The sequence below is a fragment of the Hylobates moloch genome, unplaced genomic scaffold (assembly GCF_009828535.3).
Source record: "Hylobates moloch isolate HMO894 unplaced genomic scaffold, HMol_V3 SCAFFOLD_19, whole genome shotgun sequence".
Taxonomy (NCBI): Eukaryota; Metazoa; Chordata; class Mammalia; order Primates; family Hylobatidae; genus Hylobates; species Hylobates moloch.
In genome coordinates, this window is record NW_026652294.1 from 7,250,539 (window position 1) to 7,483,601 (window position 233,063).

The following is a 233,063-nucleotide window of genomic DNA, read 5'->3' on the forward strand; positions in this document are numbered from 1 at the left end:
AAAAAAAAAAAAAAAGTGGGTAGAAGATGAAAGTTTGATATTTGGCTCATGCATAGCTTTGTCTCATTAATATATTTTGTGCTTGCCTGTCATTTCAGCTTTCTGCTCCCAGACCAAGCTCCTTCGACTGCCATTTCTACTTCGGACACTCCTCTTGTCCTTTTCAGGACAACTTTATGCCTATTGTGCCTTGCGTCTTGAGAAGCATATGGTAAAACTGGCCAGTGGTGATGGCAGGCATAGCAGGGAATCGGATTGAGGGGGGCTGTGGGGTGGGAGAGAAAACAAAAGAGGGAAACAGGCTACTTGATGACGGAATCAGGCTGCTTCTGCAATGACATTACATGAAATATCTGAAATTTGACCTTAACTCTATCTGGTGGGTCCCGTTAACCCTCTAAGTTATGGACAGAACATTCACTCAAATTCTAGCAACGTCTAGGCTCATGGAAATACGTGACTAATTCAGGTGAATGAAAGGGATTTTAAAACATTAATTTCCAGCTTAGGTCTTCCTAAGACTGCCTGCGTGTCCCTTACCACCACTCCAGCCTGAGTGTCATATAGATCCTGAATGTGGACTTGTGTGCACACTGTAGAAAAATAAGAAGCAACTGAAAACCCAAGCAGCGGGGTGGAGTGATGAGGAAAGACACCGTGACCCAAGATCAGGAAGCTGGAAATTCCCCCCAGCTTCGGTGTTTGGGCTCTATCTCGCTTTTCCACTTCCCTAAATCACCCTCGTGGTGTGAGTGTGCTCGCAGTAAATGCTCCCTAATTGTCTCTAACCCTAAGGGCAGGAATACACTCTCCCTTTATTTCTCAACACATTTCAACACCCAAACTAAAACCTCTCACCTGAGTGTAAGGGAGTGGTGACCTTCTTAAGCCCAGAGCTCTTCCATCAGGGGGCTCCCTAAGGGCATCTCTGTTCCTAGCGGGGGAGCCATCACCCCACTTTGCTCTGCTTAGCCTGAGACACGCAACTTTCTCCAGCCTTTACTCTTCGCTGAATTCTCACGGTGGGCTTGGGGGTGTGTTCAGGAGCGAGGTTGGTGGCCCGGCCCGCTGGGCGCTGTTCACCGGTAGCTCAGACCAGAGCAGGGGCTTCATCATCACCTGCGGGGACAGGTGGGACACATGCATTTCCGGGGCCATCCCAGACCTCCTGGAGGATGCTGATTGACACTGTCCGGTTTGAGAACTACTGTGTCCAGGGAGCAGAGGCCTCCCCGATGCCCCTTGAGAGGTGGGGAAGGCTCCATGGTGTTGGTGGGTACAGATTTAGTATAAATGAATTAGTCTTACTCATCTTTCTATATTCTTGTGGCCAGAATACTTCCAGACCCATAACAGATCCTTAGCAAATATTAACTGACGTGAATATGCTTATATCATTGTGTAGTTTATTTAGAAAGATGATGCTCTTTCACTCCTTTGTGGACATTTCGCAGTGACATGTTGAGTCCTTTGGTATGCAACAGTGTTGAAGGTGGGGGATTGAGTACTAGAACGATTGCTGATGTCTCTTTAAGGGCAGTGGGAGACACAGGGACTTCTATCATTAACAGTTAGAAAGAGTGAATAAGGGGCCGGGCGCGGTGGCTCACGCTTGTAATCCCAGCACTTTGGGAGGCCGAGGCGGGCGGATCACGAGGTCAGGAGATCGAGACCATGGTGAGACCCCGTCTCTACTAAAAATACAAAAAATTAGCCGGGCGTGGTGGCGGGCGCCTGTAGTCCCAGCTACTCGGAGAGGCTGAGGCAGGAGAATGGCGTGAACCTGGGAGGCGGAGCTTGCAGTGAGCCGAGATCGCGCCACTGCACTCCAGCCTGGGTGACAGAGCGAGACTCTGTCTCAAAAAAAAAAAAAAAAAAAAAAGAAAGAGTGAATAAGACCTGCTGTGCAATAACCCAACAGAGTGACTATAGTCCATAATAACTTAATTGTACGTTTTAAAATAACTTAAAGAGTATAACTGGATAGTTTGTAACTCAGAGGAGAAATGCTGGAGGGGTTGGATACTCCATTCTTCATGATGTGCTTATTTCACATTGCATGTCTATATCAAAACATTTCATGTCCCCATAAATATATCTACCTACTGTGTACCCACAAATGTCAAAAGATAAATTAAAAAGAAAATCATGACTGTCCATCGTGGGAAATGATACAGCAGTGATGTACAGCAAGCAGTAGGAACAGAGGTGGGAGGGCTCACCTCTGCAGAGTTGGAGAGGGCTGTATAGTGTTGGTGACCCCTGAACTGGGTCATGGAGGATGAGTAGGAGATTTTCATGTGAAAAGGAAAGGGCATTAGAGCGAATGGTATTTACAGAGTGATGGAACTGTGGAAGAGCCTGTGTCTTTCATGAAAAATGAAAAAATCAAGTGTGGCTGCAGTGTGAGAAAGACAACAGCAAGACCTGGTTGAGGCAGCCTCCTTGAAAATGCTCCCTGCAGTACCCTAAGGGGTTTTGACGCTGGGCAAAGAGAGAGGCCCTTGCAATCTTTTTTTTTTTTTTTTGAGATGGAGTCTCGCTTTGTCGCCCAGGCTAGAGTGCAGTGGTGCGATCTCGGCTCACTGCAACCTCCACCTCCCATGTTCAAGCGATTCTCCTGCCTCAGCCTCCTGAGTAGCTGGGATTACAGGTGCCCGCCACCACATCCGGCTAATTTCTGTATTTTTAGTAGAGACGGGGTTTCACCATGGGTCTTGAATTCCTGACCTCAGGTGATCCCCCTGCCTCGGCCTCCCAAAGTGCTAGGATTACAGGCGTGAGCCACCGTGCCCAGCGGCCCTTGCAGTCTTTTAAATGAGATGATTACATGGTCCGATTTATATTTTAGAAAAATTACTCTTGGAAACAAGGAGGCTGCAACCCTCCCTGCATGAGGCTCCCTGACCCCAGTCTCAGTCCTCTAATAACGCCACAGCCCTAGAACATAGTCTCCTCTGTATTATTCCTGATTTAAAGGATTTTGATGAAAAGGCAAATGGATTCTGAAATGATTCTTTTAACTAATTTATTTTATTTTTATTTTTTATTTTCTGAGGCAGAGTCTTGCTCTGTCACCCAGGCTGGAATGCAGTGGCGCGATCTTGGCTCACTGCAGCCTCTGCCTCCCAGGCTTAAGCAATCCTCCCACCTCAGCCTCCCAAGTAGCTGGGACCACAGACACGTACCACCATGCCTGGGTAATTTTTTTATAGTTTTGGTAGAGATGGGTGATATGATTGGGCTGTGTCCCCACCCAGATCTCATCTTGAATTGCACTCCCATAATTCCCACTTGTGGTGGGAGGGACCTGGTGGGAAATAATTGAATCACGGGGCAGTTTCTCCCACACTGTTCTCGTGGCAATGAGTAAGTCTCACGAGATCTGATGGTTTGATAAGGGGAAACCCGTTTCGCTTGGTTCTCATTTTCTCTTTTGTCTGCTGCTATGTAAGACGTACCTTTTGCCTTCCACCATGATTGTGAGGCCTCCCCAGCCACATGGAACTGTAAGTCCAGTTAAACCCTGTTTCCTGGATACATTACCCAGTCTCGGGTATGTCTTTACCAGCAGTGTGAAAACGGACTAATACAGTGGAGTTTCACCATGTTGCCCAGGCTGGTCTCAAACTCCTGAGCTCAAGTGATCCACCTGCCTCGGCCTCTCAAAGTGCTGGGATTACAGGTGTGAGCCACCACGCCCTGCCTGTTGTAACTAATTTAAAGGGATTGTTTCGAGTATAAAGGTTCAGTCTCTTTAATTAGGTAAACCGAGGACCCCATAAATTTATTTGTCATTCAGCTGGTGTCTGTTTGGGGATGATTTTTGTATCTCATGACTGTGGGCCAGTGAAATTCAAGTATATTTAATGTCACCTTAATATCTAGTTATATTGCAAAGAAAAAAGCATTAAAACAGAATGTGGATTATCAAAATATTGTAGGAAAAGCACAAAATAAATTTGTAGTTAGCCTGATTGGATTGTTATCTGAGCATAGATTGTCCTGTGCTGAATTGTTTAATGCTATGCAAATTATATGAGACTTTCCTGTAAAAGACATAAGATACTGAGGAAACTCGAAGAGTTGACATTAAACTATTTAAGATTCTTTTACAGACTACATCAGAATCCTGGTGGAGTTTGGTGGTTTTAAATCTAGTGGTCAAGTTTTTATTGTGACTTTGGATAACAGAGCTCTATTCTGTGTGCTTGATGAGTGGTTTGTGGAAAATACTTAGTAACTACATATAAAGAAAGTAGTTTGTTTATATATATAGGGGAACAGAATCTTGATATGATTGTATGGTCATTAAAAAGAATCTTTTGGTTTTCTTGGTGGTCAGTAATGGTAACAATTCTCATTTGTGTGCTGCTTATAGTTTATTAATTTTTTTTTTTGAGACAAGGTCTGTCGCCCAGGCTGGAGTGCAGTGGTGAGATCATAGCTCACTGCAGCCTCAAACCCCTGGGCTCAAGTAATTCTCCTACCTCAGCCTCCTGAGTAACTGAGACTACAGGTTCATGCCACCATCTTGGCTAGCTGTTTAATTTTTTTTGTAGAGAGGGGTTCTTGCTATGTTGCCCAGGCAGTTCTTGGACTCCTGGCCTGAAGTGATGCTTCTGCCTTAACCTCCCGAAGAGCTGAGATTATAGAGCCAGCAAGCCCACTCACTGATTATAGTTTAGAAAGCACTCTCTTACAAACTTGTTCAACCTTTGCGACTACCTTATTATGTGCTACTAGTTTTTCTGGGCAATATGTTACCTGTTAATTAAAATATTTGCTTAAATGCATTTTATTTTGGACATTAGAATAAAACATAATTAAACCTCAGAATATGTAGGATTTTAATAACGTGAGGTTATCTAGCAGTGTCCTAAACATTGTAGTTTCTCTACTAGTAAGGTGTTGACGTACAACCTAGCCCACCTGTTCTTGGCCCATAGGGAGCAGATGTCTGGTGGCTGGTCTTTCAACCACTTTCGTAGTAGAAAAAAATTAAAATTATAATACAATATTTATTATGCTTACCATGGATTTATGTATCAGGACCCCAGTAGGCCATGACAGGTAGGGCTGGTATATTTCCAGCCAGTTGGTATTAAATTAACACAAGTCATTATGCCTCCAAGCAGTATACAGTGTATGATATACGTAACTCTTATTTTGGTGAGGAGTATAAAAGTAATAATCCTGGACTCGAGGCCAGAATTTGATGCTTTAAAACTTTGTATAATGAAAATTTTAAACATGCACAGAAGGAGAGAATAGGAGTATGAAATTGATACAGCCATCACTCGGCTTTCTCAGTTATTAATACTGTATTAGTCTGTTCTCACACTGCTAATAAAGACATACCTGAGACTGGATAATTTATAAAGGAAAGAGGTTTGATGGACTCACAGTTTCACATGGCTGGGGAGGCCTCACAACCATGGTGGAAGGTGAAGGAGGAGCAAACGCATGTCTTACATGGCAGCAGGCAAAAGAGTGTGTGCAGGGGAACTCCCCTTTGTAAAACCATCAGATCTCGTGAGACTAATTCACTATCATGAAAACAGCATGGGAAAGATCCGACTCCATGATTCAACGACCTCCCACTGGGTCCCTCCCTCAACATGTGGGAATTATGGGAGCTACAATTCAAGATGAGATTTGGATGGGAACACAGCCAAAGCAGATCAAATACATAGCTAATTTTGTTTTATCTATACCTCCTATTTCCCTTAGATTATTTTGAAGCATGTCTAAATTATATATATATGATTTCATCTTTAAATATTTCTATATGCATTCCTGAAAGATAAAAACTCTTTCAGAATACAAAAGTGAAAGTGGAATACAATGCCACTACGAAAAAAATGCTCCCTTAATATTATCAAATAGTCAATGCATAGTCTCATTTCTCTATTTTTTTTTAAAGAATACTGTTTTACTTGAATTGAGTTTTTAATAAGGTCTATACATTATGCCTGATTGTTATTTCTTTTGATTCTTTTTTGACCTATACATTCCTCTGCTATCATTATTTTCTCTTGAGACTTTTTGTTAAAGATACCAGGTCATTTTGTTGTGTAGTTTCCCCACACTCAGGGTTTTACTTACTGCATCCTAATGGTGCAATTAAAACAAACAAACAGGCCGGGCGCGGTGGCTCATGCCTGTAATCCCAGCACTTTGGAAGGCCGAGGCAGATGGATCATAAGGTCAAGAGATTGAGACTATCCTGGTCAACATGTTGAAACCTTCTCTTTACTAAAAATACAAAAAAATCAGCCGGGCGTGATGGTAGGCACCTGTAGTCCCAGCTACTCGAGAGGCTGAGGGAGGAGAATCACTTGAAGTTGGGAGGTGGAGGTTGCCGTGAGCTGAGATTGCGCCACTGCACTCCAGCCTGGCGACAGAGCGATACTGTCTGAAAACAAAAAAACAAAAAACAAAAAACAAAAACAAACAGCTTATTGAGGTGTAATTAACCTAAGATAAACAACATATTACAAGTGCACAGTTTGGTGAGTTTGTCTACATTGGCAAAACCATTACCAAAATTCAGATAATGAACGTCTCAATTGTCTTACCAGCTGGGCGTTCTACAATTCAATTTGATTTTGACACCACCTTAAGTTAGCAGAGATCCCTCTCCACTGCTAGGTTAAGGGCTCATTCCCACAAGACTGCCCCAATTCAGGTGCCAGCTAGGAATGGGGTTCCCAGTCTCCCATACTTCTGCCTGGCTGACCACAAATTCACGGGCTCCCATGACCATCCTCTCCGGTGTGCTGTGTCACTAGAACGACTCACAGAACTCAGGAAAATGCTATCCTTATGATTAATTTTATTATGAAAGATGCAACTCAGAAATAGCAAAATGGAAGAGGTACATGGTGCAGGGTCTTGCAGGGAGGGGTAGAGAGCAGGGCTTCTGTGCCCTCTCTGAGTGCACCACCTTCCCATCTCATGATGTGTTCACCTGAAAGCTCTCCAAACTCTTCAAGAGTTTTTAAGCAAAGTAGGCTTGATTGCAGAAAGCGTTGGGTGTTGGTGACAGAACTCAATCCCCAGCCTCCCTGAGGTCAGGGGATAAGGGTGAAAGTCTTAACCCTCTAGTCATACTTTTGCTTCCTCTGGCAACAAGCCCCCATATTGAGCTATCTAGAAGCCCACCAAGAGTCAGCTCATTAGCATAAACTCAGGTATGGTTGAAAAGGGCTCCTTAGGAATAAAAGACACTCCTCTCAGGAAATTTCAAGCGTTTTTGGAGCTCTGTGTCAGGAACCAGAGACAAAAACTAAATATATTTTTTATTATGCCACATGCACCATCCTTAAAAGTTCGCTCCTGCCTCTTTGTAATCAAACGTTGTGTACTTTTTTGGGGGGTCTGGCTTCTTTAAATCAGCACGGTTATTCTGAGATCCATCTGGGTTTTTAAATGTATTCATAGTTCATTCCTTTTATTGCTGAGTACTGTTTCATTATAGTGATACGCATGTTTACTTACCCATGTTGGCTATTGTTTTGCTTCCAGCTTTTGACCATCACAGATAAAGCTGCTGAGAATATCCATGTATAAATCTTTGTATGGATATATGCGTTCATTTCTCTCAGGTAAAATACCTAAAAATGGAATGGATTTATCATATAGTAGGTGTAGTTTAACTTTACTTTCTAAGAAGCTGCCAAAATGTTTTCCAAAGTGTGTGCTTCATTTGACATTTCCACTAGCAGTGTGTGAGAATTCCAGTTACTCCACATCCCTCCCAACATTTAGTATGGTCTTTTGTAATTGTAGCCACTCTAATAGGTATGTAGTGGAATCTTCTTGTGATTTTAGTTTACCATTTCCTAATGACTAATGATGTTAAACAACTTTTCATATGCTTATTTGCCACCCACATATCTTCTTTGAAGTGTCTGTTCAGATCATTTGCCCATTTTTTATTAGGTTATTTTCTTATTCTTGAGCTTTAAAGGGTCTTTATTTATGTTGGGTACAGATCTTCAATTGCATAGATGGTTTGCCAGTGTTTTCTCTCGGCATGTGGCTTGTCTTTTCATCCTCCTATGTGTCTTTTCAGGAGCAGCGGTTTTTAATTTTGACAAAATTAATTTATCAGTTTTTCTCTTATTATTCATGTTTTTGCTCTCATGTCTAAAGTCTTTGCTTGAACTAGTCACAAAGTTTTTTTTATATTTTCTTTGAGAACTTTTATAGTTTAAGGCTTTATATTTAGATCTATGGTCAATCTTGAATTACTTTTTAGAAACAATAATTGCAGCTTTAATTTTAGATTTAAGGGGTACATGTGCAGGTTTGTTATGTGGGTGTATTGCGTGATGATGAAGTTTGGGGTATGACTGATCCTGTTGCCTAGTTAGTGAGCACAGTATCCAGTAGTGTTTCAACCCTTGCTCCCTTCCCTCCCTACCCCCCATTCATCCCTCGTGTCCAAATCCAGCAGCACATCAAAAAGGTTATGTCCGTGAGTACCCAGTGTTTAGCTCCCACTTATAAGTAAGAATATGTGGTATTTGGTTTTCTGTTCCTGTGTTAATTTGCTTAGGATAATCACCTACTGCTGCATTCATGTTGCTGCAAAGGACATGATTTCATTCTTTTTTACGGCAATATAGTATTCCATGGTGTATATGTACCACATTTTCTTTATCCAGTCCACCACTGATAGGCACGTAGGTTGATTCCTTGTCTTTGTTATTAATGAACAGTGCTGTGGTGAACGTATGAGTGCATGTGGGTTTTTTTTTCTTTTGGTAGAACAGTTTATTTTCTTTTGGAAAGAAAATAAATATATTCAGTAATAGGATTGCTGGGTTGAATGGTAGTTCTTTGTTAAGTTCTTTGGGAAATCTCCAAACAGCTTTTCACAGTGGCTGAATTAATTTACATTCCCACCAGCAGTGTATAGGCGTTTCCATTTCTCCGAAGCCTTGCCAGCATCTGTTTCTTTCTTTTCTTTTCTTTCTTTCTTTCTTTCTTTTGTTTTTTTTAAATAATAGCCATTTGCCTGGAGTGAGATGGTATCTCATGGTGGTTTTGATTTATGTTTCTCTGATGATTACTGATGTTGAGCATTTTTTCATATGTTTGTTAGGTGCTTGTATGTCTTCTTTTGAGAAGTGTCTGTTCATGTCTTTTGCCCATTTTTAATGGAATTATTTGTTTTTTGTTGTTAAGTTCCTTATAGAATGTGGATATTAGACCTTTGCCAGATGCATAGTTTGTGAATATTTTCTCCCATTCTGTAGGGTGTCTGTTTACTCTGTTGATAGTTTCTTTTGCTGTGCAAAAGCACTTTAGTTTAATTGGGTCCCACTTGTCAATTTTTGTTTTCTTTGCAGTTGCTTTTGAGGACTTTTTTGCATTTTTTGAGGACTTTTTTGTATGTGGTAAAAGGTAGGGATCCAGTTTCAATCTTCTGCATATGGCTAGCCAGCTATCCCAGCACCATTTATTGAATAGGGAGTCCTTTCTCTCTTATTTTTGTTGACTTTGTCAAAGATCAGATAGCTGAAGCTGCATGTGGCTTTATTTTTGGGTTCTCTCCTCTATTCCACTGGTCTGTGTGTCTGTTTCTGTATCAGCACTATGCTGTTTTGGTTACTGTAGCCTTATGGTATAGTTTGAAGTTGGGTAATATGATCCTCTAGCTTTGTTCTTTTTGCTTAAGATTACTTTGGCTATTTGGGCTCTTTTTTTGTTCCATATTAATTTTAGAATAGTTTTTACCCATCCTGTGAAAAATGACATTGGTAGTTTGATAGGAATAGCATTGAATCTGTAGATTGTTTTGGGCAGCATGGCCATTTTTACAATATTGATTCTTCCAATCTATGAGCATGGAACGTTCTTCCATTTGTGTGTATGTATCATCTATGATTTCTTTCATTGGTGTTTTGTAATTCTACTGGTACAAAAAAGTCAAGGAGGAGGGACTCCTCCCTAACTCATTCTGCAAAGCCAGTATTACCCTGATGCCAAAACCTGGCAAAGACACAGTGAAAAAAGAAAACTACAGGCCAACATCCCTGATGAACACAGAGGAAAAATCCTCAACAAAATACTAGCAAACCAAATCCAGCAGCACATCAAAAAGGTTAATTCATCATGATCAGGTAGGCTTCATTCCTGGGAGGCGAGATTGGTTCAACATATGCAAACCAATAAATGTGTTATACACATAAAAAATTAAAAACTGGCCCGGTGTGGTGGCTCATGCTTGTAATCCCAGCACTTTGGGAGGCTGAGATGGGCGGATCACGAGATCAGGAGATTGAGACCATCCTGGCTAACACGGTGAAACCCCATCTCTACTGAAAATACAAAAAATTAACCGGGAGTGGTGGTGGGCGCCTGTAGTCCCAGCTACTCGGGAGGCTGAGGCAGGAGAATGGCGTGAACCCAGGAGGCAGAGCTTGCAAGTGAGCCGAGGTCACGCCACTGCACTCCAGCCTGGGTGACAGAGCGAAACTCCATCTCAAAAATAAATAAATAAATAAATAAAATAAATAAAAACAAAACCATATGATCATCTCAATAGATGTGGAAAAAGCTTTCAATAAAATCCACTACCCTTCACGTTAAAAATCCTGAACAAACAAACTAGGTATTGAAGGGACATACCTCAAAATAATAACAGCTATCTATGACAAACCTAAATACAATATCATATTGAATGAGCAAAAGCTGGAAGCATTCCCCTCGAGAACTGGAACAGACAAGGATTCTCATTCTTGCCACTCTTACTCAACATAGTACTGGAGCAATCAGGCAAGAGAAAAAATAGAAGGCATCCAAATAGGAAAAGAAGGAGTCAAACTGTCTTTCTTTGCCGATGATATGATTCTATACCGAGAAAACCCTAAAGACTCTGCCAGAGACTCCTGGAATTGATAAACAACTTCAGTAAAGTTTCAGGATACAAAATCAATGTACAGAAATCAGTAGCATTTCTATACACCAATAACGTTCAAGCTGAGAGCCAAATTAAAATGCAGTCCCATTTACAGTAGCTGCACACACACAAAATGCTTAGGAATACATCAAATTACTTTTTGTATGTAGTATTAGACAACCAGCCACATTCTTTGAGCTAAAAATAAAAACATGCAAGATATTAAAAATACAAATAGGGACTGAATAGTACAGTGAAGAAAATTACAGGTAGAACATAAGGGAATAGTGAAGAATTGTAGGAAAAAATAAAAATATAAGCACATACTAGATTTCTCATGGTTAGGAAATTAGACTTTTTAAATAAACAAATGGCTGGGCATGGTGGCTTGCACCAATAATTCCAGCCACTTGGGAGGCTGAGGTGGGAGGATCTCTTGAGGCCAAGAATTTAAGACCAGTCTGGGCAACACAGTGAGACTGTCTCCAAAAAAAAAAAAAATTACTGGGTGTGGTGGTATGCGCTTACAGTTTCTGCTACTCAGGAGGCTGAGGTGGGAGGATGGCTTGAGCTCAGGAGTTTGAGGCCGCAGTGAGCTATGATCACACCACTGCACTCCAGCCTGGATGACAGAGCAAGACCTGCTTTGTATGTACATATGTATATGTAATACACCTGTATATGTATATATATATGTATAAAATATTCTACTTCAAGGAAGATGATTACATGAAGGTATATAAGAACCACTACCACCAACCACCCTCTACAAGAAGGGAAGAGTAAAAATCATATCATGGTAGGAATTGTATGGAAAAATTGGAAAGTCAGAATGGAATAGGTAGTACATTGCTAAATTTGTTGGTTGTTTTAGAATGCTTTTGGAACACTTCTTCAAGAGTATTCATGGGGAAAAATGAGAGTCATGGGTAGGTGAAAAACCAGTTGTCATACATGAAATGTTGGATGAATCAAATGAGGTCTTCTAATTTACCAAAGAAAAAGATTGCTGTTCTTCAAAAAGAAGTAATGTGATCTATGAATAGAGTTTAGACTCAATTGAACTATTCTGCTTCAATCAAGGAAATATTTGACAATATGAAAAGTGAGAGATGAAGAACATTTTAATATCTAGTTTTTACTTTTATATTACTTGCATTTTAAACATCTATTTGAAAATGTTAATAAATTAGCAATTTCAAAAAAATTTAAAACTATTATTTAATTTATTCCCTCAGAATTTTGAGACAGGAGAGTACTATGAGTGACTTCTCATAGCTAGGTATAATTAAATGCAGGGGCAAGCAACTGGCTATTCTGTGTACTGTTACAATTAGTGATAGGCCATCCCTGGCAGAGTCTTAGCATGTCTTGTAACTTGTTTGAAAAATAAACCCTCCCTCTTCATTCATATCTTTATTGAGACTCATAATTTACTTGATACTTACCATGGCTCAAGTGCTAGACTTAAATTCACAGAATTTAACTAATCATGGCACTTGATTCATGATACTCTCTCATTATTAATTTATGCATGGCCTTCTTTATTTTATAGTCATTGTTTCATTCATTAATTCATTTTAAATAATATTATAAGCACTTATAGTACCAGCATGAGAACAAGGATATTGAGAATAATTTCCTACTACTGTGAGTTCCTTCCCCATTCCGTCTCCTGGCCTTGTGTTTCCTTTCCTCCTTCTCCCTGTCGGCAGCCACTCATTATGAATTACACATTACACACTTCCCTGCCTTTAAGAAATGTATGGTTTTATTACATACATGTATTTTATAGATTATATTTTTAGTTTTGGATTTATAATTAGGGTCTCATGCTCCATGTCTGAAAGTTGTGGGACAATATCAAATGTTCTAACATACGAGTAAGTGAAATATCAGAAAGAGAAGAGAAAGAGCCGACTAAAAAAATATGCAAAGAGAAAATGGCTGAGAATTTTCCAAAATCAGTGAAAGATAGAAAGTTGGGAAGGGTAGGAGAAAGGGTGGGGAAGGAAGAAATTTGTTAAAGGATATAAAATTACAGCTAGATAAGAGAAATACATTCTAGTGTTCTATAGCACTGTAGGATGACTATAGTTAACAATAAAACATAATTTCAAATAGCTGGAAGGAGGACATTGAATGTTCCCATCACAAAGAAATGATAAATGTTTGAGATAATGGATATGCTAATTACCCTGATCCGATCACTGCATCGTATGTATCAAGATATCACAGTGCACCCCATGAATATGTACAATTATTATGTGTCAGTTAACAAAGTTAAAAGAATGTTCAGAGAACCCCAAGCAGGGTAAAGGTAGGGAGAGAAAGCATACCTGTAGATGCATTATAGTTAAACTACTGACCAACAATAAAGAGAAATTCTTAAAGAAGCTAGATAAAGAAAGGCAGCCAGATTAAAACAAAACGTATGTACAGAGGAATAAAGATAAAAATTATAGCACAATTCTTATATAACCTATGCACGCAGAAGACAGTGGAGTGACATCAAGTGCTGAGAGAAAACAAAACAAACCTGCCAACCTAGGATCCTATACCCGATAAAAATATCTTTCAAAACTAAAGGCAAAATGATGACTTTTTAGACAATCAAGAGCTGGGAAAATTCATTGCTAGTTAACCTGCACTACAAGAGATGGAGGAAGTGTGTTGGGCAGAAGGTGTATGGTACCAGGTGACATTTGGATCTCCACAAAGAAATATAGAGCACCTGCAATAATATAAAAGCCCTTGAATGTAAAGACATTGCATGTCTAAAGCCAAAACAATACAAATATATTATGAGGTTTAGAACATGTAGGAATAAAGCATATGACAATAATAGCACAAATCATAGACAGGACATGGAAATGTAAAATGTTATTTAGAGGTAGACTATGGTAAGTAAAAATGTGTATGGTAAACCCTAGAGCAACCCCTAAGGAAAAGAAGAAAGAAAAGCGTTAAAATAATCTAGTAGGGGAGATAAAAATTGAATCACAAGAAGAAGGCAAGAAAAGAGGAAAACAAGAACAAAATACAGATGAAAGCAGGTTCAGTGTTATTAAGATGGTAGTTCTGGTCCTGGCTTGGTGGCTCACGCCTGTATCCCAGCACTTTGGGAGTCTGAGCAGGGAGGATCACTTGAGCCCAGGAGTTCAAGACCAGCCTGGGCAACATGGTGAGACCCTGTCTCTACAAAAAAAATTTAAAAATTAACTGGGCACAGTGGCATGCACCTGTGTTCCCAGCTACTTGGGAGTCTGAGGTGAGAGAATTGCTTGAACCCAGTAGGCCAAGGCTGCAGTGAGCCATGATCTCATCACTATACTCCAGCCTGGGCAACAGAGAGACCCTGTGCGAAAAACAAAAAGGTGGCAATTTTTCCCATATTGATCCGTATTGGTCTATAGATTTACTGCAGTCCCTTTTGAAATCCAAGCAGAATAGGCAACACAATTTTGAAAACAGAACAAAGAGAACTTAGACTGGTTTGACCACTTTCTGTAGAGCTGTCGTCATCAACATGGTGCTACACTGGCATAAAGAACATAGATAATGGAGCAGAATATGGAGGGGAGAGATCCTCACATTTATAGTAATTGATTTTTGAAAAAATGCCAAGACAATTTAGTGGGGGAAATGATAGGAATTTCAACAAAATGGTGCTAGAAAAATTGAATGTTGATATGCAAAAACAAAGACAAAAACAAACCAAAATCCCTTAGATATTTACCTCCCACCATACTCCTAGAATAACTCAAAATTGATCATAAATCTGCATTTATGAGCTAAAACTATAACACTTCTAGAAGAAAGCATAGAAAAAAATCTTTGTGACCTTGGGTTAGGCAAAGAATTCTTAGCTATGACACCATTAAAGAAAAATATTGATAAATTGGGTTTAATCAAAAATTTAAAACTTGTCCTTTAAAGACACCACTAAGCAAGTGCAAAGACTAATTACAGACTCTGATAAAATATTTGAAAATCACATATATGCTGGGCGTGGTGGCTCATGCCTGTAATCCCAGCACTTTGGAAGGCTGAGGCGGGCGGATCATGAGGTCAGGAGATCAAGACCATCCTGGCTAACATGGTGAAACCCCGTCTCTACTAAAAATACAAAAAATTAGCCGGGCGTGGTGGCGGGTGCCTATAGTCTCAGCTACTCGGGAGGCTGAGGCAGGAGAATGATGTGAACCCAGGAGGCGGAGCTTGCAGTGAGCCGAGATCGTGCCACTGCACTCCAGCCTGGGCGACAGAGCGAGACTCTGTCTCAAAAAAAAAAAAAAAAAGAAAAAGAAAATCACATATACGATAAATAACTTGTATCCAGAATATATAAAGAATTCTATGAATATTAAGATACCAGTCCTCCCCAAATCGGGCAAAATAGTTGAATAGCCAGTTCACTACAGAAGATACATGAATAGCTAATAAGCACATGAAAAAATGCTTATTATTACTCATTAGGGAAATGCAAATTAAAACCACAGTGCGATGCTACTTCACACCCACTAAAATGGCTAAAATAAAAAACTCAGAAAATAAGTATGTTCAAGGAGAAACAGGAATTCTATGTTGCTGATGGGAATCTGAAAGGTATAGCCACAATAGAAGGTGGTTTGGCAGTTTTTTAAAAAGTCGTACTAAAACATGTTTACCATATGATCTAGCTAATTCACTTAACTGTATCTACCTAACAGAAGTATGCAGATTGTTTAAATACTTCAATTAAAAGAGATCATCAGGTAGGGTGAAAGAACAAGATCCAGCTGTACAGTCAGCTGCCCATATATGTGGGTTACAGTCAGCTGTCCATATCTGCAGGGTTTTGTTTTGTTTTGTTTTGAGATGGAGTCTTGCTGTTGTCACCCAGGCTGCAGTGCAGTGGCACGATCTCGGGCACTGCAACATCCGCCTCCCAGGTTCAAATGATTCTCCTGCCTCAGCCTCCTGAGTAGCTGGGATTACAGGCAACCACCACCGCTAATTTTTGTATTTGTAGTAGAGACAGGGTTTCACCATGTTGTCCACGCTGGTCTCGAACGTCTGACCTCAGGTGATCCACCTGCCTCGGCCTCCCAAAGTGCTGGGATTACAGGTGTGAGCCGCTGTGCCTGGCCATATCTGCGGGTTGCATCTGGGTTTTCAACCAACTACGGATCAAAATATTTGGAAAGAAAGAAACAATGAGAAATAACAATACAACAATAAAAATACAAATAAAAACCAATACAGTATAACAACTATTTACATGGTATTTACATTGCATTAGGTCTTATAAGTAACCTAGAGATGATTTAAACTACTCAAGAGGTTGTGCGTAAGTGCTCTGTAGATACTACAGCATTTTATGTAAGAGACTTGAGCATCCTAGGATTTTGGGATCTGAGGCGGGTCCTAGATAGAACTCATGGCTTGTATACCAAGGGATGACTATCTGTTGTAAACTGGAAACTTATTTTAAATGTGAAGATATAAATCCTTAAAGGCAAAAAGATAGACAAATATAATACTGTATAAGCACTAACCAAAAGAAAGCTGGAATGACTTGATTAGCATCTGATGAAATAGACTTAACAAAGATTATAAACAGGCATTAAAAAGGTATATTTCATAATGATCATGGGATTATTTCATCACGGAAGCACAACATTGTTCTTAAATGTTCATGTACTTAACAACAGAGCAGTAAAATATATAACAAAAACAGAATTGAAAAGAGAAATAGATTCACAATTTTAGTTGACAGTTTCAACACTCCTCTCTCAGTAATTTATAGAAAAAGTAGACAGAAAATCCGTAAGGATATAGAAAAATCTAAGCAACACTATCACCCAACTTGACTCGGTTGATGTTTATGAATCAGTCTATCCAACAGCAGCATACACATTCCCTTTAAGTGTACATGAACTACTCAAAACAGTAGATCATATTCTAGGCAACAAAACACATATCAATAAATCGTATAAGAACTGAGTTATTCAAAGTGTGTTTTCTGACCATGAAAGAATTAAAGTAAAATTTAATAACAGAAAGATAACTGGAAATCTCCAAGTATTTGGAAATGAAGCAACACATTTCTAAATTACTCATAGGTCAAGGAAGAAATCTCAAGGGAAATTAGAAGATAATTAGAATAGAATGAAAATGAAAGTAGAATATATCAATATCTGTGAGATGCAGTTAAATTGATGCCTAGAGGGAATTTTATAATTTTAAATGGTTATATTAGAAATAATTTAAATTCATTGATCCAACTTCTTAAGTTAGAAAAGAAGCAGTGAAGACAATACAATGTGTATATAAGGATAGATGTACAGATCAATGCAACAGGATGGCCCAGAGATAGACCTGCACATACTTAGTGTTGAACCAACAAAGGTGCCAAGATAATTTAATGGAGAAAAAGAAAGAAGGAAGTCTTTTCAACAAGTAATACCAGAACAATGAAATAGTATACAGAAAAAAAAGAACTTTGATTTCTACCTTGTACTCTGTACTCTACACAAAAATTAACCTGAAATGGATATTAGACCATATTTGTGTTTACACAAAACCAAAAACTTTAAAACTTTTAAAGGAAAATATAGCTTACAGTCTTCATGACCTTGAGGCATGAACGACTTCTTAGCACAGACTGTCCATCAAAGAAATGTCAATAAATTGGAACTCATCAACTAAGCACCTGTGCTCTGAGAAGGATTCTTTGAAGAAAATGAAGGGCTGAGGTGCTAACTGGGAGAAAATCTTAGCATCACATAAATCTGACATAGGACTTATTTCTGGACTAAGTAAAGAAGTTGTACAACTGAATAGTAAGACAACTCAGTTAAAAGGTAGACAAAAGATTTGTCTACACACCTCTAGAAGGAAGAGAGGAGAATTCCAATAATCATGTACAAACATGCTCAACATCATTATTCATTAGAGAAATGCAAATTAAAATACAAAGTACAATAAAATACTATTACACACCCAACGGAGTGGCCAAAATTTAAAAAGACTTACAACCTAAGTGTTGACAAGGATGTGGAACAACTGGAACTATCATACATTGTTGGTGGGATTGTAAAATGGCACAACCAGTTTGTAATGTAGTTCATCAGTTTTTCATAATGTTAAATATGATTTTCCATATGACCAACATTTCACTTCCTGGTGTTTACCTGTGAAAAATGAAAACGCATGCCCATAAAAAGACTTATACATAGATATTTAAAGCACTTTTATTTATAGAAACAACCCAAATGTCTGTCAACAGATGGCTGGGTAAACAAATTGTGGAATATTCATACAATGGCATGCTGTTTGCATTAGAAAGGAACGAAATACTTATGCACATAGCAATATGGATGAAGCTGTCTCATGTCAAACAAAAGCCAGACACAATAGACAACATAGTGTGTAATTTTATTTTATATAAAATTCTAGAACTGGGGCGGGTAATCTGTGTTAATAGAAAGCAGGTCAATAGTTGCCTGGATTCTAGAATATGGGGAGATTGATTGTAAAGGGTGCTTTTTGGGGCAATGGAAATATCCTGTATCTTAAGATAGTAGTTACATAAGTGTATATGTTTGTCAAAAGCACATTTAACAATATACTTTGTTTTTGGAGACAGTCTTGTTCTGTCCCCTAAGCTGGAGTGCAGTGGCACGATCTCGGCTCACTGCAACATCTGCCTCCTGGGTTCAAGTGGTTCTCCTGCCTCTGCCTCTCTAGTAGCTGGGACTAGAGACACGCGCAACCACACCCAGCTAATTTTTGTATTTTTAGTAGAGGCAGGGTTTTACCATGTTGGCCAGAATGGTCTCGAACTCCTGACCTCAGATGATTTGCTCGCCTCGGCCTCCCAAAGTGCTGGGATTATAGGCATGAAGCACCTCGCCTGCCTAACAATATACTTTAAGTGTGCATTTAATTATGTATAAATTATGCCTCAATTTGTTTTAAAAAGTAAAAAAACAAGTAATGCTAAATTATTGTTCGCTCCCACCATCAGTGGATAATAGAGATTCTATTTTCTACTTTTTCCATTTGGATAATCACTTTTGGGGTTCAGTTACTGAATAATGCATCCTTTCCCCATTTTTCTGACTTGCTACTTCTATTATATGTCAACGCTGAATGCATGTGTGGCTCAGTTTCTGCACTCTCTTCCATTTCCTTGATTAGTTTGTTTATCCTGTCTTTATTATTTTAACTTTATAATAAGCCCCAGTATCTTTATTCTTTCTTCAGAAGTGTTTTGGCTATTATTGATCCTGTATTTTTTGTATAAATTTTAGAAAGAGCTTATTTATTTCTATGTTCTATGAAAAACCCTACTGGAATGTTAATCGGGATTATATTGATATCATAGATAAATTTGGGTAGACTTTGAACTTTTACAGTATTAAATTTCTCTGTTTATCACTGTGGTATATCTTCTTATTTATTTAGATCCTCCTTAATGTCTCCCAATACAATTTGTAACTTTTCCCATAAAGTTCTTGCACATATTTTGAAAGAATAATTTCAAAGTATTTGATATTTTTTATTTTATTGCAAGCTAAATCTTTTAATTACGTTTTGTGCTTTATTGTTGGAGTATAGAAATATGATTTTAAAAATATTTATATCTAGGAAACTTTTGCTTTTGTTTTAGAAAGAAGCTCATTTATTGATTAGCAGAATTTGTGGTCGGGGGGCACAGGCATGTGTGTGTGTGCATGTAGGGTGTGTGCTGTGTGCATGTGTTTGTGTGTGCACACACATTTGTGAATATTTTGGAGAGCAGATATATTGAGGGTGGGTTTTTGAAGCCCTGAAGTTATTTTCTGCAGTTGAGTTTCTACATGTAAGGTTGGCCCTGTGTTGCAGGAGGGGATGGTGGCTAAGGCCGTGAAGTTTCCAGCTTTTAGGCTGGTCTGCATTTCATGCAGTCATGGTAAGAAGGGTCTCTTGTAAAGCTGGTATCTTTGAGTCAAGACATCCATATCTTTCTCATCCTGGGAATGGTTACTCACAATGTAGGCTGTATTGTTAAAAATGTGTCACTCTTCCCTTCCAGTATCCGGAGTGTGATGCAGAAGTATCTTGCAGAGAGAAATGAAATAACCTTTGACAAGATTTTCAATCAGAAAATTGGTAAGTCCTGCTTGTTCATTTGGCATATGGTAATTTTAGTGATGAAATTGGGCGATACTATAGTAATATATGAATGCACCCCCCCAGTGCTTTATAGCCTCTATAGCTGCAGCTGGGAATAAAGGAAATTTCATGTAATAAGGTATTTAAAGATGACTTATATTCCTAGTAACATATTCTATGATTAAGCTCTTGGGAAAGGGGTAATTCTAGGATTTTTACATGAAATCAGCATTGCTGAATGTAAGAAAATAGGATATTCCTTTCTTTTCTTTGCGTCTTGCCTGCCTCATGTGGTTACTGAGGTGGTTTGCTAGGGAGCTGTGTGTAATAGTTTTAAAATTATTTTATGGCTGGAGGAAATTACTTTATGAAAATTCCAAGAAATTAAAGTTCCCTAGAACTCAATTTGTGCTCTGTTTCCATGATTAATAGACATAGACTGATAGATCCCTTTAAGACTGCGTATTCTTCGAGATAATTCTGGGCTTGCCCTTTTGTTTGCTGATGAGGAGATGTAGACACAGGGAGGTGGAGTGACTTGTTCTGATTCCCAGTTCTCCTTCTTCTTTACTCTGATAATAAAATATTAACCAGTAAATAATAAAATAATTACCAGTAGAAGCTGGTGCAGAAAGCTTTGGATTTTTGTAAACCACTTTATCTGATTTACAAAAATTAGCCTGTCTGTGAAGAGGGTCTTTGGTAGATACAGCTTCTTTGATCACGCATGAACTACAGTGAGGAAAAGGTGGACGGAGTGGTTTGGAGAAGCAGATGACGTGTGGTCTGTCTGTGCCTGAGCACTGTGTGTGGAAAGCGATTGGCCTTTGCCATATAGAGATATTTCATCCTGCTCCTCAGGAGTTGGTTGGGGAACAGATAAGTTAAAAGAGTTTGGCTTTCGTTTTGTTAGTTCTCACAGCTTCTCATTATTTTCATGGTGTGTGGTTACTGTAAGCTACAGAGATGTTCTCCTTTGCTTCTGATTTTGTACTAAAAAACAAAATAATATATGATAACGAGAGAGAACCTGTATCTGGGAGTGGAGGGAAAAAGGAATTATCTTTTTATTTGCTAGTTAAAAATTTGTTTATTTTTTGTGGATTTATTGAGGTATGTTTCACATAGCATACAATCCACACATTGAAAGTAAACAGTTGAGTGACTTCTTGTGTATTCACCGTCATGCAGCCATCTGCACTGCCTAATTTTAGAATGTTTTTATCACCCCCAAAAGAACTTGTACCCATTAGCAGTCCTTCTGCCTTCTACCCTCCCTCAGCTCCTGGCAACCACGAATCGAGTTTCTGCCTCTATGGATTTGCTTGTGTTGGACACGCCACATGAAGGGAATCACACACTGTGTGGCCTTTTGCACTGGGCTTCTTCAGCATAAGGCCTTCAGGGTTCGTTCTGGTGGTAGCATGGATCAGAACTTCAGTCTGCTTTCCCTTCAGCTCTCATTTCGGTGTCTGAAATGCATCCAGGATTCTTCTTTTGTGTTTTCTGTTCTTCTCTCTCCCTTCTGTAGCTCCTTTCCTGTCTGCAGTCCCCCCAAACATACATACAGCCCCCCACACATGTATTTCCCATTGCTTGGATTAAAACCTTACCTGACCCTGGCACCAGGAGACTCTGACCTGAGCTTGCAGTGGTTAGTGTAGCCGAGTATTTCAGCTGCACGGATTGTTCCCTGAGAGCAGCCTCACTGGGCGCTGATGGGCTGTGCATTTTCTCTGAAGCTGTTAAACACTGTTTAAATAAATAATTTCTTCTTCTCTTCTCTTCAGTTTGTGACCTTGGATCTGGTCAGGAGAAGCTGAGTTTGAGCTTGGGAAGGTCATGGTCACAGGAAAGAACAGCGGCTGATTGGAGGCTTAGGGAGAGCGCACACCACCATCTGTAATTACGTTTTGACAGAGCTGTCCAGTGTTGTTGGCCTGCTCCCCGTTTTTCTCTGTAGTAGTCCCACTTTCTGCCTGGTCTCAGGGATTGGGGGAGAGTGGAAGGTGGGCCATGGTGGGAGTAAATGTGTCTGACACTCCAGATCTTCCTTTTCCAGGTTCTGTTTGCGCCTTCCGTCACTGACTCCATGCGTTCCTGCCTTACTCTTTCCCTTCTCCATCTTTCCTTCCCTCTCCCCTCATTGTTTTGCTGGTCCTCTTGTTCTGTTTCACCCTCTATCTGCCTACCCATCTGCTCCTTTTCCCTCTTTCCTTACCTCCCAAGGTCCCCGACACACAGGATCACCATAGGGCTTGGGAACTGCCCTCCAATGTATGCTGTGGGCAATTGGTAAAAATGGTTTTCAAAATGGAAACCATAGAAGTCTTTAATTTACTTGGCCTCTGAGGCATTGCCGAACTGGCAGATTGTTTGGCTACACCCTAAAGTGGTTGTTATTTCGTTACTTTTTATCTATAAAAGTAGGGATAATAATAGTTCTGGTCCATGAGGCTGTCGAGAGGGTTTAGCTGGTGGTGTACCTGAATCCCTTAACACGACAATTGGCTCTCAGCAGATGCTCAGTGAATAGAAGCAAATTGTTTATGTTAAAAATTTTCAACATACAGAAAAGTAGACTAGAGTAATTAACCCCATATGTATGTATATGTATGTGTGTGTGTGTATATATATATAGTTACATCACCTAGATTTGATATATTTCACCATTTTGCTATACTTTGTTTTCCCATCCTGCCTTTTCTTGTGGTTGCTGAAGTAATTAACAAAGCAGTCACAGCATTTTGTCCTATATGCATCTCTAAAGTGTATGCATGCTTTCTTATACAAACGCAGTACCTTTATCCCAAACATGAAATTTACCATGATTCTTAGTGTACTCTAATACCGAATTTATTGTCAAATTTCTCTGATTAACTTAAAAATGTTTTTTGTCTTTTTTTTTTAACTCTTGGTTTGAATCAGGATTCAAATACTGTTCTTGTATTGTAATTGGTGATAATATTTCTTGTAATCTAGACCAGTTCCCCCGCATTGCCCTCGCCAGCACATGCACAGGTAATTAACTTACCGAAGAAACTGGGTCCCATGTGTTGTAGAATGTTCCATGTTCTGGGCTTTTCTGTCTGCTTCTTAATGGTATCATTTAAACATTTTTAAAAATTTTTAGTTATTTTTTTGGGACAGAGTCTTGCTCTGTCACTCAGGCTGGAGTGCAGTGGCACAATCTCTGCTCACTGCAACTTCCGTCTCCCAGGTTCAAGCAGTTCTTGTGCCTCAGCCTCCTGAGTGGTTGGGATTACAGGTGTGCACCACCATACCCAGCTAATTTTTTTTTCTTCAGTAGAGACAGGGTTTCACTATGTTGGCCAGGCTGGTCCTGAACTCCTGGCCTCAAGTGATCTGCCCACCTCGGCCTCCCAAAGTGCTAGGATTACAAGCGTGAGCCACCATGCCCGGCCTTTAATGGTATCATTTAAATTGTACTTCTGTTTCCTACATTTCCTGTAAACCGAGAGTTTGCTCTAACAGCTTAATGAGGTTTAGCTTCAGCTGTTTTTTGGTAGGAGCACTTTACAGGTGGTGCTGTGTACGTCGTAGCAGGAGGCACATGCCATTTAGGGTCTCTGTAGTCAAGTCTCTAAAGTGGGCTCAGATGTGGTCGGCGTCAGTTTCTCATTGACAATCATTGTCTAAATCAGTTATTTTATTAGGGATCAACTTAACTAATGTTCATTAAGACATATAATTTCTATATAAGGATGAGGATAAAAGTAGCCGCACTTAACCCCTTTCTTCTGAATAGTGGCAATTAAAAACAAAGAATGGAGTTTATTAGGGAGTTACAAAATGGTGAGTTTTCTAAATACACGATTCCTTCTGCATTGATTACTTTTATTCCTCAGTGGGAGGATATTTAGTTGCCTTTAACTATAGTTTAATTAGAAAGGCAGGTGGTCATGGTGCAGCCCCATGACCCTCGCCTCGTGGTGTTGCCCCCATGTGTAACATGGCTAAAAGAGATTCTGCAGGTGGAATGAAGATGAGTGTCCGAGTGGGCTTAATCTACTCACATGTGCTCTTTAAAAGCAGAGAGTTTCCTCAGACTGGCAGCAAGGAGGAAGTCAGAAAGATATGAAGCTCAATAAATATTCCACACACTGTTGCTGGCTCTGCAGATGGAGGGCGTGTGGGTGCTCACTAGGAGCTGAGAGTGGCCCTGGCTGGCAGCAGCGAGGAAACAGCCACCTCCATCCTACAACCACAGAGCACAGAATTCCATCCATAACTGGAATGGGTTTGGAGGCAGATTGCTACTTGGAGCCTGTAAATAAGAACCCGGGCTGACCGACACCTTGAATTTGTCCTGGTGAGACCCTAAGCAGAGAGCCCAGTGGAACCCACCCACACTTCTGACGTACAGAACTGTGAGATGATACGTGGGTGTTGTTTTCAAGTCACTAAGTTTCTGGTGACTTGTGACACATGAGAAAACTAATACAGCAGGCGAAATTGCCATTCGTTGTTTTTAATTGCCACTATTCAGAATAAAGGGGTTACGTGCCAGTTACTTTTATCCTTATCCTTATATAGAAATTTTATCTTAAGAAATATTAAGTTGATCCCTAACTTGCTGTCAGTAAAACTTACACATTTAGATATTGACACAGTATGTTTGGTTTTAAGGGGCTACTGGTTATTGAATAGACAGGAAAATCATTGTATCAGCTATAGTTAAGATTATTTTGTGACTATTTTTCTTCTTTAAGATACATTGAAATTGTAATTTCATCATATGAAGTGAGGCACATGGCATTTGATAAAGTCCATCTGTCTGTGGACAAGCTACTTAGCTTCTCTGTCTGCATATTCATTCCTGTTAGAGGAGCATGTTTGAAATTATAAGGAGACTCCAAAATAGATCCTTTTTTTTTTTTTTTTTAAAGACAGTCTTGCTCTGTTGCCCAGGCTGGAGTGCAGTGGTACAATCTTGGCTCACTGCAACCTCCGCCTCCCAGGTTCAAGTGGTGCTCTTGCCTCAGCTTCCCAAGTAGCTGGGATTACAGTCATGTGCCACCATGCCCAGCTAATTTTTGGATTTTTAGTAGAGATGGGGTTTTGCCATGTTGGCCAGGCTGGTCTTGAGCTCCTGACCTTGTGATCTGCCCACCTGGACCTCCCACAGTGCTGTGATTACAGGCTTGAGCCAATGCGCCCAGCCCCCAAATCAATACTTAATACATGAAGTATGTAAATGTCATTCTCATGTATAAAGAACATGGTGATTAATGTAATATTATATCACATACTGCCATTAAAGGCATTTCATTTTATAATACTGACTTCAGAGCTCCATCCCCAGTTTGAATAGTAATCTTTTTCAATTTCCGTGAAATAATTTGGTGTCTGAGATATAGACACAAAAACTTTGCAATTTTTACATTTTTTTTTTTTTTTTTTTGAGACAGAGTCTTGCTCTGTCGCCCAGGCTGGAGTGCAGTGGTGCGATTTTGGCTCACTGCAATCTCCGCCTTCCAAGTTCAATCAGCTCTCCTGCCTCAGCCTCCTGAGTAGCTGGGATTACAGGCACACGCCACCATGCCTGGCTAATTTTTGTATTTTTTTTAAGGAGACACAGGGTTTCACCATGTTGGCCAGGCTAGTCTCAAATTCTTGACCTTGTGAATCCACCCACCTTGGCCTCCCAAAGTGCTGGGATTACAGGCGTGAGCCACCTCGCCCAGCCCTGCAATTTTTACTTTTTAAAAAATGACTTGTCTGGGTGTGGTGGCTCACACCTGTAATCCCAACACTTTGGAAGTCTGAGGCAGGAGGATCACTTGAGGCCAGACATTTGAGACCAGCCTGGGCAACACAGTGAGACCCTATCTCTATAGAAATTTAAAAATAAAATTAGCTGGATGTGGTGCTGCATACCTGTAGTCCCAGCCACTCAGGAGCCTGAGGTCGAGGGTTTCTTAAGCCTTGGATTTCGAGGCCTTAGTGAGTCGTGATCGCACCACTGCTCTCCATCTTGGGCAGCATCTCAAAAAACAACTCTCAAAATGCAAAACTACTATATGCCATTCACCCATTGTAAATGTATTATGTGATGATTTTGGTAAATTTCTACAGCTGTGCACCTGTCACCACAGTACAATTTAAAAACATTTCCATGCCTCCAAAAGATCCCTCCTGCCCATTTGTCATTACTCTGTTCCCATCCTCAGCCCCAGACAAACACTCATCTGTCTGTCTCTATCTGCCTTTTCAAGACATTTCATAAAAATGGAATTATACGGTATGAAGTCTGTAGTCTCTTGCATCTGGCTTCTTTAACTTAGCATAAGGTTTCTGAAGTTAATCCATGTCGTTGTGTGTATCTGTACTTCATTCCTTTTTGTTGCTAAATAGCATTTCATATTATGGACAGAGCACACTTTTTTTTTTTTTTTTTTTTTTTTGAGATAGAGCCTTGCTCTGCTACCCAAGCTGGAGTGCAGTAGCTCCATCTCTGCTCACTGCAAACTCCGCCTCCTGGGTTCAAATGATTCTCATACCTCAGCCTCCTGAGTAGCTGGGATTACAGGTGCATGCCACCACACCCAGCTAATTTTTGTATTTTTAGTAGAGACAAGGTCTCACTATGTTGCCCAGGCTGGTCTTGAACTCCTGACCTCTAGCGATCTACTCACCTCGGCCTCCCAAAGTGCTGGGATTACAGGTGTGAACCACAGTGCCCAGCCTACAGAGTGCCCTCTCTTTATTCAGCAGTTGATGGGCATTTGGATTATTTCCACTTTTTGCCTGTTATGGAGCAATGCTACCATAAACATTTGTGTACAAGTATTTTATGGACATATGTTTTCATTTCTGTTGAGTCTTTACCTAGGAGTGGAATTGCTGGGTTGTATGGCAAATTTGTGTTTAACTTCTTAAGAAATTACCAAATTGCTTTTCAAAGTGGCTGTACTGTTTTACATTCCCACCATCAATTTATGAGCATTCCAGGTTTACTATATCCTCATCAATACTTGTTGTTATCTGTCTTTTTTGTATCCATCTGAATGGATAGGAAGTGGTATCTTATTGTGGTCTTGATTTGTGTTTCTCCAATAGTTAATGATATTAAACATGGTTTTGCTAATTAGTTATTTATATATCTTCTTTAGTAAAATGTCTACTTAAATCTTTTGCCCATCCTGAAATTTGGATTGTCTTTATGTTATTTGTTGTTTATGTATGATTTACAAATGTTTTCTTCTGGTTGGTGGCTGGAATCCAGTCTCTTTCATTTTCCTAATGGTGACTTTTGAAGCACAGGTTTTATTTTTGAAGTCCAATTTATACATTTTTTTCTTTTATGACTCAACTTTAGTGTCGTTTTTTTTTTTCTTTTTGAGATGGAGTCTCACTCTGTCACTCAGGCTGGAGTGCAGTGGCGCAATCTGGGCTCACTGAAACCTCCGCCCCCCAGGTTCAAGTGATTCTCCTGTTTCAGCCTCCAGAGTAGCTGGGATTACAGGCACACGCCACCACACCCAGCTAATTTTTTATATTTTAGTGGAGACGAGGTTTCACCACATGGCCCAGGCTGGTCACGAACTCTTGAGCTCAGGCAATCCAACCGCCTCGGCCTCCCAAAGTGCTAGGATTACAGGCGTGAGCCACCGAGCCCGCCCTTTAGTGTCATATTTAAGAGGTTTTTGCCTAACAGGTTTGCAAAGGTTTTCTTCTCTTTTTCTTCTAGTAGTTTTATTGTTTTAGCTGTTGTATTTTGGTCTGTGGTCGATTTTGAGTAAATTTTTGTCTATGGTGTAAGGCAAGGTCTAAATGTATCTTTTTTGCATGTGGATATCCGATTTTGTGTTTCTCATTAAATTTATTCCCAAGTATTTTAATCTTTTTGATGCTATTGTGAATGGAATTGTTTTATGTATTTTAATTTTGGTTATTCATTGCCAGTACATGGAAATAGAATGAGTTTGTTTGTAGTGATCTTGTATCCAGTGATCTTCCTGAATTAGTTTATCAGTTCTAGTAAGGTGTGTCTGCGTGTGTGTGTGTGTGTGTCTGTGTGTGTGTGTGTGTGTGTGTGTATTCCTTAGGATTTTTTATGTATGGAATCCTAACTAAATGAAAAGAGTTTTATTTCTTTGTTTCCAGTCTGGTGTCTTTTATTTCCTTTCAGTTTTTACTTTTCACTTTAATTTCTTAAATGTTTTTTAAGTTGGTCTCAAACATATTTAGCATGATTTCAAAGAACATTTACCTAGAAAGAATACATAAATTATATTTGACATTTAGGGCCAAGGCATAAGAAATGTACTTGCTGTGGGCTTTGAAAGCAAAGGTGTATGTTTCATTATAAAAAGAATACATTGATAAAAACAGAAACTACTACCTCTAAAATTCCTTTTTTTAAAAAAGAAAATTCTGAGCAGTCTGTATCATAATAAAGATGAATGTAGATATACCATAGATGCTTATTTTAAAAATTTGGTAATTATAAAAAAACCCCAAAATACTAAAAAACATAAACTAAAACATTTTAGGATCACTTTTTTGTCAGTTTCAAAGAATAAACTTGCCAATTGATTTCATCGTTTGTAAAATTATTGCTTGACATGTTTAATATCTACAATATAACACATAGATGGTTAAAAGCTGAAAACATGTATAAGTCAGCAGCTTTGGATTCAAAAGTTGAGGTTAAATTATAGCACATAGAGCCGTCTTGTATAAGGTTGTAGAGATGGAACTGTTATCCTGGGAACCAACTTCAACTTTGTTTTCCTCTGTGTTCCTACCTTTGTTTGGAAGTGTTTGTTTCTGTCACAGTGAAGGGGCTCCCCTGACAGAGCCCCTGATTGACAGTGACACAATCAATTCCCACCCTGCCTTATCTGTAAGAGTTCTCTAACCAGAGCAACCACAGACTCTGAGAAGAAAAACCTGGAGCCCTATTCGATTCTGCATCCATTATCCATGCCTTTGAGGAGACTTTTCGTGAGGGAAAGAGTTAAAGAGGCATGTAAACTTTCAAACAGCAGAGACCAACAGTGGACTAAGCACAGCGAATTGGATTTTCTGTTGAAGAGCCAGTGCAGTGACAGGGTGCAGGCAGTAAGGGGAGCCTGGGTGACTTAGGGTCACAACCTCTGCACAGTTTCAACTTGGGTTTCCTAATAAAAATGCTGCCCAGAGAGGAAAGACACTAGGGTAGAGGAAAAGCTGTTACTTACAAACCTACTGGCAAGTCAGGCTTTTCAGCTGACTTCATTATCTGTGTTGGACTAAACAAGTCTGGGCATCAGCTACTGGTGCTGCAGTCTGCCCGGGCTGGGAGCCGCCACCTGCCCCCGCAGTGCAGCCTCTGCAGCTCTGAACATTTGGGACATCTGAGCGTTTTGGGTTAAAAAGGATAAAAAGAGGAGAAAAAGGCTAAACCAGTTCTATGGGAAAATTTGGTTGTCTTTTTTTTTTTTAAACCCAGCGTAGTAGGGCTGGTTTTCCTTCTTAAAATTATCATTCAGGTTCAAAGACCAGCCATAATTATCATTGCCCCACCCAAAAAAAAATTCAGAAAAGCTACATTTTACTGGAAAAGCACAATCCTTTAACATCTACTAATAACTAGAAACTATAGGAATGCTGATTTGCTGGCTAGCAAATGTATGATCTTTTTTTTAGTGTTCTTTATTTATTTTTTGAGATGGGTCTCGTTCTGTGGCCCAGGGTGGAATGCAGTGGTACACTCTCAGCTCACTGCAGCCTCAACCTCCTGGGCTCAAGCAGTCCTCCTGCCTCAGCCTCCCGAGTAGCTAGGACTACAGGCACAGGCGTGTGCCAACATGCCTGGCTAATTTTTGTATTTTTGTAGAGATAAGGATTTGCCATGTTGCCCAGGCTGATCTTGGACTCCTGGGCTCAAGAGATCCACCCACCTCAGCCTCCCAAAGTACTGGGATTATAGGTATGAGCCACTGTGCTTGGCCATCTATTATCTGTTAAATTTTTACTGCTTAATTTTCCCAGAGTTCTTCTGATTGTGTGATTGGAATACTATTAGTCCATAATTGGATTTACTATTAGTTTAAAACAGTGATGCTACCTGTGTACTAGACACTTCAGTGAGTATTTTATGTGCTGGTAAAATAATATGATCACGTTTGCATAACTCCCAAGTGGCAGAGCCAGAGTTGGAAGTCATGTGCTTTTTCTGCCTATAACCAGCAAAATTTAGCATGGAAATTAGCATGCATATGAAGTTCTTTAAAAAAATGACATATCAACTGTATAATTTTTATTTCCTATATAGTGATACTAAAATCCAGGATCTGGCAGCTGTGCACAAAGATCTCTCTGTAGCTGGTCTACTTTATGTGCTTTGCTGAAGGGGACATTCAATCAAATATGTTTGAGTCCTTGACTGGGAATGTCTCATTAAACAAAAAGGCACATGGAGAAGACTAAGACAGAAGGCTCCCATCCCTAACCAGCTCACCCTGAAAAAGATGGGTAGCAAAGTATGTGTGGAAGCGCACAGACCTCTGACATTCCAGTACTGAACAGTTGTTAAGTGTGTTTACTATCGCCAGGGAGCCCCTGAGATTCCCAGAAGAGCCTACTAGTCATTTTCCTGAGGCACACATTTAAATCCTAGGGCAAATGTGGAGAAGCTACTCTCTTAGCCAAGAGGTAAGCATTGCTGATCAGCCAGCCTCTGCAGCTAAACTCCTCTTTGTAGCTCTCTCTCTGCCAGGGTCCAAGTATTTTAGGAAAAAAAAGTTGTGTGTGCTAGCAATATTAGCAAATGTGGGATCTTAATCTATGTTGCTAGAGAATGCCAAGGACCTATGAAACAGCACCTCTACTGGAAAAGTTCTCTGTAAACTTTCTGAATTGACAGTGGGGGATGATGGGGCTGTTTTAGGATTTTAAGAGCCCTCAATTGGTTTTGAAATTCAAGGTGGTGCTGCATTGTCATAATATCTTCTGGTTTTAGCATTTTTTGGAGATAGCTTTTCTGATGGTTTTACACCTTGTCTTTGATTTATTTTAGTATTTCTACTTCTAGTCAAAGTTAAAACCAGGAAATATAGAGATGTGCTATGGAGGTGATGGTTAAGCTTTGTTTGAAACTTGTTGCTAAACATTCGGTTGTTCGTTTAATAAATTTAACTATGTGCCATACATTTCTCCTAAGCACTGGGGAATCCCTTAGTGAACAAAAGCAGAAATCCACACCCTTATGGAGCTAACTCCTCCTTCTTGGGGGAGAAAGATCCACAAATACATACTGTCCACAAGGGGGTAAATCTCAAGGAAGGTAGAAGAGCTGCAAAGAGAGGCAGGGAGTGCTGGTGCACACGGTGGCTTTAAATGGGGTGTTTTAAGAAGGTGCCCTTCATAAAGGACAATTGAGCAAAGTCCTCTGGGAGAGGAGGTACTGAGCCCCTGTGGATTTATCTGGGGCAAGAGTACCCAGGTGAAGTGTTCAGCAGGGCAAAGACCCTAAGGCTGGAGCCTCACGGTTGAGACACCGCAAGGAGGCCAGGGGGCTGCAGGGCAGGGAGTACAGTGGGGGTGGGGGTGGAGAGTGGCCAGGCCCTTGAGGCCCTTGTGAGGGTTTCTGCTCTTACCCAGAGTGAGATGGGACATAGGGAAGTTTGAGAGTTGGGATGGCATAATCTGACTCAAGTGCTCCTGGATCAGTCTGGCTGTTGGGCATGGGCCAGGGAGGCTGTGTTAGTCCTGTCTCACACTGCTGTAAAGAACTGCTTGAGACTGAGTAACTTATGAAGAAAAGAGGTTTAATTGGCTCACACTTCCACAGGCCTAACAGGAAGCATGACTGGGAGGCCTCAGGAAACTTACAGTATGGCAGAAGGCAAAGGGGACGCAAGCACCTTCTTCACGTGGCGGCAGGAGAGAGAGAGCACGCGAAAGGCAGGTCCTACACTTTTAAACCATCAGATCTTGTGGGAACTCACTCTTACTGGAACAGCAAGGAGGAAATCCGCCCCCATGACCCAGTCACCTTCCACCAGGCCCCTCCTTCAACACTGGGGATTATAATTCAACATGAGATTTGGGCATGGACACACATCCAAAACATTTCAGAGACCTCTTAGAAAGCTAGAGGCTGTGAGAGACGATGCTGGCCTTTGGACCATTGGGGTTGCCATGGAAGTAGACAGAAGCCATGGAATTCCCAATTTTGAAGATAGAGCCAATAGAATTTGTAAGAAATTATGTTGCAGCACAGAAAAGGGTTGTGGGGAGAAGTGGTTTGCTGGGGACACTGTGTCCTCAGGTCTAAAGATAAAGGAGAGGTTCTGATAAGAGGTTGAGACTGTAGGGCAATGATGTTGTTTATGCCTCTTGGAATTAAAGTAACTTGATTTGCACAGTGGGCCATTTGCTGGAGTATTGGCACACCTCCTTCGCGTTCTAGCTGCTGCTCTGAGGTGAGCATTAAGCTAAGAGCTTTGTCCTGATGCTGATAGCTTTTTGCTAGACGAACAGAGAAGATTCTTACGTCTGTGAGTCAGGAGTGAAATCCCAGCTGGGACAGAGAGAGTCCTTCTAGGCCCCCAGATAGTCTGTTTATAACATTGGAACACAAAAAGAGAAACTAGGACAACTTTTTAAAGAAGCACATATTCTTACCTTATACGATGCACTTACTCTCCGAAGAAATATATATTTTTTTAGTTTAAATCATTGTCAGCCTTTGGAATTTGCTCTTTAGGAATTCATTTCCTTATCTTAAAATTTATGGCTATTTAAGAAGATTGAAATTAGTTGTTTTTGGCTTCTGCTTTTCAGCCGGCAGTTGAGTTCCGAATTGGTGACAGGAAAGAACTTGAAATGGAATAGCTCGCTGGGAATAGTGATTTTGGCCCTTTCTTTCATTGTTGCCTTTTAGTTCATTTTCAGAATATACCCGATTTCCTATTCATGAGGTACCAAATACAAGAATCTAATGTTATTTTCTTCTTGTTTACTAATAAATGTGCTCTGTACTTGTATTCTTACTTTTTAAAACAATTGAATTGATGTAAATATGCATTTCCATAATATGCATTTCCATAACTTCAGAAAGTATAGTCTTGCCCTTTGGGTTCAACTCACCCCAGCCCTGGGCAGCCACTGATCTGCTTTTAGTCACAATATATTACATTCACCTTTTCTAGAACTTCATATAAATGGATTCAAACAGTACATGCTCTTTTGTGTTTGGTTTATGTGGCTCAGCGTAATATTCTTGAGATTCTTCCATATTGTGGCTCCTGTTTATCAGGATTGTTTTTCTTTTTTTTTTTTTGAGATGGAGTCTCGCTTTGTTGCCCAGGCTGGAGTGCAATGGCTTGATCTCGGCTCCATGCAACCTCCACCTCCCGGGTTCAAGCGATTCTTGTACCTCAGCCTCCCGAGTAGCTGGGACTACGGGCACTTGCCACCACGCCTAGCTAATTTTTGTATTTTTAGTAGAGACGAGGTTTCGCCATGTTGGCCAGGCTGGTCTTCAACTCCCGACCTCAGGTGATGCACCTGCCTCGGCCTCCCAAAGTGCTGGGATTACAGGCATGAGCCAATATTTCCAGTCGGGATTTCGTTTCTTTTTTTTGCTGAATATTATTATTTTATGTGCATTTAACACAGTTCACTTGTCTATGGACACTGGAATTGTTTCCAGTGTGGGGCAAGTATGAATAAAGCTGCCACAGGCATTTCTGCACAAGCCTTGTGAACATACACTATCATTTCTCTTTGGTAAATACCTGGAAGAGGAATTGCTGGATCCTGTCTGATAGGTGCACACACATTATATTTGCAATGTCTTTTTGAGGAATTGACTTATTTATATCACAGTGAAATGTCTTTTATCCTGGCAATATATTGCTCTGGTGTCTACTTTGTCTAATATTGATTTAGTCACTCCAGCTTTCTGATGTTAGTGTTTGCATGGTACATCTCTTCTCCATTCTTCGATTTCAAAGTGTTTCTATTTAAAGTGTGTTTGTTACAGGCAGAATCTGCTTGAGACTGCTTTTTAAACCCAGATCAAATCCCTGTTATTTCATTAGAATGTTTAGATCATTTACAATTAGTTATCAAAACAGTTGGACTGAAGTCTCCCATCCTTCTGTTTTCTGTTTGTTCTTTTTTCTCCTTTTCCTGTTGTCTTTCGAATTGAATATACTTTGGTATGTTAGGTTATTGCCACACTGGCTTATTAGCTGTACCTCTTCATTTCAGTATTTGTTTTTGGTGTTCCAGGAACCTCAGCATCCCTGAACTCTTGATGTCCTCACCTCAGCAAGACCACCAAGGTCTGCTTGGGTCCCCCTCCTAGTGCTGCAGTTCAGTGCTGTTGACTACCATACTAAGGTACCTCCAGGCGAAGAGCCAGTCCATCCTGGGATCCTCCTGGTTTATTTTCCTTCTCTGAAAGACTGCAGCCCTTTCCATGTCTGCAAACAGTTATTTCATAGAACTTTTCTGTCCAGCTTCCTGGTTGTTCATGGTGAGAGGTTAAGTCTGGTCATTATTGTGTTATGCCCTTGAAGTATAATTTCATTTTTGAAATAAAATGTTTGGCTCTTGGTGGGAAAATTTGATAAATATTTGAAACTGAGACTCCCTGTAAAATCTTAGACATACAGTGTCTTTGTTATAACTTAATGGTGCCACACAAACATGATGGTTGGCTTCCAAGTTACCCATAACAGACAGGTAAGTCTAAGAAGCTTTAGAAAAGGCTGTGTCCGTACAGTTTGGGGTGACGATAACAGTTATTGAGTCCCTTGGTGCTCAGTGCTCTACATATGTCATCTCATTTAGTCTTCAGAATGACCCTGTGTGGGTCATTCTTGGCCCCCTTTTACAGGCAAGGAGCCGAGCCTCAGAGGTGAAGGGATTTGCCTGGTGTCTTGCACATAGTGATGGGCTGAGCTGGAGTCTGCCACATTCCAAGCTAAAGCTTTTGACCACTATACTAAGCTGAGTAAGGAGGTTTTTTTTGTTTGTTTGTTTTTGAGAAAGGGTCTTGCTCTGTTGCCCAAGTTGGAGCTTAGTGGTGTGATCATAGCTCACTGCTGCCTCGAACTCCGGGACTCATGCAATCTTCCCATCTCAGCCTCCAGGGTAGCTAGGACTATAGGTGCACACGATCATACCTGGCAATTTTTTTTTTTTTTTTTTTTTTTTTTTTGTGGAGATAGGATCTGGCTGTTGCCCAGGCTGGTTTCGAACTCCTGGCTTCAAGTGATCCTCCTACCCTAGCCTCTCAAAATACTGGGATTATGAGCCACTGAGCCAGACCAAACTAAGTTTTTGAAATGTCTTAAGGGGCAGCAGCAGGTTAAATCGTGCTGGAACATCCAGGAAGTGGTTGATTTCTTACTGAGGTAGCTACTTGTTGCCAGGAGAAAGCATTATGATTCATTTCCCACAAAAAGTGGTTCCCTCTCCCCCTTCTCTCTTCCTTTACTCTCTCCTGCTCCCCATATTCCTTCCTTTACTCTTCCTTTCTTTTGTCTTTGTGTGTGTGTGTGTGTGTGTGTGTGTGTGTGTGTATGGTTTTAAGGAGTGGAGAGTATAATAGGCAAGAAGGAAGAGAGAAGGAAGAAGCTCCCTTGTACGGAGACAGAGGGAGGGGGGCTCCAAAGCCAAGAGAGGGAACCGCAAATGGGGCAGAAACCAGCCAGGTGTATCTATAGAGAGGCTGGAGGAGGCGGTGTCTGTTTTGCATATGGCTCAGGGGATTGGTTTGACCAGGCCTGTCTTTCACGTAGCCCGTGGAAAAAGTTGGCCCTCCCACCCTAGTCTTTTAATATGCAAATGCAGGACACCATGATGTTCTACACACATGGGGATATGTGGGGGCCATCAGGTTGCCAGGAACATGTGGGGCAAGGGCAAGAAGGCTGCGGGGATTGTCATGTTGGGTGGACCTAGTTTCTAATTGCCTGCATTTGCATATCAAAAGTTGCCAGCCTGGCTCTAAGAGCAGGGGCTTTACAAGAAACTTTTCCCGAGACGCTTTAAAAAATGAAAACTTCCCAAAACTTTTCCTCCCTGTCTGCCTAAAATAATTTCTTAATAACTCCTACAACATTCCCCCCAGTGGAGACGCCCCCCTAACTGCTGTTAGGGGGTTTTGGGCGACGACTCTTTCTGGCTACTTCCTGCAGAAAAGGGGTGTTGAATGGGGAACAGCAACTAGGGCTCCTCCTGGAGTCCATCTAAGGGTCCTCAGAAGAATGGCGTGTCCTTGTGTGGTTCAGTTGACAGCACCGTTTGGAGTTTGATTGCTTCTAGGCAAGAAGAAACAATTTGAGTTGTAGTATTGAGTAAACAGAGTCCAAATATCAATACAAGACATATAAGTAAGAGGGGGCTTAATAAAGGGGTTAACAAATTCCATCAAGAAGACTGGAATTTATTAAAGAGGGATTGTAGCCACTCGGGACTGAAGCCAGCATTTTCCCTGAGCCTGTCAATAATTTTGATTTGATCTTTACCTGTAGATTTTCCTTTATATACTAGAGGTGTTCATCCAAAAGCAGCATGTTTCATTTAAAAGTGTGTCACTAGACCCAGTAAAAAGTCCTAGCAGACTTAGTGATAGTAAAACTTTCATGCTTCATTTTTGTTAGTAACTGTTATCCCTGCTATAGGGATAATAATTAAGCAAAATATGACAGCGATGGAAACATTCTGTCCAGTATTTCAGCTAGAAGGTGCTACTGTGTATAACCCTATTGCAAATAGTAGAGTGAGGACAGCAATTTCCACAAGTGTGGTGTGGTAGGTAATTTCCATCTAAAATTTTACTCGCCAACACATAGAATTCCCCTTTGGGGGTCTGTGAAGTTCCTTGGTTTTATTTTCCCAAACAAAGACCTCTGGGTTATGGGCACCTTACTCACTTTCATTACCTGGCAGAATTTGCAAGATAATTGCCCAGAACTAGTATATTGATTCATATTTTTACGTTACCCCTCCCTATTTTTTCTTTTTTTCAAGCTGCAGAAGATCACCACTTGATTCACAGGAATAGGCAGAGTTAGTCTAAAATGTAGGCAAAAAGCTTAAAAACAATTAATGAGACTAGGATTTAATGACAAATGTATGATAACCTTTGGAGCAAAATTTTTCTCTGCAGTCCTCATTTTTGGTAAAAACTAATTATGAATAAACTTTAGTCTTATACGTGGCCTGATTATTTGCATAAAGGGCAGCAAGAATGGTTTTTACATGGGCCTTTTGGATTAGCTTTGATGAAACTCTATTCCATAAGGAATCTTAGATAAGACCCTTAAAGTCGAGCCCAGCCATGGGTTTGTATCCTCAGATACCTGTGAGTTGGGTGATCCTCTCCCCTTGAGGTCCCAAGATAAACTGGGAGCTCCCAGACCTGTTAGAAAGTGTCATCCTTTACTGACCACAGGTTAGGAACCCTGTGCAGAGACTGTAGACAAGGTATGAGGCCAGTTCTCCCCAAGGGGCTTTTATTGGCTCTACATGTTAAGCTTGATTCCTTAAAGGGAAACACACTGTTTCAGTTAAAGCCTTGGTAAAATAACCAGTTTTTCCAACTGTGTCCTGTTGACATCCTTTGCCTTTTTTTTTAAACCCCTCCTCTTTGTCAAAATAGCAGTAAGATCACCAGCAGAAGAGAATGAAATCAAAACTGACCCCACGTGAATTCATGAAACCACAGAATGTTAGGCCTAAGTGAAACCTCAGAGTCTATGCATTCCAGCCCCTTCATTTGATTGATGAGGAAACTAGGGAACACTGGCAGGAAGTGACTTGGTAGAACCATGCAGCTTGTCGGTGTGCAGCAGGCGCTGGAATGCAGGGAACACTAACCTTGGGCGGGATGTGGGGATCAGCTCCCTCAGCGTCTGAGGGTATCAGCCAGATCCTAGCGTTTGCTGTGCAGTGGGATCATGAAGAGCCAGGACCTGAAGGAGACCGAGTAGTGCTTACTTAGGTTAGTTGTTTAGGGGACATTTCTTTGGGGACGTGATCAGGGGATCATGGGGATCAGCGTCGTCATCAGCCAGGGCAGAGAGAGTGCAGTGTGTTTCAGAAACCGCCAGAAGGCCCATGCAGGCAGCACCTGATGAGAGAGAAGAGGGGAGGCAGGGAACTGCGCAGGAGCCAGGGTTTTGAGTGTGATGGGAAGCTCCGGTGGGTCTTCACCAGGTCCGATGTATGTTTTAAGATCATTCTAGCCTCTTTATGAAGAATGAATTGCTGGAATCAGAGTAGGAGCATGGAAACAGGAAGAAGAATCTGGAGACCCCTGTCCCATTTAGGAGGTCACCAAAGGTGGCTTTTGTCAGAGTAAGAGCAGCAGAGATGTAAGAATGGGTGGCCTGGGATATATTCTGGAGCCAGAACTGAATAGGGAAGAGAAGACTCAAGGAGAAGTTCAATGCCATAGTTTGGGGGTAAGCGTATACATAGTTTCTATAATTTAGGGGAATAAATACATTCTATAAAGCATATTTTCTTTTCTTTTTGTTTTTTGAGATAGGATCTCACTCTGTCAACCCAGGCTGGAGGGCGGTGGCGTGATCTTGGCTCACTGCAACCTTTGCCTCCTGGGGTCAAGTGATTCTCCAGCCTCAGCCTCCCGAGTAGCTGGAAACACAGGTGTGCGCCACCACATGTGGCTAATTTTTGTATTTTTTTGTAGAGACGGGGTTTCTCCATGTTGTCCAGGCTGGTCTCATACTCCCGAGCTCAAAGCAATCTGCCTGCCTCAGCCTCCCAAAGGGCTGGATTATGGGTGTGAGCCACCATGCCCGGCCATACTTTCTTAAGTTATTCAAAACTATAGAAGGAGAGGAGCTAGCTATTGCTCAGAAAGATGAAATGACGAGACAGAGTGATGCGGCTATGACGGCATCAGGCTTTCCTGACTCCCGCCTTGTAAGGCCCTGCCTTTGGCTTGTGCTCCTCTCTGTCTCCTGTGTCCTTGTTTGCACCTGTCCCTTCCCACAAGTAACCTCTGCACTTACTTGATGGCACAGCCTTAGTGAGCCAGCTCATTTCAGTTCTGTGGTTCATTTCATAATGAATGAGCATTTCTAGTGTAATGCGTTGCCCTTGCCTCTACCACAACAGATCCAATACCTCACCAATCCCCTCCCTGACCAGAAAAACACAGACCAAGAAACCTACACGCCTATATTCGTGCACACACATATGCGCATGCACACCTAGTTTCCTTTCTTCTGTTTCTGTTGACATTAATGACACCACTATTCTCCAAGCTGTCCAGGATCCAAAGGTCTGAAGCCTCGCTGATGCCTTCTCGTCCTTGTCTCTCCTGCCCCATCATCCTCCATTTTCACCACAGCCACCTTAGTTATGCCATTATTACGCTGACCCAGACAGTTCAGGACCTTCCTAACTGGCGATCCTATTTTGATTTTTTTCTTTCTCCAGCCCTTTTGTTAAACTTTTAATTTTTGCTGGGAAACATAGCCTCTGGCCAGGAGTCAGGATCAGGCACTTCCAATCTCCAGCTCTTTTTCTGTTATCCGGCAGTCTGAAAACATAGTCTCATCACAGTGTTATTGCATTCTGAAACTTTCCTAAGCCCCCACTGCAGGGTGCGGTCAGCTTGTTCCTGTCACTCAGGTACCCTGAACTTGCCTCCATCTTTTAATTTCAGCATCCATTGTGAACATGCATCATGCTCCTGGCACCCCGCATCTGCTTTCACAGTCTGTCTCCCTCTGTGGAAGGCCACCTCCTTTCCTATGCTCTTCACAAAGATTCACCATCCAAGGATTAGCTTAAAACCCTGATTTCTGGCCAGGCGTGGTGGCTCACGCCTGTAATCCCAGCACTTTGGGAGGCCGAGGCAGGCGGACCATGAGGTCAGGAGATCGAGACCATCCTGGCTAACACGGTGAAACCCCGTCTCTACTAAAAATACAAAAAATTAGCCGGATGTGGTGGCGGGCGCCTGTAGTCCCAGCTACCTGGGAGACTGAGTCAGGAGAATGACGTGAACCCGGGAGGCGGAGCTTGCAGTGAGCCTAGATCACACCACTGCATTCCAGCCTGGGTGACTGAGTGAGACTCCATCATAAACAAAACAAAACAAAGCAAAACCCTGATTTCTGTCTATGAGTAATCTCTTTTGGTGTTCCTGCTCTACTCATTGTCTGTAGCATTCATTTGGCGCTTACTGTGGAAAGTATAGTACTGTGAGGTGCCTCTTTAATGTTTCCCAACTGATCCTTGAGATCAAAGCTCATCTCTGATGCTATTTTCTCTTTGTAATTCTAAAGCTTCTAGTTCAGTATTTGACACATCTGAGGAATTGACTCTTCTTTTTTGGTTGACTTTCTGTTTCCGCACACAATGATTTTAACTGCCATTAGTATCAAACTGTTTTTTGCAGCATTTAATATAAAGAGTGTATACTAGATGATGAATCTCTTTTGTTTTTTTTTTTTTTTTTTTTTTTGAGATGGAGTCTCGCTCTGTCGCCCAGGCTGGAGTGCAGTGGTGGGATCTCGGCTCACTGCAGGCTCCGCCCCCTGGGGTTCACACCATTCTCCTGCCTCAGCCTCCCAAGTAGCTGGGACTACAGGCCCCCGCCACCACGCCCGGCTAATTTTTTGTATTTTTAGTAGAGACGGGATTTCACCGTGTTAGCCAGGATGGTCTTGATCTCCTGACTTTGTGATCCGCCCGCCTCAGCCTCCCAAAGTGCTGGGATTATAGGCATAAGCCACTGCACCTGGCCAATGATGATTCTCTTAGTGTGAAGTCCTAGCCCACGCACCCATCTCCAAGTCGTCTTGCCATAGGACTTGCAGATGTTTGTGCACTGTTGGGATGGGTGATAGGATGAATATCTGTGGAAATAGAGGGATCCTTTGGGCAGCTGTTTTGAGTAGGGATCAGGGAATAGCAGCTGTGTCCACTGCCCTTCCCTTGTACAGGGAGCGGGAGGGAGTGTTCACTGATCAAGCCAACTTCATTTCCACAGGAGATATCCCCACTTCCGGGATGCTATTAAGGCACTAGGTGTTACTCCCTTTAAAACATTCAGAGTGAACTCTCACTAGAGGTATTCACAACTTACCAGATGACTTTAAAAAAAAATACCTCTGTTATTTAATTGACAAATTACTATATTCAGTGGGTTATAAGTTAAAATGAATTGGGGCAAAATAATCACAGAAACCATGTGATTGCTCTAGCAAGTAGTCATTTTATATGCATTAGATTTCACAGTAAATATGAAAAGCAGCTCTAACCACAAGCTAGTCGGGGCGGCATAGCACCAGGCTGCAGGTGTGAAGATCGGTGCACAGTCAGGGCTAACGTCTGCCCCCAGTGGGTTGGCAGTGGCACCCATACCACCTGGTGTTCCACTGTTATGGGTTTAGTCTTTTGAGTCTTGAAGGCTTTTGATAACATCTTCACATTCTAATAGAAATATTCAGCAGGGTGGAGGTAGGCAGGCACGATTAGTGTATAGGTGTTGACACCAAGTACCTATTTTAGGTAAGGTTAGGGACAGGGAAGAGGATGCAAGGGCCATCTAGGGACAGGTGTCATGGCAGATAAGTGTCATATTGCAGAGTATGTTGGGGAAGGAGAAGGAGTACAGATTCATAATACCGACCTTCAGCCTTGCTCAGGGACTCCCGTGTTGGGCAGAGTTTCTGCTCTAAAATCCTCAGAACTGGGCTGAAGAGCCGAGTTTTTATTTTTTATGAAACAATTGGCCACGTATACTAAAAACTATTCCCCAGCAGGCTTTTTGGCATTTGAAGCTTTCAGCAAGCAGAGTATTATATAACTGATAAATATTAAGTATTGGAATTTCTGAGGCTGGATCCCTTAGCCTGGTGGCTGAAGGCCAACCCTCCCTGAGCCTCCTTGGCGTAATAAAGCATACCTTCCACCTTTTCCCTGTAGGAACTTGCTCTGCCTAAATTGAAGTCACACTCTTTCCTTATCTCAAGCTAAATTTCCTGCCTTTGAGCGCTGGTTCATTCTTTCTCCTGACTCTGTAGCCCATTAATCTTTCCAAGTCTAGCTTGCACTTAATGTCTTCCTGAAACCATCTGTGACTGTACCACAACCATGCTGATCTTCCCTTAAGTAAACTTATCCAACGTTCATTGAGCCGATTAAGTACTAGCCATTGTGCTAGAGATTAGAGAGAAAAATAAACAAAAACAGACCACTTCCCTCTTGTAGCCCACAGCCTAGTCAGGGAGACAAATGAGGAACCAGCTGCCACTTATTGAACTAGGAAGAGATGTGTCCGTCCTTAACATGATGCAGGCTGTCTATTTCAAAGGCCAGTGTCATGTTTAAGAGGAGAATGCTAGAGGTATTTCTGTCAACGCCAGGAATGACAAGGAGCCAGGAACAGACACACAGATCACTCACATGGATCTGACCAAGTACCTGAGAGGCGGACATCCAGAGGATTCCTTAAGCAACAGTATTGACTTGCAAATCCCAATACAGAAAAGCCCTAGAAACTTCTAAGCAAAAGCGCCATCATCCAGGGTAAAACTGGGCAAAGGTCCTATTGAGAGACAGACAGGTCGTTAAAACGGGGAAACAGATGGAACTTAAACCTAAGAAAAGATTTTCAATGTTATTCAAAAATAAGAGAAACAAAAGTGCTCTGAAATGTTATTTTGTTATCTTTAAAAGCCCAAAGTTAAAGAACACACTTTTGGTATGGCAGTGGGTTTCAAAATGGTCACTCCTATCCATTGCTGGTGGGAGTAAAAATAGATCCTACTCCAGCAGAGGCTAATGTGGCCATGTCTATTGAAATAACAAAATGTCTGTATGACCTTTAACTTACAAGTTTTTCTCTGAGGAAGGTATCCTGCAAGTGTACTTGAATACATGATAAACAGTGGATGTAGAGGGTTATTTATTGCAGCAGTTTTGTAAAAGCAAAATATTTGGCACAACCCAAATATTCATTGGAGAGCAAGTTATGTAAATTATGAGATGGAATGCCATGCAGTTATAAAGAGAATCAAGTAGCTCCTCCTGACTGGTATAGAAAGATCTCCAAGGCATAGTGTTTTGGAAAAAAGGCTGATGTTGACAGTGTGTATAGAGTACAGTGGAAAATTAGAGTTCATATTTGCACTTGCTTTTATATGGTATTCGAAGGTAATACAAGCACTTGTAACAAGGAAACCCCAGAATGTCAGGGACTGTACACAAGGCATGTTCTTTCTCATTTGGTAACAGTGCTTGTCACAGGTTGTCACAAGCCTGTAACATTTGTAACAGGTTGTTACAGATCAGCATGAGGCTTTTCTCCGTGCACTTCCATCTTGTGGCACTGGTGTCCCTTAGGACTTGGGAGTCCCTTGCAGAGAGCTGTCACATCGATTTCTTAACAGCCGTGGCCCAAGGGTGACATACCCCACTTTCCTGAAAAGATGGAAGAAACTAATAACAGCAGGTGCCTTGGGGGTGATGGTGATGGTACGTGACTGGGCAGGAAGATGAAGGGCAGGAAAGAGAGGAAAACTTTTAAAATATATTTTAGCAATTTTGAACTATATTATTCATTTATAAAATAAAAACAAATCATTGTAATAAAGCCAGATCATGCTCTGAAAATGGTAAGAACCCAGTGCTGTGGGAGCATAGAAGGGGCAGCTCTGCCTTACCTCGGGGAGTGGACTTCCAAGTGTACTGCTTTCTGTGGTGCTCGCTTGAAGCCCTAAAGGTGTAGCGGGTGTTAACCAGGTCAAGCCTGCAGGAAAAGAGGCTTGTGAGAAAGGGGCTAGACAAGTGGATGGCAGAGAATTTCCAGGGGATTGGTGAAGAGAGGGTGGCTGCCAAGATGGAAGGAGTCCATGTGAAGATACAGAGGCAGGATTTACGGTAAATAGGTTAATACAGCATATGGAGCTGTGGGTGCTGGAACCTGCTGGAACCACTATCACCCCAAAGGCAACTACTGTTACTAGTTTCTCCCATCTTTTCAGAAAAGTGGGGTGTGTCACCTCTGGGCCAAGGCCATTAAGAAATCACTGTGATGACTTTGATGTCTTTTCTCCCAACTCTATGCAAGGGACTGTAAGTCGTAAGGGACACCTGGCTGGCGGGTGGGCAGGTCAGGTCTGGGCAAGTCAGGTCTATGCCAGTGCATTTGCATGGTAGAGGTATGGGACAGAGCGTGGTGTGCGTTGCAGTAACATGAATGTCTTGTCCAACATCCTCTGCAACACCCATGGAAAGTTTCAAAGCAAGGAAGTGTCATGATCAGCTCCAGATCTGATGTGAGTAGCATGAAGGATGAATTGGAAAGGAGGATGACAGGTGGCTGGGAGCTTAGTGAGGGTGCTGTTGCTGTCATCTAAGGAAGTAACACTGACGTTTTAGCATTTCTCCTCTACCAAGTGAATTTGGCGCTTAATACAAGACAAGTAAGTGTTATCATTTTGTGTGTAGCTATCAGGATCTCCAATCAGAGTACAATTGCATTGAGGACCCCTTCATTTTACATTATAATATCATGCCATAAATACTTCCTGGCTGATTCTTTTATTTTCAATAAACTTTTATTGATTTAATAAAACATACATATAGAAAAGTACTGAAATCATGAGTTCATAGCCACATGAATTATCACAAAGCAAACTCATGTGTATCGATTGGTTGGCTCTTATTCTGTTTCTTCCTTGTTAAAATTATGGTTAGACTCAGCATGCTCACAACCTCCCCACTCCCACTTTGTCCAGAGAGGTGGATAGATGATTTGTGTTGTACACTCAGACCCTGATTTCCATAATGCCAGCTTTAATATTTGTTCTTAGAGAAGTCTCTGGGAAATGTAAGTCATATGGCTTATTTGAATAATATTTCTATTTCATTTTAAATTATTTTAAATCTCTCTTATTTTAACTGTCAGTTTGTTTACTGTCTGATGTGCAGAGAACTGTGATAAATGAAAAAATTGAGTGCAATCTGGAGAGGAGTATTAGCATGGTGGCATAGTCAGAAATTTTTACTTTTCTGTCATTACATAATGGTTTTGAAAGGCCGAAAGCAATCCAACCATTGGAAGGGTTTGATAGAATTTTCTCACCCCTGCATTCTTACATTTCCCTCCCAGTCCCAGTTCGCGTTGTTCCTTTTTGAGTCAAGAGCCAATTGCTTGGAACATTCCATGAATTTTTCTTTGGCCACATTCATTTCCATTTGTGCTTTTGTCTATTGGACTCTTAATATTCATGGCTCAAAATCTCTCCATTATCTAAATGAATGATCCCATTAATTAATCTAGGAATAATTTATTGGTATGCTGGAAGAATACATATGTGTTGAATTTAAATTGTGGGCAGGATGGAGAACTTGGGTTTTAGAAGAAGATCCAACTATTTACAATATTCCCAAATTATATTTCATTTATAATTTTCTCCTCCTGTAAAGTTTTAAGTCAAGAAGTAAAAGTTCCAATTTGAAAAGTAGAGTTAAATAAAAATAAATGTATTTAAGGCTTATATGAAATAGATGATTATAGTTAACTATGAAATAGATAATTATAGTTAACTGAATACTCACTTTGATTTATGTTTATTTGCTCCTATTGGAACTTGGAAGAAAAAAAGCAGACAATTGTTAATTGGGAATGTAGGTTAGTAATCCCTAGCCAGTAGGGACATGACATCTTATGGGAGTTTTCAGGTTTTATATCTATATGCTTTTTTCTTTATTTATGAATTTGCTTTTTTATTTGTCATCTACAATTTCCCTTATTTTCATTTGTGAAGAATGTACCCTGGACGTGTCAAGAGTACTTGTTTATGACCTCTGTATTACCAAGAACCTTTCTAACAACTTATTTTAGTCCACACTTACATGTGTGAATAACTTTATCCTCCATACAAACTTGTGTTTATGAAAACATGCTGTAGACATTGAGAACTATGCAAGTGATCAGGCTGGCTTCTAGAAATTTTAGATTCCAATTTGTGGCCTACTTACAGCCACTGTGAGGGAACATCTCTGAGCTTTATTCCTGGCTCAACTGTATGTACCCAATTTTATTTTTCTTTCTTCTTCCATGGTGTTATTTTTATTTAGGTGGAGAGTGGAGGTGCAGGTTTATTGAGGTATAATTTAAATAAAGTAAAATTTAGCAATTAGATATACAATTCTGTGAGTTTTGACCAATGCATAAAGTGTGCAGCTACTACCAAAATCAAGATACAGAGCAGTTAGTTACCTCTCCAAATTCCTGGTGACCCTTCGTAGTCAACCCACAGCTTATGCTCCAGCTCCTGGCAACTATGGATCTGTTTTCTGTTCCTATGATTTCTCCTTTTCCAGAATGTCTTATAAGTGGCATCATTTAGCATGTAGCCTTTTGTTTCTTTTATTTAGCATGATGTGTTTGAGAGTGGCATGTTGCACGTATCAGTAGTTCATTCCCGTGTATTGGGAAGCTTCCATTGTATGGATGCATCACAGTTGGTTTATCCATCCACCAACTGAACATTTGGGTTGTTTCGAGTAAAGCTAGCTACTTTAAGTAACTGTTTGCAGATTTCTGTGTGACTATAAGAGCATACATTTTTATTTCTCTTGGTAAATACTTAGGAGTGGGATTATTGGGTCAAACGACAAATGTTTGTTTAAAGAAACTGCTTTCAAAGAGGCTATACAAATTGCATTCCTACTAGCAGTCTAAGAGTTCCAACTGCCCCACATCCTTACCAGCATTGCTGTTGTCTTTTCTTTTCTTTTTTGCTTTTGTTATTCTAGTAAGTATATAGGATTATCTTATTGTGATTTTAATTGGTATTTTCCTAATGACTAATGATGTTAATTTTTCATGTGCTCAGTTGACATTTATATATCTTCTTTGGTGAAAGTGTGTTCAAGTCTTTTGCTCAAAAATATTGGTTTGTGTTCTCATTATTGCATTTTGAGAGTCTTTCATATGTTTTGGATACAAGTCCTTTAGCAGATATATATTTTGCAAATATTTTCTCCAAATATGTGGCATGTCTTTGCATTTTCTTAAGCATGTAGAACAGAAGTTTTAAAGTATAATGAAATTGAATTTGCCAGTTTTCGCTCTTATAGATCATGTTGGATCTTGGTGACCTTTGCTTTAACCCAAGGTTGCAAAGATTTTCTTGAATTTTTTCCTACAATTTTATAGTTTGAAGATTTATATTTAATTCTGTTATCCATTTTGAGTTAATTTATGTAGGAATCACGTATTTTTGCACAGAGATGTTCAATTGTTCCAGCACCATTTGTTGAAAAGGCTTTCTTCTCCTCATTGAACCATCCTTGCACCTTGGTGAAAAATCAATTGATTATGTATATGTAGATCTATTTCTGGACTGTATTCTTTTTCATTGATCTATGTGTTTATCCTTTTCTCCAACAGCATACTGCCTGGATTACTGTATCTTTATAATATATCTTTTTTTTGTTGTTTTTTTTTTGTTTTTTGAGACAGAGTCTTGCTCTGTCTCCCAGGCTGGAGTGCAGTGGCATGATCTTGGCTCACTGCAACCTCTGCCTTCCAGGTTCAAGTGATTCTCCTGCCTCAGCCCCCCAAGTAGTTGGGATTACAGGCACCTGCCACCAAGCCTGGCTAATTTTTTTTTTTTTTTTTTTTGTATTTTTAGTACAGACAGGGTTTCACCATGTTGGCTAGGCTGGCTTCGAACTCGTGACCTGAAGTGATCCACCCGCCTCGGCCTCCCAAAGTGCTAGGATTACAGGCGTGAGCCACTGTGCCCGGCCTATAATATATCTTGAAACCAGATAGTGTAAATCCTTTTTGTTATTTTCAAAAAGTTTATTATTCTAGTTGTTTTGATTTTTAATATAAATTTTAGAATCAGTTTATTGATTTTTTAACAAAAGTTTCTGCTGGATTTTTGACTAGGATCATGTTAAGTCTATAAATTGATTTGGGAAGAATGGCCATCTTACCAATATCAAGTCTTCCGATCCATTCCGTGAACATGGTTTTATTCTTACTTATTTGGATCACTTCTGTTTTTGTTCATTAGTATTTTGTAGTTTTTAGCATACAATCATGCACATATCTGGTTAGATTTATTCGTAAGTGTTGGGTTTTTTGGTGTGTTATTATTAATTGTTCTGTTGCTTAAGTTTAAATTTCCCATTGTTCAGTACTAATAAATAAAGATATCAATAGAGAATGTGCACCAAATATATGAATACCTCTATTTAATTAATTTATTTCTCAAGCAAATTATAATTTAGGGCAATTTTGATTCCATTATCTCTTGGCAAAATGGTTGATTGTGCATTTCATGATAATATTTTAAATAGTGGGTTTTTCATGTTTTATTTTAATGCTTTGGTTGGTCAAACTTTTGAAACTTTAAAAGAATGCATTAAAATAATTTGATAATTTGATTATTAGGGCTTTTTATTATTCCATACAACATAGTTATGGTGAGTGTTCACTATCTGCTCTTTGGATAATTTAATTTTTATTTCTAGACCTTCATGTTACTGTCTAGGTGTTTGTCCCTAGCTTTTAAGGTCTTTCAATAACCAGCTTGCTTTTGTCCATTCCATTTTCTTCTTCTCTTTGATTTCATGATTATTAGTTACATTTGTATTTTTCACCATTCAATTAATGACTAATTTGATTAATTTTATTTTATTTAGAGATATAGAATCTTAGAGTTGACAAAATTCTGGAGATTAATCCAAGGGGTTTTTCTTTTAAACGTGAAAAAATGTACTAATATTAGGAAAACCTAACACCTGTTTTGTTAATTTGTTCACATGGAAAAGTTAAGACGCAAGGTCTAACATGTAATGCTGGTTTAGAGATCCTGGTTTAGAGATAATTCTAGTATGGTCAATGGGGCTGTCTCATGATATGTGTTGTGATGCTGGATGATAAGATGTAAGGTAATTGTTTCGTGGTGCTTGCAGGGGTTGGAGGGAATTTCCAATTATACGGGAGCTAGTGTGCTTGCTTAGGGTGTTTTACTCAAAAGGCTATAGAGAAATATAATATGTGAAAATGATAATCTTCAAATTGTTATGATAAAATATTTTAGAAAACTCTTGGAACATGTAACTGATTTGCTGCATTAAAGCACCTTTATGTTTCCTCCCAGAATTATGTTTAATTATAAGGGAGCTTATTAACATTGTTGTAGTTAAATTATATTAGCATTTCCATTATATTGTGTTTGTTCAAGGATTTAAAGTGCTGTAAGTTTTCTTCCAGTGCAAATGTCTATACATAGTTTTTAAATGGGTTGGAAATTACTAATTATAAAAGGAATAAATATTTGAAAAGCTAATTTGACAGCAATCATTTCTATTATTAGTCACATAAAATTTCTAATAGTTAAAAGCCAAATTTCAGTTATTTTTCTCTAGCCTTTTTGCCAATAATTATATATAATCTTAGTCATAAATGAGTTTTGTGATTTTGCCGCTTTTCTTATAACTGTATTTTGATATGCATTTTAAAATTATATTTTGAAATAACTTCAAACTCAGAAAAGTCATAAGAATGGTATGAGGAATTCTGTATACCCTTTAAACCAAGCTTGTCCAACTTGCGGCCTGCGGGCTGCATGCAGCCCACGATGGCTTTGAATGTGGCCCCACACAAATTCATAAACTTCCTTAAAACATTGAGATGTATTTGTGATTTGTTTTTTTGTTAACGTGTGGCCCAAGACAATTCTTCTTCCGATGTGTCTCAGAGAAGCTGAAAGACTGGACACCCCTGCTTTAAACAGTTTCATTGTTTGTATATACTTTGCCTCATTTGTTTCATTATTCGTTCTTTTTATGATTTTTGGAGGGTGTAATTTAGAGACATCACACCTCTTGACCGTTATATGTTTCAGCCTGTATTTCTTAAGAACAAGGTTATTCTTTTAGAGAACCACAGTACGATGTTCAAAATCAGGACATTGAGCACAGATATAATACTACTGTCTAATCCAAAGTCCATATTCACATTTCAGTAATTGTTCCCCAAAATGTTCTTTTTTGCTATAATTTTTCCTGGTCCAGGATTGAGTGTGGGATCATGCCTGCATTTCCTTGTCATACCTTTAGTCTCCTTTAATCTGGACAAATCCCTCAGCTTTCTTTTACTTTCTTGACCTTAACATTTGTAAAGAGTACAGAACAACTATTTTGTAAAATATCCCTTTCTTTTGTTTTGTTTAGTGGTTCATAATAATTAAGATTCATATTAGGCACTTTTGTTGGGAGACCATAGGTCAGATGTCGTGTTGTTCTCAAGGCATCACAATGTTGCATTGTCCCAAGTCTGGTGATTGTTAATTTTGACCATTTGCTTAAAGGGGGTGTTTGCTAGCATCCTCCACTGTTAGTTATGAGTTTTCCCTTTGTAAGTAAGTAACTCGTGGGAGTTACTTTTGCACTACGTAAATATTCTGCTCCGACTCAAACTTATCCACTAGTTTTGGCACCCATCAGTTTTCTGACTTCATCATTCATTCCATAGTTTTTGATTGGCATTTGACTATAAGAAAGCGCTTTTCCTTCTCCCTATTTATTTGCTTATTTATATCAGTATGCATTCATAGATCCTTAATTTATCTAATGGGTTATGATCTATTACTCTTCTTATTTATTTTGATGTTCAAATTTTCCCAGTTTTGGCTACCAGGAGCGCTTTCAAGCTGGTTCCTGTTCATATAGCTCCATCATCCTACAAGTGCTTGCTTACTTTCTAGCAGATGTTTAAAGCTCATGTTGTTATTTATTCACTGTCCTTGCCCTAGAATCAATCAGCCTTTTCTCTAAGGAGCTCTAGTTGCTTTTAATGGAGAACAGTGTTTAGCAGCCTAAATTTGGACACTAGAAGTGCTCATTGCTGCCGGTGTGTCATTGCTTCTAGACCTTTATAAACAGAGCAAGGAAATGTTTGTGTATATGTGTATGTGTTCACATATCTACCTACCAGAAACAATGAGTTCAAATGGATACTCCCATTCCAATTCAGTGCTACAATGTACATTCTGTTCTCTTTCCATATTTCAACTCTCTTATCCAAAAAGGCTCTTATTATCCTCAATATATTTACTCATTTGTGTAAGCCTAGAATACACCGTAAATAGTTTCCGAACTGCTAACTCTTACTGCTGTGAAAGCAAACCTACTAGCTAGAGTTAATATTTGTTTCCAGTTCTTTTTTTAAGGTAAATTTACTTACAGTACTGTACACACTTTAATTCTGATAAATGTATTGACCCACATAACCCCTACCTCTATCAAAAGACAGAATATTTCCATTCTTAGAAAGTTTCTTCATGCCTCTTCCCAGTTTCATGTTCATAGAGGCAAGCATTTTTCTGATTTTTTTAAAAAAACCATAGATCAGTTTTGCCTGTTCTAGAATTTATATATATAGAATTATGCAGCATATACTTCTTTGTATCTGGCAACTTTTGACCAACGTAATGTCTGACATTTACTGATGGTGATGGTAAAGTTTAGTAGTCAATTTGACTACGTTAAATGTGATACCCAGATAGCTGGTAAAACATTATTGCTGGGTGTGTCTGTGAGGATGTTTCTGGAAGAGACTAGCATTTGAATCAGTGTAAAAAGATCTGCCATCAGGGATATGGGTGGCTATTGCCCAATCCATTGAGGGCCTGCAGGAATAGAACAAAAAGGTGGAGAAAGAGCTCATCCTTTCTCTCTTTTTGAGCTTGGGCATCTATCTTCTCCTGCCCTTGGACATTGGAGCTCCAGTTTCTCAGACCTTGGGACTCCAGGATTGATACTAGCAGCCTTTTCCTGGTTCTCAGACCTTTGGCCTTGGCTTGGGAGTTACACCATTGGTTCTCCTGGTTGTCAGGTCTTTAAGCTTGTACTGAGTTACACCATCTGTTTCTCCAGCTTGCAGACAGCATAACGTGGGACTTCTCAGCCTCGGTAATCATGTGAGCCAATTCCTATAAGTCTCCTCTTACTTGCTTATATGTTTCTCTGGAGAACCCTGACTAATACAGGTACAATGCTGGATGTATCAGTAGTTTGTTTTGTTTTATTGCTGAATAGTATTCCATTGTGTGAAAATATCACAATCTGCTTATCTTCCTGTTGATAGTCTTTGAATCATTTCAGATAAGTTATGAATAAAGCTGCTATGAAGATTCCCTATACAAGTCTTTTTGGAGATACAAGTTTTCATTGGATAAGTATCTAATAGAGGAATCACTGCATTGTATAAGTGTGGGTGTAACTTTATAAGAAACTTTCAAGCTATTTTCCTAAGGGACTGTATATTCTTTACCATGCTCCAAATCTATATAACGCAGCATTCTCCAGTGATACAGAAGTAATAGGATGTGTGTATAGAGACAGAAAGAGACTTATTGTAAGGAACGGGCTTATGTGATTATGGAGACTGGCAAGTCCAAATCTGCAGTGTGAGCTGGCAGGCTCGAGATCCAGGATAGCTGATGGTGCAGATGAAGTCTGGAGGCAGTCTGCTGGGAAATTCTCCCTTCCCTGGGGCATCTGATCTTTTTGTTCTATTCAGGCTTTCAACCGATTGGATGCAGCCCACCCACGTTGTGGGGAGCAATCTGCTTACTCGCAGTTTACTGATCTAAATTTTAATATCATTCCAGGACACTCTCCAAGATGAAATTAACCATCACACATCCACCCCTGGTCATCCTGGTGCTCATACACATCTCCTTACACCATGATTAATCTCCAGTAAAGACGATAACAAGGTCATGCTTCCACCTAACATGATACAACTAGTCTGCGTACAATGGAAGATGCATTGACTCTTTTCCCAGAAAAGGATGCAAAGTCCTTGGATGATGTTTGCTCTTTTCTTCGATGTCCTGCAACTTAAATACTATCATGTAAAGTTAACAATATTTAAATGCTACACTAGGAAGTCAGTATGTCTTCTGTTACATGATAAAGGAACAAGAAGTGGAGAAGAAAGCAAAGATATTTGCTTTACATACACACAATAAGGGGGAAACACTCATGACAGTTGCAGTCCTCATTCCTGTAACTGGTCACATGGTTGTAGCTGGTATTCCTTACTCCCATGGATTACGTGTTCCCTTTACTATCAGCAAGCACCTCAGTCGGTCATCGTTCTGTACCTGGTGGGATGACCCAAATCATTACTCCTGAAAGGTCTGGGCCATTCATAGCCCTGCCTGAATTGGGTTATAGGTTTCCCTTGACTTTAATCACAGGCCATAGTAATAGTGGGGGGATACCCTAGGAAATCTCCTGTATTCCAGACATGCTTTTCCTTATCTCTCTAGTGTGGATCCCCTTGGCAGTCAGGATCAGTTACTCCAGTCAACACAAGATCTCCCTTCTCTGCCTGTTGATTCAGAGGCATGGGGGACCCAAGGCATTATCTGTCCTCCTCAGCAACTCTTGGAGTTCTGGCTGCCTTGTATCCCTGCTGGCAGTTGGGGTTGTCAATGTTTAACTTAGCCATTCTAGTAGTTGAGAAGGGATATCTTAGAGTGGCTTAATTTACATTTACATGATGACCAATGATGCTGAGTCCCTTTCATGGGCTTACTGGCTGTTTATATCCCTTTCTTGTGAACTGTTCATGTGTTGTGATGTGTTCAAATCTTCCTTGAGTTCTTTTATTGAGTTGGTCTTCTTTTAACATGGATTTGTAAGAATTGTGTTTGTTTGTTTCTTTGAATCCAAATTTACAAGGCATTTTTTCTAACTTAGGTTTTATAATATTTTACCCCAGTCCATGGCTGGTCTATTTTTTTAACAGTGTCTTTTGAAGAACAGAAGTTCTACATTTTGATAAAGTATAATTTATCATTTCTTTCTTTACCCTGCCTAAGAAATCTTTTGCATAAAGATTTTCTGTGAAGATATTCTATATATATTCTAGAAGCATTATAATTTTAGCCTTCACATTTAGTTCTATGATAATCCTTAATTTAATTCTTTATAAGGTGTGAGGTAACAATTCCTTTCATCTTTTTCCCCATATGGATATCAGCTTTCCCAGCATCATTTGTTGAAAAGACTTAAATTGACTATATAAATATGGGCATATTCTGGGACCTTATATTTCTGTTCCAGTGATTTACTCTAATGCCACTACATTATATAGCCATATTAATCAATCTAATGTATTGATTAAGATTAGTATGGCTATGTAATGAGTCTTGAAATTGGATAGCATTAAGGCTTTGAACTTTGTTCTTCTTTCTTAAGATGTTTTGGGTATTCTAGGTTTTTTGCATTTCCATATATATTTTAGAATCAGCTTGTCGGTTTCTTTAAAAAGGCCTGTTGGAGTTATGATTGTAATTGCACTGAATCTACAAATTAATCTGGGGAGAATTAACATCTAAGCAATACTAAATCTTCCAGTCCATGAACTGAGTATGTATTTCCATTTATTTAGATCTTCTTTAATTTCTCTCAGCAACATTTTATAGTTTTTAGCATACTGGTCTTGCATGTCATTTATTTGTTTATTCCTATGTATTGATAGTTCTTTGTTATTACAAATTGACTTGTTTTTAAAATTCCATTTTAAAATTGTGTGCTATGAGTTTATAGAAATTTCATTGGTTTTTATCTAATGACCTTATGTCCTGTGGCCTTGCTAAATTTACTTACATATTCTAGTAGTTACTTATAGATAGGATTTGCCAGGTAGGTAACCAGATTGAATAGAATCAGTTTTAATTCTTCCTTTTCAATTTGAATAACCTTTATTTCATTTTCTTACTTTATTGCATTGGCTAGGACCTCCAATACAGTGTTGAAGAGGAGTGAGATTACCTATTGCAGCATTTTCTTATCTGACATGCATTGTATTTTGTTTGTCTCACAGCTCAGAAAGGCCTTACTGACCGTTCTATCTGAAATACATCTTCCTCTTTTTATCGTTATCTCAGCATCATATTTAATTACTTTATATTCCTTGTCATAAATTATATGTGTTTATTTCTTTGTTGTCTGTCTCTTACACTAATCCGTAAGCCCTTTATTGGAAAAACACTGTTTTCACAATCACATCCTCAGTCAATAACACACTGGCTCTTAGTAGATACTCAGTCAATGTTTTGTAGAATTAGTCAATATTGGGAGGAAGTTTTAGCAGTTATGCAGTCTATTCTCCTTACTGTCTTAATCTCCTTGGCAAAACTGAGGACAAGTATTTTTTCTTGCAAGAAAATTTTCATATTTCTCTTTTCACCTTTTTAATTTTTAGGAGATTTAATTTCAGATTTTCTCATAGAAACCACTTATATTTAATACTTTCAAAAACTCTTAAATTACATTTTATAAAAAGCAATACAATTATTTCTACTAATTTTTGAAAAATTATCGTGATGGTGGGTGTTACGTACACTAAAAAGTTAATCAATATTCAGCATTTTGCAGTGGTTCAAATATAGAAACAAAGTAAACACATTTCACAAATATCTACAAAGCAGGTGTTAGGTCACTATTTTTTACTCTTTAAGATCTGGAGAAATTGCAACGATGAAGTGAACTTGTTAGTCAAAATATTTCCTTATTTTTGCCTCTCATATTTTGCCCTAATCTAGGCCATTCTTCATTTGCTTTTTATATAATTTAAGGCTGATGAAGGTAAGTTGCGTTCAGCCTAGGACACAGTGATCTAGAATTTAGCCAAAAGGCAAATATCTTTCTTCCTGCTGTTCCATTTTAGCAGCTCCATTTAAACAGCTGGTAGCAAGTAAAGCTTCAGTTTATGTGCACACAGGAGGAAAATAATATTTTGTGTTTTCTATTGTGTGTTAAACTAAGTCCTTGGCTTATTCTACCAACCAACAATGGAAATTTCCTTAAATAAATAGATAAACACATTCTAAGTTGGGTGTTCATTCATTCAACTCCCTCTTTCCCTCATCCCTCCTCTTTCTGTCCTCTTCCTTCCTCCTTTCCCCCAACTTCCCTCCCTCTCCTTGTACCTATGCTCTCTCTTCTACCTTTTTTCCTTTGTTCTCTCTCCTGAGCTCTGTCTTTGTTACAGTCAATGCTCTTGTGCAAATGTAGCAGAGAATAAAACACCTGTACCCTATGCATTGCAGCTTACATTGTAGTGAGAGAGGTAGACAGTAAAGAAGCAAAGATAAACATGTGACCATTTTTGCTCATCATAAGTGCTACAAAGTGTTTTGTGATGTGTGTGTGTGAATGGATGCGAGATAGAGACAGCAGGACAGTGGGAATGAATGAGAATCATGAAAGGCCTCCTCAAGGAAAGGGGTATTTGAAGTGAGCTAGTGAGCTGTTCGTCTAGAAGATCCAGGAAAAGTGTGTGAGGCAGTGGGAATAGCTGGTAAGAAACCCTGAGAAGGGAACGAGCTTGGTGTTAGAGAGACTACAGTACAGAAGCTTGGCCTAAGTGAAGTGAGCTTGGGGGAAGCACTGTGAGATGAGGCCAGAGAAGGAAATGGTGACTCCAGAGGGCATGGGTAGGCTATGGTGAAGAGTTTCAGTTTGATTCCAAGTGTAGTCAAAAGACAGTGGTCCATGTGTGGTATTATTTCATTTTGTCATTTAGACATTTTGGAAACATCTCTAATTTGATCAAAATACTTAAGTTCAAATTCTCATGTTAGTTTTGTCTTCCAGAAATAGAAAAAGAAATACATGTGGCAAAAACTGACAACATTGAAAAAAGATGAACAAATCTGCAATTACAAATGGAGAGTTCAACACTTCACTGTTGATGATGGATAGAATAAATAGACAGATGGCCGCGCCGTGGCTCACGCCTGTAATCCCAGCACTCTGGGAGGGCAAGGCGGGTGGATCACCTGAGGTCAGGAGTTCGAGACCAGTCTGGCCAACATGGTGAAACCCCGTATCTACCAAAAATGCAAAAATTAGCTGGCCATGATGGCGGGTGCCTGTAATCCCAGCTACTCGGGAGGCTGAGTCAGGAGAATCACTTGAACCTGGGAGGCGGAGGTTGCAGTGAGCCGATCGTGCCATTGCACTCCAGCCTGGGCGACAGAGCAAGACTCCGTCTCAAAAATAAATAAATAAATAAATAGACACTCCATAAAGATTCAGAGGATGATCTTTTTATTTTTATGGATTTAGGGGGTACAAGTGCAATTTTGTTACCTAGACACATTGCATAGTGGTGAACTCTGGGCTTTTAGTGTACATTGTACCCAATGTGTGATTTTTCATGGCTTACTCCTCTCCCATCCTCCTGCCTTTTGGAGTTTCCAGTGTCTATTATTTTACTCCCTATGTCCATGTGTACCCATTGTTTAGCTCCCACTTGTAAATGAGAACGTGCAGTATTTGACTCTCTGTTTCTGACTTACTTCACTTAGGATAATGGCCTTCAGTTCCATCTGTGTTGCTGCAGAGGACCATCTTGAACAACTCTATCAAGCCCACTTGGTTTAATTGCCTTTGTATTCTTTTTTGTTTTGTTTTGTTTTGTTTTGTTTTTATTATACTTTAGGGTTTTAGGGTACATGTGCACAATGTGCAGGTTTGTTACATATGTATCCATGTGCCATGTTGGTTTGCTGCACCCATTAACTCGTCATTTAGCATTAGGTATATCTCCTAATGCTGTCCCTCCCCACTCCCCCCACCCCACAACAGTCCCCGGAGTGTGATGTTCCCCTTCCTGTGTCCATGAGTTCTCATTGTTCAATTCCCACCTATGAGTGAGAACATGCGGTGTTTGGTTTTTTGTCCTTGCGATAGTTTACTGAGAATGATGTTTTCCAGTTTCATCCATGTCCCTACAAAGGACACGAACTCATCATTTTTTATGGCTGCATAGTATTCCATGGTGTATATGTGCCACATTTTCTTAATCCAGTCTATCGTTGTTGGACATTTGGGTTGGTTCCAACTCTTTGCTATTGTGAATAGTGCCGCAATAAACATACGTGTGCATGTGTCTTTATAGCAGCATGATTTATAGTCCTTTGGGTATATACCCAGTAATGGGATGGCTGGGTCAAATGGTATTTCTAGTTCGAGATCCCTGAGGAATCGCCACACTGACTTCCACAATGGTTGAACTAGTTTACAGTCCCACCAACAGTGTAAAAGTGTTCCTATTTCTCCACATCCTCTCCAGCACCTATTGTTTCCTGATTTTTTAATGATGGCCATTCTAACTGGTGTGAGATGGTATCTCACTGTGGTTTTGATTTGCATTTCTCTGATGGCCAGTGATGATGAACATTTCTTCATGTGTTTTTTGGCTGCATAAATGTCTTCTTTTGAGAAGTGTCTGTTCATGTCCTCTGCCCACTTTTTGATGGGGTTGTTTGTTTTTTTCTTGTAAATTTGTTTGAGTTCATTGTAGATTCTGGATATTAGCCCTTTGTCAGATGAGTAGGTTGCAAAAATTTTCTCCCATTCTGTAGGTTGCCTGTTCACTCTGATGATAGTTTGTTTTGCTGTGCAGAAGCTCTTTAGTTTAATGAGATCCCATTTGTCGATTTTTGCTTTTGTTGCCATTGCTTTTGGTGTTTTAGACATGAAGTCCTTGCCCACGCCTATGTCCTGAATGGTATTGCCTAGGTTTTCTTGTAGGATTTTAATGGTTTTAGGTCTAACATATAAGTCTTTAATCCATCTTGAATTAATTTTTGTATAAGGTGTAAGGAAGGGATCCAGTTGCAGCTTTCTACATATGGCTAGCCAGTTTTCCCAGCACCATTTATTAAATAGGGAATCCCTTCCCCATTTCTTGTTTTTGTCAGGTTTGTCAAAGATCAGATAGTTGTAGCTATGCGGCGTCATTTCTGAGGGCTCTGTTCTGTTCCATTGATCTATGTCTCTGTTGTGGTACCAGTACCATGCTGTTTTGGTTACTGTAGCCTTGTAGTATAGTTTAAAGTCAGGTAGCGTGATGCCTCCAGCTTTGTTCTTTTGGCTTAGGATTGACTTGGCGATGCGGGCTCTTTTTTGGTTCCATATGAACTTCAAAGTAGTTTTTTCCAATTCTGTGAAGAAAGTCATTGGTAGCTTTATGGGGATGGCATTGAATCTATAAATTACCTTGGGCAGTATGGCCATTTTCACGATATTGATTCTTCCAACCCATGAGCATGGAATGTTCTTCCATTTGTTTGTATCCTCTTTTATTTCATTGAGCAGTGGTTTGTAGTTCTCCTTGAAGAGGTCCTTCACATCCCTTGTAAGTTGGATTCCTAGGTATTTTATTCTCTTTGAAGCAATTGTGAATGGGAGTTCACTCATGATTTGGCTCTCTGTTTGTCTGTTATTGGTGTACAAGAATGCTTGTGATTTTTGTACATTAATTTTGTATCCTGAGACTTTGCTGAAGTTGCCTATCAGCTTAAGGAGATTTTGGGCTGAGACAATGGGGTTTTCTAGATATACAATCATGTCATCTGCAAACAGGGACAATTTGACTTCCTCTTTTCCTAGTTGAATACCCTTTATTTCCTTCTCCTGCCTGATTGCTCTGGCCAGAACTTCCAGCACTATGTTGAATAGGAGCGGTGAGAGAGGGCATCCCTGTCTTGTGCCAGTTTTCAGAGGGAATGCTTCCAGTTTTTGCCCATTCAGTATGATATTGGCTGTGGGTTTGTCATAGATAGCTCTTATTATTTTGAGATACGTCCCATCAATACCTAATTTATTGAGAGTTTTTAGCATGAAGGGTTGTTGAATTTTGTCAAAGGCCTTTTCTGCATCTATTGAGATAATCATGTGGTTTTTGTCTTTGGTTCTGTTTATATGCTGGATTACATTTATTGATTTGCGTGTGTTGAACCAGCCTTGCATCCCAGGGATGAAGCCCACTTGATCATGGTGGATAAGCTTTTTGATGTGCTGCTGGATTCGGTTTGCCAGTATTTTATTGAGGATTTTTGCATCAATGTTCATCAAGGATATTGGTCTGAAATTCTCTTTTTTGGTTATGTCTCTGCCAGGTTTTGGTATCAGGACGATGCTGGCTTCATAAAATGTGTTAGGGAGGATTCCCTCTTTTTCTATCGATTGGAATAGTTTCAGAAGGAATGGTACCAGTTCCTCCTTGTACCTCTGGTAGAATTCAGCTGTGAATCCGTCAGGTCCTGGACTCTTTTTGGTTGGTAAGCTATTGATTATTGCCACAATTTCAGAACCTGTTATTGGTCTATTCAGAGATTCAACTTCTTCCTGGTTTAGTCTTGGGAGGGTGTATTTGTCGAGGAATTTATCCATTTCTTCTAGATTTTCTAGTTTATTTGCATAGAGGTGTTTGTAGTATTCTCTGATGGTAGATTGTATTTCTGTGGGATCGGTGGTGATATCCCCTTTTTCGTTTTTTATTGCATCTATTTGATTCTTCTCTCTTTTCTTCTTTATTAGTCTTGCTAGCGGTCCATCAATTTTGTTGATCTTTTCAAAAAACCAGCTCCTGGATTCATTAATTTTTTGAAGGGTTTTTTCTGTCTCTATTTCCTTCAGTTCTGCTCTGATTTTAGTTATTTCTAGCCTTCTGCTAGCTTTTGAATGTGTTTGCTCTTGCTTTTCTAGTTCTTTTAATTGTGATGTTAGGGTGTCAATTTTGGATCTTTCCTGCTTTCTCTTGTGGGCATTTAGTGCTATAAATTTCCCTCTACACACTGCTTTGAATGTGTCCCAGAGATTCTGGTATGTTGTGTCTTTGTTCTCGTTGGTTTCAAAGAACATCTTTATTTCTGCCTTCATTTCATTATGTACCCAATAGTCATTCAGGAGCAGGTTGTTCAGTTTCCATGTAGTTGAGCGGTTTTGAGTGAGTTTCTTAATCCTGAGTTCTAGTTTGATTGCACTGTGGTCTGAGAGACAGTTTGTTATAATTTCTGTTCTTTTACATTTGCTGAGGAGAGCTTTACTTCCAACTATGTGGTCAATTTTGGAATAGGTGTGGTGTGGTGCTGAAAAAAATGTATATTCTGTTGACTTGGGGTGGAGAGTTCTGTAGATGTCTATTAGGTCCACTTTATGTAGAGCTGATTTCAATTCCTGGATATCCTTGTTAACTTTCTGTCTCGTTGATCTGTCTAATGCTGACAGTGGGGTGTTAAAATCTCCCATTATTATTGTGTGGGAGTTTAAGTCCCTTTGTAGGTCACTGAGGACTTGCTTTATGAATCTGGGTGCTCCTGTGTTGGGTGCATATATATTTAGGATAGTTAGCTCTTCTTGTTGAATTGATCCCTTTACCATTATGTAATGGCCTTCTTTGTCTCTTTTGATCTTTGTTGGTTTAAAGTCTATTTTATCAGAGACTAGGATTGCAACCCCTGCCTTTTTTTGTTTTCCAGTTGCTTGATAGATCTTCCTCCATCCCTTTATTTTGAGTCTATGTGTGTCTCTGCACGTGAGATGGGTTTCCTGAATACAGCACACTGATGGGTCTTGACTCCTTATCCAGTTTGCCAGTCTGTGTCTTTTGATTGGAGCATTTAGCCCATTTACATTTAACGTTAATATTGTTATGTGTGAATCTGATCCTGTCATTATGATGTTAGTTGGTTATTTTGCTCGTTAGTTGCTATTGTTTCTTCCTAGCCTCGATGGTCTTTACAATTTGGCATGTTTTTGCAGTGGCTGGTACCGGTTGTTCCTTTCCATGTTTAGTGCTTCCTTCAGGAGCTCTTTTAGGGCAGGCCTGGTGGTGACAAAATCACTCAGCGTTTGCTTGTCTGTAAAGTATTTTATTTCTCCTTCACTTATGAAGCTTAGTTTGGCGGGATAGCAAATTCTGGGTTGAAAATTCTTTTCTTTAAGAATGTTGAATATCGGCCCCCACTCTCTTCTGGCTTGTAGAGTTTCTGCTGAGAGATCAGCTGTTAGTCTGATGGGCTTCCCTTTGTGGGTAACCCGACCTTTCTCTCTGGCTGCCCTTAACATTTTTTCCTTCATTTCAACTTTGGTGAATCTGACAATTATGTGTCTTGGAGTTGCCCTTCTCGAGGAGTATCTTTGTGGCGTTCTCTGTATTTCCTGAATCTGAATGCTGGCCTGCCTTGCTAGATTGGGGAAGTTCTCCTGGATAATATCTTGCAGAGTGTTTTCCAACTTGGTTCCATTCTCCCCATCATTTTCAGGTACACCAATCAGACGTAGGTTTGGTCTTTTCGCATAGTCCCAAATTTCTCGGAGGCTTTGTTCATTTCTTTTTATTCTTTTTTCTCTAAACTTCCCTTCTCTCTTCATTTCATTCATTTCATCTTCCATCAGCGATACCCTTTCTTCCAGTTGATCGCATCTGCTACTGAGGCTTCTGCAATCTTCGCGTAGTTCTCGAAACTTGGCTTTCAGCTCCATCAGCTCCTTTAAGCCCTTCTCTCCATTGGTTATTCTAGTTATCCATTCTTCTAATATTTTTTCAAAGTTTTTAACTTCTTTGCTATTGTTTTGAATTTCCTCTCGTAGCTCAGAGTAGTTTGATCGTCTGAAGCCTTCTTCTCTCAACTCATCAAAGTCATCCTCCATCCAGCTTTGTTCCGTTGCTGGTGAGGAACTGCGTTCCTTTGGAGGAGGAGAGGTGCTCTGTTTTTTAGAGTTTCCAGTTTTTCTGCTCTGTTTTTTCCCCATCTTTGTGGTTTTATCTACTTTTTCTCTTTGATGATGGTGATGTACAGATGGGTTTTTGGTGTGGATGTCCTTTCTGTCTGTTAGTTTTCCTTCTACCAGACAGGACCCTCAGCTGCAGGTCTGTTGGAGTTTACTAGAGGTCCACTCCAGACCCTGTTTGGCTGGGTGTCAGCAGCGGTGGCTGCAGAACAGCGGATTTTCATGAGACCACAAATTCAGCTGTCTGATAGGTCGTCTGAAAGTTTTGTCTCAGAGGAGTACCCGGTTGAATGAGGTGTCAGTCTGTCCCTACTGGGGGGGTGCCTCCCAGTTAGGCTGCTCAGGGGTGAGGGACCCACTTTAGGAGGCAGTCTGTCCGTTCTCAGATCTCCAGCTGTGTGCTGGGAGAACCACTACTCTCTTCAAAGTTGTCAGTCAGACAGGGACCTTTAAGTCTGTGGAGGTTCTTGCTGAGTTTTTGTTTGTCCGTGCCCTGCCCCCAGAGATGGAGCCTACAGAGGCAGGCAGGCCTCCTTGAGCTGTGGTGGGCTCCACCCAGTTCGAGCTTCCTGGCTGCTTTGTTTACCTAAGCAAGCCTGGGCAATGGCGGGCGCCCCTCCCGCAGCCTCGCTGCCGCCTTGCAGCTTGATCTCAGACTGCTGTGCTAGCAATCAGCGAGACTCCATGGGCACAGGACCCTCCGAGCCAGGTGCGGGACACAATCTCCTAGTGTGCCGTTTTCCAGGCCCGTTGGAAAAGCGCAGTATTAGGATGGGACTGACCCGATATTCCAGGTGCCGTCTGTTTCCCCTTTCTTTGACTAGGAAAGGGAACTCCCTGACCCCTTGCGCTTCCCGAGTGAGGCAATGCCTCGCCCTGCTTCGGCTCGCGCACAGTGCGCTTCACCGACTGTCCTGCACCCACTGTTAGGCACTCCCTAGTGAGATGAAACGGGTACCTCAAGCAGAAATGCAGAAATCACCCGTCTTCTGTGTCGCTGGGGCTGGGAGCTGGAGACCGGAGCTGTTCCTATTCGGCCATCTTATCTCCACCCCCCTTGCCTTTGTATTCTTTTAAATGAAACACTCCACCCTATAAGAACAGAATGCACACTTTTTTCAAGTGCCATACAGCATTCCGCTAGATAGACCAAAAGTTTTAATGCATTTAAAAGCATTGAAATTGTACCAAGCATGTTCTGTGACCACAACAGAGCTAAACAGAAAATCAGTGTCCAAAAAATCCCCAAATATTTTGAAATTAAACTACACCCTTCTGAAGGACTCACGGATCAAAGAAGAAATGACAAGGGAAATTAGAAAATCCTTTGAAATGAATGAAAATGAAGAGACAACCATTACTCTTAAAATCAGAATACTGACATACGAACAGATAGAGATGTGTATCCTCCCCATATTCCTGCTTCTTGAATTTCCCACTTCCTGCCTATGCTGGGGTCATTGCAGTTTCTCCATGGGAGGAGTGTGGCTGTGCTCCCGCTGCAGGTGTGCGCCTGACCCTGGTAAAGTCTGGCTATGCCTGTTTAACTAGTACTCTTAGTCATTCTACTCTAGTTTGAGTGAACGAGCACTTACCATTTTCAAAGGCCACGTTCCAGGAACTATGAGGGGAATTTATGGATCAGTCACAGACCAGTGCAAGTTACAAGATCCTTATGCTAATGTTAATTAAAATCTCATCACAGCCACTTCCTTTTTCAGTCCCACCTGGGGAATTCTGGTCCACTTCATCTCTACATGGTAGACCTTGTGAGTCTTTCTTCAGTTCCTTTCTGCAGCTTCTGTTTCTGCAAACTCTCCGTTTAGTTGTTTTGACTTTTTGGAATTTTATAATCTTCAAGTATGTCTACCTTCAGTCTGGTATCAGCTTGTTCTATTTAATTTTGTTTATCTACACGTCACCATTAGGCATTAAGCTAGCCACTAGGTTTTCAAATGGAATGGGAGCCTTATAAATCAGGTAATTAGTGTGTGGTAAATATTTTGACAGAATGTGGGAAAGGCTAAGTAAACATTCATTCAGTGAACATTTATTGGTCACCTACTGTGTACCAGGGATTGTGCAATAGGGTCTGTCTCATCAGAGAAGACTTCAGAGCACAGGTTGCTTTTGAGTCCAATTCTGGTTATTTCAGGAGTTTTCAAGGTACAGAGAGGGGCGTGGTATTCTAGGTAAAGTTGTTTGAAGGTGAGGCTTGTAGTTGTGAAGGAGTAAAGCATGACCTGGGAATGGGTAATCTGCTCTGACACTAGGTATTTGGTAGGGACTTGGAAATAGTGAGTGAGTGGCAAGAGAAAGGACTAGAAAGATTTGGGAAGAAAGGACTAGAAAGGTTCTGGTTTTGTTTGTTTGTTTTTTAGGGAGTTTAGTCCTATTTTAGTGGGCATAGTGTTTATTAGTGTCTTGGTGATTCTCACCAACACTTTCATACCGTCTGTATCTCTTATTCCTTTGGTTGTTATTTTGGTCACTACAATGGTCAGCGGCTCCAAGTGGTGGTGGTGAATGCCAGCCCTGTTGTATCATACTTTTGTAGAAAGTGGGGGGCGGGGGTGAACATGAATAGAGAAGGAATCCTGAAGCAAGGAGCCAAGTATGTGGTATTTTTCTGCCTACAGTATTTCCTTCTAGGATTTAATTAATTCACTAGCTTCTTGAAATCTTTTTTTTTAAAAAAAGTAGAGGAGGAAGAAGTTGAGGTATAAACACATTGCTTTGAAAACACCCTTGTGGGATAAAATTTCAATTAATTGCCCACCCTGAAATTTTTTATTTTTTTCCTTTAGGTTTCTTGCTATTTAAAGATTTTTGTTTGAATGAAATTAATGAAGCTGTACCTCAGGTGAAGTTTTATGAAGAGGTAAGAAGTAACTGTTTTACTGATGCTTTTCTTTCAAAAGCATATTTAAACTGTACTTTGGAACATATTAAGACTACTTAATATCTTATAAATATTTAGAAATTCATTGAAAGTAATTAGTAGTGCAAAATACAGTATCAAGTTTGAGATGCTAACAGGTATAAAAAGCTGAGTATGCCATAAAATCACATTCTTAAAGGCTTCAGAGTGCTATGGAAGCAATGAGGGACAGTTGGACTAAAGTTCCAGAGATGGGAGGCTCATGCAGAGCTGCACCGAGGAGCGCCAGTTATTTTATTTTCTGTGGAAGCGTGCTAGTTCTGGAGATGTGAGCAGAGGCAGAGGACCGCTACTAGCTCTGAAACAGATACTAGCCAAGGTTTTCTGGTCATAATGGACTGACAAATTGGAGATTTGGTGGGAGGTGTGGTGGGGTGCTCAAATGCATGACTGATTTTCCCCATAAGACGTTTGGTGAAATCTGAGGTTGGAGGGGAGCTGAAGAGAGAGGCCAGAAACTTCCGGAAGGCACATTGAAATCTCCTACAGCCTTACAGCGCCTAGGAAACAAAGACCTGCTGGAGTCTGGAGTCTGAAAACAGATTGGGCAAGAGGTGAAAACTCTAGAAGATGTGGTCTGGTGACATTGAGTATCTACAGCTACTTTTCACCTAGGGTTTCTGTTGATTTCAGGTGTAGCAGGCAGATGAGCATCCAGGTTTGGCTGCTTCTGGGAGACAAAAAATGCAGAAAAGGTTTCTGGAGCTAGAGTTTAAAAATAACACTAGAGGAGCCCCACGTATATGATTAGTCATCGTCTCAAAACACACGCCAAGTTTTCAAACTGAGTGGGGTGGGAGGCCAAAGAGCTAAGCTGAAAACTTGTAATGGGCAGAACTGAATCCAGTGCTAAGGAAATAAAAGTCTCTCCTTGAACTCCATGGAGGGCGTGCCTTAGAAACAGGGTCAAGGCAGGCCAGGCACGGTGGCTGACGCCTGTAATCCCAGCACTTTGGGAGGCCGAGGTGAGTGGATCACGAGGTCAGGAGATTGAGACCATCCTGGCTAACACGGTAAAACCCCGTCTCTACTAAAATACAAAAAGTTAGCCAGGTGTGGTGGCGGGCATCTGTAGTCCCAGCTACTCAGGAGGCTGAGGCAGGAGAATGGCGTGAACCTGGGAGGTGGAGCTTATAGTGAGCCGAGATGGCGCCACTGCACTCCAGCCTGGGTGACAGAGCGAGACTCCGTCTCAAAAAAAAAAAAAAAGAGGGTTAAGGCAGAAGCAGACGGGGTCCTACAAAAATGACAACCCAACCTAGCACCATCCCTCATTGGATGATGAGCTCCCTCCTTACCTACTTACCAGAGTACAAAGGGAGTCCTTTTCTGTCTTTTTTATAGCTAGGCAATAACATTATATAAGGACTCTATAGTGTTTAGCATACAGTAAAGAATTATGAGACATGCTAAGAAGCAAGATCATGTGAATCATAAACAAGGCAATAAAAGCAGGCCTGCAGGTGAGTCAGATATTGGAGTTAGCAGACAATAACTTTAAAATAACTATGAATCATATGTTCAAGAAAAAAGAGAAAATGATGGACAAAATAGATGAAGGGATACATAATTTCAGGAATATTTGAATTTATTGTGAAGACTTAACCACTTTAGAACAGAAAGTACTATATTTGAAATTAGAACTAATGGTTCAGTTCAATAGCAGATTGGTTAGAGTTCAAGACAAAATTAATAAATAGGAAGGCAAGTCAGTGGATAATCTCAAACTGAAGCACAGAGAAAAGGAACCAAAAAAAGAAACAGGAACATTAAAGACACATGAGACATTCTTAAAAGGTCTAACACATGTAGGTTTGGAGTTTCAGAAAGAGAAGGGAGAGAATAGGGCAAAAGCAATATTTGAAAAGATAATACTAAGAATTTTACAAAATGATGAAAGACAGCAGCTAACAGAGTTGAAAGCTTAGGAAACCCTAAGCAGAATGAATACATATGAAACACACCTTTGGATGTCAATATAAGACTATGGAAACTATGACAAAGTTTTTAAACTATGAAAAAAAATTTAAAATAGCCATGGTGAGCAGTGGGGAAGACACAATACTTTTAAAGAGCAACAATTTGACTGACTGACATCTTAAGAAAAATGATTTTTAAAAAAGACAGTGAGGCTGGGCACAGTGGCTCACGCCTGTAACCCCAGCACTTTGAGAGGCCAAGGCGGGTGGATCACGAGGTCAGGAGTTCAAGACCAGCCTGACCAACATGGTGAAACCCCGTCTCTACTAAAAATACAAAAGTTAGCCAGGTGTGGTGCTGCATGCCTGTAATTCCAGCTACTCAAGAGGCTGAGGCAGGAGAATCACTTGAACCTGGGAGTCAGAAGTTGCAGTGAGCTGAGATCTTGCCATTGCACTCCAGCCTGGGTGACCGAGGGAGACTGTCTCAAAAAAAAAAAAAAAAAAAAAAAAAATTAAATGGCCAGCATTAAAGGAGAGAAAGATAATTGCCAGCCTAGAAAATTATTCCCAGCAAAAATTTCCTTCAAAAATGGAGGACGAGGAGGTGGAGGAAGGAGAGGGCCCCGGGCCTCATCTCCACCCACCGCCCCCTCCCACCACCCGGAGCTGCAGTAGCAGCGACTCCTGAGAGCGCAGCCGGGGGACAGATTTGATAATGGGCTGCGTTAGAAGCAAAGAAAACAAAAGTTCAGCCATTAAATACCTGAAAATACTCCAGAGCCTGTCAGTACAAGGGTGAGCCATAGGAGCAGAACCCACCGCAGTGTCACCATGTCCATCATCTTCAGCAAAGGGAACAGCAGTTAATTTCAGCCATCTTTCCATGACACCATTTGGACGATCCTCAGGGGTTACACCTTTTGGAGGTGGGCATCTTCCTCATTCTCAGTGGTGCCAAGTTCATATCCTGCTAGCTTAACACGTGGTGTTACTATATTTGTGGCCTTACATGATTATGAAGCTAGAACTACAGAAGACCTTTCATTTAAGAAGAGTGAAAGATTTCAAATAATTAACAATACAGAAGGAGACTAGGGGGAAGCAAGATCAGTCGCTACAGGAAGGAATGGTTATATCCTGAGCAGTTATGTAGCGCCTGCAGATTCCATTCAGGCAGAAGAATGGTATTTTGGCAAAATGGGGAGAAAAGATGCTGAAAGATTACTTCTGAATCCTGGAAATCAATGAGGTATTTTCTTAGGAAGAGAGAGTGAAATGGCGGGGCGCGGTAGCTCATGCCTGTAATCCCAGCACTTTGGGAGGCCGAGATGGGCAGATCACCTGAGGTCAGGAGTTCGAGACTAGCCTGGCCAACATGGTGAAACCCCATCTCTACAAAAAAAAAAAAGTACAAAATTAGCTGGACGTGGTGGTGAGTGCCTGTAATCCCAGCTACTCGGGAGGCTGAGGCAGCAGAATCACTTGAACCTGGGAGGCAGAGGTTGCAGTGAGCTGAGATTGCGCCACTGCACTCCAGCCTCGGTGACAAGAGCAAAAACTCCGTCTAAAAAACAAACAAAACAAAACAAAAACGAGAGAGTGAAACTACTAAAGGTGCTTATTCCCTCTCTATTCGTGATTGGGATGAGGTAAGGGGTGACAACGTGAAACACTACAAAATTAGGAAACTTGACAATGGTGGATACTATATCACAACCAGAGAACAATTTGATACTCTGCAGAAATTGGCAAAACACTACACAGAACATGCTGATGGTTTATGCCACAAGTTAACAACTGTGAAACCTCAGACTCAAGGTCTAGCAAAAGATGCTTGGGAAATCCCTTGGTAATCTGCGACTAGAGGTTAAACTAGGACAAGGATGTTTTGGCAAAGTGTGGATGGGAATATGGAATGGAACCACAAAAGTAGCAATCAAAATACTAAAACCAGGTACAATGATGCCAGAAGTTTTCTTCAAGAAGCTCAGATAATGAAAAAAATAAGACATGGTAAACTTGTTCCACTATATGCTGTTGTTTCTGAAGAGCCAATTTACATTGTCACTGAATTGATGTCAAAAGGAAGCTTATTCGATTTCCTTAAGGAAGGAGATGGAAAGTATTTGAAGCTTCCACAAATGGCTGATATGGCTGCTCAGATTGCTGATGGTATGGCATATATTGAAAGAATGAACTATATTCACTGAGATCTCTGGGCTGCTAATATTCTTGTAGGAGAAAATCTTGTGTGCAAAATAGCAGATTTTGGTTTAGCAAGGTTAATTGAAGACAATGAATACACATCAAGACAAGGTGCAGAATTTCCAGTCAAATGGACAGCTCCTGAAGCTGCACTGTAGGGTGAGTTTACAATAAAGTCTGATGTCTGCTCATTGGAATTTTACAAACAGAACTGGTAACAAAGGGCAGAGTGCCATATCCAGGTATGGTGAACCGTGAAGTACTGGAACAGGTGGAGCGAGGATACAGGATGCCCTGCCCTCAGGGCTGTCCAGAATCCCTCCATGAATTGATGAATCTGTGTTGGAAGAAGGACCCTGATGAAAGACCAACATTTGAATATATTCAGTCCTTCTTGGGAGACTACTTCACTGCTACAGAGCCATAGTACCAGCCAGGAGAAAACTTCTAATTCAAGTAGCCTATTTTATATCCACAAATCTGCCAAAATGTGAAGAACCTGTGTAGAGTTTCTACAGGGATCAAAAGAAGAAAATCTTCTTTACTCTCCACATTTTTGATGGTAAACTGGAATCCCAGATATGGTTCCACAAAACCACTTTTTTTCCCCAAGTATTAAACTCTAAAGTACGATGATGAATTTTCCAACCGATTTCAGGGTCCAAAGAAAATAGAGCTAAGATACTGATGACAGTGTGAGTGATAGCATGATAATGAAGGACAGTGAGGCTACTGCTTATAAATAATTTTCCTTCTTTTCTTCCCCAAAGTCAGAATTGCTCAAAGAAAATTATTTATTGTTATAGATAAAACTTGAGTGATAAAAAGCTATACCATAATAAAATCTAAAATTAAAGAATATCATGGGACCAAGTAATTCCATTCCAGTTTTTTAAACTTTCTTATATTTATTATTCTCAAAAGTTTTTTCTAAGTTAAATAGTCAATAGGCAATCTTAATATATGCCTCCTTTTGCATGGACATGGGCCAGGTTTTTCAAAAGGAATATAAACAGGATCTCAAACTTGATTAAATGTTAGACCACAGACGTGGAATTTGAAAGTATAATGCAGTATGTTAACATTCATATTAATAGAACTGAAAAGTAGAATAAGAAATTTTTCACTTCAGTCCTTTTCTGAAGAGTTTGGCTTAGAATAATGAAGGTAACTGGAAAGTGACTTAATCTTGTATGAGGTTGCATTGATTTTTTTGTTTGTTTGTTTGTTTGTTTCTTTGAGACAGAGTCTCGCCCTGTTGCCCAGGCTGGAGTGCATTGGCACCATCCTGGTTCACTGCAACCTCCGCCTCCCTGGTTCAAGTGATTCTCTTGCCTCAGCCTCCTGAGTAGCTGGGATTACAGGTAGCACTCCTGAGTAGCTGGGATTACAGGTAGCACCCTGTAATCCCAGCGCCACCCTGTAATCCCAGTGCCCTGAGTAGCACCCGCCACTACACCTGGCTAATTTTTTATGTCTTTAGTAGAGACAGGGTTTCACCATGTTGTCCAGGCTGGTATTGAACTCCTGACCTCGTGATCCGCCCGCCTTGGCCTCCCAAAGGCATGAGCCATCATGCCCGGCGATTTTTTAAGGCAATATATAATTGAAACTGTCCAATCCAAGGGGAAATCTTTTAATCTTTAGATAGCATGCAGAGTAAGACCCAGCATTTAAAGAGCCCTTTAAAAAAAATAGACTTGGTACTATGAGATATTGCTAATATGTCCTTATGGCAATGGGTGCCACAAATAGAAAAGAGGACCAGATCAGGGACCTGAATGCACTTTTGCTCATGTTGAAATAGATGAACAAAGAGAGGAAAATGTATTTAAAAGAAATACGAGAAAAGAAAATGTGAAAAGTTTTACAAGAAGAGGGATGGAATGTAATATTTAATGTTGATGTCATGGAGTGACAAAATGGCATTGCTGGCATTTAAAGCTCCTCACTTAGCTATCTTCTGAGACTTTTAAGAGTTATAAGGTATAACTAACTATAAAACTAATTTTTCTTACACACTGGGCATTATTTGTTCAAAATAGTGAAGTTACGGCTTCACATTCATTCCAGTGGGATACGGCTTTTATGCAAAACATTTTTAGAACTCTAGTTTTCAAATCATGTTTGAATCTACATTCACTTTTAAAGTCTACTTAATGGTGGTCATTTTTTCCCCTTTAGGATATATTAAATAGTTGATTTGGGGAGGAAAACTTATTCTGAATATTAACAGTGGTGAAAAGGAATGTGGAAGTTAACCTTTACCAAAAGAGGAAGTTGGCAAAAACAGCCTTCTAGCACACTTTTTAAAATGAATAATGGCAGCCTAAACTTAACAGTTTTTACCCTGAAGTGCAAAAGTGAAACATACAAAATAAAACTATTTTTAAGAGCAACTAAAAAATTTCAAAATACAAATTCGAATAGCAGCATTAGTGGTATAAGTGTCTCTAGCAAAGGAAAAATTAAATCTAATAAATAAAATGAAGGTCTGGTGTGTATGTTATAAAATACTCTCATACAGTCACACCTTAAATTAAGCCTTATACTAGGTTCCTCTATTTTCAGGATATAATTCTTAACTATCATTATTTACCTGATTTAATCATTAGATTTGAAATTCTGTGCCATGGCATATACGTTCAAATTCAAACCATTTTAAAATGTGACAGATGGACTTCATGAAAGTTGGCAATGGTTCTGGTACTAAAAATTGAGGTTGTTTTTTCTGTTTATGTAACCTACTTAGTATTGACTCTCTACCAAGAGGGTCTTCCTAAGAAGAGTGACATCATTATTTCCTCCTGTCAACAACTTGTGACGTGAGATTTTTAAAGGGCTTTATGTGAACTATGATATTCTAAGTATATTCAAAAGGGTAACAAAATTATGTTATGTACTAAATCTGATTAGGAAAGTAAGCCAGGAAAAGTTGATGGTATTCATTAGGTTTTAACTGAATGGAGCAGTTCCTTATATAATAACAATTGTATGGTAGGGATAAAACACTAACTTAATGTGTATTCATTTTAAATTGTTCTGTATTTTTAAATTGCCAAGAAAAATAAACAACTTTGTACATTTGAAGAGTTTTTCCAACAGCTTTTCGTCTTCAATGTCTTAATGTGGAAGTTAACCTTTACCAAAAAAGGAAGTTAGCAAAAACAGCCTTCTAGCACACTTTTTAAAATGAATAATGGCAGCCTAAACTTAATATTTTTATAAAGTATTATAATATTGTTTTGTGGATAATTGAAATAAAAAATTCTCATTAGAAAATGAAGGGATATAAAGATATAGTTAGACGAACAAAAACTGAGGGATTTGTCAATAGTGGACCTGCATGACAAGAAATACTAAAGGGAGGTACTTTAGTCAGAAGGAAAATGATCTGGCCGGGCACGGTGGCTCATGCCTGTAATCTCAGCACTTTGGGAGGCCGAGGCAGGCGGATCACGAGGTCAGGAGACCAAGACCATCCTGGCTAACACAGTGAAACCCCGTCTCTACTAAAAATACAAAACAGCTGGGTGTGGTGGCGGGCGCCTGTAGTCCCAGCTACTCGGGAGGCTGAGGCAGGAGAATGGCGTGAACCTGGGAGGCGGAGCTTGCAGTGAGCCAAGATCACGCCACTGCACTCCAGCCTGGGCAACAGGGCAAGACTCCATCTCAAAAAAAAAAAAGAAGGAAAATGATCCAGATGGAGATGCAGGAAGAAATGGAGAGCATGAAGGGTGAATATGTATGTAAAATATAAATGAGTGTTGACTGTATAAAACAATAATGTCGTGTTTCTCAAGCTTAAAATAATCTAGAACTAAATTGCATGACAGTAGCACAAAACGCAGGGGAGTTTAATGAAGTTAAAATATTTTAAGTTTCTAGGATTATTGGGGGTTAGTGTAAGTAATAATTTTAGTATAAGTAATAATTTCCATTGGATTGTAATCAGTCAGGGATGTTTATTTTAATTTCTAAGGTAATTTATAAAAGAATAGTATATATAGTCACACACTGCATAATGATATTAGGCCAACAAAAGACTGTGTATATGACAGTGATCCCAGAAGATTATAATACTGTATTTTCACTGTACCTTTTCTATGTTTGGATATACCTACCATTGTGTTACAGTTGCCTGCAGTATTCAGTATGGTCACATGCTGCCCAGGTTTGAATCCTAGGAGCCATAGCCTACATCATACGGCGTAGGGGTGTAGTAGGTATACCATGTAGGCTCTTGTAAGCATGCTCTATGATGTTCACACCGTTATGAAATTGCCTGTTGCCACATTTCTTAGCACGTATCCCTGTCATTAAGCTCCACATGACTGTATATCTAAGTTAAAAGAGGGAAAAATTAAATAAAACAACATTTGCTAATCAACAGAAAGGCAAAAAAAGGAATATAAGTAGGACATAAAATAGGTGGGTCAAATTGCAAACGTAGAGTAAGTAGCTACAAATCTATTTAAGTAATTGCATTTCACGTAAAGGATTAAATACTCCAAGTAAAAGATTAGGTTTTTCAGACTGGATAAAGAACCAACCCTCCCCCAATATACTGCTTACAAGAGATATAGTTTAAACACATGGATGGAAGAGGTGATATAATACGAACACTAACCAAAGCAAAGCCAGCATAACTACACTAGTATCAGGCAAACTATGCAATAATGCTGCTTTGAAATAAAGATATATTTCTTAATGATAACAGGGCCAATCCAACAAAAAGATATCACAAACTGAAATCTGTATGTTACAAATAACTTCAAAGAATATAAAGCAAAAATTGGCAGATATAAAATGACAAATCTGTAATCCTATTGGGAGATATTAACACATAACCTAGAGCTTATAGAACAGACAGACAAAAAATTAGTAAGGATATAGAAGATCCTAATAAAATGATGAGTAAATTTGACCTCATTGACATATGTAAAATGCTGCACCTAGCAAAAATAGAATTCACGTTCTTTTGGTTTTTTTTTTCTTTTTTGAGACAGAATCTTGCTCTCTTGCCCAGGCTGGAATGCAGTGACATGATCTCGGCTCACTGCAACCTGTCTCCCGGGTTCAAGCAATTCTCCTGCCTCAGCCTCCCAAGTAGCTGGGATTACAGGCACCCGCCACCATGCTCAGCTAATTTTTGTATTTTTAGTAGAGACGGGGTTTCACCATGTTGGCCAGGCTGGTCTCGAACTCCTGACCTCGTAATCCGCTTGCCTCAGCCTCCCAAAGTGCTGGGATTACAGGCGTGAGCCACGGCGCCCGGCCCACATTCTTTAAAGTACACATGGACCATCAAAATAGATCATGTGCTGAGTCCTAAAGAAAGCTTCTACAAATTTCATGATTGAAATTGCTTACAGCGTGTTCTCTGACAACAATAGAATTAAGCTCAAATTTAATAACAGAGTTAAACTAAAGAATCCTTAACTGCCTGAAAATGAATATACTTCTAAACAATTTATAAGTCGAAGAGGAAAGTAAAATAGAAATTAGAAACTATTTTTAATGAAAATATATTTAAGAAATGATATATACCATTATTATTAGTGTGATGTATCTTTATCCTAAAACATTTTAAATGGTCAAAAGAAAGCATAGCATGACTGGGCCTGCCTGATATTAGTCATCCTTGTAAAAATTTGAAAATTGGAGGAATATTCTTTTCTTTCTCATTTATATATGAAGATATACATAAAAATATACATACACATGAAAACTTAGAAAATTATGTTAATGTATTTTTAGGAAGAAGGGTCAAATTATGATGTACATTTACCATAATGTAAAAAAGTAAGCTAAATCCAAAAGGATTTTACTCAGTGACCTTATTATTTCAGTCTGAATCATAATCAGGCATTTTATCTGGATACGTATCACAGCTTGATCTGTCATAAAAAATTTCTTTCTTGTGTTTCTAAAAACTTCAACTCTCCAGTTTCAGCATTTACTAAGTCACCTTGTCAAACACAGAGAAATCTCCTTTAGCAGATAATTTTTGCTGGGTTGGAACAGATGGGCAATCTACTTGTGGTTATTTCCTAAGTACTTATTGCAGATACGGTGGTGATTGCTGCTCATGCATTTCCATTTGAACTTGAAGCATTGGTGTTTCTCTTAGCTGGCGTCCTCCCCAGCTCTTCTCACCTCTCTTCTGGCTTGGCACATGGTGGGTCTGGCTCATCAGATGATCCCCTTGGAGGATGCTGCAAAACTCCTCAGCAACCTGCTCTGTATTCCTTCGCTGAAGATACCCTCCACTCTTGGGGCTCAAGTGCATTTCTCTAAATCAATGCAGCCTTTACACATTGAAGTTATCAGTAATTCTTCTCTGACCCCTCATTTTTGTCAGTCTAGTAATTTTTCTTTAATTTCTGCTTGTTGATTTGCGACCCCAATCTCTAGAAAACTCTTGTCAGGTATCTTGAAATGTACATTTTGTACATTGTATTTCCACTTTCCTGTGTCCCCAAACACTTACCCATTTCCCATGTTAAAGTTCTAACTGCGTATCCTGGCATTCAAAGTATCTTTACATTACGTATTACCTACCTCTCCCTGTTAGTTTTCACTACCTTCTTACATAGAATGTCTACATTGGCCAAACCTGACTAACCAGCATTCCCCAAATCCAAGCCCATTCCTTTTGTTACTTTACTGTGTCCTTTCCCCAGCCTAGAATGCTGCTGCTTCGCTTGTTGAAAGCCTAGCTTTCTGTAAGGTCTAGCTCAATATGGAAAATTTCTACATTTTCTAGCAAGTCTGTTTGTGCAGCTAATTCCGTCTTCTGTGATGGCTGACTCCTCTGATTCTTACACTGTTTGTTGTCTAATGCTCATGTCATGCCTACCATGTGCCTGCTGCTTGTGTGTGTGTGGTCAGCATTTTCATCTGGACCATTATTTGACTCATCAGCAGAAGACCTAGCTAGGATCCAGGTACAACGGTGCCTCTTACTTGCTGTGGGATATGGGGCAAGTCATTCAGCAAACCCTGAAGTATCTACCTTACGTCAGACACTGAGCTTACAAATGCAGACGCTGTCCCTGTACTTGAGGCTGTCATAGTATGAGGGCTTCATATCTGAGCTTCAGTTACCTCATCTGTAAAGTGAGGCTAGTGATCGTCTCCTGCTTACTTCACAGGCTAACTGTGAGTTTCAAATAGGACACCAGATGAACAATTGCTTTCTAAATCATAGTATCTATAATATGCTGTTCTATTACGTGCAGCATAGTGGTTGAAAGTTCTAGTGCTGAATTCTGACTGCCTGGATTTGAACTCTGCTACTTACTAGTTGTGTAAACTTGGGAAAGCTTTTCTCTACCTGAGTTTCCTTAGCTAAGAACTGGAATGATTATAGTACCTGTCTTGTAGGGTGGTTGTGTGTATACGCAACACACAGAACAGTGATGCCCCACAGCTACTGCCCTGTATGTTGATTTATATACTTCTTATTTCAGTTAGATTTTGAGGCAGCCTATAGAAATATGTACATTGTACCTAGATTTAAAAATAAATAATGGAAAAGAGAAAATAAATATTATTCCAAGATAAAGTTACTATATAGATTTTTTCACTGGTTCAACCAATATTTATTTATTATTTTTTAAAGTTTGAGACAGGGTCTCACTCTGTCACCCAGGCTGGAGTGCAGTGGTGCAATCATGGCTCCCTCTAGTCTTGAACTCCTGGGCTCAAGTGATCCTCCTGCCTCAGCCTCCTGAGTAGCTTAGATAACAGGTGTCTACCACCACACCCAGATACTTTTTTTTTAATTTTAAAAATTTTTGTAGAGATGAGGTCTCACTGTGTTGGCCCAGGCTGGTCTTGAATTTCTGGCCTGAAGTGATCCTCCCACCATAGCCTCCCAAAGTGCTGGGATTATAGGCATGAGCTACTACACCTGGCATAACCAATATTTATTAAACACCAACATTATGCCAGACATTGTTCAGATGAACAGATACAAAGAACTTATCTCTTCGAGCTTGTATTCTGGTTGAGAGAAACAGACAATAAACAAATAACAAACAGGAAATGTACCCGGAAGTAAAGACTGCTATGTAATGACTCAAAACCTACTCAAAACTCAGCATGTTGTATTGTGACTTGGTGACCACTTTAGATTGATGGATCAAAGACTGTCTGAGGAGATGACATCTAAACCCAGGTTTGAATGTTAAAGAGGCTGGTCTTTTGAAGGTGGAAGCTTGGTGAGGGGGAGAGCATTTTAGGCTAAAGTTGTGGCCAAGACAGAGCCTCTAACATGGTAGGAAAGAACTGGGCATGTCTGGGGAACTGAAACAGGACTAGTGTGGTCTGGTTGTACTGCATGAAGAGAGGGGCAGGCAGTGTGAAATAAGATCAGGTTGAAGAGAGAGGCAGAGTGTTTGGGGCCAGAGTAACACATTTACATTTTATTCTAATGCCCGTGGAAAAATTAAAACAGAGGAGTATTAGGTATCATGTTTTATAAGTATCTGTTAGGTCAAGGTAGTTGATATGATAGCTTCTACATCTCTTTTGATTTTATATCTAGTTGTTCTATCAATTGCTGAGAAAAGGGTGTTAAAATCTTCAACTCTGATTGTAGAATGTCTGTTTCTTCTTTTATTTTGTCCATTTTCTCCATATTTTTTGAAGCTCTGCTATTGAGTACAGAAACATTTGATTGTTGTGTCTTTCCATATGAAATGTGTCTATCTCTGGTAATATTCTTTGTCTTGAAATTGACTTCACTGGATATTAATACAGATGTAGACACTTCAGTCTTCTTATGCTTACTATTTTCATGATATATCTTTTCCCATCGTTCTACTATCAATTTGTTTTTATATATAAAGTGTGTTTCTTTTAGACAGATATAAAAGTGTCTTGATTATTTTTTTCCCTCATTCTGACAGCTTCTGCTTTTTAGTGAAGTAATTTTAGATATCGTATTTATCCTTTGTGGAGTTTGCTGAGTTTCTTGAATCTGTAAATTTATATATATATTTTTTACCAAATCTGGGAAAATTAGGGGCCATTACTTCTTAAAGGATTATTTTTCTACCTCAATCTTTCCTCTCCTTTTAAGACTGATTATATATATATATTTGATATTTGGATATTATCTATCCTATATATCCTGGATGCCCTGACTGAGTTTTCGCCCAATATTTTTTCTTTCTTTTCTTTAGATTGGATACTTCCTGTGGATTTGTCTTCAAATTTATTGGCATTTTCTTTTGGCATCTCTAATCTGCCATTCCATTGAATGTTTTTTTCAGATACTCTATTTTTTACTTCTGACATTTTTATCTGGTTCTTTTCATAGTTATTTTCTGCTGCTATTTCCTATCTTTTTATTCGTTACATGAATATTTTCTGTTAACATCCTTTCTGTTACGTCCAGTTATAATAGCTGCTTTAAAATCCTTGTCTGATAATTCTAACATCTGGGCTATCTTGGATTGGTTTTCATTGATGGTTTGTCCTCTTGCATATGGGTCACGTTTTCTGTTTCTTCATCTGTAGAATAATTTTAGCTTGTATCTTGAACATGTGATTGATATATTGTGGATACTCTAAACTCTGTTATGCTCCTCCAAGGCATGTGGATTTTTTCATCTGTTCGTTGAAGAATACAGTTAACTTGGCTTACTCAAACTCTGAGCCCTGTCCTCTCTGCAGTGGTGGAAGATGAATCTTGCTCAGTTCTTTAAGGCTTAGCTAGGCTGCTTAGGGTCTGCCATGCTCATGTGTCATTATGGGGCCCACCAGGGATTTTGACTGGATTTATACATAGAATTTTGGAGCATTCCTTCTGTGGCTCTTTATATTCTTACAGTTTCTGTTGGATGCCCTTTTCCATTCTCTGTGTTCCTTTGGTCACTCTTCAGTGCTTATTGTCTATATGTGTCCAGAATTTTAGTTGTTATCTCAGGAGGATTGTTCTGTTAGGAATTAATTGGTTCTTACCAGAAGCAGAGCCTGAATTTGTGTTATATTTTGAATATAAAGCAAACGTGATTTGCTGATGAATTGAATGTAGGGGGTGGTGGTGGCAGGGGCGTGGCAAAAGAGTGGAATCATTATGATTATTCATTTTTTGGCTTAAGCAACTGGGAGGATGATTTTACTCATTTTTTTGATAAAGAAGACTGGGAGAGGAGCCCATTTGGCTGGAGTACAGAGGATGTGGAAGTTAAGGGTTTCATTTAGACGTGTTAAATTTGAGATGCTTTCTAGATATTCAACTGGAAATGTCAAATAGATAGTTAGATATTTAGAATCTGGAGCTCAGGAGTCCTAGAGATCCAGACTTAGTCATCAGAATGTAATCGATATTTGAAACTGTGGGACTACATAGCTTTACCTAGGGAGAACTTAGCTGGTGAAGAAGGGGTGCCCCCAGCACCATGCTCTGAGGCAGTTCAGGATTTGGAAGTCAAGCAGAGGAGAGGGACTGCCAAAGGAGACCAAGAAAGAGAAGCCTGGAGAGGATAGGTCACAGAAGTCAGAGAAGAAAGTTTCAAAGAAGGCATCAGTGGACAACTGAGTTGAATGCTGCTGAGAAGTCAATAAGGTGAAGGACAAAAGAGAGAGCCTTGGATTGGGCCAGGCAGAGATGACTTCACTAGACCATCTCACTGCAATGGTGGTGGAACAAAGGGTGGGCGCAGAGGCAGAGACTATGACACCTGTGGACCAAAAGTGCTTGCTCTTAGGGCTCAGGTTATTTAGGCTTCCAGTTCACCTGGGAGCTGTGTAACCACCAAAGCAGAAAGGGACTACAGGTCTGTGAATATTTATTATTGATGATAGTGTTTCTATCCTGCAGTAGGGAAGACTTTTCACCTTGAACTTAGACCTCTTCCTGCCCAGGTTACCTGGACAACCAAACTTCCGGGATCAGAGATGGCATTTGCTATGTATATGTTGCAATAGGACGTCTGTTTAGAGCTATTGGTAGTCGACTGCATGGTCTTTAATCAGTGTTCTTACTGATTATAGAAAGCGAATACCAAATTATAGCCACAGATGCTTTAGGCTCTTATTTTGCATACCAAGAGTTACCTTTCCTGTTGTCAAGTTGGAGCTTAGAAGTCACAAGGCTCTTAGTCAAGACAGTGTTGTGGTTCAGAGCATCATTTACCCAGAAATGATGGGATTTGGCTGTTCATGGGAAGGAACTTCCATAGAATGAGCATTTGTTTAACCAGGTGTCAATTTGCTTTGTAGGCTTCTTGGAACATAGACTTAAATTTCATTACACTTGTTTTCAAGGATCATCATTCCATGAAGTCTTATTATCCCTTGAGGCTGTTCTTATGTAGAGGCAGAAACTTTTGCCTTTGGTTTAGTGATAGTCTACCATTTTATCCTAGCATTCTGGCATTAACCTTTGGATTTGCCTAAAGCAAAATACAACAAAAGGAATCAACCAAGCCACAAATCTTTGATTTATTTTCCGACTCTCCTTCGGATTTTGGTATCTGGCTTCTGTTACTTTGCAGCTACCATTTTCACATCTGATATGGCACTTGGACATGTTAGACTTGTTCTCCTGAATTGACTTAGAATGGTTAAGCCCTGGTCTTTTGGCTATGTTGACATTACTGGACTGATTCTTCATAAAGATGGTCTTTTCCTGTTGGATAGAGTATCAGCCTTCCCCAGTCGGCCTGCCTTTATGTCAGGTTTTATTGTCTTCTTCAAGAAGACTCCATGTGAATTTCAGCCATCACAGTGTAACACTGATGATCTTTCAGGACAATTGAGATGTTCCTGGTGATTTCTCAGCGTGTGAACCGGCTAGCCCTCATATGACTCATATGAGACCTCAGTGTTTCATGTACCTTTTTTCCCTCACCTGCATGACTGTGCCCTTATCTTTATTAGGAATCTAATAAATAGGATTTGCTGGTTTTGATTTCAAAACTGTGAAAGCCATACTATAAGGTAAAAGGTAACCTTTATTTCTATTTAGTTTGTGAGAGGAAGTCATATGTACTAATCAGTCATTATAGTGAAGATCTTTGTGACAGTCTCCCTCTGAGCTTCATATTTCATGTATGTTTTCATTCTCTTCTTGTCTTTTGGATTAAAAGTATTTCTGTAAATAAATTGGGAACAATTCTGAGGTCCAGGACCTTCTGTTATCAGGTTAGAGCATTGGGAGCCATTTCCACATAAGGCAAATATTTCTAAAGCACAGTTTCATCATTTAGTCATTTTTAACACCAACCAGGTTACCTTTGCTGAATACAGCAAAATACACGATTTGAAGTCACCTGTCTGTTAATACTTGTATAGTGCAGCTGAGGTTCCAACCTGAAAAGCCAATGCTTTTATCTGTGGGTTAATTCCTTTCTATAATACTTAATTGCTTTAGTTGATTTTTGAAAAATCTCTTTGCAGGAATTCTGGCAATATATTTTTTTCCTCCTTGTAGTTTTGGAACACTGTAGTTGAGTGAGAACATTCCCTATCATAACTCCTAGAACTGAATTACAGCCAAATTGAAATGATTTGTGCTTTGAAGAGGAGAATTGGCAAGGATGCATGGTCTATGGCTCGTGTATTGTAAGATAATTGTAACCATGGCAGTGTGTGTTTCCTAATATTATGTTTCTACATTTAAGTGATGAGAGTCATCATAGGGAAAAAATCCACTTGTATGTTTCTAGTTGAATTTAAATTATTCCAAGTTCATTATTACAACATTAGAAGTAGCTGTTTCCTGTGGAATAGCCAGTTCAGTAATTTGCTTTATCTCATGTGCAAGTGGTTTCTGCCTGGGCCAGTAATATATTTTAATAAGGCAAGTTTCCAGGAAGATATAACCTAACAATGATAACTTTAAAAAACCTAGATAAAAGAATATGAAAAACTTGATAATGAGGAAGACCGCCTTTGCAGAAGTCGACAAATTTATGATGCCTACATCATGAAGGAACTTCTTTCCTGTTCACATGTAAGTATTTCTTCTTACTCTGTTACTTTAATACTGATGAATAAGGGACCCTGTTCAGTGTTTCCAGAATGAAAGTAAAACAGTAGAAAGGTGTTTAAAGTTGAAAAATGCAGGCCTGGGGTGGAACTTATTTCTTCTGCTTTGTTGTTTGTTTCCTGGTAATATTGCCACGACGTGTGTTGCTTCGTGTAAGCTTAGTTTATTTCCAAAAGCTGATACTTTCGCTGCAAAAATCAATGAAATAAAATCGCTAATTTAGATCAACTGAAGAAAAAGTCTCAATTCAAGACATTCTAAAGGAAATTAAGCTTTATTATTTTAAAATGAGCTATACTTTAACAATTAAGCTAATCAACTATTGATAAATATAAATTTTAAATGGTCTCTTTGAATGAATAAGGTGGCTTATAATCATTATGTTAATTTTGTCCATTAATAGTTCAATAGCAGTTGTAATTTTTTTTTCCTTGTAGATAAGATAAACAATCTAACTTGGTCATTAGGATAAACTAGGTTATTAGGAAATTATTCTACCAGGAGTAACTGGAAGGACATTTACCATGTAATATCTCTACATTAGGAATGTTTTCCAAAGGGTGGCCTGACAGTCCTGGCCTGCTATATCAAAGCAGCAGCCACTAGCTGCATGTGGCAATTTACATTTAACTTTAAATTAACTAAAGTCAAATGGGAGTAAAAATTTAATACCTCAGTTCCTCATGAGCCACGTTTCCAGTACTCAGTGGTTATATGGGGCTAGTGGCTTTTGTATTGGATGGCACAGATACACAATTCTCCCATTGTCGTAGCAAGTCCTATTGAACAGCACTGGTTATGGCAATGGTGTATTTTGGTGCTTCTGTATTCATTGTTTATTTACAGTTCTTGCTGACATTTGCATAACTGTGGCTAAAGAGGACGTCTCTTTCTTGTGGCATGCACTGCTCTGTTCCTTGGACCCACCTGGCTTGATGAAGGAATTTCTGGGCCTAGGACTAATTGTTGCTACTCCATGCTTTGCTGCCTCAGTAGGGAAGGACTGAACCCTTGAAGAATGCCAGATGTTCAATGGGAAAGCCTCCATAAACTTAGTTTTTATGTAGTTCAGCAGTTTAGAGCGTGTTTGTTTGTATGATGGTACTTTTAAGCCTTTCTTCTTCTTGTGCATTATTAAAGAAGACACAATTTGAAGTTTGGAGAGGGGAGGATACCATTTTAATTTTTATCAGAGGGAGCTCCATTGTTTTTGCCCTAGTTCCCCTCGCTGTGGTTACAGTAAGACTTTCCTTAACTTAGAGCCTTTTACCACTATGGCTTGACTTTGTAATCCTGACATTAATTCTTAGGGGTATTTTTGTGTATTTTCTCTTATTTGATGGAAATTTTACATTTTTACAACCCCATTATCAGTTCGTTGATGAATGTATGCATTTAGGGCCCAAACAATCCTCCCATCTCAGCCTTCAGAGTAGTTAGGACTACAGGCGCACACCAGCATGCCTGGCTCATTTTTTTTATTTTTATTTTTATCTTTATGGAAATGAGGTTCCACTATGTTGCCCAGGCTGATCGTGAACTTCTGGGCTCAAGCGATCCTCCTGCCTCGACCTCCCAAGGTGCTGGGATTATAGGCATGAGCCAGTGCACTTGACCTGATAATAGGATTCTTTACACTTTCTTATCAGAGTGATCTTGAACCCTTCTGGAATTGCATAATGTCAGCCCCTGCATGGTCATTCTTCTGGGCATGTATCTAAGAACTGGATGCCCAGAGGAGCAAGCATTTGCTGGGATTGCCTATAAATACTCAACAGATTTTTAAAGAATGTTTGTTAATATAATTACCGTAGGTTACTGTTTAGTAATTGCTGTGTTAAATTTATCTGTTGTGATATTATATAACATACACAGATTTGTTACATTTTATTACTTAAAAATATTATTTTTGACTTTTGACAGCCTTTCTCAAAGCAAGCTGTAGAACATGTACAAAGTCATTTATCCAAGAAACAAGTGACATCAACTCTTTTTCAGGTAAGATAAAATTATTCCAAAATAAATAGATAATATTTGCTTAACACTTGGCCTTGGTGACATTCTTTTTGCATGTGCAATTACACTAGAGGACTTGCTTTGTAAAGACTGTGTTCTATTCTGGAGCTTTGTCTGGGACTATTTGAGTTTATTATCGCTTATCTTCCCATTGCAAAGTGTCCTTCTACCAACGTGCTTCCTAAAGCCTTTTCTGAAAAAGGCCATTAGAGCTTTGTAGTAACATTATGTTCTAGAAATCAGTCAAGATAAGACATCAGAGAAGAAAGTTTTTGCCCATTTGACATTCTAGCACCTGTGATGAGCAAAGACTCTACAAGATTTATTTTGTAGTGCAAGGCTGTTGATACTTGCTGTGATTATCCTCTCGGGGAAATACAATTTATTTTCAAGATTCAGGAGGAGATGTTTGAGTGATCTTTGAGTCATGGGAAATTGTATTTTACCTTGGCTGTTCATATCTTGAACACAATACCATCATATAGGTTTAAATGACAAGACTTGGGAAATCAAATTCCCAACTAATAGGCCTATATATTTGGCATTCTTTAGATGAGATGGTTTCACTTCCTCCCAAAAGCCTTTTCCATCCTGTGTTTTTTATAGAGGTGGCAGTGGTTTACAAGGACAGTCAGATTCTCCAGTGAATAAAGTGCTTTTCATGTTTCTATGAATTACAAGAAATAGAAAAGAATGTCATTAATATAATGGTTTTAATAAGTGAAAATAATCAACTCATCTTTTTCCTGGATAAGTTGGTCATTTATAAAGGGAGGTAAGTTGACTTTGGCACCTTTTTTTTTTTTTTTTTTTTTTTAAGACAGAGTCTCGCTCTGTCACCCAGGCTGGAGTGCAGTGTCACGATCTCGGCTCACTGCCAGCTCTGCCTCCCGGGTTCACGTCATTCTCCTGCCTCAGCCTCCCAAGTAGCTGGGACCACAGGCGCCCTCCACCACACCCGGCTAATTTTTGTATTTTTAGTAGAGATGGGGTTTCATCGTGTTAGCCAGGATGGTCTCGATCTCCTGATCTCGTGATCCGCCCGCCTTGGCCTCCCAAAGTGCTGGGATTACAGGCATGAGCCACCATGCCCGGCCAACTTTGGCATCTTATGATGGTGTTTATGCAAAATGTATTTGATTATTCAGCAGAGCAAATACTGATTTGGCTCTTAGAGCATATTTAGATAGTAACAAATTGGGTGTTACCTTTCTGTGACAATAATTAGATGGACTTTCATAAAATGTAATACCTGTCTGGATCGTAGTGGGTTATAAGCTTGGGTTATGAAATTCATTGACCTGACCTGGCTTTGAGTCCCAGGGCCGTAGCTGGAGGACCTTGGGTAAGCTTCTCCACCTTCCTAACTTCAGTTTTCTCATCTGTAAAGTGGAAATGACACTGTGCTCTCCCTCAAATGGAGGTCTTGAGGATTCAGTGAGAAGGGTGCACACGGGTTGCTTTGTACGAGGCCCGCCTATCACTGTGCTCCACAAATGTTAGCTATTATCACACATCTTACAGTCAGCAAGTACAGTGTCAATATCTGCTTTTTGTTGTCTCCATGATATTTGAGTGTCAGAATTTCAGTTTTCATCTGACTTTGCCATGGTACGTAGACAGCCTTATGGTCAATTACATTTAACATTGCTAAACTATACCTCATAATACATGGGTTTTACAAATCTGATTTTAGCTTCTACTATAACATAAATAACATTGAAAAAAATTGTTCCAGTTGAGATACAAAGACCACTAGGATTCTTTCATACCTTCAAAAAACATTCATTTAGAAGCAATTTCTTTCATATATCTTTTAAAAAACACTTTATTGATTTGTTTTGTTCATTAAAAAAATAGTCAAAATAATTTTCTGGCTAAACAGATATAGAATGGGTATTATTCTTATTTCAGAAGTGAAGAAAATATTATAAAGTTTATTAAAATAAGGAGTACATTAATGCAATTCTATGTATTATGTACCATCAGAGCATAATGACTAAAGTATAAGTAAAAGGTACATGTCTGAATGTCCTGTTTACAGAGGTACATTAACCAGTAAAGTCAGTTGAAGTTCATAGTAAAACAAAACTGTTTTTAAAGTAAATACAAATGCTTTTTATTAAATTCTTTTTGTTGTAAGATTGCCTTTAGAGGTAAGTGCATAGGTCCGTTGGTGGCGGGCTTGGGAGGGGCCCTGGCTTGTGCTTGAGTGCTTCTAAACTGCACTGGGCCCTGAGCTCGGCTCTCAGTATTCTGAATCTTACCAAATTCTCACGACAGCCTTGCAACTTAGATACGACTGTTCTCTTTTACAGATTAAGGGAACTGAGGATCAGAGAGGGAAAGTAGTCTGCTCCTCATCTCACTGTTGAACTCTGGCTTTCATACTCCTTAGCAAGCCTGTTGCAGTTCCTTCTGTTGAAAAGTGGCAGCATGGTAGATTCTGTGTAGTCTTAGGAATTCCCAGTGACACTCATCTTTTTATTAGCAGAAAGTAGGGATGTTTGATAAAATATGAAAGAAAAATATTAATTGACGTAATAGCTTTTATAAATAGAAAAATCTGTGATCTATAAATGTAGCCTTTTCTTAGATCTTTGGACATTTGAATCTATTTCGTCTCTTGACTCTTTTGAACCTCTTGAGACTTGTCGAGGACTTGGCTAAGATAGATGTTGTGTGTTTCCTGGAATCATAGGATTTCAGAGCTGGAAGGAACTTCAGAGAGAGATAATTTAGCTTCCTCTTTCACCACAAAGGGGACAAAGTCCATATGGTTTTCGCAACTAGCTCCAGTGCCTTCCCCAGGACAGGGATAGTTCTGCAAGTTGGCGTAGACTGGCTCACCCCCCACCAGTGTCCCCTACCCCGCGTTGCCCACCAGGCTAGCGTCCTTTCTGCTTGCAGGAAGCAAGGCTCCCAGAAGGACTGCAGCTGCCTCCCAGCCCATGTTTGGTTCCTGTGGCTTCTGCAGACTTCCTATTCTCGTCACTTGGTTTGTACTGTTCCATGATGTAGTTTTTCTTTTATTTTTTTTTTGTAAACTTTCAGGATGATCTATGAAGACATAAAAAAAAGGTTAAATTTGGATCATTCAATGAGCTGAGGGTGCCAAAATGTTTCCCAAAACTATCTAATTGACTCTGGGCTGAACTGTGAAATATTGTCACTTTATACTTTTATAGTTCTTGATTTCAAAAGTTCATCACATGGAAAAGGAAAGCTGATGCTGTTTATTCAGTAATGGGTAAAGTGGCATGAAGTTGAAGTAGATGGTAGTTGTTCTCCATGAGAGGAAGAGCGCTGTGCATGTGAACTAGCAGCCCTTGCCTTAACCCCAGTTTAGCCATGGACCTTCTCAGAGACCTTGGGAGTGTACCTGCCTGCAGTCTGGTAGCCTTACCTGTAAGATGAGGAGTGGGATTGGATCAACTCTCCCCTGTGGTTTTCTCTATGTATCTAAGAGATAGAAAATCAATAAATAAAATAGCGAATTAAAAAAAATTTTCACTACATGGACCTATTAGCTTTGAGTTTTTAAAACTCAGTACAGATTACAGATGCTTTTATTAGCTTACAAGTTGTGCCACATAACTTGTGGGGCCCAGTGCAACGTGAAAACGCAGCGCTCCTCATACAAAAATGATTAAGAATTTCGAAATGGCAACAACAGAGCTTTAAACCCAGCACCAGGCTTTTCTGAGTCACACCTCCATGAAGCGAGCCCTGCTCATGTAAGAAGTGTCTGTGACTTGCCAGGAGTCATATTAGGTACTAGGAATATAGTGGCAAACAGGGCAGACCTGTCTGTGTCTTCATAGAATCAAGTGGTGTAGATAAATATTGATGAATCCATTAGTGAATATTAGACAGGCACGGAGAAAGGCGGGTACCAGACACGATGCTATGGGGAGTGCATAATTGGGAACTTCGCTTAACCTGAGTCTCATTGGTTTGTGTTTTTTTGATACATTCCAATTCATTCAGTGTGGAATTTCTTTTCCATCTCTTCCAGCCATACATAGAAGAAATTTGTGAAAGCCTTCGAGGTGACATTTTTCAAAAATTTATGGAAAGGTATGAAACTTTATGCATATATATACACACAATTTTTTATAGTGTATGTGTACCTCATCTTATGCCATAAATGCTGACTTTAAAATGTGTGTTAATCCATGGAATACTATGCAGCCATAAAAAATGATGAGTTCGTGTCCTTTGTAGGGACATGGATGAAACTGGAAAAATCATTCTCAGTAAACTATCGCAAGGACAAAAAACCAAACACCGCATGTTCTCACTCATAGGTGGGAATTGAACAATGAGAACTCATGGACACAGGAAGGGGAACATCACATTCCGGGGACTGTTGTGGGGTGGGGGGAGGGGGGAGGGACAGCATTAGGAGATATACTTAATGCTAAATGACGAGTTAATGGGTGCAGGAAATCAACATGGCACATGGATACATATGTAACAAACCTGCACATTGTGCACATGTACCCTAAAACCTAAAGTATAATAAATTAAAAAAAAAAAAATGTGTGTTAATCATTCAGCAAGTATTCATTGACCATGTACGATGTGCCAGGCTTTGAGTTAAACTGCTTCCTCAGTACTTTACATTATAATTTTAGGGTTTGTCTATCATAACATCTCTTTGACCTTCAATTTCTTAGCTTCAATAGAGTCTAAAATACACACTGAGGAACCTCAATTTTAAAAAGTATCTTACTGGGAGACCTTTGCTAATAATACAAACTTGACTATAATTTATCTGATTCATTTGCTTGGATTTTGGAAACATGTCTCCCAAAGTAGGACAAGCCTGTACTTGATTCTTTATGTAAGAGTAGAATTTAAGGACATAGGTCAATGCCTGTTTATGATTGTGTATGGCATTAAATACCTAATATGTCCCTTGGTTACTCAAACTATAGATCTACTGGTCAATTCTTCCGTTTTTTGAGTATGTTTCTGTGACAATGCACCACTGAAATTGGACCTTCTAAAACAGAATCTGCATTGGCACTGACTTTATCAGCTTGGCTAATTTCTAGACAATATACATGATGATGATATCTCATGCTAGAGCTTTCTGCAGCTGCTCAGTAATTGCACTTTAAGAACAAATGCTACTTTACTGTAGTTTTCTTCACCACATATTCACAGAACTAAAGCAATTAAAAAGAAAGTTGTGTTGCAATTCTATTGGAGTTCAAGAGGTAATTGTATCCTGGAGTAGAGTCAATATGTTGGGAAACTAATATTCTTACAGACGATTGTACTTTTCTGAGTAGTAGCAGGAACTCTGCCAAAAAGTGCCAGCATCAAACGGAGAGGGTGGGCTGCCGGCTCAGGGCTGAGTTGCAGCCAAGTCCTGGGCCATCTCCATGGCTGCTGGTCCTAAAATCTGACCTTTCCCAACTCTTGGGTAAACCTAACTTTGTGTGATCCTTAGGAGAGAAGGGAGAGAGGGGAAGGTAATTAAAAGTGGGGAAGAGGTTCTCCCATGGATATTTTATAACTTTGCCATGCATCCTTTCACTTGAAACCAGGCTCACAGATACAGTGATTTTCGCTCATTGTGCCAGTCATTTCATATCCTCTCAGTAAATGCAAACGATGCTGTTTGCATTTTAGGCAAGCAGGCACACGGGATTTTCTGCAGCCATTACAATTTTCTGTAAATAAATTATTTTTAAAGTGGATTTGTTAATTTCCATCAAATTAGAAAAAAAAATCATATCAGGTGATAAGTTTGGAGCTTTGATTTTGAAAAGCACAGGGACTCCATCAATATGGTCATGTAGCCTTTGACCTCATTGGGACTGGGCACACGAAGGGCCCCATGGAAAAGGCGATTTTTCCATGACCACCCTGAGTCTGATGGTAAAGAGGGAGCCATCAGCAATGCAGGGATATGTGCAATGTCTTCCGACCTTCCTTGAGGTCCAAGCAGGGCTGTGGGGCTGAGTTCCAGGTGAGGCAGAATTGGAGAGGGCAGTGCAGGCTTTCCCTCTTCTCGTTGAGAGCTATGCGCCTCATTCAGGCAGTGAACTTCAGTTGCTCAGCAGGACAATGACTGAGTCAGGAATCAGAGTTAAAAACACTTCTACTCCACCCTTACTGCATCCCAGGCGTTTCGATGTCTTTAACCTCTGATCTTCTCTCCAAGATCCTTTTAAGTCATTTGCAAGGGCTCTAGCTACCTGAAGCCCTATCATTGTCTGGGCTCTTTCCTTTGTCACAGTTCCCCTCCTGTCAAAAGTGTCCCACTCAGTAACCAGGCATTGATTGGGAATAGCACTCAAATAACCCCCGTGGAGACAGGACTGAGCCTAGATACTCAGGGCCGTCTGTACTTCCTAAAGAGGAACTTGTTACAGCAAATCCGTTCTTAGTGGGCAAAATATGCAGGCACTTCTCTCTTTCTTGTTTGTTAACCCTCCTCAGCTAGTTGTAAAATGTGTCAGATTTCCATCCCCTGTCACCAGCTCTGGACTCCAGAATCTGTGAGAAAAGAGAGTACAAGCTAGCCTCACAAACCAAGTGCATTTCAAAGACCAGTCATAGATTTATAAATGGGAGTGCACCCAAATGTGGTTTTGCCTTTTGCATGCACCATACTTCTAAAAAATAGGTTGAAATAACTCTTAGAAACTCTCAAAACACAATTTTAATTTACCAACTTCATTAGACATGTTAGGAGGATCAGTGAAACACTCTTTGTGAGTCATTTTAGATTCATTGAAAAAAAGATGCCATTGTAATTGCAACTATTCCTCTGCTTTTGATTTTTAATTTGATTATTAGCCTCAGGAATATGTTAAAGATCCTTATTTTTTAAAAGGTCTATTGGTTGGGTGTGGTGGCTCGCCCCTGTAATCCCAGCACTTTGGGAGGCTGCGGCAGCAGGATCGCTTCAGGCTAGGACTTCGACACCAGCCTGTACAACATAGCAACACCCACTATCTTCAAAAATAAAAATTACAAACTAATAGCTCAGTGCGGTGGTGTGTGCCTGTAGTCCTAGCCACTTGGGGGGCTGAGGTGGGAGGATCACTTGAGCCTAGGAATTGAGGGTTGTAGCAACCTAGGATTGCACCACTGCACTCCAGCCTGGGACACAGAGTGAAACCCTGTCTCCAAAAGAAAAAAAAAAAAAATTGTAAAGCTCATTAAATGAAGCCCCTAGGGAACTGTGATATTTGGATGTCTTTAAGGCATTCCAGTATGATGCTAATATTACCTGTAACTCCCTTCTTCCCTTCCTCCCTCTCTCCCTGAATCCTGTATCTGTGTAAGGAATCATGCCAGGGGCAAAATGAGATCCAACCATCACCAGAATGTTCTCTACTTTTAAGAAGTATTCAATCTAGAATGCATTTCTTTTGAAAGTAGTTTAAAAAACAAACAGCTGGCCGGGAGGGTAGCTCACGCCTGTAATCCCAGCACTTTGGGAGGCCGAGGCGGGCAGATAGAGACCATCCTGGCTAACATGGTGAAACTCCGTCTCTACTAAAAATACAAAAAAAAAAAAAAAATTAGCCGGGCGTGTTGGCGGGCGCCTGTAGTCCCAGCTACTGGGGAGGCTGAGGCAGGAGGAGAATGGCATGAACCCAGGAGGGAGAGTTTGCAGTGAGCTGAGATCGCGCCACTGCACTACAGTCTGGGGACATAGCAAGACTCCATTTCAAAACAAAAACAAAAACAGAAACAAAAAACAGGCCGGGCGTGGTGGCTCACGCTTGTAATCCCAGCACTTTGGGAGGCCGAGGCGGGCGGATCACAAGGGCAGGAGATCGAGACCACGGTGAAACCCTCTCTCTACTAAAAATACAAAAAATTAGTCGACGTGGTGGCGAGCGCCTGTCGTCCCAGCTACTCGGGAGGCTGAGGCAGGAGAATGGCATGAACCCGGGAGGCGGAGCTTGCAGTGAGCCGAGATGGCGCCACTGCACTCCAGCCTGGGCGACAGAGCGAGACTCTGTCTCAAAGAAACAAAAACAAAAACAAAAAACCCACCTTACAGATATATTGCTCATTAATAAAAAACATAATCAAAATGTCTTTGTTAAATAGATACAGGATATATCTTTTTCCTCATGGATAAAGAAAACACTCATCAAGCAGTTGAGTGAATTGTGGGAGCATGTCAGTGTGGTGAACCTATTGCCTCTTAGGATTCTAGTCTGAGGGTTTCTCTTCTATACTACCTGTGTCTTTGAGAGGCAGTACTGAATCTTGATTAAGATGATACACTAGATTCTATTGGTCTGGGTTCAAATTCCACTCTCCCACTCTGTCACTGTGTGACCTTGGCCAAGCATCTGAACATTTTGATGCCTTGGTCTCCTCAGCTGTAAAATGGGGATCATAATAGTACCTGGCTGTAGAGTCTGTAGGAGGAATACATGAGCAGGCTTGGCACATGGCTACTCTTAGAATTATTTGTAAACATTAATTTTTTGTCTTAGAGCTGTGCTTTAAAAGCCATGGCTGTCCAATGTGGTAGCCAGTAGCCACATACAGCTATTGAACACTTCAAATGTGAGGAGTCTAAATTAAAATGTGCTTTTAAGTGCAGAATACACATCAGATTTCAAAGATTTAATATAGTAACAAGAATGTAGAATATCTCATTAATTTATATTGATTTCATGTTGAAAGAATTTTTAATATATTGGGTTACATAAAGTATATTATTAAAATTACATTATATATGTCGTTCATATCATCTCCGTATTGGACTCTGCTGATTCAGATAAAAGTGTTACCATAGCTTATGACAATTAAACAAGAAACATGAAATCTTTCATTTGAATCATGAAATAAAGCCGTGAATACTGGTGAATGCTCTGTGAAAAAGGGTTTCAGAAAACTTACTTTTTTGATAAGCAACCCAAGTAATGCCGTTCTAGTCTGTCTTATGGTGTCATTTTGTAAATCCAGTTAATTTGATATTTAACTTTCTAGTAATTATTTTATTCTCTTTTAGTGACAAGTTCACTAGATTTTGTCAGTGGAAAAACGTTGAATTAAATATCCATGTGAGTATCATCTTTTTCTTTTTTCGTTTTTTTAAATAAAAACTTCTCTGGCTTAACCTCATGAGAAAATACTTGATTCTGGAACGTACTCCCAGAGGGTCCACTGCCCAAACAGATGTCCACAGGGTCCACTGCCCAAACAGATGTCTGTCTTACAGCTTTAAGTACTAAGCATTCACCCTCCCATGTTTCCTTATAAACAATAGAAGCTTTAATTCTTTTTCATATTCATATGAGAATGTGCTTGTTTATGTAAGAAAGGATATTTTAAGAGGCAATTGACTCTTTAACAAAAATAGTAGTAAAAATACAAAACTTTTACTTAATATAACTCCTTCATGTCCTTGCCTTCTGCCATTCTGGTAGAGTTCCTTTTCTTTTTCTTACTATTAGACGTAATAATACAAATTGAGTATCATAATGAAAATGATGACATCTTTTATCAGACCAAGGCTTCATCTTCTTTTTTATCATTTTGAGAGTGTTAAAAGCAATCTTCCAATACAGGCCACGTTCTAACACGTCATCTCCTTAGTGTTTCATCTACTTTAGGTTTTCAATTTCAGTAATTCTTATTGCATCATCCTTATTGCAATTTGAAAATGCACACATTTCTTCACACAGTCTTTCTTACCTTCTGTTTTACAGTCTCCCTTCTCGTAGGCTTGCAGTTGGGCAAAACAATCAACTGGAATTTTTTTTTTTTTTTTTTTTTTTTGAGATTTTTACTTGAATGGTATTGTTGGAAGAGGAGTTTTTTTTTTTTTTTTTTTTTTTTGAGACGAGTCTCCCTCTGTCGCCCAGGCTGGAGTGCAGTGGCGCGATCTCCACTCACTGCAACCTCCGCCTCCCGGGTCACACCATTCTCCTGCCTCAGCCTCTTAAGTAGCTGGGACTACAGGCGCCCGCCACCACGCCCGGCTAATTTTTTGTATTTTTTAGTAGAGACGGGGTTTCACCGTGTTGACCAGGATGGTCTCGATCTCCTGACCTCATGATCCGCCCGCCTCGGCCTCCCAAAGTGCTGGGATTACAGGCATGAGCCACTGCACCTGGCAGGAGTTTTGTTTTTTTAAAAATACTTGATCTTCTCTAAAAGGCCAAGAAATGATCTTTTTTTTTTTTTTAATTTCTAACCTCCTTTTCCATCATATTTCCTGGAAGGATTTAGAAGCAAGAGGCAATAACACATACTCTAAAAACCCCTTATATCTGCTCTGGGTCTTTCATACGCTTCAGCCTCGGGAGACTCTGTGTCCTTGTGGACTCTGAGAATCAAACGTGAAGTCTGTGGCCCAAACGCAGGTTTCTATATGATGTTTTAAGGTTGTTTAGGGGAACCCTTAAAGAATCCCACCCTTAATTTGCCAGGATATGTAAAGTAGTAGGTACTTGCTATTGTCTTATGGCCTCTTACGTGAAATGTCAGATTCACTATCTGTCTTTGTGCCATTTAACATTATTAAATCTAATGATGAAGTGGGGCATTACTGAGATATTATTGACTGAAGGAAAGTGCTTATGAATACAGCCTCTGTATATCCTTTACTCACATTTAGCCTTGTTTCACGCTCACATGGTCAGCATGAGTCCTCTCTATTCACTGATGTTATCAATAACAAATTCACGTGGCCTGCATCTGTTGGGTTTCCTGATCATATGGCCTCGTATCATGAACACATAGATGCCCCTGACATGGACTCTCATTTTTCAACTCTTGACAGTTCTCAGAAGCATTGGATTGTTCCCAAACATTAGGCTTCAGAGTAGCTAAGGCTGCTTTTCATCTTGATTAGGCATTTCACATTCACTTGTCTTCAAGGTATACATATTGTAATCTGGGATTTGTGAGAGTGGAGAAACAGTTCGGCTTGGTTCCACTCCATCATCTTCCCTTGTGCCTCCATTTGGTGCCTCGTTTATCCTGGAGGTGGAGCTGAGGGAGGCTGTCAAAAGTCTTGCCACCCCTGGGGCATCTCATCCTTCAGCTTAAAGACTCAGTCATGAAAAGGATAGATCCCTAAGTCAGATTGCTATTTTAATTACTGTCTATGTTTTGCCTGAAAAAATCTTTAAAACACCATAGCTTTGTGTAATCTTAACGTTTTCATTTTGTGTTTGGATTTCCCAGTTGACCATGAATGAGTTCAGTGTGCATAGGATTATTGGACGAGGAGGATTCGGGGAAGTTTATGGTTGCAGGAAAGCAGACACTGGAAAAATGTAAGCTTTCAATGCTCTTATGTTTTACTGGCACTATTAAGATTTTAATATTTGCATGAAAAGAAAATTCCTATAGAGAAATGTGGAAGCCTGTGACATTTCTTTTGAAGTACTTTACCTCCAAAAGAAATAAGCTGTAGGCCGGGCGTGGTGGCTCATGCCTATAATCCCAGCACTTTTGGAGGCGGAGGCGGGTGGATCACGAGGTCAGGAGATCGAGACCATCCTGGCTAACACAGTGAAACCCCGTTTCTACCAAAAATACAAAAAATTAGCCCGGCGCGGTGGCGGGCGCCTGTAGTCCCAGCTACTCAGGAGGCTGAGGCAGGAGAATGGCGTGAACCCAGGAGACAGAGCTTGCAGTGAGCGGAGTTCGCCACTGCACTCTAGCCTGGGCAACAGAGCAAAACTGTGTCTCGAAAAAAAAAAAAGCTGTATTTTGTTAAGCATGGGGAATGAGAGCAATAAGCTGGAACCTCCACCTCTTAGGGCCAAATGGGAAGTTCAACAATAACCTTGTATCCTGTGCCCAAGATGGTGCGGGCTGTGGGTGGGAGCCAGGGAGCCAGAGGTGAACTAGAAGGGATCCTTGACAACTGTGGCATGTTACGTTCAGCCTACCCATCAGATCACATGACAAAGAATTGTTCGCTTTGCAAAAGAGAGACATTCTCTTTTAAATAAAGACTCACCGACGATGAAGCATAAGCAGTTGTGGCATTTCAGATGCTGATTCCCTAGATCAGTGGCTGGGGTGCTGGAGAGGAGGAAGCCCTGTGGACAATGATCACCGATTGTGGGCTCCATCACTCACCTTGGTTAACGTTTTTCCTGGGAGGTCAGCATTCGGAAACTAACTGCATCTGAGCTGAGTAGAAGGGTCTTCTGGAAAGTGAATGGTGGAATTCTTAAGTGTGGGGGAAAATTTTTTTTTTTTTAACAGAAGTGGTTTAAGACATATTTCTGAAAGCAAAAGAGAGTGGAAAAATATGATTTGATAGACCCAGAACTACAAGTTTGGTTAAGTGCCAGGCATGTTAGAGCAGTGGGCTTGGTGGAGTAGTGTAGTGTGTGAGGCTTGGTTATAAAGTATGTGAGTCCATGGGAGAAGGGGTGTTTGTGGCCCCCTAATTCAGTGCCTGCCTCCGGTCATCCTCTGCTCAGGCACTTCCTGGGATTGGGAGCTGATGGCTTTGCCAGGAAGTCCTTTACGTTCTCAGACAGGTCCAATGGATGAAATGTTTTTTGGGGACTGAAATTTACCTTTGTTAATTTGTACCCATTGGTTGTCTTTCTACTTTGGGGGCCTGGGCAGGGCGAGCCTGATGCCTGGCACTCACGATTTTGAAGTCTAGGTTGGTGCCCAAGCAATGTAGCCTAGGGATCCGGAGTAAGGGTCCTGGTATCACACCTGCTACGTCAGGTTCACCCTCCACACTTTCTGCCTTGGACAAAGTTTGGGACCTCTCAATGCCTCCATCTCCTGGTCTATAAACTAGGAGTAATAGTTGTTGTGAGAATTAAATGAGATTAGACATTGTCAGGCTTTCAGAAGGCTGCTTATTGTGTGTTAAGTACAAGGAAATAAGAGTATACTGAAACACAGTCCTCTGCAACCCTGGTCACTTTCACTGAAACACAGTCCTCTGCAACCCTGGTCACTTTTTCATGGAAAAGTTCTTTCTTATTCTGTACTTGCACAGTAGACTTTTTGATCCTAAATTATATACTCTACTTATTGCTTGGCACCGTTCATTAATTTCTGCTAGTTTTGCTTCATCATTGTATTTAGAATATCTAGTCAGACACTTGATGTTATGGAAGTAAATAATATTGGCCGGGCGCGGTGGCTCACACTTGTAATCCCAGCACGTTGGGAGGCCGAGGTGGGCGGATCACGAGGTCAGGAGATCGAGACCATCCTGGCTAACACAGTGAAACCCTGTCTCTACTAAAAATACAAAATATTAGCTGGGAGTGGTGGTGGGTGCCTATAGTCCCAGCTACTCGGGAGGCTGAGGCAGGAGAATTGCTTGAACCTGGGAGGTGGAAGTTGCAGTGAGCCAAGATTGCACCATTGCACTTCAGCCTGGGTAACAGAGCAAGACTCAGTCTCAAAAAAAAAAAAAAAAAAGTAAATAATATCAACTTACCTCTTTGTACACATTTGCTATTTCACATAACTCTCAAAAATAGCCAGTGGGTAGTAAATATTCTTCTATTCTATAGATCAAGTGTAGATACTTCTCAGGAGCCATATAGCTAGAAAGGGGTCAAGTCTTAAGGTCCATGAACCCTCGCTCATGTCTGTTCCTGTCACCAGGCTACCAGTTGCATGCACACTGGCTCTGCGAGCCCATCAGTGAACCACCAGGTGCACCCCTAGGAGCCTGTTTAGATAGCTCTTTGATAACTTCTAAACAGAGGCCCAAGAATGCACTTGCTTCCCAGAGGCCCGAGGCCTGTGTGCTATCTCCTTTGGTCTGCAATCTAAAGGTTTTATTAAAAACCACCAGGTGCAGTGGCTCATGCCTGTAATCTCATCTACTCAGGAGGCTGAAATAGGAGGATAGCTTGAGGACAGGAGTTCGAGACCAGCTTAGACAACATAATGAGACTCTCATCTCTAGAAATAATATTTTTTAAATTAGATGGGCGTGGTGACAGGTGCCTGTAGTCCCAACTATGCTCCAGCTACTCTGTAGGCTGAGGTGGGAGGATTGCTTGAGCCCAGGAGTTTGAGGCTGTAATGAGGTACAATCATCCCACTGGACCCCAGCCTGGGCAACAGAACGAGACCCCATCTCTTAAAAAAAAAAAAAGGAAAAAAACCGAAAAGAAATCACCTCCACCATGGAAGAGAGTGGTGATAGAGGTAGTGTAAAACATTTTGAAAATTCTTTTAAATAAAAGTAAGATATTTAAAGAACATATCACTTCATATGTTTCTAATATTTGATCCCACATGTAAGCAAATTAATGCCTTGTCAATTGATTTGTTATAAGAACTCCTAGAAAAGTGGATAAAAACACCAAATTTGAACATTTATCTTGTTTTTATATAACTTAAACATGGTAAGTTATGATCAACAAGAAAAAGGTAGATTTTCTGTGTCCTACTACACTGAGACAGTGTCCATGCTGCAGATCCCGGCTGAAGGAAGTAGTCCATCATCTGGGAATTTAGAGTTATACACAAGAACTTTCAGCCTGTGAAACGTGTGAAAACACTTGCAAGAATTCCCTTTTAGCCTTCTGTTGTCCTACCAAAAAAGCTTCCTGTTTTCTGTAGAATATGCCATATAACTTGTCTGCATTTTCTTAATATGAGTTTGTTCCAGGTTTTCGAAAATCTTAAGTTGCCAATTGGTTCTTCTCAATTGACTTGCCTCAATGATAGTAGAGAAATCTTATTGATTCTTTGTATTATTTAAAACGTCATAACTTAAATATCAAAATTAAAAATAAATCAATAAAATAGCATTTTAGGACATGCTCTTTTGAATTCATGCCTTCCCTTTCCATTTTGTTGATCATCACTGTTTTAGATTCTTAACCTCTATAAACTCTTATAAAAATTGACCACTGCTGGTCAGGCACAGTGGCTCACGCCTGTAATCCCAGCACTTTGGGAGGCTGAGGCGGGTGGATCATGAGGTCGGGAGATTGAGACCATCCTGGCTAACATGGTGAAACCCCGTCTCTACTAAAAATACAAAAAAATTAGCCGGGCGTGGTGGTGGGCACCTGTAGTCCCAGCTACTCGGGAGGCTGAGGCAGGAGAATGGTGTGAACCCAGAAGGCGAAGCCTGAAGTGAGCTGGATCGTGTCACTGCACGCCAGCCTGGGCAACAGAGCGAGACTCTGTCTCAAAAAAAAAAAAAAAAATATTGACCATTGCTGAATTCACAATTCCTAGCTGCTAAATATATACATATGCCCTTATTAGTCATACTAAAATTATTTGTGTCCATCTACTTTATCATTTATTTAACTGGGACTTCTATCCATTTAATGATACAAATATCTTAAGTATTGTTTGGTTTTGTTTTCACAATACATGCAAAATAAAAATACTTCTTGCATGGCGCTTGGGTACTACTCTGCTTCTTTTAAACGTGGCCTAAATGCTCAGAAACTTGCCCCAGTGTGACGTATATTGTTTAAATTAGTCTACATATATTTACGGCACAGATTTTTCAATAAATTTATGTTTCTAGGTATGCAATGAAATGCTTAGATAAGAAGAGGATCAAAATGAAACAAGGAGAAACATTAGCCTTAAATGAAAGAATCATGTTGTCTCTTGTCAGCACAGGAGTAAGTATTCAATTTCCAGCATTTCTTTGAAAAATGTTTTGTTTGTTTCATAGCAGGATGATTTATTATTTTTCCTTCTAGCTGATTGCAAGGCCAGCGAGTTCTTGGGTGGGTTAGAATCTGATAGTATCTCTTTATTTGATTTTGCAAGTTAGAAGAACACCAGCCACCTCCCTTATGCACACCCACGGCTTCTCCCTTTAGTGCCTATTTATTTGTCCTTGACTTCCTTCTTTGCAGAATATGGTAGTGGAGATGGCAGAAAATAATGATAGCCAGAAAACTCACTGGAATATAGTCAAGACTTGACTAAACGACTGGCAAGAAGGACTAACCTAGAGGGGAAAAGTAAGAGAAAAGTAGCTTCTGTTCTTCAGAAGCGAATCAAGAGAAGCGACTTGGATTAGTCACATCTGAATTGTCCTTTTGAGATTGTCCCTAGTCAGTGTTTCACTGGAAGGTGATCTTACCTGCCTCTCACTACCTGCTACTCTGTTTATCAGCCTTTCCATTTCTAGCACTGTGTTTCCACTTGTTGGACACTTTCTTTGTATATTAAGCTATCATTTTTAGCTCAACACGTGTGACCCCACTTTTACCCTACATCTTCTTTACTTACTAAATAGCTGCCCATTCCCATTTCTTTTTCTGTTAATGGTATTACCCAAGATCAAAACCTCAGCTTTTATGTATCTGTACAGATGCCAGTGTATGTGAAGACACATCCAAAAAACCCGTCCTCCCAGTACCCTGTTCCAGCGTGTGTGCACTGGTATGGCTGTGACCTGGTGTTCAGAGTGGGTTAGGGAGTCAGGACAGAGAGGGAGAGGCATGGGGTGAGCGTGGAGGGGCCAGACACTAACTAACTGTGTACCCCACATGTGAATGAAACCGTAGATACTCCAGCCAGGAAGATTTATATTCAGTGAGAAATGTGAGAGACTTCTAGATCCCATGGCTGGATTTTAAATAAAGTCTTCACCAAAAGGATCTGAAAAAACCAAATTTTAGTGACTAATGAAAGAATCCCTTTCAACTGCTGAGCAAGTAACCTGAGACCCAGAGAGGTTAATTTCCTTCCTCAAATCTCTAGACTTTTTGGCCAGTGCTCCTTTTATCATCACTTTATAGGCTGTATGTTTTTTCGTTTGTCACCTGTATTTATTGTATTATGGTTTATATTATTCTATCATTAAAGTGTTTCTAGATAAGGTATTTGCTATTGAAGCAAAAGAATAGCATAATGTAGCTAAGTTACAACAAATGGAAACCCCATAGCCATAAATAATTTCTAATTATGTGCCTTGACCTCCCACTGTATGGGCATTAAGCATTTCAAACAAGAGTTGCTTTGTGTGTATGACCAAGTTTTTGACTGACCAAGCATCCTGCATACTCTGTTGGAATCAGGTGAATGGCATTGGCTTTTAATTTCTATTGGAAATGTCTGTATCCTAAATTTCAAACGTGGATGTGAGTACTGGGTGAAGATTTTAAGTGGTTATTAAAATATTAATTTTCACTGAGTTATCTCAAAGCCTTGGATATTTATTCTCAAGAAAGCCTATAGAAAATAAATGTTTTAATATTGGAAAAACATAAGTATAGTTTTCATGTAGTATTTTTATATTGATTTGACTCAGGTGAGAGGAGATGTGGTTAAGTGGTTGTGTAGTTTCTCACTGGTGTAACCCTAAGGAGTAAATTAAAAAATTAGGGCTATTTTGGGCTATCACTTTGAACTAATTTAGAAGAATTATTTGTATTTTATTTAGATATCAAAACTGTATGGTATTTTTAAAATTTATAAATGCATAATTTAACCAAAATAATTATAGTAAAGTTATTTGGAATTGTTTTTGCTAATCAGGGGATACTTCCTATAGTTTTTAGTAAAACTTAGTTGAAAATACCCTCACTAGGTGAAGCTTTTGATCAGCCTGTATCGGCATGCAAGAGCTATGGAAGACAGGCACAAGGTGCTCGGAAGGCCTTTTGCAGGGTGGAGATGGGGTCAACAAATGCCCTTCTGAAGTTGGGGGTTACCTGGGAAGGAGCCAGTGCACGTCTGAGCCCAGGCACCTGAGGTTGGGGGAATCAGATGAGGGGCCAGGGTCTGCGGTGGTGGGGGGGAGTTGTGCAAGACAAAGCTGGAGAGAGACATGAAGGCCAGGTAGACCATGAAGGGCATTGCAGGCCAATCTTGAGGAGCCTAAATGATCTGACTGCAGTTAGAAACCAAGTGTTTTAACTAGAGAGAGGCCATAATCAGCCTTGCAGTTCACAGAGATTGCTCCGACTGCAGTGTGGAGGATTTTCTTAAACAACGACTTCATGGTCCCATTTTATCACAGTTTTTTTATGGCGAGTTCCTGCAAAATGTAAGCTGTTTTGTTCACTTTTAGTAGGAAATCAAAGAAGACAGTTCCTTGCTCAAGAGTTTTACTTAATGGTCTACTTCTAAAAATCCACTTTTATTCCGACTTGTAATCAAGGCAGGGCCTCTTATCCATAATTATCCTTGGAACTATATCCTACCGTTCATTAAATTGCCACTTATTTTTTCATATTGGTCAGTATTTGGTTGTGTCCTGGACTCCACATGAAACCCATTATAGTGTCTGTTCAGCACCCCGAGAGGTGAGGGTTGCAGTAACTGATTTCTGTAGAGATAACCACATCTGATTCCTTCACCTGCATGTTTATTTTACATTGAGTCAAAGATAAATATAGTTGGACATTAGTTAAAGCATTTATTTGGTAATTAAAAGAGCATTTATTTGGTAATGACTAGACAGTAAGAGAAATAGTGGAGCTCCATTCTGACTTGTGCAGAGGTGACCGGATGTTTTAAAGGGACAGTGGCCCATGGAGTGCAATGGAGGCTGGAGCAGAGTCAAGGAAGTGAAGAATTTTACAATGCAGGAAGGGGCATGGTCCATATGGGACCCATCTGGGTTTGCTAACTGGGACTTATCCAAGTTAGACTCCTACCCTCCCATGGAGGCTGGAAGACAGGGGCTCTATCTTTGAGTGTTGGCTGGAACAAATAAAAATTCTTTGGGAAGCCTTGATTTCTCTGAGGCAGGCATTTTAAGGGGGCTGAGCCTCCTAGGGATGTGGTCTTGAGCTGTTAGCTTTAACAGTGCAAATTCTGTGTACATATTCTGTTGAAATTTGAACATTTTCTTTGGAATTTAATAATTTTTTGTGTTCGTTAAGAAAGAGGATATAGACAATCTAGGCCATTTTAAAAACTGAATCAGTTTAGTGACAAGTATACACTTTATATAAAGAATCTAAGTGGATTTCATAGATAAAATAGATCTAAATAGAGCTAATAGATCTAGCATAGTACTGATGAATTTTCATAAGGGAATACACGCATCTCCGACACCCAGATCAAGAGATGGAGAGTTATCAGTATTCTAGAAATCTCTTTGTGTCTCTCCCAGTCACTAACCCTGTGCCCAACTTAACTACTATCCAGATTTCTAACAGCATAATTTAGCTTTGCAAATTGTGTTTGAACTTTATAAATGTGCTCTTCTGTGTTTGGCTTCTCTCACTCCATGTTGCTTATGAGATTCATCCGTGGTGTTGCCCACGGCAGTAACTCCTTCCTGTAGCTGTGTAGCAGAGGTCAGAAAGCCAGGTGTGGCTCAGGCCAAGTCTAGCTTGTTGGCCTTATTTTGTAGAGCCCGTGACCCAAGAATGGTTTTTTACATTTTTAAAGGATTGTAAAGAAAATAAGCAAAGAATAATAGATGACAGAGATTGTATGTGGCCTGCAAGGCCGAAAATATTTACTTTTTAGCCCCTTTGCAGAAAACATTTGCTGATCCATGCTCTATGTAGTATTCTAGCATATAAATATACCATTCTATCCATTCTACTGTTGGTAGACATTGGGGTTATTTCCTGGCTTGTGCTATTTTGAATGATGCTGTTCTTGTGCAGGTATCTTGGTGCACATGGGTACAGATTGCTATTAGATGTCTACCTGGGAGTGAAAGCACTAAGTCAGAAAGTTTGCAAATAGCAAGGTATCAGCCTTGCTAGATACCACTAAATGGGTTGCTAAATGGCTGCACCATTCATTGTACACTTCCAGTGGCCATATATGAAAGTTCCATTCACTGTATATCTTCCCAGCACTCAGTATCATCAGTGTTTTTCTTTTTAGCTGTTCTCGTGGGTTTAGTGATAGCATATTGTAGTTGTAATTTGCATTACCCTGGAGACATCAAGGTTGAGCATCTGTTCATTAGTTTGGGGGCTATGTGGTATCCTCATGTGAAGTGCCTATTTTTTTTTTGTGCCATTTTTCTGGGGGTTGGTTGACTTTTTAAGTTGATTTTTTAAAGTTCTTTGTATATTCTAGATATGAGTCCTTTGTGTATTTATGGGTTGCATATATCTTCTCCCATCCCGTGGCTTGTCTTTTTACTCTCTTAATGGTATCCTCTGATGAATAGAAGTTCTTAATTTTATTTTAGTCTAATTAACATTTTTATTGTTACTGCCTTTTGTGGCCTAAGAAATCTTTACTTACCCTAAGATCATGAAGATATTCTCTTTTGTTTTCTTCTGGAAGCTTTATTGTTTTATCTTTTACACTTAGATCTACATCAGCTGGAAATGGCTGTAGCATATGGTGTGAGGCAGGGGTCAAGGTTCATATTTTATTGTACAGATATTCAGTTGCTCCAGCACCACTGATTGAATAGACCATCCTTTCCCCAGACCCTGTTGTGTCACCTTAATAACAAATCAAGTGACCATTTATGTATGGGTCTATTTTGGATTCCCTTTTCCATTTCATTGGTCTACTTGTCTGTCCTTGGGATAATACCACACTGTCTGAATTACTGTTGCTTTCTAATAAGTCTTGATATCTGGTCCTGTAAGTTTTCCAGCTTTGTTTGTATTCAAGAATATTGGAACTTTTCTTGACTGTTTACATTTACATATATTTTAGAATCCAGCTTGTCAATTTTCATTTCAATTAAGATTGCATGGCATCTATAGCTTAATTAGGGGAACACTGAAATCTTTACAACTGAGTTATTCGATCCTTGGTCATGATAATAGTTTTCCACTTTCAAAAGCTAATTTAATTCCATTTTTATTCTCAGTGTTTCAAAACACCACCACAAATAACATTCCTCCCTCCCTGACTCGTGCTATGATTCCATTAACTTCAGAAGCAGAGATTGAGATGGGTATTTGAATAGCCAGAAACAAAATGTTGACCAGCAAAAAGCCTGGCAAGATAGGGATATGTTTCTGTATCTAGCCTTTTGAAGAGGATATAATTAGGATAGAGACGTCATTGAATCCAAGCAAGAAAGGACCTTCAAGGTCATCTGCTCTAATTATTAATGTTGTATCTCTATGCATTTTATTATGTAACCAGCTCCATTTTACTGTGACTTTAAAAATTACCATGGAGGTGTTGGTGCTCAATGCATGGGGTGGCAGCTTGGATAAAAACCCACAGCATGTATTGTATATTACAAAATAGCGAGAAGAGAGGCTTTTGAAAGTTCTCACCACAAAGAAGTGATAATGTGTGAAGTGATGGATACACTAACTACCCTGATTAGATCATTATACAACATAGATATGTGTCAAAACATCAAACTGTACACCATAAATATGTACAATTGCAATGTGTCAATTAAAAAATAAAGTAATTTTTAAAATATGTAGCATGGTGTTTGGTGGTAGATGCGCTTTCTAGGCAGCTTTTGCTCTTCTTATAAACTTTTACTTTTTCACTCTAGGACTGTCCTTTCATTGTATGTATGACCTATGCCTTCCATACCCCAGATAAACTCTGCTTCATCCTGGATCTGATGAACGGTAAGCAAAACTTGGAAAGTCTGAATGCCTTGAAAGACTTTGCCATGATGTTAAATCTTAGCGTGCATTAATCTAGGCAGACTGGCAATGTGAGTCTTTCAGGTAATTAGGTTCCCCCTGAAGTTTCAGGAAACCTTTTACCCTTTAATCTTCACTGAAAATTCATTTTTAAATGTTGACTGCAACGTCCTTCTGGGCCTCCCAGTCTCTTCCCAAGAAGTTGGATATTCTAGAAAAGATTCTCATGAAATACTTACAGTGAAACTTGATTTTCTGGAATGCAGCTGGCCTAGATCTTTAATTAGCTTATTTCCTGGCCCTCAACTTTTAGGAATGAAATACTTCATAAGAATATAGGCCAAAGATAGAAATGTATTTAAAAACCAACTTGGAAGGACTGACTTTGGGCCAAGTACAGATTTTAGCCCAATCTTCTGCACCTCCTAAATCTGCACTACTGTACATTGATCTTTTAAACTGTGGATGATGATTCTGAAAATGCTGGAAAACGTTCAGCTAGAAAAGGAGCTTTCTGATACTAGAAAGTGTCATGGTATATATCTAAAGTATATATATCTAATATATATATCTAAATATATATATTTTTAGTAACAAGAACTGAAATAAAGCATACAATTCACAACTCACATGCCTAGTTTTTTTTTTTTTCTTTTTTTTTTTTAAGTTCGCTTGAAGTTTTATTATGTTCCGAGTGTTTGATTTAAAACCAGATCTTGGCCGCGTGCAGTGGCTCATGCCTGTAATCCTAGCACTTTGGGAGGCCGAGGTGGGCGGATTACCTGAGGTCAGGAGTTCAAGACCAGCCTGGCCAACATGGCGAAACCCCGTTTCTACTAAAAATACAAAAATTAGCCAGGCGAGGTGCCGGGCACCTATAATCCCAGCTACTTGGGAGGCTGAGGCAGGAGAATTGCTTGAGCCCAGGAGGCGGAGATTGCAGTGAGCCGAGATCGTGCCACTGCACTCCAGCCTGGCCAACAGAGCAAGACTCTGTCTCAAAAAAAAAAAACAGATCTTGCTGGGCACGGTGGCTCACGCCTGTAATCCCAGCACTTTGGGAGGCTGAGGCAGGCGCATCAACGAGGTCAGGAGATCGAGACCATCCTGGCTAACACTGTGAAACCCCATCTCTACTAAAAATACAAAAAAAATTAGCTGGGCATGGTAGTGGGCGCTTATAGTCCCAGCTACTCGGGAGGCTGAGGCAGGAGAATGGTGTGAACCCAGGAGGCGGAGCTTGTAGTGAGCCGAGGTCACGCCACTGCACTCCAGCCTGGGTGACAGAATGAGACTCCATCTCAAAAAAAAAAAAAAAAAAACCAGATCTACCCCAAAACAGGAAGGAATTTCACAGCATAATAACGAGCAAAAGAAGCCAAACACAGCAGCATCTACCCTAGGTGACCCTGCTTATGTGACTGCCAAAACAGACAAAACTAATGGATGGGGAGAGGGGGCTGAAGAGTGGCCTTTGTGTGAGTGGGGCTGGGGGGTAAGGTCTTGACTGAAGGGGCATAGTGGTAGGCGAGCTTTTGGGATGCTGGGCATCTTTTCCATCTTGATGTGGTAGTGGTTTTACAGGAATATGTGTATGGAGAGAGAAACATGCTTGTGAAAGCAAGGGTAATAAAGTTGGACACACACTCATTTTTATAAATCAATAGAGGCTTTTCCCTTGTGTTTTATGAAATCATTCCCTTACCCTGTTGACTGCATTCTCTGTCTCTGTAATTTGAGGCCATCTGATAATTTCCTTTCTCCAGCGTTTTATTATGAAAAATTTCAAGCAGATAGCAACATTGAAAGAATTTTCCTGGGGATACCCACCACCTGGATTTTTTATCAGTTAAAATTGTACTGCATGTGCTTTGTCAAATATCTGTCTATATGATCAGTTTGTTGTTGTTGTTGTTGTTGTTTTGAGAAGGGGTCTCTGTCGCCCAGGCTGGAGTGCAGCGGCGCGATCTCGGCTCACTGCAATCTCTGCCTTTCAGGTTCAGGAGATTCTCCTGCCTCAGCCTCCCGAGTAGCTGGGATTATAGGCATGCGCCACCATGCCTGGCTAATTTTTGTATTTTTAGTAGAGACAGGGTTTCACCATGTTGACCAGGATGGTCTCGAACTCCTGACCTCAAGTGATCCTCAGCCTCCCAAAGTGCTGGGATTACAGGCATGAGCCACTGCGCCCAGCCTAGTTTTTTGTTTGTTTGTTTTTTGGTTTTTTTGTCTATCCATAGAGCCAGTTGCTAAGCTGTCTGTTGGATCACTCCATGGGTTGATTGATTTACTAGGATTTAGGTAATCAAAGCAGGTTAGCTAGTCCCACCTTGTGATAGCAGAACTAGAAGCTGAGCTGCCAGCCTGAGAATGGTGGCTTGGTTTTGCTGTCTTGTCCTTCCTGTCATTGCATTTAAATCTTCTCAATGTTTAAGTTTTCTCTATAACATTTAAGTTATTGCTAAACTACAGGAATGAAACATAGGTATATAGACCAAGCAGAAGCATAAGTTTCCCTTTTTCTACTGAGTCCTGACTATTTAGGATGACAATGATTTTTGTTTCCTTTAAATTAACATGCTTTGAATTAAATTCTGAATCTGATTCCAGGGGGCGATTTGCACTACCACCTTTCACAACATGGTGTGTTCTCTGAGAAGGAGATGCGGTTTTATGCCACTGAAATCATTCTGGGTCTGGAACACATGCACAATCGGTTTGTTGTCTACAGAGATTTGAAGGTAAGGACAGTTGACAGACTCATTCTGCATAGTAGGTATTGTGTGAATGGTCCTCTAGAAGTCCCCTTCTATTTCATAGAGTCCTGTCATTTTTCTCATAGCCCTCATCTCAGCCCTGATGAAGTCATTAGCTATATGACATTTTATCTCCTCTAGACCAGACTCGGCGGGGATGGAGCGCATGTCTGTCCCTGTCATTATTATAACCCTGGTGCCTACTACAGTGCCTGCTGCAGCACATATACTAAGCCAAATACTTTAGTTGATTAGTTAATAAAAAGCAATTTAGGCCAGGCACGGTGGCTCATGCCTGTAATCCCAGCACTTTGGGAGGCCAAGGAGGGCGGATCACGAGGTCAGGAGATCAAGGCTATCCTCGCTAACACAGTGAAACCCCATCTCCACTAAAAATACAAAAAATTAGCCGGGCGTGGTGGCGGGCGCCTGTAGTCCTAGCTACTCAGGAGGCTGAGGCAGGAGAATGGCGTGAACCTGGGAGGCAGAGCTTGCAGTGAGCTGAGATTGTACCACTGCACTCCAGCCTGGACAACAGAGCAAGATTCTGTCTCAAAAAAAAGCAAAAAAACCCCAAAAAAACAAAAGCAGCTTAGGAGCCCTTTTGGTGTCACCCATTTCATAATTAATTATAATTCAGCTAATGTTCACTAAGCAACTGATTTATTTGGTCATGGCTCTATAAAGGGCTGGAAATGTACAATGATGAATAAGCAAAGAACATATATTTTATGGGGCTTAGAAGCTGGTGAGCTAAGACATAGAATGGCCGAGTCATAACTCCTCCGAGGCAAGGTCTATCAGTGAATAGTGGATGCCGACCAGCCTGCGGAATTTCTCCCAAAGGCCATCCTCAGAGCTTTACATTGTTTTGAGATTGCCTTAAAAATCATTGATAGAGTTTTAGATCCTTGCACTGTGTAACCTCCAACTGCTGTGCCCGAGTTTCTGTTCTTGTCCTCTGAGAGCTTACTCGCCTTGAAAGCAATGATATAGGAGTATTCTGAGTTTTTCCATTCCAGAACGCAGTGCTTGGTCCTGGGTTTTACACGTGGGAAGGAGATAGAAGCTGGCTCAGGGTGTCCATGGTGACACTCACCTAGTTGTATGGCCAACAGCCTGCAGGCAGGCATGGAGAGAAAGGGACCTTGACGAATTAATGATTGCACAAACATAGAAATGCGTAAATTGTAATAAGAAAAATGATGGGACTAACAATTTGCCAATAGGCGACAAGATTCCAGGAGAATGTGTTTGCCTCTCATTTCAGATGCCTTCTTGAATGAACCCACAGTGGCCAACTGAAATGTACAGATTATGTTCCTTCCTCTAGGGAGCTGAGATGCTGTGATTGGCTTTTGAAGATTACTTTCTAAGATATTATAAAAATTGTATTTTATTTCCAAGAATTTTTTTTTTTTACAAAATACTTTGTGAATTTTAAACCTTTCTGTAAGATTACAGAATTATTATTATTCTCTTAGTTTTCCTATAAGCATAAAGAAGAAAAATGTAGTTTTATTGAATTAGAAATAACTAGACACTAGTTGGCTCTTGACATTTTATTTCCTTATGCGTGCTTTGCAGAAGAACAAAACACATGCTGAAGGCCCATGAAGCACATTGTAATACATTCTAATTTAAATCAGTAACTGGTTTCTAATCATCTTTATGCTTTATTTTTATTTTCTAAGCTATTTGGAAGGCAGTGGCATTATTTAATTTCTATTCAAACTTAATTCTAGTCACTCATGATTATTCATGCTTCAGTTTTATAATAGCATGCCATTTATTTTTATTTCAAGCAAAACAATAGTTGATCGCCAGCAGAAAAATATTAAGATGACTATAATTCAATGTATATCTGAGAGACTAGATTTGTTTTTCATGATTATGATGACTAAATCTAATCTTCATGGATACATTTCATCAGAGTTGTGGTCAAAATTATATTTGGTCATTTGGTAGGACCCTGTGTTAATGATGTACTAATAAGCAGAAATGACACTTATTGGGATTAGTGTGGCACTGTGGAATATTTTGATTGCTTAGATCAGTGTTGATACATTCTTGGAAGCTTCCTGTCTGTCCTGTGCTTCATGGCTTTACTCTTAGAAATCCTAGTGGTTCTCAGAAGCCCAGAAGCTGGTGGACTCACCTCCTGCCCTTGAGAGGCGCGCTGTTCTGGCTGCGCAGCAGTCCTTGGTACAGTGAAAAGGAAATGCTTTTAATGCTGATGAACTGTGTTCCCAACACTCCTGTGTTACCTGCCCCATGTTTCATCTTCTAATGAGTAGAATCCTTCGCCTCTATCATTACCACTTTGCTGCTGAAGTTAACATGAAAAATATTATTCTCAGTATCATGCCCTACTTTGATGTGATAGGATAAAGCTATAATTTGTGTTTAGGAAGAAACTATGATAAAATAGTAAGATATCAAGTGTCTGCACTCAACGTTCTCAAAGCCTGCATGGCATTTGGGGCACTCTTATTAAAGATTATTCTCCTTCTGTTTAGCCAGCAAATATTCTCTTGGATGAACATGGACACGCAAGGATATCAGATCTTGGTCTTGCCTGCGATTTTTCCAAAAAGAAGCCTCATGCAAGCGTGTAAGTCGTGCATCAACTTCAGTTCGCCATCATTTCTCTCCTGCCCCTTCAAAGGCGTGGCCATTTGTCACCCCATTTCTCTTGCCAGTGGTGATTTTCAATATGTCAGGAAGATCCAACATCACAGGTTGTGGGAAAGGAGATAAGAACAGGATGCCTTTCTCACTGTCTGCGGAGAGCAGGAATTAACCCACAGTGGAGTTGAACCTGCTCAGGGACCAGGGTGGCCTCTCAGAAACAGTCAGGACCTCAGCAAGAAACCAGAATCCATGCTACCTGTGTGACCCTAAAAGTCAGTCAGTTACTTAGTCTGTTAGTAATGGTAGTAATAAACCCCTCAAAGTTGTCCTAAGGATAAGTGAAAGAGACTGTACCTAGAAAGGCACCGGGGCAGCTGCATGGATGTGGTCAAGGGAGGTCCTCGGGGCCAAGTTTCTGTCTTCATCTACTTTTCCTTCTTTTTTCAAAAAGGCTTTTCTTCTTTTTTTTTCCCTGAAGAGAAATTAGGAATATTTCTTTCTCTCTTTTTTAATTAATGAAACAAATCATCCACTTGCAGTTTAGGCTTTCACTGCAGGCCATATTGTTAGACTTGGGTCTTGCACCAGGTCCTCTACGTGATCACCCAGAGGGAATTCTTGAGGCCACAGCTCTCAGCCAGCACCTGACACCTTGGGGACACCAGACTGCTTCTGGGTGTGGCCCTGCTTGATCAGTGCAAGCTGGCCCTGACCCAAGGACTTCTCTCTGTGCTCGAGGTTGTTAAAAAGACAGCAGGACTAGGACAGTTCCCCCAGGGCTCTGCAGAAACGCCATGAAACGTGCACTGGTTTTCATTTCTGTTTCTTTGGTAGGCGATGATCTGGGTGGAAAGTATGAACACATGTACAGTTTGTGGAAAAGCAGACACTTTTGCTTTATTTTGTCTTTTTAAATGTCTCCTCCTTAGCACTGAATCTTTTAAAATTACATTTTATTGACATCTTAAGCTAACATTCATCTCTGTGTTGACTGGTCTTGAAAAAAAACTCCCAGTGGTCTCACTTCATGCATCTGTGCAGAAAATAAACCACAGATCCTTCTCTTTGTGTAACTAGAAGTAAAGTGGTTCTGAACTGCAATACTTTATGAAGGACTGCATTAAAATTGCCTTTTAAAGCTCTGATCAAATGTTAATAGTGAATAGCATCGTTTCTGTAAACATATTTCTCTTTTTCTACAGAATCTGGGATATGGTGATAAAAGCATTAGCATTTTGCTAGCACTTTACAATTATTAGGCCAGAACCTGTGGTCGTATAAGCTTCTCTCAGGGAGTTCATCAGATTCTTTTAAGAGAGTCATTTGAATTTTTAATGCCACAGCTATTTGGTATGCTAATTTTTTCTGTTTAGTATAGTCATAACTAAATATGAATCTAAGAGTTCATAAGAAATAATCTTCCAGAGGAATTAACTTTCAGATATGGGGTTATTTATTTCCTAGCAGGACCTAGTCCACTTTTTGCTATAATTCACATGTCAGCTCTGAACGGTGGGCTGTTCTTTTGCCTGCTCTGGATAGCACAATATTTGAACAGCATCTGTAAAGAAGTAGGACTGAGAAGGTTGGTTTCCATGTTTAAATAATGATCAGGAGGCTACTACTTTAAAAAGGTAAACATACAACAAAATTTTATATTTTTTATTTTTTTGAGACAGGGTCTTGCTCTGTCTCTAAGGCTGGAGTACAGTGGCGTGATCATGGCTCACTGCAGCCTCCCCGTCCCGGGCCCAAGTGATCCTCCCACCTCAGCCTCCCAGGTAGCTGGGACCACAGTCATGTGCCCCTACATTCAGCTAATGTAAAAAGAAATATTTTTTAAAGACGGGGTCTCCCTATGTTACCCAATCTGGTCTCTAACTCCCGGACTCAAGCAACCCTCCCACTTTGGCCTCCCAAAGTGCTGGGATTACAGGTGTGAGCCACTGTGTCCTGTCAAAATCCTGTATTTTTAAATAAAGGAGGCATTTTGTGGCTAGGAATAAAGGCTCTGGAGCCAACAGATCTGGGTTTGGGTTCTTCTTCCTAGTTGTGTCAGCCTCATTTTTCCCTTCTGTGAGGAAGAGAGGACGATGATATTTATCTCCTGTGATAGTTGTGAGGGTTGACTAAATAATTCAGCAAGTCTTTATTTAACATTTGCTGTGTGCCAGCTGCTGGTGATGCCATGGTAAGACGGAGCTGACCTCAGACCTCCTCGAACGAGCAGCCCTGAGAACTGTGTCCCCTAAGTGACCAGCATATGGAGTAGTGGCGGTACCAGCAGCATTCACTGTGTCGCTCACTGAATATCCAGCTGTCCCAGGCATGCATATGTCATCTTCACGGAAACCCCATGTATTATAGGTGTCACTATCCAATTTTTGTGGTATGGAAATTGAGGTTCAGAGAAAGTAACTTGAACCAGGTCACATGGCTGGTATGCCGTGGGGCTAGAATTATAATCCAGTTGTGTCTGGTTGCAAAGCCTGTACTCTTTACGCTGTGTGGATGAACTCCCTGAGGCCTTGGCATGATCTATTTAGTACAAGACTGAAGATTTTTAGCCACAATTTCACCCTGAACTTGGTTTCTCAGATCTTTTCAAAGCTGTAGATGTGATTCTTAGATTTCATCTAGCGGCTGGCCCATCTCCAAAGTAGTATTGTAGTTGAGGTTTTTGATTTGAGCTTAGACTTAGTCCATTTAACGAAAGAATCGCAAATTATTGTCAACTAGAAGTTAACTGTGAAGTAGCCACGAAAATTTACAGGAAAACTTCTGGAGCTGAGCAGATTGTCAGTGACTAATTTGAGTACTAGCTTATTTTATCTAAGAACACAAAGCTGTGTCTCATGTCACAGTGTCTTAAAACGTCCAAGTGTTCGTTCAGTATTAATAGTAGTACAGATCTTTAGCGGAATGCGTCAGGAAGCATTAGCAGCTGCCTTAGGCAGAATCAGAAAACCTCAGCAGCAGGCAGTCCAAGGTTGAATTTTCCTTGTATCTGATATAAGCATGGGGGACTGGTCTGGTTCATTTATCTTATTTATCCTGTAGATATCTATTGTAGATATCTTTGCATTCCAGAACTGTGACTTGATCCTGATAAGTACAGGTTACAAAGTCACCGAGAAGGACTTTCCAGGCAACCCTGAAATTAAACCTTCCCGGAAAATGGCTTGGATGCCCCTCATAGAAATCTCCAATCCTCTCACGGCGTGGCCTGATGACCTTATACTGTCAGACTTTAGGTTTGGGCTGATTGAGCTTTCCAGAATGCTAGATTTGCCCTGATGGACCAACGCCCATTTTCACTGTTGGATAAAACTCTCAAATATACCTCTTAGACAGAGAGTACCGGACCCAGTGATGACCCAGGCTCATTAGTGATCCAGGATCATTTATTCTGAGTAGATTCTCACTGTTGCTGAGCATAAGCAAGTTAAAAATTTTATTTATTTATTTATTTATTTATTTATTTTGAGATGGAGTTTTCACTCTTGTCGCCCAGGCTGGAGTGCAATGGCACGATCTTGGCTCACCACAACCTCTGCCTCCCAAGTTCAAGTGATTCTCCTGCCTCAGCCTCCCGAGTAACGGATTACAGGCATGTGCCACCACGCCTGGCTAATTTTGTGTTTTGAGTAGAGACGGGGTTTCTCCATGTTGGTCAGGCTAGTCTCAAACTCCTGACCTCAGGTGATCCGCCTGCCTTGGCCTCCCAAACTGCTGGGATTACAGGCATGAGTCAGCGCACACCGCCTAAAAATTCTTATACTAAGATAAGCACAGAGATGCAAATCCCCAACACGAATCCAGTGGCTGCTGTATGTGGCCCCATGACGTTTGTGCAGTGCTCACAGCAACCCTGAGAGGTAGAGATGTCATCTGATTACCCATTTTACTGATGAAGAAAATTAATCGTGGATGAAAAGGTGGTAAGGCATACAACCTTTTGCCAGAGCCCTGTCAGGCTGCATCTTGGAAAGTTCCTCACCGGCTGCCTCGCGTGCTTCCTGCTGCAGCCGGGCAAGCTCAGCCCTTCAAGGAGGGGTGGAGAGTGCTAGAGCGGGAAGGGCTTTCTAATTGCAGATGGTGCAGATTATATATAAAATGGTTGTCCTCCTAAGTGATTTTTCTCCACTTCCTGAAAATCATCTTCGCATTTGCTTAGTGCTGAGTCCTTTGACCTTCTGCAGCTTTTGAAACCTGACACGTGATTTCTCCATCGTATGTACAACTGGGCTCATGTTCCTCCTTCTTCCCCATCCCCCTGGGGTCTGTTGCTAACCATGACCAAGCCGATGCCCCTGTGAGCTCAGGTCCTCAGCACAATTGGCGGCACCACACAGGGGTGGACGTCTCCATGCCTTCAAGGTCCACCGTGCTGCAGCGTGGTCGCCTGTTCATCATCCGTTCCCTCCTCCCTTTCCCTGCCTCCCCCGACCCCATGCACCTCCACATGAGAGCTCCTGAAACAGCAGGAGAACCTTTGCTCTTCATAGCTGGAGTAGAGAAGGACTAATGAGATCCCGAACTTGCATTTTACATATCTATTTCTTATGCTTATTTATGTTAATTCGTATATGAGTGAAGGCAGAAAAGATCATTTTCCCATTGGATGTTCAGTGCGTCGCGTTTGCGGTGAAACACAACTGTCCCCTCTCCTTTGTTTACAGTCGCTGCCGTCTAATGAATGACATCCGGACCTTGGGGCGCTGTTAGTGTTTTCTAAAGTGGGCATGCTCTGATAACTGTGTATACTTTCTTCTCCCTAGTGGCACCCATGGGTACATGGCTCCCGAGGTGCTGCAGAAGGGGACGGCCTATGACAGCAGTGCCGACTGGTTCTCCCTGGGCTGCATGCTTTTCAAACTTCTGAGAGGGTGAGTTGAAATGCATCCTTCTAGTGCTGTCCTCATGGCAGCAGGAGCTTGGGTGAAAACTGAGAATATGTAGAAATGACTAGACGCTAATGTTATTTTAAATCACACGGTGATCTTTAAGCCACGTGCTAATCTGGAAGACTCTTAGAAGAGTGAAAGCTGCTTCCCGATAAGCTGCTAGATAAAAGCTTATGGCTTCGTATTTTTATTCTATACCATGTAAGAATCAGAATTCTTTTAAACCTAAAATTAGACTGCTTCAAATTTTTCTCTTTGATAAGCCACATTGTAGGAATAAGTATTGTTTTGAAATGTAGGTAATTTAAAAAGGTAGAGTGATTTTTTCCCTAGAAATTAATTATTCATCATCTTGAGGGTTTACAGAATTTTGAGAGTTACAAAAAAAGGATGAAAACCCAAAGTAAACCTATTTTATTTTATTTTGTTTTGTTTTTACACAAGGTCTCTCTCTGTTGCCTGGCTGCAGTGCAGTCACACAGACATGGCTCACTGTAACCTCGACCTCCTGGGCTCAAGCAATCCTTCCACCTCAACCTCAGTCTCCTGAGTAGCTGGGACTACAGGCACACACCATTACACCCAGCTAATTTTTTTTTTTTTTTTTTGAGACGGAGTCTCGCTCTATCTCCCAGGCTGGAGTGCAGTGGCGCATCTCCGCTCACTGCAAGCTCCGCCTCCTGGGTTCACGCCATTCTCCTGCCTCAGCCTCCCGCGTAGCTGGGACTACAGGCACCTGCCACCACGCCGGGTTAATTTTTTGTATTTTTTTAGTAGAGACAGGGTTTCACGATGTTAGCCAGGATGGTCTTGATCTCCTGACTTGGTGATCTGCCTGCCTCGGCCTCCCAAAGTGCTGGGATTACAGGCGTGAGCCACCACGCCTGGCCTACACCTGGCTAATTTTTTAATGTTTTTAGAGATGAGGTCTTGCCATGTTGCCCAGGCTGGTCTCGAACTCCTGGCCTCAAGCCATCCTCCCACCTCAGCCTCCCAAAGTGCTGGGATTAAAGGCCTAAGCCACCACAGCTAGCCGGTAAACCCATTTTAAAAAGCTTGCATTTATCGGGGAAAATGCTGAAATTAATTTGTCTTTTAAAGCTTGTAGTATACTTGGCCCTTGTTCTGAACTACCAAAGATGATGAAATAAAGTAGAAAAGATTATGAGAGGAAAGTACTCTCAAAATATGTTCTTATATTAAACACTTAACAATTATGTTAATGTTTCCATTAATTCTAAGACTTTTAGCCAATTTTAATGGAAAACTTCATTAAATTTTTTTATTATTCAGACTCATAAATCATTTTACATTAAAATTTCCTAGTTAAGATTTTCCTTTTAATATTTTCATATGAACACAGTCCCGATAGTTTGCTAAATGTTGCACCTTTCCATCGGAGAGCCTAACTGAGCACCACTGCATCTTACTACATTTAGCACATTCTGGAGAGAGGCTGAATTCCACATTCCCCCAAAACTAGGTTCTGAGCACCCTCAGTTTGTCAGGACTCTGATAATCCAGTTGTTCTCTACTTTGCATTCACTTGTGATCTAAAATTGTATTATTGCTTAGAAAGTCGGGTTCTGTTATTCCTTAATTGAATTATTGTATTTGTGGAGCCTGGATGGCTTTAATTCATGTCATCAGACTAGCTGACCTAATTAGAGAGTTTATCTAAGCAAACCAGAGAAAGCCATTTCCCCTATGAGATGCTGTTCTCCCCAGTGGAGTCGCTTCTATGCATATGGAGTGCATGAAGACACCCAGGAGGTCTTTATTTTGGATCTCTGCTGGAGATGTGGTTGGAGACAGACAGTCCCTACCTACAGAATTTGGAGATGATAAAAAGAAAACTCTCTGCAACAGCTGAACTGTTGAATGCAAAAATCAGCGGTAAAATCTGACAATCCCAGAAGCCTTGTATTTAGGGCTTTGTGTACTTCTTTGTTTTGTTACTCTAGCTGTTAAAATGTCCATGCATATAGGCTGGGGAGGATTTGCTGTAACACTGCTTCATTTTTTAAAAGACTGGAGGGTTTTGTTCAATAACTCTGTCTGCTCCAACAGTGTGGTTTGTGGCTAATAAAATGAATTCAGTCTTATTTGGCTGTAATTCAGCTTTGGCATACTGAACTGGAAGATATTAATTCCTTTGTGAAGTCCTTGATCGGCCTTGATGGAAGCATTATGTTCAGTGGGGCTCCTGCTGAAAAGAGTCTTGACAGACAGGAAGACATCCTGAGGATGGCCGTGAGGATGGGAGGGATGGATGAGATAAGTGGAGAGTGATAAAATAGCTAGAAATGATGGCTTCCGTGGAAAGACTGAAAGAGCTGAGTGCAGAACTTAGGGGAGCGCATGGTTGGCTGCAGCTGCTGGAGGGCCATCTTGTTGAAGGGATCATATGCATGCTGTGTAACTCCAGAGGGACGCATTTTGAGGAGAAAAAAGATTGCAGTTTGATACAAGAATATCCAGTCATTTGAGCTACCCAATGAAGGAGTGTTCTGCTTCATAGATAGCAGGCTCCTTGTCACTGTCTGGTGACCATCGATTGAGCCTGAAATGGAAGGAATCTTTCCAGTGCATGATAGATAGGATTAGGTGAATCTCTCCCACTAGGATTTATTATCTCATGCCATTCCTTCTATTGTTTGTTCAGAAGTCACTCACAGATAGGATATAGCACTGGAGCCAAAGAGCAGGAAACATTTTTGACTTAAGTGATTTAAATTAAATGCGATAAGCATTTACTGAGTACCTGTAATGTACAAGAGACTGCTTGATGCTGTGGGGGAAGGAAAGGGGTAAGGAAGGAAAAAAGAAAAGGGAGGGAGGAAGGGAGGAAGGAGAGGGAGGGAGGAGGGAAGGAAAAAGGGAGGAAGGAGAGGGAGGAAGGAAGGAAGAAGGGAGAGAGGAAGAGAGGGAGGAGAAAGAAAGGGAAGGAGGAAGGGAGGGAAGGAAGGAGGAAGGAAGAAGAGGGAAGAAAGAGAGAAAAGGGAAGGAAGGAAGGGAAAGAAGGAAGGAAGGAAGCCAGCCAGCCAGGAAGGGAGCCACACAAAATCCTTGAGGGATAGGCAGTCCAGGAGAGTAGCTATTGATATACACACCGGATCAGGAGCTGGCCGAGCTGTGCTGACTTTGACAGTAGCGATGTGCTGGGAGCACAGACGTGGCAGAACCAATTCTAACCTGGAAGTGTAGGGTTGACATCATGTGGGAGATGGTCTGTCGAGTAGGCTTTGAAGATAGGTAGGACGACAATACAAAGCCTGGGAGCAGGGGAAATATCAGCTTTCTATGTTTCTCAAGAGGGAGGGAGTGCTGAGGGAGAAGGCTCAGACGGTTGGGTCAGCACTGGGAGGACCTCGATGCAGTGCTGGGAAGTTTGACCTTTATCATCCAGGCCCTGAGGCTGAAAGCTTTTCAGCGGAGCAGTGGTAGGGTTGGGTGGCTTTTCAGTAAGATGATTCTGGAAGCAGCCTGGAGCAATGGAGGAACCGAGACAGGAGGCAGGCAGAAGAATGTGAGCAAAAGGCAGTGAGCTTGCACAGCAGCCCTGGAACCTGACAGGAGCAAATGACATGGCGGCATTGCAGAATTAGCTTCCGTAATGCTTCAGTGTTTTCGTGGGGTGTGTTTTGTTTTTGTTTTTTTTATAGATGGTTGGATATGGAAGGATAGGAGTTAAACATGGTGCAATTTAGATTCAAGGTGATTGGGAGAATAACGACGTCATTACTAAAATCAGTGTCTGTAAAATTTCAGTGGTTCACATGAAACTGAAGTGTACGGAGGGCCTTTCAGGAGCAAAGCCCTGTGGCGAGGCGGGCAGGAGGTGGGACTGTGTGCAGGAGCCCTTACTGCCTCAGCTGTGAACAAGGGGATAATGCCACCTGTTCTACTTCCTCACAAAGTTGCATGTGGGAGAACCTCAAAAATATGCCTGTCAGCCTCCTGTGCATTTTTCCTATGCTGTATAGAAGGGAGCCCCTGGCAGCTGTCTTTTCTCAGGCACACAGGGCCTAAGAAATCAACTGAGTGGAGGAGGAGATTGACTAGGCAGGGTCTCTGGGACACAGGCTTGGGCACAGTCCCCTCTGCATCCTGACACTCTCCTGGGGCACCCGTCCTCAACCCTGGCGACGCTGGGCAATGGCTGAAGGCATTCTTGGTCATCATAACTTGGGGAGGGGCTGCTACTGGCATCCCCTAAGTAGAGGCCAAGGATGCTGCTCAACATCCTGTGAGGCACAAGACAGCCCCCTGCAACACCCCAACAAAGAATCATTTAGCCCTAAATGTCAACAATGCCGAGGTTGAGGACCACTGCCCCAGAGCCAGTGCCCCTCCCTCCTCCCACAGCTGTGCAGTGAGGTTGAATCAGTGGCCACCAAGGAAGGGTCTTTCTATCTTTCTCTTCCCTTCTCCCTTCCCTTCTCCCTCTCCCTTCCCTTCTCCCTCCCCTCCCCTCCCCTCCCGTCCCTTCCCTTCCCTTTCCTTTCCTTTCTTTGACGAAGTCTCACTCTGTCACCCAGGCTGGAGTGCAGTGGCGTGATCTCAGCTCACTGCAACCTCCGTCTCACGGGTTCACGCCATTCTCCTGCCTCAGCCTCCTGAGTAGCTGGGACTACAGGCGCCGCCACCACGCCCGGCTAATTTTTGTATTTTTAGTAGAGACGGGGTTTCACCTTGTTAGCTGGGATGGTTTCGATCTCCTGACTTAGTGATCTGCCTGCCTCGGCCTCCCAAAATGCTGGGATTCCAGGCGTGAGCCACCACGCCTGGCCTCTTTTGAGTACTTTAAAATTAACTTTTGATGTGAGAGTTTTTAATCACATAATTTTTTGAACCCATTGTTTGCCCATGAAAACTAACTTGGGCGGGGTGTGTGTTTCCCCGTCATTTATAATGTCCTGAACAATTTTCCAGCTCATTTAGGGGAAACGTGCAGCTGTTCCATTCTATCTGTAGTTCAGAAAGCTGCACTTGACCACAGGACATGTGAATTCTTTTCCCACAAAGCTCCCTGATGCAGCCAGCATGTTGCATGGGAAGAGCTTGGCCGTGCCTTGTAAGCTATTGACAGGCCTGTTACTGTCCCCTATTTAAAGCGGCTGCATCAGGGAGCAGCTGCGATCACACAGGATCTGTGCACACCATGTGCCTCACTCAGAATGGAGATTATTACTATCATAGGTTTTCTTTAACATTTTTCAAAATAGAAACCAAGTCTTTGGCTTTGTTCACAAAGAATAATCAAGAATACATTGAAAACAGATGTGCATCAAGATTTCAACTTGAAAGACCAAACTGTCTGAACATGGCAGCATAGACTTGAATAGCTGAAGAGCATTTTCTGATAATTTCTCATTGAGCTGGACATGGAATCGCTATATTTATAAATGGAATTTGTAGCAATGGGGCCCATGTGCTGGAAATGGTTTTGGCACCACTGACTTTAACTCCAAGTCCCCTCACAAGCCTCCCTGTGGTCTCATGAAAGACTTTTTAAATTTAGCACAGAGCGCTTGTGTCAGAACACAGCAGGCTGCAAGGACACGGGGACCAGATGCAGAGTGGGGTCCTCTGGCTTTGCGTGCAGGAGCCAGGTCCGAGGGATTTGTCAAAACACCAGGAGATCGTCACTGAATCCCTTTTTATATGTTAAGGAACATTGTCGGGTGGAAACAGCTAAGTGTCAAGCAGGGAGACTAAGGTTTTTGTAAGATTTGATAAACTTTCATTCCTTTTCTCTGCAACTGCAAACATGTTAATATTTTTGTGGATTTTGTATAGAAGAATGATACAAGTATGTTTTTAAAAATTATAAATAACAGATATTGTTTGCTTTTATATCTGCTTTTTAAATGTGGTAATTGTACATTTTTTCCTTAGAAATAAGACAAGGAATATTTCCAATCAAAATCTGTTTTAAAAGTTAACAAATGCTTGCTGGGTGCTAATTTACCTTGTTTTGATCTTCCCCCCCCCCCCAAATTAATGCTTTTAAGAGATGGCAGTTCATTTGTATTTCACTGCATGATATGGAAGGAAATAAAGGACTAGGGTGCCCTCTCTTGTACAAAAAGAAAATTAAAGTGTTGCAGACAATAAATGGTCTGAAATGTAATAATCTCAAAAGACAGTTCAATGTATAACCTAATTCAGGAGGATGACCAGCTCAGTAGCAGTAAGTAGCAGTGCAAGATAAGTGGCATTTTAATTCTTTTTTAGAATCTCTGATTTATGTATTCAACATTCTAATCCATTTTATGGAGTTAATACTAAAATATTTTGCATAATATCCTGCCTGCCTCAGATTATGTCATATATGCCTTACAAATAAATTTATAAGATTACTACTTTCCAGGCACATCTTGCTATAAGAAAACTCAATCATATGTGTCCTTTTAATTTTCAAAATGAAAAATAAACCATGGTATTCTAGTTTGCATATTTAATAGTATCTTTTAATGATAAGATTTCCTTTGAAAGCCAGCTTCTCCAAAGTTTTTAAAACATGAGAAAGAGTGAGAATAATCTGTTTTACATAGTTCACCAAGTAGACATTCATTTCATAAAGTAAGAGTTATCTTTATTAATTTCACCAGTGGTTACTGTATTAGGTACCTACCGTGTACTGCCTTTGTCTTGGCTACTTGCATAGATGTCACTTTAGTTTTTCCCTTCACCACTTCTGTGAAGTGTGCGGCTTGATCCCCGCTTTACAGATGAAGAATTGATACTGAAGGTTTCTATCTGGCTGACAGTCACTAAACAAACAAGTCACAACTTGAACCCAGGTTTTCTGACTCTGGAGTCTGGGGTTCTGCACGGGGAAAACAGGAAGTGCTCAGAGCTATGGAGAATTTGCTGGTACATGGTTAGTTTCTGTTCTCATCAAAGGGATGTATTACTTAAAATGACTGGTTTCTAGGGGTGAATCGTTTCATCTCCTTCATGTTTTGGTTCAACTGCTGTTCCTTAGGCTGTTTGAGGGACCAATATCCATTTTCCTGAAAAATGTACATGAAAGTTATTGTTTAGCTCGAACTCTCATATGACAAATGTTATATAAATGACTTGTATTCTCATGAGTACCTGTTGGCTAGTTATATATTCTTTTCTAATGATGTTTCCATTGGAACAGCGTATTTTAGGGCCACAAGTTCACTGAAGTGAGATTCAGGCAGTTCAAGTAAGATACAAGTCTTGCTATTTCAGGACCTAGCATTTGTTCACCAGTTCTTCCATGGAAATGATAAATGTTTACGGCTTTTGCATTTCTCCAGTTTTGAATGAATAGTGATAGGACATCATACTTTACCCAAATATTAGTCAGTGATATGTGCTGTATCACCTGATACCATATTTTAATAGAACAATTCTTTATTTCTACAGTCACAGCCCTTTCAGACAACATAAAACCAAAGACAAGCATGAAATTGACCGAATGACACTCACCGTGGTAAGGGGATTCAAAACTGTATTCTTGTCTGCACGGTAATTGTCATGCTTCATTCCGTCAATAATAAAAAATGCTATTACATAAAATATTATAGGAAATATAAAATTATGTATAGACATAATAAAAATTTGCCTTCTTGAAACAAATAAATGCAGATACAATTTCTAAAAGAATTTCTAGGAGAAAAATTAATGGAAATAGATGCCAAGGCAAAAATCAGGATTTACTAACAAACAGTATGAGGAAGCTAAAGACAATTGAGAACAGAAGTAAAGAAATCAAAAAAAGGAGAAATTACTGAGATGCCAAAGAATGAGAATGCCTTCCGGTTCTTCTGATCTGCCCCCAGCCTCATTGATTTTGCAACTGATTAGTTATCTTTTCATGTTTCTATAGAGTAAATATTAATTCGTAACGAGGCTGCAATTTTTAATACTATTCTTATCCTAGTAATAGTCTTTAAGTCTGGTTGAGTGTTAGGATGCTGTTTCCATGAACGGATTTTTGAAATCTTACTCGTCTTTTCCCCAGAATGTGGAACTTCCAGACACCTTCTCTCCTGAACTGAAGTCCCTTTTGGAGGGCTTGCTTCAGCGAGACGTTAGCAAGCGGCTGGGCTGTCATGGAGGCGGGTAGGCCATTGTTCCTGCCTTTCGGTATCTTTACCAGAAGAGCAAAAGAGTGATTTTAAATACTGCCTATCAAAAGTCATCCCTAGTCATTAAAATCTTCCATTTTGACTTGAAAGGGGAAAAAATAAATCACATGGGAAATATACATATATTGTCCTATGTGTTTTATAATTAAGAAGTTGAAGAAGTCACTCACTTTTTTACTTTATTTATTTTTGAGATGGAGTCTTGCCCTGTCACCCAGGCTGGAGTGCAGTGGCACGATCTCAGCTCACTGCAACCTCCACCTCCTAGGGTTCAAGCAATTCTCCTGCCTCAGCCTCCTGAGTAGCTAGGACCACTGGTGTGTGCTACCATGCCTAGCTAATTTTTGTATTTTTAGTAGAGACGGTGTTTTCCCATGTTGGTCAGGCTGGTCTCAAACTCCTGACCTCAAATGATCCACCTGCCTTGGCCTCTCAAAGTGCTGGGATTATAGGTGTGAGCCACTGCGGCCAGCCCACTTTTTAACTTTTAAAGGTTGACCTTGTAGATGACAGAAATGAATTCTGATATTTTGTAGTCCATTTGTTTTTTAGTGATGGTTATATTTGTGATTGCGGCAGTTTAACATTCTGATCAGTTTCTCACATATTTCTCTCATGCATAACTGAGTAACCGCGATCTAACACATGCTCACTATTCTCCTGCCCCAAAACACTCTGAACAGTAATATCTGGAAAGCTTATAGAGAGGGACTTAAGACAGACCTTTCTCCTGTATCTTGTCACCCCCAGGCTTGCTTGGCATAAGAAATAACTTTTAACTGTATATTACCTATATGTATATCATACATATGTGTATGTATTTTTAGTGTGCATATTATACATATAGGCATTTTATGTAGATAGCTAAATAATGTACATATATATGAGTATGTCCTTCTCTATCAATTTGCAAAATTACCTATTCCTGCTATAATAGATGAAGATTTAGCTCACTCATTACTGTTTCTGTAGCCTTCCCTTCCTCCACCTCTCAAAAGTTGAAATGCTATTTTGAGCTTCTCTTTTGCTTGCCTCTGTAGCTTTAAATTCTATGCTTAACCCGGTTGTGCCTTTTTCCAACTATAAACAGTATCTGAGTTGAGGATTTTGACATTCCTGTCTTTCATTGACTTCTGTCTCATGTTCTTTCATGTTAATTTTTATTTTTACATTATCAAGATGACACTGCTTTCTATTCTGTGATCATAATCAATCTTTGTGCTTTGCATATAGGTTGATTTCAAAAGTTGCGAATGAAGAAGGGGTATTTACACTATTAAGGAATCAAAAATGTTGTTCATTACATGGTTTCTACTTAGCCTGGTACTAAACCTTAAATTAGTTATATATATACATATATAGTATGATATCTCTCTCTCTTTCTCTCAAAAAAGAATATGATAGTTGTGGACTTTGTTTTTCCCTGATATTTCTTTCGGGAAGGACTCAGCCTGCAGCTGCAATGAGAAAGAGGTGCTCTATTTCTGCTGATTGGCATCATCTCACCCAACACTTCCCTTTCCAGTCTTCTGGTCTGAATCTGCCATTCCCTTGATTCCCTGCCTCCTGCTATATTTAGGCGAGATATAGAATTCTAAGTAAATAATAATTTTCCCCCCAAACTTTGAAGCTCTTGCTTTCTTGTGTACAAGCGAGCAGTGAATGCAGGTCATGGAGCTAGGTCATCACTCGCGATGGCAGGCACGTAGCATCCCTTGTGCTCGGAGACTCGTGTTCTTCAGCTTGGAGACCACCCTTACTTTACTTATTTGACGTGTATCCTCCTCTGTTTCTCGCAGAACTCTTAGTAGCTGGATGCTGGGATTCTTTTCTAGATTTGGGCCTCTGTGCTCCTGCTCTTGTATATTATCTGCATCTTTGCTTTAACTTCGTTTTACTTGCCGATAGCATAAATTTTCAACCCTTTTATTGATTTCTTTCTAAAAATCTTTAGCAGGTTTAATTTCTTAAAAGTAGAACCTTTCAGGGTTTTACCCCATGTTAGAGTAAACACCTTGCTGCAGGTGTTCTGGAGTTGGGTGTGGGGGAAGGAAGTACGGCGGGTATGGGTGTGCATGTGTGTGCAGGTGTGCAACTCAATGCCCAGAGCTGCAGTCCTGTGTCGCATCCCCCAGCCACACACACTGTGGTGAGCTGGAGCTCAGCATGCTGGCTCTGTCCCCAGGGCAGTAGCTCTGCCCTGCTTTGCTGTCAGTCACTGCCCCTGTGTCAGCACCCCCTCTTGTCTGCTGATGGCTCTCTCTCTCTCTCTCTCTCATGGTGGATTTATTTTTTTAATATTTATTTTTACTTTTTATTTTTTATTTTTTTGAGATTGAGTCTCGCTCTGTTACCCAGGTTGGAGTGCAGTGGCACAGTCTTGGCTCGCTGCAACCTCTGCCTCCCAGGTTCAAGTGATTCTCCTACCTCAGCTTCCCGAGTAGCTGGGACTACAGGTGTGCACCACCACGCTCGGCTAATGTTTACTAGAGATGGAGTTTCCCCATGTTGGCCAGGCTGGTCTTGAACTCCTGACCTCCCAAAGACCGCCTTGGCCTCCCAAAGTGCTGGGATTACAGGCATGAGCCACCACATCCCGCCTATTTTTGTTTTTTAAAAGTGATAGCGTCTCACTCTGTCACCCAGGCTGGAGTGCAATGGCATGATCATAGCGTACTCCAGCCCCAAACTCCCGGGCTCAAGTAATTCTTTGGCCTCAGCCTCCCAAGTAGCTGAGACCACAGGCCCACATTACCATGCCTGGCTAACATTTTTTTTTTTTTTATAGAGAAGGGGTCTTGCTATGCTGCCCAGACAGTCTTGAACTCCTGGCCTCAAGTGATTTTCTCCTCTTAGCCCCCAAAGAGCTAGGATTACAGGCATGAGCCACCATGCCTGTCTCCTGTGGTGGGTTTATATCTCCATGTTCCTTTCCTGCCATTTCAGTGGTTATTGAGACTGTGTGAAGTTGCATGCTTTCGCGCAATCACTGGCTTGAACCAGAAACCTTCTTTCTGGGGCATTTCTAATTGCTTGGATATATGCACGTAAACTTCTTATTTAGCTTACCACATTTAATATGTTGACAATGATGGATACAAAATGGAACCCAGTAAGAAAATCACTGAAGTGTTTCCAGTAAAAATGCACAAGGATACGCTCTGACTTGGATCCCATTCCTTCATTCAATGTCTATTTACTGGGCACACACTGATGCTACCCTGTGAAGTGGCTGAGGCAGTGCACATGGTAGGCATGGCCCCTGCCTTCCTGAAGCTCATGCTATGGGAAAGCCATGTTGTAGAAACATCAAGTAAGACAGGTCCAGATAGTGAGAAGTATCTGTGTGGGGGACGAAGCGCTACCTTATGAAGAGGCCTGGGGAGGAACACTCCAGCTGGAGGGGTCAGCGAGGGAGGACTTCCAGGTAGAATCAGTGCTCCCGTGATCCAGCAAAGCCAGGTCTCCTAGGCACTGGGTTTGGCTATAAATGCAAAGCAAGACTTTGGAGAGTTTTGAGCAGAGGAGTGGTGAGTTCATTGAAGAAGATGATTTGGGCGCTATATGAAGTGGGATGGGGCTACAGGTGGGCAGGACTAGAGGTCAGAGGAGGAGACATTAGAGCAGTTCAGGCAAGAGGTGCCAGGGCCCTGGTGCCTCAGTGTTTCTGGCAGTACATCTATCATCCCTTCCCTGCCCACAAATGCCAGTAGCACCCTGAGCAGGAATCACCACCCCTGGCCAGGTGCAGTGGCTCACGCCTGTAATCCCAGTACTTTGGGAGGCCGAGGTGGGTGGATCACAAGGTCAGGAGTTTGAGACCAGCCTGACCAACATGGTGAAACCCCATCTCTACTAAAAATGCAATAATAATAATAATAATTAGCCGGGTGTGGCGGCACGCACCTGTAATCCCAGCTACTCAGAGGCCGAGGCAGGAGAATCGCTTGAACCCAGGAGGCGGAGGTTGCAGTGAGCCGAGATCGCACCACTGCACTCCAGCCTGGATGACAAAAAAAAAAAAAAAAAGGAGAAACACCACGCCTAAGCGAGAGTCTTGTGAGGATGGGAGGTGGTAGAAAGTAGTCAGGTCTGGGTCTGGCCAAGGGGTGGCTGTGAAGCCTGAGGGAAGACAAGCATCCAGGACCATCCTGGCTGGGCCTGTGCAGGAGTAGTGCGGAGAGGGCTCTGTTAGCCCTGCCTGCGTCCTCTGAGTAGGTTGGGGAGTAGGAGTGTCCTGGAACACAGGGCACAGGTTAGTGCTTGGGATACAGATTTAGGAGTCCTATAAGGGCACTCAAGCTCTGGGCTGGGCGAGATGCCCCAGGGACTGACTACAGAAGGGCCCCAAGAAGCAGCCCTGAGCTCTGTGACAGGATATGGAGAGAGAAAGTCAGTGGCATGTGCTAGGAGTGCTCCTCCCCCATGCGGGCTTTTCCTTGGAGTGTGCAACTTTTTTTTTTTTTTTTTCCTGGCAACAGATTCTCACTCCGTCACCCAGGCTGGAGTTCAGTGGCACAATCTCGGCTCACTGCAACCTCCGCCTCCCGGGTTCAAGCAATTCTCCTGCCTCAGCCTCCTGAGTAGCTGAGACTACAGGCGCCTGCCAACATGCCCAGCTAATTTTTTGTATTTTAGTCGAGACAGGGTTTCATTGTGTTGCCCAGACTGGTCTCGATCTCCTGAGCTCAGACAATCCACCCACCTTGGCCTCCCAAAGTGCTAAGATTACAGGCATGAGCCACCATGCCTGACCAACTTTTGCTCTGGGTACTCCGAGTTTTAATCATGACCTTCAAGAAAACTTGTTTCTTCAATTTATTTTTTATTTTTATTTATTTATTTTTTTTGAGATAGAGTCTTGCTCTGTTGCCCAGGCGGGAGTGCAGTGGCCCGATCTCGGCTCACTGCAAGCTCTGCTTCCTGGGTTCACGCCATTCTCCTGCTTCAGCCTCCCGAGTAGCTGGCACTACAGGCGCCTGCCACCACGCCCAGCTAATTTTTTGTATTTTCAGTAGAGATGGGGTTTCCCCGTGTTAGCCAGGATGGTCTCAATCTCCTGACCTCGTGATCCGCCTGCCTCAGCCTCCCAAAGTGCTGGGATTACAGCATGAGCCACCGCGCCCGGCTAATGTTTTTGTATTTTTAGTAGAGACGGGGTTTCCCCGTGTTAACCAGGATGGGTTTCTCCAGTTTATAAAGGGTTTTGGTATACATTATATTATGAGATCTGTTGTTTTCTTCTGAGTAAATGTTGTGCTTCACATTCCTGTCATTTTCGTAATACATTATCTATTGCGATGTGTAAGTATTTGCTGTAAATTTCTTTAATGTGTAGATATCCAATTTAATTCTTATTTTCAGTTATGTTCTCCTGACTATAGAATTATTGTGTGTGTGTGTGCGTGTGTGTATATATATCTGTGAAAATTTCTAGGTTATCTTGAACTGTAATAACTATCCCAAATAAATGATCATATGGATTAATATTACCAGGCGCTGCATGCAGTATTCTAAACGTCGTAGCATTCCTCATGTTGTTTTGAAGGAAGCATATTTATTTGCTTTCTTAAAGGAAAAACTGGAAATACTTGTTCCCCTGTATTGTTAACAGGAAACAGTTTTGCACAATATTTCTTACGTTTCCAAATGCATACTCAGCACTGTTTTGACTCTTTCTCCTCCAGCTCACAGGAAGTAAAAGATCACAGCTTTTTCAAAGGTGTTGACTGGCAGCATGTCTACTTACAAAAGGTACTCACTCCCTCTTGACTCTACTTATGGTACTGCCGCCCTTACACGCTCATCTCTGTCTCAGTTTCTGTCTCTGTATCTCTATGCACTGCTGGCTTCCTGGCTGTGTCTCCCCAGCATCCCCACCACCCACCTCCCCCAGCATCCTGTGTCCACACTGCCCACTTACCCAAGAGTTACCACGTGGCCAATTCCCTTTGGGGCATCCTCTGACTCTTCATTTCCCTAATAGAAACATTTTGAAAATATCTCCTATATCAACTAATAAAAGGTTAAATGGAACTATTATCTAGTTAATTCAAATGCACATATAATTGAGCCTTTTTTAGTTTTTGCTCTTCTTCTTGAATTCTTATCTCAATGTGACTATATTTTTACATAGATCTCTATAAAATGTACGTGAAACTTCTGCCATAAACGTATGTATATTTTCTAGCCCAATACTACATAATTTAAGAATTAGCATGATTTTATATCAGCATAATTTCCTTTCCTTATTTTAAGCTTCATTATATTTGCGTTGATACAGGAAACACCCCAAATTCAATTTTTAGAAAAATGTTGATTATCAGCTTTCAACTTGCTTTGCATGAACTTAAGCTGCAGAGAAATGGTGATTTTCTGTAATAAAGAAAGACTAATCTGTTAGTCCTACCCAATTAGAGTTCGACCTCTGGGTCAGTTAACGTATACCTCAGGGTGTTTGCAGATGTGCCCTGCTCCCTCTAGGCCCCATTGTCTTTTGTGGCTCTAGCAACCTGAAGGTGGTGTTGCGTCCTCTGAGACAATGTGCTTCCTTAAGCTGAGCTGGACGGATATGCAGTCCTGAGATTTTGTTATATCTGAAAATTATTTAAAGCTTTGGACATGAATCCTATTTTTCTTTAATTTGTCTAAAATCTAGGGCCTTCCTTTGGGGCTATTCAATGCAGAGGCTTTTCTACAAAATATGAAATGTGATTTGTTGCAAGTTTGGATGACATGCTGCACAGTGTAGCTTGCGGATATCTCGCACTGTGCTGTCTTTGTAGAACGTTAGGTTGGGACGGGGCCATAAGTTCATCTGAAAACTGTACCATGCTTGTTTGGATCTTCCAGTACCCACCACCCTTGATTCCTCCCCGGGGAGAAGTCAATGCTGCTGATGCCTTTGATATTGGCTCATTTGATGAAGAGGATACCAAAGGGATTAAGGTACACATGCGATCATTTATTTATTTTTATTTTTGGATGGGGTGATTTCTGTTGGAAATCAAACTTAGTGGTTGTTTTAATATTGGGCTGTTTGTAGTATTTAACTTACAAATGAGTATCAACATATTTGAAGAATGTGTAAGTTAAGGATCTAAATTAAAGGCTTTGAAAGCTTTCTTCAGACTAATAATTTTATTTTTGAGGAACTGCATGGTAAAATATTATTGATTTGGAATATTTGTGATTGAAATAAAACTTGAATTATACCTGAAGCAGGGAAAACAGCTGTGTGATATCAAACCTACTTCCCTAGTGCAAAAGAGCCAGCTGTCTCAATTCTTCTAAGTTTTTAGATCTCCTCGTGTTAGGATGAAAGAGCAAACAGCATGAATCATTTTGCATTTCTCAATCAAAGGTGAAATAATCACTGTTTTTTTAATATAATCCTCTGCATTTTTCAAACTTTTGTTCATATCGTTATTCCCCCAAGTAGAGACAAGACATAATTAGAGATGGTGAGTCATGAGAGAAGATCATTCTGTTTAAGATGCTGGGTCAAAGTGTATCACTACATCAAGCTCTCACCTACCCCCATGCTGGCAGCTTGCCCCAGGCTCTCCCCCCTGCCTCCGGGTCATCCCTGTTTCTTCTCAGCTGTCCCCATTTACACCCTTCTGACGCAAACCCGCCTTGCCTTCCCCACCAAGCAGCTTCCTTCTCCAGAAGGCTGCAGCACTATTAAAACACACACCTGTGAGGTGTAAATAAAAGAGTGACAAGTAACATGCAAGGGCCTAGCAGGAGCTATAACTGGAGACACGTAGGACTGGGACCAACTAGGCTGTGGGACAGAAAAGGCAGTAAATGGCTGGAAGAAGATGGGAGGATTGTGGGGAAGGAGAGCAGCTATCGGGAGCAACATGTACAGGCCAGGTGCACCTGGGGAACCCAGTGGCAGCTGGTCAGAGCCAGGGGCCCCAGGAGATGAGGGGCTGGGCCATGATGGTGATTGGGGTGTTCATGGGACCAGCTTTTCTGGTGTTGGAGGTTAGGTGAAGGCAAAGTGCAGAGGACCTAGGGCTGTGAGGATTGCTGACCAACTGAGGGACACCCTTCTGTGGTCTGGAGCAGTGGCTGGGGTCAGCATTGAGACCGATGCCTAGACCTGTACACCACCAGGCATCGTCTGTAGCCGGAACCATTGATACCTGTCAGGTATATGAGTATTCAGCAGTGCTTTGGGGAACAATCCATTTACAAAGATATTTTAAAAATTTACTGCTGTCACAATAGAATTTTTTCACCTGCTGTATACCACTATCTACCCATCAGAGTACTAAAAATAAAACACTATTACGTGGGCGCCCACGAACATTTTTTGATGTTAAAAAGAGATGATCATACTTAAAAATGTTGTAAACCAAGATCTAGGCTTTGGAGTCAGACAGACTGGGCTGGGATCTGCCACTGAGCTGAGTGAATGTGGGCCATTCTGCAACCTCTCGAGTCTTGGCGTTCTCACCTGTAAAGTGGTGGTTTCATTGCCAAGCTTTCTCTGAGGATAAATGAGGTGGCCTGCTGAAGGCTACAGGCATATAGTCAATGCTTGACAAACTAGTAGCGTCTACTATTATGTTTTGGTTCTTCCTGAGCAAGAGCTGAGAAAGAGCACACTTAGAACAAGAAGTCCTGTCTGGTAGGGATTCAGCTGTAGACAAGAAGCCCAGGTCCTGCCCCCGTGAGAGCTGAGTCCAGCAGGGAGGGCAGGGGACTGCATTTTAAGAAAGTATCTTTTAAAAACAGCCCAAATAATACATTTTCTTTAAAAGGGTGGGGGAAAACTCACCTCATGTAAGCATAAGTTCTTTTTTAAAAAAATTCATTTTCAGCAAGGTGGGCTCAGTCATAAAGATCAAGTCTTTCTGAAATTATAGGCGGTGCAACAGTGTCTATTAAACAGAGTTGGCCATTTCAGAATAACTGCCTGGGCAAGGAGCATGCTTTGACTCTTTGCCAGACTGTTCAGAGCCTGTCCCTGTGTGCCTGATCTCAGGTGCTCATCGGACCTTGAGGTTTTCAACACCCCATCACTCACACACACTCAAACACACACCTCCAGTCCCATTCAGAGCAACTGAGGGGCTCAGTTATGGGCTTAGATAGAATCTCTGAAGAAAACAGAAAGAGGAAAAACTCTACAGGTCAAAGCGACCTCAGAATCAACAGATTATTATAATAGATCAATGAGACTGGATGGAGTAGGCCCCATTTGGGATGTGGGATGCAGCTTCTTCTGGTGTTCTGTTGATTTGCTAAGGGAGTGTGTGCAAGTGCCTTAGCCTCCCTGGTCTTTCTTGCCCTTCTTATTTGCTAAGGGAGTGTGTGCAAGTGCCTTAGCCTCCCTGGTCTTTCTTGCCCTTCTTATTTGCTAAGGGAGTGTGTGCAAGTGCCTTAGCCTCCCTGGTCTTTCTTGCCCTTCTTAGTATTTCGCCTGTTATGATACCTACCCCTGCTTATCTTTCAAGGAGTAAGCAAATCAAGTTTCTAAGGAGGTCTGTGCTTCTAAGACAAGCATGTATTTATCAGCAGGCTTGCTAGTATTTCTGCCATGAAAATATAGTTCACATGCAGAGAACCATTTTCTTTGCTCATATTCAAAGTGCAGCCTTACCTAGAGGGCAGAAAGAAGAATTTTGAATAATCGTTTGGAAGAAAAATGCTACCATTAAGTGTAATTTTTGTTACAGCGGCTCTTAAAGGCTCCATTGCCTAAACTCCCCGTGTATCTTGAGATTTCTTGTACATATGATCATGATGTCAAACTGTAAATAGTTGGAAGGTTCATGGAATTAATAGGAAGCTCAGCTTCATTTACCTTTTGTTTTTCTAACTTTTCAGATTAATTGAGGGTAGGTTCAAAAGCCCTCTTGGCTTCTCCCTTATAACTGTTTCTGAAACTGTAGAAACAGTTTTCCTACCTATATAAACAAAATGTCCTTACCATAATTGAAATTTTACTTTGTTGTCAGAATCTCTTAGTAGTTCAAGTAAAATCCTATATGTGTGAGTTTTTGTTGGCAAAACATGTCATGAAGATAGTATATAAGATTGGGTTGAATGTAGCTGATCCAGGACTGAAAGTGAAGTGCTCATCAGTTCTGTCTGTGGATGCTAATTGCTTGAGTTGTCATTAGCAGAGATTTATGATAACTAATAACCTGCCTCGAAATGATTACTGCTGCCATCTAGTCGTCTTCCTATATAGAGTTATGATAGAGTCACCATGGATGTGGCGCCGCGGACTCTTACCTTTGTAAGTATGTTAAATCATAAATATCGTGATTTCTTAAAATAATCAGCTACTTGATTGCGACCAAGAACTCTACAAGAACTTCCCTTTGGTCATCTCTGAACGCTGGCAGCAAGAAGTAACGGAAACAGTTTATGAAGCAGTAAATGCAGACACGGATAAAATTGAGGCCAGGAAGAGAGCTAAAAATAAGCAACTTGGCCACGAAGAAGGTAAAATAGCTCACGTGTCTCAATACATTTCTAATGCAGTAAATTTTCAAAATTTCTTGTAAAGCTGAAAAGTATTTGGGTCATAAGGTATTTTCCAGTCGAGAAGAAAGCAATGCCATAAATCGCTTTAGTTTGCTCTGGCTTGGAAGAGCTCAGTCTAATATTTCAAAGTCTTCAGTCAGCACACAAATAAGTCTATGGAGACAGGTGGCCGGGTTTCTTTAGTATGCCCTTTTATCCTGGAGTGCTTGGGGACTGGTTTGGAGGTTTTTTCCTTGCAGATTGAGTATGACGGTGTCAGGAGTGGGGCTGGTATCATTGGTGTGTGCCCAGTGCGGTCATCTGGGCACCTGACTCAGTTTAGTCCTCTGTTGTCATCACCTTGAGACTCTTAGTCATTTTTGAACAAGGGGCCTGCATTTTCATTTTGCACTGGGGCCCGAGAAGTATGTAGCTGGTCCTGGCGAGGAACTTAGTACGACACGTCACTTGTCAAGAGAGGTAAATGTCCCCCATTCAAGTACTAACCAGGCCCAACCCTGCTTAGCTTCCAAGATCAGACGACTTCGGGTGTGTTAGGGTGGTATGGCCGTAGATAAGAGAGTTAAATATATAAAGACATTTATATTACAAACATTTTAAAAATTGCCAAATCAGGCCAGGCGCAGTGGCTCATGTCTGTAATCCCAGCGCTTCGGGAGGCTGAAGCAGGAGGATCACTTGAGTCCAGAAGTCCAAGACCAGCCTGGGCAACATGGTGAAACCCCATCTCTACAAAAAATAAGGATTAGCCAGGCGTGGTGGCATGCACCTGTAGTCCCAGGGACTGGGGGGCCGAGACAGGAGGATCACTTGAGCCCAGGAGGTTGTCTGCAGTGAGCTGAGATTGTGCCACTGCACCCTAGCCTGGGTGACACAGCGAGAAGCTGTCTCAAAAAAAAAAATTGCCAAACTGTATTTTTATGTAAATAATTCAATGCCCTACTAAACATAACATCAAGTAGGAAACATAAGTTTTAAATAAATCAGTCATTCTCGATTCACTGAATATGGTTACTCTTGATTTTTCTAAGATTTCATGAATTTTGGATAATTAAATTTATTGTAGTTGATGATTATGTTAAGATGTAATTTCATTTTCCCTCTGAGCAAAGACCCTTGCAAGGTTAACCTTATGTAACAAGAACGACCAGAAACTCTTTCACTCTATTAATAGGTTACTTTGGTGGCAGCATCTTGGTATAGGATTCCTTGGTCTTATCTGACAATTTCCCTGTGGCATTTAAAGTGTCTTCAATTCTGGATGACTTACTCTTTATATAAACGTTGCCAGAATACACCAAGGGAATCCTGCATTCTTTTAACTCTGCTTACCTCAATTCTGCAGGGATACACAGCCTTTATTTGTAAGCTCTTCTTTTTTTTTCGAGATGGAGTCTCACACTGTCACCTAGGTTGGAGTGCAGTGACACGATCTCGGCTCATTGCAACCTCCGCCTCCCAGGTTCAAGTGATTCTCCTGCCTCAGCCTCCCAAGTAGCTGGGATTACAGGCGCCCACCACCACGCCTGGCTAATTTTTTGTATTTTTAGTAGAGATGAGATTTCACTATGTTGGCCAGGCTGGTCTTGAACTCCTGACCTCATGATCCGCCAGCCTCGGCCTCCCAAAGTGCTGGGATTACAGGCATGAGCCACTGCGCCTGGCCGTAAGCTCTTCTTTAGAGAACAGGTCCATCGTGATCACACTGGGGTGTGTTTGCCACAGCAGATTTTACACAGGAAATTGAATCAATGTGGACCTGCTCAAGGGGGGGTCATGATACCACTAGAATCCTGATTAATTGGATCCGGAAATATATATAGATCTTCCTAAGCCTGTTCAAGTGTATCCTTCTAGTTAGAGCTGTAATTAGAAAGTTTAGCAAATCAATGAATTTATCTTCCTGTGTTAGTAAGTAATTCGTGCATAAGTAGGTCTTGGCTGACAATCTCAGAGGTCACCTTTATAGAAAAATATAGTCTAGGCTTAGATTCCTGAAAAAAAAAAAAAATTATAATAAAGTCGGTCCTCCACATCTCAGGTTCTGCATCTGTGGGTTCGACCAACCATGATCAAAAATAGCTGGAGAAAAACAATAAGAATAACAATACAACAATTAAAAATAATGCAAATAAAAGCCATACAGCAGGGGTTCCCAACCCCCGGGGGGAGGCCAGTTATGAACTGGGCTGCACAGCAGGAGATGAGTGCTGGGCAAAGGAGCATCACCACCTGAGCTCCGCCTCCTGTCAGCTCAGCAGTGGCCTGAGATTCTCATGGGATTGCAAACCCTGTTGTGAACTGCGCACGTGAGGGATCTAGGTTACGTGCTCCTTATGAGAATCAAATGGTTGATCTGAAGTAGAACAGTTTGAACCCAAAACCATTCCTCCATCCCCGTCTGTGGAAAAATTGTCTTCCACGAAACTGGTCCCCAGTGCCAAAAAGGTTCGGGACCACTGCTACACAGTATAACAACTATTTATGTGGCATTTACACTGTGTTAGGTATTATAGGTAAACTAGAGGTGATTTAAAGTTTATAGGAGGATATATGTAGGTTCTATGCAAACACCATGCCATTTTATATTGATAACTTGAGCATCTACTGATTTTGGTATCTGCTAGGGTCCTGGAACTTATCCCTTGTGGATACCAAGGGATGACTGTGCTCATATTTTAAATAGATTTTGGAAATGCAAGCACTTCTCAGTGCAAACGACAACTCTATCCTTCCCCATCACCACTGACCCTCCCTGGCCCTCCCTCTCTTTTGTTCTTTTCCTACTTGTCTCCAGATGACACGACATGGGTTTTTTACTTGTTTACTTATGGTCTGAAACACTCACTAGATTGTAAGCTCTCTGAAGCAGGCGTTTTTGTCTCTTTTGTTCTCTGCTAAACCCAGAATATCTGGAACGTGCCCAGCACCTGGGCATTCGTGTGATACTTGTTGAAGAAATGAGTGTGTGAGTGAATGATTTTAGCAGAATCACCAAAGCCTTTAATACAGACTTTAAAATTAACCTTTTTTTTTTTTTAAAGACACAGTCCTTCACTATAAAAATGTAATCAGGACTCAACAATGTCTGTGAATTATCTCTATATATAACTATGTATTTGAGGAATAAACCTAACATTAAGCTGAGGAATGAACCATTTTTGATCCTTATGTTACCTTAAATTACTTAGACAAGAAAATTCCCACTATTATTATTTTTAAGATAAAAGGGAAATTAAAGGGGGAATCTCAACCCCACATAAAGGCGAAGGCACTTTGGGGATAGCTTGGCTTTAAATACCCTCTATTCTCCAGTTCTCATTATACATAATGAAAAGAGTTTGGAAACTAACTTTTGCCCTCCCAGAGCGATAAATGAACATCATGGATTTATCAGCATATTGAGAAGCAATCATTTACGGTGTGAGCAGAGAGAGCTGCAGAACCTTCTGATCTTTAGATCCCCAGTACACATGCATTAAAACTAAAATCGTGACTTCTGTACTGTGTTCTATTTATAGAAACCTGCTTTTTCCAAAAAGTATGTCTGTTCTTTTTTCAGAGAATAATGCTGCTAAGACATTTTGTTTCAGAGCCTATTTAACTCCTAGTGATTTTGTATTCCTCAGATTACGCTCTGGGGAAGGACTGTATTATGCACGGGTACATGCTGAAACTGGGAAACCCATTTCTGACTCAGTGGCAGCGTCGCTATTTTTACCTCTTTCCAAATAGACTTGAATGGAGAGGAGAGGGAGAGTCCCGGGTAAGTCTAAGGCAGTCTCACCAAGCAAGTTTCCCATTACGTACAATGGTATATGGTTATTTCATGTTGCTGACATGTTTTATACAGTATCCTCTGAAACTGTGATTCTATTTTACTGGTATACATGAGATTGTAATGTGCAAACTTTAACTTGTTTTTAAACTTCCAAGTCAAGGAACAACTTGGTAATACCTGAAAATAGAACATGCTTTTTAGTGAGGTCAGGAGCACCACATCATCAGATGGATTTGAAGAAGGCTGGAGAGCAGTTAGACAGATCTAAAAAGAAAAGACAGGCTGGACTTTGAAGTCAGACAGAGGTGTTCAGCTCCACTGCTGAGTGTCTCTGGGACTTTGAACACATCACATTGACTCTCTCAGCCTCCGTTTTCTCATCTGTGAAATGAGGGAAACAGAAATCATAACAACTGCAGTCAGCCCTCTATATCCACAGATCCCCATCCTGGGATTCAAACAACCAAGGAGAGAAAATATTCGGGAAAAAACAATTAAAAATAACAAAACAATAAAAAGTAATACAGAAAAAAAAACCACAGTCTAACGACTATTTACATAGCATTTACGTTGGAGGTGATTTAGAGTATACAGGAGGATGTGTGAAGGTTATATGCAAATACGATACCATTTTATATCAGCAACTTGAGCATCTGTGGATTTTGTATAATTCGGACCTGGGCGGATTATACATTTATTATGCTACTCGGGGGTTTCTGGAACCAGTCCCCTGTGGATACCAAGGGATGACTGTACTGTAATTTTTGCATGTTTATCTGAGGTCAAGTGCTGTTAAAAAAAAAAAAAAAAAAAAAAAAAAACAAAACTCCATGTGTTTAGGAACCTTTGAGGGTCCAACTCTCATTTTATAAAGAGGAAAGCAGGCTCAGAAGAGGAAAGTCTGCCACCCAAAAACACAACTGGACAGTTAGGAGGTGGAGGGGTGACTCAGACCAGGTCGTCCTGTGCCCTCAGTCTCTCCATTGTACAGCCTCTCCTAGTTGGGTCAAATAAAATGTCCTAGGCCATGACACCTGGCACAGAGGTGAGATCACCAAAAGATACTTCCTTGTGTCTCCACCTTGTTGAGAATTTGTAGGTGGATCATACAACAGACAGCAAGATGTAGCTGCCCTCTAAGATCCTTTCGAGAGCTAATGTTTGTGAACAAGATAAAAAGAAATTTCTGATCCACACTGTACCTTTCAGCAAATCAGGCAGCATTTATTAAGTGCCTACTGTGTGAGGAGCCCAGGGCTTGTCAACAAGGAAGGAGCCAACCCTGGTGGAAGGCATCTTTTCTTTTCTTGGGGGGTGGGGGGGTGGGGAGCCTGATGAGTCATCGTAAGCAGGACAATGGTCCCAAACACTCAAAACATTGTTTATGTGTTGGATGTGTTGGAATATCACGCATCTGTTCTCCAGGGATCAGAAGTGTGGAAAACAGGGCACCTAAATCTCATGTATTTGACTTTGGACTGTATTTTTAGTTTACTGTTGGCAAAGTTTTCATTCAATTAGAATGATTACAATTGCATATCACTCCATTTCTTTGAAAAGAAACAAGATCTTCCCAACCATCACTCCTGCCATTGAAGTTATTTTTGAAAAATTAGAGTCTAGGATCTAAGTTCCAATTAATAAGATTCTTCTGGGGACCCTGAAGTGTAACTCAGGGGTGGGAAGCATCAAAGTAGCTCCCGAAAGCTCACTGTATTTCCAGGTAATGAGCGGACCTGGGCAGATTATACATTTATTATGCTACCCACTGGCATGTTAAAAGGAAATCACCCCACTTTTCAGGATGTTTGAAAACTTAAAAAAACAAAACTTACCTTTGTTTCACATTGGATGCAATAAATGAGCTTGGTTTTAAAAGATTCAACATTTAGTGTTCTATTTGAGAAGCTATATAATGTGCATGAGCAGAGCTGTAAGTCTAAGTAAGGAAAAAGGAAACCTGAGTGTTTAGCAGGGCGCCGTTTCTCATTCAGGATTCCTGAAGTATTTATTAAAAAACAAAACAAAACTGTAAGACGGTAAGGAACTCATGACACTATAGCATTCACCTTAAGCAATAATACTATAGACTTTTTTTTTTTTTTTTTTGAGACAGAGTCTCGCTCTGTCGCCCAGGCTGGAGTGCAGTGGCGCGATCTCGGCTCACTGCAACCTCCACCTCCTGTGTTCAAGTGATTCTCCTGCCTCAGCCTCCCGAGTAGCTGGGACTGCAGGTGCCTGCCACCACACCGGGCTAATTTTTGTATTTTTAGTAGAGATGGGGGTTTCACCATCTTGGCCAGGCTGGTCTCGAACTCCTGACCTCGTGATCCATCCACCCTGGCCTCCCAAAGTGCTGGGATTACAGGCATGAGCCACCGCGCCCGGCCTATAGACCTTTTAATCTTTTAATGAAACCACCTCTATTTATGACATCATTGGGATATTATCAAAATACTGTTAGCTTACAAGCTGACATCACTAAACATTTACTGAGTTGCTGCCTTAAAACTGAACCACACACCTTTGGCTCACATAAATCGCATGTGGCTCTGTTGCTTCCTCACAACGTTATTGACAGAATGTATATGAGTGTGCCACACAGCAAGTATGCTTGCGATTCATCATCATTCAAAATCAGTTCTGTGTTGAGGGAACAGCTTTGCCATTTTTCCTTAGCAAAACGTTGCTTTCTCTGCAGTTTTCCTTGAAACATTATGATTTGAACTTTTGTGTGTGTTCCTGTATAGCCATTTTCCCCTTCTAGAATATCATCAAAGAAAGAAAACCGAATGTGTTTTCTTTTTTTACTTGTTCTAACTTGGTAGTTTTTGGTATTACTACTTAAGAAATCACAAAATAATTTGAATTTTGAATTTCTGTTTTTACGGTTAGCAAAATTTACTGACAATGGAACAGATTCTCTCTGTGGAAGAAACTCAGATTAAAGACAAAAAATGCATTTTGTTCAGAATAAAAGGAGGGAAGCAATTTGTCTTGCAATGTGAGGTGAGTTTTTATTTTTTCTTAGGGGAATGTTAGAATAATTAAATATTCAGCAAAGTTGGCTGCCTGGCTATAAAACATTTTCTTATGCCATGTTTTATCACTTACAAACTTAGTAAGAAAGCCCCAAAGTACAAGGTTTTCAGCAAATTCATCCTTATTTTTAAAAAGGCAAATATTATTAGAAAATGGCAGGAGGATGTAGGTGGAATAATGTCATTACTCTACCTGGAAAATCTGCTCAGTATTTAATAGGGCCTAGAATTTTATTTGTTGTATAACTTTGAAGATTTTTCGGCATGTTTGATGTTAAGGTTTATATATTTTGATAAATATAAGATGGCAAACTGAAATACCATCTTCTCTAAAGGAAAATGCCATCTTTTCCTCGAAGTTACATTGTAACACAATTTCATTCCTGGACACTTCGCGACTGGTGTACTAGTATGTATGTGTTTTAAGAGGGCATATTTAGAGAAATAAAGACGTATTAGATGCAAAAAAATCATTTTTACTAACATCAGTACTACATTACATACATTAATATATATTTAAAAAATTATTTAATTTGTCAAAACTCATTCCCCTACATTATTATAGATTTCAGTTGTTTCAGAAATCAAAAGTAATATCTAAACGAATTAAAGGCAGTGATTCTCCCAGTGGGATTGACCTGGAATCATCTAAAGGGTTTTAATGTGGCCTTTCCCTGCTCTTTTCAAGAGATTCTGGAGAAGGTGGCAGTGCGACCCATCAGCTAGCGATGCCACTGGGGGTGGACATGTAGGGTGTGCTTCCTTCAGGGGTTCCAGGGACGCCGGTAATCAATAGGGGCACCCACCGCTGTTGGCCAAATGGGTGAGCCCGTCACAACGTCTGCCTTTGTATTCCCCCTCAGAGTGATCCAGAGTTTGTGCAGTGGAAGAAAGAGTTGAACGAAACCTTTAAGGAGGCCCAGCGGCTGTTGCGTCGCGCCCCGAAATTCCTCAACAAACCTCGGTCAGGCACTGTGGAGCTCCCGAAGCCATCCCTCTGTCACAGAAACAGCAACGGCCTCTAGCACCCAGGAACGGGGAGGGTCCTCGCGGAGGACACACCAGGGTCTCAGCCTTTTGGGGTGAACGAGGATGAGGCATCTGATCTATTCGCTACCGGGAGTCCTCCAGGCTCCCGAGAGGAGCCGGGACCCTTCGGCTCGGGGTCAGCTCAGCTCCCTGCCTTGTCACACTTGTCCACATTCAAAACTACTGAAGAAATAAAAGTTCTTTTTCTTTGCTACACACTTTGATACCTATGAACCTAGAACTTGAAGTGACTCCTACTTATCACGTAAATTTTTATGTCTGATATCAAACACCTCTTAGACTTTCCAGGATGGAATTTAAAGATGTTCAGTGTTGGGTAACAGATTGCCCTAAGCATTGCCACATTTTCTGTCTAGTCACTGCTGATTTTCTATGTCTTTGCTCCATACTGCTGGGGGATGGGAGAGCCAAAGTGTGTTTCTTTTGTGCACTTCACAACTGACTTCTTGTCCTGGGGTTAAAAGTTGAAGATATTTTTTGACGATATTTAAAGTTGAAGATATTTCTGCACTTGGGCCCTCCTCTGGGAGCCGCACTCACATGACTGCCCTGCCTCTGACCAGTCTGTTCCGGGGCCGGCCCCCTCAGCCAGGTGGGAATGATGGACACGTACTCTCCAAGTGTATGGGATTAACTGATCATTGAAGGCATTCATCCGTCCATCACTGGAAAGATTTACAGTGATTCTGAAGGACAGGCCGTGGAGTTTTAGGTTTCAGGGGCAAGAGCAGTTTTCAAAAGTCTTTGAGTCCGGTGTGCACGAGTCGACAAGCAGTACCTGGTGTGCAGGAGCACTCGTGGGTGAGTCCGTCTCGGGTCTCGACAATTAGCAGTTGTGTGACAGTCATTCTGGTTCCTTCTGCCTGACCCTGGGAGACATATCAGTAATGGATGTACAAAACCAGGTCTGTTTTACATCTTAGTATAATTTAGGATGAATTGTATTGAAAAAATGCTGAGGAATGAATGTGTCAAAATGGGTTAACTGTGTATATTGACTTTCATGTCGTCATCCATCTGTCATGAATGAATGATACTTTGCACTGGGCTGTACGACAGTGAGGTCCTTAGGGCATGAAGCCTTTTTCCTGGTCCCAGGAGCATCTGCCCTGTGAAGTTTGTTTTCTCCCACTGCCTCCAGGCCCCACTGATACCCTCAAATAGATGCTGGGTTATGAGAACCGGCGAAGTCCCCCATGTCATCAGTCTTAAAAAAAAATAATTTTACAAATCCACGTATTTGTCCCATTCTTGGAGTAGTTTTAGTGTATGTCTTTAAATTAACTACTAACAGTATAAATAACTTGACATCATAATTGTCTGCATCCTGTCCTTGATATTTTTAGCAGTTCCAAATCTTTGTATTTGTTTGCTGTGTTCATGGGCAAAGTAAGTACTTTTTAATGCAGTTATTTTGAGAGTTTGGAAGATAAATTACCAAAAGGGTCCATTATTTCATAAGAGTTACTTTGCAAAAAAAAAAAAAAATGTGAGTTTTTTTGGTCTATCTCAACCACTAGTTGGGGTTTAAATTAACATACATTTTCTACTCTCTGTTATTTCCAGTGTGGGAGGAGGGATGTACTACTTATATGCATTCTCCTTATTTAAAAAGGAAGAATAGTATTCAAATTCTGTTTAAACACAGACACACACACACACACACACACACACACACACACACACACCCCAGAAGCAGAAAAGCCATTGTTCCTAAAGAGTGACTGTCTTCCCAGCCCTGGTTAATTCTAGCTGTGACTGATGCCGTTCCTGTCTGCCTCTCAAGCTCATAGGTTCTCAGCGTGTGCAGTTGAGGATGCGCTGGGCCTCATGCCTGTTCTAGATCTCCAGGATAAAGGGCCTGCTGTTGACTCCACCAGGGTCTTGGCCTAGCGTCTAATATCTCGTACTTAGGGCGTGAGCTGCACAAACGTGTTCAGAAAGATTATTCAACTTTCCCATACTTGTTCTAAAATTGAGCTGATCCGCATCTCTTTCAAAAACTAGAATTTCTGCTCTAAGAATGGAACATAAGGCTCCTCTCCCTTTTAGAAAAGATATATGAATTGGAAAATGCCCTGAAAGTCCTTTCGCTTCAAACAAAAGTGTAAATTTTTACACTTCCCCAACTCACATTTGATTTGTAATGATGTGGTTGGGAAGTACATCTAGATGTCATTTATTAAAAGTACTTTGTAAGACTAGATTGAGCTGCTTCTGAGGGTGGTCACCAGTTGTGTTGGGGTCTGGTTTGAATGTCTTCTGCCAAAATGTTGTGATGGAGGTGTTTCTGCGACCAGACACAGGATACCACTGTGTCTGCACCCGGTTGCCTGCATGGGCAGAGGAAAAGTCAGTCGTATTAAACATCATGGTATACTTGGCTGTTGTTTTTTCAAATTTTTTAATTTTTTGGGGATAGGGCCTCGCTCTGTCACCCAGGCTGGAGAACAGTGGGATGATCATGGCTCACTGCAGCCTTGAATTCCTAGGTTCACGCAATCCTCCCAAATCAGCCTCCTGAGTAGCTAGGACTACAGGTGCATGCCACCTTTCCTGGCTAATTTATTTTTTGGGTAGAGATAGGGGTGTTGAACTCTTAGGCTCAAGTGATCCTCCTTCCTTGGCCTCCCAAAATGCTGGAATTAGAGATGTGAGCCACCATGCCCATCCAAGTAGTACTTGGATATTTTAGAAGGTTTTCCAAGTGTTACATAATTCCTAGATGTTCACCCTTATTACACTCCAACTATTAAAAAGGTCAAAATTCAGCCTATGTTTTTTCATTATTTTAGATTTCTATGGTTGGGATATTTTAACATTGATGAGAAAAATAATTGAGGTTGATATTTTTACAAAATCATGCTGTAATAAGTCTTGATTTCATGATTCAAAAGAATCAATAAGGCCTAAAAATAATAGATTAAGCTGCTATGTAAGATATATATGGAATAAATTAGAAACTTTCGTGAATCCAGGTTCATTATTTTTAACCTAAAACATTCTCTTTGGTTCATTCATCCCCTCATGTCATGGGGGCTCATTGGTTTTCCTTCTTTGTCATATTTAAGTATGATTTTTCAACAAAACTTCTAGAAGTCAGCTTATTATGTCAACATTCATGCAAAGTGCTCATGCCTCTGATTGGTCCATTCACTGACGTGACAATTTCAGGTCCTATGTTTAAAAAGAAGGGGCCAGCCAGGTGCGATGGCTCACGCCTGTAATCCCATCAGTTTGGGAGGCCGAGAGGGGCGGTTCACGAGGTCAGGAGATTGAGACCATCCTGGTTAACACAGTGAAACCCCGTCTCTACTAAAAATACAAAAAAAAATTAGCTGGACGTGGTGGCGGGCGCCTGTAGTCCCAGCTTCTCAGGAGGCTGAGGCAGGAGAATGGCGTGAACCCGGGAGGCGGAGCTTGCAGTGAGCCAAGATCGCGCCACTGCACTCCAGCCTGGGCGACAGAGCGAGACTCCATCTCAAAAAAAAAAAAAACAAAAAACGTTGGTGCGGAGCTAAATATCCAGTGAGATGCACTGAGGAAAGGAAGCATTTTGCTCAAGACAGCAGCAGCAACAAACAACGGTCTGTTTGTTGCAAACAAAATGTAGCTTGATTTCTGGTCTGACATATGCCATATACAGATATTAGAAACAATTGTTTGAAGGCCACATTGGTCATCTACAAAGTAATGTTTACCAATTGATGACAGGGATTTAACTAGATTAAAAAGATCAAAGTGTGGTTTTTCTCTGCTTTTTAAAATTTCACTTGGAATTTGTAGCTGGGCCAATTCAACACATTTTACTTTTCAGTGGAATTGATTTTTCTAATGTTTCAGAATTTTAACATATCAAGAAGAAAACAACGTTCTCAAAGTCTGGCCTCTTTTGCATGATGTAAACCTATAGAAATGCTTTGAAATGTGCTGGTGTAAGATAAGAGTTCTCTTGTATGATTTAATCATATGCAGTGTTGTCTCAGTTACGTTCAGGAAAATGTTTCTGTGTCATTCAGAGATACTTGATGAATTAACAACTCCCACCCTGAGTGAGAGGTTGACTTGTTGGGAGATGATTTGGGCTTCACTGGGATCTGTGACAGGTGGGGGCTGGGCTGGGTGTCACAAAGAGAATAGTGGTAGAAATCGGGCGAAGGAAGAAAGAAGTTGCTGGTAAAAATCATTACACCATAAAGCACCAAGGAAATAACTGAGTTAAAATAGATGAAGTTTCTTCCCCTACCCCCCGCAACAGGAGATTTTTCCTTATGATAATTATTCTAAGACTTGGTCACTTTGTTTTTGAATGTGGAGCTGCTGAACTCAATCAGAAGCCATTTGCTGCCTATCAGGACTTTCTGAAGAAGTTCTTTGCCTCTGCCTACCCTCTGGCACCCTCCCATGAAGGCACAGGAGACCCAGAGATAAAGCATTACCAGGCCATCTCCAAAACACCCCGTGTGTGTGTGTGTGTGTGTGTGTGTGTGTGTGTGTGTGTGTGTGTGTGCGCGCGCACGCTCCTTGCAGCCCCCGAGGTGGAGAGGCAGTGTCTGGATCACTGTGAATGCGTTGCCCCATTGGTCAATTGGGGACACTGTTACAAATCCATCGAAGTCCTGGTAAAACTGTCAGAGTAACAGGCCTCTTCTGTTCTGCCCTGCTCACTTCCACGGTGAGTTACCAGCCTGGGCAACACAGCAAGACCCCATCTCTAAAAAAAAAATTTTTTTAAAGTAATTAACAGTTTAAATTTTTTCCTAAAGATTTAACATGATTTTTCCCTCCTATGTAAAGTTAACTGGAGAGACTTGAATTAATTACTTAAATTCATGTTAATATGATTTTTTTAAAAATCCAGGTCACATTTTAACAAAGTTTATTATGGAACAAATGAAATTTGAACTCTAAAATGGTACTCCTTGGCTTCCTCAAGTCACAATGAACTTTATATTTTCTTTGTCCTTAAGGACTAAGATAGTTGTTTTATTTTAGCAGAATATCGGAGATTACCACTCCTGCAGGCCCCCACAGCTGTCCCAATGGGGCTGTCTTTCTGACCTAGCTGTGTTAGCATTGATTGAGAAATGCAGGCTCCCAAATTTTAAATTGCCTTTATTAAAAACACAAAGAAACTACAGAAAATGGGTTAAGAGTATATGCATTTCATCAAACACATATAGGGAAAAAAATCCTTCATTTTAGAGTTAAATAACTCAGCTTCGTATAGTAGAGTTAGCTCTCCAGTATCTAACAATCTCAAAATCATCTCTGAAAACTGGTAACTATGCTTCCATTTTTAATTTTGTCCTAAATATCAGATGTCTTTGATGTAAGGGTAGGGAATGGAGAAATATTTTCAATTGTGTATTTGTATTACAAAGAACTTGAAATTTACTTTCTTAGTTAATTCTATTAAATGATGTATATATTATATGTGGTTTATAAGCTCAACACTGGCCATTTTTTTAGTTTTATTGTTAAATGGTATTTTTCTATGTTTAATTATAATAGATTTGGCTTTTTCTGGATAGCATAAAGATCACTGAACTATATATATATATATAAGAAACAAGAGTTCTATTTTAGCACAAAAGCATTTTATATTATTTATTGAATCCGTAAGTTTGTTTTAATCAAAAACATTCCATATTATTTCTGCTCCTTTTTATTTGTATAGTTTGTTATTTAAAGAAATGGCAGTCCTTCCTGTTCTTAATACAATAAAATTGGAATAATGCACATAGCAATGTGGCCAACATCTCTTCTCACTACCATGGACTGTCTTCAACAACAGTTGATCTTCTGGTCTGTGCTGAGAGGCGCATGCACGTCTTTTGTCACATCGGGCAGCAAACCTGCTATGAAATACTGCTTTCATCTACCTCTTCAGAAGGCTTCTTGCTTGTTGGCAAGTACCCCAAAGGCTTTATTCTGGACTGGCTATCTCATAAAAGGATTTCTGTAAGACTTTGCAGTGTCATTCCCTCAGAACCTAGGTTTGTTTCTAAAGCCACGGTATTGTCCAGGAGCCCCTGTGCGTGGGGCAGGTAGCTATCCCTCCCATGTCATTAGTACCTTTAGGATTTAAGGTACAACTGGACAGCATCATTCCTTCCCCTTATTGTGCCAAATCCCCACCATCAGCCTTGCCATTGCCTTAAGATTTGATTATTGCACCCGATTACCAAACCACTAAACAGAAAGGCCACCTTCACTCTTTGAAAAAGGCAAGCTGTGTTTAGAAACACTGCTTTTAAGAGTAGCACATTTGAGTGTGACTTTTCCCCCCTTCACTATTTCAAAATGGTTTCGAAATGGGGTCTTAAAGGTAAGCGCCCTCATACATGACTGAAACTTTGTAAGAGGTCTTATATTTGAATGGACCCTTAAAGATTTATGTGAAATAGAATGAAGTCCTGTCTCTGTGAGAGAACGTGCCTCCTCACTCATTTGTCTCTGTCTGTTTTCATAGCCATCAACATAGTAACGTATTTACTATGTTCTTGGCAAAGTAGAATACCCTTGAAGAAAGAAATCCGTTTTCTATTGTGCATTGCTATATGAAGTGAAGCCAGTAAACTAGATACTGTACCTAGACAAAATATCATTGGTTCTATCTCTTTTTGTATCTATTGTGCCAGGGAAGGTTTATAATCCCTTCTCAGTATATACTTACTAATGCACGTCTGAAATAGTATCCCACGGGACATGCTGCTCCACGTCTGAGGTCACCTGCCCTGTGCGGGGCACACCACCATCAGCGCCACCACTTTTACAGTTATTTTGGAGCTGCTAGACTGGTTTTCTGTGTTGGTAAATTGCCTATATAAATCTTAATAAAAAGGATCTGTACAAAGATATCGACTTCCGTGTGCTGTTTTTCCCCTCAATTAAAAGCTGCATTTCTTTACCAAGCTGTTAAGATATCAGAAAGTGACTGATTGGAAAGAATCCCGACTCTGGGGGGAATTCACGCAGAGGCTGATTTTATATAGAGGAAGAAGGGGACTGCCGAAAGCATTTCTGCTGATTTGGTGGGTTGCTGGAGCATAGCCAAGTGCACAGTTTCAGGGTTTCAGACACCAGCGCTTGTGCCCCAGAATAACACATTGCAAACGAAGAGCCTGGAGAGCCTAGGTGGTGAGGAAATCCGGTAGGTCTGGCTCATCTAGAAGCTATTCCATGCTCCCCAGCCCACCACTGGGGGCCTTTGGATTCCCTCCCAGAAGACAAGACCTCTTGCCCCCTATCCCTGCTCCCACGGAAATGTGCTGAGATGCTCCCTGTCTCCCCCCGCCCCCCGCATGGTGCCTGTCACTGTAAACCAGAAATGCAAGATGACAGTCCCCAAGCCACAGCTGCCTGGGCATGACTGTCTTCCTGTAGGTCCTCGGGTCAAGGGCAGGCTGGGTATCTCCTGTCTTTAAGCTGGCGGGGGTGGGGAATACCCTCTCTTTTGCTAGTTGAGGAAAGAAGGAAGTCACGATTGGTCGTGTAGCCACTGAGTAACCCTGGGGTGTATTTGTGCTTGCCAATTTGAAAACCATTTTGCAAAATAGTCGACAGGGGACCGAGCTATGGAGTGTGTAGCCAGGTCCATGGGCAGGAGGCGACAACCATCATGGAACCCTTGGTCTAATGTGTTACGTAACCGAGGGAAACTGGATATGGGGGTTCAAACAAGCACCCCAACCCTTCTCAAGAGCTGCAGAAATCAAGTCACCCCTTCAGGAGCCAGAAGGAGGGGAAATAGCATCAGGATCTCGATTCCCAGCATCATCACTTTGGACAACCTCTTTGGCCCTCAGTTTTCTCACTCCTATGTTACAGGGATTGAATTAGAGGATCCTGAAAGGTCATCCAAGCCAAAAACATCCTCCGTCTCTGACTAGAGGTAAGGGACGTGTTGAGGCTGCAAAAAGGAAATGACTTCCAAGTCCTAGGTTCCTCCTACCTTGCATTATGAGTAATCATGTTAATGTCCCCCCTTTAAACTGGGAGTTCCTGGATGCAGGAGCCCCTCAACTATGTACTGAATTTGAGGAGAGCCATCTAACAACTGCAAGGCTTTCTTGCCCTAGGCACTTTCACCAGTTTGGATATTGGAGTTCTAAAAAAGAGTTTTTCAGGCCAGGCGCAGTGGCTTATGCCTGTAATCCCAGTGCTTTGGGAGGTTGAGGCAGGAAGATCACTTGAGCCCAGGAGTTTGAGACCAGCCTGAGCAACATAGCGAGACCCTATCTCTACAAAAATATAAAAAACTAGCCAAGCATGGTGGTACATGCCTATGGTCCCAGCTACTCAAGAGGCTGAAGCGAGAGGATTGCTTGAGCCCTGGAGGTGGAGGCTGCAGTGAGCTGTGATTGGGCCACTGCACTTCAGCCTGGGCAACCGAGTGGGACCCTGTCTTAAAAAAAAAAAAGAAAGTTTCTCAGCCCAAATTACTCAGGCTATTTCCAGAGATCAGATTCACCAGATAAAACCTTCAGCCTTTACTTTGTGCTCACATACACAGTTTTGGACGTGCGTATAATTAATGAAATCCATGAGGGGAAATTTAATGGCTCATTTTTTTGTTGTTTTTAATGTTTAATTTTTGTGGGTACATAGTAGGTGTATATATTCAGGGGTACACGAGACAGTTTGATACAGGCATGCAATATGTAACATCCCATCAGGGAAAGTGGGGTATCCATCACCTCAAACGTTTATCCTTTCTTTGTGTTACAAACATCCCCATTATACTCTTAGTTATTTTAACATGTACAATAAATTATTGTCTATAGTCACTTTATGGTGCTATCAAATAATACTAGATCTTATTTATTAAATTATGTTTTCGCACCCACTAACCATCCCCACTTCCTGCCCTCCATCCCCATACTACCCTTCCTAGCCTCTGGTAACCATCATTCAACTCTATCTCCATGAGATCAATTATTTTAATTTTTAGCTCCCACAACTGAGTGGGAACAAGCAAAGGTTGTCTGTCTGTGCCTGGCTTATTTCACTTAACATAATGTCTTACATTTTTTTTTTTTTTTTTTTTTTTTGAGACGGAGTCTTGCTCTGTCGCCCAGGCTGGAGTGCAGTGGCGCGATCTCAGCTCACTGTAAGCTCCGCCTCCTGGGCTCACGCCATTCTCCTGCCTCAGCCTCTCCGAGTAGCTGGGACTACAGGCGCCCGCCACCACGCCCGGCTAATTTTTTTTTTGTATTTTTAGTAGAGACAGGGTTTCACCGTGGTCTCGATCTCCTGACCTCATGATCCGCCCGCCTCGGCCTCCCAAAGTGCTGGGATTACAAGCCTGAGCCATCGCGCCCGGCCTAATGTCTTACATTTCCTTCCATGTTGTTGCCAATGACAGGGTCTCATTCTTTTTTTTTTTTTTTGAGACGGAGTCTTGCTCTGTCACCCAGGCTGGAGTGCAGTGGCACAATCTTGGCTCACTGCAAGCTCTGCCTCCCGGGTTCATGCCATTCTCCTGCCTCAGCCTCCTGAGTAGCTAGGACTACAGGTGCCCGCCACCATGCCTGGCTAATTTTTTGTATTTTTAGTAGAGATGGGGTTTCACCATGTTAGCCAGGATGGTCTCGATCTCCTGACCTTGTGATCTGCCCACCTCAGCCTCCTAAAGTGCTGGGATTACAGGCGTGAGCCACTGGGCCCAGCCGAGAAGGTCTCATTCTTTTTTATGGCTGAATAGTACTCCACTGTGTGTATGTACCACATTTTTTTTTTTTTTATCTATTCATCTGTTGGTGGAAGCTTAGATTAATTCCAAACCTTGGCTATTGTGAATAGTGCCGCGATAAACATGGAATGTCTTCAATATACTGATATCCTTTCTTTGGGATATATACCTCACAGTGGGATTGCTGGATCATACGGCAGTTCTATTTTTAGTTTTTTAGGCACTTCTATATTGTTCTCCAAACTGTTCTCCATACTGGTTATACTAATATACATTCCTACCAACAGTATATGAAGATTCCTTTTTCTCTGCATCCTCGCTAGCATTCATTATTGCCTGTCTTTTCAATAAAAGGCATTTTATTTTATTTCTTATTTTATCTTTTGAGACAGAGTCTTGCTCTGTCGCTCAGGCTGGAGTGTAGTGGTGCTATCTCAACTCATTGCAACCTCCACCTCCCACATTCAAGCAATTGTTGTGTCTCAGCCTCCCTAGTAGCTGGGATTACAGTTGTGTGCCACCAAGCACACAACTTGCCACCAAGTCCTGCTAATTTTTGTATTTTTTTTTTTTTTTTGAGACAGAGTCTTGCTCTGTTGCCCAGGCTGGAGTGCAGTGGTGCCATCTCTGCTCACTGCAAGCTCCCCCTCTGGGGTTCACACCATTCTCCTGCCTCAGCCTCCCGAGTAGCTGGGACTACAGGCGCCCGCCACCACGCCCGGCTAATTTTTTATATTTTTAGTAGAGATGGGGTTTCACCATGTTAGCCAGGATGGTCTTGATCTCCTGACCTCGTGATCCACCCGCCTCGGCCTCCCAAAGTGCTGGGATTATAGGTGTGAGCCATCGCGCCCGGCCGCAAATACTGTCTTTATTAAACTCTGCTCAGATTAACCAATTTGAGGATGTCTTTTCTGCTGTGACTCACAGATGAATACACACATACTTCCTCCCACATCCTGCCCTCAGTGTGTATGGTATAGACTTTTTGATAGTACTGGTGGGCTATGACAAGATGCCCTCTCCCTCCTCAGGGGCCTGGGGTTATAACTGTGTCAAGAGGGTTTGACCACAACACCATTGATAGTTGAGGCCAGGTTCTTTGTTGGAGAGAAGGTGGTTTTCCTTTGCATCATGGAATAAGTAGCAGCACCCCAGCCTCTATCTGCTAGACGCCAGTAGTATTCCCCACTCCAAATCTTGACAACCCCAAATGTCTTCAGACATTGCCAAAGAAAGGTACCTTCAGGGCAAAAATTACTCCCCCCGCAACCAACCGCCGCACTGCCCCATTTGAGAACCACTGGTTTAGATGATAGGAGATTCTTGGTGTGTGGCAGATAGGATTGAGGTTGAAGGCTGATGCCAGGTGTAGGGACCAGGGCTCTAACTCCTCAGAGAGCACGTAAACCATGAATCTACCCTGTAGTTGCTGTGCCCAAATTCATTGCCATTCCAGGAAATGAGCTTACCACATTGACTGTTGAAGTCATGCCAGCCCCAGCATCAAACGTGAACCAGTGGGTGTTTCAGTTAAAATTGCAGGAGGGGACTTGGTCCTTCCTGTTGCTTCTTCTGACACCTGCATCACTGCTTTCTTTTTTCTTTTTTTTTTTTTTGAGGTGGAGTCTCGCTCTGTCACCCAGGCTAGAGTGCAGTGACGCGATCTCGGCTCACTGCAAGCTCCGCCTCCTGGGTTCGCGCCATTCTCCTGCCTCAGCCTCCCGCGTAGCTGGGACTATAGGCGCCCGCCACCTCGCCCGGCTAATTTTTTTTGTATTTTTAGTAGAGACGGGGTTTCACCGTGTCAGCCAGGATGGTCTCGATCTCCTGACCTCGTGATCCGCCCGCCTCGGCCTCCCAAAGTGCCGGGATTACAGGTGTGAGCCACCGTGCCCGGCCTGCATCACCACCTTCTTGATGTCCGTGTATCTGACATAGTTTTCTAGACAGCAGAGCTGCAGATCCACAAGGCACAGTTGGGTCAGGGACATGAAACTCCGTGCTGGTGAGCTTCCCATTCAGCTCAGCCTGTGCTAAGGGGGCTTGAGATGCAGGATTCCTGCAGTAGATGGTGAAGGAAGAGATCAAAGAGCTCAGAGACGTCAGCATACTTGGGGGGATATATTAAATAAGACCAGACCACCCACTAGGGGCCCAGGACACACGAAGGCCACTGGGAGAGAGGGCACCCACACTGCTGAGCATTTTAGTGGTGGCTCTCCCCTGCAGACAGCACCAGTGGTAGGAAAGCCTTTTACAGACCTAAATGTAGTCATTCAGTCATTCAGCAAACATCCACTGAGCATGTACTATGGGCCATGTGGACTGGAACAGTCAGAAGGATAAGAATCTCATTTTACAGAGGGGAACCTGAGGCCCAGTGAGGTGAAGCCACTTTCCCAAGGCACATGGTGATGGCTGGGATGGGGACTGGTTCCAAAGCCCACACCCTTTAGCCCACATCCAGAGCTCTGTGCAGATGTCCCACCTCCTGCTTAGGGCAGAGAGTGGGCTCCAGTGGGGCTGTCTCTGCATCTCTTCCTCCTCCACACTCCCGGTTGCAGTCCTTTGTTCACTCATCACTTTGTTCACCAGAGAGTCCATGAACACCCACTCAATGCCAGGAATGAACCAGGAGGCTAGAGACTGCTGGAGGATAGACAGGTAGACAGACAGACGGACATCTAGGGGAAGCACGATGCAGGACTAGGTCTTCAGGCACTCGCTCCAGTCCAGTTTCCACGTGTTTACTGTGAACCAGCCTCAAGAGACACAGAGACAGTTTCTCTTCATTGCTACAGGGATGGTGGCACACAAGTGAGGCCCTGCAGTGGCCACATGGACGGATTTTCATGATTGTTGTACACACAAACACACATAGGCCTGTTCTCCAGTTTATCAACACACACATCCATGCACATATACTCACAAGCTTCCATGCTCACTGTACAGTCACATTCTACCCACGGGCACACAGGACAGCTACTCTCTCTCTGTCTGTCTGTCTATGCCTGTCTCTGTCTCTCTCTCTTTCACACACACACACACACACACACGCCCACACACACACACACACACAGAGTAGTTCCCCCTTATATGAAGGGAATATCTTCCAAGCCCCCCAGTGGATGTCTGAAACCGTAGACAGTACTGAGCCTCCCTATATACTATGTTTTATCCTATATATACAAACCTATGATAAAGTTTTATTTATAAATTAGGCACAGTAAGAGATTAATAACAACAATAATAAAGTCAACAATTATAACAATATACCTGTACTGTAATAAAAGTTACACGACGAATGTGCTCTCTCCCTCTAACATCTTAATGTACTCTCTCCCTCTAACATCTTAATGTACTATACTCACCGATTTTTGGATGGTGGTTGACTGCAGGTAACTAGAACCTTGTAAAGTGAAACCATGAATGAAGGGGGACTTGTATACCCACACGGCTCCCTGATAGCAATGGAGATGACAGGACCCCATTAAAAACATTAAGGATGGGCTGGGCATGATGGCTCATGCCTGTAATCCCAACTCTTTGGGAAGCTGAGGTGGGAGGATCACTTGAAGCCAGGAGTTCAAGACCAGCCTGGGCAACATAGCCAGACCCCATCTCTACCAAAAATTTAGAAAAATTAGCCAGGTGGTGTGGTGTATGTCTGCAGTCCCAGCTACTTGAGAGGCCGAGGTGGAAGGATCGCTTGAGGTAAGGAGTTTGATGCTTCAGTGAACCGTGATCAGGCCACTGTATTCCAGCCTGGGTGACAGAGTGAGACCCAGACTCTAAGAACATTTAAAGAAAAAAATTAGGGGTCGGGTGTGGTGGCTCATGCCTGTAATCCCAGCACTTTGGGAGGCCGAGGCGGGCGGATCACCTGAGCTCAGGAGTTTGAGACCAGCCTGGCTAATGTGGTGAAACCCCATCTCTACTAAAAATATAAAAATTAGTCAGGCATGGAGGCAGTCGCCTGTAATCCCAGCTACTGAGGAGGCTGAGGCAGGAGAATTGCTTGAACCCGGGAGGCGGAGGGTGCAGTGAGCAGAGATCGCTCCATTGCACTCCAGCCTGGGAGACAAGAGCAAGACTTCGTCTCAAAAAAAAAAAAAAAAAAATTAGGGATGATCAAGAGACAGAAGTCAATTGTCCATATAAAATGTCACAATCCCGGCCGGGCGCGGTGGCTCACGCTTGTAATCCCAGCACTTTGGGAGGCCGAGGCGGGCGGATCACGAGGTCAGGAGATCGAGACCATGGTGAAACCCCGTCTCTACTAAAAATACAAAAAATTAGCCGGGCGCGGTGGCGGGCGCCTGTAGTCCCAGCTACTCGGAGAGGCTGAGGCAGGAGAATGGCGTGAACCCGGGAGGCGGAGCTTGCAGTGAGCCGAGATTGCGCCACTGCACTCCAGCCTGGGTGACAGAGCAAGACTCCGTCTCAAAAAAAAAAAAAAAAAAAAAAAAAAAAAATGTCACAATCCCTTCGCTGTTTTGTGGATCTGGAACTCCTTAGCCTAAGGAGAGTCCAAATCTCCAGGGGAAAGGAAGAACAGCAACCCCACGGCAGGTGTATAAAGTGATGATTCCCTTGGTCTTTGCCCAGACAAACCCACAGCCACTTGAACCGTTCTGACACCCAACAGAATAGCACCACGATCCACTCTTTCCATGACACCACGCCAACTGGATCAGATGAGCCCAAAGCAGCCAGTTCTCTGGATGCCTTGATAAGAAAGCCTCCACTTTCTCGTCTTTTCCCCCAGCCTAGGGAATGAAGCCTGGAGACTGGACAATAAATGCTCAGCTGGGTGACAAAATCTTGCTTATAAGGGCTGCCCTAAATCACAGTGTGCTGAAGGTAATACTTGGTCGTCTTGTGTAGCAAAAATCCACCCACCACAGGTACCAACCAGGTGAATGGAGCAAACACATGCCATGTTGACTCCCTGGGGACAGACGGTTCCCTTCAAGTCAGCAAACCATCACTGCAGGTCATGGCCTACAGAGAGCTCCAGCCCTGGGCCCAGAGAATCATTTCTGCATGTCAACTCTACCACTTCAGACCAACAGCATTGGAGAAACAGCAAGGACAGAAAAGCCCAGGAGCCGATGGTTCAGGACCTGTGAAGCAAGGGGCGGGGGAAGGGAGGTTCTTGTTTCAATGTCAAATGATCTAGCACAACCTGGAGAAAACAGCTCACCGGGACCTGTCTCCAAACTCTTTCCCTGGTGCTGCCTAAATGTCCCATGCCACTCTCCACTGGCGGCCCCAGGGACACCTCCTCAACCTCATGTATATTGTATTTTCTTTTTCTTTCTTTTCTTTTTTCTTTTTTTTTTTTCAAAATGTAGTTTTGCTCTTGTCGCCCAGGCTGGAGTGCAATGGCGTGATCTCTGCTCACTGCAACCTCTGCCTCCTGGGTTCAAGCTATTCTCCTGCCTCAGCCTCCTGAGTAGCTGGGATTACAGGCGCCCACCACCAGGCCCAGCTAATTTTGGTATTTTTAGTAGAGGCGGGGTTTCACCATGTTGGCCAGGCTGGTCTCAAACCCCTGACCTCAAATGACCCACCCGCCTCAGGCTCCCAAAGTGCTGGGATTACAGGTGTGAGCCACCATGCCCGGCCTAGACTGCCATTTTCTAAGCAGCCTTCCCTTAATGTTTCAATGAACTTCTGATTGAATGCTAATTTTCAAGACCTCGGCGGAAGTGAGTACTTTGGGAAAATATTGCTCGATGAGCTCTGGGGAAAGAGGAGCAGCACCACTTAGCAATTATTGAGACAATTCTCACAGGAGCAGTATCATGCTGGGGTGATTGTGGTCTCTAGAACCGGAAAGACTTGGATTTGAGTCACGACTCTACCTTTTGCTAGCTGCATGGACCTGCATGGTTTATCTAATTTATTGAAGTCTGTACTTTTCTCCTTTTAGGCAGTGGACAAAGCACTTTTTTTGTTGTTGTTTTTTTGAGATAAGAGTCTCTTATCGCCTAGGCTAGAGTGCAGTGGCAAGATCTCAGTTCATTGCAACCTCCGCCTCCTGGGTTCAAGCAATTCTTCTGCCTCAGCCTCCCAAGTAGCTGGGATCACAGACACCCACTACCACACCCAGCTGATTTTTTTTTTTTTTTTTTTGAGACGGAGTCTCTCTCGTCACCCAGGCTGGAGTGCAGTGGCGCGATCTCGGCTCACTGCAAGCTCTGCCTGTAGCTGGGACTACAGGCGCCTGCCACCACGCCCGGCTAATTTTGTTTTTGTATTTTTAGTAGAAACGGGGTTTCACCGTGTTAGCCAGGATGGTCTCGATCTCCTGACCTCGTGATCTGCCCACCTCGGCCTCCCAAAGTGCCGGGATTACAGACGTGAGCCACCGTGCCAGGCCCAAAGCACTTTTTTATAGCCCCTAGTTTGCTGTTGTGTCTAAGATTCTTTCCTCTAGGGCCAGCACAGCTTGGGTTTGAATTGTGGCTCTCCACGGCCTTGGGCAAGTTGGTTAACTTTTTGTGCCTCAGTTTCCCCACTCGTAAAGTGGGGCTGGGGAAAAACCCTACCTCATAGGGAATATTAAGTGAGTTCATGAAAGCCCTCGGTGCCTGGCATGCGATAACCACTACCTAGACATAAGGTATGTTTACATGCACTGGTTGTTTACCACGATGCACCAGCATTCATTCAAGTTATTTTCTTCCAGAGTCCGCCTGGAATGTAGAACCGGCCAGCTCTCCTCCTCAAACAGTTCCTGCAGCCTCCAGTTATCTGTGTGGGCAGAGGCGGGAGTGTGGGTGTGTGGCCTGCCCTGGGACAGTGATGACGAGAGGCATGTGCTTGTGTCCGGAGCTGTCCCCTTCCCTGCTCAGGGCCCACCAAATATGTCCATGGTCTCGGCTGCCTGGTCAACTGCCACCCCGGGCTGCCGTCTCCTGGCCAGACCTGGAGCTCACAAGCTAATTTTAGAAATGACTCTGGTCATCTCAGCTGCCGCTATCACATTGGCCCAGAAGGAGGGTGGGGGGGGACGGGTCGGGGAGGGGCAGTAACGGGGAGGGATGTGTGTCGGTGTGTGTGGAGAGGGTGCTCCTTTGCTCCTGCTTTCCCGGCTTGGTGGGGTCCCTTCGCGGCCACCCGGGGAGACGTCTTAGGCAGTCGTGGTTCCTGTGACCTGCATCCTCTTTGCAGAAGGTACTATTGGGCTGGGTTTTAGACGGGCACCTTGCGAGCTGATCGGCAAGTTTTAATTTTCCGGAATGCGCTGCCGGGGGCTGCGGTGGCAGGCCTCCGGTCTTTTGGTCTATTTTAGGCCTTTGTGGTGTTGAGAGCTTCCGAGGCCTGATTCCTTTGCCCGTTGCCCGTGCTGCTCACTTTGAAAACAAGAGTGTTTCGGTGGAAGGATTTGAGAACAAAACGCTGGGGCAAATGGACATTTTTAAGAGTCACTCTCCTCAGGCCCCAGCTGTTCGCTAATAATTTTAAAAAATGTGTTTAGGGTTATGAGTTAATCTCCACTGTGAATCTTGGCCCGCAGACGTCAGGGTTTATATTTTTCCTCAACTACCAGTAATTTCTGCTTAACTGGTGTTCAGTTACGGTCAGGGAAGAGCCAGGCTTCCCCTTTCGTGTTTCCAACCCTGTCGAGTCGAAATGTTAATTTTAATGTTCTTTTTTAAACTGCAAATTAAGCATGTATGAGTGTTGGGGGAAGGGCAATGGAAGTTCATGGCCGAAGGTTTCAATTTCATGCCACCTTCCTTGAGCTCTGTCTGAGGGAAGGTGTCTTATCTGGCACCCCGGATAGCAGGCATTTCTTTGAATGAAGAAGATTCACAGGTCTCAGTGGCCCCGTAGTGGGGCAGAAGGGGGCTATGCTTTGACATGGAGCTCTCTCCCAGGAGAGGAGAAGACCTGACCAGCTACAGGCCTCTGGGCTGCTGCCTTCCTGCAGCTTTTCCATGGAGGAGGCCAGGAGTGGGGAGGCCAGGAGTGGGGAGGCCTGGAGTGGGGAGGCCTGGAGTGGGGAGGCCAGGAGTGGGGAGGCCTGGAGTGGGGAGCCCAGTCGGCTCCCAGTTGGCTCCAAGCTGTCCAGTCTGGCCTCAACCCACAGGTGTGGGGGCCTGGGCTTCTATCCTGTAGGGCCTGGAAAACGAGGCTGTCTCTTTCACTTTGTGGCTGTCCAAAAAGATGCTGCCTCATTCAGTGCACCAGCTCATGGAGGCTGAGTGTCCCACTGGGGCTTCTAGACTCCAACAAGGATAATGGTTGCCTTGGGTGCGGTATCCATTGCTGACCTAAGTTGTATTCTCCTGTGCCTGGGTACCATGTCCAGTGTGTACCTTGGGAGCAGAAAAGAGAGGGGTCTATATACTCTTAGGCTATAGATGAGTTCTAGAAAATAATAGTGGAGAGGAGAGAGAGAAAAGAAGAAAGAGGAGGAGGAGAAGGAGAAGAAGAGAAGGAGGAGGAGGACAAAAAGCAGGAGGAGAAAGAGAAGAAGGAGGAGAAGAAGAATAGCAAAGGAAAAGGCCAAGTGGGTGGAGGAGGGAGGAGAAGGAGGAAGAGGAGGAGGAGAGGGAGTCTCCTGGTCTCCTGGCTTTTGAAGGGCTGCATGTTACCGATCAACAAATATTTGATGTCACCTGCCTCCAGGCCTGGTCACCTTGAATATCCTGGTGTGGGCTCTGTAACCTTGGACGAGTCCTCTCCCCAGTCGGAACTTAGTTTCTCCTTCTAAAACCTGAGGGGGTTGGGCTAGACCACCTCTGAGATCTTTCCTAGGATTCAGCATCCAGGAAGGTGTTTCTTGAAGTGACGGGTGTTGACGACCTACCTATCAGACTCATGTGGGGCAGGAGGCGGGGGGGCTGTTTTAAAAATGCAGATTCCTGGGTTCATCCTAGACCTTTTGAACAGTCTTGGGGGAAGGGGCCCAGAAATCCACAGATTTTAAACCTCACAGGTGGTTCTGGTGCCTACCCAAATTGAAGAGCTTTTCCTTTCACTCGAGCTAACAAAACCACAGAAGGCTGTTGCTCAGCACCTGCCCTGTCAAAACTCATGGAATTTCCATGTTTCACAAACACGGAAAACGTACACAGCCCTTTATTAGGGTCTGACTATCGCAAAGATTTTATTGGGCAGATGTTCCTCCAGGGGTAAGATCAAGACTTTCTGTGGCATTTTGAGGTGGGAATGGAGGGCCTCAAAACTGAGCAGAACCACTTTCAGCTGCCAAAAGATAGGGACCCGGGACTGTGAGCCTACAAGGCTATGGTGAGACAGCCCTTCACTGGGTCCTGGTAGATACAAACAACTGTCTGAATGGCCCATTTGAAGCACATGGTTAGCTGCTGTGGTATGTGGCATATCTTTAATATTTAAACAAAGTGGCCGGGTGCGGTGGCTCACACCTTTAATCCCAGCACTTTGGGAGGCCGAGGCGGGTGGATCACGAGGTCAGGAGATCGAGACCATCCTGGCTAACACGGTGAAACCCCATCTCTACTAAAAATACAAAAAAATTAGCTGGGCATGATGGCGGGCACCTGTAGTCCCAGCTACTCAGGAGGCTGAGGCAGGAGAATGGCGTGAACCCAGGTGGAGGAGGTTACAGTGAGCCGAGATCACGCCACTGCACTCCAGCCTGGGAACAGAGAGAGACTCCGTCTCAAAAATAAAAATAAAAATAAAAATAAACAAAGTGAAATTAAATTATCTGAAAAATGGAGGAGGAGGGTTTGAGACCAGGGAGGATCCCCCTCCCCTCCAGAGTGCTGCCAAATCCAACCCCTCCTGTTGACAGATGGTGCAGCTGAGGCACAGAGAGGGAAAGCCACTTGTTCAAGGACACACAGCCCTGCAGCAAGAGCGTTGGGCCAAGATCAGCCCCTGCTGTCACGGCTGGTGTTCAGGGAGCAACCAGGAGCCCCTTATGTTAGAAATAATAGTCAAATCCACCATATTATCCCCCCCCCACCAAGATCTTAAGGAAAGGATAAACCTCAGTTTTCATTTGAATGGGGGCAGCAAAAATAAATTGCATCTTATTTTATTTTTAGTTTGAAACAAGGGCTGGCTCTATCACCCAGGCTGGAGTGCAGTGGCACAATCTCGGCTCACTGCAACCTCTGCCTCTGAGGTTTAAGCCATCCTTCCATCTCAACCTCCTGAGTAGCTGGGACTACAGGAGTGCACCACCACGCCCGGCTAATTTTTATACTTTTTGTAGAGATGGGGTTTCACCATGTTGCCCAGTCTGGTCTCGAACTTGTGAGCTCAAGTGATCCACCCACCTCAGCCTCCCAAAGTGTTGGGATTACAGGTGTGGAACAACTGCGCCTGGCAGAAAATGAACTTTATTATACAAACAAGGGCCTTGGACATCAAGGTAGATTTCTTTCTCTCTGACACACACACACACACACCCCTCAGTCTGAAGGATCCAGAGACACCATTAGCTTCATATGAATCTCTCCTCTCCCACAGCCTGACTCATCCAGTTTCACAATTGTCCCTATCTGCTTCTTTTTCACTGTGTTTCTCCCTGATGCTGATTTACTTTTAAGAATTGTAGTTTCTGGCAACAGAGGAAAGATCCTCAAGAATCGGCAAAGTGAGTTTACCACTTGGCCAGTGCTCATGCGTAGGGTAGCAAGAATTTCAAGGTTCAGGGTTTCAAGTTAATTTTTCTCTGCCCATAAAAGATGGAATGCATTTTCAGCTGTTTCTTGGGTACCAGCTGGGGTTTGAGTTTCAATTTCATGGAGGGCAGCTGGATTAACTGTTGCGTTAAGGGAGAGATGTTTGCTTGATGGGATTAAATGTCTCATTCATGCTTAATATTCCAGTGAGCTTGGGCGTGAGTTATTAGCCCCATTTTACAGGCCAGGAAGTAATATTTGGAGCCTGGAGTGACCCCAGGTTATGCAGGGTGAAGTAAAAGCAGGACTCAATACCTTCCTGCCAGAGACTGGACTGTTCAGCATAATGTAATAAACAACATCCGTTGAGATAATAAATTGTTTCACAGAGACAGATAAGAAAGCTTTTTCACATTCATTACCTCATTTAATCCACTGATGATCAAGGCAGGGTAGTGATACTGTCCCAGTTTTATAGAGGAGGAAACTCCGCATCAGAGAGGTTTAGTGACTTGCTTTTCTGCTTGTTTTTCTGCCAACAGTGGATGACTCATTTTTTTCAGTTCTTTCTCTGTTACATCTAGTTATTATTCAAAGCAAAGATGATGTTGCCCTCCTTTTCTCTTGATGCTCCTTCCCATTTGTCATGATTCTTCCAGACCAGGGTTCTAGACCAATGTCAGTGTAGACACTATTGACATTTGGGTTGCATATCTCTTTGTTGTGGACCTGTCATGTGCTTGGAAAAATGTGTAGCAGCATCCCTGTCCTTGACCCAGTAGATGCCAGTAGCACCTCCTCTCCAGTTGTGACAACCCAAAATGTCTCTAGGATGTTTCCAAAAATGTCCATTGGCAGGCACAATCACCACTTGGTGAGTTCTGTCCCACAGAACCTTCTGCGATGATAGGAATCCTCTGTATCTGTGCTGTCCAACATGGTAGCCATGAGCCACGTGGCTCATACAACTGAGACGCTAAATTTTTGATTTAATTTAGTTAGAATTCATCTAAATTTAACAAGCCACCTGTGGCTAGTGGCTACTGTATAACTACAGCTCTAGGTAGCAACACAGTAGTGGATAGAAAATTAGCCCTTTGAGGCCGGGCACGGTGGCTCATGCCGGTAATCCCAGCACTTTGGGAGGCCAAGGCGGGCGGATCACAAGGTCAGGAGATCGAGACCATTCTGGCTAACACAGTGAAACCCTGTCTCTACTAAAAATGCAAAAAAATTAGCCAGGCGTGGTGACGGGCACCTGTAGTCCCAGCTACTCGGGAGGCTGACGCAGGAGAATGGCGTGAACCTGGGAGGTGGAGCTTGCAGTGAGCCGAGATTGCACCACTGTACTCCAGCCTGGACAACAGAGTGAGACTCTGCCTCAAAAAAAAAAAAAAAAAAAAGAGAAGAAAAAAAGAAAATTAGCCCTTTGATGGAGCACTCAACCCTAAAATCAGTCAGGGGAATCTGTTACCAAAAGTCTAACCAGCTTCTTGCTTCATGGTGGCCGGGAAACACTAGGCTGGAAATGGCAAATACTTGGCACAGGTTCCATCCCTAGCCATTCCTACACCCGTGGCAGACATTGCTAGTTAATCACAGCACGCTGTCTTGTTCTGCCTAGGCATAGCTCAGAATGTTTCTCAATACAACACTCTGGGCAGCCCCCAACTACACATCAGTTGGTGCTGGCAGGTGAAAGAAACATTATTGGCCATCCTGGCACTCAGCCACGAGGCCCATCTGTGAGGTCCAGCATCTCATCAGCCTGTAAGAGTAGCCTGATGACTCACCGGGTGGCCAGGAGTGTGTGGCCAGCCTAGGTCAGTGGAGCAACCATGATACGGAGAGGGGAGAGCCAATGGGCTGGAGGAGCTGAGATTTTTTTTCTAATTTCTCAAAGAAACACCCACTGCATGATTTAGCAATGGAGGCTGGCAGGGTGGGGGTGGGGCTACTGGCTGGTCAGCCACTGATATTCAAAGCATTTGAAGATTTTAATCTGCCTGGGACTGAATCTGAGTCAACTGGGGACATAGCTGCTGCCAAGGACATGGTAATAACGTCAGAAATGGCTCACAGGCCTGCAGAGCATCTAGTACTCAAACCGCTCTGTGAAGGGGGCAAGAAAAACTGCATCCCCATTTGACAGATGGAGGAGTTGGTGACCTGAGAGGTTTGACAACAGGCATAGTGAGGCCGACACTTAGATCTAAGACTTCCAGGGCTGTTGTGGACCCATGGAAGTGCGGGAAGCCTGGCGTGTGTACCCTTGTCAACCCTTTGCAGAGTGAAATGTCCACTTCTGCGGCAGAAGGCAGGTTAGAAAAGTCCCAAGAGACAGTGAGCATTGTTCTGATGAAACTGGGAGCCATGTTCCCTGAGAAAAGGCTGAAGGCGACAGATGAGAATACTGGGGGCAGATTCCATCATTTCAGTAGGAAAAGGGGTTAACCTCGTTGTCTGTTGTTCCAGAGAGCGGAACTGAGGCCACTGTGTGACTGTCCTGGGGAGGTAGCTCTCTGAGAAGGAAGAAAAAGCATCAGACTTTACTCACTGGAACATGAGGACCTTGGTTCTGCTATTGCCGCTGTAGGACCTCAAGAAAGTCACTTCCCTTCCCTGGTTTATGGATGCCAGGATATAGGGGAAGTAGGTTTTATGGCTTCTGAGGGCCTTCTGGAGCTCTGGTTCCAAGGAAGAAACACAATTAGAGCAGACTCCAAATGTCCTATGTATTAGTGACCTCCCTGTCAATGGACATGACCAAGAGGGAACTCATTGACTGTCTATCCTGGAAATTCCTTGTGAATTGAGCTGGGTCTCTGGGGTTTCTCCACGTGTAAAGGCCCCAGGTTCTGATGCTGAGGGGCATTTCTGGCAGCTTTCACACCTGCTGCTCCCTGCCCGCCATTCTTCTTCATCTCACCACCCCACCTGCTTTTCTCTTCCTTCCTCCCTCCCTCTTCAACATTTCATTTTCCCTCCATCAACCTTCCTGCCTTTGTTTCTCACTCATCCCTCTCCCCTTTCTCACCTTCATGTGTATTGTTGTGAGCATGGCCTGAATCCCTGGCTATAGCTGGCTGTGAGCCACCCTTGCCCTGATTAGGGAGAGGATCTGCGTGCTGGGCAAAGTCCCTTTTCATTATTGCCTGGCTCTTTGGCCACCAAACTCCAGGCTTGGGTGAAGTAGGCTGGACTTTGTATGAATCATGAGTCTCTTTTGTCCATTTAGCCTGTGGATGGCAATAAATAGCACTTATGCCCCATTCCCTCCTTCCACGCCCAGGGCAGACATTAATAATCAATCAGAGCACCCTTCTTCCACTCAGCCCAGATAAAGGCTCAGAGTCCTTCCCATGTAACCCACGAGGCAGCCACTATCCGTCTATCAGGATTGATATGTGAATTAAAACTACTTCCCCACTGACTGTATCAGTCAAGGTGCCACTAGAAAACAGCACCCTCAACTGGTATCCTGGAGAGCTTTTTAATGAAAGAACTCTCCCAAGAAATGTGTGCAGGGTTAGGGGAACCAACAAAGCATGTTGAAGCCCTCAGAGATAAGCAGTGGTGGGAATACCTTACTAGCCTTGGGGCTGTATGGGACAAGGGAGAGGAAGGGTGATTTAGGAACACAGAGATAGCTGGAGTTGGTGGACAGGGACCACTTGAAGGGTGTTGTGGTTGGAGACGGAGAAACACAGCATTTCTAAAATTAGGGCCTGATACAGAGAGAGGTGGGTAGAGTCGGAACAAAATACCCTGACCGCTAGTTCCTCTCATATGCAGGTCCTCCCAGAGCCTTCCATTGGCCAAACCAGGGGAAGCCAGAGAGCAAGAGAGCCTGGGGGTGGGGAGCACAATGCCTAGTTGTCAGCTCTTGGGGCACACAGCAGCGTGGCCTGAAGGCGGCCCTTGGAGAGGGCAAGCCACATGGACGTCAGAGCGGTAGTCTTCTTCCCATTACTCAATCCTCTCCTGGGAAGTTCTTTTCCTTCTTGGGGTGAGGCAGCTGTAAAGTCAGGGCTATAGCAGGGTGCAGAGGGCTCACTCCAGTGGGGCCATTTGAGGAGTTTAGGAAAAAAACTGTTTACCAAAGTAGGGGCAGGATGCAATGGTAGCATTAAGGTAACAGTCAGCAAATGACAGCCCACGGCCAGATCCAACTCTGCCTGGTTTTAAAAATAAAGTCAAATTGAAACAGCCATGCCCATTCATTTACACACTAAGTATTGCTGCTTTTGAGCTGCAAGGGTGGAGCTGAGTCATTGTAACAGAGAACCTACAGGCCTCAATGCTCAGAAGATTTCCTATCTGGCGCTTTACAAAAAATATTTGCTGCCACCTCCCTTAAGGAATGCTGCAGCACTTTGAGGATGGCAACAGTGGAGCTGTTACTTTTCTGGGCCTGAAGTGTAAGAGGAGGGAGCTGCTGCCGCAACAGGAGAGGGGAGAGAGTGGAGAGAGCAGCCTGAAGGCGCCTTTGGAAGAGGGAGGCAGGCAACCATGGTCATCCAGGAGGGAGAGTGAAGACACAGATGCCCTCTGATCTCCTACTAGTGGATGATTCCCATTAGCTGAACCCACCTGGAAGATGGAAAGTGAAGGAGTCCATTATAAGAGTCCACAGGGTCAGCAGCCAGACATAGAGCAAGGTAGAAGAGATGGAGGGGGAATCTGAAGGTGGTGTCTTCAGTTCTCCCAGCCTCCTTTTTTTCCCTCTGTGTCTGGCCTCCGATATGACCATCAGAGAAACCAGGTGTCAGGCAGTCAGATCATTCCTGCTGAGCATCTAAGCTCCGTGCTGGTGTTCTCGGTGGCCAACCTCCCTGCCTGCCTCCAGGAACCTTGTGGAACAGCTGAGGAATTACATGCTTACACTCACCAACCAGACTATGGGCAAGACAGAATTCTAAATGAAGATCGAATTAATAAAGAACCAAATAGTGACCTAAGCCTTGTGGCCAGTGGAGGGGAGGGCAGGTGACAGCGGGTGTTTGGGTGGAGGCTGCAGGAGGCTGTCATAGAATCCTGCAAGGTGACATCGGCTGGCACCCTCAGGCATGGTGTCATGGAGGAAGGTGTCCCCCCAGGCACATGAAGGATGGCGGAGTCAGAGGCAGGAAGGGGAAAGAAACAGCTTTTATTGAGAAGCTGCCGTGTGCCAGGCACACGTGGCGGTCCATGCTGGGAGGCCAGTGTACTAAAGTGGCTCTGAGCTCAGCCTCTAAAGTCAGACCATCTGGGTCCAGGAATCAGCCCCACCACCTTCTGGCTGGGCACAAGACACATCCCCTCCCTCTGCCTGAGTGTACTGAGATAGAGTTACTCAGATAATCCACCTCTTCGGATGGAAAGAGTAAATGATGTGATCTACTTAAGTCCTCAGTATTGAGCAATGCAGAAATCCTAGTGGTACCATTATCCATAGCCCTGATTTTGTCATGTCCCCTGCTGCAATGGAAGAATGGCAGAAATCTCAGAATGGAACAGAAAAAATACAGGGATTTAGGCACTTAGGTTATCTTCACCTCCTCCTGTGTGACCTTGATCCAATTTGTTCACCTTTCTGATCCCAACTACCACACACCTTGTGCTGTGACTAACACCAAACAGATGCTAAGTAAATGCCAGTGCCCCCTGCACACCCTGCCCTACCCCTGAATGTACCTACTTAAGCCAGCTTCCTAGGGTTCCACAGCTTGCCACCAGGACATAGGGCACCTCTGAGGCTTGGCCTGGCACCCACAGATTGGTCCTCTCTTATCATCACTGATGTGGAGCTTTGATGGGAAGCTGAGCGTGTGTGGGAGAAGTCAGGAACACCCTGGGGTAAGTCTCACCTTGGCTTTCTTGCTGGGGGACCTCAGACAAGTGTCTCAACCTCTCAGAATCTGTCTGTTCTATGGGAGTGATGCCAACCATGTAGTCCTATTGTGGGAATGAAATGTGATCATGGATTTTAATATAATGAAATTCCAGGTCCAGTAGGAATTTAAGGGTCATGGGGGAGTTTAGGAGTAAGGATCTATATCAGTGCTTGGCACACAGTTGGTTCTCCCTAAATGTTCGGTGAATTGTCTTGTGCTGGGTGCTGGGCTGGGGTCTTCAGTCCGGTTTTAACCGTGGAGTCAAGGGAAAGTGAAAATCTGACTGAGAGAGGTTACCAGGGATCTAGCACATGCTTGATATGTGGGTGTCCTCTCATTGCACGGCTAGGAAAACTGAGGCTCGGAGAGCTCCCTGGGGTCTCAAAAAGGATGTGAACTCAGGCCATGATAAACATGCTTTCCCATTATGTGTGGATGCAGACAGCACAGGGGGACATCAGAAATCTCTGCCCACAGACTTGCTGCTCTATCCCTTCTCAGGCTCATTTCTAACTGTTCATTCATTCATTCACCTATTCATTTGACAAATATTTAACTTTTATTTTATTTTAATTAATTAATTTTTTAAGAGACAGAGTCTATTACTGCCACTTGGACTGGAGAGCAGTGGCGTGATCACAGCTCACTGTAGCCTTGAACTCCTGGGCTCAAGTGATACTTCTGCCTCAGCCTCCCGCATAGCTGCAAACCACAAGTATCTGCCACTATACCTGGCTAATTAAAAAATTTTTTTTAGACATGGGGTTGAGAGGTGACAACATGCTAGCAGCCCTTGCTCGCTCTCGGTGCCTCCTCCACCTAGGCGTCCACTCTGGCCGCGCTTAAGAAGCCCTTCAGTCCACCCTTGCACTTAGGAGCCCCTCTCTGTGCTGGCCGAGACCGAAGCCGGCTTCCTCTGCTTGCGGGGAGGTGTGGAGGGAGAGAAGTGGGCGGGAACCCGGGCCAGTGCGAGTTCCGGGTGGTCGGAGGCTCCGCACTCGGAGCGGCCGGCCGGCGCCGCTGGCCCTGGGCAGTGAGGCGCTTAGCACCCAGGCCAGCAGCTGCGGAGGGTGCGCTGGGTCCCCCAGCACTGCTGGCCCGCCCGCGCCGCGCTCCAATTCTCACCGCGCCTCAGCCGCCTCCCCGCAGGGCAGGGCTCGGGTCCTGCAGCCCGCCATGCCCGAGCCCCCCTACTCCCCCACTGGTGGGATCGCACGCCACCAGAGCCCCCACGGCACCCGGTCCCATGGACTGCCCAAGCGCTGATTAGTGCGGGAAGCTCAGCCCGTGGCCCCAGCTTAAGATCCACTAAGCGAACCCAGCTGGGCTGCTGAGTCGGCCGCAGGTGTGCGGGGGGTGGGGGTGGGGGTGGGGGGAGCTGGATTGGAGAACTTTTATGTCTAGCTAAAGGGTTGTAGATGCACCAATCAGCACTCTGTGTCTAGCTAAAGGTTTGTAAACACACCAATCAGCACCCTGTGAAAACGGACCAGTCAGCTCTCTGTAAAACAGGCCAATCAGGTCTCTGTAAAATGGACCAATCGGCAGGATGTGGGTGGGGTCAGATAAGGAAATAAAAGCAGGCTACCCGAACCAGCTGTGGCAACACGCTTAGGTTTCCTCACACGTTGTGGAATGTTTGTGTTTTTGTTTTGCTCTTTGCAATAAATCTTGCTGCTGGCCAATTGTTGGGTCTACGCTGCGTTTGTGAGCTTCACTCCTGCAGCCAGCGAGACCACGAACCCATCGGGAGGAACGAACAACTTCAGACGCGCTGCCTTTAAGAGCTGTAACATTCACCGCGAAGGCCTGCAGCTTCACTCCTGAAGTCAGTGAGACCGCGAACCCACCGGAAGGAAGAAACTCCAGACCCGTCCGAACATCCGAAAGAACAAACTCTGGATATACCATCTTTAAGAACTGTAACACTCACCGCGAGGGTCCACGGCTTTATTCTTGAATTCGGCGAGACCAAGAACCCGCCAGTTTCGGACACAGAGTCTTTATGTTGCCCAGGCTCTTTTGGAACTATTTGCTTTTAAGTGATCCTCCTGCCTTGGCTTCTGGAAGTGCTGGTGTTTCAGGTGTGATCCGCTGTGCCTGGACTAACAAATGTTGATTGAAAGCTAAGTATGTGCTAGGCCCTAAGGACTACAGTAAGTGAAGAGAACACGTGAAAATTCTGGCCTTTATAGGGGCTGTGTTTTGGAGGAGGAGTGGGGGTGGCATTGGGAGTTAAGCTGCAATTTAAATAGGGAGTGAACACAGGCACATTGAGAAGACTTTAGGTGACGATGTGAGCCATGCAGAAGGAAAAGCATTTGAGGCAGAGGGAACAGCATGTGCAAAGTTCTTGAGGTGGGAATGTGCTTGGAGGGTGTATCCTGGAGGTCAGTGTGATTAACAGGGAGGGTAGAAGGGGAGGGTCGTTAGGACAGGTGGTCATGGGGGGGCGCTACAAAGACTTTGGAATGTATTCTATGAGACAGGTGCTATGTTTGCTATGTTACAACTGGACGTTGTGGGGTAGTGGGGGAAGCCTTTGAGGGTCCCATGGGACCACTACTCAGCTCCAGTATGTGTACACGGAAAACAGTTTTAAGTCATCTCCTGGCTTTGGGGTTGCGTTTTCTCTCCCCAGCCTCTCTCCCCTTTAAGGGGAGACTCGAGATTTTATACCGTGAATCCCAAGTGTCTATGACCACCTCATAGGCTTAAAACAGCAGCTGACGAGGCAGGTGTATGTTTTGGGCCCGGACCGAAGTATGGCGATAAGAACACTTGCTTAAATTAAGTCTTGACAAAGCCTCCCCGGCGGGATTGGCTCATGGCCCTGGGTCAGTGGAGCTGGCCCAGGGCCTCTGAGGGGGCAGGACATGGGGGGTGAGGCCCCACATGGAGTTCCCTCGCATTGTCCCTTTCTGCTAAGGCCCTCTGGGAAGGCTGGCAGCCCCGGGGCTAAGGACAGCCCCTACGGCAGCCAGGATTCCCCCTGGAGCCTGAAGCTGAGGGTGATTCTTGGGAAGCGGCTACTGACGTGGCCAGCCTGGGCTGGAGAGGAAGGCGGGTGGTGGCGGCCAAGACAGCCACCTCACGTCAGGCCTATTTATAACTCGGGCTTTGCTCCTTAGGCATGGAGCCTGTGAGTCACTCAGGGGCCTCGCCAGTGTCTCCCAAGGGGATGGGAGGGGAGGGTTTCTTTCCTTCCCTTCTTTCCCCCATCCCCTCTCCCCTTTTGCCCACCCTCCCAGCTTCTTGTGCCTTTTTAAATTAAATTTAATTTTTTTTGAGACAGTTTCACTCTTGTTACCCAGGCTGGAGTGCAATGGCTCGATCTCGGCTCACTGCAACCTCCGCCTCCCAGGTTCAAGCGATTCTCCTGCCTCAGCCTCTCCAGTAGCTGAGATTACAGGCATGTGCTGGCACGCCCATCTAATTTTGTATTTTTAGTAGAGACGAGGTTTCTCCATGTTGGTCAGTCTGGTCTTGAACTCCTGACCTCAGGTGATTCGCCTGCCTCCGCTTCCCAAAGTGTTGGGGTTACAGGCGTGAGCCACCGCGCCCAACCACATTTCTGTGCCTTTGCAAGCTGGAGATCTGATGCAATTTGAATGTCTGTCCCCTCCAAATCTCATGTTGAAGTGTCATCCCCAGTGTTGGAGGTGGGACCTAGTGGGAGGTGTTTGGGTCATGGGGGCAGATCCCTCCTGAATGGCTTGGTGCCCATCCTGGGTTAATCAGTGAGTTCTTGCTCTGTGTTCACGGGAAAGCTGCTTGTTTAAAACGAATCTGGCACTTCCCTCCTCTCTCTCTGTCTCGCTCCCTCTCTCATCATGTGATGCCAGCTCCCCTTCCCCTTCTGCAGTTATTGGAAGCTCCCTGAGGCCTCAGCAGATGCAGATGCAGGTGCAGGTGCAGTGCTTCTTGTACAGCCTGCAGAACTGTGAGCTAATTAAACTTTTTTCTTTCTTTTTTTTTTCTTTCCCCCCATACCCCGTCGCCCAGGCTGGAGTGCAGTGGCGCAATCTCGGCTCGCTGCAAGCTCTGCCTCCCGGGTTCACACCATTCTCTTTCCTCAGCCTCCTGAGTAGCTGAGACTACAGGCGCCCGCCACCATGCCTAGCTAATTTTTTGTATTTTTAGTAGAGATGGGGTTTCACCGTGTTAGCCAGGATGGTCTTGATCTCCTGACCTCGTGATCCACCTGCCTCAGCCTCCCAAAGTGCTGGGATTACAGGCATGAGCCACTGCGCCTGGCCAGACTTTTTTCTTTGTAACTTACCCAGCCCTAGATATTCCTTTACAGCAACACAAAACAGGCTAATTCGAAAGCCCACACTGTGGGAAACTTTTTCTTAAGGTAAAGACTTGGCTGTTGGCACTTGGGCATGTTTTTATGGCCTCCCATTGGGCACGTGACCTCATTAGAGCCGAAATGCTCCTTGGATTTTTGGATCCTGAGATTTCCCTCTTGCAGGGCTTTGTAGGCATGCTGAGGTCTCAGCTAGTGACGTGCTGATAGGCGTGGAATGGCCAGCTCCCAGAATAAAAGCCCTGATTTGTAGCATTTGCCAATTTCTGTGGTGTAAACACTCCCATGGTTGCCGTTAAGTTATGAATTGGGCTTTGCTGAATGCAGAGTTGGAAAGAGATGTTCACAATGGACTCTCAGAAGATTATGAGTGGGGGCTTCAGCACAGAAGCAGGGCCCAGCCAGCTCTTGGGCTCACCAGCTTCTAGGATGTGAAACTGCCTAAGCAGCCTTCACCTTTTCGTCTCAAAAATGTACCATTTCTCTGTATTGGGAACATTCCATGTCCTTCTATTTGAAACTATATATTGTTGGCTGGGTGCAGTGGCTCATGCCTGTAATCACAGCACTTTGGGAGGCTGAGGCAGGTGGATCACTTTAGGCCAGGAGTTCGAGACCAGCCTGGTCAACACGGCAAAACCCCGTCTCTACTGAAAATACAAAAATTAGCCAGGCCCGGTGGCATGTGCCTGTAATCCCAGCTACTCGGGAGGCTTAGAGAGGAGAATCACTTGAACCCAGGAGTTCAAGAGGCGGAGGTTGCAGTGAGCCGAGATTGTGCCACTGCTCTCCGACCTAGGCAACAGAGCAGGACTCTGTCTCAAAAAAAAAAAAAAAAAAAAAAAAGAAAATATTATTGTTAACTATAGTCATCATACAGTGCTATAGAACACTAGAACTTACAAAAGCTTAACATACACCTATTATATGGCATACTATTCTCTAGGTATCAGGCAGGGAATGAAAATGCATGTCCATTCAACACTTCTGCATGAAAATTCATAGCAGTTTTAGTTATAATAGCCACCTTCTAGTCAAGTCACTGAAGGGGAGCTACTTCCAGGCTTACAAGGCCTTAAAGAAGTCCTGGTCAGGCCAGGTGCAGCGGCTCACGCCTGTAATCCCAGCACTTTGGGAGGCCGAGGGTCGGATCACAAGGTCAGGAGTTAGAGACTAGCCTGGCCAACATGATGAAACGCCATCTCTACAAAAAATTAGCCAGGTGTAGTGGCACGTGCTTGTAGTCCCAGCTACTCAGGAGGCTAAGGCAGGAGAATTGCTTGAACTCAGGAGGTGGAGGTTGCAGTGAGCCGAGACTGTGCCATTGTACTCCAGCCTGGGCAACAGAGCAAGACTCCATCCCAAAAAAAAAAAAAAACCAAAACGGAAAACAAAACTGCTGGTCAGTGGTTGCTCTGGCAGCTGGGATGGAGGGTGGGTGTCTCTCAGGAGGGGTCAGTGAAGCACATTGCTCAGAGGGCCTGGCCAACCAGAGCTAGAAGTGAGAAAAGCCAAAGGCAGAAGAGACACCTTCCTCCACTCAAGACTGCTTCTACTAAGACCTTGGTATATTTCCTCCCACTTGATTTTTTATAGGAAGCCTTTTGTTGTTCATTTTGGACAGCTCTGGCGTGTGCAACATTGTACTCAATCTTACTCACTGTACAAGCTGAGACAAGCACCTTCCAATGATTCTGCAAATGTTTCCCAAACAACTCACACACTGCAGGGGTGGGGATGTGGAAAAGGATATAGTCACTTTGGAAAACAGTTGGAAAGTTTCCTTGTTGTTTTGTTTGTTCGTTAGTTTGTTTTTGAGACCAAGTCTCACTCCATTGCCTAGGCTGGAGTGCAGTGGCACCATCTTGGCTTACTGCAACCTCCGCCTCCCGGATTCAAGCAATTCTCCCACCTCAGCATCCCGAATAGCTGGGATTACAGGTGCCTGCCACCACGCCCGGCTAATATTTGTATTTTTAGTAGAGACAGCGTTTTCCCATGTTGGCCAGCCTGGTCTCGGACTCCTGACCTCAGGGGATCCACCCACCTCGGCCTCCCAAAGGGTTGAGATTACAGACGTGAGCCACCACGCCTGGCAGGAAAGTTTTTTTTTTTTTTTTTTAAATTAAATGTAAAATTATCATACTACTCAGCAATTTCACTCAGAGGAACCTATGTGACTTTGCAGCGGCATTATTCATAGTGCCCGTATGGTGGAAACAGTCTAACTGCCCATCACCTGTTGCATGGATTAAGAAGAAAAAAAAAAGCAAAAGCCTGTCTATCCATGCAACAGGAATGCAATTGAGCAACAAAGTAAGGAGGGGCTGACACACACAGGAACATGGATCAATGTTAAAAACATGCAAAGTGAAAGGGGCCAGGGTTAAATGACCAAATACTTTATGATTCCGTTATAGCGAATGTCCAAAAAGGGCACATTTATAGAGATTAGATTTGTGATTGCCTGGGGCTGAGAGAGGGAACAACTAGTGACAGTAAATGGGCATGAAGAGAAGAGTTTTTTTGGGGGTGATGAGAATTTTTTTTTTTTTTTGAGACGGAGTCTCGCTGTCGCCCAGGCTGGAGTGCAGTGGCGCAATCTCGGCTCACTGCAAGCTCTGCCTCCCGGGTTCACGCCATTCTCCTGCCTCAGCCTCTCCGAGTAGCTGGGACTACAGGCGCCCGCCACCACGCCCGGCTAATTTTTTTGTATTTTTAATAGAGACGGGGTTTCACTGTGGTCTCGATCTCCTGACTTCGTGATCCGCCCGCCTGCCTTGGCCTCCCAAAGTACTGGGATTACAGGCGTGAGCCACTGCGCCTGGCTGGGGTGATGAGAATTTCTAAAGTTAGATTGTGGTGACAATTGCACAGCTCTGTAAATTTATCAAAAATCAAGTTGAAAGTTAGAAAGGATTAATGTTATGACATACAAATAATACCCCAATATAGCTGCTTAAAAACAAATACCCAAAGGATTATAAATCATACTACTATAAAGACATATACACATATATGTTTATTGTGGCACTGTTCACAATAGCAAAGACTTGGAACGAACCCAAATGTCCATCAATGATAGACTAGATAAAGAAAATGTGACACATGTAATACTATGCAGCCATAAAAGAGAATGAGTTCATGTCCTTTGCAGGGACATGGATGAAGCTGGAAACCGTCATTCTCGGTAAACTAACACAGAAACAGAAAACCAAACACTGCACGTTCTCACTCAAATAGGAGTTGAACAATGAGAACACATGGACACAGGGAGGGGAACATCACACACTGGGGCCTGTCGAGGGGTGGGGGACTAGGGCAGGGAGAGCATTAGGAGAAATACCTAATGTAGATGATGGGTTGATGGGTGCAGCAAACCACCATGGCACGTGTATACCTATGTAACAAACCCGCATGTGCTACACATATATCCCAGAACTTAAAGTATAATAAAAATAAAAGTTACAACTTTGGCTGGGAAGTAACAGGTGTAAATAAACAAGGAAATATTGTATGGAGATATGGCAAGTAAAAACAATGCTTGCTAAACACTCTTTTTGATGGATTCATACTGTTACTGCGAATTGGAGGTCTCTATTTGACGTTCTCTAGTTATTGGACATCGTGTCTGCTCTTTCAGTGCTACAGTCAACATGGTGATGAAATTTTCTGGTTTAGGATTACTTCCTCAAACTTGTTTCCCAGAAAAGGGCTTTCTAGGTCAAAAGTTATCAAAATTTTCTAAGGCTCTCAATATGATGACGAATTATATTTCTCCAAGCGTGGGACACATTGAGAGCTACAGTTTCCTGCCCTTACCTCATCTTCCAACTATGGAACCAAATATTCCCTCCACAAAGAAAACCCATGATTCATGGTTGTTAGAAGTCAGAATAGTGGTTTCCTGGCTGGGCGTGGTGGCTCACGCCTCTAATCCCAGCACTTTGGGAGGCTGAGGTAGGCAGATCATGAGGTCAGGAGTTCGAGTCCAGCGTGGCCAGCATGATGAAAACCCTTCTCTACCAAAAATATAAAAAATTAGCCGGATGTGGTGGCATACACCTGTAATCCCAGCTACTTGGGTGGCTGAGGCAGAATTGCTGGAACCGGGGAGGCGGAGGTTGCAGTGAGCTGAGATTACACCACTGCATTCCAGCCTGGGCAACAGAGCAAGACTCTATCTCAAAAAAAAAAAAAAATCACACAAAATCAAAAAAACAATAATATTGGTTTCCCTTGAGGAAATATTGACCAGAAGGGAGCATGAGGGAAATTCTAGGTCTCTGTTTACTTTTTAAATTGAGATGTGATTTACATACAGTAAAATGTCCAATCTTAATTGTACAGCTGGGTGAAGTTTTGCATATGATACACTTGTGCAGTCATCCTTCAGATCAAGATACGAGGCATTTCCTGAGCCCCAGAAGGTTCCCTCATGCTTCTTCCCAACCAAAAGCGAATGGCTCCTCTGACCTCCTTTACCATAGATTAGATTTGCCTGTTCTTGAACTTCTTAAAAATAAAATTATAACTTTTAAATCTTGATCAGGGTGCTAGTTATATTGGTGTGTTATTTCTGTAAGAGCCACTGAGCTATACCTTATGATATATTTTTCTGGTTGTATATTATGTCTCAATAAATGTGTGGGACAAGGAGGAAGAATATTTCAGGGCACTGTTCACTCCGTGGCCTGCAGAATCCTGCCTGACCATCCTTCTTGCAGAGGTAGCTGACAGTGTCTGTACCTGACTGTGCCCATTCCCCTATGTGGTCTTGGTTTATGGCGTTGGTGGGGGTGGGAGTAGGGCTGTGCCCATGAGCTAACCTGTCTCTCTCTTCTCTCCCCGCTGTGTCCCTATGTGTCAGTTCTGTGTCTATCCATCTCATGTGCTGCGTGTGTCTATAAAGCCTCATTCCGTGCTGTCTGGCAGGAAGCTCCATCTCATCTCATCATCTCACGGCCGTGGCACTGCCTCAGCATGGCCATCTCATCACGCCTCGCCCTGTGGGAACAGAAGGAAAGTGACACTCATGGCTGGGGCTGCAGCCATCTGCAGGGACTGACTCAACCCTCGGGAGACAAGTCCAACCTTTCCCACCTTGAGTGGGGAGTCTGACATCCAGCCCTCCTAGTAGCATGTGCAATCCCACCTTCAACCTTCTCCCAGCCAGCTCGGTTAGCCTTGGCCTTTCCAACCCAGCTGGACACTGATGGCCACACCCTTGACTCCCCCCAGGGCTGCCTGGTCGTTTCCTGTTCCACAGGTGGTGGGGGAGGGGTGGTAGACCAGCTGTCCCAGCTGGATCCTCATGGCAGCTCTGATGAGCACTGGAGTTTGGGTGGGAGGAGGGGCACATGGGGGACAGAGGCAGGGCTGTCAGCTGCCAGGTTTGTGCCACAGGGGTGGGTTTCTGTGGTCCCTGCCTTCGGGCACCAGAGAGTACTGGCAACAGGCTCTCTTCAGATAGTCCTTTCTCCCCTTTAGTATTTTTCATGATATGCTACGAAGGGCTGCCTCTTTCTAAGATGCCTGTTACCTCCTGCACCCTCACTCCACCTTGTGCATGTGATTTGATGAGTTGGAGGTGGGAGGGTGAGAAGCTGCTTTCTGGCTGCCTCCTGCCTGCCCCTACCGCTCCCAGCCTGATCTGGGGGTAGCAGCTAAAATGGCATTGGAAGCTGCAGAGGGTGCCTTAAGACTGTCTCTCGGCCAGGCGCGGTGGCTCATACCTGTAATCCCAGCACTTTGGGAGGCTGATGCAGGTGGATCATGAGGTCAGGAGTTCGAGACCAGTCTGGCCAACATAGTGAAACCACGTCTCTACAAAAAATACAAAAAATTAACCGGGTGTAGTGGTGTGTGCCTGTCATCCCAGCTACTCAGGAGGCTGAGGCAGGAGACAGAGGTTGCAGTGAGCCAAGATCGCGCCATTGCACTCCAGCCCGGGCGACAGTGTGAGACTCCGTCTCGAAGAAAAAAAAAAAAAAAGACTGTCTCTCACTTATGAAGTGTCTTTCAGTCCCACATCAGGAAGGAAAGAAGGGAAATGATGTTGATATGGGCCCCGCAGTGCTGCCCCTGCTTCTCTGTCCCTGGGCAGAGGTCTGCATCCACTAGCTTTATCCCATGGCCTCGTCTCCCGGCCTTTGCTATCTCCTTTGAATTCTTCCCTTATCAGTTGGGCTACACACAGCAAGTCTTGACCACACATGCACAGAGGTTCTTGATAAGGAGACTATTTTAAACCAGTATGGAGCTCTTCCATATAAAGCACTGGTGACTTTTTTTTCTTCTCATGGGCTGTCACTGATGCGGGCTAAAGACACACTTCAGTTGGCCACAGCCGGTCTCATGCCTCAGCCTCCAAGTCGCTGTGGCCAACAGAGGGGTCTCAGCTGCACCACAAGTCCAGCCAGTGCTGGCCCAGGCCATATTTCTGGGGGGTAAAATATCAGGGTCCAACCTGCCTGTTCTAGGACCCAGTGTTAGAGAGCCCCTGGCTGGCCAAGTCCTGGTTTAAGGACCATGAGGAAGCCACAGCACTGTGTCAGTTGAGTGGGTTGGAGCCACAAGGTCAGGTCCTTATATAAATCATGGCTATAAGCCTTTCCCTATCTTACCATGTTCCTGGTGCACAGTAAGTGATTAATTGGTTCATCTCTTATATTAACTATAAGCTGAGGGGAACCAGGAGAGTGTGGATGATTCCCTTGTGATCCATCCCTTTCTGGAAACGGGGAAACCTCCTTTCAGAGCAGGTCCTGGAAATGGGCATGTCCCATGGCAAGGAAGGGAACCAGCAGCCTTGACCATGCAAGTGACTGTTCATATCACAAGGAGACTGGATCCAGGCAGAAATCACATTGACCCGCATAATTTCTGGCTGCCCCTGTGTTCCATTTTCATGCGCTGTTTCAGGGACCCCCCTGAGTCCTGCTGGGCCTCACCTGCTTGGCTGTGGCTTCTCATACATGGGCTTGGTCGTGTATGTCCTCCTCTGCCCCCTCCCAGGCTCCATCACAAACTTTTTGAAGGGCACCTTGCTCCTGCTGGTTGACTCACTGAGCTCTCTCCTTCCTTGCTTCTGCAAAACAGATTCGGGAAGAGGACAAGAGCCCTCCACCGTCCTCGCCCCCTCCTCTTTTCTCTGTCATCCCAGGGGGCTTCATTAAGCAACTGGTCCGGGAGACTGAAAAAGAGGCCAAGGAAGCGAGACAGAGGAAACAGTCAGCTCTCGCCTCTCCGGAACGAGAGGTAAGTGGTTCCTAAGAAGGAGGACCAGATGCGTCTCCATACCCATCATTCTGTCTTGTGAGCTTCCTCTGAGTCATTTGTCCATTTGTCATCCTACCTTTGCTCCTGCTATCCTGGCTTTGAGGAATGTCCTTTATTCAACTTGATCTATTGAGCTCTTATGTACCCTTCAAAACCCAGCTCAAATAGCACATCTCTGGAAAATTCTTCCATTGCCTTCCTTTGAATCCTGCTGCACCTTCTATGCCTGTCTTAACTGGGTGGTTGGCATAGTACTTATTTGATTATATGACTTATTTGACTAGGAATTCCTTAAGAGCAACAATGATTTGTCTCATTCAATTCTGTATCTTGAGCAGCCCTCATAGTACTTGGCCAGTAGTGAGTGCTTAACAGTTTGTTTAGTGAATGAATAAATGATATTCATTGATGCATGGTTGGTGGGGATTACTTGACCACCATTTTTATAGAAAAGGAAACCTAGATACTGGCTAAGATGTATAGTTGGTTAACTTTAAGCAGAAAGCTATTGAGTTGGTACTAACTGGCGTAGCTGCATTGATTGTTAAAATATTGAATCCTTCATACCAGGTGGTAAATGGTTGTAACCCGTGGCCCCCCAAGTGCCCTCCAGTTGCCATGTTTACCCAGGTCCCTCTCCTGAGTCCCTTGGAATGGCTACAGTCCGATAATTACAGGGTTAATGCTTGGCACAGGTAGGAACCTCCGTACCTTCCTCCAGCTGGTGTCCCTCCTGATTGGTCGATGTCCACTAAAAATCCTTAGCTATTCTGAATAGCGCTGCTGGATTGAAGCGATAGTTGAATACAATGAGGCCCTTACACTTTAAGGATTTGTAAACTTGTCGCTGGTGGTGGCCACTGCTATTTCTCTCGTCCTCTTTAGCCATGGAACCTGGGCAGGATGACAAGGTGGACCATGAGGGAGGCAGGCTTGGAGTGCAATGTATCTTGGGAGTATCCCTGTGCTAGGTATAAAGGGCATCTCTTTGTGTCTCCAGCGCCCCCTTCAGACAAGGTGAATGCTGCAATGCTTGGGCTGAGAGGTCTGGTGGCCTCAGGGCCTGGTGTTGGCTTGAGCCCAGTGACCTATCCTGGCTCTTCCCTCCCTTCCCTTCAGCTTTGGTTTGCCCAGCTAGTCCCACATGTGCCTGCACCTGTCCGATGAACGACTTTGATGCATTAGAGAGGTCCTCCAGCAACTGAACAGCCGCAGCTGCTGAAATACCTCGGCCAAGTCTTTGTTGGGGTGGTTGACAGGGAGGACAGGCTCTGTTCCCACTCTTGCCTGACCTAAGGCATAAGTGGGGGCCAAAGTTGACCCCAGCAGGCTGTTGTTAGGTTATGATGAAATGTTACTGTGTGCTGTTTATCACCAGACAATGCTTCTTTGCTGCTCATGGGCTCATTTAGTACCCTGTGCAGCAATGCAGGTGGATGGGATTCTACCCATTTATCACAGGTGGAGACTGAGGCCAAAAGAGATCAAGTGATTTTCCCAAGGTCATAAGACCAGATAGAGGCAGAGCAAGGGGGAGAGCCCGTGTGTTCTCTGCTCTCACAAGATGCCTGGAAAAGGACCAGTCTGGTGAGTGAGGTGGCCGGGGTGGTGCCACAGAAACCTGGGGGAAAGAGTTCCATGAGATTGACACCAGCAGTGCTGGTGTCACTGTGAGCAAGTAAAGAGGCAGAGCTAAGCCATGGATGGGGACCAACTGTCACTGCTGTGCCTGGATGGAGACTGAGAGCCAAGATGCAGTATGGCTCTGAGCCTCAGCCCACAGCAGGTGGCTGGATCATGGGCCAAGATATTCCTGGGGCTGGAGCAAGGGAGCCTCAGGACATGTTTCCACAAGGCAGCAAGCTCTGGCTGGTTCCTGCCAATTTAATTTTCTTGTCCCAGTCAATAAATAACTCCGTACTCTCTTGTCTTGTCCCGGCACAACTGTTTCATTTGATCCTCATCTGATCCTTGCAAGAAGCCGTTAGAATCCATCCCATTTTGCAGGAATAGAAAACAAGGCTTGGGGAAGTGACCTGGTTCTCCTAGGGCTACCCAGTCCTTGAGGAACAGGGAGAGGCTGGAATAACACCTGAGTGGAAAGTAACCTGTATTGAATGTCAAGGAGACCTAGATTCTAGCTCTGGCCCTGCCACTTTTTGTGGTCCTGGCTAAACCCCTCCCCTTTCTTGGCCTCAGTTTACTCATCTGTAAAAATGTGCTATTAGTTTCCTATTAGCCCCAGTTGATTCTAGAGGTGCTGTTTCCTCTATACGCTAAGAAGGGTGGCAGGGTGGGGGGACCAAAGACTTTGATGACTTTGAAGATCCAAAGGAAGAGAGTCCATGGGCATATAAGGGTGGGGTGGGAGGAGGCTGGCACTGGCTATCTTGTTTGGCCCACCCCATGTTACTGTCTCGTCTGTGGTGGTTGGTTAAAAATAAGGCACTGACTCACTTTTCAATATGGTGTAGACAGTGGTGAGATTGGCCAAGTGCAGTCAATCCCCCTTCCAAGGCTATGTCCTGCCTTCCCCCAGAAGGTCAGGAGGAGCTACTCAGCCATGGGCCCCAGAGCTGTGATGCTGAGCACCAGCTGCACCTCGTAATCACCCGGGCAGTCACAACCCAGACAGACTCAGAGTCTCTGGGAATAAGGCCAAGGAGTTAAGGTTTTTAAAAGTGCCCCAGGAGATTCCAGAAAGCCCTAGAGAGAAAAGGAAGGGCATGTAATATGCAGCAGTTCAAGGCACTGGCTTTGGAGTCAGAGAGAACTGGCTTTACATTTCACCTTTGTAGCTGGGTCACCTTACATCTTTACATCTACTTCTTTTCTTGTAGAATGGGGAGAAGTTCAGAATCTACTCCAGTTGTTCCTTAGGAGGATTAAATAGGAGATTGCATGATGGTGATATAGGGCTCATTGCAAGGAAGATATAAATGATAGATATTATTATTATTGTGATGATTACAAAGATGAAAACAGAGACTTTGCTGTGGCATTGGTCACCTAAAACAGGAGAGAGACACAAAAGCCAGAATGGAACGCAGAAGGTGGCCACGCTGTGATTGGTGTACTAGCATAGTGCTCTGGAACTTTGTGCAAGCTTGGAACAATTTCTGATTGAGGTCTTCAGGCAAAGATTTGTAGAGAGGAGATAGAAGAGATATTTGAGCTGGGTATAGAAGATGAGTAGACCATGAACAAGTGAAGAGGGGAAAGGGCACGCCGGGCAGCAAGCTCAGCATGGGCAACAGCCTGGAAGCAGGGAAGGGTCAGGTGGGAGAAGGTGACCAGTACAGTTCATGCATAGGAACAAGTAGGGACAATATGGTCAGATTGGAGGCTGGGGTTCCTTGTTGAGGAATTTGAAAGACCAATGGTGGTGCCAAATGATTTTCCTTTAGGCTGTGGGCAGCTACCCAAATATTTTGATCTGGTATAAAATGGCTGACAGCAAATCGAAGGGACAGCAGTTCACAGGCTGTGGCAATGGCCCAAGTGAGGGATAGCGGACATAGGTTTGGAAAAAGAGACACAGATGTGAAGTTTGGCAGGGTGGAATCAACATGCCCCTGGGACTGGTTTGAATGCAAGAGGAGGGGGATAATCCCAGATTCCCAGGCATGGGTGTCTCTGAGGCTGTGCTAGCATTGTCCAAGATGGAAGAACCCAGGCTAGGGCTGGTGGTGAAGCGAGACATCAGGGTGGAACTTGCTTATGAGGTTGAGGTCTTTTTCTGCAGAGATGGAGGCACAGCTGGACCTGTGAGCTTTTCAGGCCACAGCCAGGCTGGTTTGAGGATGAAGCTCTGTGCAAGGCTAAAATCACAAGGCAGTAAAAAAGACTGGGAAGGGAGCAGGCAGTGGAAACTGCTTGGGTGTTATGCAGTCACAAATGTCTAGGTCAGGCAAGAGTGGGGGACCCTGGGGGCAGAAACCAGGACCCTCAGCTGGTATGGGAAGTGTGATATGGGGACCAGGGCAGTGGAAGTAGCAGCAGCTCAGTTTGTTCCTCTATGGTCTCCAAAGTGCATTTCTACATCTCATCCTGTAAAAGATCTGGATGGTCAGGTGGTATCTGCCTGTACTGGAGAAACCCGAAGCCCAGAGAGAAGAGATGGTAGCCCAGATAGACATAGAAGGAAGCCTAGCTGGAGAGTGTTAGAGCCAAGATGAGAACAGGTCATCTAGTGACAGGCCCTGAGTCCTTTCCCGGATCCCCTACTGGCGTAGGAAGAATCCAGGCAGAAATAACAACAGTAGTAGCAGCAGCTTCTGTTGTTGAGGACACACTATGCGCTGGGCTCAGTTTCTGCATATTATCACACATTCTCACACCTACCCTGCAAGGTAGGCTTTTATCATCCTCATTTTATTGATTAAAAAACAGACTCAGAGAGGAGAAGCCATTTAGCTAAGGTCACACAGCTATAGAGTGTCAGAGTCAGGAGTTGAACTTGGTTCTGTTGGGCTCCAAAGTCCACTCCTTCCCCTCCATCACTTAACTTTGAGGGGCTGGGCCAAGGTCAAGGGTGCTAGGCTTGGCCATGCTTGTTGGATTTGGAGGTGCTCGAGCATCTGTGGAAGGATGAATGGAGAAGTGAACAACGAAATGAATGAATGAACGCGTGAGTGAATGACAAAGCTGTCAGGTCAGCAAGCAGCTATGTAGGCGTGGTTGTGTTCTCTCTCCTAGACCCCAGAAATTTCCATCAGCCAACCCAACAGCAAGTCCAGCAGTGGCATCAGATCTGGAAGCCAGCAGATCTCTCAGGACAACCAGTCAAGCTCTCCTGGGAGCTCAGACATTCTGGGCAAGGAGAGCGAGGGGTCCGGCAGCCCCGACCCTGAGCGGATGACCAGCATCAATGGTGAGAAGGCCCAGGAGCTGGGCTCCAGTGTGACACCAGCCAAAAAGGCTCTCCCCTTCAAGAGGGGCGTGAGGAGGGGTGATGTGTTGTTGATGGTGGCCAAGCTGGACCCGGACTCAGCCAAGCCAGAGAGGACTCATCCCTATGACACCCCCCCTTGCAAGACCCCTCCCCCAGCCACAGATACTGGAAAGGAAAAGAAAGGGGAGATCTCTAGGACTCCTTGTGGCCCCCAGGCCAGCACCGAGATCTTGGCCCCAAAAGCTGAGAAGACCCGGACTGGGGATCTTGGGGACACAGGCCAAGGAACTGTGGCACTGAAAAAAGATGAGAAGGGTGAAAGCATAGTGGGGAAGGGGAGTGGGACCCCCAAGACCACAGAGCTGAAAGAGGCTGAGCCCCAGGGCAAAGACAGGCAGGGGACCAGGCCCCAAGCCCAAGGGCCCGGCGAGGGGGTGCGACCGGGGAAAGCAGAGAAGGAGGGAGCAGAGCCTACAAACATGGTGGAAAAGGGGAATGTCTCTAAGGACGTAGGGAGTGAAGGGAAGCACGTAGGGCCCCAAATCCCTGGGAGAAAGTGGGGAGGTTTCCTGGGAAGAAGGAGTAAGTGGGACGGTCCCCAGAATAAGAAGGACAAAGAAGGAGTGCTCTTAAGTAAGGCAGAGAAGACAGCTGAGCCTCAGACCCGGATGGAGAAGACAAGCCAAGTGCAGGGCAAGTTGGGGGATGATCTGAGAATGGGGGAGAAAGCAAGTGAGCTTCAGAGCACGACTGGGAAGGCAGGTGAGTCCTGGGATAAGAAGGAACAGATGGGGCAACCCCAGGGTAAGTCTGGGAACGCAGGTGAAGCTCAGAGTCAGACAGAGAAGGGCTGTGAAGCCCCAAAGGAGGCGAGCACAATGGTGGAGTCGCCAACGGCTCCTGGGAAGGGAGGCTGGCCAGGAAGCCATGGGCAGGAAGCAGAGGAGCCCTGCTCAAGAGCAGGTGATGGGGCTGGTGCCCTGGAGACAGAGCTGGAAGGACCCAGCCAGCCTGCTCTGGAGAAGGATGCAGAAAGGCCTCGAATCCAGAAGGAGAACCAAGATGGGCTGGCCCCCCAGGAGGACGGCAAAGGAGGCCAGAGCAGAGACTCAGACCAGGTGAGGAGGCTGCAGCCCTGGGAGCGGGGAGGGGCAGACAGGGCCCTCCAGAGATGCAGAGATTGGAAAGATCTGCCCCAGGGATGGACAAGGGGTGGACGGTGGGTGGGCAGGGAATTGGAGAGGGGTGGCTGGAACTGCGAGGCACCCAGAGGAGGGGACGAGCACTTCCTCCATGAGCAGAAGTCTTGAAATTTCCATTGCACCTGCCCTGGGGTGGGAATTCCCCACAGAGTGAGGGAAGGTCCCCAAAATGTGAGGTGTCTCCTCATGGCTGACATGGTAGAGCTTGCTTATGATGTCACATGACAACTTTCAAATGGGATGGCATAACCAGTAGATTGTTAAAAATGCAGATTTCTGGGGCCAGCCATGGAGTCTCTCATTACAAAAGCCAGGAGTGGGGCCCAGGAATCTGCATTTATTTAATTTTTTTTTTTTTTTTTTTGAGACGGAGTCTTGCTCTGTCACCCAGGCTAGATGGTGCAGTGGTGTGATCTCGGCTCTGCCTCTCAGGTCTCCACAACGGGAATCTGCATTTAAATAAGCACACTCCCTCTCCTGTTCTCCCCCAGGAGATTCTGATTTAGATGGCTCAAGAGCACACTGTGAGAAACCCCTGTGTAAGGTAGAAGATGGGCAGTGGTGCCATTTGCTGGTTTAATTTACGTGATGTTGGTTCTCAGGCTCCTGAGGACAGATGGTATGAGGCAGAGAAAGTCTGGTTGGCTCAGAAGGACGGATTTACTCTTGGTAAGTAGGGGTGTTAGCACCTTTGGAGGGTCTGAGTCTTCTCCTATGCCCCCTACTGCTGCCAACCATATGTTCCAGGTCCTGATTACACTTTGGTGGTCAGGAGGGGAGAGGAGCAGTGGAGACTGTCTTTCAAAGGCATTTGTGTCTGATAATGAGTTATTTACCTATTGTAACTCACTAATGCAACAAGCATGCTTTCTTCCTATGGCGTTCTTCGAGGAAGCCAGAGTCTGGTACAAGTGGGCCAATAGATTTGATCTCATGAGCCTATTTTTGTTGATTGGTTGTGGCTGATCACTGCACTCTACTGAGAAGTGATTCTGAGTCTCAGTTTGAACATGGCTGGCAAGAGTGGTTGATTAGTGATGTCTGCCATGGACACTGGAGGGGGAAATGGCAGCTTGTATGCCATCATCTGCCATTCCAGGTCTATGTGTGAGATAGGTCAGTGTGCCCAGCTGTCTGGGTGCCCTCTCTGTGCCTGGCACTGTGACAGCTGGTAAAAGCCTAAGGTGAGTCAGACTTAGCCTGACCTTAAAGGATTTCGGGTCACAACTCAGAAAGCTCCAAGCGAATAGACCCCAAATGGAGAAGGTGTAGCGTCTTTCTGACCTGTCCCAAGCCTTCTCCCAAGCTTGCTGGCCCAGCTTAGAGCCTCTCTTATCTCCTGCCCTTGCCTCTTTCCCCTCTTCCCCTCCCGTCTCCTCCCCTTTCCCCTTCTCTCTCTGGGATGTCCAACCAGCTACGGTGCTAAAGCCAGATGAGGGAACAGCAGACCTGCCGGCAGGAAGGGTGAGACTTTGCATTGATGCTGACAAAACCATCACTGAGGTGGATGAGGAGCATGTCCATCGGGTGAGTCCCCTGTCCTGCTGCCCCCCATTATGAGTCCTCTGTCCCACTTCACCCCAGCTCCATACCCTCCTCCCCCAGCCCTGCAAGAAGTTTCCTTGTTCCTGACTACCAATACCATTTTGGCTTGATGCCCTGGAGGGAGTTATAGTGAAGAACCCCACTGAACTCATTGCTCTACTGGAGGGATACTGTTAGGGGGTCATTCACCCTTTCCTGTGGTTTCCCTTAATGAGGCCACATCAGAGGACATGTTTGTCAGGTCTTGGCCCTGGGAGTTCTTCTGATGGACCCAAGAAAATGACTGCTTTTAATTTTGTAGATATTGGATATTGCAAATCATACGACAGAGCATGTTTCTGTTTTCACTCTGGACGCCAGGGAACTCAGAGCCAAATTTGCTGCTTGCCATTAACCATAGCATAGGTTCCAATGGCCTATATTTTAGCATCAAACTTTCTTTCAGCTTTGCTCTTTAAATTGTTTTGAATACATTTTTGTTGTGCACCATAAATCCTTTTGAGGACAAGTCACAGTATAATGATAGAAAAAAAATGTTCTGTGATGCCCTTTCCCCCCGCCCCTCACAGCCTGCTATCTTAGGAGTTTTCCTTGCTCATCTGCATTCCTTTCTGCCCCTCCTCTGCCCACCTCAGGCTTCCTCTCCCACGTTGGGCATTTGCAGAGGCTCAGTGGCCTTGCAAGAAAGGCTGATCCATGAGAGGGCCCAAGCTTGGCCCAAACCTGAGACTACTAGGTTCAGAAAACTCCCTGAAGCTGGAGAGGATGATAGGATGCCTCTTGGAATAGATGTTTTAAGAAGCAGCTTCACATACCCCTTGCTTCTGAGGGTTTGGGTGGTTTCCTAGGAATCAATGCATGATGGGCTATGAGACCAGTGAGGTGGTCTGGCCATTGGCCTCCACTCCTGGGTATCACGGAGCACATTGAGAGCTTCCCCGTAAGACCCAGAAGAGGAGGAAATGGCATGGATGCTCGCACACACTGGAGCATCACCTGTCTTTTTGTGGTGGTTGAGATCCAGAAAGTGCTTTGAATTTTGTCAAGTCAGACTTGGGAGCGTCTCCCCTCATGGTGCACAGAGTGCAGGACAACAGCGAAGAGGGGGTGCCTTATAGGTTGCACAGAGGGCAAGGAGAAGGGATGGCCCTATTTTATTTGTAGGGCTTCATCACTTTCCATCCAGAGTCCCTGTGCTCTGTTCTGGTCTTTGGCACATAGCTCTCAAGAGGAGGGCTTAGTGTGTGTTTGGTTGCGGGGGGTGGGGGGGTGGCAGGGGGCGGGGGTGGGGGGGGTGGCAGGGGCCCAGGAGGCCAGAGGAGACTCTATGTGATGGTTTCACAGGCCAACCCCCCTGAGCTGGACCAGGTCGAGGACCTGGCCTCTCTCATCAGTGTCAATGAATCCAGTGTCCTGAACACGCTTCTGCAGCGCTACAGGGCTCAGCTGCTGCACACCTGCTCGGGGCCTGATCTGATCGTCCTCCAGCCCCGGGGGCCCTCGGTGCCTTCTGCAGGGAAGGTGAGGTGGGACCATGGTGGGCAGGGCTGGGGAGCTGAGGGCAGGAGGGTCTGGGGGGAATCCCTCTGCATCTGAGGTGACAGTAGAACCATCAGAGCCCCCAGTCGACCTGTCTGCAAGCAGCATCTGTCTCGCGGCATTGTGGGCATCCTGTGGCGTGGATCATGAGATTCCCCCATTCCCTGGGGAGAAAGATCAGTCACCATTAGGACAGAAACAGCAGCATTAAATATCACAAGAATAACGAAAGAAAATACTGAATGAGTATGAACTCTATCAGACACTGCTTCATGCACCTTCATGTATTAACTCAGTTCATTCTCACATATCCACCTGAAAACACAAGTACTGTGATTAGCCCATTTTACAGATGAGAAGAGCTGGCTGGGCCAGGGGCAGGCTAAACTCTCAGGTCTATCAAGCAGAGGAGCTGGGAGAAAACCCAGGATACCGGGCTCCTGTGTGCTCTTCATCCCATGCTGAACTCTCAGGAGTCCTGAGCACCCACATCAATGGGGAAACAGAAGCTTCAGCTGTGCTTTAGTTTTTTTCTCGCAAGTGTAGAAACGGCCAATTTTCGTTGAGATGGACAAGAGCAAAGGAAATCTCTAAGCGCCACCTTGTGGACTCACGAGGTACCTCAGCTGAGTCATTGAAGCACGGCCGCTTCTTTCATTCAATCCATAGTGATTGAGCTATTGATTGAGGGTCTCCTACCGGGCCAGGAATAAAGAACGGCAGGGAAGATGCTGGGCGAGCAAGCCTGCCCTTGTGGAATTGCTGTTCTAGGAAGAAAAGACAGACCATCAACAATAAAGATAAGAGTGGCCCGAGCAGATGAGTGGAGGAAGAGGTGGGAGAGGTTGGGAAAAGCCGGGACAGAACTGTCAGTTAGTTCTCAGGGTGATGATTCTGGCTTTTACTCTGGGATGGCAGCTACTGTGGATATTTATTTATTTATTTATTTACTTTTGAGATGGACTCTCGCTCTGTCGCCCAGGCTGGAGTGCAGTGGCACGATCTCGGCTCACTGCAAGCTCTGCCTCCTGGGTTCATGCCATTCTCCAGCCTCAGCCTCCCGAGTAGCTGGTACTACAGGCATCCGCCACCACGCCCAGCTAATTTTTTTGTGTTTTTAGTAGAGATGGGGTTTCACCATGTTAGCCAGGATGGTCTCGATCTCCTGACCTCGTGATCCACCAGCCTTGGCCTCCCAAAGTGCTGGGATTACAGGCGTGAGCTACTGCGTCCGGCTGATTTTTATTTATTTTTTATGAACTGGGCCGCTTCCCGAGCCAGAGTAGGCTTAGAGAGAGTCCCTACTGGGGTTTTTAGCAGAGCAATGACATGCTGTGACTTAGGTTGTAAAAGGATGCCTTTGGCTGCTGGGTGGAGGACAGATGGGAAGAGGCTCAATGGAGGCAGGGAGGCGTGTCGGAGGTGAGACATCTTACCTGTGTGCTGTTCTGGGGACTCACTGGGAAGTCAGAAGCCCCTAGGACACCTGATGTCTAGGAAAGATCGTGATACCTCTCCTGGTTTCCATGTTATCCTCTGCTAATTGGGGGTGAAAAGCCATATCTTGCCCTTTGGGGCCCTGTGGGACAAACCCATCCCTAGTCCCTCAGCAATGCCAAGTCCATTAAAGGGGATATAGTGGGCCTGTACCTCTCTTTCCAAGATTTTTCTCCTCCAGAGTGACCCACACCACCCCTTCAGTCACTCCCAGGGGCTCTCCCACCACAGCTGTCCATGGTCTAGGGCCTGGGAGGACCTCAGAAGCTTTGGGTGGGCCAGAGCTTGGCATGTGCCCTCTGCCGTCCTTGTGGTGAGTGCTTAGGCTTCTGTTACTGCAGCTCAAGGCCTCTGAGCTGTCCAGATTGCCGAGTGACTCCTCTGGCTCCCTGGAAATCCCTGGAAGGGACATTTTTATAGGCCCAGATAGCAAGCAGGTCCTCATTGGCCATCCTGGACTGAGACATCAGAACTTAGGCAAAAGCGCCAAAAGGTGCAGGCATTGGTACGCACTCTGAAGGTAGGTCCCCTTACTTCCCTTCCTAACCCTGGGGTGGGGTGCGGCACTGGTCCCCACCCTTCCCTCAAGTCTTCCAGCCTCCCACACTCAAACCCACAGCCACCTCCTGTCCTTAGGCGGGATCAACCTCTGATTCCCCAAATGGCCACCAGGTGGGAGCACAGGCCTGCGGTGAGGCTGAGACCACCTCAAGGATGGGCTGGGTGGGGTCTGGGCCACACCTGGGGCCTCTCTCACTGCGGGGCTAGCCCCACCAGGCAGCTGGGGTCTGGGTGTGTGCCTGGGGACATGCAGGTCTAGGTGAATAAGAGCGTGAGTTTGAGCATGGGTGTGACCGCGTGGGTAGAGGTGGATCCCATCTCTGCGTGCAGAGCCCGCAGCAACTGTTGCATGCATGTGCCTACAAGCACACTTGTGTGCATGCATGCAAGGGCACATGTACACAGATGCAAAGGCATGTGTGCATGCATGCATATATGAGTGACTTCAAGAACCTGGATGTGCAGAATTCTTCCTTCTCCCTCTAGGCAGTAGGCCTGAGTGGGCTGATGGACGGGACTGCCCGTTCCTTGAACTTTAGTTTTTCCAGACTGGGGGATGGCTCTAGGACTGAGACCCCAGGACCCTCTGACTGCCTTAAACCCTAAGGCTGGGTCCAGCCAGTGTGGGGGCATATCCCCCCTTTGCCTGCATTAGGTTCCTGCTGAGCCCTACATCTGGCATCAGGATAGGGACCCATGACTGTTCCTCAAGGGCTTGGAGCAGGAAAAGCCAACAGTGGATTGGAGGCAGCCCCAGCTCCAAGCTAGTCATCCAGGCGAGGGCCGTCACACCAGGGTTTGTGCCCCTAGTTTGGCCAAAGGACTGCACTAGGGAGGGCAGATGGGGCCTTGCTGGACCCAGTGGGCACCCTCAGCATCTTGGGCTTCGGACATCCTCCTGCAGTAGGGCCCATTCCTCTGTTCCTTTTGGTGCCCTCCTGCTGACCTCACAGTAACCACCTGCCCTCTTCCCTCACTGCCAAATCCAATGTCAAGTCTCTGGTCTCCTCTTACTGAACTCAGCAGCATTTGCCTCCCTCTTCCTGGAAACACACCCTTCCTCGGCTCTAAGACTCCGCTTTCCTGGTTTTCATTCCAGCCCACTGGCCGCCCAGTCAGTCTTCCTTGTGGTCTCCCTGACCTGTCCCTGTCAGGGTTCTCTGTCCCCACACTCTTCCTCGGTGATCTCATCCAGGCTTGTGGCTTTCAGATGCCTCCCGTTCACTATAATTGAATTAATTTCTTTCGTCGATCATCTCCGTCTTCCCACCAGAAGGCAAGCTCCACCAAGCAGGAACTTAAAAAAAAAAAACAGGCTTATTGAGGTATAGTTTACATTATAGTCCAATTCACCTTTTTCGTGTACAGTTCTGTGCGTTTTTCACAAAGGTGTATAGTTGTGTAACTGCTTCGACAATCAATTACACGACAGTTCCCGTCACCCCTAAAAGTTCTCTGGGCCCCCCTTTGGTCAACTCAGCCCCAAGTTCTACCCCTGGTAGCCACTGATCTGTTTTTTTTGTCCCTATAGTTTTGCCTTAAAAAAAAAAACCCACATAAATGGCATTGTACGGTATGTAACCTTTTGAATTGGCTTCTTCCAGGTAGCACAATGCGTTGGAGATTCACCCATGCGGTTTTATTTATCCACAGTTTGTTCCTTTATTTTATTCCATTGATGCACTAGTGTGCTTATTTGTTCATAGGGTGACCTCTTGTCCTGGTTTTCCTGGAACTAAAACGTTTTCTGGGACATGAGACTTTCAATGCTAAAACCAGGATAGCAATTTGGGAGGCCGAGGCTGGCGGATCACTTGAGGTCAGGAGTTTGAGACAAGCCTGGCTAACATGGTGAAACCCCATTTCTACTAAAAATACAAAAATTAGCCAGGCATGGTGGTGCATGCCTTAATCCCAGCTACTCAGGAGGCTGAGGCAGGAGATTCGCTTGAACCTGGGAGATAGAGGTTGCAGTGAGCCGAGATCGTGCCATTGCACTCCAGCCTGGGCAACAAGAGCAAAACTCTGTCTCAAAACAAAAAAACAAAAACAAAACAAAAAACAACCAGGATGGGTGATTATCGTAGTTCACTAGTTGAAGGACATTTGTGTTGTTTTTAGTTTTTGGTGATTTTGAATATATAGTCAATATAACCAATGATATAGAGGGGTTTTTGTGAACATACATTTTGATTTCTTTAGGATAAACACCTAGAGAGGGGTTGTGGGGTTGTGGAGAGGGGTAATGAGTGTACATCTCACTGTAGAAGAAATTGCCAGGCTGTTTTCCATAGAGGCTGTATCATTCAGCATTCCCACCAGCCTTGTATGAGAATTCCAGTTGCTCCTCATCTTCACCAAAACTTGGTAGTGACTGTTAAATGTTTTTTCAGCCATTGTAATAGGCATTTAATGGTATCTCTTTGCGATTGGCTGGAATTTCCTTTATCCATTTTGCGTCATGCTGTGCTCGAGTGCCTGCTGCATAGTAGACACTCAATGGATTATTTTACTGAATGAAGTATGAATGAATGGATGAAGCAGATACGGTTTCAGTTACCACCTAAATCTGTTATGGCAAATATGTAGCACACATACCACTAACTCCCCCATGTGCCATTCCCTGTGTCCATGGCAGACATCACTAATCATGATGGATAATTATGCCATCGATTCAGCTGCCTCGCTTCAGGCAGATACTATTTGATGCTTTGAGTAACCAGTGAGATGAATCTCATGGACGAATGCAGCTCTCATTCAAGCCTCTAACTAACTAAAAAGGAGACCTAGGTTCCGAAAACAGGCATGGGTTGTCCAAGGACTCACAGGGAGCCAGGGGCAGGACTAGACACACAGGCTCGGCTCCTCCCAGCCGAGTAGGAAGGGAGTCAGGGATGCAGATCTGGAGGCAGGGACACAGATCTGGACCCTAGGCCTGGGGCGGGGTGCTGTCTTAGAATGCTCCCTAGGCAGTGGCTGGATGGGACGGCTGATACCTGTGATCTTCCTGCAGGTGCCCAAGGGCCGCCGGGATGGCCTGCCTGCCCACATTGGCTCCATGGCACAGCGGGCATACTGGGCGCTGCTGAACCAGAGGAGAGACCAGAGCATTGTGGCCCTGGGCCGGAGTGGCGCTGGGAAGACCACCTGCTGTGAGCAGGTCCTGGAACACCTCGTGGGGATGGCAGGCAGTGTGGATGGCAGGGTCTCAGGTATGGTGGTCTCTAGGTGACATGTAGAGTTGGGGTCAGCACGGGGAGAGTTGGAAGGGGATGCTGAGCTGCTTTTTTATATTCATTCAGCTAGCATTCACTGAGCACCAGATATGTGCAGACCCCATGCTTGCTACTGGGCAGGGCTATCCCTAGGTCATTGGGATGCATTTGTTGAAATCAGAGTAAGGTACTCCTTCCTCAAGACATTGACGGCCGTTTGCAGAACAATCATCATACATGGACATTGTTAGAACCGGATACTTGACTGCCATCTGCTGGGAAATCATCCTAATAGACGTACACAAATCTAGGAGAGTGTGATGTGAATGATGCACCCCTGGGATGTGGTGTCTTTGGGCAGTGCACAACCTGCTGAACTGAACAGAGGACTCAAAAAGTGAAGATTCAAGGACAGAGTCTACACTCATGAGAAGCTAATACTCAGGAAATTGATCTGTACCTACGTTCAAAACTTGAATGTTCTTCAAAAAATGCTGGCAGAGCAGGCTAGGGAAGAAACTCAGGGAGCGCAGAGGAGGGCTGCAGGAGGGCTTTTTTCAGGATGTGATATTTGACCTGAGCCTTAAAAAAAGTACCAATTAATAATAACAACTACACTATTAATAACGATCAGAGTAAATGCTTGCTGAAGCCTAATGTACCAGGCCCTATTCCAAGGATACTAACTTTATTATTACTATTATTATTATTATTATTATTATTATTATTGAGACAGGGTCTCACTCTGTCACCCAGGCTGGAGTGCAGTGGTGTGATCCCAGCTCACTGCAGCCTTGACCTCCTAGGCTCAAGCGATCCTCCCACCTCAGCCTCCTGAGTAGCTGGGACTACGGGTACTCGCCACCACCCTTGGCTATTTTATTTTATTTTTTTTGTATTTTTTTTGTAGAGATGGGGCTTCACCATGTTGTCCAGGCTGGTTTAGAACTCCTGGGCTCAAGCGATCCACCCACCTCGGCCTTCGAAAGTGCTGGGATTACAGGTGTGAGTCACTGTACCCAGCCTGAACTTTTTTTTTTTTTTAATCTAAAACAGCCCTATAAGGTAGGTATTATTATTTGTATTTTATAGATTGAAGGCATTCAGATTCAGAGACGTTAACTAGCTTGCCTGATGTCACACAGCAAATACTCCTAGAGCTGAGATTCAAACCCAGGCCTACTGGCTCTAGAACTCTAACCGTTGTGGCAGTGTTCTCAGCTTTTTTTCATTATTGCACACTCTGAAAAGCCTTTTAAGACATTTATTCCCCTTAATCATTTCCCCTATGATGAAATGTTAATACCACAGATAAGCCATATATTCCTTTATGTATATTTGTGCTTTATACATAAAAAGAGTAAAATTTTTTTTACCACCACTTCTAAGAATCAGTTTTTGCTCATCTCAGGGGCAGTATCCTCCCTACTGAGAATACATGATGCAGGGAATATTGTGTTTCTAATAATAATAACTATAATAACAGTTCCACCTTTGGAATATTTTCTAAGCATGTGACATTATTAAATCTTTTGGTCCTCATGACAGCCACATGAGGACTAGATTTAATTAGTTAATTATTAATGAATTAACTAGTTAATTAATTTGCCCCAAATCAGGTAACCAGCAAAGGGCAGATCCTCAATCTCTTTTAACGGCTGGGCTATACTGCTTTTCCGCTAGGATTTTTCCAATGCTTTGCTGAACACCTACTCTACATCTGGCTCATGCTAGAAGCTGGAGATACAGTGTGAAGAGGCACAGTCTCTCAGCATGTAGTTGTGCTGTGAATTGCATGTGTCTGAGGGTGGAAGTCAGTTCAGGCTGTATCCAGGTGCTTAGCACAGTGCTTGTTGCATTGTAGGTATGCAATGAATAGTAGTGGGGAGATTATAGGACTTTGCAAGCCTGCTTCTAAGCTGTGAGTGCAGGCCCTAGAATGTTATCCTCACCTCTTCCTAGGCTCCATTAGGTCTGGGAAACCCTAGGGCAGCCTCTGTCACCCAGATTGTGCCTATCCCTGGCCCTTCTAGATAGAGTCTTGTTTCCCCTACACCAGAGCTGGTAGTACAGGGTCAGCCCAGCTATCGGTGCTCAGTGAAATGTATGTGGTTTATAGTTGGGTTGGGCAGGGAGTAGGTGGCAGGAAGCCCACAGGGGGCTGAGGCCAGGATGGGGACTGGCCCAAGCAGGGGCCATGGAAAAGGTGGACCTGTGTGACGTGGGAGTGACAGCACCTGGGCCATCGGTGACATGTGGCCCCATGCTGCCCCCAACAGTGGAGAAGATCCGAGCCACCTTCACTGTCCTCCGGGCCTTCGGCTCTGTGTCCATGGCCCACAGCCGCAGCGCCACCCGATTCTCCATGGTGATGTCGCTGGACTTCAACGCTACAGGCCGCATCACGGCTGCTCAGCTCCAGGTGAGGCCTCTGCGGGGACGTGCAAGGGGGCCCTTGGGGCTGCTGTGTCTCTAACCCTACTCAGCAGAGCCCACGCCTCCAGCTGGGACTCTGGGATGTGTCTGAAATGGTCATGGCAGTGGCTCACGCCTGTAATCCCAGCACTTTGGGAGGCCGAGGTGGGTGGATCACCTGAGGTCAGGGGTTTGAGACCAGCCTGACCAACATGGTAAAACCCTGTCTCTACTAAAATGCAAAAATTAGCCGAGTGTGGTGGCAGGTGCCTGTAATCTCAGCTACTCGGGAGGCTGAGGCAGGAGAATCGCTTGAACCCAGGAGGCGGAGGTTGCAGTGAGCCGAGATTGTGCCACTGTACTCCAGCCTGGGCAGCAAGAGCCAAACTCCATCTCAAAAAAAAAAAAAAAAAGAAAAAGAAAATAGTAATAATAATAAAATAATGAAACGGTCACGGATCCCCTAGCTGGGGCCAGTTGCTCCCCACCTCGCTAGGTGCCCTGGAATGTCCCCTTCTGGAGCAAGCCAGCCCGTCTGTGCTTCGGACTCTCAGGGGCATGAAATATTCATGAGCAAATACAGAATTCAGGCTGTCATTAGCCGGGTCTTAAAAGCGCAAGTTGAAATTAAACAGACGCTTGCCAGCCTTCTGCAGCAGTCCGCGTGTGATGAACACATGGCCTGTTTGTTCCTATCTCCAAAATCACCCGTACTCCTCCCCGTCTCCCTCAAACATCCTGTTTGAACAGAAAATAGGATTAGGTTATTAGAAGGGTTGTTTGTAACATAGAGCTGGTATAATATCCAGACTCAAGGAAAACCCCTCCATGCCAAATAAGTCCCTTTTCTGTCCTGGCCCTGAAATCCTACCCTTAATCACTATTTGGGTTAAGGTATTAAAGGCTTCTATTAAAAAGGGAATATGTTGGAAAGTGGCCTCATTTGATTGTTATTACCTTTGATACCTTAATTGGAATGAATCTATTGCATTAGTTAGTTTCCTAGGTGGACTCTGAATTAGTGGGATAAAGGATTGAGAAGTTCTGATGTGGAGGTTGCCAGCAAAATTTGGACCTGAGATGTTGCCTCAAAGAGTGGATCAGAGGCTGGGCGTGGTGGCTCACGCCTGTAATCCCAGCACTTTGGGAGGCCGAGACGGGCAGATCATGAGGTCAGGAGATTGAGACTATCCTGGCTAACACGGTGAAACCCCGTCTCTACTAAAAATACAAAAAAGTTAGCCGGGCGTGGTGATGGGCGCCTGTGGTCCCAGCTACTCGGGAGGCTGAGGCAGGAGAATAGGGTGAACCTGGGAGGCGGAGCTTGCAGTGAGCTGAGATCGCGCCACCGCACTCCAGCCTGAGCAACAGAGCGAGACTCCGTATCAAAAAAAAAAAAAAAAAGAGTGGATCAGAGTGGGGCACCCCGATGGGGCTTCTGGGTAGCTGGGCATGAGGCGTGTGCAGATGTACCCAAAGCGCTGACTGGGTGCCCCTCTTCTCTCCCTGCAGACAATGCTTTTGGAGAAGAGCCGCGTGGCACGGCAGCCGGAAGGGGAAAGTAACTTCCAAGTTTTCTCCCAGATGCTGGCTGGATTGGACTTGGATCTCAGGTGAGCACTTGGGGCAGGAAGAGACAGCTGAGGGCAGTGCAACAAAGGGCACATGTTCTTTGGGGGCCCAGCCTTAGCTTCTGCCCAGCACTGAGAGGCCGTGGGACCCAGGGATTAGGAGCATGGCCTCTGATTCCAGCTGCCTGGGTACACGCAGCTCATGGGCTGGGTGACTTTGGTCACATGTCATCCACCCTGAGCCTCAGTTTCTTCCTTTGTAATGTGGAAACAACACCTTGCTTAGACCTTATAGGACTAAGAGAGAGAATTTACATTCAGCTCTTTGTAAATGCTGGGAGTCAAGGCTGTCTGCTGTGATAGTGGCATGTCAGTACTGGCCCTGGCAGCGGTGTGGGAAGAGGGAGCGGGACAGCAGACCCCCATGTCTTCCAGAAGTTTCTAAACTTTTGTGGGAGCTTTGAGTGTATGGTAGGGTATGCCTACGTGAGGTTCCTTGGGATGGACCTGGAGCTGAGTGGAGCAGTGAGCTGGGTAGTCAGGCAAGCCTCATCTTGGAGGGCTTCCTGGAGGAGGTGGCCTAAGAAGCCATCTCTGCCCTTCCCCAAATCTACAGGGCATCCTTAGGCATGTGGCTCATGTGGCTTCCTCTCCCAGAGCCTTGGTTTCCTCCTCTGTTGGATGGATGGGCATGGTCCTAGTGAAGTGTCAGGGAGAGGAGAAAGTGGGTTTTCCCACATGAGGGGTGATAATTTGTGGTTACTGTGCTTTAACCTCACCATTGTTTGTTCCTCAACCTTCCCTCCCCATCTGAAGGACAGCCTCAACTTGTCCGGAGTGTCCTGGCTAAGGCTGGAGGGACAGCTGTAACCTGCAGAGAGAAGGCAGAGTAGAGAGGGAACTCCCAGTTTTCAGAGTGATTGTAACTGAGCAGCAGGGAAACTTCTAGAAGGTCTTGAGAATCTGTAGAAGAACTTGGAGTGGGGTGGTATAGCAGAGTGACAGGGACCACAAACTCAAGGATAAGGCTGTGTGGATTTGTATGTTGGCTTCTCCACTTGTTGGCTGTGTGAACTTGAGCTAATGACTTCACCTCTCTGAGCCTGACTTATCTACAAAAATAGATGTGACTGTATCACAGTGTTGTGGTGAGGATTAAAATACGACAGGTAGACAATACTTCTGAAAATAGTGCCCAGACGTAGCGAATGCTTTGTGTTTGTGTGTTCTTGTTTTTGAAGGATTTGATCTGCCTTGATACCCCCAACAGGCCCTGACCAGGCCCTGACTGGGTCATCCAAGGAAATGACTTTGGATTCAGAGAGACATGGGTTTGATCCGGGCTTTGCCTCACATGGGCTTCTCTGAGCCTTGGTTTCTCCGAGCCTTGGTTTCTCCTTCTGTAAAATGGGTTCCTACTAGTGCCAGCCCCGTGGGCATTTAAATGAGATCACATGTCAAGGCAGCAGGGGCCATGTGCGGTACATAGTAACGGTGTAATGCGGGAAGGAGTAGGTAGGTGGGCCCTGAACATAGGAATCCCACTTTCAGCCGCATGGCCTCACCTCTTGGGACCTCCATTTTCTCACCTCTCAGAACACCTCTCAGACACACACATCACCCCTGTTCCAGCCCTGGAGCTCCACACTGGGGCTTTCTCTTCTGTACCCCATCGGTGGGGCTTGGCTCTGGGGATAGAAGCGTTGCCTCCCAGAGAGGGGGATTTGGAGGCCTACCCTGGGGTGGGCCCAGGAAGGATGAGGCTCAACTGCGGCTAGCAGAGGATGCCAGACCTTCATTCCAAGCTAGGCCCAGGCCAGGGGCCCTCCATGCTGGTGGCATCCTTATTGAGTTTGGCATCCTTAGGAGCTGGGCCAAAGCTGCCTCTGAGAGGAAGAGGTGGCCCAGATGAGTTTCAGGGACCCTAAGAGAGTAAAGTGCTTGGAGCAACTCAGCCCCCTCAGGGGGTCATTGGCATTCTGAAGCCTCCTTGGTGATCCCCCAGTTACTTCCCTTTCTCTACCTCTGCTGCTGCCAACTTGGTCCGTCACCTACATGGAAGCTTCCAAAGGTCAAAAACAGGTTCTCACTTGCACAAATGTCCTTTCTCCCATGCAGTCATGTGGGAAACTCCTATTCATCCTTCAAAACCCTACTCCAAATCCCTTTTTTAGAGGAGCACTGCCTGATTCTTGCTCCTCAGTTTCTCCTTTATACCGTTTTGGTGCCTGGTATTTGCTTCTGGTTCAAAAACCTGCCAGTGCAGGTCTCCCTTCCTCACCAGATGGACTGGGAGATCTTTGAATCAGGGGCCGTGTCATCCTTCTTTCTGCTTTCCTAGTACCTAGCACAGGGCTTGGCACCAGGTAGATGCTTCTTAATTATTTGTCAAATTGAATTTTCCAGTGAATGGAAGAAAGTGTGAGGAAAACAGAGCACTTACTCCGTGCCAGCCTGGCAGTGTGAGTTTATGTACAATATCCCATTTAATCCTGGGAGGCAAGTAGAGTAGGGGGCCCATTTTACAGATAAGAAAAAGTTAGTTGCAGAGAAGAGAATTACCTTGTGTGCCACATAGCAGCACTGGGGTTGGACTTAAAGCCTAGCTGGTAAGAGTCCTTCAGAGTCACGAGGCAGAGAAGGGTGTGGGGTCTGTAGAGAATCCAGGGAGAGGACGCTGACGGCCTCAGAACCAGACAAGCTGGCTGTAGACTGATGAGTAATCCCCACTTTCCAGGAACGAATTTGAACCCACATGGGATTGGGGATCTTAGGCTGGGCTCTGCAATGCTTTTGTGAGTAGAGAGTGTGATTCGAAGGGGCAGGGGGCATAGCTGTACCCACCCCGCCTTTGGCTTGCATTCCTCAAGCCTGCAAAAGTGGGTGGCCCATCTGCAGGTCTCACTCCCGAGGAACCTGCAGGTTGAACACAGGAAGGAGCTTTAAACGTCATATTGCTTCATAAAGTGCAGACTGAGGCCGGGAGAGGCGCACATGGCAGGATAGCGCGGAGTCTGGGCTGGAGGGGCCAACAGACCTCAGCTCAGCTTCTGGCTGCATGCTTGCTAGGTGTGAAGTCTTGGGGCAGGTACCCACTCTCAGTGCCTCTGTTTTGTCAACTGTAAAATGGAAATAATATTCGTACCCATGGAGTGGGGCTGTCATGAGTCATCTTAGGACTTAGCGTGCAGCAAGGGCTCATTCATGTTGACTGTTTTAATATTACCCTTGAGTGAGGTCACCCAGCTGATTAGAAGATCTGGGGTTAGTCCCTACTCTCCTGATTTCCCTCTACAACCCTTTCTCCTGGGATTTCCTGGCTTTTAGGAAGGGCCAAGTGAGGGCTGTGTGTGAGGAATATTTGGGAGATCGAAGATATCCCAGGGCAGTGTTAGTGGGACCAAGGCCAGGGACAGCCCCTGGGGTGTCCGGCCAGTTGCGTGGAGCCTCACGCTGTGATGACCACCTGTCCTGCCAGGGCTGGTGTGAACAGCCCCCCTGACTCCTGGTTCCTTCTTTGCTTCCAGGGCAGAGCTGAACCTGCACCAGATGGCAGATAGCAGCTCCTTTGGCATGGGCATGTGGTCCAAGGTAAGGAGGAGGTCCCTCAGGGGTGGGATGTGAGTTTGTGTCTGGGGCCAGATGGGAGGGTGATGAGGAGTCGCCGTGCAACTTGTCTCCTTTGGTACTGGGGTTCATAGTTGGCAAGGGTTGGTCATGTGGAAGAGTTGGGACTGCCTTTGTAGGGTCTTGGCTTATTGGGTAAAGAAGACTCAGACAAATAAAGGAAACCAGACATAGTATATGTAGAGGTAGGATTAGGGCCCTGGAATCAGTCTAGTTCAAGCTCTAGCTCTGACACTTGTTAAGTAGGTGAACCTCAGGCATGGACCTTAACCTCCTGGGAGGTCTGTCTCTTCTTCAGTACAATAATGATAGTAGCAGTATCTGCCTCATAGGGTTGTTGTGAGGGTGAAATGAAATGATGTGTATAACGTGCTTAGAACAGGGCTTGGCCTAAATGAATCGAGGGTGCTCTTTGTCAGTACTATTGGTGGTTAACTTGGGTAGGGGCACTCAGCGATAGTTTCCTGACGAATATAGTCTATGAGTGGGGCGAGAGTATATTTCATTGCTTAAAAAAGCAAATGTTTCACTGGTTTGATATTTTATTATTCAATTATTTTAACTTGTTTTCTCCCTTCTTTCCCAAATACCTTCACCACCACCTGTGCTGGGCCTGTGTTGTGTTAGGTGTATGTTCCTGCTGAGTGCTAGGAGTATGATACTCATCCATGAATTTTCACTTTAGCAGGAGACACAGACTTGGAAATTAATGCAATTATGTGAGATAAGAATATGTGAGAGGTTGCATGAAATGCTGCGGGCACCACAAGATAGCTGATAGAGCTACTTGGCCTTTGCCAGGGAAGGCTTCTTAGCCAAGGGAACATTTGGCCTGGGTTTTGAAGGATGAATAGAAGTTCACCAGATGGAGGGAAGTAGATAATTTCCACTCCAAAGCCTCTTTTCAAATATACATGTCTGGGAAACAAATAGTGCTGGAATAATTGGATATCCTGGTGCAAACAAAAATCCGTATTTCACATGATACACTAAAATTAACAAAAAATGAATCACAGATCTAATTGTAAAACTTCAAACCACAAAATTTCTAGAAGACAAATGAGAAAAATCTCTGTAACCCTGAGCTGGGCAAAGATTTCTTAAATGAGACATCAAAATCCCAGTCCATAAGAGAACAAATTAACTTTATCAAAAGGAACAGCATCTGCTCTCTGAAAGACACTATTAGTATGAAGAAGCAAGCCACAGACTGGGAGAAAATATTTGCAAATCACTTATCTGATAAAGTATTTTTATCTAGAATATAAAAGTAAATCTCAAAACTCATATATGAAACAACCCAACAAAAAAGATGGGCAAAGATGGAACATACAAAAAAAAGTAAATGGATGGCAACTAAGCACATGAAAATATGCTCAACATCATTGGTCATTAAAGAAATTCAGCTGGCGCGGTGGCTCACGCCTGTAATCCCAGCGCTTTGGGAGGTCGAGGTGGGCGGATCACCTGAGGTCAGGAGTTTGAGACCAGCCTGACCAACATAGTAAAACTCCATCTCTACTAAAGATACTAAAAATTAGCTGAGCGTGATGGCACATGCCTGTAGTTCCAATTACTCGGGAGGCTGAGGCAGGAGAATTGCTTGAACCCAGAAGGTAGAGGTTGCAGTGAGCAGAGATCGTGCCACTGCACTCCAGCCTGGGAGACAAAGCGAGACTCTGTCTCAAAAAAAAAAAAAAAAAAAAAAAAATTTGCTAAGCCTGTGCATGTGTGCGCGAGCACGCGCGCACACACACACACACACTCTCTCTCTCTCTCTCTCTTTCTCTTACATATTGCTGAGTATTATCCACAGAGTTTCTAATTCAGTAGCTCTGGGTGAGGCCTGAGAATGTGCATTTCTCACAAGTTCCCAGCAATGCTGATGCTGCTGGTCCAGGGACCCCGCTTTGAGAACCACTGTTGTAGAGTCTGTTTCTGCACTGGGTGAGGTGATGTGTCTGCCCTGTCTTTGAACTCCAGGGGCGAATCTACTTGTCACCTTATAAGTATGTCCCAAATATTGTATGGGCAAGCCTGGAGAGTTGGGGGCATATCAGAGAGGCTGCCTGGAAGAGGTGACCAAGAGCTGGCCATGAGAATGAGAATGAAATTTCTTTCATTCTCAAAACTCATACATAAAACGAGCTGGAGTGAGAATGAAATGAACAGATGCAACGAGGCTGGCATTCTTGCTAAAACAAATACTAGGGGGACAGCTTCTTCACTTGGGGGACTGAGCAGCGTGTTCTTTTTTCATACCCTTTCCCCCGTGATTTGGGGTCATTAGGAGCCCAGACCTCCACCTGGAAGGCAAGAGATGAGAAGTCACCTCAGCACTGATTTTTCTCATTCGTTTAATGAGCTTTGGCCAAATACATCCATTTGAATCAGCAAAAGAGTAGTTGTTTATTTTCCTTTTGTTTTTGAGAAGGAAAAGGACCCAAGCTGAGGTCCTCTGAGCTTTCCCCAACCTGACCTGTTTGTTAACAGTCTGCATAAAGCCATTGGTCACAGCGTGAATTTGTGTCAAAGAAGCATTTGAAGTGGTTTGCTTTTTTTCTCTTTATTTCTGTGGGGCATTTTTTAGACCAGTTGATTCGCAGGAACTGGTAGAGTGTTTCTTTGTTCTCTCTCTGCTACCTGGCAGGTATCAAGAGAATGTTTTCTCTGTTCTTTCAGAAGAAAAATAAAGTCTGAAAATTCATTGGTCTTTGATACAAGCCTGGGCTAGTTACTGGGGTCGGGTAGGCCAGGTACAGCTTCATTAAGGGAATCTGGTGATCAGGATATGCCTCCCAATAATGGGAGTTGCTAAGTCCCCAAGGCTGTCAGACTTAGCAAATCATACAGGATGCCCAGTTAAATTTGAATTTCAGATAAACATTGAATAATGTTTTAGTATAAGCATGTCCCAAATATTGCACAGGGAAGCCTGAAGGGTTGCGAGCCTATCAGGGCAGGCTGCCTGGAGGAGCGGACCACAAGCTGGTCCTGGAGTGAGAGTGAAAGTAGTCAGAGGCAGTGAGGCCAGCATTTTTGCTGGACGAAATATTGTGGGGGACATATTTATGAAAAAATTATCCATTGTCTACCTGAAATTCAAATTTGACTGGATGGCTCGCGTTTTCTTTGGCAACTCTACAACCCAACTTCAACCCAACTTCATCCCCGGCTGAGCCCTCCTCTTTCCTTCTCCTCCTAGCCAGCCCCCCTACTATGATTAATTCTGCTTCTATTTCATCTGTAACAGCTGGTTCCATCTTCACTGAAAACTCACTGGCAACGGTGGAGTCTGACATAGTGATGTTCGAATCCCAGTACCAGCGGTTAAGCTGGGTGGCCTTAAGCAAGTGACCTCCTCTCCTTGGGCCTCGACTTTTTTCCTTTTTGAAAACTAGGAGAGCAAGAGTCCACCTTGACCTCAGATGAAATGAGATAAAGCCAATAAAGCACTTCAGCAGTGCCTGACACTTCCCATGTCAGCCCTTCTTCTTCTTCTTTCTTCTTTTTCCTTCTTTCTTTTTCTTCTTCTCCTTCCTCTTCCTCCTCCTCCATCATCAAGGATGGCAGCATTGGGCAAGTTGGGGAGGGCTTGGCCTGCTCCCCAACAGCAAGACACGCTACCTAGGCACTCAGTTCCCATTCCATGTTCCTTGGCAGCACATCTTGTTTTCCCTCTTACTGAATTTATTTCTGTTCTCTTCTAATTCATATTTTTAATGAAGCATCTGTTAAAAAAAAAAAAAAAAACTGGCAGGGCGCAGTGGCTCACGCTTGTAATCCCAGCACTTTGGGAGGCCGAGGCGGGCGGATCACGAGGTCAGGAGATCGAGACCACGGTGAAACCCCGTCTCTACTAAAAATACAAAAAAAAAAAATTAGCCGGGCATAGTGGCGGGCGCCTGTAGTCCCAGCTACTTGGAGAGGCTGAGGCAGGAGAATGGCGTAAACCCGGGAGGTGGAGCTTGCAGTGAGCCGAGATTGCGCCACTGCACTCCAGCCTGGGCGACAGAGCGAGACGCCGTCTCAAAAAAAAAACAAAAAAAAAAAAACAAAAAACAAAACAAAAACCTAAATTATGGCTGGGCGCAGTGGCTCACGCCTGTAATCCCAGCACTTCAGGAGGCCGAGGCAGTCGGATCACCTCAGGTCAGGAGTTTGAGACCAGCCTGGCCAACGTGGTGAAACCCCATCTCTACTAAAAATACAAAAATTAGCCGGGTGTGGTGGCACATGCCTGTAATCCCAGCTACTCGGGAGGCTGAGGCAGGAGAATCACTGGGACCTGGGAGGCAGAGGCTGCAGTGAGCTGAGATCACGCCACTGCACTCCAGCCTGAGTGACACAGCGAGACTCTGTCTCAAGAAAAAAAAAATACTAAAAAACGAAATTACTACCTACTTCCTATGGAGAAATCAGAAAAAACACAAGGGCAAAACCAAAAACCAGAATACACGCACACACTCAAACCAGAAAACAAGCGCCATTCACCTCACCACCCTGAGAAACCCACTGGTCCTGTACCTGCAGGTGTTCTTCCAGTATTTTTCCTGCAAATATTTTACATAATTCATAACAAACTGTATATCGTTAAAACTTTCTGGCCGGGCATGGTGGCTCATGCCTGTAATCCCAGCACTTTGGGAGGCCGAGGCGGGTGGATCACCTGAGGTCAGGAGTTTGAGACTAGCCGGACCATTATGGTGAAACCCCGTCTCTACTAAAGATATAAAAATTAGAAAAAGACATTGGGAGGGGATGAGGAAGAGAAAGGAGCAAATGAGCTTTAGTGGAAGTTTTCTCATTCTTCTCTTCACACGAGCTACCTGGTAGATGATGGAGTCCTTCTGTAATTTAAAGTCAAATGCTCATAGGTGACAGTGGGAGCCATAATAAATGTGTGGGCACTGTCCTTTTGGCGTCCTTTTTCTGCTACTTTGAGATCTCATAAATAACTGAGAGTATGTTGGTAAGATGCCTTCCGTCCCTCTGTTTGCTCCAGCTGCAGTTGCTAGGTTGAGCTCCTGGTTGCTAGGGATTTTGTGATCCTGTGGCGGCCCAGAAATATGATGGATCAGTGGAACATGCTTTTGCTATTAACTGAAATGTTTCCCAAGCAAATCTCTTAATGTCACTGTATGCTTTGACGTCGTCCCAATTGGTTGATGATTCTTGCAAGTTTCCCAGTTAGAGGAAGTGGCTTGAGTGGAGGGGACAAGTATCTTGGACTGGGAATCAGTTCAAGAATCAGAAAAGCCTGCTTCTAGTCTTGTGTCTGATATTAATTTGCTGTGTGACCTTGGGCAAGTGTCACCCCCTCTCTGGGCACTGGATGCGCAAAATTCAAAGACTTGCTGGCTTTAACAGCCTACAGTTCATCACCCAAGTTCTCTAAGCAGGCCAAGTGCAAATCAGTTTCTCATTATCGGCTGGTGGATTATTGACAAAAGAATTCCCATTCCCAGCTCACTTCCTTTCCACCCAGCAGGCTTCTGGGCTGAGTCTCCTTGGCCAGATGGTGTGTGCATAGTAGTTTCAGACTAATTTTAATATTCAATCAAATATAATTGGGATTATAAATCTTAAAAAAATCCTACAATCCATAAACATCTGATCATGTCATTTTCTGTTTCCTTCTGTTAAAATATTTGGCAGGCTGGGTGCAGTGGCTCACGCCTATGATCCCAGCACTTTCAGAGGCCATGGTGGGAGGATCACTTGAGTCCAGGAGTTCAAGACTAGCCTGGGCAACATAGCGAGACCCCATCTCTAAAAAAAAAATAATAAAATAAAATCATCTGGGCATGGTAGGGTGCACCTGTAGTCCCAGCCACTTGGGAAGCTGAGGTGGAAGGATCGTTTGAGCCCAGGAGTTTGAGACTGCAGTGGGCTATAATCACATCACTACACTCCAGCCTGGGCCATAGAGTGAGACCCTGTCTAAAAAAAAATTTCTATTGCTGCACAGGAGACAGAAAACAAGTGCCATTTCCTTTAGTGGGAAAGCTCAGTTGGTGGTGGCTGCAAGAAGCAATGTCCTGCAAGGAATCTGGACTCACTGGCTTGCTATAGGATCTTGATTTATTAATGATGTCTGTTATGAGCTCAGGAATATAGTAGGGGCACGAATCAGTATTTACCAATCATGACTGGAGTTTAAAGCCCACACCCTTTAGTATCATGGTTGAGGCCTTCAAGGGTGGCCCATGCCGGCTTCTCCAGCTTTATCTTCTCCCCATCTCTATCTGACCCACCTCCAAAAATAACTGCTTCCAGAGCGGGCACAGTGGCTCACGCCTGTAATCCCAGCACCTTGGGAGGCCGAGGTGGGCAGATCACTTGAGGTCAGGAGTTCAAGACCAGCCTGGCCAACATGGTGAAACCCTTCTCTACTAAAAATATGAAAATTAGCTGGGTGTGGTGGCAGGTGCCTGTAATCCCAGCTACTCAGGAGGCTGAGGCAAGAGAATCGCTTGAGCCCGGGGCGGGGGCAGGGGCAGGGGCGGGTGGAGGTTGCAGTGAGCTGAGATCGTGCCATTGTACTCCAGCCTGGGCAACAGAGCGAGACTCTGTCTCAAAAATAAACAAAACAAAAATAACTGCTTCCATTGACCACCTATTGCCTCCCATAATCCCTTTTGCTCATGTGGTTCCCTTTGCATGTTGGGAGTTTTATTAAATTGGCCAGCTCTGCCTATTTATCTTTCAAACTTCTATCACAGTTTGATCTGCTCTATGCTATTCTCTTTGGCTGTCCTGGGTGGGATTAATTACCCCTTCTCCCTCTGACGTCCCATGGTTCTCTGCATAGACCTATAGCACAGCTTACCCTACAGAGCCTCCCTCTAGACCCTACCTATAGACCCTATATAGCCTGCGTATCAACCTGTACCCATAGCCTACCTACCACTTAGCCCTTTTCACACTTAGTTGCTTTTATGTCTCTTTACAGTTCTACCTTGAGAGGGCCTCAAAGTCAAGGTCTGGGCTTTGCTCATCTTTGCATCCCCAGACCAGAGCCCCGCATAGAGCAGAGCTTCCATAAATCTGTAATGCATGCACACATGCAGGAATAAAAGCCACACTGCATTTCAAAGTCAGAGAAAAATGGTTTGGATAACTTTCCCAGTCGCCTGAGTGTGTCTGTCAATACTCCTCAGCTTAATTGTGGGTAATTTACTGTGGCAATAAAATGACCCTCGCATTCCTCCAAGACGGAGCTCAGCTTCAAGTTGTGAGTTGGTGTTTTCTCCATCGTGATGGCCTTGTTTTCTTCCTCTCTCCCTTTGCCCCCAGCCTGAAGATAAACAGAAGGCGGCAGCTGCCTTTGCCCAGCTCCAGGGTGCCATGGAGATGCTGGGCATCTCAGAGAGCGAGCAGCGGGCCGTTTGGCGGGTCCTGGCAGCCATCTACCACCTGGGCGCGGCAGGGGCCTGCAAAGGTACGTCCTTCCTGCCGGGCTCACCTGGGAGGCCAGCTGTCTCCTTTGGCAGGCGCCTGACAAGGCCCTTCTCTCAGAGAGGTGGGAACAGGGTCAATCTGTCACCTTGTATGTCTCTGGGACTGCTCTTGGGGAGGCTGCTCAAACTAGGCATCGTGAGGAGGACACAGGGCTGGCGTTTCAAGCAAACCTTTTAGACCAGCTCTGTCCACAAGAACTTTCTGCAATGATGGAGATGACTGCTGTTCAGTGCAGTAACCACTAGCCATAGGCTGCTCCTGAACACTTGAAATATAGTAGTGCGACTGAGGAATTGAATTTTTAATTTATTTAATTCTACTTAATTTAAATTTAAGTAGTCACAGGTAGCCAGTGGCTACTGTACTGGAAGTACAGTACAGCAGCTCTAGAATATGCAAGGGAAGGTTGGGTCTGTGCAGTAAAGGTGCCTCGTTTCTTTTTATTTTTTAAATTTTTATTGTTTGAGACAGCGTCTTGCATTGTTGTTCAGACTGAGCAGTAGTGGCGCGATCATAGCTTACTGCAGCCTCCACCTCCTGGGCTCAAGCAATCCTCCCGCCTCAGCCTCCTGAGTAGCCGGGACTACAGGTGTGCACCCCCATGCCTGGTTAATATATATATTTTTTATTTTTTTGTAGACAGGGGTCTCACTTTTTGCCCAGGCTGGTCTCAAACTCCTAGGCTCAAGCAATCTTCCTGCCTTGACCTCCCAAGGTAGTGGGATTACAGGCATGAGCCACCGCGCCCAGCCAAGGTGCTGTGTTTCTAGCTAGACATCCTGGAGATGTTCCCTGCCACATGCCCTGAAACTGATCTTGTATCCTTGTCCCCATCCTTAAGTGTCTGCTTGCGATTTTCCCTATTTTGACCTGGTCTTCCAAGTGGTTCCTGCCATCCCCCTAGTCCTTACCTTCTCCATATCCAGTCATTCACTATGTTCTAGAGATGGTCTCTGTGACATCATTTCTGTCCTAGTTTCTCTATCCTTACTGTTATCACCTTACATGCAGTGTTTACATGTGTGTGTGTGTGTGTGTGTGTGTACTTGGATGGGTACAGTAGCCTCCTTGCTGATACCTGCATTCCTACTCCTACCCATTCTCATCATGACCATCAGGTTCCTTTCTACAACATAGACCCATACTGTCATTCTCCTGCTTAGAATCCTCTGGAGGCTCTCCCTTGCCTCTAAGTCAAATAAAATTCCTTGGCTTGGCATTCAAAGCTCCTCACCTCCTCACCTCAAAAGCTGCTCCCTTTTTTGGCAATATAGAAGGTTCTGGGGAGAGAGTGAGGATGAAGAGCAAGGGTTTCTGCCTTCATGGGGCCTTTGGTGCCTTGTATTATGATTGTGACTTTGTCTGGCTCTTATCAGTGGCTGGTGGCTTCCTTTGGGCCCAGAACATAGAACTGGAAGTTGCTTATTGAATGAACATGTGTGTGAATTGAGGTCTGTCCTGGGACTGTGCATGGATTCTGGCTGACATCCTGGGCTGTTACCTTGGTGGAGGGCAGTAAAATCTTCGAGAAGGTGCTGGTGCATCCTTTCTGTCATCCCCACATTCCCGGGCCCTGTGGCCTATTCCTTTGATTGATTCTCATCCATTTGAGCCACATACATTAACCCACTGTTTGGATTTTGGAAATTTCTAGAAGTCATACTGAGTCAGGAGTAAGTAAGATGGGGATTCCACAGTTGATCCAAGCCAAGGACAGACAAGCTGGGCTGGGGCAAATATGAAAATACAAATGCCACTTGTCTTGCCAAAAATCATCCACGGACATTCACAATGGCAAAGATATGGAACCAACCTAAGTGCCCATCAACCAATGAGTGGTTAAAGAAAGTGTGAGATATATATATATATATACACACACCATGGAATACTACTCAGCCATAAAGATGAGATGAAATAATGTCTTTTGCAGCAACTTGGATGGAGCTGGAGGCCATTATTCTAGGATGGCCTCTTAGAGAATGGAAAACCATTTCCTGAGAATGGAAAACCAAATATCATACATTCTCACTTACAAGTGGGAGCTAAGCTATGAGGATGCAAAAGCATAAGAATGATATAATAGACTTTGGGGACTCAGGTGGGGGATGTTAAGAGGGGGTGAGGGATAAAACATTACATATTGGGTACAGTGTACACTGCTGGGGGGTTGGGTGTACTAAAATCTGATCAATCACCGCTAAAGAACTTAACCAAAAACCACCTGTACCCCCAAAATGATTGGAAAAAAAAATCAGCTGTGGGCCATGCTCAGCGCTTGGCTGTTGGGGCATCACCACTACTTTGCTCAGGGAACTGTGATGTCTCTCACTCAACGTCCTGGTCACTGAGGCCAACCTGAGTCAGGAGCAGACCCTGAGACAGAGATGTGGGAACATGTTGCATATTTGGGGAAGGACCCCAGAAGGCTGTGGCAGGGGAATGGGAAAATGACACAGGAGAGGGAAGGCAGGCAGTATAAGGTGCATGAAGGAGTGGCTTCCCCCTGGGAAACTGAGGCTCAGTCCTGCTGGGGACCCCTGGGAGACTCTGAGGAATATGCCTCCTGGTTGTCCTATCCAAGAGACAAGGAAGTTGAAATATTTATCCAGAGACTAAGGGAGCCCCCTGGCTTGTTGGCCTGTCACCAGGGAAGTGAAGGAGCTCAATTTTATTCCTGAGTTTCTCCTCCTGGGGCAAAGTGGGCCCCCCCCCCTCTGATGTGGGCTCAAGGACCTGACCCATCACATCAGTGCATCCGATGATAAGAGAAAGTCACTTTTATAAATATTTTACTAATACTTGATGATGGCAATAATTTCTGCCAGTCCTCCCCCCACCGCATGTTATAAATTATTTTAAGAAGAGCTGCCGTCAGTCTGCCTGGGAGGCCTGCCCGATGATTTACTTACTTATAGATTCTGCTTTGAAAGATTTCATAATAGGTTGCTCTAAAATCAGCTATTAAGAATTTCAGAGTCGTATATAAATGTCTTTGCTTTGTGTCATAACAGATCATTTTGAAGTATATTAAGAATCATTTTCAGTAATCAGGTTTTTTTTTTTTTTTTTTTTTCATTAAAATGATACTCCCTTCTCAGCACGCCTGGCTTCCTAACGAATTCTGAGAGTCCCAATCCTGTTTTTAAAAACCAATAATAGTTCCCTTTGGGGAGAATTTGGGCCTTATAACTGGACACAGGGTTTTTGAACTGTTATAGCAATGACAATCACCACTAATATTGGCGTGGTGTTTGACAGTTTCAAAAGCACTTATACCTCTATTATGCCCTTTGAATGGATTAGATGTATGTGCTAACCTAATGCCATGGGCAAGAGTCAGGAGTCAGCCTGCTGGATATGAATCCTGGCTCAGCCTCTCTGAGCCTCAGTCTCTTCCTCTGTAAAATGGGGCTAATGACGGTACCCACTTTGTAGGCTTCTTGTGAGAACTGAAGGAGTCAGTGGCAAAAACTGTGTGCACAGGACTTGGCTCCTGGAGGGGTGTTTCATAAGGGTTCATTTTCATCCATCTCCATTTTATAGACAAGCAAACAGAGGCTCCAAGAAGGTATGCCACTGATCTGGTATCACACAGCCAGTACCTTCCAGAGTGGGGTTTGGGCCATTCTCATTTTCCTGGGGCCATTGTGCTGAGTGCTTATAGACCAGATGATGTCACCACCTCCTTAGAACAGCCTGGGAGGGGTGAGGACTGTTACGATGCCCATTTTATAGGGAAGAAACTGATGCGCAGCAGAGAGTTTCATGCATATCCCTCAGGACATACAGCTAAAGCTAGAGATGGGATTCGGACTTAGGTCTGCCTGAGCTCTGAGCCCTGAGACCAGCCTCTGGGACCACACCTCCTACCTCTCAAGTACCCTGTGTTCCTGCCTATGGCAGGCCTACAATTCACCTCAATTCTCAGACTATTCTGAGTTAGCAGAGTTAACACAGACCCTGCAGGTTAAGGGTTCAGTCCCACAAGACTGTCTCCACTTCAGATGCCAGCTGCAAGCACCCGACCTCCTGTACTTCTAGCCAAGTGGCTTTTATGTAGTGAGTTCTCATGACCCCCTTTTCTTGTCTAATAATTCACTAGAATGACTCACAGGATTCAGGAAAACACTTTACTTACAACCGCTGCTCTATTATAAAGGATACAACTCAGGAACAGGGCAAGGGATGGGGAGAGGGCAGAGACTCCTGTCCTCTCTAGGCATGACAGCCTCCCAGCACTTTGATGTGTTGGAAGCTCTCTGAACCCCATCTTTTAGGGGTTTCCATGGAGGTTTCTCTATGCAGGCATGATTGATCAAATTATTGGCAATTAACTCGATCTCCAGCTCTTCTGTCACATCTTAAAAAGAAATCCTATAGCCGGGCTGGGCGCGGTGGCTCACGCCTGTAATCCCAGCACTTTGGGAGGCTGAGGCAGGTGGATCACAAGGTCAGGAGATCGAGACCATCCTGGCTAACACAGTGAAACCTCATCTCTACTAAAAAAAAAATACAAAAAGTTAGCCGGGCATGGTGGCAGACACCTGTAGTCCCAGCTACTCAGGAGGCTGAGGCAGGAGAATGACGTGAACCCGGGAGGCGGAGCTTGCAGTGAGCCGAGATTGTACCACAGCACTCCAGACTGGGCGACAGAGTGAGACTATGTCACAAAAAAAAAAAAAAAAAAAAAAGAAACCCTATAGCCTTTAGCTATTGCCCTCTAAACCCCCATCCCTAAGCAATGCTTTCCCCCAGCCCTAAACAACCATGAATCTACTTTCTGTCTCTGTAGATTTCCTTGTTCTGGATGTTTGACATGAATGTAATCATGCAATATGTGCTATGTTTGTTGTCTTTTATGACTGGCTACTTTCTTTCTTTCTTTCTTTCTTTTTTTTTTTGAGACAGAGTCTCACTCTGTCGCCCAGGCTGGAGTGCCGTGGCGCGATCTCTGCTCACTGCAAGCTCTGCCTCCCAGGCTCACCCCATCCTCCTGCCTCAGCCTCCCGAGTAGCTGGGACTACAGGCACCTGCCACCACGCCCGGCTATTTTTTTTGTATTTTTAGTAGAGACGGGGTTTCACTGTATTAGCCAGGTTGGTCTTGATCTCCTGACCTCGTGATCCGTCCGCATCGGCCTCCCAAAGTGCTGGGATTACAGGCGTGAGCTGCCGTGCCCGGCCGTGACTAGCTGCTTTCACGTGGTGTAATGTTTGCAAGATTCATCCATTTTGTAGCATGGATCAGTACTTTAGTCCTTTTTATGGCTGAATTATATTCCATCATATGGATATACCACATTTTATTTACCTATGGACCAGTTTTTTTTTTTTTTCTTTTATTCTTCCTGAGAGCTGGGTCATAGTAACTGCTCGGAAAATTCTAGTTGAATGTATGCCCCAAACTGGCTTGCACAACAGGTAAAAATTAGGCCCATTTTGCAAAGGAGAGCCCAGAGGCAGAGCGGTTCTGTGATGGGACAAGTATGTATGTGTATGCCAAGAAGACTAGACTTTGCAGTCAGCCACCTCCAGCCAAGTTTCAGCTCTGCCCTTTGATGGATGTGTAATCTTGAACAGGTCCCTTCCTGTATCTAAGCCTCAGTTTTCTCATCTATAAAATGGGGACAGCTATGATACCTTCTCTATAGGGTGAGGAGTGATGAAACGCAACGATGTTCATAGGAAGCCATTAGTTCAGGGCTTTGTGGTTCTGGAAATGTGTCTGTTTTGTTTGTCCTGCAGATCCCATGGTAGACATAAACCAGTCCTCTGGGTCTGTGTCCCCAGTCCTCTCTTAAACTTCTAGCCAATTACTCTGAACTATTTGGGGTTTACACTATTTTGGCCTCAACTTATGGTAAGAAACATTTTACCTCTTGACCCAGTGAACACACACACACACACACACACACACACACACACACACACACACACAACACACACACACACACACACACACACACACACACACACACACACACACACATTTTATAGAGACTAAACCACAGAGGGAATCTTCTGTATTCGTGAGTTTGAAAAAAAAAAAAAAAAGAAAAACAGAAACATGCCAACACTGGCATGTAGCTACAACCATGCCCAGAAACTCACCCTGGTAAATCCACTTTCTCTGCAGCTACAAATCCCATTTTGGGTTTTGTTTCACCTTTATTTTGATTTTTAACCTTACACAGTCTCTCCACCCGGCCACCAGAGTGGCCCTTTTCACACAAAACCCAGCCCACACCATTCCTCTGTCCCCATGCCTGCCCAGGTTGCTCAGAGGCAAGCTAAGGCTGCCACAAAGATCTCCAAGCTTCCAGGGAATAGGGGAGCAATGATTCCCAAGCACTCTCTGTGCTGAGTTACTTGCTAGATCACCGGACCTGAGGAAATATTCAAGATAATGCCTTAAGGTGAGTCTTTGTGGTGCAGTTGTGGCTCAGAGAGGTGGTGGGACGTGCCCAAGGGCACACAGCTGGGAAGTGATGGAGCTCAAAGCTGCCTGAACCTAAGGCTCTCAGGCTTTGCACAGGGACCAGGTCCCTTCTTAGTTGCGTCAATATAGTTGAGGGTTTTGTGTGTGTGTGTGTGTGTGTGTGAGAGAGAGAGAGAGAGAGAGAGTACTCTTGAAGTCTAAGCAATTCTCCTGTGTGTGGAAGGTATAGCTTTTGGCACAAGCCAGGTGGGCTCAGGTGGACACCCTCCATATAAACTTCTTGGTTGTCCAGGGCAACTGTACTTTGCTCAGCCTGGATGTCAGGGGGTGGCCCTGCTCTGTCTGGCAAGGTCCAGGCAGCGAGAAGGCTTCTGAACTTGCATTAGATGTTGCCTGACAGCCTTGGCAGATGGGGCACTGTCAGGACTGTGAGATCGGATATGGTGGAAGACCGTGGGCATCACCCCTAGACCCCTAATTGTCTGGTTCACCTAGGATGTCCATGCTGCGCAGAAGGTGTCGTGGGCTTGCCTGCTGAGGAGGGCTCAGCGAACGGCCCATGGCTGTGATGGGCAAGGAGATGCTTCATCTCTCAGCTCCTCTGGTGTCTGGAGGTCAAGTATGGCCTCCCCTTTCCCTCACTCCTCATGTACAGGTTCTGAGTGTGCCCTCCCTGTGCCCGGCTCTCAGTGGGGATGGAACTGGGCAGCCCCATGTTAAGGCACCCTTCCCATGCCAGCCCCATGTTGCGATTTAGCACATGGCATCCCATTTGCTCCTCTAGATAAACTCAGCTGCATTCTGCAGATGAGGAAACTGAAGCTCCTCCAGGAGAAACCGCTTGCCCAGGGCACACAATATGAGGCTTCGCCCGAGCTTGGACTGGAACTCAGGACTGTCTGGCTCCAAGACCTCTTCCTTCTACTGCAGCGTGCAAAAAGGATGGTCAAAGGACAAATGGTCCCTGTTTAGGGACTCTCAGGTTGGACCAGGGCAAGATCGCTGTGGATTTATTCTTGGAGCCTCAGCTGGGAGCCCTAGAGCTCTCTCCAGGGATCCTTGTCTTATGATCACGTCACCCAATTGGACATAATCTCTGTCCTGGAAGCCTGGAATGGCTTCCCAGCTAGTTTCCTGGCTTCCCTTCTTCCCCATCCTTTCTACCCTGATCTGTTCTCATGCCGCAGCCAGCAGTAACTCCCAAGTTCACACGTTTGGTTGGGTTACTTCAATAGAGCTACCGATGACCCTGTATGAGGGCAATTCCAGCTGGTCTGGTGCCTGCCCACCTCTCCAGCCTCAGTTTGCACCCATGGTGCTGTGGCTCAGCTGCCGAGGATGTTTCCAGTTTTACTCTCTTGCTATTCCCTGCAAGAGCTGTGGTATGGCAGTCTTGTTCTCTCCTGCTCTCCCTACTTCCCTTTGTCAACCCCTCAGCTCTTGATTAGAAAGTCACTGCCCCCCCCCCACCCCCCGCCCCCGCAAGCCTTCCCTGGCCCTGAGCAAGGTCTGGTTTTCCTGCTCTGTATGCTCCAGGCATTCCCTGGCCACCTTTATTTATTTTTCATGTGGGACGATTGATTATTGGATTAATGTCTGTCTCCTATGCTGGGCTGTAGCTCTGTGAGTAGAGAGGTCTTGTCTGATTCTGCTCATCGTTGCATCCCCAGGGCCTAGCACAGGGCCCCGCACGTAGTATGTGCTCAGTAAGTATTTACTGAGCCATGTGTCTTCTTGGCAACTCTCAAAGGAGGGAGAGGTTGCCCTGGAATGGAGGTGAGATGAGGGATGTGAAGGGGTTGTGCACTTAATCACATTGGCAGGTGAAGGAGAGGGGCCAGGCAGGAGGACAGACAGACAAGGGCACTGAACGACAATCACTCTGCTCCTGTGGGCATCCCCTCTTGCCCTGACTCTAGGACACCTCCCATCATAGGACAGGTGGCTCCTGGGCTTAGTCAGTTTATTACAGATTTGTCTGGAGAGGCTGGGCACAGCTGGCCTTTGGATCTTAGAAGCCTGCTCTTGTGCTGGCAATGAGACTGCATCCTTCCCTCTGCCTACATAGCATCCACACTTCCTTTCTGTCTCTCTGGCTTGCCATCACTGATGGGTTCCTGGGGAAGGCAGTGGGAGGGGGCTCTGAGGGCCGGCACCACATGGCAGGCAGAAAACACCAGGTGATTTGAGATCATGGTTGATTTGCTGTTCACCAAGGCTCATGGCTCAAGCCATCACTCCAGGTCCATTAGACAACAATTCATCCAAGCTCAGGCTTCTCTCCTTTGGCGAAAAGTGGCCTGTGGAACCATTAGCTGGTGCTTGTGTATTTCGAATGGCAGCCAATGGATGCTCTCTGGAGCTAAACTTGGTAAAGAGAGAGTAGGGAGGAGGGGAGAGCTGGCGTCCCAGAATTGGACAGAGAAGCATTTGAGTCCAGGCTCCCTGATCTCCTGGCAGTGTGATTCACCCTGTGTCAGTGACTTTTCATCTCGTTGGACCTCAGTTTTCTTGTTTGATAATAACACCACCTACCTTCTACAATCATTGTACAGTCAGATAATAAATGTTTAATACTTGGCACATACGACGTATTCAGTAAGCAGTAACTCTCTTTTCTTTGCAAAGCATTTTGGTTGTCATTTCTTTCTTTTGGCATTAAAGCCTGCCTCTGAGATGGGCTTGGTGAGGGTTGCTAAACCCATTTGGTGAGTGAAGAACTTGCACCTCTCAGAGATGTGGCTCCTCACCTAAGGGCATGAAATGAAACTTCTGTGCTAGAGAACAGCAAGTTCAGAACCAGAATCCAGTTCTAGACTCTCAGCTCAGTGCTCTTTACACAGCTTAGCAGAAGGCCCGAGAGGCCAAGGGTAGTGTAGGACAATGGTTAGAGCACAGTCTAGAGTGACACAGATCTGGGCTCAGATTGAAGTAAGAATTCCAGCACTGGCTGGCTTTGTGGCTGTTCCATTACAGTGCTACTGAAGGAATCAGCCCCCAAACCCATGGCTTAAACAATCACTTTATTATTTCCCAAGGCTTCTGTGTATCTGCACTTTGGCAGGGCTCAACTGGGAGGTTTTGGCTTGGGGTCTCTCATGTGGCTGCAGTCAACTGGTGGCTGATGAAGCATAGGAAGGCTGAAGTAGCCCATTTCCTAGGCTTCATGTGGTCTCAGGTCTCTCCCTGTGGGCTAGTTGGGCTTCCTTATGGCATGGTGGCTTCAGGACTCCAAGTGCAAGTTTCCAGGAAGCAAGATGGAAGGTGCATCACCTTTTCTGAGCTGCAACACTTCTGCCATGTTCTGTTGGTAAAAATCATGTCACAATTTCAAGGATGAGTGAAACCAAATTCCACCCCTAGATGAAGGAGCAGCGAGATTCTAGGGCGTATAGGATGGGAGCTATTGGTGTGGCCATATCTTGCCATAGTGGCCTTGAGCAAGTAACTTAAGCTTTCTGAGGCTCAGAAAACTGAGGCTCAGTTTTCTGAGCCTCACAGGTCTGTTTTGCAGATGAACTGAGATGCTGTTTGCCAAGGGCTTTGGGGTACAGTGCCAGGCATATAAGTAAGAGAGTTAGGTTTTAGAAATCATAATGTTGCAAAGTTTCCATAGCCATTGCATCCCGGCTCTGTACTGAGGTAGAGATGGAATGGCTCCTGAGACTTTCGCTCTCTGTTTTATTACCAGTGTCCCCAACCATCCTCTGAGACCCCCAAAAGACCTTCTTCCTACAGAAGAGTAAATCAAGGATGAACTCTATGTCCTCTTTGCAGCAAGATACGATTTCTCTGTCTTGGGGCCTCTTTTTTTGTATGAGATTAAAATCAGACACACTCCTCTTCCCAGGAATGACCTCTGTTAAAATCCTCTCCAAGTTTTCCCCGTCCTCCACCTCAGCCCCAGGCTGGGGATCACTTTGCATAAATTCTCACTTTTAATTCTCACAGCAAGCCTGACAGGCAGGGAAGGAATCACCATTTTTGTGGTCCAAGATGCTGAGTCTCAGGATCTTGCAATCTTTGTCAAAGTCAAACAGCAGCATGTGATGGGGCCAAGGTCAGAACTCAGTACCTGTCTGCCTCCAAAGTTCTTGCTCTTCTCCACTACAAGGCCACCCAGCTGGCCAAGCTGGTGGGTACATTCTGGGTGCTAGGATCTCCACCCTCTCTCCTGAGAGCGCCTCCTCAGCTCCATCTAATCTCCATCCAGTCCTCAATTTGGAAGGTTGTCCCTCTAAGCAGAATCAAGGAGAGCTCAGACTCGGGGCTAAAGGCATGGGCTCTGGAACCAGGCTGACCGGTGTTCAACCCTGTTTCTCCTGCATGGCCCAGGCGACTCCTTTGACCTCTGAGACTCAATGTCCTTATCTGTAAAGTGGGGATAATCAGAGTGCCTGCCTCCTGGGGTTCTTGTGAGGCTGACATTATTGAACTTGAGTATTTAAAGCTCTGTCATTGCTATCATTGGCATTATTATTAATGAAAAATCGGTCCAGGGCCTAGGGGAGTTTTCCCTAGCAACGTTTAGGAGAGGCTGACCTGGGCCGTTTTTTTTTTTTTTTTTTTTTTTTTTGAGACAGAGTCTTGTTCTGTCACCCAGGCTGGAGTGCAGTGGCATGATCTTGGCTTACTGCAACCTCCGCCTCCCGGGTTCAAGAAATTCTCTGCGTCAGCCTCCCGAGTAGCTGGGATTACAGGCGCCCGCCACCATACCCAGCTAATTTTTGTATTTTTAGTAGAGATGTGGTTTCACCATCTTGGCCAGTCTGGTCTTGAACTCCCGACCTCATGATCCACCCACCTCAGCCTCCCAAAGTGCTGGGATTACAGGCATGGGCCACTGAGCCCAACCTGGGCTAGTCTTTAACCTCCGATCCCTGTGGTCCTGTAGCTGTAAGAGTTGATGTGCGTATCCCCGGAGAGTCAGACTATTGGTCAGCCTGCCTCCTGTCCCTCACCACTTGACAGAAATGACAGTAATGTTTGGAATTCGAAATAGCAACAAGGATGAGCAATGCTTGTCTTGATGGGGACTTTGCTTGGTTTCCTTTTTCTCTGAAGGTCGATGGGTTATTTAATTTGTCTCTCACTAAATCTACCAGTCTACTTGCTGCTGACCCATTGCTTAATATATGATGCAGTCAGAACCATATATAACCCAGCGAGGGGCCCCATAATGGGGTTATGAAGGGAGGCTGCTATCTAGCTGGCACCTCACTCCCCGCCTGCTACCATCGTAAAGATATCAGTCCCAGAATGGATGAGGCTGTAACTCGGGGAGCCAGGAGGTGCTCACAGGGAGGAGAGACAATATCAATAATGACAAGGGCCCAGTCCCACACAGAGCTGGGATACCCCGGCACCAGTAGCAAGGATGGTCCATCCAGGGGTAGGAGGAGGTGGCTGGATGCTCTCCAAGCTGTGGTAAGACTTGAGTGTAGATGGTCAGTGATAGTAACAGAGGGACTGTTAACATAACACAATGACCAACACAATGATTTAAGAGCTTTGGGAAGTGTTTTACCAGTCTTACTGTTTCAAAGCAATCGTATGAGGAATATGTCAATGTTGTCTGTCTATAAAAAATGGAAATAGTCCAGAAGAATAGAAAGTTTTAAAAAAAACAAAAGGTCTTTCCTCACACCCCAATGCCAAATCCCATTGCTATCAAAGGTGACCACTGTGAACAGTTTGGGGTGTACCCTTCCTTCAGGCTTTTTTTGTTTTGAGATGGAGTCTCGCTCTGTTGCCCAGGCTGGAATGCACTGGCGCCATCTTGGCTCACTGCAAGCTCTGCCTCCCAGGTTCACGCCATTCTCCTGCCTCAGCCTCCCGAGTAGCTGGGACTATAGGCGCCCACCACCATGCTCAGATGATTTTTTTGTATTTTAGTAGAGATGGGGTTTCACTGTGTTAACCAGGATGGTCTCGAGCTCCTGACCTCGTGATCCACCTGCCTCAGCCTCCCAAAGTGCTGGGATTACAGGTGTGAGCCACTGTTCCTGTCCTCCTTCAGGCTTATATTTATTTATTATTTTTTTTGAGATAGTGTCTCTCTCTGTCACCCAGGGTGGAGTGCAGTGACGTGATCTCGGCTCACTGCGACCTCCATCTCCCAGTTTCAAGCGATTCTCCTACCTCAGCCTCCTGAGTAGCTGGGATTACAGGTGTGTGCCACTATGCCGGCTAATTTTTATTTATTTGTTTGTAGAAACAGCGTTTTAATATGTTGCTCAGGTTGGTCTCAAATTCCTGGCCTCAAGCAATCCTCCCGCCTCAGTCTCCCAAAGTGCTGGGATTACAGGTGTGACCCACTGTGCTTGGCTGACTTTAATTCTTAAAGCATTTTAGATTTACAAAACAATTGAACAGAAAGTACAAAATTCCTACATACCCCTTCTCCCTGTCCCCACAGTTCTCCCTATTACTGATATCTTGTGATGAACCAATACTGATACTCTATTAGCAGCGAAGGTCCACCTATACTCCTTCTGTTGTATCCTTTCACGGATTTTGACAATTATATAATGTCATATATCCATTGTTACAGTATCATACAGGATAATTTCACTACCCTAACCTGGCTAGTTTTGTTTTTTTCTTAAACTTCTTTTTTTTCTTTTGTGAGACTGAGTCTCGCTGTGTTGCCCAGGCTGGAGTGCAGTGGTGTGATCTCAGCTCACTGCAACCTCTGCCTCCCGGGTTCAAGGGATTCTCCTGCCTCAGCCTCCCGAGTAGCTGGGATTACAGGTGCCCGCCACCACGGCCAGCTATTTTTTTTGTAGTTTTAGTAGAGACGTGGTTTCACCATGTTGGTCAGGTTGGTCTCAAACTCCTGACCTCAGGTAATCCTCCCACTTTGGTCTCCCAAAATGCTGGGATTACAGGTGTGAGCCACTGCGCCTGGCCTTTTTCTTAAACTTTTGATTTGAAATAATTATGCACTCCCAGGAAATTGTAAAAATCACACATAACAGTCCATGAAACCTCTCCCAGCAGCCCCCAATGAGGGCATCATGCATAGCTGCAGTACATATCGAAACCAGGACACTGACGGCGGTGCATTACTGTAATCCAAGCAGCCGTATCTTCAGGCCTCAAAACTGAGCATTTAACTACATCTATGCATTTAACACATATATGTGGATTAAGTGGTTGGCTATTGCTTTTTATGCCAGTGGGTTCACACCACCTTTGTTCTATGCCCTTTGCTTTTTTCACATGTCATATCTCGCCTTGGGCCTCTTTCCACATTGCTTCATAGTGATATTCCTGATTCTCTTTGTCAACTGCAGGGGACTGTCCAGAATGAATGGGCCTCTGTGTATATGACAGTTCTGTTCATGAGCATTCAGGTTGTTTCTTGCCTTTTTGGTGTTATGAATAATGGCACACTGAACATCCTTGTGTACAGACAGTTGTGTGCATTTTGGAGGCATGGTTTCCTGGTAGTGGAACTATTAGGTCAAGGGTGTGTCCAATGTTCAACATTTCAATGAACCCACCCAATTCACCTCCCTGGGTATTAACATGGGCTGGTTGGCTCATTTAGCCCTCACAAGTCTATGGGGTAAGTACTATGATGTTATGATTTCCATTTGTAGGTGGAGAAGCTGAGGCTCAGAGAGGTGCAGCCACTAATTCAGGGTCACACAGTCCCAAGTGGCACAAAGCTGGACTCTGTCTGCCATGCACTACGTCACTGGGGGTCCGAGGGAGGCTTGGCATTTTTAGAGGGACTTGCTGTTTCCACTTTAAGGATGCTACCTCTGTCCTCTTCTCCAAGACAGGCCTGGCCTGTCTTTGCATCTCTGGGCTCACATCTAATTTCTTAGGTGAAGCGTGCAGGGCTCAGAGGAGCCCAACCAGGTCCCCATCTGGTGGCTTCTCACTGTAGCTCATAACTCTGCTTGGCTCTCCTCCAATTCTGAGAGGCTTCTCCCTTCTCCACCTCCATCCCAGCTGCCTCCACCCCTTCATGAGGTGAGCTTCACCCTGAAACAAGGTGCTCCAACCCCAGAGTACATTTACTTCCCCTACATTTTTCCTGAGGGTGCTGATTAGAGTTGGTGTCTGGGACCCAGCTGGCTGGGACAGCTTTGTTCAATTCTTCAAGCTCTGAATTAAAGGGTGTGAAGAGTGGTGGAGTCAGGAGAAGTGGGAGAGCTGCAGGGCTGGGCCTGGGTGGCTTCTCTGTGCAGAGGGCCTTGGACAAGCAAGCTCAGCCTCCCATGGCCTCAACTTGCCAGGGCTCTGCCAGTTCCCATAAAGATCTCTCTGCATGGTTGAAGAAGCCAAGGAGTCACCTGCCCACTTGGCCCTAAGAGCATCCCTGATGGGTGGAGAGTCCAAGGGCTGGAAAGGGACTTGGACTGCAGCCAGCCTAAGCCCTTCTTTGAACAGGGCAGGGACCAAGGCTCAGAGAAGGGAAGAGACTTTCTCAGGGTCACCCAACGAGGCTACAGGGGACTAGAATCATTGTCTCCTGACTCCTGAGCCAGTGCTCTGTTGATCTTGTTTGACTCTCTCCGTCCTTCCCTCCTTTCTCCTCTCTTTCTCTTCCTTCTCTCCTTTCCTCCCACCTCTCTTCATCCTTCTCTTCCCTCCTCCTTTCCTTCTTTCTCATCTCCTCTCTTTTCCCTTCCCTTCCCTCTCTTTTCTCTCCCCTCCCGTCTTCCCTCTTATTCTCCTCTTTCCTCCACTTCTCCCTTCCCTCCACTTCTCCCTTCCCTCTTCCTCCTCCTCCTTCTTCTTCCTCTTCCTCCTCCTCCTCCTCTTCTTCCTCTTCCTCCTTCTCCTCCTCTTCTTCCTCTTCCTCCTCTTCCTCCTCCTGCTCTTCTTCTTCCTTCTTCCTTCTTCCTTCTTCCTTTTTTGAGACGGAGTTTCGCTCTTGTTACCCAGGCTGGAGTGCAATGGTGCAGTCTCAGCTCACTGCAACCTCCACCTCCCAGGTTCAAGCGATTCTCCTGCCTCAGCCTCCTGAGTAGCTGGGATTATAGGCATGAGCCACCATGCCCCGTCCCTCTTCCTTCTTTTCTTCTTCTGTGTGCCTATTGGATGATAAGCCCTCAACTTCCAAGATGAAATTTCAATGGAATTAAGAAAGATAAACCCAGGCTATCTTGGATGGTGGATGATGCTGGAGGCAAGAATTCTGGGCAGGAGACAACCAAAGTTGAGAGTGGTCAGCTCCACTCAAGGGTTTCTAGAGGCAGAGACCCTTGAACCGAATCTTGAAACCAGAATAAATTAAGGAGGGTGCTCTAGGCAGAGGAACCTGAATGACAAAGACACAGTGGCTTGATTCAGCATGGAGCAGGTTCAGGGTCCTCCTTCTCAATGCAAGGCCTAGGGCCTCTGTCTTCCTATTCATAAAGCATCAACCTAAGGGCCCCTGCACTGGTGCTGTGAACCTAAGGGCTCTAATGGAGACAGGATTGCCACGTGGCCTAGCATCCTGGAGATTTCATCGATCTATTCTTGGACCCAGCACCCTCGAGGCCTGTCACCTCTCACCTCCTCTGCCCCATCCCACCCAAATGCCTTCCCATGGCTGCAGGCCCTACATCCTCCACCCTGCGCCAGCTGGTGACTTGGCTGTCAACCTGACAGCTACTGCAACCAAGTCAATTCTGGGCTGCAGGCAAGGATTTATTCTGCATTTTCTGAGAATGTAGAATTTATTCATAAAGCTGGAATGGCTGCTTGGGATGTAAACAAATATTTTTAAAAAATACGGGGAGGGGGGAGGGACAGCATTAGGAGATATACCTAATGCTAAATGATGAGTTAATGGGTGCAGCACACCAACATGGCACATGTGTACATATGTAACAAACCTGCACATTGTGCACATGTACCCTAAAACTTAAAGTATAATAATAATAATAATAAAAAAGAAAAAAATGAATTTCATCTAAAAAAAAAGATAGTTATAGGATGATTCAAGATTTTAAAATTTCTTTTTATCTTCTTGTAAGTTACATTTTTCTAGCAATTTGTCCATTTCGCCAAAGTTTTCAAAAACGTCGGTTTTTGGTGTTGATGGCATTGTTTTATTATCTTTTAAAACACTGTTCTGTGTAGTTATGCCTTCCTTTCCATTAAAACATTATTCGCAAAAAAAAAAAAAAAACTACATGCTCAGAAGTGGCGATGCTGGTAGACGGAGCTCACTGGTAGTCCCACACCTTGGGAAGGTGGGGTGAGGAGGTTAGGACACCTACGGGACCCCAGTTTCAGACTGGTTGAGCCACTCACTTGTTGGGTGGCTCTGTGAAAGTTTCTACCCTTCTTTTGGGCCTCTGTCTCTCCTAAATAATAACAGCAGCTCACATTTAATCAGTGCTTACCATGTGCCCAGGCACTGTTCTTTTTTTTTTTTTTTTTTTTTGAGACAAAGTTTCACTCTTGTTACCCAGGCTGAAGTGCAATGGCATGATCTCGGCCCTCTGCAACCTCTGCCTCCCAGGTACAAGTGATTCTCCTGTCTCAGCCTCCTAAGTAGCTTGGATCCAGACACTATTCTAAGAGCTTTGGCTCCTTCAGCAATCTCATGGAGTAGATGCTATTATCTTATTTTACAAATGAAGAAACTGAGGCTCAGAGGGGAGAAAGAACTTGCTGAATGGGGTGGTCTAGGTGCTCTCCAGGGTCCCTTTTTTCCTTGATTATCAGATACCCTATTCACCCCTTTTTGGAAGGGAGATAGTGATGGCTCAGTGAGAACTCCAATATGTATGAGTTCTGGACTCATCATTCAGAGACAAAGCATAACAATACTAGCAATAACAATGACAATGGCGATGATGATGGAATGAATTGTTAATATTTACTAAGAATTCATCTTCTGCCAGACATGATTTAAGTGCTTTGCATGGATTATTCCATTTAATCCTCATAACTCTATGTGATAGATTATACCCATTTTATGGATGAGTAAGTGAAGGCTCAGAGAAGTAAAGTAAGTTACCTAAGGTCATGGACATAGGGAGGGGAAGAGCCCAATTTGGGATCAAGAGGTTCTCTGTCTTGAAATCCCACACCCTTATTCTTTACATCACTGAATTGCAGGGTTCATGGCCATACCAATAAATGGAATTCGTAATCATGCCTTTTTGTATGGTTGTTATATCGATGAGATTATGTGCTTAGCACAGGCTCAGACGTGTGGTGAGTACTCAGAAAAGGCCAGCTACTCTTGGGCTTCCCTCGGACCCAGGAAATAGCTTTAAAGGGGACAGTTTGATAGGTTGAATGGCCCCCGCTCAGCTTGCCTTAGCGAGGGGCATGTGAATGTGGAAAGAGCATTACAGGGGACCATCTAGGTCTGGGCTTGGTCCTGGGCTCTACCTTGCTAGCTGAGTGACCTCAGGCAAGTCGTGCATAGAGTTGCAGCTGGTCCATTCTTTGAGCCTTTGCCCCTGCAGGTGCCCCATGTGACATCTTCCAGCCAAGGTCTCCCTGACAACTCTGCTCCTCAGCTTGGATCACCTGCTCTGGGACACACTCCTAGGTGGCTTGACACATTCAATGTCTTATTTCATTCTTAAAACAACCAGATGGGAGAGGAGCTACCCCATTTTACAGATAAAGCAACTGAGGCTCAGAGAGCTGATGTCTCCTACTTGAGATCTTGCAGCCAGGTTGAAATTATCTTTGGACAACCAGCTTCCAGTTCTTTCCACAATTCCCACCACCTCAAAGATGCCTCATGCATCTTTCTCCTTCAGCTTCTTGATCAAATTAGTTTGAGAGACCCCCCCCCAAAGGCTCCCTTCCTCTTGTGAATTCCCCATACACGTTGGCATATTCAAGGTTCTGACAAGTCCTGCAAGAAGGAAACCTGTTTTGCTGAGTTTAGTTTGATGTTGCTCCAACTGATTTGCCCATAAAGCCTTCTTTTCCCCCAAACACCTGCTCATAGTCCCCAGAACATTGGGAATGGTCTGTGTGCTGTGTTCTCAGTTGTTAAGGTACGGGCAATGATTCATGTTGGATTATGCATAACTCAGCATCAATTTATAGGTGGCACATTGGCCAGGCCTTTGGACAACTTTCTCCAAATCCAGTCAGGTGGAACAATATGTCCAGGTTTGTGGGGCTGCATGGCACCTGAGGGCAGCAGGACCTGGAAGGAGCTCTAAGAAACAGGAATGGATTTGAAGTTCTAGCCTCTAAGAATGAGAAGGTTACATCTTCCATGTTCTCAAAAACAGAACTTTTCTGGATGTCCCTGGGCAGAAAGCCACAGCTACCTGAATTGGATCTTCTCCCGGGGTTTCTCTTTCTGACCCATTTGTCATTTTTAAGGGTGGAAATCTCCGAGTGGGATCATAATAGCGTTGACATTTACTGAGCAGGTTGTGTGTTATGCATCCTGCCCGTATAACCTCATTCATTCTTCTTTTATTTATTATTATACTTTAAGTTCTAGGGTACGTGTGCACGACGTGCAGGTTTGTTACATAAGTATACATGTTCCATGTTGGTTTGCTGCACACATCAGCTTGTCATTTACATTAGGTATTTCTCCTACTGCTGTCCCTCCCCCAGCCCCCCACCCCCCGACAGGCCCCATTGTGTGATGTTCCCCGCCCTGTGTCCATGTGTTCTCATTGTTCATCTCCCACCTATGAGTGAGAACGTGGTGTTTGGTTTTCTGTCCTTGTGATAGTTTGCTTAGAATGATATAACCTCATTCGTTCTTCACAAGCACTCCATGGAGTAAATTCTGTTCATCATTCCCACTTTACAGAGGAGGAGACTGAGGCTCAAAGTGTTGACACGACTTCGCCAACATCATGCGGCTGTAAGCAGTGGAGGTGGGATTTGAACTCAGGCAGTCTGTCTCCAGAACATTGCCTTTTCCTGTAGCAGCTACAGCCTTTTAGACTTATCCCTTCTCTACAGGCGGCCTCCTTCCTCACAGGCCTCCGAATTGTAAACCTCTGTGTGAGGAAAAGTGAACCAGATGCAGCAAGATTATAAATGTCACATAATGTTGAGTAATTCAGCAACAGCACAGCTATTGTTGGAAGGAGAAATAACTTGCTTATTAGTAGATGCAGGAGGCCACAGTAATTGATAGCAATTGAACTCATGGTGGGTGGGGAAAAACAGCTATGTTATTTCTCTCTCTCTCTCTTGTTTTGTATTGACATAAAGGGAAAAACCTGCCTTTGCAGGTGGATTTCAGCAACTCAGAAACTGCAGTTTCATTACTTTCCCTTGTTCCTTTTCCTCCCTTCCTCCCTCTTTCTTTCTTTCCCTTCCTTCCTTCCTTCCTTTCTTTCTCTTTCTTTTTCTTTCTTTCTTTCTTTTTCTCTCTCTCTCTTTTTCCCTCTTTCTTTTTCTTTCTTTTTGTCTCTTTCTTTCTTTCTTACTCTCTCTTTCCCTCCCTTTCCTTTCCTCTTTCTTTCTTTCTCTTTCTTTTCTTTCTTTCTTTCTTTCTTTCTTTCTTTCTTTCTTTCTTTCTTTCTTTCTTTCTTTCTTTCTGTCTGTCTGTCTGTCTCTCTCCCCTTCCTTCCTTCCTTCATTCTCTCTCTCTCTTTTCTCTCTCCTTCCTTCCTTCCTTTCCTTCCTTCTTTCCTTCCTTCCTTCTCTCTCTCTCCGTCTGTCTCCTTCCTTCCTTCCTTCCCTCTCTCTCTTCCTTCCTTCCTTCCTTCCTTCCTTCCTTCCTTCCTTCCTTCCTTTCCTTTCCTTTCCTTTCCTTTCCTTTCCTTTCCCCTTCCTTCCTTCCTTCCTTCCTTCCTTCCTTCCTTCCTTCCTTCCTTCCTTCCTTCCTCTTTCTTCTTTCCCACTCTCTCTCTCTCTCATTTCTCTTTTGTTTGTTCTCTCAATTCAAATCCCAGCCGGCCTCTTACCGAAGGAGTGACCTGACAAATGGCTCAGGTGGGGCATTTTGCCCGGGGTCACCTGGTTAGGTAACCACTCTTTCGGCTAAATCACTCTTTCCAAAACCACTGTCTCATGGATCATTAGATCTGCAAGAGATTCTGTAAAAGCATTCTGAGGCCAACTAAGTCTGAACAGAATTTCCCCTTCTTACAGATTCATAAGATATACTTTAAAGGCTCTGAGAAGTCCTGCAGTTAAGAAACTTATTTAACCAAGCATTGACCAAATTGATATGGTACATTATTCATTTTTTCCCAGTGATACTGATGACCATTCCATAGAAGAACTGCTACGAGGTGCACCTTTGGGGAACTCTGATCCCCACCTGTGTGGCCGCCTGCTCTGCCCTGCATCACATCCATTCTCCAGGAGGGCAGTGAGGAAGGGAAATGGGGTAGGAAGGCAGGAACTGTGGGCCCATCTGCCATGGGGACCTGTTTCTCCCTAGCAACCTGAAAAACGGCTGACAACCAAAAGCACACACCAGAAATGATCTCTGCACTTAGCTTTGGGATTTCCTTGTCTCCTAATCTCCTTGCCTCCTGGTGGGTGGAGAGAAAAGTACCTGGATAGAGTGTGTGATCCCCTCTGGAGTGGGCTGGGGGCAGGGGAAAATCCAGTTCCCCCAGTGGGGAGTTCCCTTTGAGGAATAATTTCTGTCCTTTCTCTCTGTTTCTCTCTCTCTTTGCCTCTCCCTCTTTGTGTCTCTCTGCCTCTCTCAGTTTGGTTTTATCTTGTATTCCATCTCCCCTTGCTGTAGCTTTGCAAAGAGCTGATGGTCTGCATGGGTGGTTCCTTGAGCATGGAGCCCGAGATCAGCCACAGCCGGGCAGAAATCACATCTTGTACTTCTTCGTACAAGAATCTTGACCTTACTGGGTCTGTTCTGCATTTGTGCACTGTCTCAGAGGGTTTTGGTGAGATGAGGCATGTAAAGCCTTTAGCTCGGTGCCTGGCACATAGGCCATGCTCAACACTTGATGGCTTGAGAAGAAGTGACCTCAGCTGACTCAGAAGCTCTGGGGTGTGACCCATATCCCAAGTGCACCAATCCATTATCCATTCCACATGGCCTCTTTAAAAAGCAGTGAATAGACAAGAACCTGCAGGGGAAGTCTCTGCAGCCAGCAGGACAGGATAATCCCTTCTGGGCTGAAGGCTACCCTCCTTGGTTTTGCAGGTGGAGAAGGGAATTGAAATTTGTCGAGCATCTTTTCTGGGCCAGGCACTCTGCTGGGTATCTCACATGTAACCATCTCATCTCCTTCTTGCAACCCTATGAAGAGGTGTTGGGGTTTTAAGATTCCGTTTCACAGAGAAAGAAACTGAGTCTCAAAAAGGCTGTGTACCTGGCTTTGTGCAACAAACTGGGAATAGCAGAAACAGGAATTGGACCTAGATCCAGTTTGGGCCAACACCCATGTTATTGCCCAGTTCCTTTTCTCCCTGCCTCAGGTGCCAACTCAGGGTTCTTGACCTCCCCTGGGAAGAGACTTTGGTCACCACCCATGTCTAAGCAAAGATAGAAGAATCCATGGGATTGGATTTTGTGCACCGGCCAGCCTTTGGGGAGCTGATAGTAGAAGATGCTTTTCCTGGCAAAGCTCCCCGTGTGCCTACCTGGATTGCCCCAGCAGCACGCATCTCAGCTGCACCTGCAAATATCCCCCCTAGGTCAGGCAGGATTTAGAGTCCAGCCAGCATCCATTAACCACTCTTCTTTTAAGAAATATCAATTGCCAGTTTCCTTTATGACTTCTCCCAGCTCATCAAGGCCAGCAAGGTCACTACAATTGCAAGTGTTCAGAGAGTAGGCGTGGAGTGGAGCAAGAGGGGACAGGACCTCACCCACCTAGAAAGACATCTCCTATTTAGTTCACTCTCAATCCACAGCACAGGAAGAAGAAATTCTCATTCAGTGCTAATAGCCTTTAATGCCTCTCTCTAATATTTGCTAATCTCTCTTCTTAACAAAGAGAGAGCAGACTTCAGGCTCACAGGTAATAGTTTAATTAGAATCTAATGAGATTATTGTGCTTATGTAATATTTGTTTCTACTTTCTATTTGTGGCAGGTGATAATGAATTGTCACTTAACATAGTGTGCTAATATTTCTGTTTACAATTTATTTAAGTGAAGATGAAAAGTGAGTCCATTTAAAAGTAGAGTCACAAAGATATGGCAAAAAAGATGATATTTGAAGGACTGATTTTGGTGAAAATGTAGTTCTTCCACTTAGTATCAGCCTGTTTTCTGGTGACTTCTCTCAGATTTTTAATCTATAAAATGGGATTAATAATAGAGCTTTTTAGGACTCTTGTGAAGATTTAATAATAATAA

General features: G+C 43.5%; 2 protein-coding genes and 1 pseudogene across 5 annotated transcripts in view; all 3 read left to right on the top strand.

Annotated features, from left to right (window-relative positions):
- The first annotated feature begins 3,211 nt into the window (after positions 1–3,211).
- GRK3 (G protein-coupled receptor kinase 3) lies at positions 3,212–149,908 on the top strand. Of its 4 annotated transcripts, XM_032139579.2 has the most exons (21): positions 3,213–3,509; positions 19,980–20,056; positions 65,464–65,537; positions 82,596–82,697; positions 84,657–84,731; positions 88,768–88,829; positions 93,754–93,805; positions 95,937–96,028; positions 100,249–100,348; positions 106,138–106,216; positions 108,845–108,975; positions 111,510–111,604; positions 116,406–116,513; positions 123,939–124,005; positions 124,537–124,637; positions 130,351–130,417; positions 131,516–131,611; positions 134,971–135,133; positions 138,805–138,941; positions 141,852–141,965; positions 142,861–149,908. In XM_032139579.2, exons 1-21 carry the CDS (start codon positions 3,502–3,504, stop codon positions 143,020–143,022), a joined length of 1,962 nt encoding a protein of 653 aa, XP_031995470.1. In that variant the 5' UTR covers positions 3,213–3,501; the 3' UTR covers positions 143,023–149,908. The 4 variants fall into 4 exon arrangements, with proteins under 4 accessions (XP_058287667.1, XP_031995470.1, XP_031995472.1 ...); XM_058431685.1 differs by lacking the exons at positions 3,213–3,509; positions 19,980–20,056 and adding an exon at positions 34,304–34,423; XM_058431684.1 differs by lacking the exons at positions 82,596–82,697; positions 84,657–84,731 and having other exon boundaries at positions 3,212–3,509.
- On the top strand, positions 69,103–70,175 carry LOC116459082 (tyrosine-protein kinase Yes-like; annotated as a pseudogene).
- A 37,592-nt stretch (positions 149,909–187,500) lies between the features above and the next one.
- The window catches only part of MYO18B (myosin XVIIIB), a 256,961-nt gene continuing 211,398 nt past the window's right edge, over positions 187,501–233,063 (top strand). The window contains exons 1-8 of the mRNA XM_032139582.2: positions 187,501–187,618; positions 188,364–188,476; positions 189,839–190,015; positions 195,105–195,303; positions 197,586–197,728; positions 199,234–199,334; positions 202,820–202,883; positions 210,219–210,363. Of these exons, the coding sequence (XP_031995473.2) occupies positions 187,501–187,618; positions 188,364–188,476; positions 189,839–190,015; positions 195,105–195,303; positions 197,586–197,728; positions 199,234–199,334; positions 202,820–202,883; positions 210,219–210,363 (1,060 nt within the window). The remainder of the gene's footprint in view (positions 187,619–188,363; positions 188,477–189,838; positions 190,016–195,104; positions 195,304–197,585; positions 197,729–199,233; positions 199,335–202,819; positions 202,884–210,218; positions 210,364–233,063) is intronic.

Bases quoted from the DNA above. Each gene is read 5' to 3' on its own strand.
- GRK3 (XM_032139579.2), top strand. The intron at 20,057-65,463 runs GTAAGTCCTGCT...TTTTTCCTTTAG, and splicing joins GATTTTCAATCAGAAAATTG to GTTTCTTGCTATTTAAAGAT. The intron at 93,806-95,936 runs GTGAGTATCATC...TGGATTTCCCAG, and splicing joins ACGTTGAATTAAATATCCAT to TTGACCATGAATGAGTTCAG.